The sequence below is a fragment of the Nomascus leucogenys genome, chromosome 5 (assembly GCF_006542625.1).
Source record: "Nomascus leucogenys isolate Asia chromosome 5, Asia_NLE_v1, whole genome shotgun sequence".
Classification (NCBI taxonomy): Eukaryota; Metazoa; Chordata; class Mammalia; order Primates; family Hylobatidae; genus Nomascus; species Nomascus leucogenys.
In genome coordinates, this window is record NC_044385.1 from 59,826,613 (window position 1) to 60,093,921 (window position 267,309).

The following is a 267,309-nucleotide window of genomic DNA, read 5'->3' on the forward strand; positions in this document are numbered from 1 at the left end:
TTCCTCAAAAACCTTCCTTTGCATGGCACCTGCATTTGCATATTTTTTTCTTTTTTTTGAGATGGAGTCTTGCTTTGTCACCCAGGCTGGAGTGCAGTGGCATGATCTCAGCTCACTGCAACCTCCGCCTCCCGGGTTCAAGTAATTTTCCTGCCTCAGCCTCCTGAATAGCTGGGATTACAGGCACATGCCACCACATCCAGCTAATTTTTGTGTTTTAATAGAGACGGAGTTTCAGCATGTTGGCCAAGCTGGTCTCGAACTCCTGACCACAGGTGACCCACCTGCCTCTGCCTCCCCAAGTGCTGAGAAGGCATGAGCTACCGCACCCAGCCTTGCATTTACACATTTTTCATCATCATCTTGTAAAACAATACGTTTTCTGATTTTTCTGGTAAGAACTAATGAGAACATTTTATATTTGCAACATGCTTAACAATTTACAGAAGTATTTAACATTTATTTTCTTTTTGTATCCAGTAGTACAATTTTAGGACTCTGAAGCACTTAGACCCAAATGAGATCAACTCATTTTTTTCAGAAAAATAAAATTAAGCTAACAAAATAAAATATCAGCTAGCTAGGATCTTATAATTTTGGTATTAAAGCAGTCATTTAATGTGTACTCTTTTAAGCTATTTAGTTAGGGACATTCTTTAGGAAACCTTAGATTTTCTCTTCTATGATTTGTTAGCACATGAAGCCAGACAAGGAAACCAGGTTGAGGTCTCACTTAACACAGGCATGCACTACTTTTCTCTGCATTAAGGAGATGACGAAATCGCCATCAAAACTATAAGCCAATGTGCATTGATTGAAATGGACATTTTAATAACAATGATACATGAAGAAAACTACTTGCTATTTATTTTTGCTCAAGAAATGTTTTATAGCTTTTGTAAATTTTTTTAGACAGGGTCTCTCTGTGTTGCTCAGGCTGGAGTGCAGTAGCTATTCGCAGGTGGGGTTATGTCACACTACAGCCTTGAACTCTTGGGCTCAAGTGATCTTCTTGCCTCCCCAGCCTCCCAAGTAGCTGGGCTACAGATGCACACCACTGCACCCAGTTTTTAGAATTATCCTGCCGGGTGTAGTGGCTCACACTGTAATTTGAGCACTTTGGGAGACTGAGGCACTGGATAACTTGAGCCCAGGAGTTCAGGACCAGCCTGGGCAACATAGTGAAACCCAAAATACAAAAATACAAAAAATGAGCTAGGCGTGGTGGCACACACCTGTAGTCCCAGCTACTTGGCAGGCTGAGGTGGGAGGATCAACTGAGCCCAGGAGGTCCAGGCTGTAGTGAGCCGTGATTACGCCACTGCACTCCAGGCTGGGTGACAGAGTAAGACCCTGCATCCAGAAATAAATAAATAAATGTCCCCCTAGTCAAAAAATGGCCAAACATTAGACAAATATCTTAAACTGGGTCGAGCATAGTTGAACTATATTTCTTTTACTTACCAACTCTACAACTGAGACAGTTTGTTGTTGTTAGATTCATCTTGAGATCCCCAGAAATTGATTCTTAATATGAGTGAAATCACATGACTGGATTGGAAGGTTCCTGTTACATCTCCGGGGGAGATGGGGACCCTGTGTGGCTTTATGGAATTCTGGGTAGAAATAATTTAATTGATTCCGTTTGGTTGTAATTGCTATTTAAAGACTCTTGATAACTTTGCCGTCTTAGTCATCAATCATTCAAGTGATGGCAATATATAAAGACATAAGGGAATTTATTTTTAAAATTCCATTCATTGTTTGATTTAACCATTTAAAAACTGTTGTGCAATTGGCTAGCAATAGATATATTTTACAAAAATTGAAACTAAAATGCTGTAGGTGACAATCACAATTAAGGATGTACTGTTAGGTAAGGAAATTACAAAATTTTAACTTCAAAAATCTATTTAGTGCTATATGTTTAGTTAATTCATGAAAGTATTTATTTTGGATTCCTTTAGAGACATCCGTATGTGGTTAAATGTTTGGATGTCAATCATTCACTTAAGATTAGGGGTGGAAAACTGAAGCTGGCACTGGAAAACAAAAATATTATGAACCAAAGTAAAATCAATTAGAAAGTAAGCCAAAGCATCTCAAAGTCTATCTTCAGTTATTAAGCAATAATAGTCCATTTCTAAAATTTAACTTGAATGCAGCTTTTAAGGAAATTGAAAATGCGTCAGTTACAATAAATGTTACATTTACTGAATAAAGTTAACAAATGTTTATCTCTTGAAAATGAGAGCTCCAGGGACTGAAAAAAACTATAAAACTTCTATTTCCTTTCTTTATCAATAAAAATTATTATAACTTTTACTTACCACGCCTAAGTCAATGAAACAACTCAGTATTTCACCAAATTAAAAACAAGAATTATATCATAAAGATGAAATGCAAAGGAAAAAGGTAATGTAACTAACCTTGAATCAGTAGTTCTTCACGCCATTTTTTGAAGTCAGTAGGCTTGAGGTAGGGATGACTAAGTTTTCCCTTGGAGTAATTTTTCTCTTAAGACCTAACCTATTATTAAGATTTGTAGGTCAGGCGTAGTGGCTCACACCTGTAATCCCAGCACTTTTGGGAAGCTGAGGCGGGTGGATTGCTTGAGCTCAGGAGTTCAAAACCAGTCTGGGCATCATGGTGAAACCCTGTCCCTACCAAACATACAAAAACTAGCTGAGCATGGTGGCACACACCTGTGGTCCCCACTACTCAGGTGGCTGAAGTAGGAGAATCGCTGGAGCCCAGGAAGTCAAGGCTGCAGTGAGCCGTGATTGAGCCACTGCACTCCAGCCTGGGTGACACAGCAAGACCCTTTCTAAAACAAAAACGAAAACAAAAATCCTTGAGTTTCCAACACAAGATGACTGTAGGACTAACCCAGTAGGATGAGTCTGAATAAAGCTCTGGTCCACTATTTCTCTATCTTCTCTACCAGATGTTTGGTACTGGCCTCTGCTTGCCTCTCATGAGTTCTGTGAAGATTGCAAAAGGTAAGTGTAAATAAAATTTTTTATTAAATAGTGTTTTAACACCAAAAATATGTCAGAGCTTGTCTACTGTATGCAATTGTAGTTTTAAAATTGTTCTAAAGAAGTGCACAATGTGCAGGTTTGTTACATATGTATACATGTGCCATGTTGGTGTGCTGCCCCCATTAACTCATCATTTACAATAGGTATTTCTCTTAATGCCGTCCCTCCCCCGTCCCTGCACCCCACCACAGGCCCCATTGTGTGATGTTCCCCGCCTTGTGTCCAAGTGTTCTCATTGTTCAGTTCCCACCTATGAGTGAGAACATGAGGTGTTTGGTTTTCTGTCCTTGTGATAGTTTGCTCAGAATGATGGTTTCCAGCTGCATCCATGTCCCTACAAAGGACATGAACTCATCCTTTTTTATGGCTGCATAGTATTCCATGGTATTAAAGTATTATAATAATAATAAAAAAGAAGTACATCTATTTCTAGGAGGATTTCTAAGAAAACAAGTACTTCCAACAAATTAGGGAAAAAAAATTGCTGTTTTTGATTACTTGCTGAAATCACAATATTCTGGCTATACTGTGTTATACACAATGTTACAAAAGTGGTGTTATCTATTTATTTTTAATTTTTATAATGTGGCTCCTAGAACATTTAAAGTCATATATGTGGCTCCTGTTTGCTGTTCAAGCTATTTTTTTACTGGTCTAGACCTTTTTTTTATTTTAACCACATATCCACCTAGGTGTTCCACTTGCATCTCCATCTCAGAAAATCTCAAACCAATTTCTCTCTTTCTCCAAATACACTTTTTCCATATCTTATTTTCTCAAGACAGAAGCCAAAACCATTGCTCCCACCCCCAAATGCCTACTGAGTACTATTGATTTTGTCTCCACGATCTCTTTATTCCAGTAGTTTCCCTCCAGACCTACTGTCTTGTCCTAGCTGAGGCGTTCACTCTTTCTTCCTGGATTATTGCACCATCCTCCTATATGAAATCCTTAAACTCAGTCTCACTCTCTCAAACCAGAGTAGCTGTTTTCTAAAGGAAATCTTATTTCCTCATCTTCCTGCTTGAAATGTCTCAGTTCCTTCCCATCTAGCTTAGTGTGACACAATTGTGCCCCAATCTGGCTCTGGTCTACTTGCCCAGTTTTACTTACTATCTCTCCATAACAGGTGCCCTAAATTCTAGCCATACCAACGGCTTTCAGTGCTCTGAATGCGTCCCTCCATGCCTGGGTACTTTAGCCATGCTTTTCCCCAGTCAGACATTGTAGGCTGGGCACCTTCCAAGGCAAATCTTAGGCCCCACTTCAAACACTTCAACGGCCATGACTCAGGGGCTCCTCCAGAAGCCATGCAGATTACTCTCAGATTCCCCACACTCCACGCCTGTCATACATCTCTATTCAATGCAACACCATGCAGAATTAGAATCGCTGATTTTAAGACGGTCACTGTTTCAGATGCATTTTGACACTCTGAAAAGTGACTGATACAGAGCAGGTCTTGACTGGATAAATCCCCCCATCTTTTCTCCCGGCCCTATCTCCTTGCCTACGTTTTTCTCTTGCCTGAGCCTTAACAGGTAACACTTGCTGCTTTCTGGAATGGCTCTGCTGATAAGATTCCTGGGGATGCCATTTAGAAATACTTGTATTTAAAGAGTATGTGGGATGATGAATACGTTAATTTACTTGACTGCAATAACCATTTCACTATGTATAAATATGACAATATATCATGTTTTACTTCTTAAATATATATAATTAATAAACCAAGACTTTTTTAAAAGCCAGAAATAATTGTGTTTAGGAAACCAATTTAGATATTTTAAAAATTAGCCCTCAAAGACGTTTTCAAGTATTTTCTTTCAGCACCCTTGTACAAGTCACTCATTACCTGGGAAAAATTAAGCATTTGATATTGAGGAATAATTCAGAGCAACAATTCTAGGGAAGAATGAGAGAGCTGAGCTGGTAATCAAAAAGAGCTAAAGCCTTCTTCAAAGGCAATTAGCTCTTAGCATTGTGACCACAGCACCAGCGGTGGGGCCTGCCCTCTGTCTTGCACGCATCCCCCTCAGGCTGAGCAAGGTGTTATTTTTAACTACTTTGTGAGTTACAATTCCCCTGATGCCTATGTTAATCATTCCCCATTTCACAAGCATGCCCTTCTGTAATGACAAAACTGTACAGGATAATTTGTCTCAAGGCGCCCTCTAGTGATAATACCAGAGATCACAATCAAAGAAAGTTAATTTACCCAGTGCCAGAATGTGCCAAGAGTAATAGTACTTGACTTTTTAAAAAATAAAACGGTCTTAATTCACAAATTACATTATTGAATAACTAGAAAATCCAATCAACAACAAGAGCAATACAAACTTCTGGAACTAATAAGTGAGTTTAGCAAGGTCTTAAAATACAAGATGAATATACAAAAGTCCATTTCTTTCCTGTATGTCAATAAAGAGCAATTAAAATTTGAAATTTCAAAAACTACAATTTACAATAGCATCAAAAAATAATGAGGTATTTACAATTATACATGTAACAAAATACGTACAGGATATATATGTGAAAAACTACAAAACACTGATGAAAGGAATCAAAGAATATTTAAATACATGGAGAGAGTTCATGTTCATGTATTGGAAGACAATTTTTTTTAATAATTTCAACTTGTATTTTAGATTCAGGGAGTCCACGTTCAGGTTTGTTACATGGCTGTATTGCATGTAACAATACCTGCAATGTATTGTTTGCATGCTGAGGTTTGCATTGTGATTAATTCCATCACCCAGGTAGTAAGCATAGCACCCAAGAGTTAGTTTTTCACACATTGCCCCCTTCTTGCCCTCTGCCATTTAGTAGTGCCCAGTGTTTATTGTTGCCACCTTCATGTCTATGCGTACCCAATGTTTAGCTGCCACTTACAAGTAAGAACATGCAGTATTTCGTTTTCTGTTAATCTTATGTTAATTCGCTTAGGATAATGGCATCCAGCTGCATCCGTGTTGCTGCAAAGAAACATGATTTCATTCTTTTATGGCCATAGTGTATATGTACCACATTTTCTTTATCCAGTTCGCCATTGATGGGCACCTAGGTTTATTCCATGTCTTTGCGATTGTGAAAAGGGCTGCCATGAACATAGGAGTGCATGTGTCTTTTTGGAAGAATGGTTTATTTTCTTTTGTATATATACCCAGTAATGGAAATGCTGGGTTGAATGCTAGTTCTAAGTTTTTTGAGAAATCTTCAAACAGCTTTCTATAGTAGCTGAACTAAATTACACTCCCATCAGCAGTGTATAAGCATTCCTTTTCCCTACAGCCTTGCCAGCATCTGTCATTTTTTGACTTTTTAATAATAGCCATCCTGATAATATCTCACCATGGTTTTGATTTGCATTTCTCTGATGATTATGATTAATGAGGTTGAGTATTTTTTTTCATATGTTTGTTGGCCACCCTATGTCTTTTTTGAGAAGTGTCTGTTTACATTTTTTGCCCACTTTTTAATGGGGTCATTTGTTTTTTGCTTGTTGAATTGTTTTAGGCTCCTTATAGATTCTGGATATTAGACCTTTTTCAGATGCATAGTTTGCAAATATTTTATCCCATTTTGTAGATTGTCTGTTTACAGTGTTGATAGTTTATTTTGCTTTGCAGAAGCTCTTTAATTAGGTTCCACTTGTCAATTTTTGTTTCTGTTTCAAATGCTTTTGAGGACTCCAAATTCTTTCTTAAGGCCAATGTACAGAAGGGTATTTTCTAGGTTTTCTCCTAGGACTCTTATAGTTTGAAATCTTACGTTTAAATCTTTAATCCATCTTGGGTTAATGTTTGTATATGGTATAAGGTAAGGGGGTCCAGTTTCATTCTTCTGCACATGGCTAGCCAGTTATCTCAGCACCTTTTATTGAATAGGGAGTCTTTTCCCCGTTACTTATTTTTGTCTAATTTGTTGTAGATCAGATGGGTAGGGAGGTGTGCAGCTTTATTTCTGGGGTCTCTATTCTGTTCCAGTGGTCTATATGTCTATTTTTGTGCCAGTATCATGTTGTTCTGGTTACTGTAGCCTGATAGGATATAGTACAAAGTCAGATCATGTGAGGCCTTCAGCTTTGTTTCTTTTGCTTACAACTTCTTTGGCTATATGGGCTCTTTCTCGGTTCCGTATGAGGATTAAAATAGTTTTTTTCTAGTTCTGTGAAAAATGGCATTGGTAGTTCAATAGGAATAGCATTGAACTTATAGATTGTTTTGGGCAATAGTGATTCTTCCAATCCATGAGCATGAATGTTTTTCCATTTATTTGTGTCATCTCTGATTTCTTTCAGCAGTGTTTTGTAGTTCCCTTAGTAGAGATATTAACTTTGTTAGTTAGATGTATTCCTAAGTATTTTTTAATGGACATTGTAAATGGGATTGCATTCTTGATTTGGCTCTGAGCTTGAATGTTACTGGTATATATAAATGCTACTAATTTTTGTACATTGATTTTGTATCCTGAAACTTTGCTGAAATTGAAATCATTGAACAGTTCCAGGAGCCTTTTAGCAGAGTCTTCAGGTTTCTCTAGGTATAGCATCACATCATCAATGAAGAGAGTTTGACTCCCTCTTTTCCTATCTGGATGCCTTTAATGTCTTTCTCTTGCCTGATTGCTCTGGCTAGGACTTACAGTACTATGTTGAATTGGAGTGGTGAGAGATAATATCCTTGTCTTACTCTCAAGGGGAATGCTTCCAGCTTTTGCCCATTCAGCATGATGATGGCTATAAATTTGTCATAGATAGCTCTTATTATTTTGAGGTTTGTTCCTTTGATGTCTAGATTGTTGAGGGGTTTTATCATGAAAGGATGTTGGATTGTATCAAAAGCTTTGTACACATCTATGGAGATAAACATGTGGTTTATTGTTTTAATCCTGTTTATGTGATGAATCACATTTATTGATTAACACTTGTTGAACCAACCTTGCATCTCAGGAATAAAGCCTATTTGATCATGGAGAATTAACTTCTTGATTTGCTGCTGCATTCATTAGTATTTGTTTGAGAATTTTTACATCTATGTTCATCAGGGATATTGACCTGTAGTTTTCCTTTATAGCTATGTCTTTGCAAGATTTTGGTAACAGGATGGCACTGTCTTTGTAGATTGACTTAAGGAGGAGTCCCACCTCCTTGATTTTTTGGGGATTAGGTTCAGCAGAATTGGCACCAGCTCTTCTTTGTACATCTGGTAGAATTCAGCTATGAAACCATCAGGTTTGTGGCTTTTTTTGATTGGAATTTTTTAAGTTTTTTAAATTACTGATTCAATTATGGAACTCAATATTGGTCTGTTCGGGGTTTCAATTTCTTCCTGATTCAATCTTAGGAGGTTGTGGGTTCCCAGGAATTTACCCATTTCCTCTAGATTTTTTAGTTTGTTTGCATAGAGGTGTTCATAATAGTTGCTGAGAATCTTTTGTATTTCTGTGGGATTGGTTGTAATGACATCTTTGTCATTTCTGATTGTGCCGATTTGGATCTTCTTTTTCTGTTTGTTGAGCTAGCTAGTTGTCTATTGATTTTCTATCCTTTCAAAGACCCAACTTGTGGTTTCATTAATTATTTGCATGGATTTTTGGGTCTCCATTTGGATTCAGTTCTGCTCTTCTTTCTTTTCTTCTGCTAGCTTTGTGGCTAGTTTGTTCTTATTTTCCTAGTTCCTCTAGGTATGATGTTCAATTGCTAATTTGAGATCTTTCTAACTTTTTGATGTAGGTATTTAGTGCTACGAACTTTCCTCTTAATACTGCTTTTGCTGTATCCCAGTGATTTTGGTATATAGTGTCTTTGTTATAATTTATTGCATGGATTTTTTTTTATTTCTGCCTTAGTTTTGTTGTTTACCCAAAGGTCATTCAAGAGCAGGTTTTTTCATTTTCATATAATCATGAAGTTTTGAGAGATTATCTTGGTACTAATTTCTATTTTTATTCCATTGTGGTCAGAAAGTATCATTGGTATGATTTGGATTTTTCTAATTTATTGAGACTTGCTTTATGACCAAACATGTGGTTGATCTTGGAGAATGTTCTGTGCTCAGAAAAGAAAAATGTATATTCTGGGGTTGATGAACTGAGTACTCTGTAGATGTCTATTAGGTTCAGTTGATCAGGTGTACAATTTTGGTCTAGAATTTGTTAGTTTCCTGCCTTGATGATCTAATGCTGTCAGTGGGGTGTTGAAGTCCTCCACTATTGATTATGTGGCTGTACAAGTCTTTTTGTAGGTCTAGAACTTCTCATTTTATGAATGTGGGTGCTCTAGTGTTGGAATTGAAAAACTCATATAAGGAATTTCAAAATACAACTGAAAGCTTTATCAATAGACTGGACCAAGCAGAAGAAAGAATTTCAGAGCTTGAAGATCAGTCTTTTGAACTAACCTAGTCAGATAAAAAATAGAGAAAAAAGAAATCTGACAGATTTCTTTTTAAGAAATGCATATACATTTAGAAGAGTTAAGTCTCCTTGTTGAATTAAACCTTTTATCATTATGTAATGCCTTTTTTTTGTCCTTTCTTACTGCTGTTGTTTTAAAGTCTGTTTTATCTAAGAATCATCACCCCTGCTCTTTCTGGTGTTCTGTTTGCATAATAGCTCTTTCACCAACCCTTTACTTCAAGCCTATGGGTGTCATTATGTGTGAGACAGATCTCTTGAAGACAACAAACAGATGGGTTTTGATTTTTTTTATCCAATTTGCTACACTGTGCCTTTTAAATGGAGGTATTTGGACTGTTGATATTAAAGGTTAATATTGATATGTGAAGTTTTGGTCCTGTAGTAAAGTTGATAGCTGGTTGCTATGTAGTTTTTATTGCATGGTTACTTTATAGGGTCTGTGAGCTATGTAACTTAAGTATGTTTTTGTGGAAGCAGGTATCATTCTTTCATTTCCATGTTTAGAAGTCCTTTAGGGATCTCTTGCAAGTCCTGTCTAATGGTAACAAATTCCCTTAACACTTGCTTGTCTGGAAAAGATTTTATTTCTCTTTCAGTTATGAAGCTTAGTTTGGTAGGATATTTAATTCTTGGTTGGAATTTCTTTTATTTAAGAATGCTGAAAATAGGCCCCCATTCCTTGTGGCTTGCAAGGCTTCAGCTGAGAAGTCCACATTAGCCCAACAGGTTTACCTTCTCAGCCTTTAAAATGTTTTTCTTTAGCATTGACCATGGACAGTCCAATGACTATATGCCTTGATGATATTTGTTTTGCATAGTATCTCACAGGTGTTCTCTGGATTTCTTGTATTTGGATGACCACCTCTATCAAAATTAGGAATGTTTTCTTGAATTATTTCCTCAAATATGTGTTCCAAGTTGTTTACTTTTCTCCTTCTCCCTCAGGAACACTAATAATTCATAGGTGTGGTTACGTTACATAATCCCAAATTTCTCAAGGACCCTGTTCACTTTTAATATTCTTTTTTCTCTATTTTTTATCTGACTAGGTTAGTTCAAAACACTGATCTTCAAGCTCTGAAATTCTTTCTTCTGCTTGGTCCAGTCTATTGATAAAGCTTTCAGTTGTATTTTGAAATTCCTTACATGAGTTTTTCAATTCCAGAAGCTCTGACTGATTTCTTTTTAAGTTGATTATCTCCTTTCATTTCCTGGATTGCTTTAGAAGTTTCTTTGTTTTGATTTTAATCCTTGTCTTGGATCTCCTTGCAATCCATGCTTTGAATTCTTTATCTGTCATTTCTGAGTTTCCATTTTGGTTAGAGACCACTGGAAAGCTGGTGTGATCCTTTGGTAGTGTCACACTACATTCAGATTTTTCATGCCAGAATTCCTTTTTTTTTTTTTTTTTTTTTGAGGCAGAGTTTTGCTCTTGTTGCCCAGGCTGGAGTGCAATGGTATGATCTCAGCTCACCACAACCTCTGCCTCCTAGATTCAAGCAATTCTACTGCCTCAGCCTCCCAAGGAGCTGGGATTACAGGCATGCACCACCACGCCCAGCTAATTTTTGTATTTTTAGTAGAGACAGGGTTTCTCCATTTTGGTCAGGCTGGTCTCGAACTCCCAACCACAAAGTGATCCGCTTGAGGCCATGGCCTCCCAAAGTGCTGGGATTACAGGCATGAGCCACTGCACCCAGCCTCATGCCAGAATTCTTATGCTGGTCCCATCTCATCTGGAAATGCTGATACTTCTAACTTTTTAAATTATTTTTGTGAGGGTAGGATTTTTTTTTCTTTCTTTCTCTATAAAATTATTTCTTTTTTTTTCTTTCCCATCTCCCACCCTAGGGAGTGTGACTGTAGAGAATGTTAGGTAGAGTCTTTTGGCTTTGCTTCTTAGCCCTGTGTACTCTGTCAGCAGGTTTTATACTGAACTGCGCAGTTCCACTATAAGCCAAGAGATGACACTTATGAGCAAGAGCCAGCTGCAGCCAATGCAGTCAGGTGTATACTTGATCCTTGTTTACTGGCAGAAGCCACTGTTGCCTCAGGCAATGAGTTGATCTGTGGAGTGCACAGTGATCTGAGCCCCCTGCTTAGCCCTGAAGGGTTGTCTCTTCTTCCCAATCTAGATTCTTCACCTCTAAACTGTATCTATAATATTTCTTAATCAAGGTAGTCTCTGGCTTAGCAATTCATGAAATGAGAACTTTCTGCAGAAAATAGAGGCTATTGATTGAGTTTGTTGAAAGCGCTCTCTTATTAGATTTTTAATTCATAGAGTAGATTTTAAAGTTGCTAATAATTCTATGCAATATTCCTAATTTATTTCTATGAAAATGTACAGAAAAACCTTCATTATTTTTGCATAAGCTTAATAGGTCGTGAGTGTTCTTACAAAAGTTCTAGTTTCCCTGATAGGTTTAATCTAAATAATAAAATTGCATAAATCTTCCTATCGTGACTTAAGGAAACTCGTTAGTAGGAGCATCTACCTCATTGCTCCAATTTAGTATTCATGACACAATTTTCTGATCTTCATTCCTACAAAGGAAAGCATGAATGTCAGGAGAATTCTGTTTTGCTTTGTTATCATTTATATAGTTTTCACTCTACATCAATAAATTGATGTCTCAGAGTATGTATCCATCTTTTCTGCGAGTGGACTGTTAAGGCTTTGAAAGGCTGATGAACACAGGTGAATGGAAAAAAATTACTTTCTGAACATTATGCTAGGAGGACTATGTTACTCCCTAAGGCCCTCGTGGAGCACCCATTTCTACTTTTTCACTGGCATCTCTTTTCTACAGAAAAACATATTCTGTAGGGGAAAAAATACTTGTATAATGAAGTAGTATCCATTAGCAGCATTATTTTTCATGGCCAAAAGATGGAAATAACCCAACTTTCCCTCAATGCATGAATACTTTTTTTTTAAATGTATATATAAGACGGGAGTGGTGGCTCACACCTGTAATCCCAGCACTTTGGGAGTCTGAGGCGGGTGGATCACGAGGTCAGGAGATCGAGACCGTCCTGGCTAACATGGTGAAACTCTGTCTCTACTAAAAATACAAAAAATTAGCCAGGCCAGGTGGCGGGCACCTGTAGTCCCAGCTACTCGGGAGGCTGAGGCAGGAGAATGGTGTGAACCCGGGAGGTGGAGCTTGCAGTGAGCCGAGATGGCACCACTGCACTCCAGCCTGGGCGACAGAGCGAGACTCTGTCACAAAAAAAAAAAAAGTATGTATAAAATATTGGTTTTAGACTATCATAATCTCTTTTATTAAAATGTGATTTTTATAAAAATCATTAATTTTATTAATTCAGTCAACTTATTCTATGAAGTCAAGAAGATTGCACTACTAGTGGCAAGTAGTATCAATATGAATAAAATATTTTTTTATGAATGAGACTTTTCACATTGTCTAAAATATTCTTATATACTGATAGACCCTCAACTTACGATGGTTCAACTTCTAATTTTTTGACTTCACCATGGTATGAAACCATTGCAATTTCAACACACTCTGAATTTTGAATTTTGAATCTTGATCTTTTCCCAGGTTGGCAATACGTGGTACATGAGATATATAATACTTTATTATAAGACTTTGTGTTAGATGATTTTGCCCACCAGTAGGCTAATGTAAGTGATCTGATAATGTTTAAGGTAGGCTATGCTAGGATGTTTGGTTGGTTGGGTGTATTAAATACATTTTCACCTTACAATGCTTTCAACTTACAATGGGTTTATTGGGATGTAACCCCATCATAAGTTGAGGAGCTTCTGTACTATGGGTTGAAAATCTCTTCTCTAAAAACCTGAAGCTCCAAAATCTGACACTGTTTGAATGCAGACATAATGCCCTAAGTGGAAAATTCCACATCTGACCTCATGTGACAGAACAATAGCAAAACACAGTCAAATCTTTGTTTCATGCACAAAATTATTTTATAAAATCCTGTATAAAATTCAGGCTGTGTGTATAAGGTATATATGAAACGTAAGTGAATTTTGTGTTTAGGCTTGGGTCTCATTCCTAAGATCTTTCATTAAGTATACACAAATATTCTAAAATCAAAAGAATACAAAATTTGAAACATTTCTGGTCTCAAGCATTTTGGATAAGGGATATTCAATCTGTCTTACTAGAAAAATAAAATTTCTATTCAGTATGACAGAAATTTAAAAATTAACTTGCCAAACTTGGACTTAACAGGTTTTTCTCAAACTGTTCATTTTTTTCCACTTGATTTTTGACTGGAATTTTTACTTGGAAATTTTTTATATCAAGCCTAAAGAGTATATTTTAAAATAATTATCCTTACAGATACATTTCTAAAATATTACGTAATTTCTAAACATCTATGATTATGTAAATTCTTAAAGATTTGAAAAGTAGATGATTGGGAGACTATATCATTTTTCTACCTATATTTTGTGGATAATGTGCAAAATTTAGGAATAAGGTACAAAAACTATGCATTTCAAAATAGCTTAAAGGTGAACTTTATCCTTGGCTTCACACAGATGTGCTTATTATCCGAACTCATACAATTCTCATACTACATTGTTTATTTGCTTTGTAAATACTCAAGTTGCTTTAACTTATGCTTTTGCATGTAGCCTTGAGTCTTCTCAGCACCTCCTGTAACATCTGTGATTTGATCCTTTGCTTCTTGCAACTAAAACAAATAATCATAATAATAAGCTTTACTCATAATCTAGTACAAATCTGCCCATCACCTGCTTTTGTAACTAAATTTTATCGAAACACAGCCACACCTCTTCAATCTGCATATTGTTTATGGTTACTTTTGTACTGTAACTACAGAGTTGAGTTGTTGCAACAGAGATCCTATTGCTCACAAAGCCTCACATAATACTTTCTGATCCTTTACAGAAAAGTTTACCAATCCTGCTCTAGGACTAAAACACAACATTATTCTGTTTTTCTGTGTTTAAATTATATTTGATTAGATAAATACTCAACTTACAAAATTTGTAAAATGGGAAAAGATGGGAAATTAACATATGATAAACCTTTATGTTTTTGAATTATAAGCACCATTACATCAACTTATTTAATTTTATTTCTTTGTGTGTACACATCTAGTTTTATGGTAATAAAGTAATTTGTATACTTTTAACATTTAAAACTAGCATCTTTCCAGTAAAACAAAAAGAAAATTTAAAAATAAACAAAAACAAAACTACAATAGACAATATCAATTCCAAATGAGATCCTGATTCTCCTATTTAGCAACAGAGTTAAAGCCATCATTAGGAGACAATGTATTTTAAAATTGTCATCTTAAACTGCAAGGATATTCATTAAACATCACAAACAAGGCATAGGAGAAGCCATGTTATAAAATTGCCCTTTTAGCCCACCAAAACATCTCAAACCCACCCTGTGCTGACCTTCTATAACTCCATTTTTTAGAGGGTTTTTTTTTCTGTTTTTAAACAAGAGAAATTAGATAGACACATGTTGGTGAATGCTCACTGTTCTTATTCACATACAGACAGGATATACTCTCAGCCCAATATACAGAGAGGTGGGGGGAAAAATGTATTGTTACACATTACTTCTTGGGAGCCTAGGCACCGTCTAGCTTCTAGCAGAGTGAAGAGTGAAAAAAAAGGTTACTTCATTTTGTTTTCTTTTCCCCCACACAGCTTCACGCTGTTGATTCCATACAGTGTTTGTTGGGGTACAGGGAGGAACAAAAGTAAATATGAAACAGAAAGGAGTGGAGATTATTTTTCCATAGTATTCTGCTCAAACTATTTCCTCCCAAAATAAGTTGAGAACCATGGTGCAAATATGAAAGACCCCCCAAAAAAAGGCCAACTGAGCACAAGAGGGAAAAAAAAAAAGACTGCAAGTTTCTCCTAGAGACTGGGCATAATTTTTTAAGTTGGAATCCATCAGTGTTCTGTGAGTCATCTTGTCCTTCTTCTTCCTCTCCTTCCTCCTCTTCATCACCATCATCATCATCTTCAACTTCATCTTCACTTTCTTTTAATTAGTATCTTTCAAACTTTCTTTCTTTCTTTCTTTCTTTCTTTCTTTCCTTTCTTTCTTTCTTTTTCTTTCTCTTTGCTCCTCCTCCTCCTTCTTTTCTTCTTCTCCTTCTCCTTCTCCTTCTTCTTCTTCTTCTTTGTCTTCTTCTCCTTCTTTTCTTCTTTCTCCTCCTCCTTTTTCTCCTTCTTCCTGTTGGCCTTCTTTCACATTATTATTATTTATCTCAGGAGCCAAGTAGCATTGCACCCTCACACCATGCTCCAGCTCACTGATTGCTCCCCCCACAAACTGTTTTCTCCTCCACTTTCACCTCACATCAAGAGGCCTCAACTACAGTTTTAAATATTTACAGATGTAAATGACCCCGGCTATGCCAGTAATTATAGAAATTAACATGATGCTTTAGGTGGCAACCAGATGTTTCATGGAATAGTTTGAGAGGAAGTATCTTCACAAAAGCCAGAATGCCTCGGTCTGAATCTCAGCTCCAGCAGTTAATAGCTATATGACTGTGAGCAAATTAACTTTCTGTGTCTTTTAGAAAATATATATATTATATAAAATATATGTGTAAATATAAAATTATATATAAAAATTTATATAAAAATCTATAAAATGAAGAAAATAGTATCTACTACACTGGGATGCTGGAAAGATTAAATTGTGGGATATATGTAAGTACTCAGAAGAATATGTGTCATGTACTGAGCTATCTATACATATGTGTGTATAATATTTGCTATTGGCATCATTATTTTTATTATATTTTATGTTCTGGTGACATGGCCGATGAAAGTGGTCTATACCTGCACTGAATCATTCTTCACACCACTAAAAATTACAGCAAATGGGATGAGGCCCAGTACATCTTCAGTACTTCATGGAACTTTCACCAGTTCCATTAGCCAACAGTGCTTTTTTCTACTTTTAATAATTTATAGATTACTTTTCTCTATATACTACTTAGGGGGCAATGATCATGTACTACAATGCAAACAGCACCTCCTGGATTGAGTAATATATAACTTACATGACAATCAGAGGCAGGCTAAAGCCACTGACCTGAAAATATCAGACTCTATTGCTGAATCAAAGTTTTGCAAATCAATTCATTTGCAGCAACTGTCTATGTTGGGCTGCTTTAACAAGCACACTGATGAGCAGATGAAGGTTATGTTATATGGCATCTCAGAAAAGCTGCAGCCAGAGTTTTTCAGATTGTAAAGTGGTATCAATCTATAAATCTCAGTTCTGGCTGCACAATGAAAGAAGGAAAATTTAGATTTGTTTTCACAGTGAAAAAACATGAGCATTTAATTGAACAATTTTTCTCTGTAAGACTTAAGTGGTCTTAATTTTGTGTTTAATTTCTTAAAATACACAAAATAAAAGCTTTACTACATCAATGTCTCAAAAAAAAGAAAATACTGGTGTGGTACAAATATTTAATTGTATTCTAACAACTGTTAAGCTAAACTATTTTTGATTTATACAAAAATAAGTGACATGTATTTCACATATTATTCTCCTCTTAAGCAAATTTACAGTAAGATAAAATTATCTCTCATGAAAAAAACTAAAGGCAATGTAGAATTAAGGGTGCAATTGTTTTGCACAGACTAGAAAATAAGTGTTGAAGCATAAGGTCAGACTCAGAACAGTCAGAGCAAGAAATATTGTGTGGCAGGTCTGAATGAATGAGGCTAAATGAACAGAAACTGAAAAAGCACGAAAGACAGCATGAGTAGGGAAGAGAGATGGTGAAATCAGCCCAATTAACCCCGAGGACAAAGTCCAATGGTAGGGAGATAAAAACATATGTCCATACAATAACTTGTAAATGAATGTGCATAGCAGCATTGAAAATAATAGCCAAAAAGTGAAAACAACCTAAACATCCATCGAGTGATGAACGAATAACTGGTATAGCCATACAGTAGAATATTATTCAAGAATAAAAAAAAATGAAGTACTGATATGTGCCACAATACAAATGAACTCTGAAAACATTATGCTAAGAGAAAGAAGCCAGTCGTCAAGGAATGACGATTTATATGAAATGTCCAGAACAGGCAAATCTATGGAGACAAAAAGTAAGGATGCAGGGTTTCTTTTCAGGGTGATGAAAACACACTAGAATTGATTGTGGTGAAGTTTACACAACTCTGTGTGTATACTAAGATACACTTAGTTGTATACTTTAAATGGGTGAACAGTATATGTGATTTATATCTCACTAAAGTTGTTTTTAAAAATCTAATGGCAAGATTAAGAGAATTTTCTTTATTTCTATTTTTTCTTTTCTTTCTTTCTTCCTTTTTTTTTGAAACAGGATCTCTCTCTGTCACTCAGGCTGGAATAAAGTGGCACAATTGTGGCTCACTGCAGCCTCAACCCCCTGGGCTCAGGTCATCCCCCTACCTCAGCCTCTCGAGTTGCTGGGACTATAGACTCCCACCTCCACTCCTAGCCTCAGGTAAGTTTCTTAATTCTCTATTTTGAATGTATACACAATACATAATCTAAATATTAATATGCTTTTACAATTTGTTTTAAATTTTTTTAAATAAAGGAAATGCCCAACTTTTCAAACAGTTTGTAAATTAACCTAAAACATTTGCATTTTGAAGAACAATAACATGGCCTTTCTGTAATGGTTAACCTGAAATCCATGAAATAAATAGGCGCAGATTCTATATCTATTCACAAAAGTGAAGATAAAAATAAGATAATTTTTGGAACATTCTATGAAACATTCTCCTCTGATTTAATCTGGCTTGCCTCATGCTGGCAATAGAGAAGTCACTAAAACATACTGTTTAACAGGAAAAAAAGTCTCTCAACTTTTGTGAGGAATGATACATAATTCTTAACTTTTCTAAGGGTATTATAAGGAAGAAGTGTATGTAATTATAAAAAAAGGCATAATGAAAGTCATTATAAAGATACTAAAATTTTAATAAAATCAGTTATAATGAAGATACGAAAGAAAGCTATCTTCTGAAATTAGTATCCTAAAACACTTTTATCATTTAACCAGCTACCATGTTAACAACTGTTGACATGTTAAATTTCACACATATTTGACTTCTGACTTGAAATAACTTCTTATTTAACTCCTATGTCCCCTTTTCTAAATTAATGTGGTCGCATAATGTAACCTCTAGGGAAGCCTCTGATATAGATGGTGTTTTTTTTTTTAGATGAAGTCTCGCTCTGTCGCCAGGCTGGAGGGCAGCGGCATGATCTCGGCTCACTGCAAACTTCTGTCTCCCAAGTTCACGTGATTCTCCTGCCTCAGCCTCCCCAGTAGCTGGGACTACAGGTGTAGGCCACCATGCCAGGCTAATTTTTTTTTTTTTTTTTTAGTAAAGACGGGGGTTTCACCATGTTAGCCAGGAAGGTCTCAATCTCTTGACCTCGTGATCTGCCCACCTTGGCCTCCCAAAGTGCTGGGATTATAGGCGTGAGCCACTGCGCCCAGCCCGACATAGATGGTTTTTTTAGGGTTTCAGCGATTTCTTGTTGAAGTTGTCTCACAACTACCTGATAAAGTATTTTTGTTACTGATTTTGTAAATCACCTTATTATTAAATTTTAAATAATATCTAACTCTAACATATACTTTGAAAAATATCACCACATATACAATTCACCTTCTTTTCCTTGTGTGTACATATTCCTATTTATTACCGAATCCAGTTAAGGACACAGCAGGTGTTATCTTCCTGCCAAATAGATATTCTGTTACTAGACGACAGTTTTAGCCCACCATTCAGTCATCTGCTGATAATTCTGCGATGCTTAACAACCTGCTGAAGTCTCAAGAAAGCAGTGGATATGTGAGTGAGGCTGGCGGTGGTCAATTCTACACTGAGAAACGTTTCCCTCTTTTTCCTCTTTTTTTTATCAGGAGCTCAAATCAACCTCGGGGTCCTCAGTTATTCACTTGCCTGTCCAAATCTTCCCAATAGATTCCTGTCTCAGAATAAAAGAAAAATTCCAATGGCCTTTAAGGCCCTGTAGGTAACCTCCTGACCTCAGCTGCTATGACTCTGTCTCCTACTTATGGCATTTCTACTATATGTGAATCCCACCTCCCCTCATTAGTCTGAAAATGAGGATCCAATGCCAAACTAAAAGGTCACAGATAACTACACTTATCATTGCTGGACAAAGCTCTATCCAAATGATGGTCAGTGAGCCTTGAAATAAAAATTATAAATAAATTATATGTAATAATAGTAAATTATGTATACCAGTGGGAAAAATAAATCAAATATGGTTTTGCTAAAATTCACTCTATTTGTCCCAGATTGTTATTTAATAAAAAGTAGATGCCTTTTAAAAGTTGAGTGGTCATAACAACATGTAATTTGAAATGGAAATATTTTCAGGTTTAAGTTAAATTGACATTAATAAAAATAAAATTATACTAACTAAAACGTATGAAAAGCTACTGAAGAAAAAGTATTACAAGATGTAGCAATGCACATTTCTGCCATTGCCATCTATTATAGTAAGACATAGTCTCTGATACAGTTTGAATGTTTGTCTCCTCCACATCTCATGTTGACATATGATCCCTGGTATTGGAGGTGGAGCCTAATGGGAGTTGTTTTGGTCATGGGGGCTGAACCCTTATAAATGGCCTGGTGCCCTCCCCGGAGTAGTCAGTAGTTCATGCCAACTGGTTTTCTGAAAGAACCTGGCAGCTCTGTCTTGCTCTCTTCTCTCTTACTGTCTTGCCATGTGAGGCACCTGCTCCCCCTGCACCTACTGCCATGAATGAAGCTTCCTGAGGCCTCACCAGAAGCTGGGCAGATGCTGGTGCCTTGCTTGTACAGGCTTCAGAGTAGTGAGCCAAATAAGTCTCTTTTTGAATTACTAAGCCTCAGGTTTTTTTTTTTATGGTAGTGAAAAACAGACGAATATTGACACCTTGAAACTTGGAGATCACGAAAAGTCAAAGTAAGAGAATATGGGCATTATATCCCAAATTTGAAGTACACAAAAATATATAAAGCAAATAATTTAAATTGAATATTTAGCCCAGAAAATAATTGATAAAAATGATTAAATATCTTCTTATTTTGCAATTATAAATAGAAATTTGACACAATGTGAGTCAAAACTAGACCATCCATTTAAGACAATTTTTATTTTAATTTTAAATTAGAAATTATTATGCTTATTTTATCTAACAATTTTATTGAAAGGTTAATCAGATAAGGACAAATTATAATTACCTAATATTGCCATAGTATCTTACATACAACTACCTGTTATTCAACAAAAGCCAAAAAGGTAGCCAGTCTTGCAAGTTAAGATGGATCAAACAACTGAAACCAGTACTGTGTTATATCATTATATTGTTTGCATTTAAAATAAAATATAAAGGCAACCACAGAAATTAAGTAGGGACTATAACTGCTGTGCAGAAGAGATTTCATACAGCAGGCATGAGACTGCCATCCTTAGAAAGGCCTGCTCGCATGGCTGACCTCTGCTTGGCATTTGGGAACTTGGAATTGGGAGAGTGCCCACTATTTCCTAAGTGACAAGAGTGGTTTACTCTGTCCTAAACTGTTTGTACAAACAATGCGGTTTACTCTGAATAGCTGCTTTCCTTCTGGGAGTCTGGAAGTTGAGTACCTTTGAGAGAGAGAAGCCTATGTGACTAGCCTCCATAAAAACTTGAGTGCTGAGTCTCTAATGAGATTCTGGTACTGGTAGACAACATTGCACATGTGTTGTCAAATTTTGAAGCTGAGGGAATTAAGTACATCCTGCTAACTCCACAGGAAAAGACTCCTGGAAGTTTGTGCCTGATTTCCTCCAGATTTCACCAAATACACTTTTTCCCTTTGCTAATTTTGCTTCGTGTCCTTTAATTGTCATAAATCGAAGCCCTGAGTATGACTATTTGGTAGGCCCTGTGAGTCCTTCTAGAGACGCACCAAACCTGGGGGTAGTCTTGGAAACTGTGACACAATTGCATTATGTAAATTTTTAAAAATTTAACTTGATGTGTTATTTGTGACTATAATCAAAGGTTATTTCACAGAATACCTTTATCTAATCTGTTGTTCTTGATAGTTGCCTTAGAGATGTATTTCTATATTGGTTTTAGTAAGGCCATAAAAGGGATAGAGAAAACAATAGTCTCAGAAAATAATGTGATGAAGCTACAATCCTATTTTATACAAAATAAAAAATAGAGAATCTTGATGACTGACAGTATGTTTTATAGTATGAAAATTTCTTGAACTAAACTGAAAATATCACAGTCAATTTTCTCCAACTTAGCAGTGTTTAATTCCTTTTTATAATTATGCATCAGGCTGAGAGTGATGACATGCACCTGTAGTCTCAGCTACTCAAGTGCCTGAGGCAGGAGAATCACTTGCGGTCAGGAGTTAAAGGCCGCAATTCTCTATGATTGCATCTGTGAATATCTAAGCTGCACTACAACTTGGGCAACATAGCGAGACCCTGTCTCTTAAAACAATAATAATAAATAAAATAACTGTACATTCATGTAACTGGGATAACTGTAGAAAAACATATAACCATTGGATATGGTATAATACTCTATTACTGATCATAGAGTTCCTTTTATTTTTTCCAGTCTTTTTCTTAATTTCTTATACAACTAAAAACATAGTTCACCTATTAAAAGCAGTTTTTCAAAAAGTCAAAAGAATTGCATCCAAAATGTATGATGTGTTATCTGCTGTTACCCCTAAACAGTAGATTTTACCATAAAGATTCAATAAAACTTTTATTTGGGGATGAAAAGGCAGTTATCTTATATAGAGGTGGTTAATAGTGTGATAATCCATTCAAGAGCTCCATCTAACTGGGTAGGCGTGGGAGAAGGAAGCCTCTGAGAGCAACCTAGGAAGGCCCCTGGCTTGAGAAATGTCAGTGGACTCAGTGTTGGAGTAAGAGGGATGCGGAAGGGAGCAGTGGGGCGGGGCCGCTTTTGCTAGGGATCATGGAGAGGAGACAAAGAGAACAGACTGTGCCCTCTGATTGCCCCGAAGGCTAGGCCCTGCCGCAGAAGCTGTGCTAGTGGCCCTGTTCACTCGCCCTTTGGGGGTGAGTAGATAGAATTTCCTTCTCTAATTAACCGCTCAGAAACGCTAAGTCAACAGCCCATTGTTTGCTGTGGCTGTAATCAGGAAAAGATTCCTATGAAGGCTGCCAAGTGGCTACTCCCCACTTTTTGTTTCTGCTTAACATCCACCTGCTTCCCAAAGTGACCTGCTCTGGCTCCTTGGGCTGCACTGGGGAGGGGCGGTCGCTAGGGTGGGGAGGGGGCGAGCCCCAGAACCCATAGGGCAGAGCATATTGGCTCCATGTATAGGAGAGAGTGAAAGAGATGGGGGTGGCATTTTCTTCCAGGAGAGTTGTGGGGAGATGACCTAACATAAGCGCGCCCCTACTCCGCACGGGCGAGAAGGGCAAAGCTGGAGTGAACCGAGCTGAGCCTGGGCCGCCCAGCCCTGGAGGCTGGAGGCGCTGCGGTCGGGAAGCGCTCGGAGGATGGAGCCCTTTTCCAGGTAAGCAGGGGGCCAGGGTCTCACTCCTGAGCCGGCTTCCCACGGACCCCAGGCCCCGGCAGGGTCCTGCAGTGAGGATGATCATGCCCACGGGGTGGGTGGGGTGTTAGCAAAGCGCGGCCGCAGGGCAGGTTTTGGAAGCCACTCCGCGTGGCTGGGCTGGAGTGTGCAGACGTGGAAAAGCCCGGAATGGGGAGTGCGTGTCCGCTGGAGGCCCGAGACTGGCCTTCCCTCCCCGGGTCTGCGGCAGAGGTCGAGGCCGGCAGGCTGCCCAGCTGGGCCTGTCCCGGAGCTCCCCTGGGGCGGAGGCGCGGGAGGCGGGGAAGGGCCGGGCGGCGGGACAGGTGTCTCCAGCGGGATGTCGGGAACCCGTCGGGGCCGCCTGAGGTGCAGGGGTCGGAGGCCAGGCGACGCGGGCGGGAGGGAGCCCGGCCAGAACTGCTGAGAGCCCCAGCCGCGCTGGGACTCAGGGGCTCCCTGCCTTTAGCCACTAAGAGGCGGGGCAGGCTGCGGGGTGCCCGGGAGAAGCCAGGTGCCGCTCATTTCACACGGACTAATTGGATCCTGCCGCCTGCCTGGGACCTCGGCATTGTCTTGTCCCCTGCACTGACGGGGAAACTGAGGCACGGAGCGAGTAAGGCGGGGGAGGGAGTCGCCGCCTCCGAGCAGGGGTGCGCCCGGCACCCACCCGCACACCCGGCTCCCGCGTGGCCTCTGCTCCTGCTCGGTGCACCGCGGCATCTGGGGAAACCGGGCTGGGCTCCTCTGTCCTCTAGAAGCTATTCGTAAGTTTTAGATAAATGTTACTACTAGACACGAGGAAAGTGAATCCATGATTGGCATTGAACAAATGGTTGCACCGCGTTCTCCGCATTAGATGGAGTATGTGATTGTGAGTGAGAGGGGAATGGGCACTGAATCCTTACCTACACAAATGCCTAAACTCGTAAGGCATTATGACACACACATCTGAAAATCTAAGTGATAGGAATTCTAATGGTCTGGGATCCAAATGAGACCCAGTCACTGTTAGCAGCCTTCAGTTTTGTCCTGTTGCCCGTAATTACCCCAAGGTCAGGGAGAAGCACTGAAGCAAAGGCATGAACATCACTTTGAAAAAGAAACCTGCCTGAGGCACTCGTCCTTCAGACTCCCCTTGAAAGTATTCCCTCATTTCATTCAAAAGGAGTTAACTTTTCCAAACTAAGTGGTGCTGATAGAAGATGCTACCTGATTTAAGTGTTGCTGTAATTCTTGAAGCTCTTCGAAGACATCTTGGCCTTCCTCTGTTCCCTCCCCTTCCTGCTGTTTTGCAGACATATCCACTGGGGAATTGTATGGCAGGAGGGCTGATTTTATTTAGTTGGCCCTTGATTCCTGGTTTGCACAGTATCTGGGTCCGGCCTGTAGCCCTCGGGTCCAGGTAAGTTCATTAGGAAAAGATTTATTTACATTCAATTTAAGGCATCCAGGTCCTAAAACAGCACTTATATTATCTGTGAGATAATCCTGCTTATTAATTTGCAGAATAGTCAGATGTCTATAGAGTTTTGGGTAGGAAAGGGGTAAGCCGCTTTCAAAATTTATTCTTGAGGAGGCTGAAGAGGAGATAAAAGCAGATTTTGAAATTCTGCTAGAACACTGCCACTGGCTAGGGGGAAAGATAAAAACCATAGAATAAGTCATGAGAATAATGGACCTTTTTAACAGAGCTTTCTAGAGAAGCTTATAGCTTATTTTGCACAAATTTTTTTTTTTTTTTGAGACGGAGTCTTGCTCTATTGCCCAGGCTGGAGTGCAGTGTCACAATCTCGGCTCACTGCAAGCTCCACCTCCCGGGTTCACGCCATTCTCCTGCCTCAGCCTCCCGAGTAGCTGGGACTACAGGCGCCCACCACCACGCCCGGCTAATTTTTTGTATTTTTAGTAGAGGCAGGGTTTCACTGTGTTAGGCAGGATGGCCTCCATCTCCTGACCTCGTGATCCACCCGCCTCGGCCTCCCAAAGTGCTGGGATTACAGGCGTGAGCCACCGCCCCTGGCATTTTGCACAAATTTTAATGTGTACTTTTTTTTCTTGATCAGGTTCACGTATTCAACTTGTATACATTTTCATATTTATGGCTATGCTAATTTACAGTGTAGGAGAAAACCGTCAATATATGTTGAAGAAGAAATCTATGAGGTGTACAATAGAGAGAGTGCATGAAAGAGAATATATTAGAAGAAGGCACCCTAGAGCTATTGGACTCTTAGATCGTCAGATCTGGGAGGGTGTTCATCCTTTCCAGTGCATGCAGGAGGAAGCTGAGGCTCTGAGGTTTGGAAACCCAGGAGATACCACTCAGATGATTTCTAGCAGGTTTGTATTAAATCTTAGTTTTGGAGAGTTGAGAATCTTGAGTGATAACCTTGGCTGTTGAATTAAGGACATGACGTTCTTGGAGAAAATTAATCAGGAAGGGCACTGGGTGAACATTTATCAAGAGATTCTTTAGCAAACGACAGATATAGGTAAAGCATAGGGAAATGAGCCAGAAATAAATGAATTAAATAAGGACCTATTTTGGGGGAACTAAATAACATTAACTTCAAAGTTATTTGCAGTGTGTGTCCCTTTGCCCCGACCAAGCCAGTATGACTGACTCATGCGATCACAGAATTCTGCAGAATGATCTCTAGTCTCTATACATTCATACATATGAATGTATAGAGGTCTTATCTTGATCTTTCTAAGGCAGTGACTGTTGTTCCTTTTTACATATATTACTGAGAGGGTTGTATGCCCAGTGAGTCACCAACAGCTGTCACTCTGGCTGACTACAGTAGTCTGCAAGCCTCCTCACTTCTGATGAGCAGCCACACCTTGGGCAGTGCACGCCTTGTATTAGTCAGGATGGGCTCAGCTGTGTGTCACAGATCCCAAATAACAGTGGCTTATGCAAGGTAGAAGTGTATTTCTGTTTCATGTGCTCATGTCAAAGATGTGCTGGCAGGACAGGTCTGGCCTGTGGAGTCATCTGAGGCCAGGGATTTTCTGTCCCCAAACTCTGTTGCCCTCCTTCAAGGAGTCCCACATGGTTCACCATGCCATGCACACCCCTACACAGGAAGCAGGAAAGGGCACCCCCTTACCCTTTAAGGCCGGTCATTGCACACAATTACACGCCTCACTTTTTTTTTTTTTTTGCTTATTCCCATGGCCCATAATTTAGTTTCATGGTCATATGACCAGGCTGCAAGGGAGGCTAGGGAGTGCAGTCTATCTTGGGGGGCCAGAAGCCCAGCTAAAATTTCTATCACTTTGGATGAAGGTGAGAAGGGGTGTTGGAGATAACTAGCAACTCCACAAAAGCCCTGACAAGGATCAGAGTTGATACCCAGTCACCTTCCCGAGTGATGGTCCACACAAAGCTGGAACCAGGATAGTATTTCTTGCATGCCTGCCTTGATTCATTCAACAAATGCTTGACTGAAAATAAGGAAGTGGAAAAATGCAGTCACTATCTTCATAAAGCTCTAACCCAGGTTGGTGCCTACTAAGTGATCACTAGTCTAGGTGTGGTGTACAGAGTAAGTGGGGACTGGGGAGGACAGTAATTCAGATAAGAGAAGAGAGAGAGAGTGGGTGATTGCAGGGAAAGATGGGAGACAGAAGAGGCTCCTAGCTCTTTCCAGAAGGCACTCCTGGAAAAAGACCAGACCCAGAAATTAAAAGTCGAGAGTGTAACTGTAGTTGAACTAATGAAACTGAGAGTCCAACCCATAGCTTTGTGAGAGGCACAAATGTAATTTTTTATTTTTCAAAATAACATTAATATAATTTCTTCTATATTCCTTGTGCAAATCCTCAATGTTCTACATTGAAGAAGAGGCTAAATAGGAGGTATAAACTTTCTAAATTTTCTTATTAAAAAATAGTGCTGAGCTGGGTGGTGGCCATGTCTCTAATCCTAGCTATTCAGGAGGCTGAGGCAGGAGGACCACTTAAGCCTAGGAGTTCGAGTCCAGCCTGGGCAACATCATGAGACTGTATCTCTATAAACAAACAAACAAACAAATAAATAAAAAAGAAATAGTGCCACAACTTACTTTGCTACGTATTTGGGAGAACGCCTATTAGTTAATAAAAATCATTTGCTGAAGGTTGTCTACATGCTGTATAAACAAGCTAGATAGACTCTACCTACATCAGGTATGCAAAACTAGTGAAAGAATTACAGAAGAGTAACCATTTGCTTTCAGGCTGGCTCCTTCTTCCCTGGAGAGCAAATTGGAGTTTATCCTAACCTGACACCTTTATGATCTTCTGATCATTTTATTCCTGGAATAGTTGTACTCCACATTTTGAAAGGCTAAAATGAAAATTATAGAACCCTCAACAAAGTTTGATTGATGGAATTTCGATTTGACTGTTTCCAGCCACTTCTGAGTTTAACAAAGGAGGCTCGTGTATATTCTTCATGGAATTTGGCTCCAAGAAAACTCAACTCAATTTCCTGGAATGGAGCGAATTTGTGACTTCAAAGGGAAACATCTGCATTTCCTTTCCCAAAAATACTCCACTTGCATTAGACTGCACCCTGTGACATTTCCACCAGATGGCAATACAGTCTTCGGATGACAGAGTCTTGCTGGTTTTCAAAATCTAGAAATATTTGTGTAGGCACTATAAAAAAGCATTTTTTATAAATGAAAAGCTGCCATAACCGTCCCCCATTCTAAAGCAACCATCTTTATTTGCATATATTCACTTTGAGTTTTTGTCAATATTCATACAGTCATAAGTACATTTATAATGTGCATGGCATTTTAGTCTACTATTAAAATTCAGCACAACATATATCATTTACATATTTCTACATGACCTTCATAATTATTGCAGCAGTTACATACTATTACACATAGTAAACCTTTCCCCTATTGTTACATAGTTTGTAGTATGCACTTTTTCACCTGTTATGGATAATGCTGCAGGTAATGGCACACAACTGGCACACAGCTTTGGAATATTAGGAAGAATTTTAGGGATAGGAATACAGGGTGAAAGACACAGATGTCTTTTGCTCTTTAACTTTTCTAGAAAGAGGTGCAGATTTACACAGCTATCAGCACTGTGAGAGGATCTGGGTTCTGACCAGTTGCACTAGGCCACATTTTTGTTTTGTTTTTTTAAATCCTAAAAGTCAGGTGCAGGGGCTTTAGCCTGTAATACTAGCACTTTGGGAGACTGAGGCGGGAGCTCTGGAATTCAAGACCAGCCTGGGCAACACAGTGAGACCCGGTCTCAAAAAGAAAAAAAGCAAGAAAGAAAACGAAAGAAAGGAAGGGAGGAAGGGAGGGAAGGAAGGAAGGAAGGAAGGAAGGAAGGAAGGAAGGAAGGAAGAAAGAAAAGAAGAGAAGAGAAATTAGGGCCAGTGGCAATGGCTCATGCCTGTAATCCCAGCACTTTGGGAGGCCAAGACGGGCAGATCACCTGAGGTCAGGAGTTTGAGACCAGCCCGGCCAACATGGTGAAACCCCGTCTCTACTAAAAATACAAAAATTAGCCGGGCGTGGTGGCAGCGCCTGTAATCCCAGCTACTCGAGAAGCTGAATTGCTTGAACCTGGGAGGCGGAGTTTGCAGTGAGCAGAGATTGCACTCCAGCCTGGGTCACAAGAGTGAAACTATGTCTCAAAACAAAACAAACAAAAAAAATTAGCCGGGTGTGGTGGTGCATGCCTGTAGTCCCAGCTGCTTGGGAGGTTGAGGCAGGAGGATCACTTGAGCTGGGAGGTCGAGACTACAGTGAGCTGTGATTGCATGACTGTACTTTGGCCTTGGTGATGGAGCAAGACCTTGCCTCCAAAAATTATATATATATCGTAAGACATCTCCCATGATGATACATTAATTTCTTTTTTTTTTTTTGAGACAGAGTCTTGCTGTGGCCCAGGCTGGAGTGCAGTGGCACGATCTTGGCTCACTGCAGGCTCTGCCTCCCGGGGTTCACGCCATTCTCCTGCCTCAGCCTCCTGAGTAGCTGGGACTACAGGCACCCGCCACCTCGCCAGGCTAATTTTTTGTATTTTTAGTAGAGACGGGGTTTCACTGTGTTAGCCAGGATGGTCTCGATCTCCTGATCTCGTGATCTGCCCGCCTCGGCCTCCCAAAGTGCTGGGATTACAGGCATGAGCCACCGCGCCCGGCCGATGATACATTAATTTCATTCAACAAGTATTTGTTCAATCTGCTGTTCCAAGTTTGATATTGAGTACTGGGAAGGCAATAATGAGGAAATACAGTCAGGCGGGGAGTCAGATTCTTCATCCTACAATTATATAAACAAGTGTCAAGCCCCTGCCATGACAGGCGTCATGTGGGAGAGTAACATGGTGCTCCGCAGCCCTGAGTGGGAGCGTTGCTCAGTCAGGAGGCCCGGCCATCCACGTTTCATCTTCCTTCCAGGGCTTGCGTTTGCTGCTCCCTCTGTTTGGAGCACTGCCCAGGCGTTGTCTTAGCTCCTGATGCGGGGAAAACTGCATGGATAACCTGGGGTGGGGGCAGTGTCTACAGAGGAAAGGACTTGAAAACGCACTTCCCCCGAACTAGGTGACATTTTCTGTGTGTGTGGCCCTTCTTCACAGTGGCCTCCTAGAAAAACAAGACCCTGACTCAAAGAACTCCTCTCATTACAGTAAGACTGTTTGGAATGCTTTACTTTTTTAAAAATTTAATTGTTTAATGTGGTAAAAAAAATATATAACATAAAATTTACCAGCTTAATCATTTTAAGGACACAGTTCAGTGGCATTAAGTACATTCTCTTTGTTGTGCAACCATCACCACCACCCACCTCCAGAACTCTTTTAAAATCTTCCCAAACTCTGTACCCATCAAACAACTGCCATTTCCTTCTCTCTTCACCCCTGGCAACCACCATCCTACTTTTTCTTTATATGAGTTTGACGGCTCTAGGAACCTCTTACAACTGAAGTTATCCAGGTCTGTCTTTTTGTGACTAGCTGGTTTCACTTAGCATAATGTTCTCGAGGTCCGTTCATGTAACACGTGTCAGAATTTCTTTTGTTTCTAAGGCTGAAGACTATTCCATTGTATGGACCTACCACATTGCATGTATCTGTTTATCCACTGATGGACCCTTGGGTTGCTATAGAAAACAATGCACCTATGAACATGGACATCTGTTCCAGTCCTTGCTTTCAATTATGTTGTGTAGATGTACAGCAGTGGAATTGCTGGATCAGATGGTAATGCTATGTTTGCTTCACTATTTATCATGTGCCTTTATGCATATTGTGATAAAATTTGATTTTTACAGTAGTCCTCTGAGATAAGTAAGCATTAGTCTGTGGTTCAGAAAAGTGTTTTCTTCAAAGTGAAATGATGAATGAAAGAGTATCCCGATCTTAAACTTGGCTTTTTTTTATTGCCCATTCACCTTGAAGAGTGGTTCCAATCACGAGTGTTACCTTCCAAGGACAATGTCATCCTGGTTATAACCAGCTTGCTCCCCTGCCTTGAGCCTTCTGTCCAAGTCTGTCCAGGTGTGGGTCTGGGGCAGGAGACAGCTCATCCATTTCCCACTGCACGGAACAGAGGCTGTGTCCAGGGCCCGAGCAACAAAAGTTTCTCCTTTGGGTTTCTGTTTCCCTCTTTCAGTTCAGAGTCTGTCATCTGAACCATGAGGATCTGGGGGTTTCTGTTTGCCATTGAAATCTGCAAAGGGAACATAAACTCACAGGACACATGCAGGCAAGGGCACCCTGGCATCCCTGGGAACCCCAGTCACAATGGTCTGCCTGGAAGAGATGGATGAGACGGAGCGAAGGGTGACAGGGGATGCAGGTACTCATCTGGCGGCTTCGGCTGCCTTTCAACTTCTCTCTTCATTCCTTTCACCTCATTCACTCATCATCTGTGTGATTTTCCACCTACCCACTCACAACCCATCTATCCATCCACCCGCAACATTCACTGGGGCCTGACCCCAGTCATCCATCCACCCATCTGCCCAGCAACACTCATGGGGTCTGCTCCATGCCAGACTCTGTGCCAGGTGCTGGTGGAGAGCACAGGGCAAGATCGCCATGACCCCTGCCCTCCTGGGTTCTCTCATCTCTGACACCGCAGAACAATTTCAGTAGTATACAATGTCATGGATCCTCCCATCACAGGTGACAGGTATGTTGGACTTTTGGCAACACAAGGCCAATAGAGAGATCTGATCATGAATTATTTGGCAGCAAGCACCCAGCTGCAGTGCAAGTGAGAGCTAATACTGCATCGTGCCATGAAGCGGGAGATGCAGAGTAACAGATGACACAAAAGGAGACGAGAATCTGAAGCCATACAGCTGCTGCTTATGCATCTATATGACCTAGGTTGGGACCCTGTCCTAGGGTCTGGGGATCTGGGGACAGGATTCAGCCTCTGGGAGGGAGGTTTGCCAAATCCGGGAAGTCTGAGTGGTTTCCATAACAACAACAAATAGACTTGGTTTCCAAATGGGGTACCATTCTTGAGCCCTGGTCTTGACTGTAGGGTCACATATCTAAGACATATGCAGAATGATCCATCTGGGTTAAGTGCACAGTTCAGTGGCATTACAAAAAAAATAATAAAACTTCTATGGACCTTTTTAAAGATAAGTTTGTGTTTCTAACATGTCTCAGTTTATGGCATTTGGTGGCCTGATAGTTTTTTGAATGGGCTGGATGAAGCCAACGGTCACCAGGAAGCAACTTTATTTCTTTCTAACCACCATCCTGCACAACTGCTCTGTGAGGTGTCTTCTCCTGGCTCACATCTCCAACTCATTGACACTATTCCAGTCCCCCAGTAGCAAACAGCCCAGTCCAAATGAATAGCAAAACCTTACCCTTAATGAAATCAGGTCTTCTGCCCTCACACTGTGACCACAGTGGTGTGTGTGTGTGTGTGTGTGTGTGTGTGTGTCTATTTTATTTCTGAATATTTAGGATTTTCATTTTTTAAATTTTTGTTATAAAATATTACACACAAAAGGAGATAAATAGGTGATAAAAAATACAGAGAACTATGACAAACACTCCTATACTCAATACCAAATTTCTCTACCTCTTCCCTGTTGAATTTCTCTCCTCTTTACTCACCAATGTCCATTCTTTCAAGTTTTACATACTTCTCAGAAGCAAATGTTATATCTGTTTTTTCTATGTAATTCATAGGTATTATGTGTAATGTATATTCTTTCTTAGAAGGATATTCAATCAATTGCTCACACTAAAAATTTACTTCATTTTTATCTTATCATCTTAAAGTGTATTTTTGTGTATGTTTTATACCAAACATATTTTTCATATACTACCTGTGCATAATTTAGAAACATATAAATGTCTACTGATTGGGGTCTGTGTTCATGCTTTGTGAGTTGTGGTTGCATGAACATGAAAGCTCAGAGGCCACCGCTCTAGAGAATGGGAGAAACGAGAGCCAAGCGGGAAACAAAAAGAGGGAAGGAGAGGAAGACACAGGGGAGCAGCCAGTGGAGCGGGGAGGGGAGCGCAGGGAGGGGTGAATGTAGGGAAGAGCCCCCTCCATTCAGAGGCCCCACACTGACCAAGGCCCCACTCAGGAGCGCTGGCATCCCAGGAGAACAGACATCGTGACAGAAACAAGTCTGCCTGTGTCAGTCCTGTCTCAGGACCTGCAAGCCGGCCCAGCCTGCTCCTGTGGCCCCACAGCCACTTCAGTGGGACTGAAGTATGGGGGTGTCTGCTGCTTTGTGAGAAGCCAGAGTCCGGGGTGAGCTGTGGCCCAGTGAGCACTCTGCTGCCATGGCCCGAGCCATCTTCAACCTGCTGACAGATAGCACGCCAACCTGGGGCTCAGGGGGGCCTGTTCTGAGCACAAGGACTTCAGTGTAGTCAGCAGAGCCCCACTCACCTGATGTTCTCTGCCAGCTTGATTGGTGGCATTTCCCCCAGTCTAAGGCACTAGAGGGACCCTTCCAGAACTCTCTCTTCTATCTTAGGATAGTGTCACATAACCATAGTCATCTGTGTTTTCATAGGAGGCTAGTAAATCTTCCGTTCCACTCTCCTCAAGAGTAATGGAAGAGAAACAGAGTGAGGAAACCTCCTTGCACCTCCAACATTCAGACCACATCCCAAGTCCTTGTCACGGGAGAGGAACACAATCATGACAGTCAGTCCCCATTGCACACACTCCCTCCTCATCCTGTCTTGCTGTGCACTCTAGGCACGTCCTAGAGATTAGCACTTGGGAGGTCACTCAGTTCATTTCTTAGATCACCTATCCCACGCAGCTCAGCACCCCAGATGCCTGCTCATGCCTGACTCTCTCCACCTGCACTCGTGTGGACGACAGAGCACCCCTCAGGGCAGGGGTCACCCCCAGACTCTCCAACACACATGGCTGATGGAGACCAATGGCCAGAAAAATCAGAAACGGAATTTCAACTCATGCCTATTTTTTGCTTTTCCACCTAGGAGAACCAGGACGTCCCGGCAGCCCGGGGAAGGATGGGACGAGTGGAGAGAAGGGAGAACGAGGTTAGAAGTTCTTATTTATGGCGCTCTAATTCTGAGCTGTCACATATTTATTAATAACTATTAAGCGTTTACCATGGACAAGTCCTCCATGCTGATTATAATCTTCCAATAAAGGCAACACAGTTCTTACTCTCTAGATGGGGGGATTCTACAGGGATTGGCAGGCTTTGCAGAGGGCTGGGTAGTAAATATTCTTGACTCTGCAGGCCATACAGATCTGTCACCACTACTTAACTTCCCCTTGTAGTGAAAAGAAGCTGTAGATGCTCCATAAATAAGCATGGCTGTGTTCCAGTGACGCCATATGTGTGAAGACCGAAATGGGAATTTCCCATGGTTTCCATGTATTGTGGAATATTATTTGTGACAATTTAAACATGCAAACCATGGCCAAGCACCACGGCTCACACCTGTAATCCCAACACTTTGGGAGGCCCAGGTAGGAGACTCACTTGAACCTAGGAGTTCCAGACCACCCTGGGCAACATATTGAGACTTTGTCTATACAAACAAAAAAAATTAGCCAGGCATGGTGGCACATGCCTGTAGTCCCAGCTACTCAGGAGGCTGAGATGGGAGGATCGCTTGAGCCTGGGAGGTTGAGGCTGCCGTGAGCCATGATCTCATCACTGCACTCCAGCCTGGGTAACAGAGTGGGTAACCCTGTCACAGACAAAAACCAGAAAAACAAAAAAAAGTCAACCATGTTTGTTTTGCTTGTGGGAGGGAGGCTGAATTTGGCCTGTGGCTGTAGTTTGCTGAACCTTGAACCTTGCAGTGGATGAGCACTGAAGAGTGAGACTGAGTTTTTACTTGGTGCATCTGGCAGCACCGCATGGAGGAGGTGGCACTAGAACTGGTCCCTGATGGGTCAGGATGTAGTCATAGCGGCAAACTTGTGTAATCTTCACTTTGTGCTTTTCACGTACTGACTCACCGAATACAATATCCCCAGACACTAGGTACTTTTATCACCCTAGTTCCATAGGTGCGGGAACAGAGGCACGAGGCTCACTAGCTCGTCTGACGTCCTCTGTGCATATGGGGACAGAATGGAAAGCTGGCATTTAGCCTCAGAGTCCACACTGGCAACCACGGCTCTTTGGTATGGGTGGGGGTGCAAGGAAGCAGCAAGGTTTCTGTAGATGCTGAATTGCCGGTGGGATAGATGGGTTGGGGCTGGGGTTGGGCAGAAGAGGGCAATGCCTCGATGCAGGCTTTATTTTATGTTCACTCCAGGGAGGAGGTTTTTAGAGGATGTCACATGACTAGGGTTGACAGTTAATCTGCCTGTCTCTGCTCTGCAGTGCTTTCTGTCGTGGATTGACATTATTTAATAGCCAGCGTGGTAGACTTAGATGGTAGGGTTGTAATTTCTAATGTGAGCCCTGACACGAATTTAGTAGACAGTAGTCAAAAGGTGTGTTGGGATGTGTGTGTGTCAATTTGCACGCACGTGTGTAATTGGAGTAATTGACTTTTATTTATTTTTTTGAGACAGGGTCTCACTCTGTTGCCCAGCCTGGAGTGCAGTGGTTTGATCATGGCTCACTGCAGCCTCAGCCTCCTGGGCTCAAGTGATCTTCCCACCTCAGCCTCCTGAGTATCTGGGACTACAGTTGTGTGCCACTGCACCTGGCTAATTTTTGTACTTTTTGCAGAGATGTGGTTTTGCCATGTTGCCTAGCCTGATCCTGAATTCCTGGACTCAAGCAGTCTGCCTCTCTTGGCCTCCCAAAGTGCTAGGATTACAGGCATGAGCCACTGAGCTGGGCTGGAGTAATTGAATTTTATTTTCTTATTTTTAATTAATTATTTATTTATTTATTTTTTAGAGTCAGAGTATTGCTATGTTGGCCGGGTTGGTCTTGAACTCTTGGCCTCAGGCAGTCCTCCTGCCGCAGTCTCCCAAGGCGCTAGGATTATAGGTGTGAGCCACTGCACCCAGATGGAGTAATTGAATTTTAAACTCTGGGCATATACTGAACCTGTGCACTATTTTGTTTCATTTGTGAGCTCCATTATAGAAAAACCAAAGTTGTTCACAAGGGAATCTTTCACAAACCATCTCTTTATTTGCTCTTTCTCTATTTAGGAGCAGATGGAAAAGTTGAAGCAAAAGGCATCAAAGGTGATCAAGGCTCAAGAGGATCCCCAGGAAAACATGGCCCCAAGGGGCTTGCAGGGACCATGGGAGAGAAAGGCCTCCGAGGAGAGACTGGGCCTCAGGGGCAGAAGGAGAATAAGGGTGACGTGGGTCCCACTGGTCCTGAGGGGCCAAGTGGCAACATTGGGCCTTTGGGCCCAGCTGGTTTACCGGGCCCCATGGGCCCTATTGGAAAGCCTGGTCCCAAGGGAGAAGTTGGACCCATGGGGCCCCAGGGTGAGCCAGGAGTCCGGGGAATAAGAGGCTGGAAAGGAGATCGAGGAGAGAAAGGGAAAATCAGTGAGACTCTAGTCTTGCCAAAAAGTGCTTTCACTGTGGGGCTCACGGTGCTGAGCAAGTTTCCTTCTTCAGATGTGCCCATTAAATTTGATAAGATCCTGTATAACGAATTCAACCATTATGATATAGCAACGGGGAAATTCACGTGCCACATTGCTGGGGTCTATTACTTCACCTACCACATCACTGTTTTCTCCAGGAATGTTCAGGTGTCTTTGGTCAAAAATGGAATAAAAATACTGCACACCAAAGATGCTTACATGAGCTCTGAGGACCAGGCCTCTGGCGGCATTGTCTTGCAGCTGAAGCTCGGGGATGAGGTGTGGCTGCAGGTGACAGGAGGAGAGCGGTTCAACGGCTTGTTTGCTGATGAGGACGATGACACAACTTTCACAGGGTTCCTTCTGTTCTGCAGCCCGTGACAGAGGAGAGTTTATAAATCCGCCACACCATCCATCAGAACCAGCTTGGGATGAGCTTATTCAGATGGTTTTACTTTACTAATTCCTCCAATTATTATAATAATCATAAAAAGGTGAAAATGGAAAAGTTATTCCCAAAACTGATTCTGTGTAACTTACTATTTTTCCAGGAGTAAATATTTAAGATAGCTGCATGGTTTATTCTAATTTATTTCCCATTTCTTATCATTCCTATTATCTGAAGAATCCTTTGCCTGTGCGTTTCTTGTGGGAAGAGTGTTTTGATATCAATTTTAGTGCTCTAAGGAGTCATATGAAGATGTATCCCTCATCTGTGTTTCTGAGGACATTAAGGGGAAAGTAAAGGGAAATGTTTATTCCATTTAGTACTAGCAACAGCTTTAGGCTGGTGATGCTGTCACACTCCAGAAAGCTGTAGACACTGCTCATTTTGTCTTTTTTAAAAAAATGTATTTTTAAGTTCTGGAATACATATGCAGAACGTGCAGGTTTGTTACATAAAAATGTGCTGTGGTGGTTTGCTGCATCTATCAACCCATCACCTAGGTATTAAGCCCTGCATGCATTAGCTATTTGTCCTGGTGCTCTCCCTCCCACTTTGCTCATTTTCTAACCTAGGTTTCAATCACCGTTCTATCCAACAAATCATTGTTTGATCATTATTTGCCAGACATGAATCTCTACTTGTTTTCTAGGACTGCCCTAATAAAGTACACAAACTGGGAGTCTTTAAACAACAGAAATGGACTTTCTCACAGTTCTGTAGGCTGGAAGTTTGAGATCACCATAGCAGCTGGGCCATGCTCCCTCCAAAGGTGATAGGGGAGGATCCGGCCTTGCTGCTTCCAGCTTCTGGCAGCTGGTGGCAGCATCACTCCAGTCCCCGCCTCCATCTTCAGGTGGCTGTCCTCCTTCTGTATCAGCCAAATTTTCCTCTTCTTACAAGGACAGCTTCCCTAATCTAGTATGACCCATCTTAATCATAATTGCAAACTCCATATTTTCAAATAAGGTCACATGTACAGGCACCGAGGGTTAGGACTTCAGCATCTATTTTGGGAGACACAGTTCAACCCAATCTGCCCTCTGGTTCCCAAAATTGATTTCCTTCTCATGTGCAAAATACATTTTCGCACCATCTCAACATTTCCAAAAGTCTTAACACTTTTCGTATCAACTCCTCTCACCATGTACATCATTTAAAAAAGCTACAGAGGAGACTTACTGTGTGACACATCGTGTCTCTCCATCTGTGATTCTGTGAAACCAGACAAGTTAATCCACTTCTAAAAGACCGGGGGTTGGGGGGGTGAGACAGGCATAGGGTAGACAATTCATTCCAAAAGAGAGAAAGGGGAAGGAAAAAAGGGTTCACGGGTCCCAGGCAATTCTGAAACCCTGGAGGGAAAATCCCATTAGACTTCTTTCACTATTTCCCATCTAAAATTTTTAACTGACCTATGCAAGAGTAAAAAGATACCGGACAGAGACATCAAACAGAAGTGCAGGATAAATTTACTAAGAGAGTAGGTTAAAAGGGAAACTTCTCCTTCAGGCCTATGGTAGGCATTTCTTGTTTACTCAAGTACCTGCCGTCTCTCAAAGAATATCTAATGTCCACTGGAATTCGCATATGTCATGATTTTGCCCGCGCCCACCCCTAGTCACTTGGGAGGGGAGCGCAACCCTAGCCTTTCCTTACTCTGGACACAGGGGGCGGTAAACCGGGAGGGCGGCCGAGAAGGCCAGGGGGAGCGACGCTCTTGCTCTCGGACGACAACGTGCCCACGTCCTGAGGCCGCGCCCAGACCCGGAAGCGGGGCCGTCACGTGGGGCGGCGTGGGCTGCTGCCTTGGAAACGCGGAGCCCGGGCTCCCAGCAAAAGCGCCAGGGCAGGGGTCTGCGTTGGAGGAAGGGACTGCTCCGGTGATAGAATGCTGTGCGTCGGAAGGCTGGGCGGCTTGGGAGCCAGAGCAGCAGCTCTGCCGCCCCGGCGGGCGGGCCGGGGAAGCCTCGAAGCCGGGATCCGGGCCCGAAGGGTCAGCACCAGCTGGTCTCCCGTGGGCGCCGCCTTCAATGTCAAGCCGCAGGGCAGCCGCTTGGACCTGTTCGGCGAGCGCCGGGTGAGCGGCGCAGGAGGAGCTCCCCTCAGTCCCCGAGCTAAGCCGACCCCTGCTCCGCGCGGCCAGCGACACTCAGGGCGAGATTGTTTGGGCCTGGGAGGAGGCGGGCAGCGAACCCACCTTTTACAGTGGCGTCTTGTGTGCGCTCTCGATGACGGCAAGGTCACCTCTGCTTTGAGGGGCCGGGTTTAGTGGTCTCCTCCCCAGAGTGTCGGGTCCAGGAACTGCTTCTGCATGAGCCCCTTGCTCCACGTGAATCTTGAATAGTTCGTCCTGGCAGCGACGTGAATTCGGCCTGCCAGGACCCGCCCTCTGCATACACTCAGGCGCACCCCCGCTAAAGCCCTTTAGCTCCAGCGCTACAGTCCTGCCTTAAGAGGCCTATCTCTGTACGTTCACAGGCGGTATCACATGGTCTTTTTGCAAGGACACAGCTGCCTGCAGTCGAGTAATGGTAATTTCATTAATACCTGAAATTCCGTCACCTATTAATTTATTTCAAAGCTTTGGGCTTTCTTGTTCTAAAACACAAAACTCTGTTGAGACGAGTCTCACTTCCATAGTGCCATGGAATTGGTCACTTTGATTTCTTACCCCAGGAAGTCACTAGACTGCGTTGTCTAGTGAAAGGTGAGAGGAAGGCAAGGTTGGAAAGGACTTACCTGATGCCTGTTCTACTTGGAGTTTGTACATTTTGTCCGTTTTAGGTTAAGGATTACTTTTATTTTTGCCTTTTAAAATTTCGTTATACTGTATTGCCTTATAAAGAGAAGTCTAGGGTATTGTCGCACTGAGCTAAAGTGTGTGATTCTTGTCTCCATTATCAGCTTTGTCTTAAAATTATTTTCTGTGAAATTTGCTACACCACCTTCCTTAAGGGTATGTAGTGTTGGTATTAACATAGTTGGTGTGAGGAGACCTGCTTGTAGGCGCTGAGCAGAAAGACGTGAGGGGAAGCCTGATTTTGGGTGGATGAGATTTAACTAATTTTAGCTTTTATTTTTCCCTTTTGTATCATGATATTCGGCACTGATTTTAAAATTTGAAAATAGCAGATTTTCAAATTTTAGAATTGGTTTTTGCCTTGAAAAAAAAAAGGCTTATTCAGTTTAGCATTATGGTCACTGGTAATCCGAGAGTAAGAATTCCCGAGAGCAATATGGGCAGGTTGTACTGGGAAGTGGAAGTAGTCTGTGCTTGAATCAAATTAAGTCAGTATAAAGATGACATTTGTTTTTGGTCCTGATTTTCCTTTGTCTGCCACTCACTTTCTTTTATTTTTTTTTTAACTTGTAATATATTTTGAAGAGAGATCACTAGCTTAACTTCATCCATCCCTTCTTGTAGAAACAGTAGGGCTTGTCAGGCCTGAAAGTTTACCTGCTGGTATTTCTGAAAATCTATGTGTTAAGCACCTACAACGTTGATTAACAAAGCCTCGCATCTGCTCTGGTCATTGGTTTCCTTCATTGAGTTCCCCCGTGTGTTAGACGGTCTATTGGATAGCTAGTTAAAGAAATGAAGGGCAGGGCTCTTGGGTCTGGAAGCTCACCTTTACAGGAGAGAAGACTTTCAAACAGATAAGTTGTAATAGAGAAGTATGGAAAAGTGTGGGCCTTACAGATGTACAGAGCGTGTTCGAGTTCTGTCTTTCCCAATATTAATTTGTGACCTCAGACAAGTTTTTTCTAACCTCTTAAAGCATGCGTCCTGATCTATAAAAGAATGATACTCTGTTCTGTAGGATTGTGTGATATAAATGAGAACCTATATAAAGTAGCAGGCACACTTCATGGTATGCGGTAGGTGCATATTAAATGCTTTTTTTCCCTGCCTTCCTGAGTGTGCTAACAAGTGTGATTGAATAGGTAACAAGAGAATGGTCATTCCCATTAGATCAGTGATTTTTGTTTTTATCAAGATATTGAAATGTCTTTGGAACATATACAATTTGCTCCCAGTTTCAGCCTATGATTTTAATATGTTCATCAAATTTTTCTAAAATATCTATTGCTTCATAGTCAACTCATCCTCCCTATTTGATAGTTGTAGAATAATTGGTACTATGTACTGAGATCTCACTCTTTCAGATGCTGCTGTTAGTACTTTACATATACTTAGTACCTGTGTCCATGCTGTAAGGTATGTATCGTCATTCCCATTGTACATGATGAAAAAAATATGAGGCCTAGGAGGAGAAATAACATGATCAGGGTTATAAGCTAATAATAATTATGGCTAACATCTATAAATGCTCTGTGCCAAACACTGCTTTTTATATATATATATATATATATATATATATATATATATTTACATATATGATCTCATTTAATCTTTGCGGCCACTCTTAGGTTCTGGAGAAGTGACAGTTGGATTTTGAACCCATACCATTGTTGTTTTTTTTTTTCCAGAAAATAATTAAAAATTGAAGAAAAATTATGTTCTGAGAACATTTTTAGTGTAATTTATGTGGAGTGATATGGGGAGTATGATAGTGGTATCCGTGATCACAGGTATAACATGATACACCAATGAAAGCCAAGATGTCCTTTGTGATAAAAGTAATTTTAGTAAATATAAAAAAAGCACAATTTTGAATTTTGGTTATAAATCAGACGTATTCTTTGGTTCTAAGGGTCTTTTTGGAGTTCCTGAGCTGAGTGCCCCAGAAGGATTTCATATTGCACAAGAAAAAGCCTTGAGAAAGACAGAATTGCTTGTGGACCGTGCGTGTTCCACCCCACCTGGGCCCCAGACCGTGCTGATCTTCGATGAGCTCTCGGATTCCTTGTGCAGAGTGGCCGACTTGGTAAGATGCTTTGCCTCAGACTTGAAGTTACCTCTCTTTCAACCTGTTAAAATTTAAGTGAAATTTATCCTTTGTTGTTTACTATTAATATTAGATTATAAAGTTAAAAATGTCTGAAACTATTTGAGATCCATTGGGTATAATTTTTTATGATGAAATATGTCATTAGGAATGGGAAAATATTATAGGAAAAGGTGATATTTAGGACTTGTACTTTAATATGTATGTTTAATAAAATATACATGTAATATATAATGAATGAATACTAATATAGTAAATATTTGCTATATTTGGGTAATATATATTTACCTATATATTCATTTGACAGAGATTCTTCATTATGAAGGCTTCTCCCAAAATTCTAAGAACACTTTATGTGTACATTTACAACAAAATTCCCCTTTTTCTTTTTTTTTTTTTTTTAATAGAGACAGGGTCTCCCTGTGTTGCCTGGGCTGGTCTTGAACTCCTAGCCCCAAGTGAACCTCCTGCCTCGGCCTCCCAAAGTGCTGGGATTATAAGTGCGAGCCACTTCTTTTTCATAAGAGGTGTGAAAACCAGTTTTAATAAACCTTTTCAGGAATGCCTTTTTTTTAAAAATTAAAAACCAAGTTTTGACATCAAAATGATTGTAAAGACTTTTTTTTTTAACATTTTAAATTTGAAATAGAAGTGTATACCTAGATCTCTTCACCAACTAGGAAATCCATTGCTGAGATAGCAAAATTTTCTTTTTTTTTATTTTTAATTTTTGTGGATACATGTATATATTCACGAGGTACATGTGATGTTTTGATAGAGGCATGCAATGCATAATAATTACATCAGGGAAAATGGGGTATCCATCCCCTCAAGCATTTATCCTTTGTGTTACAAACAATCCAATTATACTCTTCTAGTTATTTTAAAATCTACAATTAAATTATTATTGACTGTAGTCACCCTGTTGTGCTATCAAATAGTAGGTCTTACTCATTCTTCCTGTGTTTTTGTACCCATTAACCATCCCCACCTCCCCCATACCACCCTGTCACCCTACCCAGCCTCTGGTAACCATCCTTCTACTCTTTATTTCCATGATTCAATTGTATCTATTTTTAGTTCCCACAAGTGAGTGGGAACATGTGATGTTTGTCTTTCTGTGCCTGACTTATTTCACTTAACATAGTGACCATCCATGCTGTTGCAAATGACACAATCTCATTCTTTTTTATGGCTGAATAGCACTTCATTGTGTGTAAGTACCACATTTTCTTTGTCCATTCATCTGTTCATGGACACTTGGGTTGCTTCCTCATCTTGGGTGTTGTGAACAGAGCTGCAACAAACGTGGAAGTGCAGGTATCTCTTCGATTTGCTCATTTCCAGGAAGCAGGATTTTCTGTCAGCCTGAAGGAGCCAACTCTTGGTTACTCTTGTCAAGGAAAGCAGCACACACAATTTAAATAGTGATCATTTATGATCCTGTCTACATGGTATAGAACTACATAGGTTTTTCCCTCACATTCAGTCAATGGTGAGCACCTACTGTGTGCCAGACACTGTCTAGGCACCAGGGATACATGCAGGAATGAAACAGACACAATCTCTTACTTCACGGAGTTTATATTCTGGCATTAACTCATTAACTTGTTTTTGAAAATTTAGGCTGTAGGCCCTTTCTACAGCCTAGTTAGCTGAAGAAGCTTTCCCTGGATGAGCTGAGGTAACCTTCTCAGCATCTCTCCATTTTCACAAGAGGGAAGAAAGGCACTGGGTGATGAAGGGATGTGCCCGCTGTCAGCTGGCCAGCATGTGGGGCAGCTGGGCTGCCAGCCCAGGCAGAGTATCTGTCGAGCTCCTCTTCTTTCTCCTGTTCCAACCATTTCAGGGCTGGCGGCTGCTCAGGTTTCATGGACCCTTACCTGGGAAGGTTGCAAAGTTTGTTAGCCTCTCCATCTTTAAAAAAAACATATACTTGTTTTTAAAATTATTATACAGTAAAATTGACTTCTTTTGGAGGATGGTACACTTCTATGAATTTTAACTCATATAAATTTGTGCAGCCCTCACCACAATCAGGATACAAAGCTATTCCATCAACCCCCAAAAATCTCCCTGTATAGTCACACCCACCCCTCCCCACTAACCTCTGGCAACCACTAATCCGTTCTCTCTCCCTATAGTTTTGCCTTTTCTAGAAAGTCACATAAGTGGAATCCTGTATACCTTTGACTGACTTCTTTTACCCAGCCTAACTCCTCCCCATCTTTATTTTTTTTCCTTTTTTGGAAAATTTCCTTCCACCCATACGCCTGACTTGAGCATTAACACCTTTCAGATGATTATATGTTCACCACAAGCTTCCCGCTCTTGAGAAAACTGATAAAGTATCTTACTGTAAAGGGTTTTTCCCTGGAGTGAAGTTGCAGGCTCTGGGTGGTTCTGTGGTACTGGGTTTTTGTTCTGTGCCTCCAGTATGTGCATAGGAAATGTGTGTTTGAATGATGGGGGAGCTGTGGAAACGAGGTGCCAAAAGGAGGTTTCATACCCTGTTCACCTAATTGTGTCACAGAAATCAGAAAAGGAAAATCTGTGTCAGTGAATTTCACTGTATCGTCAGCCCTCCAGATTGGGGGATCTGTGGAGTCAACCAACCTTGGATCAGAAATATTTGGAAAAAAAATTTGCATTCATACTGAACATGTACAGACTTTTTTTTCTTGTCACTGTTCCATAAAACAATACAGTGTAAGAGCTATTTACATATTGTTTACATTCATTAGGTATTACAAGTAACCTAGAGATGATTTGATGTATGGGGTGTGCTGTGTGTCGGTTATATGCAAGTACTACACCATTTTATATCAGAGACTTGAGCATCTGTGGATTCGGGTATCTATGGGAGGATCAAACCATTGTCCATTGATACTGAGGGGTGACTTGGCGTGGCTGTCACAAATCCCAGAATTCACTGTGTATTTGTTGTCTTAGTCTTCATCTTAATCAGTATTCTAGGATTTTTTTCTTACATTTTTGCTTTTGGTCTTCACTAAAAGATTTTAACTTCTCTGCCCTATATCTTATTTTGACATTTTTAGTATTTATCATGTGTAATAATATCTCATTTTGAAAACTTAAAAAAAAAGATGTGATTTATATATGTAGTTCACTGGGTATAAAAGCACCTTTCTTCGTTTTGAATTTTTAAGATATTACCTGCCAGTAAGGTTAGTACTATTATAAGGCAATCGTTTTATAAATTGTTTTTCACCAAATAGTCATTTTATTTTGTTTTCTTTTTTTAATACAGTTTTTATGTAACAGAACTGTTTTCCTCATCACTATTACAAATCAGTTTTTAATATGTATGCTAGTGTTTTGAATTTTAATATTGATTATAAATTCACAACCTGTAGATTAGTAATTTGTAAAAAAAAATGTTGTAAATTTACGTCATTTTCAGGTACTTTGGTACTAATGTTATTTTATCATTACCAATTGTTACAACAAATATACCAAACTATGGATTTAAATGTTTTGGCATTAAAAGCTATTTGATAATAAAATTAAGAAATTTTATCTTGTGGTGATTTTATTTCATGTTATAGTCACACATTTTCTTGGCAAATAAAGAAAATATGTAGTGTTTTGTAGCTTCTCTGCTTTTTGTTACAATTGACATGAAAACAAAAATTTAGTTTTACATCATTTTATCTTTTTAAAAAAGAATTGTCACTCATTTTAATTTCTAACGACTTAAGTAGCAGCAGCAGTAGTAGTTGTATACAGTATTACATGGAGACTATGAACTCATATTTTATTAAAAGGACTATAAAGAGACTGCCTTTGTTTTCTGCACAAAGACTGCAATGTAGTTAAATCAAAGACTAGAATGTAGTTAAATGGGTTTTGAAACTATACGATACGTCAGTTAAAAAAAGCCTCTAAGAATTGTTTCTGGAGATAAGTTAACATGTGAAAACCATACTGCAAAGAATCTTAGCCAGAAAGTTGTAGAATATTTGAAACCAATGTCTGCTCTTTTGAAATAAAGAATTAGACGGCATGGTGGTGGGCACCTGTAGTCACAGTAGTCACAGCTACATGGGAGGCTGAGGCAGGAGAATGGCGTGAACCCGAGAGCCGGAGCTTGCAGTGACCTGAGATTGTGCCAATGCACTCCAGCCTGGGCGACGGAGCAAGACTGTCTCAAAAAAAAAAAAAAAAGGAAGAATTTGCTTGGTGTTTATATTTGAAAGAGAAAACCTTTTCTGAAATAAAGTTAATAAAAGTCTTTTTTGGAATGAAACAAACTTGGTTTCAAGGAATAACAGAATTAAATGTTCAGAAAGAAGCTGCTTTGCTTTACTCGCTTAGGAAAAAGTCAGTAATGGAAATGCATAGGGCAAGCCAATGGCACATCTTAAAACCCAGTTTTCATTTTCACCCTCAGATCCTGGAAGAAAGCTTCTCATCAAATTCCCTTTTGGTTTTGTCTTTCCCCTTTATTAGGCTGATTTTGTGAAAATCGCTCACCCTGAGCCAGCATTCAGAGAAGCTGCGGAAGAAGCTTGTAGAAGTATTGGCACCATGGTAGAGAAGTATGTGCTGTTCCCCTCCCCACCTCCGTGCCAAGTCCTGGGTGATCCGGTTTCATGGACTTATGCCGTAGGCAGTTTTGTCCATAGCGCTTGTCCCCCACCCAGCAGGGTGGGAGGTGTGTGTGACCAGGGGTGGCCGGAGGGAAGGCTCAGGACAGGCCATTGGCTCACCTGGCAGGCGGGCACTGGGCCTCGGGGCTGGTTGTCTGTTCTCTCAGTCATTTCCTTGTCTGTAAATGGGGTCGAAAAGTTAACCCTGCCTCAGGGTCCTTGTGAGGGTTAAATGAGATCAATGTAAAGGTGTCACTTGATAATCTGAGATGACAGACACCCAGGATTCTTGTCATCACCATTATCACTTACCTTAAATAAGGGGTTTTTAGTATCCTAGTGGCAAGTTGGACTTACTAGATTATCGCTTGATTAAATTGCTGTTGCATTGATGGCTGTGGGCCACAGGGCGAGAAGCCAAAATGCTCTATCAACAGTGTCCTTGTGGTCCCTGTTGAGTTGGAATTAGGGAGTCTAGGGAGGCTGTAAAAGTCTATGGGAGGACTGGAGCAGGCTCTGGCTGAGGCCGTGATGGAGTGAATTATTTTAAAGTGATTTGGGGGTAAATGTAAGTGTTTTTAAGCCACTTATGAGAGTTCCATAGTGCTTGTTAAAATAACTTAATGGTGGACAGTCCTGTATTCCAACACACTTAGCTGCATGGCACCATGCCAGGCAGTGTATAGAGCTAGGGAGAGCCCTGGGCTCGCCAGCATGGATTTTCAACAGGTGAAAGGGGGTAACATGATAAGACAATTTAATATGCCAGAAATTGTTGGAGGAGGAGAGGGATGGCTTCTCTGATTAGACGAGGCTTTGTTGGAAGACCCAACACTTCAGGATGTGCAGCTGCTGCTTTTCCCCAGGTCGCCAACATTTGTTCACTTTGGCACAATCGTGTGTGACTTTTCCCATAGCCGCTGAAAACCAACTTGCGTAATGGGATAGAACTGGGCCCTGCAGAGTGCAGGCACTAGGCATGCTGACAGGGCTGAAAGTGGGGACTCCCTGGGAGAAAGCTTTGCCTCTCGGGGAAAGGCCCCTGGAAGGGAGTCAGCAGTGGGCTGCCTGCTTGAGGTGCTCTGCATTCTGTGTCCTGCCGAATTAGACATGGGCTGGCCTCATGGACAAGCACTCTTCATTTTGTGGGAGGACAAATACAGACTGAAGTATGGGCTTTATCTCAGGGTCTTCCGACATAAAACATACTGGGAGATTTCCGTAAACCTCTGCAGTTGGGGCAGTGCGGGCAGCCTCTGAGCTACTGTTCCTTTGCCATGGAATGGTTCCATGGGTGAGCAGGTTAGGCCTCCACGCTCACTCTCTCCCTGACTTCTGGGATCCATGTGTGGGAGTCTGGCCCTTCTTGGTGAGTGTTTTTTTGATGAGTAATGACTATCTACGTTTCACTAGCATTTGGGAAGGCCCATGAGAATGGTAACAGAAACCCTTCGATTCATATAAATCTTCAGTGTTTTTTGTGAACCAGCTGAGGAACAGGAGTATCCTTGAGTCTCTGAGTAGGGACTGGTGAGTGGTTCTTAAAACCTTATCCCTCCTCGAAGACCTACCCAGCAGGGTGCAGATTGTATCTAGACCCAGCTCACTATTTAGCTCTGAGGGGGTCATGGCATTTGCATTTAGGGAAGAGGACTGGGTTCTTGCTAGTGGTACTATGGGATGGGATGGGTTGGGACCACTGCCTGGCGTTGGGCCCTTTGCTCTCTGGATGCACAACTGCTCAACAGTGGCCATGGTTCATTCACATAGGAAATGTGTGCTGCACACATGATCTCATTTAATCCTCACGGCAGCCTAAGGTCTAAATAACGTGTCCAAGGTCCCAGAGCAGTAACAGGGCCAGTCTTGCATCCCAGTTGCCTGGCTCTGAAGCCTGTGTCCTGAGCTCTCCCTTACAGTGTTTTTAAATTTAAAAATTAGCTGGGCGTGGTGGTGTATGCCTGTAGTCCCAACTGCTTGGGAGGCTGAGGTGGAAGGATCACTTGAGCCCAGAAGATTGAGGCTGCAGTGGGCTGTGATTGTGCCACTGCATTCCAGCCTGGGTGCTGGGTGACAGAGTGAGACCCTGTCTCCAAAATAAGGGAAAGAAAGAAAGAAGGGAAGGAGAAAATGGAAGGAAAGAAGGAAGGATGGATGGTTACACTGTTCCTGGTAGGTTATGCTGTTCAGCTTCTGGGCATGTGTGTGGTACAGTCTAACACCATTCTTTTCATGTAAAGTTAAAAATAAGGTATTAGAAAATCATGGTACAGTCTAACACCATTCTTTTCATGTAAAGTTAAAAATAAGGTATTAGAAAATCATCTAATCTTTTAAATTTCTAATTTTTCTAGGTTGAACACAAATGTGGATTTATATCAATGTTTGCAAAAATTACTAGCTGATAAAAAACTTGTGGATTCCCTTGATCCAGAAACAAGGTACTCACTCATTTCTTTGCCTTGGCTGTGACTGTGACTCTAGAGGTGAGGTTGGGAGACTCTCCCTCAGGGTCTCTGTACTTGCAGCCTCTGCTGTCTGGAATGTTCCTCCCCAGGTATCTCTATGACTCCTGCACTTTCTCTAGGACTCCACTCAAATGGTGTCTCTTCCAAAATCTTTACACAGGGTCAGACACTACCCTCTGATCTTGATTTATCTTTCTTCATAGCCCTCATTCCTTCCAACGTATCCTATTTGTTTATTTGTCCATCATCTATCTCACGAGACTGCAAGCTCCTTGAGGGTAGGGCTTGGTCTGTTTTGTTCCCGGCTGCATCCTCAGTACCTACACATTCATGGCATGTGGTCAGTGCTCAACTAATGAGTGGACTCCTGTAGACAGTTAATAATTACACTTAGCTTTATGCTCAAAGTTCCATAATTGATACTATCAGAAAATATAAGCAAATTGATTTTATCTACTGGGAGGATGTCAAGATCCTTGTAATGATTTGCTTTGGTTCATTTGGCTACATTTATAAATCTGCATCAAAAAGGCCTTACTTTTAAATCAACACATTAGAATATTTGATATAGGAACCTAGATATCTTATTTCTTTGCTCAAATGCAATTGCGAGTGGAGTAGGGTTTGTCCTTAACCTACTTATGATATGTACGTCATAACACAGATTAATTTTTTTTCTCAGTTTGTTCCTGTTTATCTACGTTTTATTGGTGGGACACTTCCTCTGACAACTTGATTCTTTCTGATCCTGTTTCCTTCTCCTATTTTGTCTCCATATGTGGCTTATTGACCCCAAATGAAGCCATTTTCTATAGGGACCAATTGATCATCCAGTTTACTGTTAATCTAATACATGAGCAGCATGGTATGTGAGTAACTCAGTGTTTGAGGGGTTATTTTCACCTGCCTGGCAGGTGTGCAGGTACCTAGTGGTGTTTCACTTTATCGGTCCTGATGCCCAGGACACTAGTAAAACTAGCTGTGTCATCACAGCTTTATCATTTAAGCTTTGTCGTTATATTGCTTTCATTAGCAAAGCAAGGAAAAGTTGAATGCCTATTAATTGTGCCAGATTTATACCGAACTGGTACTGACTTTAAATAACAACAAAGAATGTTAAAAATAGAAGGTTATTCATAATCTCTATTTACTGAAGATCAACATGACCCTGTTTGTGTATAAAGAATTGTAGTGGACTAGCAGACCATTTTAGATAGAAAGGACTTGTAGTGATAGGATACACACCACATTTCTAGATATTAAAAATGCCAATAGGAATTTTTAAATAATAAAATGATAAATATATTGGGGAAAATAAACTGGGTAGAATATCAACAGTCTAGCAAAGAAAAGCAACTTGGAAGTAGGAGAGAAGAAGAATTTGAAGTAATAATTATTGCAGTATCATGGCACTTAGATATCGTTGAGTATTGGCTAGCACCCAGAACTATATTTTAGAACCATGCATATGGCAAAATATCAGACAGTGGCTAAAACAAAGAATTATAGATTTAATAAAGTCTTGTGAGTTAATGTACAGAGGAAATGATTTAAATTGAGTAACTCGTCATGTTATTCTTAGATTCAGTCCTTGAAATACTAGTTCTCTGAGATGTTCAGAACTTTTCTCAGAATGGTTCCTTCAGTCAGTAAGTTTGGAAATCTGATGTATCAATGTATTTCCCTGCTTGAAGAATTTTAGTAGTTTAGAGTCTCTGAGAAGCCAGGCCATAAAGAAACCTGTTTAACTTGGGTTTTTTCCAAAGCCATTAAGAGCTTTCATGTATGCAAAGACTATAATAAGCACATTCTCCAGAAAATATAATGGAGGGAAAATCCTAGTTGCAAGAACAGCCAAAGCTGTAACACACATTGGAATGAACTTGGGAAGGTAGAGTGCAGGACCGCAACACACACACCACCTAGGAAGCATGCAAGTGACCGAAATGGAGAAACATGCTGTATTCTTAAGGAAGAAGAAAGCTCAGTAATGTTTATTACTAAAAGTTTAATGCTATCCAATTTATAAAGAATTTTTTTATTGTTACTTAAAATGATTTTGAAGTCATAGAGAATAAATATGCCAGAATAGGCAGGAAAACTCTCGTAAGGAAAAGTACTAAAAAGGGACTTAACACCAGATAGTAGAACATATAAAAATGCTGTATTTAAAGAGCATTATACCTAAAAATGCCAGAATAGTCAATTAGATCAATGGAAGAATAGAGACATTTTAGACACAGACGCAGATATATATACAGTAAGACTATTTGGTATGTGATAAAAGTGTCATTTCACATCAGTAGGGAAAGACTTGGTTTTCAGGAAATGTTAGACCAATGGATAACCATTTAGGGTAAAAAAGTAGATTGATGAAAGATTTAAATATTTTTAAAAGAAATTATAAAACTAGTGGTAATCTTGGGATGTGGAAGGTCTTTCTTGGCATGATACAAACTCATACCACAGAAAGATTTATTGATTTTTATTATATAAATGTTGCAAACTTTGGTATGGCAAAACGCTTCCACATTCAAAGTCAGAACACACGAATGTTGACAAATGGTTCTTATATGACAAAGGGTTAATATATTAACTATTTTAAGAGACCTTTCAAATTACTTTAAAAAAAGAAGAAAGAAAACCCCCCTTATAGAAAAATGGGCAAAAGATTATCTTTGTGAAACTCTCATTTCACAAAATAAGGAATAGCAACAGATGGCCCTTAAACTGATAGCAGTGTGCCACAGCTGTAACAGTGGCAACAAGTGTGAAGTGGGTGGAAGTGCATCTCTAGAATGGAACTGCGGGGTTGGACATTGGCTTCAGAGCTCGCTAAGCCCTAGTTTTCTCCTTTGTGAAAGGGAAATAAGTACTTCATAAGAATCATATGAGATGTAAGGGAAATAATTTGTGTAAAGTGCCTTGCTCTGTACCTGGCACGAGACCCACCACCATTAAGGAAAGACAGAATGAAGCAAAACTTTGTCAGCCAGCAGCTGACAAAGTTGAAACAGAATGAGAATAGTACTTCTGGTTTGGGATGATGGATCCTCTCTAGTTATGGGTAAATTGATAAGTCTTTATGGAGGAGCATTTGGTAATATATATCAATGTGCATACTTTTTGATTAATTTCTTGGAATTTATCCTAAGGAAACAAACAAGGATTAAAAAATGTAACAAGAATTTTTGTTATATTGTGGTTCATGGGAGTGGGAGAATAACAACATTTGCAGTCTATATGACAATACAAAACAAGCATGAAAAGCCAACTTTTTGAAGAACGTTTAAAGACATGGAGAACTGTTCAATGTTTGTGATACAATTTTACAAGAAAAAGCAAGATACAAAAGTATATACAGTTGGGCCTTAATTATTCTAAATATATAATATAACATTAAAAGTAGATGGAAAGGAAATATGAGAATTTTAATAGTCATTATCTTTGATAGGATTAGTGATTTAAAATGTTTCATATGTTTCTGCAAAGTTTTGTTACATAATACAAAACTGCAAACAGTTTTGTTACATAATAGACCTATATTGTGTAATACGATAAACGTACACTATAAATTTCCATTCACGGTATATTTGACGTAATAATCAGGAAGGTAAATATATCTATTTTGAAAACCCAAGGAAAGCCAAAAGAGTAGATCAAATATTTGATTATTTCCATTCAATGTTGTTGGTTTTTTTAAAAAAAAAAATACCGTTGACCGAAAAAAAAGGTGTTACACTTGAAATTGGTTCCAAGCATGAAGCAGGACTAAAAAGAAAGAAAACAATTCTCATTAGCCAAGAAACTCAGCTTCCAGCACAGCATCAAAGAATTTAATATTCTAAATAGCTGCTACTGGCTGGAAGAAAAACTGAAAATCTCATGCAGAGGGCCTTTGAAAAATTGTCCAAATATAAAACTGTTTTATGTTTTTAATTATGGGGATTTGGATTGAGTTGAAATAAATAAGTAATTATTATGGTGGCTTTCACAGGTTTGTACTCTCTGAATAAAGGAATAAGCTCTTACATGAAGAGCCAATCATAATTATCAGTCAGATAGATGTTTTGCCTGATGTTAGCCTTAATATCTGAGGATATTAAGCTCCTTGTTTAAAACAAAGTGTGTGTGTGTGTGTGTGTGTGTGTGTGTGTGTTTTGAAGAAACTTTTGGCAGTGAGGCTGAAAAAGACTGATTTTATTTAACAAAAAACCACAATTTTTTTGTTAGCAATTTTTATTACCTGTTATAACCTGGGGCTCATTTCATTTATAGGCGAGTGGCTGAACTGTTTATGTTTGATTTTGAAATTAGTGGAATCCATTTAGACAAAGAAAAGGTACATCTTTCTTCTGTTTTTTTGACTCAGTTTTACTAACATTTAGTTGATACCATTATTGCTTGAATATGTTGCTTGAATTTGCATATTGCAAAAACGTGCAGGTCTTTTATCTGTTATGAAATTCTTCTATAGATTGTATTTGAATGTAACCCCCTCTCTGGAAGTTGACCATGATAATTCAGAATTAAGACAGACTTCAGCCAAGTGGAGTGTTTTAGATAATCATGGAATTAGGATGAGATAGGCAATATCAGGAAAGACTGGCAAGTGAATGGGAAAGCTGATGTCATTGAAGATTGGTAGTACAGGGAACATCACTAAGACCTTACATAAGTCTATTTATTTATATTATACATGTGTTCAACAGATGCAACAAGCATAGATTGCACAGTGTTTACACTGGGATGAAGGGCCTTCTACCTAGTCCATCCCCTTCATTTTACAGATGTGGAAACAAGACAAAGTGATTTGTTCAAGTTGCCATCCTAACTAACAAATGGCCAGTGTTAGTTCTTAAAATTTCTAACACTGGCCATTGTTCTTTCTAGCGCATAACATCCTGAGAAACCAAGTGCCTCATTTCAGTTGTAAATTCAGAGTTGGAGGAACAGGAGGGACTTGACACCATTGGAAGTTCAGCCTGCCCCACAGTCTCCCCCACTCACCTGCAGTCTAGACTATTATGGCTTTTTGTTTATTTGTTTTAAACAGTAATACATTTTTCCTAGTAAATATGGTAGAATTAAACCACTTACCTATGAAGAGATTAAGTTATCAAAATATCTGGAAAAGTAGAAGGCAGGGCCTTGGAAATATGTATCATATACAATAGATGTTACCATTTTGATAGGTGCTGAGTTTGAGTAATGCTGTAACCCCTCACACATCTGATGTGTTTGTGTGTGGCATTAAAGGCTCAGCATGTGATTCCTGGTCTGACCCTGAGCCAGGACGTGCCTTCCCAGCAGCCCATGAGATTTATCGGCTCTACTGTAAACTCACATTGCCTAAAGTGACCACATTTGCCCCTTTCCAAATCAATTCTTCATTAATACTTCTCTGTAAAATAAAATTTGGGAGTTAGTTGTATTCTTTCCCTTCCTATAATATTCTCATATCTTCTAACCAAGTCCTTGCATTGTTCCTGCAGTCCTGCATCTGTCTGCCTCCCAAAAGCAAATCACCTTCTTATCACCAAATACCTGGGCTGTTCTAAAGGCCTCTGTCTTCCTAACAGTGATTTAACATCAACTGAGTATTTGCTATTTTAAATCATATGTTTCTCATCAAATTCTCACAACAACTTTGAGCTTGGTGCTACTATTATTCCTGGCTTTTTTTAGACCAAGGCTGTAGAGGTTGTGGGACGTTATTTTGTAAGCCAGACAGACTCCAGAGCCTGCATGGCCAGCATGTCACCATCCTGCTGGTCAGTCTTCCCCATCTGTGAACATTGGATTAGTTTTCATAAAGTATTGATTTGTTACTCTCCTGCCCAGAATCCTCCTCTGGACTTCCCATTGTCTAGTGAAGTTAACATGTAACAAAGAGCTCACACTTGTGGCCGTGCTCCGGCTGTCAGCCCCTCATACACAGTGCCCTCCCCCATGTGTTGTGTGCTGTCCTCCTCCTAAGCCTGCTCACCAGGTTTCCTTGGCTGAAGTCCCCATGGAGGCTTCGTCCTCACGCCACATTGCGAAGCTTTTATCAGTCCCCCAGGTGGAATTTTGTATTCATCCAAACGTATTTTACTTATTTCACTCATGTGGCATTCTTCTTTACCTTTTGTTGATGATGATGCTGTTATTGTTGTGTTGCTTATCTAAATTCTAGGCTTACAAAGGATCAAGAACATGGATCATGTTTTTAAATGCATATTAGTTTTGGACTCAATAAAAGTGTTGAGTGAATGTATGACAAATCATAATAATGCTAGCTATCATCAAGTTTCATATTTTCAGAAGGAAGGTTGCTAGTAGAGAATCCATGTGAATAGCTTTGGTTTTTATGTATCCTCATGAAGGATGCTTTTGAAATTTTGCTGACAAATAATATATGTTCAGTTTCACCAGCATAGACATTGCCGCTTTTATCTAACATATTATTACAGTGTAGCTCCTCTTTCCCAGGGAGCAGTTCCCAGGGAACCCCTCAATATTGAATATGCAACTAAAGTAAACCTGCTCAGTTTTTCCCTTGTAACTTCCATGTTTGTTCTCAAAGGTGCTCCACTAGGACAGGATATAAAGTAGACATGTTCCATTTTTCAAAAGAGAGACCATGAAATAAACCCATCAACAAAATCTATAAATCATCAAAGCCTATGTTCTTTCCAGTTCGTTTCTTATTTAATTTTTTTTTTTTTTTTTTTTTTTTTGAGACAGAGTTTCACTCTTTTTTCCCAGGCTGGGGTGCAATTGGGCAATCTTGGCTCACTGCAACCTCTGCCTCCCGGGTTCAAGCGATTCTTATGCCTCAGCCTCCTGAGCAGCTGGGATTACCGGCATGTGCCACCACACCCGGCTAATTTTGTATTTTTAGTAGAGACTGGGTTTCTCCGTGTTGGCCAGGCTGGTCTCAAACTCCTGACCTCAGGTGATCCACCCACCTTAGCCTCCCAAAGTGCTGGGATTATAGGTGTGAGCCATTGCACCCAGCCTTAATTTTTAAGGTCTCATACAAATATAACTTATAAGTTTAACTGTAATAGAAATGTTTATTTTTAACATTATTTAATAACAGAAATTTCATAGAATTTTTGAAGAGTTCAGATTATTGTGCATTTCATTGTTACCACAGAATGATGAAGTGATATGCCTGGCAGATCATTGAAGTCGTCATGAACTCAGTTTTGATTTTTCCAGAGATTTTATCAGTTGATAAAATCTTCAAAGTAGTTAATTTTATCACTTTTTTTTTCAAAGTGAAAGTTTTGAAGAAAATTTTGGAACTGTAATGTGATTTCAAAATCTTGTTCATCTTTTTTGTTATTCCACTTGTTACCATTAGGTGGTGACAAATGGCCGTATCAGAAACAAAATAAGCGAAGAGAAATCTGCACTGTAAAGAAATGGGAGTTTCCTAAAACTTTTTTCCATGAAATTTGAATTTTCTATATTGAAATTCTGGGGATATTGATATATACTCAATTTTTTCAACATCTTATCAAGCATGCCTCTACATCATCTATGTTTATGTTTAAAAAGTATATTAGTATTGTGGCTTAATCATTTTTTAGGAGCATAGAACAGTTTAGAACCTGTTCATTGCTATCTCCTCTCCCAGAAAGATTTGTGTACACTTTCACCTGAAGCCCAACATGAGCCCAGTGCGGAGCCTGTCTAGTTTTTTAGTAGCCAATAACTGAAAATTCATATGCAGAGCCTGTCTAGTTTTTTAGTAGCCAATAACTGAAAATTCAGCCCTTCTCCTCCAGTCAGCCTAATTATGTGGTTTCTAGTTTATATTTCATCTTAAAAGCATTTATGACAACCCCTTTGCTAATACACGTTTTCTCAGGTGATTGTGTGTTACAAAGGTATGACTGCAAGATTAAACCTAAGCAGATGTGTCCGCACCATCCACATCCTCATCACTGACCATTTGAAGGCCTGGCAGGAGCAAGGACCATGTGCCACATGGCAGGGACACGGAGTAGAAGAAAGGACCATGCCCTGGGGCTCCAGTCTACTTCTTAGACTTCACTATATCATTCTGTAGCAGCTCAAGCACGTGCAAAATCAGAATTTTTTTCCCCCCTGAGACAGGATCTCGCTTTGTTGCCCAGGTTGCAGTGGTGTGATCGTAGCTCACTGAAGCCTTACCTCCTGGGCTCAAGTGATCCTGCTGCCTCAGCCCCACAAAGGGCTGGGACTGCAGGCGTGTGCTACCACACCGGCCAAAATCAGAACTTTTAAAATGTGCTTCCCCCTTCTGGAGGCTCACTACACTTTTGCAAAGAACTGTATTTTTTTTTTTTTTTTTTTTTTTTTTGAGACAGAGTCTCCCTCTGTCTCACAGGCTGGAGTACAGTGGTGCAATCTCAGCTCATTGCAACCTCCGCCTCCTGGGTTCAAGCGATTCTCGTGCCTCAGCCTCTTGAGTAGCTGAGATTACAGGCATGCACCACCACGCACCCAGCTAATTTTTGTATTTTTAGTAGAGATAGGATTTGACCATGTTGGCCAGACTGGTCTCCAACCCCTGACCTCAAGTGATCTGCCCTCCTTGGCCTCCCAAAGTGCTGGGATTACAGGCGTGAGTCACTACACCTGGCATGTGTTTTTCAGTGTTGTTAATTTCAACAATTAGTTATATAACCTAGACATAAAATAGAACTAGAAGTTATGTAAACCTTAAAGCATAGAAACATCAGGAAACCATAAGTATGATCTTTTTGTTAGAATATTAAATATCTGTTAAAAGTAAAATTAATATTTATAATACAGTAACAATATATTCATTTTACTAAACTAATATTAAATGATAATTCAACAATGCATATGTTGACTTGACATCTTTATATTTTGTTTATTAAATTGTGAAATATTAATTCAAAATGCCTTTAAATAACTTTTACTCCTCCTGCATACAGCGTAAAAGAGCAGTGGACCTCAATGTTAAAATCTTGGATTTGAGTAGTACATTTCTTATGGGAACCAATTTTCCCAACAAGATTGAGAAGCATCTCTTACCAGAACACATTCGTCGTAACTTTACGTCTGTGGGGGATCATATCATAATTGATGGTCTCCACGCAGAATCGCCAGATGACTTGGTATGTATGTTTCATTCTCTTTGTTGTTGAGGTCCCATCTGTGTGTTGCTACTGTTTTAACCCAAAATTCAGTGATAATGTGATAGTATCCTTAAGAACTTTTTAGCATTACTAAACCCTAAAAATTTAACTTGTGGAATTATTAATGCCATAAACACTTTAAAGAATGAAAATGATTTCATTACTTATATTTCATACAAGATTCCTTATTTTTAAAGTATGATTAATAACAGCATTGACTGACATTCTAGACTACAGAGACTTTTAAATTCATGCAGCCTTACTTCTCCTGGTTAAGACGCTTTATAGCATAGAGATCCACGCACTGGGTAGAGGTTTGCCCTGCCGTACCTCAGAACAGTACCCTAGAGCTGCAGTCAAGTATGCTGTTGCATCCCATGCTATTTTATGACTCTGGAAGCTTTATCGCCTCATGTAGACCATTGCTTTATTTTGAAAGCGGTGATCATCTGCAGATCAAGTGGTGAGCATGAGCCTGTGTTATGGTTGCATAGGACTGTGTCATGGTATTTATAGCCTTCACCATTTACTTTTTAAACGTAGGTGCGAGAAGCTGCTTACAAAATTTTTCTTTATCCCAATGCTGGTCAACTGAAATGTTTAGAAGAATTGCTCAGCAGCAGAGATCTTCTGGCAAAGTTGGTGGGGTATTCCACGTTTTCTCACAGGGCTCTCCAAGGAACTATAGCGAAAAATCCAGGTAAGCCTGTTTATCCAACATTTAAGGGCAAAATAGGATTTTTATGAAACTGAGCTTTAGATTTTAAATAGCTGTAAATTAGTGTTCTATTTTTAATACATGCAGAGAACCATTTATTGAGATTTTCTATGTATTTTTATAGGAACCATTTTTAAATAGAGCTAATAATTTGGCATAATTCTGTCCAACCAAAGAATTTTATTTTATGTGAATGTTCAGAGTAAAATCATAACCTAAATTTTCATTTTGATGTTAGTCTAAATTGTTTTCATTTTAACCCAGTTTCTGTGTTGAATTTGACAAATTGGTTAGAAATAGGGTAAGAGAATGAAAGATGAGTATGTTTACTGAGGTCAAGGTTAAATGTAGGTTAGGTCATATAAAAAACACACAGCCAGATAAGCCTCCTTTTCAGAGAGAAGAGTACTGCTTAGGAAGGTTTGTGCTAGGTGAGGTGTTACAGAAGTGTGTCATTGGGTTTGTCATAGACTTGCCTTGTGCTATGTTGAGTTCCTTATGATTCATAATGTCTAAGAGAAAATGTTACACAATAATAATATAAATGTACATAATACGTTTTTTCAAAAGCATTTATTAACTTACAGTTGTAATTTAGGTGGTGAGTCAGGAGTAGGGTGGCCATGATGGTGGAGCTGCGTGAGACTCAAGGTCTTGGCAGTGAAGTTGCAAGACTTAGTGAGGGTGAGAGGGAGGAGGACGCAGTGTGGTAGGCCCCCTGGGTTTCTGGTTGTAATCTGATTAGACATTCCACTCATGGACAGAGGGGACACTGGGGGCAGATCACAACCTGAATCCTCGCTTGTCTTTATTCCTTCTGTGCTTATCCCTTCTCACCCTAGCATGTTCTTCTCTTCTCTAAAGTTCTCTAAATGCACTCAATCTTACTTCTTACTCTTTCATAAACAACTGTTTCCCTTGACCTGTCAAGGCTCTTGGTTAAGCTACAGGCGTGTCACACTCATTGTGGCCTGGGTTCCCTTGCTCATGTCACTCTCCTACAGAGAGCAGCTTTTCTTCCTGGTCTGCCTGTTAAAATCTTACCCCTTTTTTTAGTGCTCAGCTCAAAACCCACCTCTTTCATGAAGCTTGTTAAACTTTTTCACTTTCCTTGGACTCCTTTTGTCCCCGAACCCTTAAAACACTTATAATTTGTTTCATATAGTTGAAGCTCCTAAACAGATATAATATGTATGTTATGTATTAAATGTGTGTTTTTAGTGTATGTTTTTTCTTTTTTTGTAAGTATCAGTTTGGTGAAAGGTATGTTTTTCTGTAGTCGCTGTTGTCAACAGTTTGATTACAATAGTACCATATTTTTATTTTATATTTATATAAAATAATAATATTAGAATATCATTCAATGCTTATCCTGTTGTTATCTCATTTCCTTCCTCTGCAGCTTTGTGAAGTAGGTATTTGTATTCATGTCACAGATAAGGAATCTAAGGTTAGGTTATATTGCTAAAATGTGGCAGAACTGAAGCCTAAACACATATTCTACATTTATGGTTTTCCATAGGCTGCTTGAGACCTAATGCCCTATGTTTTATATCATCTACATCCCATTTTTGTTTGTCAATTCAGCAAATATTTACTGATTGCCCACTATATGTCAGATATTATTCTCGGTCATGGAAATAAGTCAGTGTATAAAGCAGAAGAAAATTCCTATCCTTATGCAGTTTACATTCTTGTGAGCAAGGGAAGACAGTTAAGAATGAAATAAGTAGATAAAGTATGTGGTATGTTATTAGTTAATACAAGCCGTGGAGAAGACTGAACAGGGAAGGGGATAAGGAATGTGGGCATGTAGGCTGGTGCTGGAGTTTTAGAGAGCATTGTCGGAGGGCTCACTTAGAATGTGGAATGTGAGCGCGCTCTTGACAGACAGAAGCGTGAGGCTGTGGCTCTTGGGGGGAGAAAGGTTTCACGCAGAGTCACTATCAAGTGCTAAGGTCTTGAGGCAGAAAAATGCCTGCCATGTTTGAGGAGGGCAGAGTGGCTGAAGCGCAGTGTGTGCAAGGAGAGTGGCGAGAGGTGGGAACAGACTGACAAGGGGTGGCATTAAGTGGAGACTTGACGCAAGTACAGCAGGTCACTGTGGGGGTTGGGGCGGAGGAGTGAGATTATCTGACTCCAGTGCTAATGGTGAGTCAGTGCTGCCGTTCCTGAGAGAAGACTGCAGCAGGGCCAGGGTAGAAGAGGGCCTGTTTAGATGCTGTTTTGCAGTAACCATGATGAGAAATGTTGGCATCTTGACCAGGTGGTAGCAGGGAAGGTGGTAAGATGTGATCAGATTCTGGGTACAGGGTATTTGGAAGAGGTAGCTAACATTTTTGACCTAAGCAACTAGAAAGAGAGTTACTACTGTTAACTAAGATTGGGAGGACCGGGAACTTGGTTTGGTTCAAGTTAAGTTTGAGATACCAAATGAGGTTCCAGTGGTGAAGTTGGGTAGGCAGTTAGATAGAGTGTGGAGTTCTGAGCTTCATAGGTAAGTCTGAACCTCTAAAATGAGATTCTGATACCACTAAGAGTGAACTTAAAGAACAAGTCCAAGGACTGCGCTCTGGGGCCTTCAAGTTTAAGAGGCCAGGCACGTGAGGAACTGTTAGTTAATGCTGCCAGATGTAACGGCCACTAAGGGAGGTGGAAAGTGATTACAGGGTGTGGTCCTGGAGGCCACACAGAAGGTCTGCCTACAGGAGAAGGGAGAGATCAGCTGACTCATGCTGTGGCCAGGTCAGATGTGAGGAGGGCTGGGCATGACAACTGGCTGTAGCAGCGTGGAGCTCACTGGACCTGCAGCACCCAGCTCCAGATTCCATGACTGACAGGTCACCCTTGTGCACTAAGTGCTTGGTGTGCTGATGTATTGGCAGCTGTTGTGCACATCATCACGTAAGATGTGCCCTGGGTCCTTGAGGATTTAAAGCTTAGTTGAGGAGCCGGATATATGCATAGAAAAAGATAAATAATAATACAGGTTGGCACGTTTTCGGTGCCGATGGAGTAGTACAGACAAAACAATGCCATGGGATTTAGGAGCTCGGGGCATTTGTCAGATGCATCTGTGGCTGTTGAAGGCGCCCTGAGGGAAATGAAACTGTCATGCACAGTGATGGAGTGAGCCCTCAGCAGAGCAGAAGGAAGACAGGAGAGGCTGACTGAGGCTAAGGCGGGCATTCATGTGGCCAGTGAATGAGGAGGTAACTGCAGTGAGGCACTTAGTGGGGGGTTTCAAACTGAATCTTAATATGACAATTCTCTGGGGACACTAATTGAGGCAGGCCAGGTGCGGTGTCTCATGCCTGTAATCTCAGCACTTTGGGAGGCTGAGGCAGGCAGATCACTTGAGGTCAGGAGTTCGAGACCAGCCTGGCCAACATGGTGAAACCCCCATCTCTACTAAAAATACAAAAATTAACTGGGTGCGGTGGCGGGTGCCTGTAATCTCAGCTACTCAGGAAGCTGAGACAGGAGAATCGATTGAGCCCTGGGAGGCAGAGGTTGCAGTGAGCCGAGATGGCACTTCTGCACTCCAGCCTGGGTGACAGAGCAAGACTCTGTCTCAAAAAAAAAAAGATTAATTGAGGCAGATTCTTCACATGTAAAATGACTGGAAGAATAAGATGGGCGAATGTTAAAACGTGGTTATTAAGAAATAAAATGTATCCAGGCATACATGGGGATTCATTTGAAAACAGTTTGGTGTGGTACCTGGAATATAATCCTAAAATGAGATTTCATTGTTGACTAAATAATGTCTTTGTTCCCCAAAAATTCTTACTGTTGTTTCATATGGCACATGAGCCGGTGTTTTCAGAATTCGTGTACACAGGACTTGTTAAGTATTGACAGTGGCAAGAAACCTCATGGTTTGGGTTTATGTTAACCACCATTATTTATTTCCTTAGTCTTTTATTTCACTCAAAAGGGGATAACTTAAATTGAAGAGAGGGCAAGAAACTTAAAACTGTATAAAAGATTATCTGGAAAATATAAACATAGTATTTGTGGTGAACTAAAATACATATGAAAGCTCTGTACACATAAGTCAGTGATAAAAAGTGCTACATTCAGAAATACTTACAAAACATTTCCTCTTGTGGGAAATGGTGGTAATTCTACTACACTGCCTTTATGGGTTTGTAAATTATGACAACTATGGCAGAAGTATTTTAATAAAAATACTTCAAAAATTCTATCAGAAGTTAACATTTATTTTTCTTATTTTGCCATTTTTTCCATATTTATCCTGAATAGATTATTCTACAGTTGTATATAACAATAAAATTGTTACCAAGAAAAACATTGATTTTAAAAAATTTATTTCAGGGAATTATACTTCTATACTGCACCTATTTTTATGAACAAAGCAGAGTCTAGATATCTCTTTAAAACTTTGAAAACATCAGACATGTCTAAGAACTTTTTTTTCTTACACATATGAATAGATAGAAACACCTTGAAATTTTGGACTTTTTTCTTTAGCCTCCCATTAACTGTTTTTTTTTTTTTTTTTTTTTTTTTTTTTTTGAGATGGAGTCTCACTTTCTTGCCCAGGCTGGAGTACAGTGGCACAGTCTGGGCTCACTGCAGTCTCTACCTCCTGGGTTCAAGCTATTATTCTCCTGCCTTAGCCTCCCAAGTAGCTGGGACTACAGGCATGCACCACCACGCCTGGCTAATTTTTGTATTTTTGGTAGAGACGGGGTTTCACCATGTTGGCCACGCTGGTCTTGAACTCCTGACCTCAGGTGATCCACCCCCCTCATGCTCCCAAAGTACTAGGATTACAGGCATGAGCCACCTGGTCCCATTAACGCTTTTAATTTTGGGATATAATCTGAGGCTGTGGATTATTAGTATGCCAATTTAATTTTTTTCTGATTAAAAGATCATCATCACCTAGAAGTATTTACTATATGTTTGGTATATGTTGGTAGCTCTACTTCCCTTTGAAAATCATCACTTTGAGGGAATTGTAGTATGTAGATTATGATCATCACATAATAATTTTAACAGATATGTTCATTTTATTTCACATAATTGAAGATATTTTCTTTTGGATTTCATTTTAGAGACTGTCATGCAGTTCCTTGAAAAACTATCTGACAAACTTTCTGAAAGGTTAGTTTTTATTCTACTATTTAGTTTTATGGTTATACGTTATTTAGTCTTTTTAAAGAAGACTTGATTTATAAAAAATTAGGAAGTGGCCTAGAATATAAGTTTTGGCATATTGGACCAGACCCGTCTCACTATGAGACATACTTTTCAAGGCCATAGTTATCTTCCTTGTGTGCCATTCTTGAAAACATAAGCTGTCCCCTTTCATTAAACAATTGTTTTTAGAAATTCATCTTTAATTTGCACTTTAAAAATCTTTACCAAAATGTTTTTGAAACTATTTATTTTAACTTGTACCATGAATTTTATGACAAGTTCATAAAGTAGTATTTCTCTTCTTTTGGCCTAAATACAGGAGGCTCATGGATGTGGTGTCTTTTTGATTTTGTGTAGTATTTTAAGAATGTTCTATCTCAACATTTGTAATTTCAAGCTGAAGTGTTTTATTGCCTTTGGTGTGTCCGTTTGTTATATACAAGTTGAGTGTCTCTTATTGAAATGCTTGGGACCACACATGTTTTGGATTTCATTTTTTGGGGGGAATTTGGAATATTTGTGTATACATAATGAGATATCTTCGGGATGGGACCCAAGTCTAAACATGAAATTCATTTATGTTTCATATACACCTTATATACATAGCCTGAAGATAATTTCATACAGTGTTTTTAATAATTTTGTGCCTGAAACAAAGTTTTGGCTGCCACCTATCACATGACATCACATGTGGAATTTTCTACTTGTACCATCATGTCAGTGCTGAGAAAGTTTCAGATTTTCAGATTAGGGAGGCTCAACCTGTATTCCTGCCTCCCCTGCCCCTCCCCTGCTCAGTGCCTTCCATCATACACTTGCCCTTCACTGGCCCTCTTCTAGGACTTAGTTGAGAGGCAGCACACCTTTAGGTACTAAGGATTCTAGGAAGAAGCAGTCACGGTTTGTGAAAAAGGATGATGTTTTCTCTTTTTCTCTTGTGATGCTGTCTAAAATTTCGTTTGCCTGTTTTGGCTACACCAACACATTGGATCTTGGCTCACATTTCTGTTTTGGACTATAAACTCATGCCTTAGAACTCATTCTTCTCTAGTTTGGATTATGTTTATAAATTCTAAAATTTTCTTTTAATGATCCTGGTGAACGACTGTGTCTTTGATACAATAAAGAAAGAGGGTTGATTATGCACTTATTGAGGATTTATCCTGCTTTACTTAGTTAAGTGTTAGTAGTCTTTCTCTACATAGCTATAGATTTTTGAGCAAGCATAGCTTCATCATTTTACAGGTATATTTAGGAATTAATTCCAATATACATGTCATATTCTACAAATATTAAATACCTATGTAATTATTGACCAGCTAGAGTTTTTCTATAGGGGAAAAATGACTAGAAATCTTAAATGTAGCCAATGATAAAATTCCTTTCTAGGAGTTAATTTGTTAAGTCTCTTTTAAAGGTATACCAAAAAGTAGTGATTTAAAGTTTGCTGATTAATGCTTTGCATGTTTGTAATGACATTGCTAGTTTTTCCAGGCTTTAGTACTCTTGAGACATTTATCCACCATGATGCTTTTTAAGGTAGAAATTGCAGTAATATGCTGCTTTATATGTTGTTATTTCTCATGACACTTAGGTAAAATTTGGATTAATAGTGATATACGTGTGCACTACTAATTATATCTAATCTTATGAATATTGGAATGTAACATAAGCAAGCTAGTCCTTTCATAATGTAATTATTAAAACGTTGTCCTAACAAGTAATGATAAACCTGTTTTATAGAACTCTAAAAGATTTTCAGATGATACGAGGGATGAAAATGAAACTGAATCCTCAAAATTCTGTAAGTATGCTGGAATATTTTTATTATGATATAGACAGTCTGTCAACTGAAATCACTATCTTTTGATTCAGGAATTTTCTTGTGATAGGCTACAGGTCCATTTAGTCTTGTTTCTGATCCTCGGTTTTGGTGAATAAAGATGTTGAAATATTTGATTCTTACGTCCCAAACTGATGTTGCCTGTACATACAGCATTTTTGTTGAGGAGTCGACATAGTTTATGTATATACACTAACACAATGTGTATATATTCATGCAAAGACTGCTTTCATTCTGTGGAATGTTGGCTTCTCAGTTTGAAGCAGACTTTAAGGAGACTCAGTGGAGGCTTCATCTGGCAGGTGGCAGTTTTAACCATCAGTGTTAACGTTGCAGTTCATTTGCTTATTTGTTAGCTAATTTATGGTGCCCAATTGAGTAGGTCAGTATTTGACTAACAAAGTACACCACATTCTAAAAACACTTAAAGTGCTGTTTTCAATCATATGATTATATGATCTTCCTTATGTGATCCAAGAGTATAGACAAGTATTGTTATGGCCAGAATGCTGCCCAGGTGATTGGGGGAGTGCCCTGAAAAGTGTCGAGATTCCAGATATTAGGACTCATTCCCATTTGGTTCCAGGGCACTACAGGATTGCCGGGGTTGGTTGTCTACACCATTCTTTTCCAAATGCTGTTGTTAATTCTTGACTTAGTTGCTGCTGCCAGAGCCATAGTCATAAGGAAGATTTAGGGAAATGGGCCTTGCAGATTTACATACTGTTTACTAGCTTCCCAGATACAGCCACTAGGAAACAGATTAATCCCATTAAACTCAGCGATGTGTAGAGTAGCATGTCAGTCTGTTAATTTATGGAAGGAGCTGTGTCTAGCAAAGTAACTACTGTTAGTCATCTGCACACCTTGGCCTGGTAGGTAGGCTCATTTGGGAAACCACATAATAGATAAGAATTTAGTTTGGTGACTATAGAAACAAAAATAAAAAATAAAAGTGAATATGACTTTTAAACTATTATCTGTAGATATTTGTATATAGCTTATGGATACAATTATTCTGCAGATATTTGTGAAATGCCCAATCTCCTCATGAAGACCCTGTTTTGGTGAATGGTGCCACCATTCACCCTGCTGCTCTAGTCAGGACCTATACTTAATCCAGAGCAGTGGTTCTCAAAGTGTGGTTTCTGGACCAGAAGCAGTAGCATCACATGGGAACCTGTTAGAAATGCAGATTCTTGAGCCCCACCTCGGACCCACTGAATCAAAAACTGGGGTGAGCTCCACAATCTGTGTTTCCACAAGCACGCCAGGCACTGCACACTCCCCTCCCCCATAATCATTTGTTAGGTCCTGCAGATTCTCCCTCCCTGTGAACTCTTGTGTTTTCTCCTGTGCCCATTGCCATAGCCTGGGTTGGGATCATTATTCTCACCCAGATGGTAACTGGGATTGCCTGACTGGTTTCTAGCCTTTTATTTTTGCTCCAGTCGAAGCCATCTTGGATTCAGACAGTTTAGCCATGTATTTAGCCCAGTGTTAGGCATATAATTGGTTGTCAACACTTATTTGAGCTATGAATGAATAATGAATGAATGAATTGCCACCAGAGGGATTTGTCTAAAAAGCAGATCTGATCTTGTCACTCTGTTGTTTAAAATTCTTCAGTAGCTCCTGGTTATTCTCCAATTTCCCTTCCTACTGCCCTGCTGCTCCCACCAAGCCCTCGTGATTTGGCCCTTGCCTCCTTCTCTAGCTTCATCTTCTGCTGCCCCTCCAAGCCGAGGCCGTGTTCTTTGCTCTCTCCTAATACCTGTGCGATGCTCATGTGATCTCTATTCACTTAGTTTTGCTTTCTTTCTTTGCTTTGCTTTCTTTGATTCTTTTATTTGAATTAATATTTATGTGCCGGCCACATAAATGTGGCATGGTGGGCAGCTTCCAGTCATTTACAAACACCACCTACAGGAATGCCTTTCCCCCTTTCTCATCTGGATTAACTGCTTCTATCATAAAACCCAATTCAGGCTTTGCCTTCTTGAGAACATTTCCTAACCTTCCTACTCTTCTTGTGGGCTGTGTTTTACATGGCACAATGTAGGCATGACATACTGTCCTCTGATTGTTGAGTCACTTGCCCTTCTACTGCCTAGGCTATCATCCTCTTGTTTTTGTCTCATTACAGCCTGCACTCTGTCTGCATCTAGCAGATAGTAAATAATCATCTGTTAGAGAAAATGTGTGCCAAGACCTGAACACTGTGGGGCTAGGGTTCCATCGACGCAGTCCCTGCCCTTCAGGCACTCATGGGGAGAAAGAAAATAAGCCTGCAAGTATCTTAGATTGTCATACATCCCATGATATAAGTATTACCATGGAATATGGGAAATAACACCTTGTTATTGGAGGAGATTATGCCTAAACTGAAATATTGAAGGGTGATGGTAATTAGGAGAGCAGCCACCATTTGTTGAGCCCTTACTCAGCGCCAGATATTCCACTTAATAGTTTAAGTACATTCAGCAATCTTATTTGGGAGGTACTGTTGATTCTTTCAACAAATATTTACTGAGTGACTACCCTGGGCCGGGCACTGTTCAGGGGACAGGAATGTAATAGGGAAAGATGCAAACAAAGTCCCTGTCATCATGCAGTTTATAGTCTGGTATGGATTGGAAACTTGAGCCCAGGCAGTCGGTCTTCACAGCCTGGTCTCTTAACCACTCTTTTGTCCACCTGGACACCTAGAAGGAAGGACAATTCATTGAAGTATTCAAGCTTTCCCTTCTTTCAGTATTATGTGCCAGTCATCAAAAGCAACTAGTGCTATAGTACTTCTTTATGACATATTTTCTTTGCCAAGATTAGAGTTAATTCTGCCTTGGTTACATTTTAAATTGCTGCTTTCATTTTTGATATCTACCCAAAGCTTCTTGCTTAGATTTAGAAAGAACCTTAATCTTACCTTTAGTACACTCATCTTACCTGAAGTGTGTTTTATGGATTAATACATGGGTTACATTTTGGGAAAAATTTCATTATAGCTAATATAATTCATTAATGTTTACTTTTGTTAGATTCCACTTTAGAATGACATTTGTTTGTCTTTTCCCCAGATTCTGGGGTAGGTCTTAGTTATACTTCGCTATCCCTTGATTACAGGGAAGTCAAAATAAGGAGCCAGGTATTTTCTGCCAAGCTGTCAATTTTTTAAGGGATTCTATAAAATTGTTCTGATTTACATGAACAGTAGCTGGTTTACATTCTATAAGCTGGCCACGTTGCTGATAAAAACTATGAAAGAGTCAGTAGCTTTCCTTAACAGTGAATTATTCCATTGTAGGAAGTAATGCCTTGGGACCCTCCCTACTACAGTGGTGTGATTCGTGCAGAAAGGTAAGTTTTCAATAAACACCCATACAGGAAAAGGAAAAAGGAAACTAATGTTTATTCAGCAGCTACTGTCATCCACTGAGTTGCCCACAGTACAAACCCTTCCCCTGACACCATTCTTTCTGCTGGCGTGGTCTGCTCCACTCATGAATTCTTCAGCTGCTTGTATCATTTTCTTGTTTAAAACTCTACAGTCTGGTCCCTCTCCAGCCCTGCCCTTGCGTAGCTTTCTGGTTCTCTTCCTAGGCTGTGAGCATTGCTGGAATCCTTGTTGTGTCACGTTGCTGGCCCAGAGTAGGGGCTCAGCATGTGTTTACTGATAAAGGAATAAAGCGATACATGGCATGGTGCTGCGTTATTTTCTTACGTTTTCTCATTTTTATTTGGACACATATATTGTCAACACATTATTGGTCCATCTGGAAGGATATAAATGAAATAAAGATTTAAGGAACTTAAGTTGACAGAAGTACTCCTCTGGCTTCTGTATCCTCCTGTGTTTATTATATTGGAGAAAAGTAGGTATGTCCTTCTCTCCCTACATACACACTATTTCTGTAATTTTTGTATTATAAACCCAATATATAGAGCTCTTTTCACAGTGAACACGCTTTAAAATGTTTATAGCTCAAGCAACTTTATATACCCAATAGGAATTTTTAAAAAAAAATCTCAGAATCCTACTCTTTAACAACTTATTAACATTTTTCTCTTGTAGTTAATTTTTGAGATACGCTGTTTAGGAGAGTTAAGGTTGATTTAGGTAATAGAAGAAAATGTAAGTTTTTTGGTTTTTCTTCCTCATTAAAGCATACCAGCATGTACTGTGATGATATGTGAATTTATTTGGTATTAAGCTTTAAAATATTTGTATTACTATGCATTATTGAAGCATCAAGTAAAGCATAGTAGGTACTTCTCCAAAATAGGAAGTATTTGCTTAATTATTTATTTCGGCATTTGTCATAAAAACAATAACTTTCTATGTTCTTTTCTATACCAGCAGGATGAGGTAGCCTAAGATCAATTAGTGTGTTGAAACACTTACTCACTTAATTTTCATTTATTTTCCACTCTTTGGGCTCCATCCATCACTGTTGCCAAAACCATTTTTACTTACGAGGCGTAATTGTGTCCTAACCTTTAGTTAAGAATATTTGGTCAGATACTATTTTTTATTTTTATTTTTCATTAAACAACTCTTTTTAGAGACAGGGTCTCAGTTTGTCGCCCAGGCCAAAGTACAGTGGTGCAATCTTGGCTCACTGTAGCCTCAACCTCCTAGGTTCCAGCAGCCCTCCTACATCAGCCTCCCAAGTAGCTGGCATTACAGGTGCGTACCACCATACCCAGCTGATTTTTAAATTTTTTTGTAGAGATACAGGTTCTTGCTGTGTTGCCCAGATTGATTAGCTACCATTTTTAAAAAAATGTATCTCAAATTCAGCATCAGTCTTCTTTTTAGTGAAAACACATAAACTGTTATTCAGAATCTATAATAATTTGGTTATGGTAAACAATGAGGGTTTAGAATATATTTGTTTTACAAAATTGTTTTCTGGTTGCAGAACTTGAAACTCTGCTCCTTATAGTTGCATTAAAAATAAAATGTCTCTTTTAAAATTCTGTCAAAGAAAGATTTGGCTTGGTTGTCTCACCTGTTAAAGATGTAGGATAAATCAGTAGTAAAAGGTATTTGTACTTTCCATGTTTATGTAAAGCATTTGATTTTTGACATTGGAGAGTAATGTAAATTAAATATATTTAATATTAAATATTCTAATTTTTAGAATTCTAATTTTAATTCTAAATATTTAAAATATTAAATATTCTAATTTTTGCTACTCTCATTTTTAATCTGGTATTCCTTTCATATCATGTCCCTGATACCTGATTATTTTCATTAATGCCTTAGCCTTAAATGTAAGTGATAGTTTTTTCACTTGACTCTACTCTGTAAATATAACATGCCCAAATGGTGGTTCCGAGGTAGGAGATCAGCAGGACTTGTTTTCTGGTCACAACCTCCTGACCAAAACAGGATCTGGTCCAGACAGGATGAAGTAAAGAAACCAGCCCAGACCAGCAGATGGCAAGGAAAGGGATTTCTGGCTGCCCTCACTACTCATTAGCATAAGACACTCCCACCAGCGCCTTGACAGTTTACAAGTGCCAAGGCCAATACCCGGAAGTTAGCAGCCCCTTCCTAGAAAGTTCTGAATAATCGACCCCAATTTGCATTAACCTACCCCTTAATTTGCATTTAAATAACAGTGGGTATAAATATAGCTGCCAACAGCCCACAAGCCTGGCTCTGGGCACACTGTAGGATTTGATCACAACCTACTTTTGTTTTGCAGAAAGAAACATCTCTACTCAAATTTATTTGTTCTGATTTTTCTTCCACCCCTGCTCTTCCTCCTCCACAGTTTATCCTAGCCAAAACCCTTTCTGTCTCAAAGGCAGAACCTCTGTCGGGGGAGCAGTGGGTTCCCATTGCCTCCCTGGTTTGTCTTACACATCTGTGACATCTTGCCAGGTGTCCATGAAGCCGCTGAGTCTGCGCTAGCCTTGTGTAGCTCCTGGCTCCGCTGTGCTAACAGCCTGTGTGCTACACAGTTGACCTGCTAATATGTTCTTCTGGACGTTAAATCTGTCTTGTCAACCATATTTTAAAGCTCTGTAAGAACAAACATTCTGGACCCTCAGTAAATGCATATTAATTCATAGCCCCTATTCAAGCTTGTATCTAGACCAGTAACCATGAAAAGCAATCCAGTGATGAGGTTTTTTCAGAAAGAGAATGCCATGTTTTTGCATGACATGTTTGCAGTGCTCATTGGTTGATGGAGTTTTCCACCTGCTTGCTAAGTCCTTGAAATCACCAGGTATGCTGGGAACACAATATAGTCTGCCAGATATCCATGTGGGGCTTTAGCTTATTTTAAAGTTTTAATACTAATTTATTTATTTGGCTATTAACTAAGTAAAAGAACCAGGAAAAGGGATGCAGAAATGCATCAGAAGGGGTTATAAGAATCGGGTTTTAAAAATCTATTTTAAGTAGCTTAACAGGCTCCTGAGTTTTGGTTTGAGGCTTCAGTGATCTTGATTGACAAGAGGAGGCTGCTGCACAGGTAATGGATGAGAAAAGAAAGGAAAAATATCATAGGTTGAGTTTGAGGTTAGAAGAGTGGAACAAAGTGAAGATTTCTAAATCCTTGTTAAATTCATCACCTTTCAAGTAAAGACTTAAATGTGTGGCTTGACACAAAATGAAAAATAGAAGGGGCTTTCCTTGATTTGAGCTTTTTTTTCAAGTTAACCTCAGGGAGTCTTTTGCTTTTATGTTAAATACGTCAGATTTATTTCAAGTTTTTAATGTTTGTCTAAAGAAAAGTAAGAACCTGTTTAGAAGCAGGAGAAGAAATTAACATGTTTTGAAAGTGCCAAAGGTTGATCTTTGGAAATACCATAGTAGTATAAATGACTGTCAGCAAGTCTTAAAAGAGCAGCTCATTTTTCCTTTTTAAAGCTTTAGTGTAAGATTCTTCATGGAAGAGTAACATTACTTCTTTCAGATACGAAAATCAATTATTTTATTTGAAATTAAATTTTATTTTTGATTAGGCAATACATTCACATGGCTCAAAAAATCAACAATGTTAAGAAGTATTAATTGAGAATACTCATCTCTACCTCTGCCCAAGAAGTCATCACTTTTAAGTTGTTTAATGTATCCTTCCAGTGTTTGGGTTTTGTTTTTGATGGTTTGGAGACACTATTTCTTTTCTGTAAGTAATGAGTTTCAGTATTTCATTTATTTTGGTGCTATTTTTGTTTGTTTGTTTGTTTTTCTTTTTTTTTTTTGAGACAATCTTCCTCTGTTGCCCAGGCTAGAGTGCAGTAACATGGTCTCAGCAACCTCTGCCTCCTGGGTTCAAGTGATTCTCCTGCCTCAGCCTCCCAAGTAGCAGGGATTACAGGCATGCACCACCACACCCAGCTAATTTTTGTATTTTTAGTAGAGACAGAGTTTCACCATTTTGGCCAGGCTGATCTCAAACTCCTAGCCTCAAGTGATCCGCCTGTCTCAGCCTCCCAAAGTGCTGGGATTACAGGCGTGAACCACCACACCCTGCCAATTTTGGTGCTATTTTTAAATTAAGATATCACTGGGAAAGGGAATTCAGTATTGTCTATTCCTTGCTAAGATATATTCTTAAAATCTCAAGAGCATTCACATAATGAAATACAGATGTTTTGTGTTTTAAACTATTCAAAAAATGGGCTCTCACAGAAGGACTTTTTTTTGATGTGAGAAATTGCATGCTTTGTTAGTATAGGATTAGTGATCTTGGTGGTTCTAAATTTTTAAAAATTAACCTTTATTATGAAAACTTTCAAAATAAACAGAAATAGATAGGAAATGGATGGCTCAGTCAAAAGAAAAAGAACAAAGAAAAAATTGTTTAAGAAAAAAATGAAATCGAAAAAACAGAAGTAGAGCAATATAAGTAACCTCTGTATATTGATCTCCCAGATTCTACAAAAAAAAAAAAAAAAGTTTTGTTTTTTTTTGAGACGGAGTCTCACTCTGTCGCCCAGGCTGGAGTGCAGTGGCACAATCTCAGCTCACTGCAAGCTCCACCTCCCTGGTTCACGCCATTCTCCTGCCTCAGCCTCCTGAGTAGCTGGGACTACAGGCGCCTGCCACCACGCCTGGCTAATTTTTTGTATTTTTAGTAGAGACGGGGTTTCACCATGTTAGCCAGGATGATCTCGATCTGCTGAACTCGTGATCTGCACCTCGGCCTCCCAAAGTGCTGAGATGACAGGCGTGAGCCACCGCGCCCGGCCAATTACCAAGATTTTTCTATGTTTGCTTCATTTGTCTCTTTGTAAAATTTTCTTATTTCTTTGCTCTTCTTTTCCTTCTCCCTTCCCTCCCTGCTTTCCTTCCTTTCTCTTTTCTCATTACTAATGTACAGTCATGTGTCACTTAATGACAGGGATACCTTTTGAGAAATGCATTGTGCTGGGCACAGTGGCTCATGCCTGTAATACCAGCACTTTGGGAGGCTGAGGCAGGTGGATCACGAGGTCCAGAGTTCAAGACCAGCCTGGCCAACATAGTGAAACCCTGTCTCTACTAAAAATACAACAAAAAAAAATTAGCCGGGCATGGCAGCATGTACCTGTAGTCCCAGCTACTTGGGAGGCTGAGGCAGGAGAATTGCTTGAACCCGGGAGGTGGAGGTTGCAGTAAGCCGAGATCATGGCACTGCACTTCAGTTTGGACAACAGAGTGAGACTTTGTCTCAGAAAAAAAAAAAAAAAAAAGCATTGTTAGGCAGTTTTGTCATTGTATGATCTTAGAGTGCACTTGCACAAACCTAAGGGTATAGTCTACACACACGCCTATGCTCTCTGGTATAGCCTGTCGCTCCTAGGCTACAAACCTGCACAGAATGTTACTCTACTGAATACTGTAGGCAGCTGCAACACAATGATAAGTATATATGCATCTAAACATGGAAAAGTATAGTGAAAATAGGTATAAAAGATAAAAAATGATACACCTGTATAGGGCTCTTACCACAAATGGAGCTTGCAGGACTGGGAGTTGCTCTGGGTGAGTCTGTGAGTGAGTGGTGGTGAATGTGAAGGCCTAGGACATTACCGTACACCATTATTGACTTTATAGACACTGTACACTTAGGCTACACTGAGTTTATAGAAAGATACGGTTCGTTCTTCAATAATAAATTAACTTTTGCTTCCTGTAACTTTTTTTACCTTACAAACTTTTTAGTTTTTAAAAACTTTTTGATACTTTTGTAATAATATTTAGCTTGAAACACAAGCACATTGTATAGCTGAACAATATTTTCTTTTTTTTTAAACCTTACTCTATAAACTTTTTTCTATTAAAAATTTTTTTTGTGCTTTTTAAACTTTTTTGTTATAAACCAAGACACAAACACACACATTAGCCAAGGCTTACACAGGGTCAGAATCGTCAACATCACTGTCTTCCACCTCCACATCTTGTCCTACTAGAAGGTCTGCAAGGGAAATAAGTTATGGAGCTGCCATCCCCTGTGACAACAATGCCGCCTTCTGGAATCCCTCCTGAAGGACCTGCCTGAGGCTGTTTCACAGTTAACTTAGAAGGAGTACACCAAAATAGTGATAGAAAGTATAGTATAGTAAATATATGAATCAGTAATATAGTCATTTATTAAGTATTGTGTACTCTCCCTAATTGTATGTGTTAGGCTTTCATATGACTGGCAGCACAGTAGTTTTGCTTACACCAGCATCACCACAAACGTGTGAGTAATGCCTTGTACTCTGACATTATGACAGCTACAGTGTTATTAGGTGATAGAAATTTTTCAGCTCCATTATCATCTCAAGGACCACCCACTGTAGCATATGTGGTTCATTGTTGACAGAAGTGTTGTTACCTGGCTTATGACTACTTTAAAGGAAATCCTAGCCCTCATGTCATCTCAGTCTTATACATTTATTATGTACTTCTGAAAAACATGAACATCTTCTTACATAACTCTTGTATCATTATTACCTAAAAAAAATTTAATAGCAATTTGTTGGCATCATTTAATATCTAGTCTATATTTGTATTTCCTTGGTAGTATCAAATCAGCTTTTTTCCCAGTTAGCTTGTTAGAATTAGGACTCCAACAAAGCCTCCACATTCTCTTGGCTTTTCTGTCTCCTGTCTCTTACTTTAGAGCAATTCCCCATGCCTCATGCTCTTCTTACTCTCTTTTTTGTCATATTATCAGCAACAGTTGTTGAAGAGACCAGGCCATTTGTCCTACAGAATTTCTAACTTTCTGGATTTATCTGTGTGCTTCCTTGTGGCCTCATTTCACTAGTTCCTCTCTTCCTATTCAGTCCCGTAAGCTGGATGTTACATATAACAACTCACTGTTAAACATTTCCCATTTTTGGCATGGACACCCATAGGTGATGTTGTATACTTTGTGTCACATCACATCAAAAGACATGAAATAGCTGAGCATGGTGACACATGTCTGTAATCCCAGTGACTTGGAGGCTGAGGTGGGAGAATCACTCGAATCCCAGAGTTCAAGCCTGCAGCAAGTTATGATTGAAAGGGGCCGGGCGGAGACCAAACTACACCGGTCGCGGTCAAGAGATCTTTATTGGAGGTATCGAGCAGAGAAGGAAGAGAAGAGAGAGAGGGCTGCTGGTGTGCTGGGTTTTATATCCCTTGGGCCTACGTGGATTGGGCTAGGGGCGGGCCCAAGGGAAGGCGGGAGATGCTTCTTTCTGATTGGGCCTCCTTTGGCGGGTTCAGACAGTGCCCGGTCAAGGAGGGGAGAAGAACCCGGAACCGGCCCCATCTTAAGGTATGGCGCCATTTTAAGGTACCCCATGTTACTTAACAATGATCATGCCACTGTACTCCAGCCTGGGCGACAGAGTGAGACTCCATCTCTTAAAAAAAAAAAAGAAAACAAAAGACATGAAGTATCAGTTGCCCACTGAGGGTGATGTGAAGATGGACCCCAGGTAGATTGATGCTGACAGGATCTCTGCAGTCTGCGGTGACGGTTTCCCTCTCAGCTAGAAAGGGATCTGTGTGGTGTTCCTGCCAACATGGAAACATCCAGTTTTCCCTCAGTCATTTACCCAGTGGCTTTAACACCCATTGATAGTCTGAGTCAGTCATTCTTTTTAATTACCAATTCTCAATTCTCAAAATAAGGATTTATTGTAATAGTTTTCTGAACTAGTGACAAATGAGTATCATCTGGCTTCTCTTTGTAAAGCGTCATTATAAGCTAATGGAATTCCTTTGATTCATTGTGTTTCAGTCCATTACAGTCATTTTGGAAGGATGCCAAATCTGTCATAACTTGGCCGATTGCACTGAAAAGTCAGTCTTTTAGGAGCTGGTTGAGTGAGACTCAAAATACCTGTGTTTGTTATTCCCAGTTGAGTTTGAACCACTTGCTGCATCCCTGCAGGACAGAAAAGGGGTGGTGATTTCTCCAATTCTGAGCCAGGAGCATCTGCAACCTGGGGAGAGGTCTGAGAATAGGGTCTGTTGCTGGACTCAATAATTCAAAGAGGGTTGGAAAAGCTCCTTAGGCAAAGCAAATGGCTGTCTGGCCACTTTCATCGTTTTCCACAAGGCTCTGGGGGAGAAAATCTCTGCCTATTTCCCTTTCGCTGCTGCCACTTGTTCCTCCTCAATAGGTTTTCATTCCTCCCTGTCCCAGGGCTAACCTGGATCCTGTCTCACGACATTTCCACATCTCCCATTCTGTTCTTCCTAAAGCAGGATGCAGCACATAGGTGTTATTTTCGGTTATTCTTTCCTACTGTTCAATTTTAGACATGGCTGTTTGATTTCACATTTTGATGCAGCTTAAGCTGAATGAGAGACCATTGCAATAGAGGTCTCCTCGCTGTAGTGAGATTTGGCCCCAGCCTCTGTGGCGAGAGTTCTGTCATCTAGTGGCACATCGGTGTGGTGTCATCTTCTCTCCCTAAAGTCAGGCCTACTGGTTTACTTTCCTAATCCCTAGGATGATGATGGAATTGTACTGTTTTTCTTTAGCTTTGATTTCTGTTAACCACAGTTTTCAGTGAACTGTGTTGCTGATCTGCACCATTAATGAAAATTATTTCCTGGTTGCCAGGAAGTTTGGCTGGAGCAATTTTCTTGCCACTGGCTTCAGAAGTCAAGATAGAACCAAATTAGCAATAGTGGATTCTTTATAGAACAGGGGGAAAGGTCTTTTCAGTTCTATATAGTTACCTGAAGGGCAAACAGGTTTCCAGTATCATTCAGTTCCTTTACTGCTACCTTCTCTAGGTAACCAAATAAAACAGTAGCTCTCCCTGTGGTTTCAAGGCAGCATTTCAAAATGTCACCCAGCTATAACATGAGAATATACTTAGTCATTCCTGATGCCAAAAATACAGTTTCATTTGCTTTCAATAAAGTTAAAAACAGTTTCTCTGACAGTACCATCACATGCTGTGTTCTTTACAAGTGTCCATTTTTTCCTCGCCCACACGTGCCCTCTGGCAGGCCATCTTGTTCATTTTGTAACGAGCCTCTGTGGGCGTTTGCCATTTGGTACACGTTCTCTGTCACATTTGCTCTCACTCACTGAATAGAATAAGGTAAGACTGAAGCTATGTTTACCTTCAGTTTCAACCTGGATTCTCTGACTGTACTTAATTGTGTTTTATATTTTCACTAAGTTTGAGGCCATGGTGTTTGGACGTAATATCCAAGTTCTTTCTTTACCTTAATTCCAGAGTTTGAAATATAAGTCTGACTCATAGAGTGTGCTTCATAAATACAGTGATCCATTGACTTTTTAAAAATTCAATTTACAATGATGAATTCTTCAGTTGAAAGTCTCTTCTCGACTGATGTTTCTATGCTCATTTCAGTCATAATGTGTTGGATGAAGATTAGATGAAGATTTTGATACATTACTAAATTCTATTGTTCTTAATTTAAAAGACCTAATTATATTTATACCATTGTATCATGTTGATAGTGGTATGTTCTGGTTCTTTGCTGGAAGTTTGTAAACTCATATGTAACCTATTATAAACCAGAACAGCAGAGCGTTTATTGGACTTATTCAGCACCTGTAGTGGATAACATAATTTTCTTCCTCTTTCTTTCTTCAGAGGAATCAAAGGGTTCTAGAGATCCCTTACTTCTGGGTTCAGATCCATGGAATTCTTTACAAAAAATAGTCATAAAATTCTTGTAAAACTGTAGAAGAGTCTGAGGTGGTGACAGGGATGGCACTGAAGCCAAATCCTCAAAATGCACCTAAGCTCTGTCTCTGCTGGTTGTGGCTCTGCTGTGCTGTGAGGTCCTATATGCTGCCCGTGGTGCTTTCCCACTGTCTTGGGTCTCTAGATGAGAGAGGAAAATGTTCTTATGTGTAGCAGCTATGCAGATGAGGAAGCTGTGGATGGAGATGGTGCAGTCGGTTGTTCACAGGCCGGCCTCAGCCTCGGAGTGCTCTGCGGAGGCAGGCGGAGCCACATGATGAGCCTGGCGTGGAGAGCTGTACTGGGGCCTGTGACCACCCAAACACCCTCTGTGCATGTTTTTTCACTCCGTGTTGAAGACGTGAGCTGAGAGCACAGCAGTCACGCCCTCCTGACTGGCTGGTCATGTGGGACTGCTCCTTGGGGCCCCTCGGATGTGGATTGGAGCTGCGGAAAACACCCTGTAGCTTTTTAAATCTCTTCCACCCTCTCTGGACCTCTCTCCTTCTGGCTCTTCTTCAGGAGGGAAGTAGCCTGCATTTGGTGAGAGCCACTTAGGGTGTGGAGGGGCATGTAGTCTTGCTGTGGATGGCTGAGGCAGCTGAGTGAGGACTAAGGCACTAGTGCTTGCTTGAGCTTGTCTGCCCCATTTGCTTGAATCCCCTTGGGCCTTTGCTGCCCTCTTTCTTCCCCTTTGAGTGCTCTCCCCCTCTTCCAGGAGCCTCATCTTTCCAGGTGTGCCCCAGATGCTGCCTCTTCTTTGTAGTTCTGTCTGTTCCTCCCATTCCCAGCTTCTCCCTTCTGCCAGGTGGAACTGACCACAGCCTCATCTTTGAGCCAATGCCTTGTTTACACTGCTCCTCTGCCCCGATCATTTGGATTGGTCGTCATTATTGTTACAGTGTGTTCATCTTTCCACACTGAGGAGTTGTCATGCAGGCACATGGCAGGTGATTAATGAAAGTTTACTGCATCTACACAGCTTCTTGACACAGTGTTGCATTTCTTTTTAGAGGTAAGGTCAGCTTTGGGGAATAGAAGGGAACTGGAATAGGAGTAGAAGAAGGGAACTGGAATAGGAGTAGAAACCGCTGGGTTTAGTCTTGTCCCTGTCCCTGTCCCTGTCTCTGTCTAACAGCGATAATAGTGGCTATAATTTACTGTGTGCCTGCTTTTCTCCAGGAACCATGCCAGGTTCATTGCATGCATTTCTGTGATTGTTAATGGAGCCTGGAAAGTATTTCCACTTTGCTGGTGAGGAAACTGAGGCTTCAGAAACCTAAGTAACTTGCTGAAAGCATGGAACCAATGAGAAATAGTATTTTCAAACCCAGGGCTCTTTCTTGTATTCCAGATTGCCTTAGACTGTCACAAGCCTCTTTGAGCCTGAGTTTCCTCAAGTAAAATGAACAATAATTCTGGTAATAATTCTTGCTCCACCTGTCTCACAGAATCATGTAAGGAATAAGCAGATTCTTGATTCTTGATGTGAAAGTGCTTTGCAAATTGTGAAGCACCAAGACAATGTAAGATATTATCTCAAACCACTATAGATCTTGCTTCACCAGTTATTCTAGCTTTATCATAATCACCATCTCTTCCTTTGTATTAGCTTCAAACCCTTTGCCTGCAGACCTGCTAAGATATCTCTTATCTTACAGCACAAATAATTACCCTTCTGTGACTGTTGGAGAGACTGTGGTACTATCTCATTTTTTTCCTGCCAAACTTCCCCCAGTCCTACTCTCTCGATGCCTCCTCTTTGTAATAGCTACAGTCTGGTTTATAGGCCTGTCAGTCTACCCAGCTAGTGTTTCCAGGTTATCAGCCACCTGCCAGCATGAAATTCAGTAATTTGTTTTACTGTTCAACATCCCTGATGTCTGCAGTTTTCTGTTTGGGGTTTTTTTTGTTTTGTTTTGTTTTTTTGCTTGGATTTGAGATCCTAATGTCTGCAATTTTTGATGGCGCTTACCATGTCCAGTTTCTTAAAATTCTTTCTTCAACACATACCCTCAGACTTCCTGTTCTCTCCTTTTTTATCACCACACTCATTGCTCTTTTTACTTCTCTAAATTGGTCGTTCTCAATCTTTGTTCACTGTTAGGCTGCCGTAGGAGTCGATGCAGGGATGTAGTTTTCTCATTGTGACAAGTAGCTCCTCACTCTTGAAAGCATTTTGGGAAATGTGTGTAAGAATGAATGATACAATTACTGTGCTTCCTTTAGTACTTGCTTTAACTTGTAACAGATATTTGTGAAAAACTTCAGTACCTCAGCCTAAACAAAGATGTGCCCTCCTGATGATTTTTTTTCAACTTCCATGCTGTTATCATGCATTTATAAAGGATGGTCTCAGGCCTTCTACTTAGTTGTTGTCATAGCCTTGGGAAGGTTACTTACTGTCTTGTAAACCTGTTTTCTCCATTGTAACATGGGGTGACGGTATTACCTTAAAGGATCGTTTTTGCTGTTTAATGAGATACGTGTAAAGGGCTCAGCCCACTGTCATAGTGAGTACTCACCAAATGTTAGTTACCATCCTCATCATCATCATCATTTGGTAGTGGTAGTTTTCTGTTTGTAGATTAAATTTAGGGAAAAATGGACAACATATTTGCAATATAGGTCAAGCATTTCTAATGTGAAATGCTTCAAAATCCAAAACTTTTTGAGTGCCAACATGACACCACAAGTGGATCTCATGTGACAGATTGTGGTGAAAATACAGTTAAAGTTTTGTTTCATGCACAAAATTATTTAAAATATTTTGTAAAATTACCTTCAAGCTATGTATATAAGGTGTATATAAAACAAATAAATTTCATGTTTAGACATAGGTCACATCCCCAAAATATCTCATTATGTATATGCAAATTTTCCAAAATACAAAAAAAATCCAAAATCCAAAACATATCCCAAGCATTTTGGATAAGGGATACACAAACTATATTGAACTTTCTCTTGCTATAATAATCATGAATCTTTGCATTTTAAACTGACCTACGTGTCACTGCCAGAATAATCTTTCTAAAGCACAGGATTTTGTCATTTCTCTCCTCTTCTTCCTTACTACTAATAGCAGCTATTCCCCCATTGTATGCATTCTGGGGAGATCCAGTAAATGTTGGCAAAATAAAGGGCATATCTCTATTCTCCTCTCTGGTGCCTAGCAAAATTAAGAAAAAGAGCATCAATATATCTATATCTGTATATAACAACAAGACAGATCAGGAGGGCAAGGCAGGAGGAGGGGAATCAGTGAATACTATCTAAAATTGCTAAACCAGTAAATAAATGTTTATTTTAAAACCAATAGAGGCCCGTTATCTACCAAAAGTATCAAAATTAGGAGGCAGGAGAATCACTTGAACCCAGCAGGTGGAGCTTGCAGTGAGCTGAGATCACGCCACTGCACTCTAACCTGGGTGATAGAGCGAGACTCCACCTCAAAAAAAAAAAAAAAAAAAATTAAAAACAATAGACAAACCACCAGAGAAGCTAAAATATAGACTATAAATGTCACTAATATATCAAATTATTAGAAAGAAAAAGGAATACAGTACACATAGCCAAAGAAGGAAAATAAAGGAGGCATTAAAAGAAACATAACAGAATTACATTGGCAAGAGTGAGGGCACCAGGTATTTTCATACACTGCAGGTAGGAATGTAAGTTAGAACAGCTTTTTTTTGGAGGATATTTTGGAAATACCTATCAAAACATTTAAGATCTTGTACTCTTTGCAGCAATGTCATTTCTTCAGTTTATCTTATGGATAGGCTTATGTGGGTGTGACAAGGACATTTCACTATGGCATCATTTTAACAGATAAACTAACCGCAGCTTACTGTCAGTTAAAAGGAACAGAGGCAGACCAAGGCAGGGAAGTGAGCTCTGGATGTGGCCTAACGGGTTGCATTTTCTGTAAAGAAGTTAAAATCAATGACAAAACTGATGAAAAGTCTGGGATTCTTTGATATCCCCATGTGTGGGAAATTCCAAAGTATGTCAGTGGTCGGATACTTCCCCCATTGATGCTTCAGGCTCTCATTGGCCTTGCCTCCTCTGCTCATGTACAACACAACAGGAGATGCATGAAATAAGCTTTGTCATGGGTTTGCTGTGGATGACTACACCCATGAAAGAAAACAGGCTAGAGCTTTATATACTAAACTGGAAAGTATTCCAAGTTGTATTTTTATGAAAAATATATGTGTAAAAATACATATCATTGATATATTTTTATGTTAAATGAAATTGCAAGATAGTGTGAATGGTATGATTCTATTTGTGCCAAAGTAGGTTTATATATACATAAAGTTTACATGCATAAACTTCTAAGAGTGTACATAGAAAATGCCTAGAAGGATACACAAGATATTTACCTCTGGGGGTGGGCATAGTGAGCCAGGGGACAAGACAGTATACTTTTTGCCCATTGTTACTATTTTTGAGGTGTTTTTATTTTAAAACAGGCAGTTTGGAAATTCATTTGTTCCCAGTCATTTTAGGATAATATCATAATATTATATAAACTTACATTCTATACTTAAATTTTTTTTCCAAGATAAATTGTTTCCTTGAATTTTGCCTAACACATATGATTGTCATGGTCATTGGATAAGTCAGTAAATATTTTTAGGTTATAGTTTAGTAAAATAAGCTGTGTTATTAGCTTTACTGTATTTCTTTTCCATAAAAATAAATGTCATATGTTCATTATAATCTTAAGAAGGGTATAATTTTAATATGTAAAGTTTCTTTTTATTCTCCTTTATTTTTGTGTTTTTATTATCTGGCAACAAAAAAATGAATTGCTTTTTATAACCAATTATAGTTTAAACTTTCTTGCCTTGGTAGTAGGTTCTGTGGGAGGTTTCTACTCTGGTAAGTTGTGATTCTCTATGGCTGCCTGCCTATCTTTCCAGTTTTGGGGGCAGCAGTTTGCTCTGTGGCCTTGATTCTCTGCTGAATCTAAGAAGATTCTTGATTTTCAGCTTGTTTAGCTTCCTGCTTGTTAGGATGGAGTGGTGACTTTCAACCTCCTCACGTGCAGGAGTGGAAGCCTCAAGCCTGGACCACTTCCTTTTATAATTTATTTTCTCCCCTCTTTCCATGTACTCCTTTTTCTCAGTTCTTTAGTACCTCTGAACTCTTCTGTGTCTTCTTTCCCAACCCTCCCTCTGGTAGTTCAGGGGTCTGCCCTTTACCCTCTTCTCTGCCTGCATCGCCCTTCCCTAATGGCCCTGTCTCCCTCTGTGGCTCTGATATCCGGACAGTGAAGTCTCCTTGTTCTCCTTAGCTTTGGGTCCTGAGTGGCATCTCATGGGCACTTCACAGTCAGTGTCTCCAAAATGGAGTTTATTTTCTGTGAGCCCTCCATCCTCCTCCCATCATTGCACCTCACCCTCCTTTCTTCTCCCATAAACACACCCAGATTCCCCTCTTCCTTTTTTTGTGTTCATTGTGCTGGCTGATTCAGTGACTCTACCATCCACTTATTTGTCCAAGCCAGAAACCTAAGTGTTATTCTAAATTGTTCTGTCTTTCTCATCACCCTCCAAATCCAGTCACTCACACAGTCCTGAGACCTTTGCATCTCAAAGGAAAAACACATTCATCCCTGACCCCACTGCCCTCTGTCAGAGTTCACCCTCTGAAGCCTGGAAGTCTGTCCTCCTGTCAGCCCTCCCTGCCTCCTGCATTCCACCCTCCATGCTGTCCACTGTGCAGCATTCCAGAAAACATCAGATGCTCCCCTATGGCCTACAGAAGCTGTCTCCCAAATGGCATCTGTAAGCAATTCATTGAGAGTGTAGTCATAAAATATTAGAAATTCTATGTATATTTTTCTTTATCTCAACTTATAAAAATGTCTGCTTTTCTTTTTGCAATGTGATAAAACAATACCACATGCATATACTTTATGAATGTACTTTTAGAAGGTTGAATACTCAAAAGTTATTTTAGTGTGCCTTGGTGAGGAAGCTTGGAGGCCATGGCCTATGGTGCATGGTCCCAGTTCCTCAGCTTAGTGGACCAGGCCCTCTGTTTTCTGACCCCTGCCTGCCTTTTCCAGACTCCGCTCCCATTCTTTCTGCATTTATCCCTGCATTGGTAACTGCTTCATCTTTAACCACATCCTTTCTAGAAGTTACCAGGCTATTTTATGCCATCATACTTTAGTTACACCGTCACTTCTGCCCAGAATTCCTATTATTATTCCCATTTTCCATTCCTTATCCCAGCCCTGCCTTGCAAAGTCTGATTCCTTTTTTTTTTTTTTTTTTTTTTTTGAGATGGAGAGTCTTGTTCTGTCGCCCAGGCTGGAGTGCAATGGCACAATCGCAGCTCACTCAACCTCCGCCTCCTGAGTTCAAGCAATTCTCTGCCTCTCCCGAGTAGCTGGGATTACAGGCACCCGCCACCACACCCGGCTAATTTTTGTACTTTTAGTAGAGATGGGGTTTCACCATGTTGGCCAGACTGGTCTTGAACTCCTGACCTCGTGACCCACCCACCTCAGCCTCCCAAAGTGCTGGGATTATAGGCGTGAGCCACAGCACCCGGCCAATTCTTTCTTGATTCCTATCCGAGAAGCTTTCCCTTGTAGGTTCCAGCCCCACAGGGTCGGTGGGTCTCTCCCCGTGTGCGGTGACGAGAGAGTGTAGAAATAAAGACACAAGACAAAGAGATAAAAGAAAAGGCAGCTGGGTCGGGGGACCACTACCACCAATGCGCGGAGACCGGTAGTGGCCCCGAATGTCTGGCGGTGCTGTTTTTTATTGGATACAAAGCAAAAGGGGCAGGGTGAAGAGTGTGAGTCATCTCCAGTGATAGGTAAGGTCACATGGGTCACGTGTCCACTGGACAGGGGGCCCTTCCCTGCCTGGCAGCCAAGGCAGAGAGAGAGAGGAGACAAAGAGAAAGACAGCTTATGCCATTATTTCTGCATATCAGAGACTATTAGTACTTTCACTAATTTACTACTGCTATCTAGAAGGCAGAGCCAGGTGTACAGGATGGAACATGAAGGCGGACTAGGAGCATGACCACTGAAGCACAGCATCACAGGGAGACGGTTAGCCTCCAGATAACTGCGGGCAAGCCTGACTGATGTCAGGCCCTCCACAAGAGGTGGAGGAGCAGAGTCTTCTCTAAACTCCCTCGGGGAAAAGGAGACTCCCTTTCCCGGTCTAAGTAGCGGGTGTTGTTCCTTGACACTTTTCACTACCGCTAGACCACGGTCCGCCTGGCAACGGGCGTCTTCCCAGACGCTGGCGTCACCACTAGACCAAGGAGCCCTCTGGTGGCCCTGTTCAGGCATAACAGAAGGCTCGCACTCTTTGTCTTTTGGTCACTCCTCACTATATCCCCTCAGCTCCTATCTCTGTATGGCCTGGTTTTTCTTAGGTTATGATTATAGAGCGAGGATTATTATAATATTGGAATAAAGAGTAATTGCTACAAACTAATGATTAATGATGTTCATATATAATCATATCTAAGATCTATATCTGGTATAACTAGTCTTGTTTTATATTTTATTATACTGGAACAGCTCGTGTCCTCGGTCTCTTGCCTCGGCGCCTGGGTGGCTTGCCGCCCACATTCCCTAGTGCTACTCTGCACTCCACAAGTAAAGTCATCATGCTCTCCTTTGCCCTCCCATTGTGCAGTACTCATTCATTCATGCTTCAGCACTGTCTGTTGAGCGCCGGCTGTGTGCCCACTGCTCCAGGTCCAGGACACAGTGTAGTTGGTTCACTTCTCTGCCTCTTTCAGTGCCAGCTGCTTAGACACAAAGGCTCTTCATTCTTCTCCTCCAGCACCCCGCAGGTTTGCTGACAGCATGCTTAAGTGAACGAACCAGGGAGCGAGGGCACTGGATCACGAACGTCTCTTTCAACACTAGGATTCCGTTTAATGAAAAATCAGTCAGAAATTAAGGTGTAAATTTGTGGATGTCCATAGGCAAAGTCTCATTTGTTGTGCAATTTATGTTCACTTACTAAACTCATTCATTTATTAGTAACTGTGTTTGTATATTTTTATATATAAATTTGTTGTGGGGACTCTTATTTTATGGAACGAAGTGTTGTGCAGTTCTAGAAACACAAATAAAGCCAATTGAAAAAAAAAATGTATATTTTGGTAATCCCAAAAAGTAGACATATAATGAGAACCTACAATATTCTAGAGCCATTATTTTTGGCTACGGCTATATATTTTGGCTTGACCTAATGATTCAAATGTAAACATTCAAATCACGTATTTTGGATTTGCTTTGGTTTATGTTGGAATATATAGAACAGAAAAAGTTATTTTTGGGTGAAGAATAATTTGCCTTGCTAGTTATGTTGTCCTTAATTTAAGATTTTATCTAACTGTAAAACAGATAAGATCTGATTATTTATATTGCAGGCCTTTTTTTATAAATGAATATTTTACTGGACGAGAACTTTAAATTCACTTAATGTGCCTCAGGATTTTTATTCATTTAATATTTATGTATATAAGTCACAAGTTTCTAGAATATAACTCATAAGGTAAGAGTTACCATTATAACTGAAACTGATCATATTTTGCATGTAACTATGTGTAAGGAATGTATACAGTGAGCAATTGAGACAGTGCTTAATCGGGTTAGTGAAAGAGTAAATAACATGGAAGGGACAAAGGTTAGGGAATGATATATCTACCTTAATTACTGACTTATGACTAACAGTAGTAATAATCTGACTGTCATTCTGAAGAAAACTGTCTGAAAACCCCTCAAATGATATAAATACACTTTTATGTTTTGAATCCTTCTTTAGCTCCAATGATCTTAAGTAGTAAATGAAAAGGTAATTGAATTTACCTTCAGAAATTGAAATAAACAAAGATGCTGTTGAACCTCTCTTCCTTCTCTTAGGTATAATATTGAGCCTAGCCTATATTGCCCGTTTTTCTCTCTTGGAGCATGCATGGAAGGCCTGAATATTTTGCTTAACAGACTGTTGGGGATTTCATTATATGCAGAGCAGCCTGCAAGAGGAGAGGTGTGGAGCGAAGATGTCCGAAAACTGGTGAGCTCCTGCTCAGCCTGCAGTTGCATGCGTTAGCCTTTCGGTTGGGGAGCTGAGTCAACAGCAGTTTCAGGTTTACATACCTTTGCCCTGATTGAGTGTGTCCCCTGCCTTATTTCTGCTTCACAAAAAAAAATCCAAATTGCACTTCTGATTTAAGACACTGTATAAAGGATCCAAACATAAAACAGCAGAGTTTTCTAAAAAAGTGTTTTGGAACTTGATAGAAGGTTGAATATATATGCACCTTCATATATCCACAAATTCTATTTATAGGAAAATTGTCATTTACTTTGTATATACCTTCAGTGCTGTGTGTCCATTTTGGTTAATTCCCAGATCCATTGGATATAAGTGACCTTTTTTCTTTCCAACCCCTATCCCATGTTGTAGGGACTTATATTTGCATCAGATATTAACTTACATCCTGTGTTCTGATTTATTTAACTTCTTTGATAATAACTTCAAGCCTAGCAATCATCTTTCTCCTGTGAAGGCCCACTTTATATGAGGCATGAATATTTTAAATTTTTCCTCATAGGATTTGAGGCTTTGTTGACCTATGTTTGTCACTGAGGCTTTGTATTATTTTGTTGTTTGATTTTTTGCTAGCATGCTTACCACACTGTTTTCTTCACTATGTTTTAAGAAATGTAAACAATCTCACTGTCTCTCGGCCACGTCTTGTGAGTGGAGAGTAGGTGTGGTGGTGGGATTGAAAGGAGAGTCAGGGTGGGAGGACGTTCATCACTGCATTGATTTACTTCACTATCTGTATTACAAACTTCCAAAAAAGATAGAGATTGATAAAATGCTGAGATACAATAAAAAGAAAAATTTATAAGAGGAGACTGAGAGGACAAAATGCAGGTGATGAAGAGGTTTCCCCAGAACTGCAGAATGTGCACTCCACCGGGGTCCAGCACTGTTGTCAGTTGCGTTCACTTCTGTATCCCCAGTGTCTTGAAGAGTTCCTGGCACCAAGTAGGTGCTTAATAGATGTTTGATGAACAATGAATATATACTTGCAGGTAATTTTAAAGCACAAAATCGGGGTTCTCTTTGATGGAATCATTAAATTCTGAAAGAACAAAGAAGGCAAGATGGAGAGTAGTGGTTGAGTCTCTCCTATAAGCTATGTCTCTTGGAGAGGGGATAGATAGTAATATTGCTGATTTTTAGCTCAAGCTGGGAGCTGCGTTGTGGTGTTTTCAAATTCAAGGGTTATAATTTGCTTGGGCATATATCACGACATTCCAGGATTTGAAGGAAAAGTAATTTTGCTCCTAAAATTGTGCAGCCAGCACTTCTTCCCAGCTCTTGTGGGTGGTTGGTAAAGGTATTGTGGGGGACAGGCAGTCAGGACAGAAGGCCCGCATGAGGAGGACTTCCTCTCCTGGACACAGAATTCCAAAGCCAAAATCATTCAAGAGATGGCGCAGAAGAGGATGCGGGGAAAAATCTATCTCGAGATAATGTGGGATGTGGAATGTAATTAAAATGTCTATGTGTGGCTGTGGATGTTTAATATGCAGATTCTTGTGTTAGGGATTTTAGAGAATCAGATGGCCTCATTTACCACCAAATTTAAATTTTTTTTTCTAGGCTGTCGTTCATGAATCTGAAGGATTGTTGGGGTACATTTACTGTGATTTTTTTCAGCGAGCAGACAAACCACATCAGGTGATCCTTTCTTTATAAACTGGTCTCTCTAGAGCTGATCAGCATTTCATTTGTATTGATGTGAACTTTGTATCATTTTTTAAATTCCATGATATTTAAAAGTTACTAATGATGGTTACCAAATATATACATTTGAAATTAAGATAGAATTTTAAAATTAAAAAGTTTATGGAAATAATTACATCAGTCTATATTTGTCACTTTTATCTGGGTCATGGTATTAATTATAGTAATAATGACAACTGACATTTTATTAATCCTTATTTGTGCCAACCAGTGCACTGAGTCCGTTATACACATCAACCTTTTAATGTTCACCTCACCCTTTTGACTAGTTACTCACATTATGAGGAAACTGAAGCCATAGAGGTTAAGCTACTTGGCCAGAAGTGCTGGGACTTGATTGAAGGCATACATCCTGAGCAGATCCCCAACTTTTAACTCTTTTCCATATTTGACAATGAACCTATTCTAAAACTGCAGAAGATATTCCATGTGGAAACCTTACCAACCACCAAGTAGCTCCTTATGTGGAAGACTTGAGGCAGCTCATCTCCTTTTCTTTAGCGTTGGCCGACTTTGACAGCCGGTCATCTTTAGCAGTTTCATGTAGCTTGATGGGAAATGTCAAGAGTTTACGTTGTAAGTTATAACAGAAATAATGTACCTTATGTTTGAATAGTGATTCACAATTTCCAAAGCACAGATTTTAACAGATGTGAGCTTACGAATTCTGGACAGCCACTGTGGGATTTGACACGGAAGCATTTTAGAGATGAGGCTTTCCGAAGCAAATTATTTTCCAAGATGATTTGGCTAGTACGTGTGAAAGGTAGGAACAGGGTGCAGGTCACCAGACTCTGAGGCCAGTGTTCTTCCTCTTTGCTTAAATGGGTGGGTGGTGGAGACTCAACTTTAGTGATTAGGAGCCCTGGCTCCTAATAGTCAGCCTGGGTTCAGATCCAAGGTGTGGCAATTCTAGCTAGGTGTCCTTGGACATGTTATTTAATAATCCTAAGACTAGTTTTAGTTTTATCAACTCAAAAGTGAGATACCTGCTACATAGGGTTGTTGTGGAGAATAAGTGATACAGTGTATGTGAGTCTCAGTGTAGTGCCTGTTTCAGAGTAAGTTATTCTGGATCCGGATCCCTTGCTTTACACTAGTTTAGATCCCATCTTGTTCAAGTGATAAAAGTCAAGAGAGGCTGGGCGTGGTGGCTCATGCCTGTAATCCCAGAACTTTAGGAGGCCAAGGCTGGCAGATCACTTCAGCCCAGGAGTTCAAGACCAGCCCCGGCAACATAGTAAGACTCCATCTGTACAAAAAAAAAAATCTAAAAATTTAGCTGGGTGTGGTGGAGCACACCTGTAGTCCCAGCCAATCAGTAGGCCGAAGCAGGAAGATGGCTTGAGCCCGGGAGTCCAGGCTGCGGTGAACTGTGATCACAACACTGCAGTCCAGCTTGGGCAACAGAGCGAGACCCTGTCTTAAAAAAAAGAAAAAAAAAGCAGCCAAGAGACATGGAAAGTACCTACTAGTTCATTATCTGACACACAGTAGGGACTCAGAATAAATGTTAATGTCCCTTCCTAAGCTCTTCGCTGACTTTGTTTCCAGCATCTGGCACAGCATCATTTCAATGCATGTTTGGGGACCAAAGTAATGAATTAATCCATAGAAACTGAATGTGTTATTGATGTTTTAAAAAAATTAAAATTTTAGCAGAATAAAAAATGTCAAGAAAAGGTGTATATATGTAAATAGATAGAATAAGAATATAATTAAGTTAAAGGTTGCACTCACACATTTTTGGTGAAATTTTATATTCATTAAGACTCTTTTACTCTTCACATTACCGAATACTTTCTTTTCCTTTTATGTTTTCTGATTCTTAAAGGATTGCCATTTCACTATCCGTGGAGGCAGACTAAAGGAAGATGGAGACTATCAACTCCCAGTTGTAGTTCTTATGCTGAATCTTCCCCGTTCCTCAAAGAGTTCTCCAACTTTGCTAACTCCTGGCATGATGGAAAATCTTTTCCATGAAATGGGACATGCCATGCATTCAATGCTAGGACGTACTCGTTACCAACACGTCACTGGTGAGCCATGAGGAGGGCTTTTATTTACTACAATCTTTTACAAACATACATTTTCTTTTAAATTGGGAAAGGGGCTTTTTATTTGGAAAATGTGATCATTTTACCGTGTCCTGTGGTCTTTATCTCAGATTGCCTCATCCTACCCTTCCCATGGTTGTGCAGCCTGATCTTCCATGCTTTTTTCCATGCTTGCTAACAGCTTTCACCAGGGAATAATCTCAGTTGTCTTTCAAGTTTGTCCCTTTTTACATTTTACAGTGTTTTATATTGAATTTAAGTTTGTGGCTATGTGTGTGTGATTAAAAAGGTATCTCCTTAATACCTACCACAGAGTTAATAAGTAAGTGAATGAATGGTCTCTCTTTATATTCAAAATTAGAAAACAAAATAAAGCATGCTTAAAAAGTATGATGAAGTCCTTTTAATTTTTCATATACTTTCCCCTGTATAAAATCATAGTTCTGCTTTGTAGTTTTTATGCTGCTATGTGGCTATATTTTGTAATATTACAGACTTTCCTCTTTGTTGTCTTATCCTTAAGTCTTAAGCTCCCTATCACATATGGTCAGCATTAGACCACTAGTGAATTGTTGGCATCCAGCATTTGTTAACTAACTTTACACACAGTATTTTGGACAAGGAGAAGGTATTGAAAAGACTGTAGGTGGGCTGAACAGAATCATTAAATGTCATCTAAATTTCTTACAGGATTTGTTACTTTAAGTAATTTTGAGTTTAAAATATTTCTTTTCCTCACTGAGAATTGACTTTGTTACAAAAAGCAATAAATGGATAAAATAAAGTACTTGTAAAACAAAGGAAGGATAAAAGTATTAGGTAATGGAATTTAGTGAATTAAATACAAACACTATATTAATATTAGAAATGTTTTAATTTGTTTCATGTATAGCCAGCATAGCTGAAGACAGGTTTGTTTGTAAAAGGTGTGAGCCATTGCTTTATAAGGTGTTTTAGCAGCTGTGCAAATATTTTGTTTTAATTTTGATATAAAGGAAAATATATAGGATTATAATAAACTTTTCTGCAAATATGTACAATAAATTTATAGAAGAAAAATATTGATTTAATGAATTAAAACTTACAGTTCATCAGAAGTACAAATAAAAGTTTTAAAGGGTACATAAAAAGTAAGATAAATATATTGATTTGATTCATGCCAACTTTTTTTTTTTCCTTGTTTTAGGGACCAGGTGCCCTACTGATTTTGCTGAGGTTCCTTCTATTCTGATGGAGTACTTTGCAAATGATTATCGAGTAGTTAACCAATTTGCCAGACATTATCAGACTGGACAGGTAGGAACAGTAATATTGTCATCTTGTCCTTTGGGTTGTGATAGTTGGCGTTTATGACATCCTGGATAAATTGAACTCTTCTTGCTTTTCAGAACTCACCCTCTGTTAGTAACAAACCTTTTATTGCTTCTTTTTTCCCTGATTCCCTATCTTTTCTTTTGCCAGCCTATTAAATCATAGTCCTAGCATATAGTCATATGTTGAAAAATAGCTACCCTTTATTATATGCCTGGTAATCTACCATTTAGTCCTCATAACCACCCCATAAGGAAAGCACTTTATCCCCATTTTCCAGATGAAGAAACAAGCTCTGTAGCAGAATAGGCATTCAAGCCTGTCTCACTTCTAAAAAGCCTTTGCTTCTGAATATTTATTCTCTTGGTCTGAATTTTTATGTTGTCTCATTAAACTGAACCCAATGCCATATTTTGCCAGTATGCTTTGCATCTCTGTGATGTTTAGTCTGAAAAGTCCTTAATTTTAAGGCTTAAATTTCAATGATGCATTATAATATTAAAGATTTTTAAATTAAAATGTGAGGTACCTTACACTAAGTTAGCTGTAAGTTGTCAACATTGTGCTGTTTACTGTCCATGTGTACATTGGAAGATGCGTTCTTTCCCTTCCCTCGAATTCTGATTATACTAGAACCGTATTACGTGAGGTGATGTTTTTCCCCCTCAGACTGTATGTACCCCTGGTACAAATGTAAATTGTATTCATCTGTGAATCCTTAGCACCTAGAATCAAAAAAAAGCACTGAAAGAAATTAAATGAGGGGACGAATAGAATTAGAAACAGAAGGACCTTAACCACCTTTATTTGTGACTCTTCTTCTGATTATGTCTCCAGATGTGTAATATTATTTGGTCCTTTCTTTTTTTGTTGTTGGACTTCATTTTATCTGTAGAATAATCAGTGATCTTCTGGCTGGCACAGTGGCTCATGCCTGTAATCCCAGCACTTTGGGAGGCTGAGGCAGGTGGATCACTTGAGCTTGGGAGTTCGAGACCAGCCTGGGCTACATTGTGAAACCCTGTCTCTACTAAAAGTACAAAAGTTAGCCAGGCGCGGTGGCACATGCCTGTAGTCACAGCTACTCAGGAGGCTGAGGCAGGAGAATCACTTGAACCTGGGAGGCAAAGGTTGCAGTGAGCCGACATTGGGCCACTGCACTCCAGTCTGGGCAACAGAATGAGACTGTTAAAAAAAAAAAAAAAAAAAAGAATAATGAATGATATTCTGGATAAGTAATCTGAGTGACTCTTCAGCATAATATATTTCAGTTATTAAGGTGGCAAATTTGTGATCCAATTAACTACCCATCCATTAATCTACAAAGAATTGTTCTAGGAATTATGTAGACTTGGCCAATAACATAGAGGGGCATACCCTACCACGTGATAGCATAATTCATCTATGGCCATGTATTTTGGGGACTGGGAATGATTAGGAGTTCAGCGATTGCTCCCTGCCTGAGGTGCCTTAGAGCAGAGCCCTGTGCACAGGCAGGGCCACTAGGGCTCTGCGTGGGGGAACTGGGGAGGCTAGGGAGGAGAAGTGCAGGAGGAAGGAGGTCTGGGAAAAAGAGAGAGAAGTGGCATTCGCCAGTCAGCTCTCAGCGTACTCATCTGTTATACTGAAATACATTTATTGAGGACATAGGACAGAGAGGCCCTTCAGTCAGAAAACACTTACTGAGTTTTAATATTTACCAGTCTGCATTCTCAGCATCCAAGAAACAAACAAGAATAAGTTAGGCAACATCCCATTGTCCGCGGTCTTAATTCCTAGGGGAACTGAGACAGAGCCTGACTAGGGTGTTGCCTCCCGAAGGCAAAGCCCAGGAGAGAGGAGGAGCAACCTCTAGACTGCTGGGGAGGCCTGCCCAGGAGCTGGGAGCTAAAGGCTGAGGAGGAGTTAGACAGGGAAAAACACAGGCATATGGGTTGGGTCTTCTGCTGCTGGAGCAGCAGCCAGTAAAGGCTTTCAGGCGGGAATCAAATTTTTACTTCAAGAACATCACCCTGGTGTCAGGGAGGAAGCGGATCACAGGGGGTGCGGGTAGAGCCTGAGAGGCTTCCTGGAGAGGCAGGCTCCGGGGGCTCGGCCCCTCTCCCCTCATCCCGGGCGCGCGGCCTCTCTCCACCCACCCTTGCTGGGTGGCCTCAGCCCTGGCGCCCCAGCAACCCGCAGACAAGTTACACGGCTGGTGAAGGGGTCAGGGTGGGAGACAGGGGACGGCGAAGGGGCATCCTGCTTCCGAGGGTTCCGCAGAGTCAGGCCAAGGGAGGTGCCACTTAGTGTGGGAGACGTGGGGAGCACCAGTGCAGCCAGGAGGGGTTTCTGCGAGTTTGAGTCTGAGGTTTCGGAGGTCGCCGCTGCCAAAGTGAGAGCGCGTGGTGCAGGGCTGGGGAAGGAGGGTCTGGCGGGAGGCGCGAACACAGGGCGTGGGAGGACACACACGCGGGGGTGACTGCACAAGAGGACCAGGAGCCTTGCACAGTAGTCATTTTTTTAAAAGTAAAATCTGGAGTGGAAATTTACCACAAATACAAATGTCAATTTTTTTTAATTGCCATTCTACTTATAGAACAACCAGGAGCAAAGAAAGGCTGGAGTCACTGCTCCAAGTGTGACGTAAGGTGCAAAAGGAGAGAGCTTCTCAATGCCTGTATTCTTACTAAATTATTCTGTAAGAAGATGCATTGTTGAACTAGATGCAAGAAAACAAGAGTAAACCCAAAATCTAATCCAAGATAGATGAGATAGGAAGAAAGCACTAAGCTGCTTTGAATTAATTCAAGTTTCAGACACAGAAGATGGATCCAGTGCCCTTAAGGGACTTACAGACATAGTCTCTAAAGAATCTAAAATTTTGTGATTCTCATGGAGAATGGAAAGCGTGCCCAAAGGCAAGAGACATGTAAATGCTTTGAGCTTCACAAGGGCTTGCCTCTTCTTGTCGCTAATGAAGGCACCAAGGAGGTTTATTTAATTTATTTATTTTTAATTTTGAGTGCAGTCCTAGCCTTAAGGATAAGAAGTTAATTCTCTAAAATCCAAGTCTTTGTAAATAAATGGCATTTAATCTCACAAGGAAGAAATAACAGGGTTGCATGTTTATGCCTAATTTTCTATCCCTGCTGCCTTTCAGGAAAGGATTTTTTTTAACATTACGAAATATGTTCCAGAGAGGTCTCAGGTAGAGGATAATCAGTGACTTATTAACACCTAGAAGTATTTTATCAGAACTATATCATAGCACAGCCAATGAATTCCTTGTGGTGGAAGAATTAGAAGTATGCTTATCAGATTTGCAGGTGCCATGCAGCTGTCAGAGATAGCAAATACCAGAGGTGCTCATTCAAGATTCAGAACATCTTGACAAGCTACAACATCAAAGCCAAAGTAGAATTTATTGTAAATTAATCTTAAAATCAATACCACAGGTATAGAAGGAGTACAAACTTGGTTGCAGTTCAGGTGTTTAGACATAATAAACTTAACATGGATCAACAGTCTGATGGGTTTTCCCATAAATCTTCAATTTTAGGCTACCTTAGTGGAGCTGTGGTGCCTAAGGACCCAGAGGTCATTGTTTCTCTTCTCAGTGCTTGTAAATTTTGACCTTCGGTGTAACTTCTTCGCAGTTGCTCCAAATTAGCACAGAATTATATATAGGTGGCCTCATTCTCCTGGAAGCATGATTCTTATCCTTCCCAAACCTTTCTAAGCTGCAACTTTTTTTTTTTTAATGTTTTGATCATTCTCTGAAAGTGGGATCCCCTTGTTATTTACCTATTTATATTTAATAGCTATATTAGTCTGTTCTCTATTCCTTATAAGAGAATACCTGAAAATGGATAATTTCTGAAGAAAAGGAATCTATTTTTTACAGTTATTGAGGCTGAGAAGTCCAAGGTCAAGGGGCCGTATCTGATGAGCGCCTTCCTACTGGTGGGGACTCTGCAGAGTCCCAAGGTGGTGCAGGGCCTCACATGGTGAGGGAGCTGAGTGTGCTCACATGCTAGCTCGGATCTCTCTTCCTCTTCTTATAAAGCCACCAGTCCCACTCCCATGATAATCTCTTAATCCATTATAATCAATGGATGAATTAATCCATTTATGAGGGCAGAGCCCTCATGACCCAGTGATCTCTCAATACTGCCCCATTGGGGCTTAAATTTCAACATGGGTTTTGGAGGGGACAGATACTCAAGCTGTAGCAGTGGCATAGTGTGCTCTCTCCCCAAATCTGTCATAAAATCACAGTGGCTCTTTACAAATATTGGGTTCTTAGATTCAAGGAAAGAAGACAGTCTAAGCCCCTATACCCAGCATTGAAAATGCTAAGCACCTTCATTGTGCAGTCTAATAGCCTGCCCCTTGACCTCTGCTGTGGTTAGAATATGGTTTGCTCCACCAAAACTTATGTTAAGACTTGGTCCCCAACGTGGTGGTATTGGTAGGTGGTGCATTTGAGATGTGATTAGGTCCTTTAGATGGAGTAATATCTCTCTCTGGAGGCTGGGTTCTCTCTGGAATGGATTAGTTCTCATGGGAACAGATCAGTTCCCACAAGAGCAGGTTGTTATGAAGCCAGGTTGCCTCTTGGATTTTGCCCTTTACATATGCACCAGGTTCCCCTTCCATTTCTCTGCCATGCTTTGATGCAGCACGAGGCTCTCACCAGAAGCTGCCAGATGCGTTGCCCAGTCTTGAAGTTCCTAGCCTACAGAATTGTAAGCTACGTAAGCTTCTGTTCTTTATAATTTACCCAGTCTCAGATATTCTGTTATGGCAACACAAAATGCAGTAAGGCAATTCCCATCCCCACCCACCCCCCACCCCCGTGGGGAAACTAGGCTGTCCCCGACGCCCAGATCATTTGGGTACTCAGAGTTTTCCTCTTCTTTCTCTCACTGTCCCCAGGTCCTGATTCCTAATGGAGGCAGAATCTATTTGTGCCCTAGATTTGCAATTTCTTCACATCAGGTTTTAGGTAAATTTCTGAAAACGAGCAAAAGTCCAATACTTTTACCTTTCCTTTGCATTTCTAAGGTTCTGTTCCCATCCCACTTTCTCAGACTGAATTTTCCCCAGGTGTGTGACTATATGTGTCCTAATTGACTTAGCCCAGCCCCTGAGTAGTCCAGATGCTTGGTTGCCCACCCTTTCCCTTGCTCCACAGTAGCTGCCTCTGTTCCCTTTTGTCCTCAATTCCTCAGTTTCCAACTAACTCCTCCACTGCTACAGAAACTGCCACTATCCTCATCTTTACCCACAATATCCCTTTGTCCTCAGCATATTGCCTGGAGCTGGGCTGCCAGTCTCAGTGTGTTTGATCAATTTCGGAGGGCCTGTTTTACAGTGATGCTGATGAACTAGAAACCATCCTGAGGGGTGGCTGCTGCTTATTTGTAAAATTGGAAGCCACTTCACATTAGGAGGGGTTTAAGAAAAGACATTTTTAGACTAGAAAAATGAAACTCAAGTCTTTCATATACTATTTGAAGGATACCATGTAAAGGAATAAAGTCATTCCAGGAAAAAGCAATATTACTAGGAATAGTGGAAGGGAATTATAAGGAGGCTCATTTCAGTTGAGGAGATTCTTCTCATAAATGATTACAGCAGAAAGAGATGCCTCTCCAAGTAATGAACTTCTCTTTTATTTAATATTTAATGTTATAACACAGTATTTGTAGAAAGAACAGCTATGAAGCTATTCTCCAACCTAAGAAGCAAAACATTACCACATGCTCTTCTCTGAACCCATCTCTGCCCCGCTTGCCTCCCAGAGGGAAGCACAGTGCTCAGTTCTTATCATTTTTTTGCCACATTATTTATTCCTAAGAAGTGTGGTGTTTAGTTTTGTTTTCGAACTTTACAAAAATCGTATTTTACTGTTTATAATCTTCTATTTAAAAAATATATATTTTATGCGTAAGATCAATCTGTGTTGCATGTAGCTGCAGTATATTTATTTCAATTCCAGATAATACTCCGTCATGTATATACTCGTTCTCCTGTCATGGAGCACACGTGGAGCACACAGTTTCTTCCAGGTTTTTGCTAGTTCATGTGCTACTGCTGTGAACATTTTTATACTTTCTTCTGTATATCCATGTACAAGATTGGAACTGCTGGATTTGTAAGGTGTGCATGTCTTTAAGTTTATGAGGTAATGCCAAATTGTTTTTCAAAATGTTTCTACTAATTTATACTCCTCTCAGCAATGGTTTCTATCGTGCAACATCCTCGTTGACTTTTAATATTGTCAAAAGTTTTAATTTTGCCCATTTTGTGATTATAAAATAAAATGCTATTGTGGTCTTAATTAGCAGCAGTGTTCTCTGATTACTTTTAAGGTTTATTTATTTATTTATTTATTTTTTTCTGTTTTGTTTTGTCTTGTTTAGAGATAAGGTCTTGCTAGGTTGCCCAGGCTGGCCCCTTAAACTCCTGGGTTCAAGCAGTCCTCCTGCCTCAGCCACCCAAGTAGCTGGGACTACAGTCATGTGCCACTACACCTGGCTTATTTTTCATTTTTGTTTTCTGTCAGATGTCTTTTTGTCTCATGCTCATTTTCCTACTTGGAAATTTGTCTTTTTCTTACTAATTTTCAGAAATTCTTGGTAGTTGAAATAATAATCCTTTTTTAGGCATATGTCTTGTTTCAGTTTATGGCTTGTGTTTTCTTTTTTTTTTTTATTGTTATACTTTAGGTTTTAGGATACATGTGCACAATGTGCAGGTTTGTTACATGTGTATCCATGTGCCATGTTGGTTTGCTGCACCCATTAACTCGTCATTTAGCATTAGGTATATCTCCTAATGCTGTCCCTCCCCACTCCCCCCACCCCACAACAGTCCCTGGAGTGTGATGTTCCCCTTCCTGTGTCCATGAGTTCTCATTGTTCAGTTCCCACCTATGAGTGAGAACATGCGGTGTTTGGTTTTTTGTCCTTGCGATAGTTTACCGAGAATGATGTTTTCCAGCTTCATCCATGTCCCTACAAAGGACATGAACTCATCATTTTTTATGGCTGCATAGTATTCCATGGCGTATATGTGCCACATTTTCTTAATCCAATCTATCGTTGTTAGACATTTGGGTTGGTTCCAAGTCTTTGCTATTGTGAATAGTGCCACAATAAACATACGTGTGCATGTGTCTTTATAGCAGCATGATTTACAGTCCTTTGGGTATATACCCAGTAATGAGATGGCTGGGTCAAATGGTATTTCTAGTTCTAGATCCCTGAGGAATTGCCACACTGACTTCCACAATGGTTGAACTAGTTTACAGTCCCACCAACAGTGTAAAAGTGTTCCTGTTTCTCCACATCCTCTCCAGCACCTGTTGTTTCCTGACTTTTTAATGATGGCCATTCTAACTAGTGTGAGATGGTATCTCACTGTGGTTTTGATTTGCATTTCTCTGATGGCCAGTGATCATGAGCATTTTTTCATATGTTTTTTGGCCGCATAAATGTCTTCTTTTGAGAAGTGTCTGTTCATGTCCTTTGCCCACTTTTTGATGGGGTTGTTTGTTTTTTTCTTGTAAATTTGTTTGAGTTCATTGTAGACTCTAGATATTAGCCCTTTGTCAGATGAGTAGGTTGCAAAAATTTTCTCCCATTCTGTAGGTTGTCTGTTCACTCTGATGGTAGTTTCTTTTGCTGTGCAGAAGCTCTTTAGTTTAATTAGATCCCATTTGTCAATTTTGGCTTTTGTTGCCATTGCTTTTGGTGTTTTAGACATGAAGTCCTTGCCCACGCCTATGTCCTGAATGGTATTGCCTAGGTTTTCTTCTAGGGTTTTTATGGTTTTAGGTCTAACATTTAAGTCTTTAATCCATCTTGAATTAATTTTTGTATAAGGTGTAAGGAAGGGATCCAGTTTCAGCTTTCTACATATGGCTAGCCAGTTTTCCCAGCACCATTTATTAAATAGGGAATCCTTTCCCCATTTCTTGTTTTTGTCAGGTTTGTCAAAGATCAGATAGTTGTAGATATGCGGCATTATTTCTGAGGGCTCTGTTCTGTTCCATTGATCTATGTCTCTGTTGTGGTACCAGTACCATGCTGTTTTGGTTACTGTAGCCTTGTAGTATAGTTTGACGTCAGGTAGCGTGATGCCTCCAGCTTTGTTCTTTTGGCTTAGGATTGACTTGGCGATGCGGGCTCTTTTTTGGTTCCATATGAACTTTAAAGTAGTTTTTTCCAATTCTGTGAAGAAAGTCATTGGTAGCTTGATGGGGATGGCATTGAATCTATAAATTACCTTGGGCAGTATGGCCATTTTCACAATATTGATTCTTCCTACCCATGAGCATGGAATGTTCTTCCATTTGTTTGTATCCTCTTTGATTTCACTGAGCAGTGGTTTGTAGTTCTCCTTGAAGAGGTCCTTCACATCCCTTGTAAGTTGGATTCCTAGGTATTTTATTCTCTTTGAAGCAATTGTGAATGGGAGTTCACTCATGATTTGGCTCTCTGTTTGTCTGTGATTGGTGTAAAAGAATGCTTGTGATTTTTGTACATTGATTTTGTATCCTGAGACTTTGCTGAAGTTGCTTATCAGCTTAAGGAGATTTTGGGCTGAGATAGTGGGGTTTTCTAGATATAGAATCATGTCATCTGCAAACAGGGACAATTTGACTTCCTCTTTTCCTAATTGAATACCCTTTATTTCCTTCTCCTGCCTTATTGCCCTGGTCAGAACTTCCAGCACTATGTTGAATAGGAGTGGTGAGAGAGGGCTTCCCTGTCTTGTGCCAGTTTTCAAAGGGAATGCTTCCAATTTTTGCCCGTTCAGTATGATATTGGCTGTGGGTTTGTCATAGATAGCTCTTATTATTTTGAGATACGTCCCTTCAATACCTAATTTATTGAGAGTTTTTAGCATGAAGGGTTGTTGAATTTTGTCAAAGGCCTTTTCTGCATCTATTGAGATAATCATGTGGTTTTTGTCTTTTGTTCTGTTTATATGCTGGATTACATTTATTGATTTGCGTATGTTGAACCAGCCTTGCATCCCAGGGATGAAGCCCACTTGATCATGGTGGATAAGCTTTTTGATGTGCTGCTGCATTCTGTTTGCCAGTATTTTATTGAGGATTTTTGCATCAACGTTCATCAAGGATATTGGTCTGAAATTCTCTTTTTTGGTTGTGTCTCTGCCAGGCTTTGGTATCAGGACGATGCTGGCCTCATAAAATGTGTTAGGGAGGATTCCCTCTTTTTCTATGGATTGGAATAGTTTCAGAAGGAATGGTACCAGTACCTCTGGTAGAATTCGGCTGTGAATCCATCAGGTCCTGGACTCTTTTTGGTTGGTAAGCTATTGATTATTGCCACAATTTCAGAGCCTGTTATTGGTCTATTCAGAGATTCAACTTCTTCCTGGTTTAGTCTTGGGAGGGCGTATTTGTCAAGGAATTTATCCATTTCTTCTAGATTTTCTAGTTTATTTGTGTAGAGGTGTTTGTAGTATTCTCTGATGGTAGATTGTATTTCTGTGGGATTGGTGGTGATATCCCCTTTTTCATTTTTTATTGCATCTATTTGATTCTTCTCTCTTTTCTTCTTTATTAGTCTTGCTAGCAGTCTATCAATTTTGTTGATCGTTTCAAAAAACCAGCTCCTGGATTCCTTAATTTTTTGAAGGGTTTTTTGTGTCTCTATTTCCTTCAGTTCTGCTCTGATTTTAGTTATTTCTAGCCTTCTGCTAGCTTTTGAATGTGTTTGCTCTTGCTTTTCTAGTTCTTTTAATTGTGATGTTAGGGTGTCAATTTTGGATCTTTCCTGCTTTCTCTTGTGGGCATTTAGTGCTATAAATTTTCCTCTACACACTGCTTTGAATGTGTCCCAGAGATTCTGGTATGTTGTGTCTTTGTTTTTATTGGTTTCAAAGAACATCTTTATTTCTGCCTTCATTTCATTATGTACCCAGTAGTCATTCAGGAGCAGGTTGTTCAGTTTCCGTGTAGTTGAGCGGTTTTGAGTGAGTTTCTTAATCCTGAGTTCTAGTTTGATTGCACTGTGGTCTGAGAGACAGTTTGTTATAATTTCTGTTCTTTTACATTTGCTGAGGAGAGCTTTACTTCCAACTATGTGGTCAATTTTGGAATAGGTATGGTGTGGTGCTGAAAAAAAATGTATATTCTGTTGATTTGGGGTGGAGAGTTCTGTAGATGTCTATTAGGTCCACTTTGTGCAGAGCTGAGTTCAATTCCTGGATATCCTTGTTAACTTTCTGTCTCATTGATCTGTCTAATGTTGACAGTGGGGTGTTAAAATCTCCCATTATTATTGTGTGGGAGTTTAAGTCCCTTTGTAGGTCGCTCAGGACTTGCTTTATGAATCTGGGTGCTCCTGTGTTGGGTGCATATATATTTAGGATAGTTAGCTCTTCTTGTTGAATTGCTCCCTTTACCGTTATGTAATGGCCTTCTTTGTCTCGTTTGATCTTTGTTGGTTCAAAGTCTATTTTATCAGAGACGAGGATTGCAACCCCTGCCTTTTTTTGTTTTCCATTTACTTGATAGATCTTCCTCCATCCCTTTATTTTGAGTCTATGTGTGTCTCTGCACGTGAGATGGGTTTCCTGAATACAGCACACTGATGGGTCCTGACTCCTTATCCAGTTTGCCAGTCTGTGTCTTTTAATTGGAGCATTTAGCCCATTTATGTTTAAAGTTAATATTGTTATGTGTGAATTTGATCCTGTCATTATGATGTTAGTTGGTTATTTTGCTCGTTAGTTGATGCAGTTTCTTCCTAGCCTCGATGGTCTTTACAATTTGGCATGTTTTTGCAGGGGCTGGTACCGGTTGTTCCTTTCCATGTTTAGTGCTTCCTTCAGGAGCTCTTTTAGGGCAGGCCTGGTGGTGACAAAATCACTCAGCATTTGCTTGTCTGTAAAGTATTTTATTTCTCCTTCACTTATGAAGCTTAGTTTGGCTGGATATGAAATTCTGGGTTGAAAATTCTTTTCTTTAAGAATGTTGAATATCAGCCCCCACTCTCTTCTGGCTTGTAGAGTTTCTGCCAAGAGATCAGCTGTTAGTCTGATGGGCTTCCCTTTGTGGGTAACCCGACCTTTCTCTCTGGCTGCCCTTAACATTTTTTCTTTCATTTCAACTTTGGTGAATGTGACAATTATGTGTCTTGGAGTTGCTCTTCTCGAGGAGTATCTTTGTGGCGTTCTCTGTATTTCCTGAATCTGAATGTTGGCCTGCCTTGCTAGATTGGGGAAGTTCTCCTGGATAATATCTTGCAGAGTGTTTTCCAACTTGGTTCCATTCTCCCCGTCATTTTCAGGTACACCAATCAGACGTAGGTTTGGTCTTTTCACATAGTCCCAAATTTCTTGGAGGCTTTGTTCGTTCCTTTTTATTCTTTTTTCTCTAAACTTCCCTTCTCGCTTCATTTCATTCATTTCATCTTCCATCGCTGATACCCTTTCTTCCAGTTGATCGCATCGGCTACCAAGGCTTCTGCAATCTTCGCGTAGTTCTCGATACTTGGCTTTCAGCTCCATCAGCTCCTTTAAGCCCTTCTCTCCATTGGTTATTCTAGTTATCCATTCATCTAATTTTTTTTCAAAGTTTTTAACTTCTTTGCTATTGTTTTGAATTTCCTCCCGTAGCTCAGAGTAGTTTGATTGTCTGAAGCCTTCTTCTCTCAACTCGTCAAAGTCATTCTCCGTCCAGCTTTGTTCCATTGCTGGTGAGGAGCTGCGTTGCTTTGGAGGAGGAGAGGTGCTCTGCTTTTTAGAGTTTCCAGTTTTTCTGCTCTGTTTTTTCCCCATCTTTGTGGTTTTATCTACTTTTGGTCTTTGATGATGGCGATGTACATATGGGTTTTTGGCGTGGATGTCCTTTCTGTTTGTTAGTTTTCCTTCTACCAGACAGGACCCTCAGCTGCAGGTCTGTTGGAGTTTGCTAGAAGTCCACTCCAGACCCTGTTCGGCTGGGTGTCAGCAGCGGTGGCTGCAGAACAGCGGATTTTCGTGAGACCACAAATTCAGCTGTCTGATAGTTCCTCTGGAAGTTTTGTCTCAGAGGAGTACCTGGCCATGTGAGATGTCAGTCTGTCCCTACTGGGGGGTGCCTCCCAGTTAGGCTGCTCGGGGGTCAGGGACCCGCTTTAGGAGGCAGTCTGTCCGTTTTCAGATCTCCAGCTGCGTGCTGGGAGAACCACTACTCTCTTCAAAGCTATCAGTCAGACAGGGGCATTTAAGTCTGCAGAGGTTCCTGCTGAATTTTTGTTTGTCTGTGCCCTGCCCCCAGAGGTGGAGGCTACAGAGGCAGGCAGGCCTCCTTGAACTGTGGTGGGCTCCACCCAGTTCGAGCTTTCTGGCTGCTTTGTTTACCTAAGCAAGTCTGGGCCATGGCGGGCGCCCCTCCCCCAGCCTGGCTGCCACCTTGCAGTTTGATCTCAGACTGCTCTGCTAGCAATCAGCGAGATTCCGTGGGCATAGGACCCTCCGAGCCAGGTGCAGGACACAATCTCCTGGTGTGCCGTTTTCCTAGCCCATTGGAAAAGCACAGTATTAGGGTGGGACTGGCCCGATTTTCCAGGTGCCGTCTGTTACCCCTTTCTTTACTAGGAAAGGGAACTCCGTGACCCCTTGTGCTTCCCGAGTGAGGCAATGCCTCGCCCTGCTTCGGCTCACTCACGGTGCGCTGCACCGCCTGTCGTGCACCCACTGTTTGGCACTCCCTAGTGAGATGAACCTGGTACCTTAAACAGAAATGCAGAAATCACCCGTCTTCTGTGTCACTCAGGCTGGGAGCTGTAGACCGGAGCTGTTCCTATTCGGCCATCTTGGCTCCACCCCCCCATGGCTTGTGTTTTCACTTTCCTTTTAATATTGTTGGATTTATCAATCTTGTCTTTATAGTTAATAGTTTTTATATTTTTTCTTTTTTTTCTTTTTTTGAGACAGAATCTTGTTCTTTCGCCCAGGCTTACAGGCATGCCACCATGCCCAGCTAATTTTCATATTTTTTATAGAGACAGGATCTCACTGTGTTGCCCAGGCTGGTCTCAAACTCCTGGCCTCAAGCAATCTTCCCACCTCAGCCTCCCAAAGTTTTGGGATTACAGGCATGAGCCACCATGCCCAGCCTCTTCAGTTTTCTTCTAAACATTTTAATGCTTTCTTTTCTCTTTCAATTTTTAATCAAGTTGGAAATTCTTTCTGGGTTTGGCATAAGATGGGAATCCATTTTACTTTCTTCCCGGTGAATAACAAACTGTCGCAGAACCATTTAGTAAGTAATTTACCTTTTCTTCAGTGCTGTTACTCATGTGCATGCAATTGTCAGTTTGTGGGATTCTCTTTCATTCCATTGTTTAAGCTGTCTGTCCTAGTATCAAGGCCATGCTGTCTGTATTACTAGAGCTTTGGAATAAGTTATAGTAATAAGCTTACTAGTATTAATAAGTAATAAGAAGCCTTGATATCTGGAAGGATAGGCCTTCCTCGATTTGTTCTTGAAAATTTCTTGTCTACTCTTGGAGCTTTGTATTCTTTCATATACATTTTAGAATCAGGTTATCTAATTTTTGAAAAATTCTGGTAAGAGTTTGATTGGGATTACATTAAATTTATAGACCAATTTGGAGAGAACTGATATCTCTGAATATTCAATCTTTGAATCCATGAATATGGCATATCTCTCCATTTCTTGGGTCTTTTCAGAAGTCTTTGAATACAGTTCTAAAGTTTTCTTCCAGGGCCTTGGTCAGCTTTTGTTGGGCTTCCTCCTGGATGCCCTACCTTTTTGATACTATAAGCAGTATATATATTCAGATTGTTTGTTACTGGTGTTTAAAAATGCTGTTTGTCCGTTTTTGTATAGTGCTCTTGTTTACAGCAGCTTTGGTAAACTTTCTTATTAATTCAAAGAATTTGTCTATAAACTTTTGAAAGCTTTTTTAACCAGATAATTACTTCTGCTAAAAATAATGACAGCTTTATTTTTCCTTTCCAACCATATATCTTTTCTGTTTACCTTGTTCTACTCCACTTATGAGAGCCTCCTTAATGTTGAGTAAAAGCCGTGGTATGGGCATTACTACCTTGATCCTGGTGTTCAAAGGAAATGTTTTTAATATGTCACCCTAAAGAAAGATGATTGTTACAGGTTTGCTGGAGATGTCAGGAAAAGGAAATTCCTTTCTATCTCCAGTTTGCTACTTTTTTTTTTTAATCATTAATGGGTATTGCATTTTATCATATTTTTTTCCTGCATCTTTTGAGCTGTCAGATTGTTCTTCACCTTTAATCTGTTAATGTAGTGAATGTTAAACATTAGGCCACCTTTGCATTTCAGGATTAAGCCACCTTGGTCCTAAATAATAGTTATTTTTTAATGCAGAGCTGGCTTTAGTTTGCTAATTATTTTATTTATTTATTTTTTTGAGACAGAGTCTCCCTCCATCGCCCAGGCTGGAGTGCAGTGGCATGATCTCTACTCACTCCAACTTCCACCTCCTGGGTTCAAGTGATTCTCCCGCCTCAGCCTCCTGAGTAGCTGGGATTACAGCGTGTGCCACCACACACAGCTAATTTTTGTAATTTTAGTAGAGGTGGGGTTTTACCATGTTGGCCAGACTGGCCTTGAGCTCCTGACCCCAGTTGATCCACCCATCTCATAGTTTGCTAGTTTACTAATATTTTTATATTCTTGATTTTTGCATTTATGTTTATGAGAGAGGGATTGCTTATGATTTTTCTTCGTCATTCTTTGCTGGTGTTCACTTAAATATATACTATTTCATAAACTGAGTTGGTGAGTGTTTCTTTTTCTTTTCTTTACAAGCATTTATTTATAACATTGTAATCCTTTGTTCTTTAAAACTGTCAGAATTCATCTATGAAACCATTCTGGGTCTGTTTGTTTTCTCTGTGGGAAGATTTTTTAAATGACTGAATCCTTAATAGTCATAGGCCTCTTTGGGCTTTCTTCTCAGATAAACTTTGCTAAGTTGTAATTTTCTAGAAATTTATCAATTTGAGCCAAGTTCCTCAGCTTATTCACATAAAGTTACTTATAGCATTCTTTTATCCTTCAAATTCTGCTATAATTGTATCCTTTTTAATTTCTAATTCTGTTTTCTCATTTTTTCTCTCTGTTAATCTTGGCAGAATTTTGTGTACTTTATCAGTGTAATCTTCTCTCAGTGTCTAAGCAGGATTGGTTCCTGGGCCACTACTCCCTGCCACCATGGCTACCAAAATCCTTGTATGCTCAAGTCCCTTTTATAAAAGGGTGTAGTATTTGCATATAACCTATGTACATCCTGCTGTATACTTTAAATCATCTCTAGATTACTTATAATACCTAATGCAATGTAAATGCTATATAAATACTTGCTGTATTGCCTAGGGAATAATGACAAGAAAAAAGTCTGTACATGTTCAATACAGATGCAGTTTTTTTTCCAAATATTTTTGACTTATGATTGGTTGAATCCATGAATGTGCAACCCTCAGATATGGAGGGCTGACAGTATTTTCAAAGAACCAATGCAAACTTTGTTTATCCTATTTTGTTTGTTTTGGTTTGTTACTTCCTACTTTTATTATTACTCTCTCCTTCCTCCATCCTTGTTTTTTTCTTCCGATTTCATAGGCATTTGTCTAATTAGGTTTCTGTTTTATTTAACATAAGCATTTAAATTTTAATGCTTTAAATATTAAATGATGTGATGAAATGTTTTAGCTGAATTCTGTGATTTTAATACAAAATATTTTTAAAGTTGGTAATTTCCATTGTAATTTCCTCCTTAACCAAAGACTTGTTTAGAGCTATAGTTTAAAAGTTTTAAACCTTTGCAGGGGAGTTATTTATCTTTTTGTTTCTGATATCTAATTAATTGGTCTATCTGGTATTGATTCTTTGCAGTTTGTTAATATTTATTTTATGGCTTCATGTGTCATCAGTTTTTTAGAAATGTTCCATCTGTGCTTGAGTAGATTGTATATTTATAATTGTTGGGTCTTCGGTTTCATACTAGTCTGGTAAGTTAACCTTTTAATTGTATTGTTTAGATCTTTGATATAACTAATTTTTTTGATATAGCAAAAATTTAGAGGTATAAGTCTTCTACTTTGAGAATGATAGGTAAATCATTTCCCATTAGTTCTATCCATTTTTGCTCTGTATATTTTGAGAATATTTTATTAGATGCATAAAAGCATAGTTTCCCCGATGAACAATTCCTTTCTTCCTTATGTGTTATCCTCTTAATCTTTATATGTTTCTTGTTTTAAAATCTTTTTTTTTTTCCTGGTAATTTTGCAACCCCAGCTACATTACTAATCACCAAATATAGCCAATTGATTTTTGAGAGGACCTCATATTTTTTGTATAGTTTTGTCCATTAGCCACTACACTAAAATGTTTGCTGCTCTAGTTGTCTTTCTCACTGAATATTTTTAAAACAATGTTATAGAAGTTAATACTCACCCTCATAATTTTTTCTTATTTAGTCCTTTCTGGCAGTCTGTGAAGTTGATGGTTGGTACCTAGTAGTCCACACTGTATGGACTAACTGTAGTTACTGTGATTCCTTACCCTGGCTACCTTAGACTCAGCCAGGGTAGGTAATTTTCCAAAGATCACACAATAATAATGAGGGGGGCAGTAGATCTATTAGTTTCACCTTAGAATTTCCTTAAAGTTCAGTTAGAGTTGATCAAGTCAGTATTATAACATTGTGAATATTTTCTTTTTCCAGGTATTTTCTAGTTAAAAATTCCTTAATATGTATCGCCTAAACTTCTGACAATGTGTCTCACAAAATGGAAGCCCCGTATCTACTTTAAGTGTTATTTTTAGAACAGTAACATTCTAGTGCTTTCATTTTAGAATTTTTCTATCCTGCATCATTATAAGATTTAGTTTCTCGCCTTAGTTTGTGAAAGTCAGCCCAAGGCTAAAATTGCTTAAGTTCTATTTTCAAGGAGACATACATACTTGTAATAAATCTTCTCCTGTCATCCTCTTTCAAGAGATGTGAAAAAGAACCGAAGGTAAACATTACAGTGCAACTAGCATTAGATTAACTTTGGCAGGTTTAGGTTGTTTTGGAACTTTTCTTACTTTCAGTGTTAATGCTTCTCGATTATGTCTAGACAAGAGCATTGCACAGGGAGGTAGAGATGGATCTGAGCCCAGCCCCACCACCATACCCAGCTGACTTTAGACCAGTTATTGAACTTGTCTGAGATTTTTCTGCTCCTTTATATAAAATAAATGGAATAAATATGTCAAAATTAAAATTTAACAAGCCTCCATACCTGCCTCAAAATTTTTGGACAAATTTAATAATGGACGCAAAAAGTAAAACACAGTATTATTGGAATATTTTTAGAAAAAATGGAAGTTGGATCCCTATCACACATTAAAATGTTTAGTGTTGAACCCTGCAAAACTCAAAGCCATCTGACCTATGTTTCTTTAAATCATCGGTGGGTCTGTGATAAAGTGTAAGCATTTTTAAAGGGTTTTTTAATCTTAGATCATCTTATTTAGTTAGAAAACACTACTTAAAAGTAAGTGAAAAGTAGTATTTCCTGTGGATTTAGGCTTGAGATTTTGTCTCCTTGGACGTAGCCAACATTTTTATTTTATTGATTATGTGCCATCTGGATTACTGGTTATATCAAAACAAGCTAGTTGAGACATGCAATCCAGTTGTTTTTCCGTTATAGACACGTGAGGAAATGCAGTGCCGTGACACACAGCTTGGGGTGGGATGGGATCAGCTGGGAAATCAGAGCTGCTGCTTTATGCCGCTGAAGTATTTTCTTGTTTTGGATGACTATGTTTCAACAGGTTTTCTGTCATTAGACCTATCACGTGCCCGGGGACATCAGCGGTAAGAGTTCTCTGCTTCAGGATGAGTTGAATTACTACCATAACAAGGACTTGTACCAGAGATTGTCTTATCTGTTAATATATATGCAGCTTCTCACCACAGTACATTTTCTCAATGGTCATAAGTAAAAAAGGTATTTTGTCACAGTGACTTAGCTCTGTGATAATTCGATACCAAACTTTTAATGTAATGTTATTTACATTAGACTAGTGAGATTGTGAAATGTTAGAGAATACTTAGCAACTTTATGAGATTACATGCTTACAACTTAATTAAGCTCATGACAAAATATTCAGAGAACTCAGGTGATAACTATGTTTACCAAACATTTGTATTTTTTGGTGTTATTTCTAGAATCATTCCAAAATGCTGTGCTAGCTTCATAGAATGGGAAAGCTATTCGTTTTAATGTTTTTGTTCCTATGCGTGGTCAACAAACACTACCACTTTTGTTTACCCCAAGAATACAGTTGACACCTTCCTCTCTTTGGTAAGGCAGTATAGCTTAGGCTGTGGACAACGGACGCAGTGTTTGGCTCATATGAAGCACTCAGTAAGTTAGTTATTAATAGGGTGATAATATGATCTATTGTCCAAGCCAAACCCCTTTTTTGGTGAGAGAGGGACAGGGTCTCACACTGTCGCCCAGGCTAGAGTGCAGTGGTACAATCACAGCTCCCTGAAATCTCAAATTCTTAGGCTGAAGCAGTCTCCTGCCTCAGCCTCCCAAGTAGCTAGGATTACAGGGCCTGTCATCATGCCCAGCTAATTTTAAATTTTCTTGTAGAGATGGTGTCTCGCTCTGTTGCCCAGCCTGTTCTCAAACATTCAGCCTCAAGCAGTCCTCCAGCTTTGGCCTTCCAAAATGCAGGGATTAGAGGCGTGAACCACTGTGCCCAGCTCCAAAATGCTGTTAAGAAAGAAGGGAGTGCTATTATTGATCACACCAAGATGGCAGTCATAACCTGGGACTGTCATGCCCACCTCCATGTGTGGTCACCCAAGCTGTGACAGCATTGAGAAAGTCAGATGTTTCAGATGCAGGGACCTGAATTTCTTCCATTTAGTTAATACATTTTAGAAGTTCATTGACTAATTGTCACCTTATTGAATCTTCATACTAATTTTGTGGCAGAGGTATTTTTATCCTCATTTTTTTTACAAATGAGAAAATAGGATGCTCTGAGATTTCTTTAGGCTAAGAGGCAAAAGCGTAGCAATAGAAAACACAGGATGCCTAACTCAGACCCAAGTCTTTGTCTTTCACACAGTGCTCCTCCTTATGGACCATTTTTCTGCTTGTAAAATTAGAACGATTTAAATTTGCTCATCTTTGTTTTTCAAGTCATTGTGATGACTGTTTTTTTTCTAAGTCAGGTATCTAAAACTTTAACACACAATCACCTGGGGATCTGGATAAAATGCAGATTCTGATTTAATGCATGTGAAGTGGGTTCAGGATTCTGTATTTCCAGGAAGCACCCAGTGGAGGTTGCAGTGAGCCGAGATCATGCCACTGCACTCCAGCCTGTGTGACAGAGCAAGACTCCGTCTCAAAAAAAAAAAAAAAAAAGAAGCGCCCAGATGCTGCTGGTCTCTACTTGCTTTGGGCTCCACATAGTTGGGTAATTACTGTTATTACAATCCATATTTAGGAAAAAAAAAAAAAAGAAAAGTTGCAATTCTGAGCAAGACACAGATTTTTACCTTCTTAATATAAGAAGGAGGTCGGTTTTATAGTCTTTCATTTTCCCTTTCTGGCCGTAAATGTGTTCTGGCATTAACAAACAATACAATAAATGAGCACTGGGAGTCCTCTCTTGCACAGCTGTGTGTTTGGGTACACAAAGAGGGTGGGGCCCCCACTCCCTAGTGTCCTTTAAGGGGACCTTTCACACAGCAATGGCTGATTGTGTCTCACAGAGTCTAGTTGGGGCTCTAGAAATCTAAGTTTAAACCATTGAGTGCATCATGGGGATAGGATGAATCAATTAGCTAAATGCTTGAAATAGGAGCATTTAGTTACCCAACCGTAGTACAGCCTTGCGGGGTGGGGCAATGTGAGGCAACCACTCCAGGGCTTAAGTCAATTCTTTTTAGTTTATAGGCAACTTTGGCATATTAGACAGGCTGCATTCTCTTGTTGTAGTCATATAGTCAAATCTTGAGTTTTTAGAAATAAACACAGGAATTAACTGTTTTAAATATAGTGGTAATTGTGGAAAAATTCAGGTTGGATTATCACAGTAAGCACATTAGGTCACTGTAGTTAATTATTGGCATATTATATTCCAATTGTAGAAACAACATTTCTACCATTTTCCTATTTTAAAAAACCACCCACGATGTTTGATCTCTGCATTTGAAATGCCACTGTTACGGTAGTACAAACGGCACCATTTATTGTTAGGGCAGTTGCCTTTCCAATACTGTAAATGATTACTCTCTTCTAAATTCCTTTATTGCTTTATCTGCACCTCTTTTGTGGCTCTTGGTGCATTTTCCCATGCTTTATTAATTCTGAAATACATTTGGCCCTTCTGTGTCCACACAAGTCAACTAACCATGGGTCAAAAATACTTGGAAAAAAATAGTAATAATAACACAATCATTAAAATGCAAATAAAAAAGCAGTACAGTGTAACAACTATTTACATAGCTACTTTGTATTAGGTATTACAAGTATATAAGAGGATGTGCATCATAGGTTATATGCAAATACTATACTATTTTATACCAGGGACTTGAACATGCGTGGATTTTGTTCTAGGAGGAAGGTCCTGGAACCAACCCCCCTCAGATACTGCAGGTTGTACATTCCTTTTCTGGTTCCAGGTAGCAGGATCAGGTGAGATTCATTGTGTATTACCCAGCTGCTTAGTAGGATGCCTTGCACAGGGTGGGATGCTCGGTGAAGATGAGCCCAGAGAGTCCTGTGACAGGTCTCACCTGCTTTTCTTGCTCTGTCTTCTCTTACAGCTCATTTCGTAAGCACAGGAGGCAGCCAGCTTCAAACCAGGGCTCATTTGGACTCTGTGGGATTCTATAGTGACAAAAAAAAATCTGCAGATATTTTTATGTAAGAAACTAGGAAGGGGCATAAATTATCTGAAGTATAAATTTCACTCAGTAAAAATTGCTTTGAAATAAATTCACATTAACATAAATTCTCAAGCCATGTTTAAAATAGTCTGCCCTTGTTAAGAGATACAGATTTTATAGAAAACTGTTTCTGAACAACTCTATAGTAAGATAGTTTGTAAAGGTTGCAGATTGCAAAGCTTTACTGAGGGTATAACTAGATTTACTATTGTATTTCAATAAAATGCCTCCATAAAAGTAATAGTTGATAGGTGATATCTGAAAAAATAACAGAGTGGGAATCTCCGTCTTTACTGTGGAAAAAGAAACTGTTGCAGGAGGGAAATGTGGAGCCTGCAGTTGGTATTATTTGGCATTTTTCAGTATGGAGGCAGTGTTGGATGCTGGCTATTTTTCTTCTGTTTTGGAGCAGAGAAATCAGAAGAGTTTTGTGGATCTGCTAATACATTGAGGAGACCAGTACATACGGCACCTTCTGTGCTCTATCCATTTGTTCCCTGGCCGTAAGGAAAGGCAAATTAGTGTGCTTTCATGAGCTCCATCAACTTGCATTCCTTAGAAATGCACACTCTGATGGGGCATTGGAGCTGGCTCAGGCGCCAGAGTGGCAGGACACCCTGCAGGCAAGTTCCCAGAATGCCTGGGGGCTGTGCTCACCTCGGAGAGGCAGAGACAGGTGCGATGGAGAGGAGCTGAAGAGGAGCTTTCTAATAAAGTTGGTGTAAATATAAGACGGGAAAGAAGCTGTAAGATAGCCAGAATAACAGCTGTATTTATTCCTTTATTTCTTTACGATGTTTTATTTATAAGAATTGTTTCTTTTATTAGTGAAAGTTTACGTTTAATTGCTTTACCAAGTCATTTTCCAACCAGTGTTCTACATATTAAATCACCTGATTATAAAACATGTATGGGGTGGAGGGGACAGGTGTTCTATGCTCAAATAATTTTGGAAAATGGGTGTAGCATTAAATGAGTTTCTATAAAGGGAGAACTACATATAATTTAATATGCTAATAACTGGAATCCCCAAGAAAGGTGTTTACTTGAGTGAATTTCCTAGACAATCTGACCTGCTTTTGTTGTTGGCTCTTCTACCACAGGCAGGGCCTCTGTTCAGTCAACACAAGCACGAAAGTTGGACAACATCAAGTGAAGGCCAAGTAACTTCACTCAACTGGATTCTATAGATACAAAATTAAGAGTGCTTGAAGAGTTTCTCACACTTAACCCATTTTTTAAATGACACATCTGTAAACCTCACTGGGAAGACATGTACAATATACTGTGTGTAGAACACTTGGAATGAAAACAGGTTTTTTTCTTTTTTTTTTTTTTTTTTTGTTTTGAGATGGAGTCTCCCTCTTGTCACCCAGGCTGGAGTGCAAGGATGTAATCTCAGCTCACTGCACCCTCTGCCTCCCAGGTTCAAGCAATTCTCCTCCCTCAGCCTCCCAAGTAGCTGGGATTACAGGTACATGCCACCACACCCAGCTAATTTTTGTATTTCTAGTAGAGACGGGGTTTCACCATGTTGGCCAGGCTGGTCTCGAACTCCTGACTTCAGGTGATCCACTGGCCTTGGCCTCCCAAAGTGCTGGGATCACAGGCATGAGCCACTGGGTCTGGCTTTTTTTTCTATTTTTTTTTTTTAATAAAAAGTGGAGAATTTATGCTGTATTTCAGATCAAATATATAACACATAGAGATTTATAGTTCTCTATCTAAAACTTTGGGATTAGATGTTTTGGAATTCAGAATTTTCTGGATTTTTAGAAAATTAATATGGTTTATCAGAAGAAAAAATTGCAACAAATTTGGTTATAGATCTGTTTGACTTTTATATGTGATTCATGAATTGGGCAGCCTCTATTCTACAAAATAGAATGAAAGCTACCCCTGGGCAGTAGCAGAAGAGTGGGTTTTATAAGGTGGGAACAAGGAAACAGAACACTAGAAAAAAAAAGCCGGTTGATTAGCATCAGGTTCCTCTTTTGTAAGGGTTAAAGCAAAGGGAGCTTCCATATTACACTGACTCAGGTAGACTGTGATCTCCTATTTTCAGGAAACACTGGACTGTGTGGGATCTACCTGCTTCTCTAAAACTTCGGTTTGATTGTGTGGCATTTAGCGTGAGTGACTCCATTTGGTTTGGTTTTGTCTACTGGGGCCTAGTGTAGGAGCTCAGTATAAAACAATGGCCTCCCATAATTTTTGTTTAACCTTATACTGTGGGTGTTGAATTAAAAGAAATGAATAAACCTAGCTAGTTCTGGTAGAGTACCCAGTGAAACACATTTATATTTCTGCATATTCACGAAGTGTAAGGGTAAATATTTTTAAAAGATAAATACTTTACAAACTTCACATTTGTCCAGGTCAGGTCTTGCCATCTAATGTTTTTTTTTTGGTCAAATTTATGAAAACTTTCCAATCTTCAGACCTTAATGGATTATGGAATTTCAGGTAAGGGATCTAGACCACTACTCACAGAAATTAGAATGAGGCACATCATTGAATTTCCCTAGAATGAGGCACATCATTGAATTTCCCTAGAATGAGGCACATCATTGAATTTCCCTCTCCGCTGTTACATTTAGCCTAAAGCTGCCTTACATATTTTAAATTAGGCTTAAAGATTTCTCCATACATAATGAACTCTAACCTAACTAGAGGTATAAACAGCCTGTAACCTACCCTTGTACCAATCACAGAGTTTCAGCCAATCACAGGCTGTTCAAACCTTGTTCAGATAAGGCAAATGTGAACTGTAACCAACCCAGCTATTTCTGTACCTCACATCTGTTTTCTGTAGGTCATTTTCCTTTTTCTGTCCATAAATATTATCAGACTATATGGCAGCTCCTGAGTCTCTGTGAACCTATTCTGGTTCCAAGGACTGCCCAATTTCTAAGGTGTCCTTTGCTCTGTTTAACTTTGTTAAGTTTATTTATTTATTCATTTATTCATTTATTTATTTTTGAGACAGAGTCTCACTGTGTCACCCAGGCTGGAGTGCAGTGGTGCGATCTTGGCGCACTGCATCCTCTACCTCCCGCGTTCATGTTCCAGCGATTCTCATGCCTCAGCCTCCTGAGTAGCTGGGATTACAGGCACCCGCCACCATGCCCAGCTAATTTTTTTTTTTTTTTTTTTTTTAAGTAGATACAGGGTTTCACCATGTTGGCCAGACTGGCCTCGAACTCCTGACCTCAAGTGATCAGCCTGCCTCAGCCTTCCAAAGTGCTGGGATTGCAGGAGTAAGCCACCGTGCCTAGCCAAACTCTGTTAAATTTAATTTGTCCAAAGTTTTTCTTTTAACGCTGCTTAGCCCACTGCAAAACCCAGAACTAAATGTATGGCCCAACTGTGAAAATGATATGGAATTATAGGAAACATGTTTTAATGTGCCTAACCTCAATTCTGACCTCATTTTATTTTTCTGCTTTCATTTTTCCTTATCTAACTTCCTCATCTACCAATTATATACTAATTGTGTATTAAATATATAAATTATATTCACCGAATGTTTTATTGAATGTTTTATTAAGTGTTCATTCAGTAAACACTGAATGTTTACTGATCCTTTTGTGGGGGAACTTGTTGAAGTATCAGTAAAACAAATTTTGGATGGAAGTTTCTTTGCCATCAAGGGGCAGCATACCTTAATCACAGGATCGAATTTTGAGGGGTACACAAACAAACTGAAAGTGAATCAACAAGCCCGAAGTTACACACCTACAGCATGCATCACAGACTCTACCTTCTCGTGATGCAGGTATCGGAATTTTAATGCTTTTGAGGGCAAAGGATGACGTTTTATTGTTGTTGTTACAGGAAAAATTATTCATGAAAGTTATTAAAGAACAGTAAGGCAGACTTTGTCAGGGGGGATACTGCAGCGAGGTTTGGTAGTGGGGGAGAGATTCTGCTCAACACCAAATTCAATGAGGAAAAATGGAGATTTATAGCCAAGGAATGAGGGAGTGGAGGGAGTTGGAGGATAAAAAATTACTAAGGTGGGGAAAGGGGGATTCTCACTCGACTGACCAAACTGCTTGAGACAGTGCTCAGCTATGCTGTCTATCATACGTGCCAAAGCTTTACAAGTTTCTTCATGATAGTCTCTGATGATGTCTAATTCCTGACTTAAAAGCATAGTTCACCCTTGGTAAAGCTTTTCTGCCTTTGTGTTTGGTTTGGTTTGGTTTTTCTCCTTTGGAGGCTAAGCCCAAATGGTATTACTTAATGAAAGTCTGAACTGTTTGGGATTTGCCCATCCACCTAGGGTGCAGAAAGCTCGAAAGAGCAGTGCTGGCAACCAGCATTACTACAGGAAAAGGCAGGTAGAATGCTAACTTTTCTCAAGCTCACAGAGAAGCTGAGGTCTCAGGGCCCTCGAGGTGTCTGAATCCAAAGAGATACAGATGGCTCACCGGTGACAGATCATGGGTGGAAAGGCTGACTGCCATACAAAGGGGTAAGAAGAGATCAGTAACACTTTGGCGAATTGTTAGAGACCCAGTGTGGACTGGAATATCAATCTGGAATACCTGAGGGCCCTGATACTGTAGGAGTTTGCATTCACTTGTAGGCCATTTTCTGTCGGCCTCCTCTGGGTGCTCATGAGAGCAGAGTGGGAAAGCAGACAGGCCTCCTCCGTGTTGTAGGAGGTGATTGGCTGCTGCTGCAGGAATAGCAGAAAACCCTGACTCCCTGCTCCAAGATAAAGCAATCAGTAAAAGCAAACTGAGGAACTTGAAAATAACTAACAACTAGAATAACTTCAAAGTCACTGTCTGTCAGGGACTTGAACAACCATTAAAGGATAAGACGGAAAACATGGATAACATGTATGAACAGATAGGGAGAAGTGAAAACTACAAAAAAAAAACTACAGTCAAATGCAAGTGCAGGTGATAAAGCCACGATATCACATATGAAGAATTCCTTTGAGAAGCTCATCCATACACTCGATGAAGCTGGGGAAGGAATCAGTGAATTTAAAGATAGATTAGGTCAGTAGAAATTATTTAAACTGAAATACAGAGCGGGGAAGGAGTAGGGGATGGGAAACAACAAAACCAAGCATCCAGGAACTCTGGGACAATACCAGCCAGCGTAACATACGTGCAATTCAAGTTCCAGAAAGGAAAAGAGAGCAATAACAAGGCCAGAGAAATATTTGATGGCATAATAACTGAGAATTTGCCAAAAATAATGAAAAGCACACCAGAGATCCAAGAAGCTTCAAGAATCCCAAGCAGGACAAATAATAAAAAAGAATATACCTGGATACATTATTGTCAAACTGCTGGAAACCAAAGATAAAGAGAAAACCTTAAAGGCAACCAGGGCAGAAAAGACACATTACAAACAGAAGTAATAATTACAATAAACTTTTCGTTCAAAACTAGGCAATTCTGAACTATCTAGACATAGCATGAGATACATTTGATCATCAGAAGAGAGAGATTTTCTGATTGGTACCAGTATTTTATAAATATGAGCTAGAACCTGCAGATGAAAAACTGACTCATTGTTTGATAACCAGTTCTACTTAAGGTGGAGAAAATATTTTCAAAAAGTGAGTTAATAACCAAGTTTTGTGGCAGATATTGAAATATCGAAGATATTAATAGATTATTAGCACATTACTTTATTTCATTGTGGGGTTTTTTTTGTAAACCTTAAATTAATTACCAGGTTAGAGAAAGCATCCTCTTCTAAAGCCAGGTAATTTGAGGAGGCATACATTTTGGGTTGAAGATAATCGGCTATTTTATAAATGAAAAAAAATAAAAAACAGGCCTGGCACAGTGGCTTACGCCTGTAATCCCAGCAGTTTGGGAAGCCCAGGAGGCAGGTGGATCTCCTGCGGTCAGGAGTTCGAGACTAGCCCAGCCAACAAGGCAAAACCCCATCTCTAGTATACAAAAAGTAGTCAGGCATGGTGATGCATGCTTGCAATCCCAGCTACTTGCGAAGCTGAGGTGGGAGGAATCACTTGAACCTGGCAGGGAGAAGTTGCAGTGAGCCAAGATTGCACCACTGCACTCCAGCCTGGGCTACAGAGCGAGACTGTGACTCAAAAAAAAAAAAAAAAAAAAAAAAAAAGGAAAATAATCAGGAAACTATGAAAGTACATTCCTTATTTAGAACTTGATTGTTAGGTGCTAAAGAGAGAAAATCGTTTAGCTATAATTCCTGTCTTCTAAGAACTTATAGATCTGAAACAGATCACATTTGCAGAGTATGTAAATAACACAGTAAAATGTAAATAAAGTTCGTCAAAGTCAGTGATTATTGTATTATATAGTGCAGTAGTAGTAGTGAAGAATACCAGCTACCATTTATTCTGTATCTGTGTTAAACCTGATGTATTAACATTTTAAAACTCATTATCTTGCTTGATTCTCATCCTATGAAAAGATAATATCAACATTCTGCAGATGAGGAAAATGTGGCTTCACAAAGTTCAGTAAGTTGCCCAACATCCATGCCACTCAGCTGGTAAGTAGCACAGTTGGGATTCAAACTCAGTTTTATCTGATGCTCCTTACTGTGCTACAGTGAAGCGCAATCATAGGAGTTTGAAATGCAGGCAGATTTTGTTGTTAAGGCAGGCCATGCTTTCAGTTCTACTGTAATGGGTTAAGTTCATGGAACGAATGGTATTTCTTGATTAATTGGATATTGTGAAGCAGCCATTTCGATGGTCAGGAGTTAGAATGCTAGAAACAGCCTGAAAGGCCCAAAAGAGCTCTCCAGTCCTGATGTTTCTTGCACAGTTGTTCTTTACCATAATTAGCTAATATAAACATTCTTGATTTATAGCATTCTTAATATGCTGATAGGATTCTTTTTAATTTTTAATAAGTATGGGACCAGGCGTGGTGGCTCACACCTGTAATCCCAGCACTTTGGGAGGCTGAGGCAGGCGGATCACAAGGTCAGGAGATCGAGACCATCCTGGCTAACACAGTGAAAACCTGTCTCTCCTAAAAATACAAAAAATTAGCCGGGCGTGGTGGCGGGCACCTGTAGTCCCAGCTACTCTACTCAGGAGGCTGAGGCAGGAGAACGGCGTGAACCCGGGAGGCGGAGCTTGCAGTGAGCTGAGATTGTGCCACTGCACTCCAGCCTGGGCAACAGAGCAAGACTCCGTCTCAAAAAAAAAAAAAAATTTTTTTTTAATAAGTATGGTAGTGTCCATATCCTCAGAAGAATTGAGAAATTATATGTCAGTGTGAGATAGGAGATTTACAGGTCAGTGGAAGGGAGTATTTTCTGCCTTGGAAATTACGGAAATTGAAATAGTATCTGGTAAAACATGCAGCTGATAATATGGTGAAAGTTATTTCTGATGCCTCAGACTTTGGTAAATTTTCAAATTCAATATAATGAACATAATGATAATATTATTCAAGGCTTAGGTGTTTTAAATGCATTTTCATTTATACATAGTTGCTCATTACCTATCAGCTTAGATATGTTAATTCTGTTTCTTTAATGTGGCAAATGTGAGAGTCTTGTATTTAGGAGACAATAATATTAAACATCTGTGCTGCTCTGTAGACTTAATTGCTTTTGGAATTACAGCAAAATTGAATTACAGTCAACCTTCTGTATCTGTGGGTTCCGCATCTGTGGATTCAACCAACAGCAGATTGAAATTATTTGGGGGCTGGACACGGTGGCTCATGCCTGTAGTCTTAGCCCTTCAAGATCTTGGCTGAAGTGGGAGGATCTTGGAGCCCAGGAGTTTGAGGATGCAGTGAATTATGATTGTGCCACTGCACTCCAGCCTGGGCAATACAGTGAGACCCTATTTATGAGAGAGATAGGTATATTTTTATATATATATATTTATAGATATACATAAATACGTATTTATATGTATATATATTTGGGGAAGAAAAATGGATGGTTGTGTCAGTACTGAACATGTACAGACTTTTTTCTTGTCATTATTTTCTAAAACACACTATAACAACTATTTACACACTAGAGGTGATTTCAAATATACAGGAGGATGTACATAGGTTATATGCAAATACCATATCATTTCAAAGCAAGGACTTGCACATCTACAGATCTCTGTATCCTTAGGAGGTCCCGGAACCAGTTCCCGCATGTATACCAGGGAACACTGTAATTATCATGGCCGCGATTGGCAAAGCAATACTCACAGAAGAAAATCTTGACCAGGAAACATTTTTAAATTTCAGTTTTAATTTTGAAATGTTGTTTATTTTTTAAAAATAACTTTAGATAAAACTTTAAAAGAAAATCAGTTTGTATGGTATTTAAGTTATTTTTTTCAAATTTGTTGTTATTTTTTAAAAAGCAAGTATTTTCTAAGAGAATAAGCATATAACTTCATTTCAATTAATACATTTATTAATTCCAGTTGACTAACAATCAAACTAGTTTTTTTAAAAAGAACATTTACTTTTCTTTGTATAGCACACACAATATATGTATTTTTTATTTGTGATTTGATGAGTTAATGATTCTGTCCTCTGAACTATTCTACTAGGATTGTACTTATTCTCTATGTGTTTCTTTACAAGTGAACGTTCTTTGTATTACAATATATAGTAGACATTGAATATATAATTGGGGTACTTAACTTTTTATTTTGAAATAGTTATAGATTCACAGAAAGTTGCAAAAACAAAAATGCAGAGAGGTCCTATGTCCCCTTCACCCAGTTTTCTCCAGTGGTAGCATTTTTTGTTTTTTTCTAAATATGTATTTTTTTTTTTTAGAGTCAGTATCTGGTTTGCTGGTAGGGAAGAAAGCCTAATGGCAGTGAGCGAGGGAGGGAGGGAGTGAGGCACGACCAACTGCCCATCCCGTCATGGTCTGGAACTCAGTTTCCAGGGTTTCTCTGGGGTCCCTTTGGCCAACAGGGAGTCTGTTCGGTCAGTTAGGGGCTCAGAATTTTTTTTTTTATTTCTCAGGGTGGAGATGGGACCCGGTGTGGCTCAGCTTCCCGGCTTCTCCAATGGGGACCTCCTTTCCTGTCCTCTGCTGGCTTCCAGCTTCTGCCAATAGCCCTGTTCTTTCCTGCCCTTTGCACGTGCTGTTTCTTCTGCCTGAAATGCTGCTTTCCCCTTCCCATCCATCCTTCTCTTGTCTAGTTAACACCTATTCGTTTTGCAAATCTCACTCCTACATCCATCAAGCCTTTCGAGGTCACAGCTCACATACTGTCCCCTACAGGCCTTTTCTTCCCTACACGCATTACAGTTAGTAACTGGAATCGGTGCTTACGTGGAGAATGCTAGCTGAGAAGTTTCGAGGGCAGACACCCGCTGTTGCCCACTGTTTGTGCCCCTTGTGCCTAATGCAGTGCTTGTTTACGTGGTCTCCATATGTGTTAGTTAAATGAGAAAATATTGTCACAGCTCAATGGGTTCTTCTTGCCCACTGCCCAGAAAAGCTAATGCACCGAGAACAGCGAATGTTGCAACAAACAGTTTAATCATAGCAGGGCCAGCTAAGTGGAAAACAGAAGGCGTTTCTTAAATCCACCTCCCTGAGAACTTGGAAGCTAGAGTTTTTAAAGATGCTTTGTCAGGCAGGGGCCTGGGGAACTGAAACAGTTGATAAGCTGTGGATGAAATCATAGGAGTGTCTAAACTGCACAGCTGAGTCTGTTCCTGCTTGGGGGGTGGGTCTCAGGACCAGGTAGCATCTCTTGGTTTGTCGAAATGCTAAATCTGAAAAATATCTCAAAGACCAGTTCTTTAGGTTCCACAATAGTGATGTTATTTACAGGAGTGGTTGGGGAAGTTACAAGTCTTATAGCCTCTGGCTATGTGACTCTGGTAGAAAAGCAAGCTTAGCAGTGGCAGGTGATTGTTTAAGTGTATCTGTTGTTTGGCAAAGTCCAGGCCCCTACCATAATTCGAATCCAGCCTTAGGAATGTGGCTTCAGTCCCCAAACAAGCAGGAAAGTCAGGTTTTCTAGCCTCAAAGTTTAACTATAAACCAAATTTTTCTTAGAGTTATCTTGGCCTCCACACTCGAATAAGCTAAAGACAATGTAGCCTGAGAGGTTAGAAGCGGGATGGAGTCAGTCATGTTAGACTTCTCTTCTTATTACTTACAATTCTGCAAAGGTGGTTCAGTGTCATTCTTCCACATAGACTTTTTTTGTAAAAATTATTAAAACTTGATGAAGCATGAAAAATCTTTTAAATGTAGCATGAATCCTGTCAACAACATAAAATATGATATAAAGTAAGGTTTAAAGAAATGTGAACATTTTGACGCAATCTATTGGCGGATATGACTTAAATAAATCTTAACTTTTAAAAATCCTGTTTGAGGAAATACTTCTTTCATACAAGATGAGTGCCCCTGGTGTCAGAAAGCCCCAGGCCTGTGACCTGTACCAGAATTCACACTATGTAGCTTCCTCCCATCTGTGTCTTAGCTCTTTAAAAATACTGTCTTTTCTGCCTAGTTTACTTCTCTTGCTGCCAAATGGAAAGAGAAAAGGCTGTAGGTTTGTCATCTGAGCAGTCAGCAGCAGATTCTATGTCTTTCACTTAAGAAGCCATTTCCTAGCAGTTCTTCTGTTAGTTCGTTCCTTCACAAATCTTTCCTGAGTGTCTGCCGGCTCCAGGCACTGTTCTAGTCCCTGGGAGTAGACTCCTACAAAGCAGTGGCTAGTTTCCGCTTCCAGCAGACAGCCCACATTCTCATCCACAGGTGGTTAATTTATACGACCATACGGCTGAGTAACTTGCCATTGGTCTTTATATAATGTGTTTCTCTTTAGAGGGGTTTTTAGCTTAATTAGGTTGTAAATCAGTATCTTTCTTTAATAAACATCAGTATTAATGATTTTAAACCAGAGTAAGATGGAGGAAAGTTCTTGTTCAACTACATTATTAATTTATTTCTAAGAGGATCTGTATGTTATAGGGTTAGGCCTAATTCATCTCAAAAAGAAAGCCCTAAATCACGTAGGGACATTAAGTGTCCAAGCTCTACAGTTCTTTCAGATTGGAAAAGAAAATAATCTGCAATTCATTATTATGACTATTTGTTAGGATGTCAGTTTAGCTTTAACACTGGCTGACACCATGAATTACCATTTATTTCTTGACATTTTCATCTTTTAGTCCTATTGTCAGTGGTTATATGCACTTAAAAGTCAAGAGAGTATTTGAACAGGCGCTCACTGATAGCAAAGGAACAGAAAAAGTATTCCCTTTGAGGTTTAAAATAGATTTTTAAAGATCGGCGCCAGTGTCCTAGTTCCACATAATCCTGTATTTTCATGTACAAACCCTTGTTTGACAATTACCACTTTTTGAAATTAAACAGAATGTCTTTATTCATGTTGTCTTGCCAACTAAAATATTTAGTTATTATTTTTAAACTATAATGAAATTCTATTACTCATTTTACATTTGATGTTATTTTTAAATTTCCTGACTTATAATATACATAGTGCGGTGACTTATTACGCTGTTTACTCACATACATATTCTTTTGTTTTATCAAGCCACTGCCAAAAAATATGGTGTCTCGTCTTTGTGAATCTAAAAAGGTTTGTGCTGCAGCTGATATGCAACTTCAGGTATGTATGTACCTTTGTTCTGAAGTTTTCCGGAGTCATTATCCCAAATAAATATATAACTTTAAATTCTTGCCAATGATACCTATTTATTATAATAATTATGCTTCTAAAACATCTTTCATCTGAGTTCAAAGAACTTGACCAAAATTGACTCATTTAGTCCTCACACTGCGCTTATGAAGTAGGTGTTGGATAAAATTATTTCCCGGCCGGGCACAGTGGCTCACACCTGTAATCCCAGCACTTTGGGAGGCCGAGGTGGGAGGATCACGAGGTCAGGAGTTCGAGACCAGCCTAACCAACATGGTGAAACCCCGTCCCTACTAAAGATACAAAAATTAGCCGGGCGTGGTGGTGCGTGCTTATAATCCCAGCTACTCAGGAGGCTGAGGCAGGAGAATTCCTTGAACCCGGGAGGTGGAGGTTGAAGTGAGCCGAGATCTTGCCACTGACTCCAGCCTGGGCAACAGAGCGAGACTCTGTCTCAAAAAAAAAAAAAAAAAAAAGTCTATTTCCCATTTTCAGTTGGGAAAAAATGAAAGCTTAGAAAATTTACATGACTTCTTCTAAATCACACATTTTACCAGCTAAATTAAGGCTCAAACTTAGTTTTCTATATATATATATATGCTTATTCATTTTGTATCTTTTTAAAATTTTTGTGTTTTTAGGTTTGAAGTTTAGATAGTAATTGCTGTTAGTTTTAAATAATATTCAAAACCAACTTCCCAGGTTTCGAGATAAAGACCAGAAAACTTGCATGAACCATCTGGATGCCAGGTCTGCATGACACCAGATGCGTAGATGTTTGTAATGACTGAGATTGTTTATGGAATTCTCACTCCTCTTCAGATCTTGAGAATTATGTAAACACCTTAAACACCCATCTTTCATCTTAGGCAGTATTCACTTTATGATGATTCAGTTACCTGTTTAATAAAGTAATCACTATTTAATTGCTTTATAGTTTTGTAAAATTCAGTCCCTAGAAGGTAATAAATGTGCTCTGTTTTTCTGTACCTTGAGACATGAAATGCCTGTTTCAGTGAAGGAAATCTATTATATAGACAAAACCGTGAATCTATATTTGCTTTACCTTACTCAGTATCTATTCATATCAATATAAGTTTTAAAGGATTTCCGAGTTATTTTTAAAAATTAACATTACTTGGCAAAAGTCTTGATTTGCTGGTATCTTTAGTAGAAGGCCTGGCTCTTAAAAGTCTGTTTTGTGGCTTTCTTCTTGAAAAATTGTTCTGATAATTTTCTTTTAGGAAAACCAACCTTTCCCTCCTCCGCCCTCCAAAAACAATAGCCCCCTAGAGACAGAGAGAGACAAAGCCCTGGTAGAGGAGCTGCCTGGGTTCAGCTTTTATATTACACTTGGACAGTGGAGACAAACACGGGTGGAAAGGAAGTGAATTGTTTCAACTTTCTATGGGAACATAAACAGTGTTTTTAAGGCCGGGCGTGGTGGCTCACGCCTATAATCCCAGCACGTTGGGAGGCCAAGGCGGGTGGATCATGAGGTCAGGAGATCCAGACCATCCTGGCTAACACAGTGAAACCCCATCTCTACTAAAAATACAAAAAATTAGCCAGGCGTGGTGGTGGGCGCCTGTAGTCCCAGCTACTTGGGAGGCTGAGGCAGGAGAATGGGGTGAACCTGGGAGGCAGAGCTTGCAGTGAGCCAAGATAGCGCCACTCCAGCCTGGGCGACAGGGCGAGACTCTGTCTCAAAAAAAAAAAAAACTGTCTTTTTTAAAACTGTACATTTTTTAAAATTATTGTTTTAAAAATAGGCTCTTTATTTTTCTGTGACTTAATAAGTTTCTTGGCCCCAGGAATGCATGACTCCCTGGGTAGGCAGATAGGCTCATGTCTTCGGAATTGTTTAGTTTATCAGCAAATAAGCATAAAAAGAATGCACATTTAATTTATTTTGCTCTGTTTTTATAATTCGAAAAAGTTACCCCATGTTTATATCATTTTGTAAAAGGCATAATCGAAGAAATGAAACTCTTGAATTCTGATTTATTTATACATTGGGGCAAAATAACACCTCAGTTGAGGTTAGAATGTAAGAGTTTCAGTTCCTGATAATTTACTCTGTTAGAATATAGGTAAGACATTGAGTAATTTTGGCCTCTCTGATTATCTTTATGCATTGTTACTCATTATAAAATGTAGAATTGAAAGAGCTATATTTAGCTATATGTTTAGATTACCAGTTACAAGAAAGCAATATTTATATTTAGGAAATGTCTGTATTTTTCTAGGGAAGGTTTAAACTTAACTTTATAATTTAGAACCATAATTCTATATCTAGGTGCAGCCAGAAGCTAGAGGTCATTTAAATTTTTTCTTTTAACCAAACTAATCCTCACTTCTTTCAAGTCAACAGCTGCACATTCTCTACAAATCCCATTTCTGAATCACAAAGATACATATCAGAAGCATAATTGCATGTCAAAATTTGTCCTTTAAAATAAAGCATTTTCTACTTGCCTGCATGAAGTCAAATGTTCAAGTCCGTGTTCAAAAACAATATTTGAGTCAGATGTTGCAGTGAAAAAATGCTTTATGTTTATTTTAGATTTCTTTGCAAAATTTAGTTTTCAGTACTTTGTGAACAGCAGATTTCATGTACAAACTTTCTTTAATGCTTTCTTCTCCCACTGTGTTTCAGTGGCCTATATCCTCTACTCAGAGGAGAGTGCTCCTTTTCCCCTGGTCATCTAGTTGAGCCCTCCCTATACAGCAGCTACTTCCTTTGTACTTCCTGACACCAGGTGTGGGAGTCTAGTTCCAGCCTCTTCAACAGCTGCATCAGAATTCTTCGATACATCTGTACTCACAAGATGCTGCATTGCTATTTCTTTCTCTACCCCCACCACACCTATTTAATTTTCTTTCACCTTTCATCACAAAACTAGAATTCTGACCGTTTCATTTCTCTCATTTAAGATATATCAGGATTCCAGGAGGAAACCAAACAAAATCTGTTAGATCCAGCAGGTCTAAAGTTGTAACTGGTTTTGTATATTTCTGTCTATATATATATATATATTTTTTTTTTTTTTTTTTTGAGACGGAGTCTCGCTCTGTCTCCCAGGCTGGAGTGCAGTGGAGCGATCTTGGCTCACTGCGAGCTCTGCCTCCCAGGTTCATGCCATTCTCCTGCCTCAGCCTCCCGAGTAGCTGGGACTAGAGGTGCCCACCACCATGCCTGGCTAATTTTTTTGTATTTTTAGTAGAAACGGGATTTCACCATGTTAGCCAGGATTGTCTTGATCTCCTGACCTCATGATCCTCCTGCCTCAGCCTCCCAAAGTGCTGGGATTACAGGCGTAAGCCACCGTGCCCAGCCTTCTGTCTACATATATTTTGGCAAAATTCCAGTTTTGTGTCACATATTTAATTTGCCGCCATTGTACATAAAGAGTATCTTATGGGTATGGTTCAAAATTCTTTAATATTCTTAATTATGAAAAGGTTGAGAGCATTCCTTTTAATCTTTAGCATGGTCTTAAACGTGGTATGAAATACATTTCAAACCATATGTTTATTTTGGTGACTGTTTTCAACTGTGATTGGTAACTGTTGTTCTGGTGCACTTACAGCATCTTTGGTCTACCACATCTTGATGTGAGGATGGACGACCAAAACTAAGTAGATGTTTTTATCTATCTAGGTCTTTTATGCCACTCTGGATCAAATCTACCATGGGAAGCATCCCCTGAGGAATTCAACCACAGACATTCTCAAGGAAACACAAGAGAAATTCTATGGCCTACCATACGTTCCAAATACTGTGAGTCCAGCATTTGGCTTCTGTTTTGTGTTTTGAGTGGTTCTGCTTTTACTTCTGTAGCTTGTGATTATCTTCCCCTTTGGAGAACTTGAAATCCCTACATTTATGTTGAGGCTTCACATGGCTCAAATGCTGGAAATTGCCTGGTTCGTTTAATATTTCCAACTACCCATTTATATGTTTTTATTTTCCTCCCTCTAGCAGTGTTTTTGTACCTTTCTGGAAATGTGGGGGTTAAAAAGGCCATTGGAGTTGGTCTATATTCTTCTTTTTAGTTATTTTTCTATAATGTGAAAAATAGTGATGTAAGATGAATATGATTACCAGTCCTGAATCATTTTCATTGCAAAGAGAATTAACATGTATTGAGTATCTTACATTGTACCAGGAATTATAATAGATGCTTTACGTATCTTATCTTGTTGAGTACCCTGTCAGGAGAGAGAGCAGGAGTAATGTTACCATTTATTGGATTCTAGGCGCCAGACTCTTATCTAATTCCTTTGGGAAAAGATCTCTAATTTAGCTCTCAAAATAGCCTTATAAATTAAATTATATCCTTGTATTTCGGGCTCATTTGGAGGCACATGCACATTATATGTCCTGTCTGAGATCATCTAGGTAGTTAAGTGATTGTATTGGGGTTCAAAACAAACAGGCTTTTTTCGTCACTCAAAGGCTCCTGTAAGGAGCAGTTGAGCACCGTGACTCCTAGTGCAATTAACAGTGTGATTCTTGGTGCAGTTAGCAATGTGACTGACTTAACGTTACCCTGGCCTTTCTCAGGTGCAAGTGACAGAAACGCAGTTCACACGGACTTAAACAGAAAAGGGAATTTATTGAGTCTTATAACTGAACGGTGCAGGGGTATAGGGGTGTTTCAAGTAAGTTGGATTTAGGTCTCCCACAATATCGTTAGAAATGTTTCTCTCTCTTTCTGCCTCTCAGCTCTGTGTTTTTCTGGGTTCCTTTCATTCTCTGGCAATCTCCCCAGACCGAATGGTTTGATAACTACCGGTAGGTTCAGGTTTATGTCCTTCTAGCCTAGTTGGTCTAACAGAAGGAGAGCTAATGCTCAAATATGCATGGGAAAAGATCATATTTACCAGACAAGTGAAGCAACAGGATATTTTATCTTCATAATACCTCTTGTCATTAGTTTTCGATTGGCTTAGAACCTTAATTATCTGCTACAGGTATGTTATGTCAGTCATACGAACTGTTTTTAACCTTACATGTAATTTACTGTTCTAATACTTTCTACTGCCAAGCTCTTGATTATCTATGTTAGTGAAAATTTATAGTGATAAGAATAATCTAACTATTTATTCATGGAATAAATAGTAACAATTGCCTAGATTTTACTAGCATTTTCCAGTTCACAGAGCATTCATTGCCTGATTCACCTGCTTTTGGGCTTGTATGTTTTTGTTCTCATCTTATATTCTTCTTTGTGGATATGAGTTAAACTTCATGACCAGTAAGTAGTAAAGTCCTAGCAAGACTGACATTAGGAGAATTGGAATGCTTGCCAAAGCTGCAAAACTTCAGTTTGACTGAGTTGCTTGCCCTCTGCCCTTTTTTATCATAGGTCTTATAATAAAGTAATTATGTCTCTTTTTAAAAGAAAACTCAACTTCCTTACCATCCAGATTTCTTCTCTGTAATCATTTAACATACAAAAATGAAGTATTAGTGGCAACCAAATTCTGAATCAACAATCCATAAATCACTTTTAATTTGAAAGGAAGGGTGATGCAAAGTCCATGTGCCTTGTCCTAATTCCTTTTGAGAAAATAGAAAGATGTATCTCTTTACTGGGATTAGCTCCACAATTCACGTTCAGTAGCCATCGCTCGCTCTTTGTGTAAATTGTTTTAAGAGGTCTTTAAAAGAAGCATAGCTATGTTTAGAGAAAAAAAGACATTATTTTAAGGCTTGCCTTTAAAAAAAAGTGTCTGAGAGTTTGTTTAGATTTGTACAAATAGCCTACTCTTCCTACTTAGAAACTTCTGCATTTCTTCATTAGTTTGTCAATTCATTCATCAAGCCTATAACATTCCCGACATCAAGTTGGTGGACTTGACCACCAACTTGGATTCAAATAAAGCTGTAGGAATTAAGACAGTCTAACACTGGTGTAGGGATGCACAGATAGCAGTGGAACAGGAGCAAGAGCCCAACGGCAGACTCAGCAAATTAATAGACTCTCAAATATAGGTTGAGTGACACTGTAGGTTATTGGGTGAAGAAGGAACAATTTTTTAAAATGGTGTTGTAGTGATTGATCATCTATATGGAAAAAAAATGCAGGTCTGTGTCACACTGCACACAAAAAAATAGAGTTAAAGACCGAGATGTGAAAAGTAACGCTTTAAATTTTAGAAGATAATACAAAAGAATTTTTTCTTTTTGGTAGTGTTTTTGTTGTTGTTGTTGTTGTTGTTGTTTTGTGATGGAGTCTTGCTTTGACTGCTAGTCTGGAGTGCAGTGGCGCAATATTGGCTCACTGCAACCTCTGCCTCATGGGTTCAAGCAATTCTCCTTCTTCAGCCTCCTGAGTAGCTGGGATTACAGGTGTGCGCCACCACGCCTGGCTGATTTTTGTATTTTTAGTAGAGACGGGGCTTCACCATGTTGGCCAGGCTGGTCTCGAACTCCGGGTTTCACCATGTTGGCAGGCTGGTCTCGAACTCCCGACCTCAGATAATCCACCTGCCTCGGCCTCCCAAGGCTGAGGATTACAGGCATGAGCATGATAGTGTTTTTTATACCCACTCTGAGTATCTTATATTTTATACAGATGCTTCTCAACTTACGATGCGGTCAAGTCCCAATAACCCATTGTAAGTTGAAACTATCGTAAGTCAAAAATACATTTAATACCCCTACACTGCTGAATGTCATAGCTTAGCCTAGCCTACCTTAAATGTGCTCAGAAGGCTTATGTTAGCCTACAGTTGGGCAAACTCATCTAACACAAAGTCTATTTCATAATAAAGTGTTGAATATCTCATGTAATTTATTGAATACTGCACTGAAAGTGAAAAACAAAATGGTTGTCAGGCACCCAAAGTACAGTTTCTACTGAATGCGTATTGCTTTCACACCACTGTGGAGTTGAAAAATCTTAAAGTTAAAAAATCTTAAGTAAGTTGGGGATCTTCTAGATACAATGGAAAAGCCATTAAACATAAAGCAAAAGACTGACAAATTCAATGATATTTAAAGTTAAATACCACATAACATAAAACTTACATCTCCCCCCGCCACCTTTAGATGGAGTCTCGCTCTATTGCCCAGGCTGGAGCGCAGTGGTGCAGTCTTGGCTCACTGCAACCTTTGCCTCCTGGGTTCAAGCGATTCTCTCACCTCAGCCTCCTGAGTAGCTGGGATTACAGGCAACCTGCCACCATGCCTGGCTAATTTTTTAGTAGAGACAGGGTTTCACCATGTTGGCCAGGCTACAATACTCCTAAAATATTTAACTATCACTGGTTTGGCAAAAAATAAAACAATTGACAGTATCAGATGTTGGCAAGGATGTGGAGTCACAGGAACTCTTACACACTGCAGGTAGGAAAGCAAATTGGTATTTGCAAAACAGATCTGTGAAATCTGGATATGGACTACCCTATGACCCAGCAATTCAATTCCTAATATAACCTAGAAAAAAAAATGTTGTACTTTCTTTACCAGGTATACTTTTCTGTACCAGGCATGAAAAAATAGGAGGGTTTATAACAGCACTTGTTGTAAGTAGTTAAAAAAAAGGTGAGGGGGAGGATTCTGGGAAGAACCCGAGTGACTGTCATCAGAGAAATGGATAAACAATTTGTTCATACAGCTGGAATACTGTTCAGCTATGGAAATTGAGGGCCCCAGTTGATGAGCCTAAGCATAAGGTAAAGTGAAATAAATGAATACCAGATGAATCAAACTAGTACATTTATATAAAGTTCAGAGTGATGCAAAACTAAGCAGTACATTGTCAGATAAATACATATGTGATTAGACTATAAAGTGAGGGAATTATAAGCACAGAATTCATAGGAGTGGATTCACAGGAGTCTTAGAAATATTTTCTTAAACTGATTGGTGGGTACATGGTTGCTGACTTTGTCATTCTTTCTACTAATAGTAGACATATAGCCTTGGTAGATAGAAAACACTTCCAAGGATTAAAAGGTGATCTGGGCTACAAGGTATGGGGTATGCCAAGAATGGACCTTGGCAAAGCTGCTGGTGGCGCAAACTAAGACAGTGACTGTGGGGACTGGAAGATTGAAACAGACCTGAGAACAGCGCAGAAGGCATAATCAGTGCAGCGGGGGTGACTGGATATATGGGTTGGGATGATGAGCAAGATCCACAGGAATGGGACGACTGCAAGGCTTTCAACTTCCATATCGGATAGAAAATGACTTTGTAGCACCTTCCCATGCGGGCCAAAGAGTGACAGTGTTCCCTCTGTAAACTTGCCTCCAGAAGTTGTTTCTCTGAAATGAATCCTTTTATTCCCCCAAATTAAACAATGAGAAAAGGAAAATATAAGCAACAAAGAGTATTTGTAATGCTTATGGAGTTGATACAAATGTAGGTACATAATCTGGTACAAACTTTTAGACAGCGATTTTGCATGTGTCTATATTAGCAATTCTTTAAGTGCATTAATAACTCATCTTGGGAATAAAGTGTCGCATTAGTTATCTTTAAGCAATACTGGTTTAAACAACATTGAGCTGGCTTCTCTACTGAGGAACCACTTGGAGTCTGTGATATGCTAACAAACATTATGAGTCTCTATCCTCAAATGTATTAACCCTGGAAGTCTTCATGGATAATTTCTAGGCACTAGCTTTATGTAGGTCATACTTTGGAAAATTGCATTTACATGACTGTAACTATTTAATAGGGGCAGCTCCATAGATATTCCGTATTAAATAATGATGCTTTCTTTACAAGTCAGTAAATAGCCTTCTAGTGTCGGCAATTTATTGACATTTGTGTGCATGCTGAGTCACTCTGTATAAAATATAGGCTAATTTGTACTTACTTGCTATTCCATCTAACAGTAGTTTGATGCTGGAAATCCAAAAGTTTCTACTCATTTGTGAATAGAGGGCAATAGTACAGCATATACCAACAGGCTCGCCTTCTGCTGTTACCACTTCTCTTCCATTTAGAGAACAGTGTTGTGTTGTTGTATTTTTTATATTCATGACTGTCTCTTCTCAGAGTATTTTTCCTAAGTGATTGTGTATCTCTCCTATTTTTAATTCAGAAAATAGAAAATGTGATATTTTTATTTTTGTAGCATTCTAGGTTTGTAATTTTACATCTTCACCCTCCTCTCTGACACAGTTGAGATACAGTCGTGTCCAGGAAGCTCTGGGATGACACTTCTAGCCTTTGATCCTCTGACTCTGTTCTAATGTGTATTTTTCAAGTACAAAACATGAACAGCTGACTGTAGGTTTTAAAGATCTGTTAAGCAGTTGTACTTTAGTGTTTTGACCTAATTTGGTAGGCGTGTGGGTTTGGGTGGTGAAGCTGTCTCCAGCACAGCTGTTCTCAGAGTGACAGTGTTCTCTGAATAAATCTTGCCACCAGTGAGACTCCTTTTTGCCCTTTAGTGACCTCAAATTGAAAAGAGAATAAGAAAGTTCTGAGCACTCTGAGTATTTACATGAAAATATAATAAGTCTAAGAAAATTGTCTTCACAACTCACAATTTAAAATTCACCATCTTGATGGCATAAAAGTTGTTCAAAGCTAGAATGAAAAAGTTATTTTAGGAAAGCAGTTACTGGGACTGAAGGATATGTTGATATTTGGTCCCTCTTGTTAGAACAAACACCAACAAAGAATATGAAAAGAAGACATGTTTCTTGTGAATAGGATTCACTCCATGTTTAGGGTTTTATTTTTGCATCCAGCAACAAACTGGCATATTATAGTGACACCGTGTTAACATTAGTTAAAAATTATCCTAGGCCGGGCGCAGTGGCTCATGTTTTTAATTAAAAAGTTTAAAAGTAAAAAAAATACAAATAATTTTTTTCTATTTTGAAAAAAGTTCATAGAATAAAGAGATAAAGACAATATTTTTGAAGAGCTGTACAATGTGTTTGTGTTTTAAGCTATATTACAAAAGGGTAAAAAATAAAATTTGGCCGGGTGCAGTGGCTCATGCTTGTAATCCCAGCACTTTGGGAGGCCGAGGTGGGCAGATCACGAGTTCAGGAGATCAAGACCATCCTGGCTAACATGGTGAAACCCCGTCTCTACTAAAAATACAAAAAATCAGCCGGGCGTGGTGGCAGGCACCTGTAGTCCCAGCTACTTGGGAGGCTGAGGCAGAAGAATGGCGTGAACCCAGGAGGCGGAGCTTGTGGTGAGCCCACATCACACCACTGCACTCCAGCCTGGGCAACAGAGTGAGACTCCATCCCAAAAAAAAACAAAAAAATTACTCCAACTTGCCTGGGTGTGGTGGCTCATGCCTGTAATCCTAGCACTTTGGGAGGCCGAAGTGGGCGGATTGCCTGAGCTTAGGAGTTGGAAACCAGCCTGGGCAACATGGTGAAACCCTGTCTCTACTAAAATACAAAAAAAAATTAGCTGGGCGTGGTGGCACATGCCTGTAGTCTCAGCTACTGGGGGGGCTGAGGCAGGAGAATCGTTTGAACCTGGGAGGTGGGTGGCAGTTGCAGTGAGGCGAAATCACACCACTGCACTCCAGCTTGGGCGGAAGAGCAAGACTCTGTCTCGAAAAAAAAAAAAAAAACCAAAAAAATTATTCTAATTTACCCTAGAGAGGGGATGAGGGATTTATTATATGTATTAATCCATTCTTGCATTGCTACAAATAAATACCTGAGACTGGGTAATTTATAAGGAAAAGAGGTTTAATTGGCTCATGGTTTTTGCAGGCTGTACAGGAAGCATAGCACTGGCATCTGCTCAGCTTCTGGGAAGGGCTCAGGAAATTTACAATCATGGCAGAAGGCAAAGGGGGAGAGTGGTGTCTCACATGATGGCAGCAGGAGCAAGAGAGAGAGAGGGTAGGTGCCACATACTTTTAAACAACCAGATCTTACAAGAACTCACTATTGTGTCAACAGCACCAACGGGGCTAGTGTTAAACCATGAGAATCCACCCCAGTGATCCAATCCCCTCCTACCAGGCCCTACCTCCAATGTTGCGGATTACAATTTGACATGAGATTTGGGCCAAGACACATATCTAGACTAAATCAGGGGATTTATATAATCTATACACGTTGGTTACCTGTCCATCTTTTTGAGTAGGTGTGTGCTGCAGGCTTATTGGGGACGTAATCAGATATACCTGATTTGCTGCAGTATACTCAAGGTGTATTAGTTGAGAAAGGTTGCTGCTACTGGAGACTGGTTTCTATTCAGACTAATTTCTATTAAGTCTAATTTTGTAGAAGTGATATATATTTCATAGTAAGTATAATTTTCTATCTGTAGCAAACTGTTTTTAGAAAAAAACTGCCAAAAATTGTGCTGAATTTAGTCAGACACTCCAAAGAGCAAACACAGTTTTTTTAGCATAAAGAAAACTATTTCAAATCCCAGTTAAAATAGTTGTACAATAATTTGCTTTCTGTATTTATATTGTAATAGATAACTATAAATTTTTAATAATTGATATAATATATATTTATGTGTTATATTTTTATTAAGTACCTACCACGTGCTACCACATGGTCTAAGCAATGGATATAACAGTAAATAAAGTAGACCAGAATCCTTGCTCTCATGGAGCCTGTATTCGAAATAGCCTTTTAGATGTGTATTTGCTAACCAATTCATCATTATATCTGGCTGTCCTGTCAAACATCTCATTATTAAGCAAAATAGTTCTCAAGCCTATCAAATTGCTTTGAGTTGTGAGCAGAGAGACTGAGCATAAAAGATGAAAAGATTGAGACATTCCGATGCATATACAACTAATACTGAGGCTACATTGGGATCCTCATTTTTAATTTCCAGAGGGAGGCTCCTTCCCTGAAACATTCATGAGAAAAAGGTGCCTTTTGTGTTTTTGTAGGGCTCTTGCATTCTTCCTCACCGTTGATGATGTGGCAACCTACACCTGTTTGTTGTGCATCAGCAAGCTTTCCTGGAGGCTAAAGAAACAAGATGACCAGGCAGAATAGAGGAGTGCTTTAGGGGTTCACAGCAGCCAGCAGACAGACCTGGGTGTTTGGTGCTTGCTAGTTTGGGAGGTGGTGATAAAAGAGAAGGAGTGGGAATGACACCCACTGTTTTAATAAAATGAGCCATCTGTGGGGGTGGAGATGACATTCAGAAACAGAGTACAGGCGGGGTGGTAGCTGCTTCATGCTGTGAGGAGTGCGTGGGTGATGAGTTTCATTTGATGTGACTGTAGAATATCCAAGTGGAGATGAACAGTGTTGGGCCAGTGGGTCCACAGCCCGGGAGACAGAGCAAGGTGGGAGCTCTATAGATTTGGGAGTCATTAGTCTAGTGAAGGTACTAACTGTGGGAATGGGCAGCAGGGAACAGAGTTTGCTGTGTAGGATGAGGAGAAATTGAGGAGATTACCCAGAGGTGTGTCCGTCAAAGGGCACAGACTGGGTCAGCCAGTGTGGTTGGCATGATGTTCTCATTGGAACAAACTTTTCTCAAGTACCAGCAAAACCCAAAATTTTAAACATCACTTTCTTTTCAGTTTCTACTGCTACAATCACAACAGTATAATGCTATGCTCCTTTCTATTATTTTAAGGTTACATTGGCTGTATAGTGGCGTGAAACATCACTTATAGAACATTTGTTTGGGATGTGTGTTCTGAGTTCCCAAGTAACAGAATAATGAACAAACTTTTAACATATAACTTATGTGTAATTTGAGGGCCTCACATGTTAAAATTGCTTGATTTCTAGAGCAGGTTCTTAAGCTGACACTGCTGTTAGCATGATTATGTATACAAAGGAAAGTAACCACTTACCAGCTTGGAGATGGAGTGCAGCTAGTGGTGATCCCTGTTTACATAGTGTGCTCATCTGGATTAACTTTCAAACACACCTCTTAACCATGTGGAAAGATGAGAATAGGGAGATCAATATAATGGAAGGGTGCAGAGAGATTTTGAGAGTACTGTTACATTTACTATATGGAGTTGTTTTTTTTTTAATAGTCCCAAAAAGAAGAAAAATTTAAGACCCACCATGAGAAAATGGCATCGTTATGCACAATTTCGGTGTTAATGCTTTAATATATTATTACTACTAGAGTTTCTTTTCTTTCCTGTTCTCTCATTCCCTTGATAGTCAATTTTTGTTTGTTTGGTTTTTTTTTTTTGAGATGGAGTCTCACTTTGTTGCCCAAGCTAGAGTGCAGTGGAGCCATCCCAGCTTACTGCAACCTCCGCCTCCCGGGTTCAAGCAATTGTCATGCCTCAGCCTCCCCAGTAGCTGGGATTACAGGCATGCACCACTGCCCTGATAATGTTTGTATTTTTGGTAGAGATGTGGTTTCACCATATTGGCCAGGCTGGTCTTGAACTCCTGGCCTCAAGTTATCCGCCCACCTCGGCCTCCCAAAGTGCTGGAATTACAGGCGTGACCCACTGCATCCTGCCGATAGTCAATTTTTAAGAGCTTCTTTATTCGATATATAGAGCATATATGTATGTATATATATATATATATACACACACACACACACACACACACATATATGAAGATAGGTGACATTTAAATACTCAAGCATATTAACAATTGTGTGTGTGTATATATGACAGGGTCTCGTTCCATCACTTAGGCTGGAGTGCATTGGCACGATTATGGCTCATTGCAGCCTTAACCTCAAGGCTCAAGTGACCCTCCTGTCTCGGCTTCCCGGGTAGCTAGGACTACAGGCACTCATCACCACACCCCACTCCCAGCTTTTTTTTTTTTTTTGATAGTGATGAGGTTTCACTATGTTTCACAGGCTAGTCTTAAACTCCTGGCCTCAAGTGGTGCTCCTACCTCAGCTTCTCAAATGTTTTTAGGTTTTTAATTTTAACTGTATATCTTAAAGCTGTTCATGAGTGACTTTATAATTTTATTTCAGTTGTTAATATAAAAGTGTAGCACCATGTATTGCCCTCATGTAGCGTCAAGTATATAATGATTTTACTTTAAAAGCTTTAATTTTAGAATAGTTGATAAGACATGAAGATAAGAAAATAATTATCCATTAAGTGATTTCTATCATCTAGATTAAAATGTCAATCAGATTGTTCCCATTAGTTATTTTTAAACTAAGACAGGTAAGTAACCGTGATCATATGGGGAGTCCTTATATAGAAATCTTAGGGTTGCTTTGGACCTTGGCTATTTTTATTCCACACTTGTTCAGATGTTGGCTGAAAGAATGGCATAAGGGTCTGTATTTAAATGTATAAACAAATATATTGTCTATTAAACAATAGTACTGGAGCCCCAGGCGGGTTAAATATTTACTGCTCTCTCTCTCCAGAGTATTCAATTTAAACTATTTGGTAAAAATGCTTATTCCTCCTATTCTTTTTTTTTTTTTCTTCACCCTGGGGAAGAAGTTTCCTCCTATTCTTGTGCCCCAGGTTTCCTGCAAATGGAAAGTCTCTTCCATGAGGTAGTGCCTGGGCTGAGCTAGCTTGGAATATTTGATGTTGCTAAGCAAACATTAGGTTAAAGAAAACAATATTTATTTTCGTTTTTATCTTAAATACAAAGAAAGACCATATGGTGCATATCTAGAAACACCTAAGTGGTTAATTGCATGTTAAATTTCTTTCCTCTTTGCCTGCATAAACAACTGAAAAAATATTTACTTTCTGTGTCATGCTAGGTTTATTTATGACTTTGTAACTAAAACACAGAAGTGTTATAAATTGAAACTTTAATCTCATGATTGACTCATTTTCTAAAAATTTATATGGTTTCAGTTTGTGGGACAGCTGCAACTCTAGATTTCGGTGATTTTAAACATGAGGAAATTATGACTACCCGGTTGTTTTTTTAATATAGTCCTTTGAGCCAAATCACCAACTTTCATTTTTGTCTTTGTTTTCATGAATAATGCTGCCCTTTTTTTCTTCTCAGCCTGCAATTTGACAAGCTAGATATAAGGAAATAAAAATCTGGGCTATTAGTAGAAGTTATTTCTTTACCAGGTAAACTTTTGTATCTTAAATGATGCACATGTGTCTTTTAGATTTAGGCTGTTTCTATTTCAGGAAGCCTTTTCTCTGGTGATTTTCTGAGGTAAATCCCATTCTTATTCACAAGGAATGAGAGCCGGACACAGGGACCATTGTGATGCCTCTTTACCTTTATGCCTTATCACCAACAGGGAGTCAAGGCAGGGTTAGCAATATGAGGAAGCCTCCAGTTGAGTGTTGTTTTTAATTTTAATTGTATGTTGAGTAAGTAATATATATGCATGATTAAAAATTTGCAGGGTGTCAAAAGCTTTACAATGGGTCTCCCTCCTCCTCAGGTCCCTTTCTCTGGAGGCAGCCTGGGGTACTGTATCTCACACTGATTTGAAGATGAATTACATAAAATCTGCAGTTCTCAGTCACTTCCTTCTCTTAATATTCTTCCTACTTTTTCTCACGGATAGAGCAGCTCTAGACTGGACTCACAGTCTTCCCCTAATGAGTGTCCTAGGAAGTATCTGCTGTACAACTCTCAAATCCACATAGCATTAGTGAGGTCTTTTCTAAATACAGATTTGAGTATGATGTCCCTTCCCTTAAAACCCTTAATGGCTTCCATTGCTCTTAAGCTAAAGGCCAGAGTCCTTTGCCCACTTGCAAGTTCCTGCGTGGTCTGGTCACCCAAGCTTCCTCCAGCAGGACACACCCTGCTTCCTTTGGCACTGGAGTCTTGGCACTTGTTTCTGCTGCCTGGAGTGCTCTCTTTCCACTCCCTTTGCCTTCTGCTTGAACCATCATTTCTCCAGACCTGGCCAGCCTCTGTTACACAGTCTCCCAGGGCTGGGGTCCTTCCCTTAAGATGGGTCATCCCAGTTTATAATGTATTGATGCCATTTGATTTGTTTCTATCTTCCCAACTGGAGTGAACCTCAAAGAAGAGCATGGTTCATTTCTGATTTGTTTATTGTTTTCCCAGGGCCCTGAACAGTTAGTTACTTATCATAGTATGTACCCAATAAATATTGAAAAATGTTTTTACATTTTTATTGAGATATAATGTACATAAAGTGCACAAATCTTAATTTATAGCTCCATGAACTTCTGGAAATGTGTTTGCCTGTGGAACCACCACCCAGATCAAAATATATACATCTGCAGCTATCCAGAAGGCTCTTGCAACCCCCTTTCAAGTTAACCACTAGTTTTGCCTGTTTTGAACCTCATGTAGGTGGCATCATACAGAAATCCTCTTTTGTGTCTTGAGATCCACTGTCTTGTTGCATGTTTTAGTAATCTGTTCCTTTTCATTGCTTTGTGGTATTTTCTTTTCCAGTATGCCACAACTTATTTATCTGTTCCACTACTGATGGACATTTGAGTTATTTCCAGTTTGGGGCTTTTATGAATAAAGTTCCTATGAATACTCCTGTATGTGGTTTTTGGTGGACATAAACATTCATTTTTGCTGAGTGAAATGGGGAACACTTTTGTTTAGTTTTATTTTGCTATTGCCAGTTTTTCAAAGTGATCATCATGAGTTACATTCCAACCAGCAATATGTGGATATTTGCTTCATCCTCTCCAGTTATAATTAAAAGGATGTTATCAATCCTTTTTACTTCAGCCATTCTGTAGCATGGAGAATGATCTCACTGTGGTTTTAATTTGCACTTGTCTCATGACACCCACTCATACTGGGTGCTTCTTCATATGTTTAGAGGCCACTTGAATGTCCTCTTTGTGTAAGTTTTCTCTAATCTGGATGAAATAGGAGGGTTTCAAACAGAGGACTGACAGATGGAATGTGGTATGTAAAAGAAAGAAGTGAGTTGAAAATTACTGCAAGGGTTTTGATCTGAGCACCCAAAGGATGGCATTGTCATTAAGATGGAGAAGATGGCCAGACATCGTGGCTCACACCTGTAATCCTAGCACTTTGGGAGGCCAAGATGAGAGGATCGCTTGAGCCCAGGCATTTAAGACCAGCCTGGGCAACGCAGACTAAAAAATTATCTGGGCATGGTGGCACGCACCTGTAGTCCCAGCTACTTGGGAAGCTGAGGTGGGAGGATCACTTGAGTCCAGGAAGTCAAGGCTTCAAGGCAATGAGCTGTGATTGCACCAGTGCATTCCAGCCTGGGCAAGACCCTGCCTCAAAAAATAAAGATGGAGAAGACTATGAAGACTATGGGAAATGTAGGTCTTAAGGGAGAGCAGAAGATCAGGAAATACTAAGTTTAAGACGTCTACTAAACAAACCAGAAAAGATGTCACATAGGCAGTTGGATGTACAAGTTTAGAGGGCTGGTCTGTGCTGGTGATACCCATTTGGAGTCATCCCCACACAGATTGTATCAAAAAGCCAAGGAACTGGGTGAGATCAACCCCAAGAGTAAGTATAAATGGGAACAATCTGTCTAAAAGGTGAGCCTTGGGGCATTCCAACATTTAGAGGGCTGGACAGTGAGGAGGAACCAAAAGAAAAAAAGGTGAATTGGGAGGGAGACACCAATGAGGCAGGAGGAAAAAGAGGGTAATGTCTTAGAACCAACTGAAGAAAATGTTTGAAGGCAGAGTGAGTGAGTGATTGTATCAAATGGTACCTTTAGGGTAGAAGAGCTGAGAACTGAGCAACAACTATTGGATTTAGCAAGGTGAAGGTCGTTATTGACCTAGATAAGAACATTATCAGTTGAGTGGTTGGTGGGACAAAGGCTAAATGGAGTGGGTATCAAGAAAAGTGAGAGAGAAGAATTGGAGGCAGTGAGTAGAGGCACTTCTGGTGTTTTCCTGCAAGAGGAGAAAAATTGGACTTGGAGGAGATGTATGGATAAAGGGAGGTTGTTTTTGTTTTTTTGCTTGACTGATTGATTTCATTTGGATTTTTAATTAGGTGAATAATATGTGTAAGTTAATGGGAAAGATCTATTAAGACTGAAAAGCCAATGATGCAGGGGAGAATAGACAAGGGGAAGGGATTTTTGTACAGGTGGAGGGGTTAGCCCGTAGAGCCCGAGAGCACAGCCTAACTGTCTTTAGGGTGTGTGAACAAAGACACAAGCAGTGGGTAGATGGAGTTGCGGAAGTCCTCTTCTGGGGCTTTGCTCAGTCAATCGGAAGCAAGGCACCAGCTGAGCATGCAAATGGGGCAGTGCTGCTGGCATTTGAGGGGAGAGGAGCAGGTATAAAGGAGAGTGGGAGAGATGGCGGAGTGGAGATGTGAGTTATGACTGCAGACCACATTAAGGGCCCAAGTGGGGTTAGTGCCGCTGGTTTGAAAAGAGAGGTGTGGGATGGTTGTGTGCTTTTCCTGGCCATACTCGGTGCCTAGCTTTCACCAGGGCTGTGGTTTTGCCAAGTGAATGTAGAGTATAGTCCAAGAGCAGGCCATGGACCTGAGGGTTATTCAGAGCAACTATGACAACTGACTGTGGGATTTAACAAGGCAGAGGACAGTGAGCACATGAGGGAGCTCTGGCCTGGTGAACATTTGAAAGTGGATTGTGAGGCCCCAGTGGGATTGGAGATAGGATACTAGAGAGTTAGCTGAAAAGACAGGGTGTGATGGTTGAGCAAAGGAATGCTTGGAATGGATATTATGAAGGGGTTCCAGTTACAGTGATGGCAAGGCCTAGATTGTAACCATGGAGTGAGAGGCTGAGTTAGGGCCAAGAGCATCATCACAAAAGAAGAGAAGGTCAAGGAGTCAAGAGGCCAGAGTATTAGTTGCCTATTGTTGCTGTAACAAATTACCACAAACTTGGTGGCTTAATATAGCAAAAATGTATTTTCTTAGAATTCTGGAGAAGACCACAGTGAGTGTTAAGGGGCTGAATGAAGATGTCAGCAGGGCTGACTTCTTCCAGAGGCCCCTAAGAGCATCCAGTCCCTGCCTCTTCCCACTCTATGAGGCAGATGGTGTGCCCTAGCTCTGGGCCACAGGCTGTATTCTCTGCTTCCCTCATCACATTGCCTTCCCCCATCTTCTACTTCTTGCTTTCCTTTTCTAAGGACCCTTGTGGTTCTTACCAGGGCCTACTCAGATAATTCAGGGTAACCTTCTCACCTCAGGATCTTTAACTTAATCACATCTGCAAAGTCCATTTTTTTTCCAAATAAAGTGCCATTCACAGGTTCTAGGGATAGGATGTGGACATCTTTGGAGGAGAGGGCATTATTCTTTCTGCCACACAGAACATTTGAAAGATTAGCTATGGGGGCATTGTTATCATCAGAATTCTAACAGGAGTAGGATTGATGAGAGTGAAGTAAAACAGAAGTAAGAAATCTTCAAGGAGTGAGTGAGAAGGACGGACGCTCCTGCTAGTGACTGCAGTAGTGAAGGGTAAAGAGGATTGTGGTCCACTGTCAGCAAAATCAGAGTTGGAGTGTTCTGAAGGAGAAGGAACTGGCAGTGAAAACCAGAGCCAACACCTACTTGCCTTCAGACCCAGTCATATGCAGGATTTGGGGAGAAACCAGCTGTGTCATGAAAAAGTTGCAAAGGAAGTATGATTCTTAGCAGAGACCTGGGTCTCTTTTAGAATAAAAAGGTGAAAGGAACCTTCAAAGAAGGCAGAGGAAAATACAGGTGGTTTTGCTGATGACTGGATTTTAGAAAGCTCAGCAGAAGAAAAGGGAGCAAAAAGAAGAGGGCAGAAAGTGGATACAGAGAACAGCCAGGAGAGCAGTGCTGCCATAGTCACGGGTATCCACAGGGTTAAAGGTCTCAAGACTGATCGCAGTGGAACTGCTAGTGCAGGTAGAGGGGAGGGTGGGAATTCCCAGCAGAGCACGAGGGAGTAGGATGAGGAAAGCCCCAAACCCGGCAGGCGGGAGAAACTGAGGGTCAGCGAGAAGGGCATGGAAAGTGAGATCTGTTTTTGTGTTAGCTTGCAAAATAGAAGTACAGTATTTCTTTCTTTGTTTGTTCCTGATACTCTGGGTAATGCAGAGGCCAGGATGGCCGTTCAGTTTTGTAGTGAAGCTAAGAAGCTTTGTGTAGCTTTCCAAACTTTGGAGTAATGCTAGGGGGCCAGAATAGAGTGAGGATTAAGGCATTTACCTAAGGTGTTCCGGGCAGAATTAGTACACACATTGCCTGACATTTGGACTGGAGCTCTTTCTGTTACTCTATTTTACTGTCATGAAGTAAATTCCAGATAGAGTAAACATTTAAATGGAAAAACATAAGCCATTAAAAAAGTCTTCTATAGACAGATAGCTCTTTTTCATTTAGAGAAGGATGGTAAATTTAAAAGAAATGGAAGAAATCACAAATGCAAAGAGTAGTAGATTTGAACTTCTCTCATAAAACATGATGAATAAAATTTACTGGCAAACAAACTGGTTTTTTTAAATTATAACATCTGTGACATATGGTTTACATTTTGCTGCATAAAGAGCTTACACAAATAAAACAATGACAACAGAAGAACAATTTTTTTAAAATCCCAACCTTGGCCAGGTGCAATGGCTGACGCCTGTAATCCCAGCACTTTAGGAAGGCAAGGTGGGCAGATTGCGTGAGCCCAGGAGTTCAAGACCAGCCTGGGCAACATGGCGAGACCATGTCTCTACAAAAAATAAACTTAGCTGGGCATGTTGGTGCATGCCTGTAGTTCCAGCTACTTGGGAGGCTGAGGTAGGAGGATTGCTCCACTGAGATAGATAATTTTATATTTGTTCTTAAAAGGATAAATTTGTTTGAAAGGAGGGACCAAGAACCTGAAGAGTTTACATATCCCTTAAGCCAATAATGTAACATTTAAGAATTTGTTCTAAAGGAATAAATAAAAATCCAATAAAGCTTGGTGACCTGATGATCATAACATGTACAAAAACATTGGAAAAAATCCAACATTCAAGGAATGGCTAGGTAAACTAGCGCACATCATGTGGTTGTCACTAGGCCTGCTCACTAGTAATCCAGCTCTCCTATCTCTGCCCCATGGTAGAATTGCACTTCCATGCCCTTTGCAGTTATTTGTGGCTTTGTGACTTAATATGACCAGAGAAATGTGAGCAGAAGTGATGTGTATCATTCCTAGGCTGTGGCCTTCGAGAGCTACTATACAGTTGTCCACATCTCCTGCCCTTGGTTCAGCAGTCAATGACATTCCAGTTGGTGGAGGTCCTGAGAACATGGGTTCCTAAATACTGATAGTGCGAGACGGGCCCACTGACCTGTGATGACATGTTGTATGCTCAAAGAGCAAACACGGACATTTTAGGGTTCATGTGATCACATCGGAACATAGCATAGCCTAATGTGGCCCATATGAAGTAATATGCAGTCATTAATGTTTAGAAAGAATTCATAAATAAGTTCAGTGAAAAACTGATAGGGAAGTGTACATAGTGTGATTTTGTCTTTTGAAAATAGACTGAAGAAAACTTTGAAACATTAGCAAATATTGATCACACACGTGGATTAAGGGTGGGAGTTTCCTTCTTTTTTATATTTTTCACAGTATTCCGTTTTTTCTGTAATGAGCATGTATTCCTTCTAAAATCAGAAGAGGAAACACACAAACATATGCAAACCCACCCTCCTCCAGTTGACTCCCACTGGTATGGCCATTCAGTTCTCTGTGAACCATCAAAGAGGCCACACTCATGGAAATGATAGTAACCATAGGGATCCTTTTTTACCTGGAATGTGCAGCTGAGGTGGAGGATCAGGACTAAACTTAACTTGGGCTCAGAGTAGGAATTTCCTGTCATCCTGGCTTTAGTTCTAGATATAAAATCCATTTCCCTAGAGCCTAAATTCTTTCCCTCTCCTTTAAATGATCTTGGAGGTAGAGAGTGCAAACTCACTTGCCTCAGAAAAGCTACATCCTAAAAGAGAGATTCTTGGAGGTGATAACCAGACTTTTCACAGCGCTGAGCAATCATTCACTGCAGAGCACTCCCTGGAAGTGCTGTGGTAGAGGACACGAGAGAAAGAGAAAGTGTGTTCTTTGCCTGGATAAAACATACATAAATCAATAAATGAAAATGAATGAAATTCTAACCCCCAGTAGGATGGTGTGAGGAGGTGGGACCTTTGGGGGATCATTAGGGTATGAAGATAGAGCCCTCATGAAGGGATTAGTGCCTTAGAAGAGAGACAGGAGAAGCATGTGCACTCCTGCTGTGCTCTCTCTCTCTCTCTGTCTTCTCTCTCACTTTCTCTCTCCCTCTCTCTGTCTCTCGCTCTTGCTCTCTCCTCCCCTACCCTACCATGTGAGGATGCAGCAAGCAGACTGCCAACTTCACACTGGAAGCAGGCCCTCATCAGACACTGGATCTGCTGGTGCCTGGATCCTTGCACTTCCCAGCCTCCAGAACTATGAGAAATAACTTCTATTGTTTAAGCCACCCAGTCTATGGTATTTTGTTATAGCAGCCGGAACTAAGATGTGTAGTTTAAACTTTGTACATTTTTGTTCATCAGACATTTTTCCTAAGACCTTTACCACTGTGTGTCAGACACAACATGTGGATACTTTGCACTGAGCAATCTGCTTGCCACTTACCTGCGTGTCAAGCTGTGGCCTTCCCATCACCCCTGGTTTGTCTCCCATGTGTGACTTCTGCTCCTAGTTGAAGTTAGTATTCACATTCACTCTGCTTGCTCTGAAATCTTGCCCCAGACCCTACTCGTGTTCAAGGTTGTGTACTCCTTTTTCGTTATTATAGAAGGTCTGCATAACTCTGTGCACTTGACTACTTTAGCCTTAAAATAAGTCCGTAACAGTGTACTGCTGGACCAAAAGGTAAGCAAAGTTTATGTTCCCAGACACGTTGCAAATTTGTGCAATAGATTAGGTAGTTTTCTCTTGACAACCCTCACTGCTGATTTTAATTTTTGCCAATCTGATGCTCCACAAATGCTAACTTATTTGTGCTTCCAATTCTTATATTACTAGTAAAATCACCTTTCCTTATTATTTTTTTTTTTTTACCAACTATATGGGGAGTGAAATGCCTATTTTTGTTATTTTCCTATGTTTATGTTGATCTTTCTTTTGCTGTTGATTTTTATGAAAATGTTAATCATTTATCCTTCTTGATATACATATTTCCCCTGTTTTGTTATTTGTCTTTCATCTTTTATGATTTTTTAACATTGAAAAGATTTTATTTTTGTTGTTTTGGTTGTATGTTGTTGATAGCTTTAATTAAATCTATTAGACTTTTACCGTTTCCTATTATGCTTAAAGAGAACTTCTTATCTAAGATTATTTAAAGTTTTGCCCATATTGTCTTCTAGTATTTATGATTTTATTTTTCACATTAAATCTTTAATTATGTAAATTTATTTTGATGTAAAGTATGAAATTTGGAACCAGCTTTAGTTTTTCTTGTCTTTTTTAAGACACGGTCTCACTCTGTTGCCCAGGCTGGAATGCAGGGGCTCAATCATGGCTCAATGCAGCCTTGACATCCCGGGCTGAAGCAGTCCTCCTGCCTCAGCCTCCTGAGTAGCTGGGTCTATAGGCATGTGCCACCATGCCTGGTTAATTTTTTTTTGTTACTGTTTTTTGTAGAGACAAGGTCTCACGATGTCGCTCAGTCTGGTTTTCAAACTCCTGAGCTTAAATGATCCTTTTGCCTTAGCTCCCAAAGTGCTAGGATTACAAACGTGAGTCACTGCCAGATTTAGTGTCTCTACATGGTTATAATTCATCTTTTCCCCACTGATTTGAAAAGGTATTTTTTTGTCAGATACTAGGTTTTTATATGCAACAAGATTTGTTTCTCAGCCTTCCATCTCAGGTGTTCTTGCCCAGGCTGGATAATCATTTGTGGAATTTTTAATTGATTGTTGATGGACTTTTAATATGAAATCTTTGCTGTTCAATTTACCTGCCTATTGCTAGCATACTATCATATATGTTCTTCTTAGAAGTCCCTCGTACACCTTTTTTTTTTTTAGAGGACTTCTTTCTTTTTTTCTTTCTTTTTTTTATTATACTTTAAGTTTTAGGGTACATGTGCACAACGTGCAGGTTTGTTACATATGTATACATGTGCCATGTTGGTGTGCTGCACCCATTAACCCATCATTTACATTGGGTATATCTCCTAATGCTATCCCTCCCCGCTCCCCCCGCCCCACAACAGGTCCTGGTGTATGATGTTCCCCTTCCTGTGTCTAAGTGTTGTCATTCTTCAGTTCCCATCTGTGAGTGAGAACATGTGGTGTTTGGTTTTTTGTTCTTATAATAGTTTGCTGAGAATGATGGTTTCCAGCTTCATCCGTGTCCCTACAAAGGACATGAACTCATCATTTTTTATGGCTGCATAGTATTCCATGGTGTATATGTGCCACATTTTCTTAATCCAGTCTATCATTGATGTACATTTGGGTTGGTTCCAAGTCCTTGCTATTGTGAATAGTGCCGCAGTAAACAGACGTGTACATGTGCCTTTATAGCAGCATGATTTATAATCCTTTGGGTATGTACCCAGTAATGGGATGGCTGGGTCAAATGGTATTTCTAGTTCTAGATCCTTAAGGAATCGCCACACTCTTCCACAATGGTTGAACTAGTTTGCAGTCCCACCGACAATGTAAAAGTGTTCCTATTTCTCCACATCCTCTCCAGCATCTGTTGTTTCCTGACTTTTTAATTATCGCCATTCTAACTGGTGAGAGATGGTATCTCACTGAGGTTTTGATTTGCGTTTCTCTGATGGCCAGTGATGATGAGCATTTTCTCATGTGTCTTTTGGCTGCATAAATGTCTTCTTTCGAGAAGTGTCTGTTCATATCCTTCACCCACTTGTTATGGGGTTGTTTGGTTTTTTCTTGTAAATTTGTTTGAGTTCTTTGTAGATTCTAGATATTAGCCCTTTGTCAGATGAGTAGGTTGCAAAAATTTTCTCCCATTCTGTAGGTTGTCTGTTCACTCTGATGGTAGTTTCTTCTGCTGTGCAGAAGCTCTTTAGTTTAATTAGATCTCATTTGTCAATTTTGGCATTTGATGCCATTGCTTTTGGTGTTTTAGACGTGAAGTCCTTGCCCATGCCTATGTCCTGAATGGTATTGCCTAGGTTTTCTTCTAGGGTTTTTATGGTTTTAGGTCTAACATTTAAATCTTTAATCCATCTTGAATTAATTTTTGTATAAGGTGTAAGGAAGGGATCCAGTTTCAGCTTTCTACATATGGCTAGCCAGTTTTCCCAGCACCATTTATTAAATAGGGAATCCTTTCCCCATTTCTTGTTTTTGTCAGGTTTGTCAAAGATCAGATGGTTGTAGATGTGTGGTATTATTTCTGAGGGCTCTGTTCTGTTCCATTGGGCTATATCTCTGTTTTGGTACCAGTACCATGCTGTTTTGGTTACTGTAGCCTTGTAATATAGTTTGAAGCCTCCAGCTTTGTTCTTTTGGCTTAGGATTGTCTTGGCAATGCAGGCTCTTTTTTGGTTCCATATGAACTTTAAAGTAGTTTTTTCCAATTCTGTGAAGAAAGTCATTGGTAGCTTGATGGGGATGGCATTGAATCTATAAATTACCTTGGGCAGTATGGCCATTTTCACGATATTGATTCTTCCTACCCATGAGCATGGAATGTTCTTCCATTTGTTTGTATCCTCTTTTATTTCGTTGAGCAGTGGTTTGTAGTTCTCCTTGAAGAGGTCCTTCACATCCCTTGTAAGTTGGATTCCTAGATATTTTATTCTCTTTGAAGCAATTGTGAATGGGAGTTCACTCATGATTTGGCCCTCTGTTTGTCTGTTATTGGTGTATAAGAATGCTTGTGATTTTTGTACATTGATTTTGTATCCTGAGACTTTGCTGAAGTTGCTTATCAGCTTAAGGAGATTTTGGGCTGAGACGATGGGGTTTTCTAAATATATAATCATGTCATCTGCAAACAGGGACAATTTGACTTCCTCTTTTCCTAATTGAATACCCTTTATTTCTTTCTCCTGCCTGATTGCCCTGGCCAGAACTTCCAACACTATGTTGAATAGGAGTGGTGAGAGAGGGCATCCCTGTCTTTTGCCAGTTTTCAAATGGAATGCTTCTAGTTTTTGCCCATTCAGTATGATATTGGCTATGGGTTTGTCATAGACAGCTCTTACTATTTTGAGATACGTCCCATCAATACCTAATTTATTGAGAGTTTTTAGCATGAAGGGTTGTTGAATTTTCTCAAAGGCCTTTTATGCGTCTATGGAGATAATCATGTGGTTTTTGTCTTTGGTTCTGTTTATATGCTGGATTACATTTATTGATTTGCATATGTTGAACCAGCCTTGCGTCCCAGGGATGAAGCCCACTTGATCATGGTGGATAAGCTTTTTGATGTGCTGCCGCATTCTGTTTGCCAGTATTTTATTGAGGATTTTTGCATCAATGTTCATCAGGGATATTGATCTAAAATTCTCTTTTTTGGTTGTGTCTCTGCCAGGCTTTGGTATCAGGAGGATGCTGGCCTCATAAAATGAGTTAGGGAGGATTCCCTCTTTTTCTATTGATTGGAATAGTTTCAGAAGGAATGGTACCAGTTCCTCCTTGTACCTCTGGTAGAATTCGGCTGTGAATCCGTCTGGTCCTGGACTTTTTTTGGTTGGTAGGCTATTATTGCCTCAATTTCAGAGCCTGTTATTGTCTATTCAGGGATTCAACTTCTTTCTGGTTTAGTCTTGGGAGAGTGTATGTGTTGAGGAATTTATCCATTTCTTCTAGATTTTCTAGTTTATTTGCGTAGAGGTGTTTATAGTATTCTCTGATGGTAGTTTGTATTTCTGTGGGATTGGTGTTGATATCCCCTTTATCATTTTTTATTGCATCTATTTGATTCTTCTCTCTTTTCTTCTTTATTAGTCTTGCTAGCAGTCTATCAATTTTGTTGATCTTTTCAAAAACCCAGCTCCTGGATTCATTGATTTTTTGAAGGGTTTTTTGTGTCTCCATCTCCTTCAGTTCTTCTCTGATCTTGGTTATTTCTTGCCTTCTGCTAGCTTCTGAATGTGTTTGCTGTTTTCTAGTTCTTCTAATTGTGATATTAGGGTGTCAAGTTTAGATCTTTCCTGCTTTCTCTTGTGGGCATTTAGTGCTATAAATTTCCCTCTACACACTGGTTTAAATGTGTCCCAGAGATTCTGGTATGTTGTGTCTTTGTTCTTATTGGTTTCAAAGAACATCTTTATTTCTGCCTTCATTTTGTTATGTACCCAGTAGTCATTCAGGAGCAGGTTGTTCAGTTTCCATGTAGTTGAGCAGTTTTGAGTGAGTTTCTTAATCCTGAGTTCTAGTTTGATTGCACTGTGGTCTGAGAGACAGTTTGTTATAATTTCCGTTCTTTTACATTTGCTGTGGAGTGCTTTACTTCCAACTATGTGGTCAATTTTGGAATAAGTGTGATGTGGTGCTGAGAAGAATGTATATTCTGTTGATTTGGGGTGGAGAGTTCTATAGATGTGTATTAGGTCCGCTTGGTGCAGAGCTGACTTCAATTCCTGAATATCCTTGTTAACTTTGTGTCTCATTGATCTGTGTAATGTTGACAATGGGGTGTTAAAGTCTCCCATTATTATTGTGTGGGAGTCTAAGTGTCTTTGTAGATCTCTACGGACTTACTTTATGAATCTGGGTGCTCGTGTATTGGATGCATATATATTTAAGATAGTTAGCTCTTCTTGTTGAATTGATCCCTCTGCCATTATGTAATGGCCTTCTTTGTCTCTTTTGATCTCTGTTGGTTTAGAGTCTGTTTTATCAGAGACTAGGATTGCAACCCCTGCCTTTTTTGTTTTCCATTTGCTTGGTAGATCTTCCTCCATCCCTTTATTTTGAGTCTATGTGTGTTTCTGCACGTGAGATGGGTCTCCTGAATACAGCACACTGATGGGTCTTGACTCTTTATCCAATTTGCCAGTCTGTGTCTTTTAATTGGAGCATTTAGCCCATTTACATTTAAGGTTAATATTGTTATGTGTGAATTTGATCCTGTCATTATGATGTTAGCTGGTTATTTTGCTTGTTAGTTGATGTAGTTTCTTCCCAGCCTCCATGGTCTTTACGATTTGGCATGTTTTTGCAGTGGCTGGTACCGGTTGTTCCTTTCCATGTTTAGTGCTTCCTTCAGGAGCTCTTTTAGGGTAGGCCTGGTGGTGACAAAATCTCTCCTCATTTACTTGTCTGTAAAGGATTTTATTTCTCCTTCACTTATGAAGTTTAGTTTGGCTGGATAAGAAATTCCGGTTTGAAAATTGTTTTCTTTAAGAATGTTGAATATTGGCCCCCACTCTCTTCTGGCTTGTAAAGTTTCTGCCGAGAGATCCACTGTTAGTCTGATGGGTTTCCCTTTGTGGGTAACCCTACCTTTCTCTCTGGCTGCCCTTAACATTTTTTCCTTCATTTCAACTTTGGTAAATCTGACAATTATGTGTCTTGGAGTTGCTCGTCTTGAGGAGTATCTTTGTGGCATTCTCTGTATTTCCTGAATTTGAATGTTGGCCTGCCTTGCTAGGCTGGGGAAGTTCTCCTGGATAATATCCTGCAGAGTGTTTTCCAACTTGGTTCCATTCTCCCCATCACTTTCAGGTACACCAATCAGACGTAGATTTGGTCTTTTCACATAGTCCCTTATTTCTTGGAGGCTTTGTTCGTTTCTTTTTACCCTTTCTTCTCTAAACTTCTCGCTTCATTTCATTTATTTGATCTTCAATCACTGATACCCTTTCTTCCAGTTGATCGAATCGGCTACTGAAGCTTGTGCCTTCGTCACGTAGTTCTTGTGCCGTGGTTTTCAGCTCCATCAGGTCATTTAAGGACTTCTCTACACTGGTTATTCTAGTTAGCCATTCGTCTAATCTTTTTTCAAGGTTTTTAGCTTCTTTGCTTTGGGTTTGAACTTCCTCCTTTAGCTCAGAGAAGTTTGATTGTCTGAAACCTTCTTCTCTCAACTCGTCAAAGTCATTCTCCGTCCAGCTTTGTTCCATTGCTAGCGAGGAGCTGCGTTCCTTTGGAGGGGGAGAGATGCTCTGATTTTTAGAATTTTCAGCTTTTCTGCTCTGTTTTTTCCCCATCTTTGTGGTTTTATCTACCTTCGGTCTTTGATGATGGTGACGTACAGATGGGGTTTTGGTGTGGGTGTCCTTTCTGTTTGTTAGTTTTCCTTCTAACAGTCAGGACCCTCAGCTGCAGGTCTGTTGGAGTTTGCTGGAGGTCCACTTCAGATGCTATTTGCCTGGGTATCAGCAGCGGAGGCTGCAGAACAGCGAATATTGCTGAACAGCAAATGTTCCTGCCTCATCGTTCCTCTGGAAGCTTTGTCTCAGAGGGGTACCTGGCCATGTGAGGTGTCAGTCTGCCCCTACTGGGGGGTGCCTCCCAGTTAGGCTACTCGAGGGTCAGGGACCCACTGGAGGAGGCAGTCTGTCCATTCTCAGATCTCAAACTCCGTGCTGCGAGAACCACTACTCTCTTCCAAGCTGTCAGACAGGGACATTGAAGTCTGCAGAGGATTCTGCTGCCTTTTGTTTGGTAATGCCATGCCCCAGAGGTGGAGTCTACAGAGGCAGGCAGGCCTCCTTGAGCTGCGGTGGGCTCCATCCAATTCGAGCTTCCAGGCCACTTTATTTACCTACTCAAGCCTCAGCAATGGCAGGCGCCCCTCCCCCAGCCTTGCTGCCGCCTTGCAGATCGATCTCAGCCTGCTGTGCTAGCAATGAGCGAGGCTTGGTGGGCGTGGGACCCTCTGAGCCAGGTGCAGGATATAATCTCCTGGTGTGCCGTTTGCTAAGACCGTTGGAAAAGCGCAGTATTAGGGTGGGAGTGACCCGATTTTCCAGGTGGTGTCTGTCACCCCTTCCCTTTGCTAGGAAAGAGAATTCCCTGACCCCTTGCACTTTCCGGGTGAGGCGATGCGCCCTGCTTCGGCTCACGCTTGGTGGGCTGCACCCACTGTCTTGCCCCCACTGTCCAACGAGCCCCAGTGGGATGAACCCAGTACCTCAGTTGGAAATGCAGAAATCACCCATCTTCTACGTCGCTCACGCTGGGAGCTATAGACTGGAGCTGTTCCTATTCAGCCATCTTGGAACAGCCCCCCCCATACACCTTTTTAAATGAATTTGTTTTATGGTTTTTTTGTTGTTGTGAATGGGATGTTTATCCTACCACCTTTTTCTATCTGATTATCATTGATACATAAGGAAGTTACTTGTTTTCATTTGTTAATTTTTGTGGTTGGAAATTTTAATGAACACATACTATCTTTGATACCTGCCACAATTTCAGCGTTTTCTAGATACACATCGCTCACAACATTTGTAAATAATATTTTTGCTGCCCCTTTCCAATAGCTGTATGTTTCTGTTTGTCCTCAACTGATTCAATGGCTTGAACTTTCAAACTGTTGCTAAATAATAATAGAAAAGGCAAACATCCTTATTTGGAATGTTTCTGGTTTGACCTATGGTTTGAAAGAGTGCTAGTGTGTGTGCTTGAGAGAAGAGAACATTCCAGGATAAAGAGTGGCATATTCAAATTACCAAGACAGGAATGAGAACGTTATGTGTGGAAATAGGTTGTACAAAGCTAAAGCTCTGTGTGGAGTTGCAACATGAGTAGAGGTGGCTCCTCTGAGGAGGGTGAGATTAATCAGACATGATGGACAATTCAGGCATACTGTAGAGTGTGGTGCTGTAGAATCAGGTGAGCTTGGTGTGAGATCTTCATCAGTAAGATGGTGATATCTAAGTCAGAGGGCTGTGACTGAAATAATGTACGATCAAAGCGCTTAGCCCAATGCCTGGCACCCAGTAAACACTAAACAAATGTCATGTATTATTATTATTGTTATTATTGTCAGTATAATAAAATAATGTAGAGCTTGAAAGGCAAATTGAAAAAAAAAAAAGGTAAGTGACATGATAAAAATGGTATGTGTAAATAAAATCAGTTGCATGTAGGATGTGTCAAAGCAGGAAAAACAAATAGACTAAAATTGATGGGAATCTGTGTGTTCAGCATTCTTTCATTAGTCAGTTTTGAGGGAGTCTCTGCTCCCCGAGACTAGCCATTGGCCAGGCCACCAGGGGTCCCCATGATAATGCACAGCGAGTTGCTTGGCACGGTTATGGTCGTTCGTGCTCCCAACAGCCTTCCATAACCATATGTGATTATTAATGTGCTAGAATAGTTTATCTTGGTGTCTTGCACACATCATGATTTGTAATGTATACATTTAATAATTATAAAAGAAAGCAGTTATTTGCTTTCTTTAACATACATTATCTTCAAATTCCTAACTTAGTGATGATGCAATCATTCTTTTCATATGTGTATGTTTTTTTGTGTCTTGGGGAAGCTTTGAAATACTTGCTGATTTATGGAGAGTGAAAAGTGAACCAGACTTTCTCAGAACATTTAGAAAAACTCAGACACTTAAAAGCTAAAATCAAACAGTATTTGAAATGATTTATACAATTGCAGCCATAACTTTTTTCCACTTAAGCCAAAGTACATCCAAACAATCCTTTCATACTGCTAAGTCCTTTAAATGGAAGCAATAGATGTCTATAAATCAAATGATAGTTTACATTTATTTCATAACCACTTTTTCTAACCCATTTTCCCTCTTAAAACTTAGTATGTCCTCTAAAAAGTTGAATACTCCGTCCTGATTGAATTTAAATGAACATGAATAAAGAAATACATTAAAATATTTTAGATAATAATATGCTGCCACAGTTAGTTTAGAGAAGCACAGTATTGAAGGCAAGTAGAGTAACACTAGGTGCAGTGGAGTTTGCTTATTTGAAATAAGATAATTCAGCTCTAAGCTCATCAGTAGTGAGTAATAAACATGATCACTGCAGTGGAGTTAGTCTCAAACTAGTCTATGGGACTAATCCTTGGAATTCACAAAACACTCTAATCTTATTTTTTAATAACTTCTTATCTCAAAATAGTTTATATTCATAAGTTGCAAAATACCTTTCACCCAGCTTCCCCAGTGATAACATTCTACGTAACCATGGTGCACCGTCAAACCCGGGAAATTAACTGTGGTACAATACTGTAACACAGTAATCTGAATTACTTTCACATCCTCTATTTGTTCATTATGATTACTTCAGAAATTCACTGTCTTTTATTTTCTAGGATGGTGCATCTCAGAATGGTTAGCAAAACGTATTTTATGTTTAACCTACAACCTATGACTCCTTTTGTTCTGTTTAGGTGATAATCAGATTTTAAGTGCATCATGAAGACAGGAACAAAGAAGCAAGATCAGTAGAGACTTGCACATCACTGGGACTTGCCCTGCGTTCTGATGCTACCAAGTTAGAGAAACACAATACTTTAAAGCGCTCAGAGTTGAGAGTCACAGCAGCCATTGCTGTGTTTGTGGTCCACCTTCCCCATGGGTAAAGTCAGAATATGCCATGAGATCACCCATCTTAAGCATTTTCACCTGCTGTTATATCATTGACTTCTCTTTACTTTAGTAGCACTGATTTTTTAATCTGTCCTTGAACTGTTTACTCACTGGCGTTTAAGCATTTTGAGCAAACCTGCAGTAAGAAATGCATTTTACATTATGATCTATTGTACAATACATGTATGTACATTTAGGTGTGTATGTGTACATATATGTGGGAGTGAAACTGAAACAAAAGTACCACAAATCTAAAGTTACCCTCTGTGCGGTGCACTACATATTTTCTGTCCCATTTTCTTTTCTTTTCTTTTTTTTTTTAATGCAGGTCACAAGCTACTGTAGAGATTTTACAAGCCACCAGTAGATAATGGTGCACAGTTTGGAAAATCTCCATGTTAACTTATCTTTCCCAATGATTTTGCTTATTCTACTTTCCCAAGTCAACCATAAAACCTTTTTCCGATAGAGACGTTTTAGAACTAAATTATTTAGAACAAGAAAACCCAACTTTTATTTAATCCCACCACCACTTCTCCTCATTTGTGTTAATTCATTAGAATGGCATCTTTCAGGATGGATGATATATACATGTACAAGACAGTGTGAAAAATGATACAATGCAGTGCTGTGAGAACACTATTATAAATAGAGAAGTGTTGAATTTTGCCTCGTGGAGTCAGAAATGACCATTAATCTGGGCTTAGTTGCTTCTGATTCAGATTTTACCCTAGCTTAAGCCACAGTAGGGAGGAGGGAGTGAGAAACAAGTAAGGTATGATAGAAAGTGGTTAGAGTATATATTAGTCCTGGTTGCTTGATGATAGGGAACTTAGAACAGAAGGGAGGGGCTGTTGTTTGGGGGTTGAAAATCAGACTGGGATCAAGTCATGAAGAGTTCTTTATGTCTGCTCAGAGGCTTATATATGACTGGGGAGGGAATAGGGAGGCCTTAGAGGTTTGAAGTTTGTAAGCAGAGAAGTGACATGAGCAGATGTAAGCTGCAGGCAAAAAGTTAAGGTTTCAGTATGGATGATAGATTGGGGGTACAGAGATTGAAGGCAGGGAGAAAACAATCTATCCAAGAAATAGATGAAAACAAATAGAAAAATATAGTGAATATGACCATATACTTAAAAACATCTGTTTTTTAATCTGTTAGAATGATCTACATCATTTTGATAACATTTTCTTCTTCTCTCAGCAACATATTTACCAAAAAAATTCATTTAAATATTTCATCCAGCGTTTAGTTGTTTCATTCAGGAGGACTGTTGGAAATAGCAGACCCATTATGCTGCTGAAACAGAAGTTCCTCCATTTGATTTATCTCTTCTTCCTATGTTTTTGCTTTATTCTTGGAGATTGCCTTGATTTTATCCTCCTGCTCTTCCCACTGTTTCTGGTTCGGTTTTTGTTTTTGTTTTTGTTTTGGCAAGGATATTTTTATTTCTGGTAGCTGCTGCCTGTTCTTGTCTTCATTTTCCACAGCATCTTGGTTTTGTTTAATGAATGTAACTTTTTTTGGTAAGTAAAACATATATGCACATAGACCCTACGTACCCCAAGGGCCTTACAATCTAGGCAAGAGGTGATGAGAATCTATACCTGGGCATTGAGGATGAGTATGGAAGGGAAAAGCTACAAGGAATATATTGAAATAAAATTATCAAGACTTCAGGATTGATTGGCAGTAACTGAGGATAAGGAATCAAGAGTCAGTGCTGATCCTCAGCCTAAAAAGAGCACCTAGAAAAAGCCCACAGCTGACATTATACTCAGGGTGAAAGACTGAAAGCTTTCTTCTAAGATGGGAATAAGACAGCAATGTCTGCCATTGCCCCTTCTATTCAATATTGTACTGGTGGTTTTCACCATAGGAATTTGTCAAGAAAAAAATTAAAAGCATTCATATTACAAGGAAGAAATAAAATTATCTCTCTTTGCAGATGACATGCATGATCTTGTACATAGAAAATCCTAAGGAATACACACACACACACACACACACACACACACACACAACTGATAGCCTGGGTGCAGTGACTCATGCTTTGTAATCCCAGCATTTTGGGAGACCGAGGCAGGTGGATCATTTGAGGCCAGGAGTTGAAGACCAGCCTGGTCAACACGGCAAAACCCTGTCTCTACTAAAAATACAAAAAATTAGCTGGGCATGGTGGTGTGCACCTGTAATCCCAGCTACCAGGGAGGCTGAGGCAGGAGAATTGCTTGAACCTGGGAGGCGGAGACCACAGTGAGCCGAGATCATCCCATTGCACTTCAGCCTGGGCAACAAGAGCAAAACTCCATCTCAAAAAAAAAAAAAAACAAAAAAAAAACCAAACTGATAACCAGTTCAGCAGGGTTGCATGATATGAGATCAATATGCAAAAGTTATTTTTCTGTATTCTAGCAACAAACAATCTAAAAATTAAATTAAGAAGACCATTCTATTTACAATAGCATCTGGAAGAGTAAAATACTTAGGAATAAATTTAGCTAAAGAAATTCAAGACTTGTAAAGTAAAAACTGTAAAATATTATTGAAAGAAAGAAGACCTAAATAAATGGAAAGATGTCTCAGGTTCATGGATTGTAAGACTTACTATTGTTAAAGATGGCAGTACACCCCAAATTGACCTACAGATTTAACACAATCTCTATCAAAACCTCAGCTGCTTTTTTTTGCAGAAAATGACAAATCTAATCATAAAATTTCTCACGAAAATGTGGGAGACCCAGAATAGCCAAAACAATCTTGAAAAGGAACAAAGCTAGAGGGCTCACACTTCCCAATTGAAGCAGTTACTACAGAGCTACAGTAACCAAGACTGTGTGGCGCTGGCATAAGGATAAACATACAGGTCAATGGAATATAACTGAGATTCCAGAAAAAAGAAAAGCCATACATTTATGTTCAGTTGACAACTAATTGGGGAAAGAATTGTCCTTTCAAAGAATGGTGCTGGGAAAACTGGATCTCCACATGCAAAAGAATGAAATTGGACTTCTACCTTGTACTATATACAAAAATTAACTCAAAATAGATCAAAGACCTAAATTTAAGAGTTAAAACTGGAATATTCCTAGAAGAAAACATAGGTTTACATACATATTTATGACCTTGGATTAGGCAATGGCTTAGATACATCACCTAAAGCATAAACAACCAAAGAAACAGAAGATTTTTTTTTTATTTTAATGGGGACAAATTTTTTAATTTCAATGCGTTCAAATTTGTATCCAAAGAACACTACCATGAAAGTGAAATAACCCGCAGAATGGGAGAATGTGTATCTGATCAGAGTTTAATCTTTAGAAAAACAACCCATTTTAAAGTGAGCAAAGGGTTTGAAGAAATATTTCTCCAAGAAAGATATAAAAATGACAAATTAGCGCATGGAAAGATGTTCAGCATCATTAGTCAGGGATATGCAAATCAAAACCACAGTGCGAGACTACTTCATTCCCACTGGGATGGATATAATAAAAAGATAGGCAGTAGCAAGTGTTGGTGTGGATGTGGAGAAATTGGAACCCTCATACGTTGCTGGTGAGAATGTAAAAGGGTACAGCAGCTCTGGGAAACAGTCTCATAGCTCCTCAAAAAGTTAAACAGAGTTACCAGATGGCCCAGCAGTTCCACTCCCAGGTGGTAGGGAACTCTCACCCAATAGAACTGAAAACAAATGCCCACCCAAAAATGTATGCACAAATGTACATAACAGCATTATTCATGATAGTCAAAAAGTGGAAACCACCCAATAGATGACTGGGTGCACAAAAGCATTATATCCACACAATGGAAAATTAGTCATAAAAAGAAAATAAAGTATTGCTGCAACATGGATAGACCTTGAAAACATTATACTTGGTGTGACAAACTAGACACAAAAAACCTCTATTGTGTGATTCCATTTAGATGAAATGTCCAGAACAGGTAAATCCATAGAGACAGAAAATAGATTAGTGGTTGCCAGGAGCTGAAGGAAGGAGGAATGGAGAGGGACAGCGAATGGGCCCAGGGTTTCTCTTGGGAGTGAGGAAAATGTGCTGGAGTTAGTGATAATGGTTGCACAATTTTGTGAATATACTGAAAACTATTGAAGTGTACACTTGAAAAGAGTGAATTATATGGTGTGTGATGTTTATCTCAGTTTTTTAAAGTTGCACAATTTTGTGAAAATACTGAAAACCATTTAAGTGTACACTTAAACAGAGCGAATTATATGGTATGTGACATTTATCTCAATTTTTTAAAGAAGAGTCACTGTCTTAGAGCAAGGAAGGGCTGTGATGGGCCACACTCAGTGCCTCCATTCCTTCCCAGGAAGTGGGAGACTGAATTGCCATAGAAGTTAGAGACCAGCTTTCCTGGGAAGGGTGTTCTGGCTAGTGTTCTGAGGGATTAGGTTTGATGTTGTAACCTATAGATCTAGAAGGAAATATGAGGCCATCAGCTCACCTCAGCCTTCAACAAGTTGTCACTCACCACAGATCCTTTTAACGTTACACCTCAAACCTTCAAACTTAGGAGATGTGAGAAGAAAGCTCTTAATAGAGCTTCTATATATAAAATACCTATAATATTATTATAGCATTTTAAAGTAATGCTAGTTGATTCTCTTTTTATACTAATAATTGTAAGAATACTTCAGCGCAGCAGCATTATTTATAGCGAATACTACTTTTAACTAATGGTGTTGAATATTTTTCTCTAATATGTTTTTTAAATTTCCATAATTTGTACTGTTTGGCATTACCCAAGTTTTCCATATATTTCAGCCACAACTGTAGCAGTTTTTTTGTTGTTGTTAAAAAAAAATTGCTAAAAACTCTTGCATCAGGAATTTTGGAAATTCTTCAGGTGAGACAATCAGGGAGGATTGATCACATGTTGATAGAATGCAGGCAGCCTTAGTCAGTTTGGTGGCTCAGTCACATTCTTTATTTCTGTCAGTTATTCTGAACAAAATACAGGTAGTAACATGACCTGCAAATGACATACTGTCACAAGCCCTGGGCTATCCTTTAGAATGTGCAGTTAATAAGCTCTGGAATGCTTTACATGGGAAGTTGGGGGGCAGTTGTTATGGATTCCTGGAGGTGAAGTTGTTTTTATTGTCTTTATTAATTTAGTTTCATCTTACCAGGAGCATAATCCTTCCTAAGACACACCTCCTAATTGCACGTGTCTGGCTTTTTACCTCTCAGGCAATGTAAAGGAAAGTTAATAGGATGTCCTTTTTAATAGGATCTTAGGGGGATCTTTCACCATTAAAATGAGAATATAAGTTTGGGGAGCAGCACTTATTCAAACCAAGGAAGTTGAGTGAATCATTTAGAGTTATTAGGTAAGGGTTAATAGGTAAGAGACACTGAAATGAGGATGTGGCTGTGCAAACACCACATTTCACAGGTTTCAGATGAAACATGACTGTTAGGGAAGAGTCTGTGTAGGAGTCATGCCTTCTTCAGTATTTCACATACACCTTGGCCTAAGCTTATGAGAAGCTAATAGCAGTATTATTTTAATTTTGTTTTGTCACTTCAGAAATGAGATGTGTGTGTGTGTGTGTGTGTGTAGTCAGCAAATTAGTTACATGTTACCTATTTGTTGATAACTTTATAATTTGACTGATTTTATAGAAAAAGAATTTGAACTTACAGATGTAAATTGTTTCCAAATTACAGTCATTTATGTCTAATATTCTTACTCCTTTTATCATTGTGTAAATATTTATTGAAGATACCCTGCTAGTCACTGATACAAAGAGGTGTCTGATGTCCGCCCGGCTTATAAAGGATTCTGTTAGTAGCTGACAAACTGGACCATCCCAAGGACCAGCACAGTGCACACTTTTCCCTTCCCTTCTCTCCTTTAGCCCATGCCATAGCCCTAGGAGGTGGGTGTGGCCACGGTCAGGGTGGTTTTGGGATCTGGTGTTGGCTGTGCAGCCGGTAAGTGCAGAGCCTGCAGTGTGACTGTCCGGTGATCCCGGATTTACTGTCTGTCCCCCCCAGTGACTGTGCGGCCATGAGGGCAGGGTCCTCTCTAGTGCTGGCCAGTTGTGAATTCAGTGAGGTTTGGAAAGATGGATGATTTTCAAGTCTCTGTGCCTAGTGTTTATGTGCCATGCAGAGGTACAGAGGAAAGGGTGGTGAGCGTGCACAAGACACAGGGCAGGCCCTCGCTGCCAGGGCCGGTGCTGAGGTGAAGTTAGGACAGCCTCTCCAGTTTTCTCTATGAAGACTTTAAAGGCACAATACAAACTCATTAGAAAATAATAAACTCGTGTGTTCTACCCCCTCTTCAATAAATCTTCCCACTAAAATAATCCCAGGTGCTGGCTGATTAGATTAATGGGGAGGGGGCAGTGGCGGTCTCTCGTTGGGGGTGAGTGGCTGTCAAGGTGAGGACTCCAGCCCGATTGCAGGAGATCAGCCACACCAGAGAGCACCTGGGGGAGGCCAAGCTGGCGGCAGGCAGGGGAGTTAGGCCCTGATTGAGCAAGAGGGTCTGGAGTGGGAGTTCATCTGCACAGACTTCAATGCTGGGGTCCCAGCTGCCTGGGGGCAGGGGGACGGCAATGAAACCAGTTGTTCCAATTGTGCCTGGAATTGGCACTGAGACAGGATCCTGACCCCCTCCCCTTTTTTTAATCATCAGAGAAGGTCTTGTTGAAGAAGCGTAATTTGAAAAGACATTGAGGAAAGTGAGAATGAGCCATATGGATCGACCTGGAGGAAGAGTATCTGAGGCAGAGAGGAGAGCTAGGATCAGGAGCTTACCTGGAGGCTGCTGGACCAGCAAGTCAGCGACATGTCTGGAGCACAGTGAGCAACGGGAGAGTGACAGGAAGTGAAGTCTGAGCAGGACAGGGTCTGAGGAAGCCATTCCAGGGTTCTGCTTGCCTGTTTAATGAAAGAAGTCAGTAGGCCCTTGTCCTAGCCCATTTTCTGTTGCTTATAACAGAATACCTGAAACCGGGTAATTTGCAAAGAGAAGGAGTTTGTTTTTTACAGTAATGGAGGCATGGAAATCCAAGGTTGAGGAGCTGCATCTGGTGAGAGACATCCTGCTGGTGGGGACTCTGCAGAGTCCCAGGATGGGACAGGGCCTCACATGGCAAGGGTGCTGAGTGTGCTCACGGGCTAGCTCAGGTCTCTCTTCCTCTTCTTATAAAGCCACCAGTCCCATTCCCATGATAATCTGTTTATGAAGGCAGGGCCCTCATGATCCGGTCACCTCTTAAAGGCCCCACCTCTCAATACTGCCACTTTGGGGATTAAGTTTCAACATGAGTTTTGAAAGGAACCATAGCAGCCCTATGTGACATCAAATTGTCCCATTTGTCCCTCTCCTTTTTGTATTGCAACTTTATCTAACAGGGTAGAGGTGCTGGCTGCCTGATTCCCCATGGCAGGCGGAGACCTAGATTCTAAAGCTATGAGCCCCTACAGGAATGGAGCCTCTGCCCACAAAGCCCGGTTATAGCCCTACCCCCACACACCTGCTTCCTTGCACACCTGTATGCAGTCTGTGGGTGATACACCTGCCCTTGGACTCCTTCCCATTGAGAAGTTACTGTCCCTTCTGCATCACTTTTTGTTGTACTCTATGCCTGGAGAGAAAATCTCATGGTCTACAAAGGGCACTCATGTCCTTTCCCATTTTTCCTTTCATGGATTTTCTCTGATCCTATGCAGACACACCTCCTTTACTGAAGGACTTATGATTATCATGAAAACAAAAACAGAACCCTTCTTGTCGTGTGCCTCAGGGGTTTCACTGACTCCCAGAGCTGCCTGATCAGGGTTCAGACACAGTACCTGTTACTGCAGAGGCCCCATTGCTGTCCTGGGCTGACTCTCCTGACCATGGATGTCCTTATTTTCTGTGTTACTTCTCTGACACTTTCCCAGTGTTAGCATGGGTTCCTTTAGAATGACGGGGCAATTTACCATTTTCTCAGCAGATGTTGGAGGAGAAAGAAAAAGCAATGTTAAAGAGTTTTGACTGGGAAGAAAAAGAGCAAGTGTTTGTTGGTTCTGGTTCTGTGGTTATTGTTTTTCGTTGGTCTTAATTAGATCCGTGTTACCTTTCTATGTCTCATCTAATAAATGTATTTCCATTTGAGTCAGTTACATCCCTGCTCTGCTAATAGATTTACTTTTGATAGACACAATCCTGTATTTCCAGGGTTTTTTTAATATTACATATAAATTACATTAACAGTCGAGGTTAGCATACTGACGAGATGTGCTCCTGGTTAATATTTTGTGTGTCATTAACATTACATCTGCCATACTACTTTGTGTGGGTTTTTGTTTTGTTTTTGAGACAGAGTCTCACTCTGTCACCCAGGCTGGAGTACAGTGGTGTGATCTCAGCTCACTGCAACCTCTGCTCTCAGGCTCAGGTGATCCTTCTTACCTCAGTCTCCTGAGTAGCTGGGACTACAGGTGGGCTACCATGCCTAGCTAATTTTGGGGTTGCTTTTGTTTTGTTTTGTTTTGTTTTGTTTTGTTGGTAGAGATGGGTTATCACCATGTTACCCATGCTGGTTTCAAATTCCTGAGCTCAAGCATTCTGTCCTCCTTGGCCTCCCAAAGTTCTGGGATTACAGACATGAGCCACTACGCCTGGTCAACATTTTAAACTATAGTATTTACTTATCATAACTTGTGTAAGAACTTTCTTTTCTTACACAGAGCTGTAAAAATAGCTCTGTGGCGTGTTTTGATATGTATTTTAGCAGACATGGTAGAAACAAAGTTAAAAGTTACAGGCATCATACATACACAACATGAATGTGGCATAGACATCAGTTTTGGTGTTAGTGATGTGAAATCAAGCCGGGTATAAACTTGGCCTCCCCTTGCCTATTAAGCTAGCAGATAGAACCAGTGGGCTGGTATTTTCATCAACATATGGTGTTCACCTTTGAGTCCAAGGTGGTGATTCCAGTCTTCACCTTTTCAAAGCTAGCAGGAAAGGAGAAAGAGGACAAGGAGGGCAAGTAGCTTCCTTTTGCAGAACCCAGCTGCACACGTCACCTTTACTCACAGCCATTTTCAAGAATATAGTCGCACAGCCACATGCCTCGGGGCATCTGGGAAATGCAGTCACTGCCACAGCAATCGAGAGCCCTGTTCACACTTAGCAGGAAAAGGGTAGGATTCTGTTTCTAAAAGGAAAAAGGGGAAAATGAAGGAAGGGACACTTACTAATCTCTGCCAGTGGCCTTGGGCAAATCACTCTTTTCAAGTCTTTATAAAATATAAGCTGATAAAATATTTACAAAAAAAAATTAAAAAATATTTACAAAGGGCCAGGCGTGGTGGCTCACAACTGTAATCCCAGCACTTTGGGAAGCCAAGGGAGGTAGATCACGAGGTCAGGAGTTCAAGACCAGCCTGGCCAACATGGTGAAACCCCGTCTCTACTAAAAATACAAAAAAATTAGCTGGGCATGGTGGCACATGCCTGTAGTCCCAGCTACTTGGGAGGCTGAGGCAGGAGAATCGCTTGAACCTGGGAGGTGGAGGTTGCAATGAGCCGAGATCCAGCTTAGGCAACAGAGTGAGACTTCGTCTCAAAAAAAAAAAAAAAAAATTTACAGATACTGCCCTTCAAACACTTTCACAAAGACACAAGGTATATCTTTATACACCTTCTATATTTGCAGGCATTTATTCTCAAAATAGTATTTTTAACATAACTCTCATTAAAAAAATAGATATTGGTATTAGTTTTCAATTGTATAACAAATTTCTACAAATGTAGTGGCTTAAAACAGTGCCTATCTCACAGTTGCTTTGGATCAGGAGTCAACACAGTGTAGCTGCTTCCTATGCCTGCGGGTAACACAAGGCTGCAGACAAGTTGCTGGCAGGGCTGCAGTCTCATCTGGGGGCTTGGCTGCATCACCCAGGTTATTGGCATAATTCATGTCCTACAGTTACAGCACTGAGGACAGGCTTCTTACCGGTTGGCTATAGGCTACCCACAGGTCCTAGAGGGCCCCCCAGGTTCCAGGGTCCTCCCCCAGACCTCTGTCAGTGGGCTTTCCCAACATGATCACCTTCTTCCTCTAGCTACCAAGGAGTGTTCTAGAGTAAGCTTGCTAGCGAGATGGAGACATCATGGATAACATGATGTATTCACCGGAGTGACCTCCGGAACCACTGCCATATTCGGTTGGTTAGGAGCAAGGAGCAGCTTCTGTCTATATTTAAGGGAGGGGATGCCACAAAAGTGTGACCATCAGGAGGATAGGTCATGGGGGCCCTCCTGAGAGTGTGTCCACCACAATACCTGTTTCACTTAACAACACTTTATATTCCAAATGGAGAATTCCTGTCTGTTGGGCACTGTTATTTCATGAGTTTTGGTAAACTGTCAGTAGGGACTTTTTATCAGTTAGAAGCACTAGTCTCCAGTGATGCATGGAACATGCACACACATTGAGAGAGAGAGAGTGAGTGAGAGAGAGAGAGCATGGACGTGCGAGGCAAATAGAAGGATATGTCCTCTGCGCTACATTGTGGTTAAATCGTTAAACACTTCTGGGGTGTTTAATGTATCTTTTTTAGCAGACCAGTGATATTATACACAGAGAATGTGAGAACCCAAAATGGTCTTTCTATGAAGAAGAGCTCAGGAACTTGCTTCTTCCTGCCTTGTTATCCTGATTACAACAGGTGCAAGTGTGAACAACAAGATTATATGAGCTCATACAGTATTACTAGCCCACTGTTTGTTTAGAGTCTCTAAGGCTTGAAGGAGATAACATACTCTAGGAAGCCCTACTCAGATTCTCTGCATGATCCAGACCTGGAGATGTGGTACCAAAATTAGCCTGAGAAATCTTACATCATCTATCAAATAATGTAGTCAAAGAACTATTTTTAAAAACCATTTATTGCCTAAGATCCAAATTTGTTTTTAACACCGTAGTATCTTCTTATCTGCAAAACAGATATGGTAGAATGCTCAAAAGAATCTAGTGAAGAAAAATACTTCTGAAATAATGAATAGGATTCTTCCATATCAGAGGCCTTTTTGGACGGTTGTGTGGTGGTCTTGAAATGTACTCTCTCGGACAGTGTCACATCATCATTGGTATATAGTCAGTGTATTTAATATATTTCACTACCATTCTTACCCTAATACCACTCCCTTCCCTAGTCGAAAATAAATTACTTAAATGAAACTGCCCTTGTAGTACAACCCAATACACCGGTCTTGTAAACCAGAAATATTATTCCTGGGCTCTGCATCTCAGCCAGATGTCCAGTTGTCAGTAACATTGAGTGTCATTGTGAAAGAATCCCATGGTGTCCATCTGTCCATCCATTCTTTCAGCAGATTGCTATTGAGTTCCCGTTGTGCTTCCAGTACTGCAGTATGTAGGCCGTGCCCTTAGGAAGTTTATAACACACATCAGAGCAATAGGTTGCATTTCTATACTTGTGGTTTATAGGGGTCCCCCGCTTACTCTCAAGGGATATGTTTCAAGGCCCCAGGTGGATGCCTGAAGCTACAGATAGTACTAAACTCTATATATACTATACATACATACCTATGATAAAGTGACATTTATAAATTAGGCACAGTAAGAGATTAACAGCAATAAGATAGGACAACTTATATACCGTAATAAAAGTTTTATGAATGTGGTGTCTCCCTCTCTCAAAATATGTAATTATAGTACACCTGCCTATTTTTGGACCGAAGTTGACCATAGGTAACTGAAAGTGTGGATAGGAAAACTGCTATTACCTTCTCACTTGAGTTGGGAGGACTACTGTATAGTGTCCCTCAGTATCTGTGGGGAACTGGTTCTAGGACCCACCCCCCCTACCGTGGATATCGAAATCTAAGCATGTTCAAGTCCTGTGACTGGCCATGTGGAACCTGCAGATAGGAAAATTCGGCCATCCATAGATGCAGGTTTCACATCCCAGAAATACTGTATTTCCCACCTGTTTGGTTGTGGATGCAGAACCTGCCAATATGTATTCGACTGTATTCATTGAAAGAAATCCACATATAAGTGGATCTACTTGTGTTGTTTAAGAGTCAACTGTATAATGTTCCAGTGATAAAATCTTATTTTAAAATAAATTTTAGCTAAAGCATTTCTACATTTATAGCTGGACATGAAGAAATGGTATACTATTTAAGAGTATAGTTGGCTGAGCACAGTGGCTAACACCTGTAATCTCAGCACTTGATAAGGTAAGCAGATCACTTGAGGCCAGGAGTCCAAAACTAGCCTGGGAAACATAGAGAGACCCTCATCTCTACAAAATTTTTTTTAAAAAATTAGCCAATTATGGTGGTGCACACCTGTGGTCCCAGCTACTCAGGAGGCTGAGGTCTGAGGCTGCTTGAGCCCAGGAGCTCCAGGTTACAGTGAGACATGCTCATGCCTCTGCACTCCAGCCTGAGTCACAGAGTGAGACCATGTCTCTAAAAAAATTTAAGAAGAGTATAATTGGGAGAAATGGTTAGTTCCATTATTTCCATGTCTAGCACACAGTTAATGAGTGCTTGCTCTGCACTAGCCCCTGTTATATGTTTGAAACTGAGAATAGATAGTAAGTAAATGGCTCATTGCTACCTTTCCATTTCTGGCCCTGGAAAATCGTGGCATTAGAGAAGGGCTATAGGCAAGTAAAAATGATCAAAGAGCCTTCCATTCTCTGGAGTTCTAAAGCAAGTGACCATATCCATGGGTTTCCTGACAGGCTGCTTTGCTGGCTCCAAGTTTTGTCTTTCGTATGGGATCACTGAGATTATCTAACTCAAGGAAGGTTTAAATAGGCCTGCCTTGGGACAGCAATAGGATTTGAAAATCTATGTCTCTCACCATAATAAAAGGAAAACTACAAAAATGTTTGCATGGTTTGCTTTTGAAATCAGATCCACACATTAAATATCCTGAAGGAAGTATGAAAGCTTTTATCCATCTGACAAATATCCCTTAGGAAGAAGAAAACTTCAATTTAAAAGGAAGAGGATATCATAATTCCAGAGCTTAAGATGAAATGCTATATTTTATTTTTCCAGATGAATGAGTGAAATGGTAATAAGGACTTAATATTAGGTTGAATTAGTAGGAATTCAGCAATTGTGTTCAAACAACAGTGGAATTGTAGGTCTTAGTCAGCCACAGACTTGCAAACCTATGATGAAAGGTGTCAGGTGGAGATAATTTATTTAGCATGTCTTGAGGTGTAGTCTTGAACCCAAACCTGTAATTAAACAGCAAGACACAACGGGGCATGTGTGTGCCAGAAGACCTGGATTCAGGCAGGGGGATCAGGATAAGGCAGACCCCTGGCTGTCTAGGAAATGATGCATGCAGAAATCCTGATGTCTCTTTCTACCATTCTGAAAGGTCTTACTTTTATAACTCTGTTTATGGGGGATGTGGGAACTCAGTTATGAGCTGATGAAACCAGGGAACTTAAGGCATTTCTTAGCTCAGATCAAATGCCACTATTGAAGTGGGGCTGCTTTCAAGATAAAACAAAGCTGTATTCAGCTTGAATCTAAACAGAATTAAACTCTGCTCTATACTGCAAAGGCTGCCAAACTAGTTCTGGCAAATCACCGTGAAGAAAATGTTTCAAAGACAAAGCCCGTTAACTGTATACTACAAATTCCGGGGCTTCCACCCTGAGAGATGCTTATCATCAGTAGTACAAGCACTCGTATCTTGGTGGAGTATCAGATTAAAACAGCAGGCTGTATTCCATTACAGAAGATACCCTCACATCCAAACTGCTTCATATGAGAAAGGCTACCAGTGGTCCATGAGTTCTCATCATTTAGTAGATTAGGATTCCAGCATAACAGAAAAACTGACAAATATCCCTTTTAAATAAGACAGAGTACATTGGGCTGTGTATATGTTGTAAATGAATTCTAAAAGCCTTTTGACTAAAAATGTAGTTATTCAAAGTTTGTTATACTAGAATTTAATTCATAGATGGTCCTAGGCTCTTTGCTTTTAAATACCACTTGCATCTTAATAGGATGAAAAGTACGTGTCTACCTTTCTCTGCCCTTCACTATGCTGGAGGGACCTTGCTGGCAAAAGACTCTGCAGGCCACATTTTGAGTGTCCAGCTCCTCCCACCTAGGGCACAGCTCTACCAAGGGCATGGCATCTGTTGCACCTCCAGCAGCCTCAGCCCCACTATTGGTTGTGTTTTCATGGTACTGTTTGGGGGTGGCACTTGGGCCTGAAGTTGGGGTATCTTGTGAGGTAGGATACAGGTCTAGTTGCTGTGAGAGAGACCCAAAACAATCGCTGTGCAAGTGCCCCTGCCCAGCACAGGAGGCGGCTGCCCCCATTACAGGCCCACACTTCTGACTGGCTGCATCCCCAAGGAGGAAGGGGCATGGATCATTCCTTCAGGACACCACTCACAAGGCGCCCACCTGACTTCCAGTCATATTTTCTTACAGAAAGAGAACGGATGTGGAGGTGCACTGTGTCTCAGCGGTGCTGGACCCATGTCCTAAATTGATTGCAGTGCTCCTGCACACCTTCCTTATGACAGAGCCCTTGCCGAGCCCAAGCAAATTAGTTGTCTTGGAGAATTGGACATAACCAGAGAGTCACTAGCATTGCCGCATTGCCATGCGTCTTTTAAGCCACTGTGTAGTGAATACAGGGAGTATGCTGCCACATTCCTGTGATGAAGTAACCATATTTTAAAAAATGTTTCTTCCTTGATATGTTAACTAGAATTCACTTATCTAGTTTATAGAGTTGTAGCAAGGATTTTTTTTTTTTTATTATACTTTAGATTTTAGGGTCCATGTGCACAATGTGCAGGTTTGTTACATATGTATCCATGTGCCATGTTGATTTCCTGCACCCATCAACTCGTCATTTAGCATTAGGTATATCTCCTAATGCTGTCCCTCCCCCCTCCCCCCACCCCACAACAGTCCCCGGAGTGTGATGTTCCCCTTCCTGTGTCCGTGAGTTCTCATTGTTCAATTCCCACCTATGAGTGAGAACATGCGGTGTTTGGTTTTTTGTCCTTCCAATAGTTTACTGAGAATGATGATTTCCAGTTTCATCCATGTCCCTACAAAGGACATGAACTCATCATTTTTTATGGCTGCATAGTATTCCATGGTGTATATGTGCCACATTTTCTTAATCCAGTCTATCGGTGCTTGGTTGGTTCCAAGTCTTTGGTATTGTGAATAGTGCCACAATAAACATACATGTGCATGTGTCTTTATAGCAGCATGATTTATAGTCCTTTGGGTATATACCCAGTAATGGGATGGCTGGGTCAAATGGTATTTCTAGTTCTAGATCCCTGAGGAATCGCCACACTGACTTCCACAATGGTTGAACTAGTTTACAGTCCCACCAACAGTGTAAAAGTGTTCCTATTTCTCCACATCCTCTCCAGCACCTGTTGTTTCCTGACTTTTTAATGATGGCCATTCTAACTGGTGTGAGATGGTATCTCACTGTGGTTTCGATTTGCATTTCTCTGATGGCCAGTGATGATGAGCATTTTTGCATGTGTTTTTTGGCTGCATAAATGTCTTCTTTTGAGAAGTGTCTGTTCATGTCCTTCGCCCACTTTTTGATGGAGTTGTTTGTTTTTTTCTTGTAAATTTGTTTGAGTTCATTGTAGATTCTGGATATTAGCCCTTTGTCAGAAGAGTAGGTTGTGAAAATTTTCTCCCATTTTGTAGGTTGCCTGTTCACTCTGATGGTAGTTTCTTTTGCTGTGCAGAAGCTCTTTAGTTTAATTAGATCCCATTTGTCAATTTTGGCTTTTGTTGCCATTGCTTTTGGTGTTTTAGACATGAAGTCCTTGCCCATGCCTATGTCCTGAATGGTATTGCCTAGGTTTTCTTCTAGGGTTTTTATGGTTTTAGGTCTAACATGTAAGTCTTTAATCCATCTTGAATTAATTTTTGTATAAGGTGTAAGGAAGGGATCCAGTTTCAGCTTTCTACATATGGCTAGCCAGTTTTCCCAGCACCATTTATTAAATAGGGAATCCTTTCCCCATTTCTTGTTTTTGTCAGGTTTGTCAAAGATCAGATAGTTGTAGATATGCAGCATTATTTCTGAGGGCTCTGTTCTGTTCCATTGATCTATGTCTCTGTTGTGGTACCAGTACCATGCTGTTCCGGCCACCGTAGCCCTGCAGTATAGTTTGAAGTCAGGTAGTGTGATGCCTCCAGCTTTGTTCTTTTGGCTTAGGATTGACTTGGCGATGCAGGCTCTTTTTTGGTTCCATATGAACTTTAAAGTAGTTTTTTCCAATTCTGTGAAGAAAGTCACTGGTAGCTTGATGGGGATGGCATTGAATCTATAAATTACCTTGGGCAGTATGGCCATTTTCACAATATTGATTCTTCCTACCCATGAGCATGGAATGTTCTTCCATTTGTTTGTATCCTCTTTTATTTCATTGAGCAGTGGTTTGTAGTTCTCCTTGAAGAGGTCCTTCACATCCCTTGTAAGTTGGATTCCTAGGTATTTTATTCTCTTTGAAGCAATTGTGAATGGGAGTTCACTCATGATTTGGCTCTCTGTCTGTGATTGGTGTAAAAGAATGCTTGTGATTTTTGTACATTGATTTTGTGTCCTGAGACTTTGCTGAAGTTGCTAATCAGCTTAAGGAGATTTTGGGCTGAGACAATGGGGTTTTCTAGATATACAATCATGTCATCTGCAAACAGGGACAATTTGACTTCCTCTTTTCCTAATTGAATACCCTTTATTTCCATCTCCTGTCTGATTGCCCTGGCCAGAACTTCCAGCACTATGTTGAATAGGAGTGGTGAGAGAGGGCATCCCTGTCTTTTGCCAGTTTTCAAAGGGAATGCTTCCAGTTTTTGCCCATTCAGTATGATATTGGCTGTGGGTTTGTCATAGATAGCTCTTATTATTTTGAGATACGTCCCATCAATACCTAATTTATTGAGAGTTTTTAGCATGAAGGGTTGTTGAATTTTGTCAAAGGCCTTTTCTGCATCTATTGAGATAATCATGTGGTTTTTGTCTTTTGTTCTGTTTATATGCTGGATTACATTTATTGATTTGCATATGTTGAGCCAGCCTTGCGTCCCAGGGATGAAGCCCACTTGATCATGGTGGATAAGCTTTTTGATGTGCTGCTGCATTCTGTTTGCCAGTATTTTATTGAGGATTTTTGCATCAACGTTCATCAAGGATATTGGTCTGAAATTCTCTTTTTTGGTTGTGTCTCTGCCAGGCTTTGGTATCAGGACGATGCTGGCCTCATAAAATGTGTTAGGGAGGATTCCCTCTTTTTCTATTGGTTGGAATAGTTTCAGAAGGAATGGTACCAGTTCCTCCTTGTACCTCTGGTAGAATTCGGCTGTGAATCCGTCAGGTCCTGGACTCTTTTTGGTTGGTAAGCTATTGATTATTGCCACAATTTCAGAGCCTGTTATTGGTCTATTCAGAGATTCAACTTCTTCCTAGTTTAGTCTTGGGAGGGTGTATTTGTCAAGGAATTTATCCATTTCTTCTAGATTTTCTAGTTTATTTGCGTAGAGGTGTTTGTAGTGTTCTCTGATGGTAGATTGTATTTCTGTGGGATCGGTGGTGATATCCCCTTTTTCATTTTTTATTGCATCTATTTGATTCTTCTCTCTTTTCTTCTTTATTAGTCTTGCTAGCAGTCTATCAATTTTGTTGATCTTTTCAAAAACCCAGCTCCTGGATTCATTGATTTTTTGAAGGGTTTTTTGTGTCTCCATCTCCTTCAGTTCTGCTCTGATTTTAGTTATTTGTAGCCTTCTGCTAGCTTTTGAATGTGTTTGCTCTTGCTTTTCTAGTTCTTTTAATTGTGATGTTAGGGTGTCAATTTTGGATCTTTCCTGCTTTCTCTTGTGGGCATTTAGTGCTATAAATTTTCCTCTACACACTGCTTTGAATGTGTCCCAGATATTCTGGTATGTTGTGTCTTTGTTCTTATTGGTTTCAAAGAACATCTTTATTACTGCCTTCATTTCATTATGTACTCAGTAGTCATTCAGGAGCAGGTTGTTCAGTTTCCGTGTAGTTGAGCGGTTTTGAGTGAGTTTCTTAATCCTGAGTTCTAGTTTGATTGCACTGTGGTCTGAGAGACAGTTTGTTATAATTTCTGTTCTTTTACATTTGCTGAGGAGAGCTTTACTTCCAACTGTGTGGTCAGTTTTGGAATAGGTATGGTGTGGTGCTGAAAACAATGTATATTCTGTTGATTTGGGGTGGAGAGTTCTGTAGATGTCTATTAGGTCCACTTTGTGCAGAGCTGAGTTCAATTCCTAGATATCCTTGTTAACTTTCTGTCTCGTGGATCTGTCTAATGTTGACAGTGGGGTGTTAAAATCTCCCATTATTATTGTGTGGGAGTTTAAGTCCCTTTGTAGGTCACTCAGGACTTGCTTTATGAATCTGGGTGCTCCTGTGTTGGGTGCATATATATTTAGGATAGTTAGCTCTTCTTGTTGAATTGATCTCTTTACCATTATGTAATGGCCTTCTTTGTCTCTTTTAATCTTTGTTGGTTTAAAGTCTATTTTATCAGAGACTAGGATTGCAACCCCTGCCTTTTTTCGTTTTCCATTTACTTGATAGATCTTCCTCCATCCCTTTATTTTGAGTCTATGTGTGTCTCTGCACACGAGATGGGTTTCCTGAATACAGCACACTGATGGGTCTTGACTCCTTATCCAATTTGCCAGTCTGTATCTTTTAATTGGAGCATTTAGCCCATTTACACTTAAAGTTAATATTGTTATGTGTGAATTTGATCCTGTCACTATGATGTTAGCTGGTTATTTTGCTTGTTAGTTGATGCAGTTTCTTCCTAGCCTCGACGGTCTTTACAATTTGGCATGTTTTTGCAGTGGCTGGTACCTGTTGTTCCTTTCCATGTTTAGTGCTTCCTTCAGGAGCTCTTTTACGGCAGGCCTGGTGGGGACAAAATCACTCAACATTTGCTTGTCTGTAAAGTATTTTATTTCTCCTTCACTTATGAAGCTTAGTTTGGCTGGATATGAAATTCTGGGTTGAAAATTCTTTTCTTTAAGAATGTTGAATATCAGCCCCCACTCTCTTCTGGCTTGTAGAGTTTCTGCGGAGAGATCAGCTGTTAGTCTGATGGGCTTCCCTTTGTGGGTAACCTGACCTTTCTCTCTGGCCGCCCTTAACATTTTTTCCTTCATTTCAACTTTGGTGAATGTGACAATTATGTGTCTTGGAGTTGCTCTTCTCGAGGAGTATCTTTGTGGCGTTCTCTGTATTTCCTGAATCTGAATGTTGGCCTGCCTTGCTAGATTGGGGAAGTTCTCCTGGATAATATCCTGCAGAGTGTTTTCCAACTTGGTTCCATTCTCCCCGTCATTTTCAGGTACACCAGTCAGACGTAGGTTTGGTCTTTTCACATAGTCCCAAATTTCTTGGAGGCTTTGTTCGTTCCTTTTTATTCTTTTTTCTCTAAACTTCCCTTCTCGCTTCATTTCATTCATTTCATCTTCCATCGCTGATACCCTTTCTTCCAGTTGATCGCATCGGCTACTGAGGCTTCTGCAATCTTCACGTTTTTCTCGGTACTTGGCTTTCAGCTCCATCAGCTCCTTTAAACCCTTCTCTCCATTGGTTATTCTAGTTATCCATTCGTCTAATTTTTTTTCAAAGCTTTTAACTTCTTTGCTATTGTTTTGAATTTCCTCCCGTAGCTCAGAGTAGTTTGATCGTCTGAAGCCTTCTTCTCTCAACTCGTCAAAGTCATTCTCCGTCCAGCTTTGTTCCATTGCTGGTGAGGAGCTGCATTCCTTTGGAGGAGGAGAGGCACTCTGCTTTTTAGAGTTTCCAGTTTTTCTGCTCTGTTTTTTCCCCATCTTTGTGGTTTTATCTACTTTTGGTCTTTGATGATGGCGATGTACAGATGGGTTTTTGGTGTGGATGTCCTTTCTGTTTGTTAGTTTTCCTTCTGCCAGACAGGACCCTCAGCTGCAGGTCTGTTGGAGTTTGCTAGAGGTCCACTCCAGACCCTGTTTGGCTGGGTGTCAGCAGCGGTGGCTGCAGAACAGCGGATTTTCGTGAGACCACAAATTCAGCTGTCTGATAGTTCCTCTGGAAGTTTTGTCTCAGAGGAGTACCCAGCCGAGTGAGGTGTCAGTCTGTCCCTACTGGCGGGTGCCTCCCAGTTAGGCTGCTCGGGGGTCAGGGACCCACTTTAGGAGGCAGTCTGTCCGTTCTCACCGTTCTCAGATCTCCAGCTGTGTGCTGGGAGAACCACTACTCTCTTCAAAGCTGTCAGTCAGACAGGGACATTTAAGTCTGCAGAGGTTCCTGCTGACTTTTTGTTTGTCTGTGCCCTGCCCCCAGAGGTGGAGGCTACAGAGGCAGGCAGGCCTCTTTGAGCTGTGGTGGGCTCCACCCAGTTCGAGCTTCCTGGCTGCTTTGTTTACCTAAGCACGCCTGGGCAATGGTGGGCGCCCCTCCCCCAGCCTGGCTGCCGCCTTGCAGTTTGATCTCGGACTGCTGTGCTACCAATCAGCGAGATTCCGTGGGCATAGGACCCTCTGAGCCAGGTGCGGGACACAATCTCCTGGTGTGCCATTTTCCCAGCCCATTGGAAAAGCACAATATTAGGGTGGGACTGACCCGATTTTCCAGGTGCCGTCTGTTACCCCTTTCTTTGACTAGGAAAGGGAACTCCGTGACCCCTTGTGCTTCCCGAGTGAGGCAATGCCTCGCCCTGCTTTGGGTCGCACACGGTGCGCTGCGCCGACTGTCCTGCACCCACTGTTTGGCACTCCCTAGTGAGATGAACCTGGTACCTCAAATGGAAATGCAGAAATCACCCGTCTCCTGTGTCGCTCACGCCGGGAGCTGTAGACCGGAGCTGTTCCTATTTGGCCATCTTGGCTCCACCGTCTGTAGCAAGGATTATACTTTATTTATTCTTTATTTTCTGGGGAGTTAACAGATTTGTTAGAGTGTTGTTATCATGGTTAAAAAAAAAAAAAAGTTCAGCTTTTTAAAAATGTTTATTTTTTTTTAATTATTATTTTTTTTTGAGACAGATTCTTGCTCTGTCGCCCAGGCTGGAGTGCAGTGGCGCAATCTTGGCTCACTACAACCTCCGCTTCCCGGGTTCAAGCAATTCTCCTGCTTCAGCCTCCCAAGTAGCTGAGATTACAGTCATGTACCGCCACGCCTGGCTAATTTTTGTATGTTTAGTAGACACAGGGTTTCACCCAGTTGGCCAGGCTAGTCTTGTATTCCTGGCCTCAAGTGACCCAGCTGCCTCAGCCTCCTGATGTGCTGGGATTACAGGCGTGAGCCACTGTGCCCGCCCAAGCTTCTATTTTTTAAAAGAAATGTTTATGTCAGATAAAGACAGAAGAAAGTGGATGACTGCCATGTCAGATTTGTTTCAGAAAAGTAAAAATGTTAAAGTCCTAAGTGTTGCCTTTGAGGACAGTTTTCATAGTCCCCGCTTTGGCTGGGGTGACATTACAGCAGATATACCATCGCAAGCTCGTGTGCTGTGCTTGCATAGCCCTGCACCTGCTGATGAATCGGAATGGAGATGTTTTCCACTTTAGCAACAGAAAAAGAGCAGTATTCATAGGAAAAGAAGTTTCCAGTGGAACAGTGTCCTTCCATGAACCATGTGGCTTTTCCTATCATAACTACATCATTGTCCTAAGACAGAATGGATGCTCTCTCTCTGTGCCAGACTCCAAATTCTCTCCTCCAATGTCGATGACCAGGCGTTCCAAGTGGGTCAGAACAGATGTGCACATCCACCCGGCTCCACCACTGGCACTCCTGCCACCATCTCTAGGCTGTCTTCTCTATGTTTCTGTCACAGAAGTGAATCCCAGAGTGATGAACTTGTACAAAACAATTAGGTGTCCGCTTCTTCCTTCTTATGATTAGAAAATAAGTGGAAGGAGCTTAGAGAAGGAGGGACAACAGTTTGTTCACTCTTCTTCCACTGAGAGGCAAGTTGCTGGTGGTTATCTTTGGTTCTTAGCGTTTGTCTCTTCTAAAAAAAAAAAAAAAAAAAAAAAAAGAATGCATTCCCAGATTACCCCCTTTATATAGTTACGATTTTTAAATTGTTCCATTTTTCTTCTGCTCTGTGACTTTTTGTTTTGTCATAAAATGTAATTATGGTAAAAACATGGAAGGATTTTGTGTTACAAAAACTAGTTCATGAATAGCAGTTCATGCAACAGAGAATCATTGCAGAGTACAACTCTCTGAACTAACTAATTAAAAATAAATAAACTCCTGACTTTACTGTTTTTGTAGATAGTCATGTGAAATAAAATGTATAAAAAAATTAGTGTAATTAAACTCATTTAATGAAGAAGAATAACCATATATTTGGAGCAAAACATATACATCTGTATATGATTATATTTATGTGATACAAAATTTTCTTTGTGTATGTCTTAGTGTGCTAGGGCTGCCTTCACAAAATACCAGAGACTATGTGGCTTAAACAACAGAAATTTACTTCCCACTGTTTTGGAGGCTGGAAGTCCAGACCAAGGTGTCAGCAGATCTGGCTTCTCCCGAGGCCTCTTTGGCTTGCAGACAGCCTTTCCTCTGTGCCCACACCCTGGCATCCACCTTTCCTCCTCTTCCAAGACACCAGTGAGATTGGGTGAGGGCGCAGTCTAAGAGCTTCGCTTTTACTTAATCACTTCTTTGGAGGCCCTGTCTCCTAATAAGTGACATTCTGAGGTATGGCTTTGGGTTTCAACATGTGAATTTTGAGGAGACACAGTTCAGCCCCTAACAGTGTATAAAATGTGAAAATATTGATATCATAGGTGACATAGCCTTCTAGGGTAAAATGCAAATGAAAACATTTCCACGTCTCTGTGTGTGTCTCCATTGTGTTCTCACATGTGATATTCTCCAAGTGGAAACTGACTTGTGTCCCGTGCTGTGTGTCTCTGTTCTTGGCAGGCCTGGCAGCTGCGATTCAGCCACCTCGTGGGGTATGGTGCTAAATATTACTCTTACCTCATGTCCAGAGCGGTCGCCTCCATGGTTTGGAAGGAGTGTTTTCTACAGGATCCTTTCAACAGGTAAGGGGGTAAGTTCTAAAATGTCTCCGCCTTGGACCACAGTAATTCCCCACTCTATTACATCTGAAGTCGGGCTTGGAGAACCGCAGCCCACAGAACACAGCCAAACCTGGCAGAAAGTGGCAGGCTCCCCACACAGCCTCACCCCATTTGGCCATTCCCACCCAAGCTTGCTCCTGCTTCCTGCAGCTGACCGGTGGCCCTGGACATCTCCCTGCCCTGCAGCCACTGTGTAAAGGTGGCTGTGTGGTGCCTGAGGGAACCCTTGTATGAGGGGGCTCTTGTGCTACATGAAGCAGCCCCTGCTGCTCCTGTGGGTTTTCTTGGCTTTTCTGAAATCACCACGTGATACGGGATGCCCACCCCTTTCCACAGAATGGAGGCAGAACAAGGCACTGGAGAGGCTGGGGGCATTGTCGGGAGGAAGTAGGGGTGCCTAGGATCAGTAATCCTGCTTTCCCAATCTCTTTCTAAAGGCCAGGTAGTGGTTAAACTTCCATCGGGTGGAGAGGTACAGGAGATCCCTTGCTTCCTGGAGGGTGTGAGGGATTCTGTGCTGTGGCTGGGGGATGCAGGGGATCCCGTGCTGTCTGGGGGGTGTGGGGATCCCGTGCTGTCTGGGGGATGCAGGGGATCCCGTGCTGTCTGGGGAGGTATGGGATCTTGTGCTGGCTGAGGGGTTGCGGGCATCCTGTGCTGTCTGGTGGGGTTGGGGGATCCTGTGCTTTCTGGGGAGGTGCGTGGGGTCCTGTGCTGGCTGGGAGAGATGTAGATCTTCTCTTTGCTCCCTGATTTGGCCTCCTGATCCTCCTAACAGGACTCCCTATAACAATAGGAACCAAGAGGTTGTCAAATTTGGGTCCTATGATTCCTTAGAAGGCTCTTTCTTTGAAAGAAAACCAGTAATTATAATCTGGTGTCAGAGTTGTTTATAGCATTTATCTTCTCACCACACAAATAACTACATCTCCAAATTCTTTTCAGGGAACTTTGGCTGATGAGTGCTATTTTTACTGCTTTATCTTGGTTTTTAGAGTTTTCACATAGTATTCACAGCAGTCTTGGCATAAACCAGCACTTTTTATAAGAGAAAACTGAGGCTCAGAGAAAACAATTTGTTCAGACTTCACCATTAAAAACTGGACTAAGACTATAATCTAGGTCTTTTCATTCCTGATTTCTTCTCCCTCCCACCTCTACCTCACCCTCTCAGTCTTTTATACAATTTGACATAGACTTGGATTTTTCTCAGCAGTTAATAATCACATTTGTTTCAAATTCTTTGAGTCTGAATGTGATGTCAGAATTTTTAAATATTTTCCAGCTTGGTACTCACATATATTTTGTCTTCTGCCCTTTGCAGACTGTAGACATTTCGTCTGCTCTTCAGATTTTATTTTTAAAGGATCTGTAGCCAAACTTGCCATCAGTAAATCAGTTTCAGGGATTATAACTTTTTACTGTAGATTTCTGTAAAATAGGCAAAATATCATGTTGTTTGAAGTATACTTTACTAGAAAAGCACATACTATAAAATATATACATTTCTAAATATTTATATCTTGTTTACGTGTACATTCTTGCCTAGACATGTAGTTGCCATACTTTTATGGGCATATTAAAGTAAGCTAGTAAAAATGCTCACTGGACTAGAAAATTTCTAACCTCTGTCAAAGTCTCCTTTTTGATCTCACTCCTGAAAAATAACCAGGCTGGAGCCTACATCAGAAAGCCAGGCATTGCAGAGCTGAGGCAAGCCAGGAGAGCTAGAGGCCTGTGGGGAGGGATTTGATTTAGGGTCAGGGCACTACATCCCATGGCTGAGAAGGGCCTCAGAGCACCCCAGGCCAGGAGTCAGGCAGGGCCTCTCAGCCACCCCTGCTCCTGAGGGGAGGCTCCACCTCAGTCCAGGCTTCCTGCTTTGCTTAGCACTCACTTCAGGATGTGACCAGGGCTAGTGTTTGATGTCAGCATGTTTCTGATACTGTAATGCTATCGAGAAATCTGATCAAAGACCATCTTCACAAAATGACCCACATGTAAAGAGGCTCCAGAGCTTCTTAAATGGAAACAATATCAAAATTTATTTAACCTGTGTCATCATAGTGTGTAGTCATGTTTGTTAAAGGAATTGCATTTTTCATAAAATACAAAAGAGTAGTACTAAATAACTTGTTTCTAAGTCCCATTAGTTTGGAGGATTTATGTCTACAAAAATTATTCCAAACCTACCTTCACGTATTGTCATAAACAGTGTTCCTTGTGGAACTCTGTCAGCTGGGCATATCCATGTGACACAGAGTACCAGAAGACGGGAACAAGGCAGCCTCCCCTGTGCCTTTACCACCAGCACACTCCAGTGGAGTTTGCTGATCTGTTAACTGTTATTCTGAATCAAGGTTTTCTGGTGTAATTAACGTTTTCCTGCCAGCTTCTCTTCCTTCACTCTTTCTTTAGAGTGTTCTTTTTCTCTGCTTTATTAGGTGCCATCACACATTATTTCTTAATGGTATACTTTCAAGCCTCGTTTAAAATAATCCTAAAACTATTTTTATAGAGAAAAAAAATATAATATTTTACTTATTCTATAACAGGAGTCCCCAACCCCCAGGCCATATAGACTGGTACTGGGAACTGGGCCACACAGCAGGAGGTGTGGTGGGTGGGTGAGCGAGTGAAGCTTCATCTGTATTTGCAGCCGCTCCCCATCCATCTCCTGTTGGATCAGTGGCAGCATTAGATTCTCACAGGAGCAGGAACCCTATTGTGAACTGCATATGTGATCCTTATGATCCTCTCACAAGGATCTAGGATGGGCACTCCTTATGAGAATCTGAGGCCTGATGATCTGTCACTGTCTCCCATCACCCCTGGATGGTACCACCTAGTTGTAGAAAAACAAGCTCAGGGCTCCCACTGATTCTACATTATGGTGAGTTGTATAATTATTTCACTATATATTACAATGTATAATGTAATAATAAAGTGCACCATAAATGTAATGTTCTTGAATCATCCTGAAACCATCCCTCCCCCATCAACCCTGGTCTGTGGAAAAATTGTCTTTCACAAAACCAGTCCCTGGTGCCAAAAAGATTGGGGACAGCTATTGTATAATACATAAAGTAATTATTTTTATAAAGTGAGGTCTCTTGTTAACAAAACAGATAGCCAAAAGTATAGTTATCCTCTTACAGGGAATATGTCACACCTGATTTAATTTATTTTAGAACAATTTAAAAGCCAGAATTTGATTTTTAGAAGCAAGAAAATAGGGGCCAAATTGTCACATGGTGGCAGCTTTTATGAATATGGCGTCAGTGTGGCTTTCTTTGAGAATTCAAGACAAGTGTGTGCAAGCAGGAGTCTGTAACAGATCCTCTCTTCCCCAGGGCTGCCGGGGAGCGCTATCGCAGGGAGATGCTGGCCCACGGTGGAGGCAGGGAGCCCATGCTCATGGTTGAAGGTAAAAAAAACCAAAATGGCACCATCTATAATGAGAGCTGATTTATGTTTTCTCCATACGTTTTTTTCATTTAAAGAAAATGTTTTAGGCCAGGTGGGTGGTTCATGCCTGTAATCCCAGCACTTTGGGAGGCCCCAAGATGGGTGGATCACCTGAGGTCAGGGGTTTGAGACCAGCCTGGCCAACATGGTGAAACCCTGTCTCTACTAAAAATACAAAAAATAGCTGGGCGTGGTGGCAGACGCCTGTAATCCCAGCTACTCGGAAGGCGAGACAGGAGAATCACTTGAACCCAGGAGGCAGAGGTTGCAGTGAGCTGAAATTGTGCCATTGCACTCCAGCCTGGGCAACACGAGCAAAACTCCTTCTCAAAACAATAAATAAATAAATAAATAAATAAATAAATAAATAAATAAATAAGAAATGTCTTAGCTGTGCATTGTGTTCTAAGCATCTGTCTCACTGTGTCCGAAGTAAATTAATTTTTAGTTGCCATGATTTATTCAAATGCCAAGATAAAGATTCAGGTTTTAGCTTTCAAAATGTTACTTATACTCTAATAGAAAAATTTTTTATTTGTCATAAACTCTTAGAAAATTTTCCTTTAGATTTTAACAGGTCACAGTGTTTTTTTTAGCCTAAAGAACTCATTTGTTTTTAATTCCTTTATTTCTTTTTCTGAAAGTTTAAAACTACATATTTTCAAGAAATTCCAAGACATTGGGTTAGATTTTTTTTTTACCTGTTGAAGAATTAGAACTTAATATCTTTAAGGTATCACAATTCTTTTTTTCTATGTAATTTTCTCAGTAATTTTTTATTTGAGTATTTTTACTGAAAATTTAATTGTAAGTGGAAGTGATCATGATTTCTCATGTATGAATATAAGAACATTGAAACATTCTTACAAATATTTATAGGAAGATATGAATGTTGCTAGATAATCACAATATATTGATGGTTATATTTGCAGCTGAGCTTGACTATCTGAAAAGTTTTCTGGCTATCTGAAAAAGTGCATATAGGAAATAACTTTCAATATTGGAGAAGTGTTTTCATTGTAGTAATTGAGTGGGTCTGAGTAGTCATGAGTGTGACTTAAATGTCTCGTTGCCTAAGACTGTTAAATCTAATGCCTGTAGTCCTTTTTAGCAGAATTCCAGATTCTTGCCTTCAGCCATTCATTTATTCAGCAACTATTTGTGAAGTGCCTTCAGCCATTCATTTATTCAGCAAATATTTGTGAAGTGCTAATTATGTGCCAGACATGATTTTGTGTGCCAGAGGTGAAGTAGTGAAAGACGCTTAGACAAACATCCTGCTCTTTTGGAGATTGCATTCATTCTATCAGCTTTGTGAAGAGTGAGGAAGTGTGCATGCTGACACAGCCATCATTTACAGCTAGTCCTTACTGGCCCTTATTGAACTTTGCCACCTTTGGGGACGGTTTTAGGGATTTCCATGTTTCTGTTGATTGACTCTTCTTAGTAACCCTATGAGGTAGGAGTTATGATCCCCATTTTATAGACAATAAACAGGTCAGGCCCTCTGCTTATGTAACAAGGCAGTATGTGGAAGAGCCAGGGATTGAACCGGGACCTCAGGCGGCAGACCAAGCTCTTCAGCTGCCTGTACTGTCGGACAAGACATCTAGTTCAGCGTCTGTTCCAAACCCAGGCAAAAGTGAAACAATAGGCACATCATAATAAACTACTGATTGGTTACACTGTGTACTTTTGGCTGGTGGTTGGTAGCGCCAGGCCACCCCGAGCTAAGGCAGAAATAAGCGGTGAGTTTCTGTGAGGTGTGTGTTCCTGGCAGCCGTGCTTGGCTCATCCTTTCCCAGGCCATGCTGCTGCATCTCAGCATTTGCTGATAGGAGATGCCATCAAAAGAAAAAAATGTAAATCTTTGTCAATGTTTATCTTTTGGCTGGTGTGCTTTTCTAGTTGGCTTCCCAGAATGTTGCAACTAACTCTCAAAAATTATTTTCTCTATCCAAAACAATTTTGTGTTAATAAACTTAATATTTTCTGCACTAAAATTCACACGAGAGAAAAAGAAGTCCATCATTCAAACCAGAGATGATTAAGTATTCAGATTTTAGTTAACACAAACAATAGAACAATTCTGCTTTTACATTTTAATATTTTTCTTAATGCTGTTCTGTCAGATCTCATTAATTCACATGATTTGTTTCATGTCAGAGATGAATGAGGGACATGCAAAGAGGGTTATGCCAGTTGTCACTTCATAGGGCTGGATTTGTAAGCTAAGACCCATAGTAGTGGCTTCTCATTTTCTTGGAGGGTACAGTCAGCCTGTACCCCAAAACAGCAGGTCTTAGGTGTTGGCTCACAGCCTTAACACTGGGGTATCACCAGGAGTGATGGGTGAAATTACTGAGATTTGTAATGTAAAAGCATACAGGATCTCGTTGGCAGTATTCTTCTATGAAAATGTAACTTTTTATGGGTACCTTATGTATTTTTGTTTAACTGCTCCCTGGATAAATGTAAAGAATTATATTACATAGCAAAATGGAAAGAAATAGAATACCTGCCTTCAAACTGTGTATCTCCCTAACCAAATCACAAATTTTTTTACCTTCTTAGTTATAAGACTGTGTTTCTTAGGGTCAGAATACCTTTGTATTCATACTTGTGCTCTTTGAATGATACAAATTCAGAGAAGTCAAATAGGGAATGCTTTTGATCTTTGGATAATAAGTTCTACATAGGCAAACTTTTAGATTGTTTGTCTTTTTCAGAATGAGTCATCCCTTGGGAACAGGGCTCTGCTCAGGGCTCTGATTCCCTCAGCCATTTCTAGTCCTCACCAGCTAGAGGCCAACACCCTGTTCAAGGAAGTCCCTGAGCACACAGGATTCCTCTACTTTCTTTTTTCCCTGATGTTTGCTTTACATTCATCAGTTAAAGGCCACTGCTAGGCAACCATGTATCTATGCTCTCTAACTCTTGGCTGCAAGGTATTTATTCAGCAGTTTTCCATTACTTAACTTTACATAGAGTGATCCTCACAGGAAAAAAGACAAGTTGCAGCAGCAGGGGCTTTTCTTAAAAAGCCTAACACACCAAATACCATTTGAAGGCAACATAATGGTGATTAAAACAGTATTTTCTTCCCCAGAGAAAGAAAGCAATCACATGGTGAAATAGAATTGGATTGGCAGTCAGTGACTCTGCTACTTACTATCTATAAATTACTTAGGAAAGTCACTTAATTTCCTTGCGGGAGGTAAAATGTGATTTGACTTCAAAACACTTCTTTTTTTTTCTTATTTTTTTAAAATTTTTTTTGAGATGGAATCTCTACTGCCCAGGCTGGAGTGCAGTGGCACGATCTCCCCTCACTGCAATCTCCACCTCCTGGGTTTATGCACTTCTCCTGCCTCAGACTGCTGAGTAGCTGGGACCACAGGCGTGTGCCACCATGCCCAGCTGATTTTTGTATTTTTAGTAGAGATGGGATTTTGCCATGTTGGCCAGGCTGGTCTCGAACTCCTGACCTCAGGTGATCCACGCTCCTCGGTCTCCCAAAGTGCTGGGGCTACAGGCCTGAGCCACCTTGCCTGGCCCAAGACACTTCTTTTTAATCTGCTTCTCCTTTATTTAATCTCTAAAGGGGGTGGGGTGTGTGTACAGACGTGTGGCAGTAGTGTTGCAGATTGACGGTATGACCTTGTCTATTCTTAAACACATTCGTAGCTTACATAAAGATATATATTATAGGCACGACATTCAGTCACTTAATCCTCCACTACACACATGTGGCAATACCTGACTGAAACCAACTTTCTTAATTGCTGAGACATCTGGAGTGAGGTTTAACTCTCATTGTCAATGTTAAGGTTTTCTGCTGTTCATCTCATACCCCCACAATGGGTTTTGGCTTATGTTAAATCACATTTCTGAGTAATAAGATAACTTAAGGTTTTTGCTTAAAATAAACCATGATGACATGGCATTTCCATTCATTTTACCATTTTATAAAATATATACTAGAATATTTGTTAAGTATGCTATGGTGAGCATGATCTAAGGTTCAGTTTCCATTATAGTCATTTCAGAAAATGTGCAGTTTTCTAAAAAGACAGATATGCTGAGGTTTGTGAGTAGCAAGGAAGTAATACTTTGCCCCCACTAGGAAGCAGAATTGTTTCTTACTACAGCAAATAGACAGGTAGAATTATATAGACATTAGGAATGAAAATTGTATTAGTTCAGCAGTTTGTGAATGGCAATTGTATTACTCATGCAAGTTTTCATATTGCCCTCTGTAAACTATTTGGTTTTTTTGTGTTTTATGTTATGTAAAATTTTTAGGTAAATGCCTCTTATTGAGTTTTTAGGTTCAGATTTTACTTATCCTCTGATAAGTATCCCCTATAACACAGGTCATATTGTCCCTATTTTTATAAATAATGAAACTTAGGGTTCATACCCTCAGTGCTGCCTTGCCCACATTTTTCTCTGTTGATCCTTAAATTCTGACATGAAAGTGACCTGGCCTTTAGAAGGCAAGAGATGTAAGCAATGTGGGTCTTGGGCCCTGATGGTTCTCTTAACGATCTCCAAGTTTTTTTTTTTTTAATGTTGCAACCTATCTATTTTCATTGACATTGGAGAGACCTGCCTGACATCCACTGATCAACAATAAAATCTTCCTCTTCCTGCGAGCTCCTTTAGACTTCTGTGGCAAAGCTGTCAATTTCGTTTATAACCATTTTTAGCCATGGTGGTCCTGATGGAAAGATTCTCCCCACAGCCACGTAAGCAGGACGTGGCCCAGTTAGTTTTGGGTTCTGCCTCTGGTTACAGAATTCCTTATGCTCTCTTTCTTCAACTCTTCCACAAAGAATCTGAGGGGAGGGGGAAGGGAAAGGATAAAGTCCAAGATTTTAGCATTCCAGGAGGTTATTTGTAAATATTAAACAACTTTATTTCTATGCTCCTTTCTAATCAGAATGTCTCTGGCCAAAAGTAGTATGCAAGTAGAGATACTAAATAATAACTTCATGGAGTTTTTCAAATGGACCAAACATCAGATCAGATGGAAAGAAATGGTAGTAGCTAAATGAGTCAATTCTCAACAAACTGAAACTCGATTTTGTTTGTTTTTTCACATCAGACTGACTCACCAAACCAAAGTCTAGAAGCCCACAGGGCCTTACCTTAAGCTGATTAAAATATAATACCTTGCGTTTCTGTAGAGCTTTATTTATAGTCTGCCAAACACACTCGATTTTGCCATATTATCCTATATAATCTAGCTTATTAAATTTTTTTGTTCAAGACACAAATCAGAGAATTATGGTTTATACTCCAAAGAATCACCTCCACACTCCAAGAAGATTAATACAAACAATAAAGATATCTATCTACTAGTTTCTTTAAAAACCGTTCTCAGTTCCAGCAGCACGGAGCACATCAGCACCCAGAAATTGGGTTTACACCATTCTCCAGTAAGAGGAACCAAGGCTCCTTGGAGAAATGGCTGATTCCAGGGCTGGAACAAGGAAGATAGAAGATGAGCATGAAGCATCTTATAGTGCCAGAAAGGAAGGAAGTGCCCAGAACCACACACAGTGATGGGCGCACGTGTCATCGCAGCAGGAGCCCACTGAAAGAGCTCCCAGTGCCCCAACCTGGGCCAACTCCAACAACCAAATAAATCACAGTCTTGGCATGTGATACAAAGTATTAAATACGTACCCATGAGTCCATACTGATGTAAATGATTAAATGAATAAATGAATAGAATAGAATAATCTCCCATAGAGAAGAGTTCCGAGTAATTTATGTACATACTCCCCACCTCAGGGAAGTGGAACATAACTCCCCACTCATTATGTGGGCAGTGCAGAGTGACTTCCGTCCAGAGCACTCTAGAGACAGCAGGGGAAATGACAGATACGACCTCAGTCAGATGATCAAGGTCATCATCAGTGATGCGTCATGTGGACAGTATGCATCCTTGATATAATATGATGAGAAGTTTTCCTCCCAGAAACCCATAACCCCAGTCTCATAATGAGAAAAACGTCAGACACACCAAATTCAGGACATTCTGCAAACTGCCTAAGCAGTACTCCTCAAAACTGTCAAGGTCATTGAAAACGAAGTCTGAGAAGCTGACACAGTCTAGAGGAGCCTAAGGAGACATGGCAGCTACATGTAGTGTGGTCCCCTGGTGGGTCCTGGAAGAGAAAAAAGACAACTAGTTTTGATCGCACCAGGGCAGTCTGACTGAAGTGTACCCGGAGCTAACAGTATTCTGTCAGTACTGGTTCGTGAGTTGTGACAAATGTGCCACACCATGAAAGATATTAACGATAGGGGAAACTGGCTGAGTGTGGAGTGTGGAGGAACTCTCTTGACTCCATCACAATTTTTCAGTAAATATAAAACTATCCTAAAATTTAAAATGTAATTAAAAACAACCTCCTTGGGAAGATTTTTAGCAGTGACACTGCTGCTCATGGTTTGGTCCACATCTTAACTCCACCATGTTGCCCTTCTTCCCAGCAGCCTTTTCAGTGCCACTTGGGGGAGGGAGGGGCACAGAGGTGGGATTGAAAGAGGAGTATTGGGCACCAAATGAGGCTGGAAGGTAAGTGGGCGTCAGGTCGGGCAGGGCATTGTGAATGCTGTGAAAAAGAGTTGGTGTTTATTCTGAGGACTATGAGAAACCATTTACAGTATTTTTAAGGCAGGTATTGACAAGATCAGATATATGTTGGCATGGAGGAGAGTAAGTGTGATATCAAGGATGACCCCCAAGCTCCCTGCTTCAGTTGCTACAGAGATGGTTGCATGGTTATGACTGCCACGGGGGCAGAAATCAAGCCCTTATGCAATTCGGCCACTGCGAGAATTCAGCTCAGGAAGCTCCCAAGCCCATTGGATTCAGTTTCTGAGTGACTGCAAAGGACTCCGTACAGAATGGGCTGGAGGAAGCCCTTTGCCGGCTGGAGGAAGCTCTTTGCCCATACAGTTCTGATGATGGGAAACTCACTTCAGTTTTAGACAGCTCTGATTGACAGGATGACACATTTATTCAAACTGACCGAAAATATTTAGTCCACTTGAAAGTTTGATGTCTTGTTGACACAGCAGCTTAAGTAATAAGCGTTGATGCCTTTTTTTTTTTTTAAATAACCTGATTACTAACCTAGTAGGCAAAACGTGCTTAGTGCAAGCCTTTGCCGTTGGTGTTATTTGCACAATACAAACATCACGACAATCAAGGAACAATAAGTCCTGTCTGTCAGCAGAAGTACAGCTGACATTTAAAATAAGAAAGCTAAATAAACAGTCATTGTTTAACAATAGCTTGATTAATTTCCCTATTGTCAAAAGGTATACACAGATACTGAAACAGAAAAGGCGTTTTACATTGTCTTATAGCACTGAAAATTAGTGGTAGTTAATACTTCCAGCTTTAAAGCATGCAGTTAGCATTTATGCAACCTGATTAATCTCTAAATATTGGCATTGTGTGGCAAGGCTGGTGTGCCCAGCACTGTAGGAGAACAGTAAATGAACACTACATTTATTTTTTAGAAGGTGTCTTTGCTTTTTATTTTTTTAATCAAGAGATTTCCAGGGAAAGATAAGCCTTAACGCCTGACAGGTTCTGCCTGACTGAGCCAGCAGCATCTGTGCCCCCAGGTGTGTGGAGGCTCAGCATAAATAAATGCCAGAATGTGCTCAAAGCACCAGCCTTGGCTTGGGATAAGTGCCCACCCCAGGGTGTGTTTTACATTTGTGAGAGACTTAGGAGGAAACCCCCTCACACAGATACATTAAATATTAAAAGATAAGATGATTTAAAACTACTAGCATGCCAAGTAAAACTTTGCTGTTGGAAGTAAATCATTCTGATGAATTTTGATGGGTTGTTTAAACATTTATGAATAGAGTCTCTTCATTTCCCCTGTAGTCAGACATTCTCTACCCCCTTACCCTGCTTTGTTTTTGCTTTATAGCACATGTTAACATTTACTTCCTAATTTCAGCATGTATTATTTCATTTATTGGTTTATGGTCTCTGCCCCTCAATAAAGTCTAAGCTCTGTGATAGGACGGCAACTCACCGTCATGTTCACAGCTGTATCTGCAGCCCCTGTTACAGGGCTCAGCCCATCGGCATTCAATAAATATTTGTGAAATGAGTGGATACGTGAATACCAAAATAGACTTAAAAGAGCAATTGTTTCCTGTGCTGTAGAAAAGTTGTGATTTAGCTGGGTGTGGTGGCATGCACCTGTAGTCACAGCTACTTAGGAGGCTGAGGCAGGAAAGTTGCTTGAACCTGGGAGTCGGAGGTTGCAGTGAGCCAAGATCACATCACTGCACTCACTCCAGCCTGGGTAACAGAAGGAGACTCCAGCTCAAAACAAAACAAAACAAAACAGGCCGGGCACAGTGGCTCATGCCTGTAATACCAGCACTTTGGGAAGCCGAGGCAGGCAGGTCGTAAGGTCAGGAGTTCGAGACTAGCCTGGCCAACATAGTGAAACTCCTTCTCTACTAAAAATACAAAAATTAGCTGGGCATAGTGGCACACGCCTGTAGTCCCAGCTAGTCAGGAGGCTGAGGCAGGAGAATCATTTGAACCCGGGAGGCAGAGGTTGTGGTGAGCCAAGATCACACCACTGCACTCCATTGTGGGCAACAGAGCGAGACCCCGTCTCAACAACAACAAAAAAAAGTTGTGATGATTACAATGGGAACAGGTTTTTATTTGCCTGGTTCAGGAATTTTTTTTATCACATGAATATTTTTGGATATTTCACAGGCTAAATATTTTCATGAAGTTCTTTAATCATGTAAAAGAAAAAATATATATAGCCATTGTGCTGTCTCCACACTTGTTCAGTCTCTCACCTGTTCTCTTACTCCCATCCTGCACTTCCTCCTTCCTGTAATGGTGTTTTAGACACTTTTTGTTCTAGTACAGTGCTTGGTTCTGCCCACTAGACGAGTACTGACTGTTAAGCAGCTAGATAGCAGGCATAATAAGTAGGGGACACCACTAGAAGAAAGGGGGTCCGCTATCCATTCCCAAATAGGTCCTTACTGGCCAGAGTCAAGCACCTCTTCATAAGCCCTGGGCATCAAGAGTTCCTGCCTAAATGATTTCAGATAGTACTCTGTTTAAGCAGTATGCAGGAAGGAGATTCTCCATGCAGGAAAGGCGAAGGGACAATGACAGAGTGAAAATGTACCAGGTAGGTCATGGGCAGCATCTTTAATCCACCAAACACTGTTCTGGTGGGTCGTGTCATCTCCACTTCCCATGTATAGAAGCAAAGGTCTTGTTTCAGAGCTGTTCTCTGGCATAGTCAGGAGTCAGTCACACTCTTCTGCCTCCAGAGTCCCTGCTGCCCCACGGCACTCCTTGACAGCTCTTAGCCATAGACTCTTGATTACTGTCTTCTTCAACTTCTGTTTTGTCACTGTTACTTTTGGTGGGTAGTGCTTGTTTTGACAGTTTTCTCTAATAATAATAAGCTATCATCTTCTACTTTCTGTATAAATTTAATGGGTCCCTCTTCCATTTTGAGATACGTCCAGAGGTTGACTTTGAGGTCTGAGAGGTTTTTCTTCCTCAAGTAAATATCTTGTAGTAGATTCATTCCAAAAAATATACTAATGATTCCATTTTTAGATGATGTCAATGTATACTACCTTCTAAAAGGAATGTAGGTAACATTCTCTCAGTGCTTTGAGTGCTTAATGGAAACATCATAAGATGTTTTTGAAGATGGTCATTTGTTATAGATGGTGTTCCTTTTTTTAATTTTTTTTTTTTTTTTTTTTTTTGAGAGGGAGTCTCTCTCTGTCACCCAGGGTGGAGTGCAGTGAGGTGATCTCAGCTCACTACAACCTCTGCCTCCTTGGTTCAAGTGATTCTCATGCCTCAGCCTCCTGAGTAGCTGGGATTACAGGCGTGTGCCACCATGCCTGGCTAATTTTTGTATTTTTAGCAAAGACTGGGTTTTGCCATGTTGGCCAGGCTGGTCTCCAACTCCTGACCTCAAGTGATTCACCTGCCGCAGCCTCCCAAAGTGCTGAGATTACAGGTGTGAGCCACTGCACCCTGCCTATAGACGGTGTTCTTAACTTATGGTTAAAACTGTGTTCTGGCCTGGTACCGTGGCTCATGCCTGTAATCCCAGCACTTTGGGAGGCTGAGGTGGGTGGATCACCCGAGGTCCGGAATTCAAGACCAGCCTGGCCAACATGGTGAAACTCCATCTGTACTAAAAATACAGAAATTTGCTGGCTGTGGTCCATGTACCTATAGCCCCAGCTACTTGGGAGGCTGAGGCAGGAGAACACTTGAACCTGGGAGGCAGATGTTGCAGTGAGCCAAGATTGTGCCGTTATACTCCAGCCTGGGCGACGAGAGTGAAACGCTTTCCCCAAAAAAAAAAAAAGAAAAGTGTGTTGAGTGGGCTAAATACAGGTTAGAAAAGCAGATGTTGTATCCCCAAAGGTCTGGTTCTAGGTTTGGTTTTGTTTTGTTTTGAGACATAGTCTCGCTCTGTCATCCAGGCTGGAGCTCAGTGGCGCAATCTTGGCTCACTGCAAACTCTGCTGCCCAGGTTCAAGCGATTCTCCTGCCTCAGCCTCCCGAGTAGCTGAGATTACAGGCGCCCACCACCACACTTAGCTAATTTTTTTATTTTTCGCAGAGATGGGGTTTCACCATGTTGGCCAGGCTGGTCTCGAACTCCTGACCTCAAGTGATCCGCCCGCCTTGGCCTCTCAAAGTGCCAGTGTTACAGACGTGAGCCACTGCACCTGGCCTGGATCTAGATTCTTAACCTTCCTGCTTGACACCCTCAGGCATCAAGCTTCAAGGGCTGAGGAAATCACAAGTTGGCGATACACTGATGAATTTACATTTAGAAGGTGTACCAGTAAAAAGTTAAATTATAGTAATAATTGTAGAGATTTAGAGCCGATTTTAGTTGAAGAATTGAAATTGACATTTGCTAGCCAACTCCTTTATGAAATGTTGCTAGAGGATGTAGGAACAAGATTTCTCTTGTTTTAACTGGATTGTTTCCTGAAAGAGCATTTACAAGACATCTTCTGGTGTTTGTTTGTCTTTTTCAACTAAATGTAAAAGAAACGTTTTCTTTATGACTGTGATGTAACATTATTAATAATGAAATTAGATTAAGAAATTATACCTATACCTGATTTTCTTTTGTATTTAATAGTTTATCTTTACATTAAAGTTTCTCTTATTGAATAGTCCCTGGTTAATTTTAGAGTTTGCACATCTCAAATATCTGAATAGCATTATGAAGTTCTTTTTGTGACCCATCACATAAGTTAGAGTATGTCAGGTAACATAGTTTCTTTACTCTCTTTCCATTCAGTACTAAATGTATGTTTTGTTTAAGCTTTAGGGTCAGGAGGAAGGCCAACCTGTACTTACATTTCCCTTTCTAGCAGTTTAAATAAAACTGAGCTTTAACAAAATTCTTAAAATCTTAAGTCACACACTCAAAATAGTGGAATTTCAACACTAGATTTGTTTTTGTCTTCCTTTTCATGCACGTGCATTTCACATTAGGATAGACATTTTATTTAAATGCTGCAATAGCCTGTGTATTGATTTTCTAGAGATAAGTAATCCTTTATGTCAAATACTTTCAATAAAACTAATTTCTGCTACTTGTATATTGCCAATATTGAATGGATAGGAGGGAGTCATAAAAGTTTAATCAAACCAAGCATACATTTGTTATTTTATTGTTCATTGTTGTTACAATAGTGAGAGCAATAACACTAAGTACAGCTAAAAGCATTTGTTGAGTGTATTTGATGTGCCAAGTGCTATGCACGTTGCTGTATGATCTCATTTAATTCTTTAAACAGTCCAAGGGATGCATAAGTAACTTATTTTCTTGAGATCACATAGTAGCAGACATTAGAACTAGGATTCAGAGTCAGGTACTCTGACTCACCTGTGTGGGCTGGTAATTTCTTCAACTTCTTTCTCATTATACCAGGAAGTTTTTGCTTTGAAATATGTGCATGCATATTCCACTGTATTTTTTTTTCCCTTGCTCTTTCATAATTTTTGGCAACTGAGTTGTCCTTGTTGGGAATACAGTGATGCTCAAAGAATATATTATTGGGTTATCAGAGTAAGATATCATGGGGACAAATCTGAAAAGTGGCATGTGCCAACTAGTATGCTAACTAGTAGCTAATATATATACTAGTATGTAATGGCCTTACCTACAGTAAAATGATTTTGTAGGAAAATAAGATTTGTTGAATGTAAAGGCATGAATGCACGGCATACAAAGCAAGATTTGGAACTTTACAGGATGCTCATTGGCAGAAAGCTGCTTTTCTTGCATAGCATAGCAGGAATAAATGAGGAAAGCATGTTATGGAATCAGAGTTACAATTTAGTAGCTCTAGGATTATGACACAATTTCAATAATAGAGGCAGCCCAGAATAATAGCCAAGTAAATAGAATCCCTAATCTTTGGCTTGTTCATATATTTACCCAACGTAGCCTCTGAAATCGCTGAAAGCTTTTTGGCAGAAAGAAATGGAAAGGAGCACCTGCGTTCTCAAGGCTAAGACCTCCCTTTTGTAAATGCACTAATATTTTAAGAGGGTGTGTGCATGTTTAATGTGTGGGTGTGTTTGTTTAAGGAAGACACTGAGCTTCAAAAGGCAAGATGTTTTGTAACCCAGAAATGTAATTGTAAATGGAATTATTAAATCTGACAATGAAATTAAAATAAACTAATGTGTAAACAGAGCACATATGTGGGGCTGTACTTGGCTGGCTCAACTTCTGTCTAACACAGGTTCAGAGGCTTCACTTCAGTTAATAATTCTAGAGAGAGAGAGAGAGCCTCATGTGAATGCCAACAGATACCAATCCAGCACAGGGAGCAGCAGAGTCTTTTTAGTTCAAAGGAAGAGAATTTCACTTCCTGGCTGATAGTCTGATTTTCTTAAGAACTGATTGTAGATAGAGGGAATCCACCTTTAGCAAAGGGTGTGGGTAACCACAGTCTTGTAGCAGAGAAAAACTTCAAAGTCAAGATGGTGAGCCATACAGTTGCCCTAGGCTTGGGAGAGACAGATCTGGAATGAGGATTCTGATCTCATAAAATTCACCTAAGATTTTTCAAACTGCCAGGCTAGCCTTTGTAGCTACAATTCTTAGTCTAGGCTGAGTTTGGCACATATAATTATTTCAGCAGAAAAAATAGCCATTAAACTATTACGATGAATTATTAGAATTGGTAATGGTGCTGAGAATACTCAAACCTCCTTTTCACTCACTCCCAAATCTGTTTAGATAATCTGCTTTTTGGTACATCCAAGTTATTGTTATGTCTAGTAATGGAGGATGGCATAGCACAGACAGCTGTATAGCTGAGTGAATCGCAGGTTCTAAAAAGAGATTTCTGATCTCTTTTTTTAATTGTGGTAAAATCTACATGCCATACCATTTTCCATTTTAACCATTTTTAAATGTATAGTTCCAGGCCATTCACAATGTCCTACACTTACAGTGCTGTGGAGCCATCACCAGTATCCATTTTCAGAACTTCCCCTTTTATCACAGAAGTCAGCAGGTGGAAAAATGGATTTATTTTAATTCCATCTTTTATTTCTTTTAGTAGATAAAACAGTTACCTAATAAGCAGATGGCAAAAAGTAGAAAAAAGCTGTGATTTATGAGCTGGATAAGTAGCTTGTGATGTGAGTTTTATGATAGTTTTATGATATTTAATCACAGATCAATGTTTTGGAATTGAACTTGTGCAAAAATAGTAAGCAACCTCCTCCTTCAACTCTTGAACTAGGAAGCAGGTTTTCATAAATCTTCGGGTCTGATTGTTATAGTGAGTTACTGAGCATTTCTGTGTGTTAAATGCTGTATCTTATTTAATCCTTATTAACAATCTAGCAAAGTAGATGACATTGTGCCAGTTTTATGAACTTCAGACATTATACTAAACTCCAACATTTTACTTTTACTTAGATTGCCTCCAGCAGGGGTTAAGTGATTAGTCTGAGGTCCTTAACCAGTTGTTTAACCCAGGGTAATCTCTTACTAAACCCTTGCTCTAACCATCAGGGTAGACTGCCTTCTTTCGAGCCACCTAAAGTTTTATTTAGAAAATGAAAAAGGTATTCTTTTCGCTCTGTTCTTTCTTGGCACCCCTTCAAAGGAAAACTTCTGTATAGTCAGAAGAGAAATAGCCTGAAATTTCAAATAATAAGATACCATGCAGAACCAGATAATGTTCCATTCAGCCCCAAATTCACACCAGCACAGTGCCCCCAAGGCTGTTGGTGGACAACTGCATTCGAATGGCTGCTCTGCTGACCAGCAAGGCCCCACGGGGCTATTGTCCTGTCGGGGGTCCTCAGGACATTTTCTTTTTTGGAGCCTGAGGCTCTTTTTGGTCCACCAGACTGTTTCCTAACTGATACTTGCAGGCCTTAAATAGAAATCTGGCTAATGGAACTTAATTAATTAATTTCTACTAAGTCCAGTGCTGTGGCTGAAATGTAAGAATATGACTAGCTTTTAACTTTTATTTATTTTTTAAAAAACTTTTTTTTCTAGGCTCGGTGTACATGTGCAGGTTTGTTATATAGGTAAACTTGTGTCATGGGGGCTTTTTGTACAAATTATGTTATTACCCAGGTACTAAGCCTAGTACCCAATAGTTATTTTTTTTCTTCTCCCTCCTCCCATGCTCCACACTCACATAGACCTCTGTGTGTGTTGTTCCCCTTTGTGTCCATGTGTTCTCATTATTTAGCTCCCACTTATAAGAACATGTGGTATTTGGTTTTCTGTTCTTGCGTTAGTTTGCTAAGGATAATGGCCTCCAACTCCATCCATGTTTCTGCAAAAGATGTGATCTTGTTCTTTTTTATAGCTACATAGTATTCCTTGGTGTACATGTACCACATTTTCTTTAACCAGTCTGTCATTGATGGGCATTTAGGTTGATTCCATGTCTTTGCTGTTGGGAATAGTGCATCAGTGAACATTCACGTGCATATGTCTTCATGGTAGGATGACTTACATTCCTTTTGTGTATATAAACAGTAATGGGATTGCTGGGTCGGATGGTGGTTCTATTTTTAGCTCTTTGAGGAATTGCCACACTGCTTTCCACAATGGCTGAACTAATGTATACTCCTGCCAACAGTGTATAAGCATTCCTTTTTCTCTACAACCTCAACAGCATCTGTTATTTTTTTGGCTTTTTACTAATAACCATTGTAACTGGTGTAAAATGGTATCTCATTGTGATTTTGATTTTTTAGCTTTGATTTTAAAGAACTGATGAGGTATTTGTCCTGGGTGTCTTGGCCAAGGGCACTGGCCACTCCTGATTGGTGTTAGGAGTCCACCAACCTGGCCACATACGCAGAGCACCCAGACCTCCCCTCTCCTGGGCAGCCTTGGACACCCAGTCCGTGAACTTCCCTTGCATCTTTGAAACCCACAAGCAATGATACTTCCTTCCCTGACTCCACAAGGGAAGATCCAGTTTCAGGGAGACCCAAGCTATGGAGGGCAGTCCCTCTGTGCTTCTTCCTATCCCCCTCATACCTCCTGCCACATCTGACAGGGCTCGGTGGCAGTGAGACACTGTTCTCTCTTTGTCCAGTAACAACCCCTGCTTTTCCAGTGAAGGTGGGGAGTAGAAATCAGGCATTAAAGCTTGCTTGTGTAGGCCAGGCGCGGTGGCTCACGCTTGTAATCCCAGCACTTTGGGAGGCCGAGGCGGGCGGATCACAAGGTCAGGAGATCGAGACCACAGTGAAACCTTGTCTCTACTAAAAATACAAAAAAATTAGCTGGGCGTGGTGGCGGGTGCCTGTAGTCCCAGCTACTCGGAGAGGCTGAGGCAGGAGAATGGTGTGAACCCGGGAGGCGGAGCTTGCAGTGAGCCGAGATTGCGCCACTGCACTCCAGCCTGGGTGACAGAGCGAGACTCCATCTCAAAAAAAAAAAAAAAAAGCTTGCTTGTGTATCACCCAGAATTTATGAATCGGAGGAAAGACAGAATCATTTAAATGAAAAAACAGCTGCTTCAGGTACAAATCCTGGGTCTGCAGAGTTGGTCTTTGATCAAACAAAGAGATCAGTGTTCCCTAGAAATCGTTAAATTCTTTTTAATAACGGGTGAACTGATTTTTTGTTTTAATCAACTGGGAATCTTCTTGAAAGAAATAGAACCAACTCTGGCTTATCAAAGCAGAAAACCAGTTTTTTTTTTTTGAGGCCACAGAATCAAAGGAAGAAGTTAGAACAGGGCTCCACAAGAGCAGCTTGGTGGGGCTTGGCAGAGGAGCGGCTGGGATGGCTCAGCTCCAGCCAGCCATAGACCTTTCTCCCTTCGGCTCAAGACTCAATCCTGGAAGAACACATCTGGCCACCTCACTGGGTGAGCCAAGGGCAGGGAGAGCTTCCTTATTTGTTGGCCCACTGTAGGGTGTCTGCCTGCACACTGTTGATGTTTTGGGACCAGGTAAGTTCTTTTTATGGGGCCTGTCCTGTGTGTAGTAGGGTAGTTCACTCCCCCAGTGTGACAACCAAAAATGTCATCAGACCTTGCCAGATGCCCTGACAAAAATCACCCTCTAAACCACTGCTCTAAAACAAAATTATTCTCCTAACCAGAAGGGAAATGGATGCTAGGTGGAAAAAAGCAATATCCTACCCCATTGACACCTCGGTGCTGTATGAACGGTTATGTATTTCCATGGCTTTCTCCCCAGTTCATGAAGTTCTTCAGAACAGAAATCATGTCTCACTCATATCTGTGTGCCTGCTGTCTCCATTACACAGTGTTTATCACACAAGTGCTTAGTAAACATTTCCTTTGATAAATGCATGAGCAGACGTTCAGTCTGAAGTGGAGTCAGGAGTGGTCATGTTCCTGCTTGCTGCGGTGCACAAGGAGCCTGGCCTGCAGGCAGAGGCATTTATCTCAGAACCCTAATGGCAGGAGAGGTCCATGCCTATGGGGAGTCAGACCTAAGCAACTCCATCCACCTTTCTGCTAAAATCGCCCACTTTGCAGAAATCATGACCTATCAACAGATGGCCAGTCCTCTACCAACTTCCTTGTGTTTTCCTTGAGAAGTGGCTCCCTCTGGGCTCCTGCCTGACTGAGGGTGGATTCTATTTCTCAGGCTCAGAACAGTCAGAATGAAAGAAGCTTCTTAGGTGTGTGTTTCTGAGCTTTTCTCATAAGAGTTAATAATTGATCAACACAAATTATTGTCCTCTAGAATGTTGCTAGTAATCAAAACATACCCTGCTTTTTAACTTTTTAAATAAAAGGACTGCCTTAATCCCCAAAGGGTACCTCCCGTCTGGGAGACTTCTTGAGCAAGTACAGAGCCACAGCTTCCACACAGCTCACACTGACACCACGTCCGTTTCTCCCTCCCCACTACAGATCTGTAGGCCATATGCATGCCAAATCCACTAGATCATTGTAGGTGCTTTTCCAGCTAGCTGGTACTCAATAACTTTGAACAGTGTCCCAAATAAATTATAGTTTTACATGAAACAGTTGTTTTCTATTTCACCTGAGAAATCTTTTTTAGTTTAGTTAAGTAGAAAATTATAAGCGTCTGCATCTTTCTTGCTCAGTATTTTTCAAGTTATAGTTGCCAGTTGAGAGAAACGACATCTCATTTTCAGGCTTAATAGGTTTCCACAGGTCCATCTGAGACATGGGGCTTAAAGGCGAGCATGCAGCAGAGTCACTGGGAAGGCTTATTAAAACACAGGTCACTGGGCCCATCCCCAGGTTCTCATTCAGCAGGGCTTGGATGGGGGATTAAGAATTCACATTTCTAACAGGCTCCCAATTGACACATCAGTGATGTCAGTCCACTTTTAGGTCCACTGGATCATAGTTTTCAGAAGAAAGTCTCAGCCAGTCACAGAGGCGCACGCCTGTTTCAGAGGCTGAGGCAGTTGGGTCACTTGAGCTCAGGAGTTCGAGACCAGCCTGGGCAACATGGCGAAACCCCATTCCTACAAAAAAAAAAAACACTAGCTGGGCGTGGTGGTGCATTCCTTTAGTCCCAGCTGAGGAAGGCGGAGGTGGGAGGATCACTTAAGCCCAGAAATTCAAGGCTTCAGTGAGCCGAGATTGCACCACTGCACTCCAGCCCGAGTGACAGAGTGACACCCTGTCTCAAGAAAAAAAAAAAAACTCAGTAATTTATAAATATAATATATACAGGGGTCTCTAATCTTTTGGCTTCCCTGGGCCACATTGGAAGAAGAATTGTCTTGGGCCACACATAAACTACATTAATAAAAGCTGATGACCTAAAAAAAATCACCAAGAAAAAACTTCATAGTATTTTAAGAAAGTTTATGAATTTGTATTGGGCCACATTCAGAGTCATCCTGGGCCACATGCAGCCCACAGGCCATGAGTTGGACAAGTTTGATATATAACATCTTCCTAATAACATGTTTTTTCTTTTTTGAGGTTGTTAGTTTCTTTTGCCTTCCTGAAATTCACATTAGGCATTTAGGCACAGATAGAATGAATGGATGAATGAATGGAAAAACTCTTACAAATATTCAATTAATAGTTTCTTCATTCATTCATTCTTTGAGTTTCATTAAATTTGGATCATACTCAGCCATTGATCAAACAGCCATAGTTTCATTTTATTGGGCACCTTTGCTTGGTGTCAAGCAATATATGAAATAGACTCAAAGAAAAGATGTACCTATTCTTCTTCCAAGCTTTAAAATAATTCTGCTTTTTAATTGCCTGGTAATCCCCTGTATTTATGAAATTAAATGATACACCAACCATTTTACCCTAGGGCCTTAGGAAAGGGAGCCAGAATGATATTTCACCTTTGCAAGGTTGGCTTACAAGTATAGTCAAGCTGCCAACCAATTGCTCTCAATCATGTTTTCAAATAATTTTATTAATTGTACATCCAAAAGGGCATTCAAGGGTTAAACAGGTTAGGCCATGAGTATGCTGATTTTTAAATGAAGGTCTGGTTGGATTATATGTTCATTATGTATTACGAAATAACAGAATATGAACTTGCAGGTTTGTACACATATATATTTGAACTTATCCTGGAGCTGACAGGATTTTTTCTTGGTGAAAGTGTAGAAATATGCATAGTTAGGAGCCCCTTAAATATGTAAAGGCTTCTGTTTGAAGGGGTTACCACAGACACTTGGAGACCACCCAGAAAGCATCCCTAAGCACAGAACTCTTGGGCACTTTTTCCTCCCAGTATCACGCCAAGACAGCAACTCCAGCAGCAGCCAAGCATCGTGAGCACTGTGTGCCCGATGGGAAGAGGCTCTTGGTCGTTACATGAGTGCCTGTCCTGGTCATGAGTGTCCCGGTCACAGCTGGGCCAAGCCACCGTTGGCAGTACCAGACTCCGGCCCTGTGAGACAAAGCCACTGATCTCTGCCCTCTACTTCCAGCTAGATGGGCACAATCGTGACTGCTTGTAAAGTGTGCTCCACAGAACAAAAGCCATGTGAGTTGGGTTCAAGTGCTCACGGGTGGCATCAGGAAATAATGAGACCTTTCTCTAAATATTTTCCACATATTTAGGTTCTGTCACATCAAGGATGCTGATATTTAAATATAAACCGTTTTAGAATATATTTGACAGAATTTCGGGGCATGAGGCAATATATCATAGTGCTTTAAGAGCATGGCCTCAGGAAGCAGACTGCCAGGGTTAAAGCAAACCTATGAGTTGTGTGACTCTCTTGGCTTCTGTTTTCTTACTTGTGAAGATAGGTGTCTCAAGGTGTGTTTTAAGGGGACCACGGATCAGTGCTGTTAGGACAGTGTCTGGTGCACAGTGAATGCTCTGTAAACAGCACCATAGTTCTGGGAGTGGAGTGGCTGGCGTTCTTTCTGATGAGACCCGTCTAGGCCAGCTGTCTGCAGGTCAAGTCCTCCCGCGTGGTATTTTTCTCCTCACTTTCTCTCCAGCTGTATGTCTGCAGTCACTCGGAAGAAGTGGACTGGAAAGCCGCAGTTTGGAAACCCTGCCGTTTTAAGACTCAGTCTTGGAATCTTGTTGATACTATAATTTAAATTTGTCAGGCTAGAATAATTACCCTAGTACTTCAAGGTTATGAAACACGCTAATTTGAGCAGAGCCGTCAGAACAAAAATGTTCTGGCTTGCACCATCTTTTCTTAGCCCATTTGTCTGTCAGGTAAAATGAGGAGAAAAATACATTAAATTCTCACTCTTTAACTACTGTTTATATATTCTCTGTCCCTCTCAGTAGGACAAATAGGTGAAGATCTGCTACCTGCTTCCTTTTGTGAGCTCATATTTGCAATGTGTGTCCTGATGCAATTTTGTCTTTCTTATATTGCTATTGACACTTTTCTCTTTTTTGTTGTAAAGTTATTGCCTGTTTGAGTCCTTTTGGCAAGATCCATTCATTCTTCCTCTAATTTAGGTGGTTTCCAGAGTGAAATGTGTTTGTTAACTCCATCCACCTTGGTTGGAGTTAACAGCTCCAAGCTGGTTCCCAGGGGTGCTTAGAAAATACAACTTTAATCATCACCCTTCTAAAATTAAGACTTGAATGCAAAGGGGACATCTTTGTCAGCTTTAAAAAAACCAAAGCTTTCTTGGAATTTTTTTTTACTATGGCCATATACAAAAGCCAAATCCAGTTTTTCTTACTTGTGGAACTACCTGAAACATTGGTTTTTGTTTTGTTTTGTTTTGTTTTGTTTTTTTAAATTTTCTGTGTAGGGTTTAGTTCATGTTAACACTCGCAGAACATTTAAATCTAATTAGAGCAGTGTGCCCAGGATTCTTCCCCAGTTACTGTTCTTCATTATCCCTCCAGGCTCAGGTCCTGATTTCCTCCTTTTTGAACCTTCATCTTCAGCAATCACATTACATACAAAATCACCAAACCAGTTAGCTCTAACTGTATTTCTTTAGAAAAGCCCACAAGTGTATATATTTTTCTCTTGTGGCCACAGTTGCCATTCTGTGAGATACAGGAATTGTTTAAGGTGGGGAATTGGAGAAGGACGTGTGTTAGTTGGGCCTGTCTGCTGGGAAGGAGAGAGCAAGGTCATATTTATATTGGCAGTTTGTTGAGTTGAAGTGAGCCACTTCAAAGAACAGGATGGCCATACTTACCTGAATAGCTTGGCTCTGAATAAATGGCCTTCCCTTCTGAGAATTCCAGTCATTTAGTTATAAACGACCAGTCATGTAATTATAGAAATGTTTCAAATATAGTTTTTTTTAGTTTTAAGGAGCAGAGAGAGTTTAATAGTCAAGAAGAGACAAGAAGGAAGGGTGAAGGAAGAAGCTCCCCTGTACAGAGACAGAGGAAGGGGGGGCTCCAAAGCCAAGAGAGGGAACCCCACCTGCCACAGATACCAGCTAGGTATATATACAGAAGCTGGAGGAGGCAGTGTCTGATTTGCACAAGGCTCAGGGGATTGGTTTGACTAGGCATGTCATTCACGTAGCCTGCGGGAAAAGCTGGCCCTCCCACCGTAGCCTTCTAATATGCAAATGCAGGACACCATGATGTTCTACACAGGTGGGGATACTTTGGGGTGGCCATGTATCCAGGAATGTGGGGAAAGGGCAAGAAGGCCACAGGAATCGCCATGTTTGGGTGGACCCACTTTCTAATGGCTGGCATTTGGATATCGGGTTATTGGCCTGGCTTTAAGAGCCGGAGCTTTACAAGAAATTTTTCCAGACATGCTTTAAAAAACAAAAACTTCCTAAGGACCCTTTTTCCTCTCTATCTGCCTAAAATAATTTATTAATAACTCCTACAACATTCCCCTCTGTGGAGATGCCACACTAACTGCTGTTAGGGGTTTGGGCGACGATGTCTTCTGGCTACTTTCTGCTGGAAAGGGGCGTCGAATGGGGAACAGCAGCTAGGGCTCCTCCTGGGATTGATCTAAGGGTCCTCGGAAGAATGACGTGTCCATGTGTGGTTCAGTTTACAGCACCATTTGGAGTTTGATTGCTGTGAGTTGGGTGATCCTCTCCTCTTAAGGTCCCAAGATAAACTCAGAGCTCCCAGACAGATAATTTCCAAATTCTAAAGGAACCAGGCAGAGAAATAAACATGCTTCAAATTTTGTTCATAGGAGTACACCTTACTCAATTATTAAAGGCCATAAATAGTTTAAAATAAGTTTCCTTGATTCAGTCTGACCAATGAATTTCCTTTCTCGGCCAACGCACCAAAATGATATGGCTCCAATGAGTGGTGGAGCACCAGGGTTTTTGGTCCTCATGCCGGCTTAGATACAAGGACACGGACACACGTGGAGTGGTTTTAAGGAGCAGAGAGTTCAATAGGCAAGAAGAAAAAGAGAAGGAAGAAGCTACCCTGTACAGAGGAGGAGGGCTCCAAAGCTGAGAGAGGGAACCCCTCAAATATTAAAAAGGAAGAAATGGTGTGATAGGCTAGCATATTTTATGGAAAGCCATGTCTTAATTAAATGTTTTCCCTACAAATGTTCTCTGTATCAAGAAACCTGGCACATAGGGAATGCATGAAACCTGATTTATAAGCAGATTCAGTCAACTTAAGTAATAACCTGTATCTAGAAGGTACATTGTCAACTGTGCTACTTTAGCCATCATCACGTACCCAGCGTTTCTATCGTTAGTGACACAGCTGGGCCAGAGGCAAGGCCTGCCTTCATGCATGCAGATGATTTTACTGTAAAAAAGAACACTGTGTTTTGAACTTCAGTTGCACAAATAGACACAGCAATGACATTCTCTTCTAGTAACTGCCCATTATTCCTCACATATTTCCTAAGATAGAGCTGTTAGAATTTAGATAGACATTAGATAGACAATGAAAATATTTTAGTCTACAGTTGAAACTGTAACAATATTGGTATTGTTCTCAACTACCCCAGGTCTAGTTAAGGGCTTTCAAGTATGTGTTTGGACCAAGTATTTTCATGTCCACCATCTAGATAGTCCTTGGTCTATTTCCCACCCCATGTGCTTTCTGGTGGGATGATCACATCTGCACCTCTAGTCCCCAAGTTGTCCCTGAGCTCTGTGTCCTCACTGTCTCCACATGGAGCGTCCCCTTCCACCTCACACTTGACAAGGGTTGTGTCTCCACACCACCCTGCTCCTCCTGGATTCCAGCTCAGTCTGTCCTTCCTGTTCTGTTGGTTGCCCTGGTTCAGAGCCCTGGGTCCTCTCATGTTCCTCTCCCAGAGTCTCTTCCAGCCTTACTCTACCCGCCAGACCACTTCTTGGTCAGCATACATTGTGCATTTCCCCATGTTTGTGCATTTCCCCATGTTTGTGCCTTTCCTATGTTGTCTCCTCCACCTAAAAGGCCCAATCTGTTAAGCTTCTGCTCAATCCCATCTCCTCCACAAACCTTCTGAATCTCTTCATTGGAATTCATCTTTCTCTTTTTTTTTTTTTTTTCACTGCTTGCTTTCTACATTTATTTATACTGCTTTTTTTTGAGTATTTTTTTATTAAATTTTTTTTGCACACAAAAACAATAAACATTTTCTAAAAATACATACAAACAAAAAGATGCGTATCAAACATATTAGGAAGGTTACACATGGGAAGTCGGGGAATAGAAATGGGGGGTGGGAGTTAAAATAAATGAGAGAGGGACTTTATATGGATCAGTGATAATAACTCAATCCTCTATTTGACAAAGAAGAGGGAGAAGGAAGAGAAAGAAAAAGAAAGTGGGATAAAGGATCAGAAAGGGAGGAAAATAGAAAAAATTAGAGTATGACTCCAGGGTAGACCTGTTTTGTTGTCACTGAGTTGGTTGGTTGGTTTGTCTGTTGTATTTTTCATGTTTCGCCAAGTTGGCCAGACTGGTCTCGAACTCCTAGCCCGAAGTGATCAACCCGCCTTGTCCCCCAGAGTGCCGGGACCACAGGCGTGAGCCACCACGTCCAGCCCCCACATTGCTTCTGGCCTCCGTGGTAGACCTCCCAGACGGAGCGGCCGGGCAGAGGCGCTCCTCACTTCTTCCCAGACACGGGGCGGCCGGGCAGAGGCGCTCCTCACTTCTTCCCAGACGATAGGTGGCCGGGCAGAGGCGCTCCTCACTTCCCAGACGGGGCGGCTGGGCAGAGGCGCTCCTCACTTCCCAGACAGGGCGGCCGGGCAGAGGCGCTACTCACTTCCCAGACCATGGGTGGCCGGGCAGAGGCGCTCCTCACTTCCCAGACGATGGGTGGCCGGGCAGCGGCGCTCCTCACCTCCCAGACGGGGCGGCCGGGCAGAGGCGCTCCTCACTTCCCAGACGATGGGTGGCCGGGCAGAGGTGCTCCTCACCTCCCAGACGATGGGTGGTCGGGCAGAGGTGCTCCTCACTTCCCAGACGGCGGGTGGTCGGGCAGAGGCGCTCCTCACTTCCCAGACGGTGGGTGGCCGGGCAGAGGCGCTCCTCCCAGACGGTGGGTGGCCGGGCAGAGGCGCTCCTCACTTCCCAGACGGGGCAGCCGGGCAGAGGCGCTCCTCACTTCCCAGACGGTGGGTGGCCGGGCAGAGGCGCTCCTCACTTCCCAGACGGGGTGGCCGGGCAGAGGCGCTCCTCACTTCTTCCCAGACGGGGCAGCCAGGCAGAGGCGCTCCTCACTTCCCAGACGATGGGTGGCGGGGCAGAGGCGCCCCTCACCTCCCAGACGATGGGTGGCCGGGCAGAGGCACTCCTCACCTCCCAGACGATGGGTGGCCGGGCAGAGGCGCTCCTCACCTCCCAGATGATGGGTGGCCGGGCAGAGGCGCTCCTCACCTCCCAGACGATGGGTGGCCAGGCAGAGGCGCTCCTCACTTCCCAGATGGGGAGGCCGGGCGGAGGGGCGGCCGGGCAGAGACGCTCCCCACCTCCCAGACGGGGCGGCGGCCGGGCAGGGGCTGCAGTCCCAGCACCCTGGTAGGCCAAGGCAGGCGGCTGGGAGGCGGAGGCTGCCGCGAGCCCAGACCACGCCACCGCACTCCAGCCCGGGCAACACCGAGCACCGGGTGAGCGAGACTCCGTCTGCAGTCCCAGCACCTCGGGAGGCTGAGGCGGGCAGAGCACTCGGCGTCAGGAGCTGGCGACCAGCGTGGCCAACATGGCAAATGCGCGCCTGCAGCCGAAGGAGAAAAAGCAGGCAGCGGTGGCGCGCGCCGGCAGTCCCAGGCAGTCCGCGGCGCGGGCAGCAGCGAGCCGAGTAGATTGCAGCCTGGGCCACAGAGGGGAAGAAGGAGAGAGAGAGAGAAAGAGAGAAGGAGAGAGAGAGAGAGTCATCTTTCTCTTCTGTTGTCCACACTGACTGCACTTTGTATGCTATTAGCATCTACAGTTTACTTTTTCTCAAGATTTTATGTTAAAATTTTTCTAATATTCAGAAAAGTTGAATGAATAGTACAACACTCATATACTTGCCATTTAGTAAACATTTTCCTATATTTACATCTCATCTCCGTATCTGGCTTTACATTTTTATGCATTTTGAGGTAGCAGACATCAGTACATTTTACACCTAGATTCTTTTGCGTGCATAGCATTAAGAGTTCAATGGTTGCTTACTGTATTTAGGTAAACTTTTCATACAGTGAAATGCACAATCTCAGATGTACCTTTCAATGAATTTTGATGCATATACACGCCCTTATAACTCAAATCACTATCCAGATACAGAACATTACCATCACACCAGAGGCCCTCCTGCCCCTTCTCAGTTGGTTCTAATATCCACTCCCAAAAGCAACCACAGTTCTGATTTTTTTTCACCATAGAGTGGTTTGACCAACTTTTTGAACTTGATAGAAATGAAATCAAACAGTTCGTACTGCTTCACATAAGGCTTCTCTCACTCAGCATAATGTTTTTGAGATCCATTTGTGTTGTTGCATGTATGAATAATTTGTTCCTTTTTGTTGCTGAGCAATATTCCATCATATGAATATATTGTAGTGTGTGTATTCATATCCTCTTGATAGAAACTTGGGTTGTCTCCAGCTTGGGGTTGTACAAGTTGTTTCTTTGTTGACATATGCTTTCATTTCTCTTGGATAAATACCTGGGAGTGAAATTGCTGGGTCCTAGTGTAGGTACATGTTTAGTTTCATAAGACACTGTTAGACCTTTTTTCAAAGTGATTGTATCATTTTATCCTTTCACCACAAATGTATGACAATTCAGGTTGCCCACAGCCTTGTCAACATTGGTATAGCACGGTGGCTTATGCCTGTAATCCCAGCACTTTGAGAGGCCAAGGTGGGAGGGTCGCTTGAGCCCAGAAGTTCAAGACCAGCCTGGACAACGTGACAAGACCCCCATCTCCACAAGAAGTTTAAAAACTAGCTGGGCATGGTGGCACACACCTGTGATCCCAGCTACTCTCAAGCTGAGGCGGGAGGATCACTTGAGCCTGGGAAGTCGTGGCTGCAGTGAGCCATGTTCACACCGCTGCACTCCAGCCTGGACAACAGAGCAAGACCTTGTCTTAAAAAAAAAAAAAAAATTATCTATTCTGGTGGATGTGTAATAGTATCTCATTGTGGGTTTGGTTTTCATTTCCCTAGTGACTAATGATGTTGAATGTCTTCTCAGTGCCTATTAGTTGTGTTACTTATTCAGATATCTTCTTCTGTGAAAAACCTGACCTTGTGAAGGTAAAATCTTTTGTCAATTTGTAATTTTAAAATAATCTTTTCACAATGGGTCAAAGGAGTTCTTTATATTTTCTGGATACCAGTCTTACGTGAGATATGTTTTGTGAGTATTTTTTCCTACTCTATCATTTGTCTACTCATTGGCTTAATGGTTTCTTTCTTTTGAAGAGACATTTTTAATTTTGATGAAATCTAACATTTTTTCCTTTTATGGTCATTGCTTTCTGTGTCCTAAGAAACTATACCTACTTCAGGGTCACAAAGATACTTCATGAGGTTTTTTTAAGATAATAATTTTAATGTTTACACTTAGGTCTATGACCATCTCAAATTAGTTTTTATGTATGGTATGCAGTAAGAGTCAAGGCTAGCTTTCCGCCATATGGATATGCAGTTCTGCCCACCGACTACTCCTCTCACTCTTCATGTTGTGACTGAGCCTGCCCACCTGTATGCCCATGACCTGTCCTGATCCTTTACACAAAACAGATGCTTCCTTCGTGTTCACTGAATTGCAATACAGCTTCAGAGAACAATAGAGGATTCCTGCAATCTTTTAATGCCTTGATTTTGAAAGTGGTTTTACAGAATTCATCTCCCAAAGTAATGTCAGTATATAGAGGTGTTCAACCCTTGAGTTAGCATTTCCTGCCAAGAGTGTAGGTTGAAGCAATAAGATTAACTGCACCAATCTTTGTTTTTGGCTTCTTTAGAGTGAAGAAAGGACATGAATTCAGCTTTTTATTGAATTCTTAATATATGCTAGGCATGGTGCTTCATTGCTTCTACTACATCTTCTTGTTTGATCCTTATAGCAACCTTGTAGGAAATTTGGATGCCAGAGATTTTAAGTGACTTCTGCGTTACACAGTTAGTTGCAAAGCTAGGAGTTCTCTGGGACAGGGAAATCTGGAGGAAAGCCAATAACTTGATTCTGATATAAGACTTCTATAAAAGAATGAACATCTAATTGATTGTAAAGTGTATAGAACTTGATAGCAAAACTTGACATGTAATTAAACTTGTTAAATTGTGAATCATCCCAGTCAAAGATAACTAAAAAAATTCAGTCTTCTAATATCAGTCTCTAAGGGTATAGTCATATATGCAAAAATAATAGCCCTTAGGAAATATATTTAGGCCTAAATTTCTAAGCTAAGGATGGATTTTATAGTAAAAATGCATTAAAATTATAAATAGCTCCAAGGCCCACACATTGCCCGTGACTTTATAAAATGTTCTTGCAATCAGGTTATACAGCCAGAGTCTTAATTCAGAAAGCCAGAGTGTTCCTCTAGTGTGTAGATTTGATTTTGTGTCTTTGTGCTTCCTGTTGCCTCCTGGTGAACGCAATGCTCACCTTTCCTTTGTTTGCAGGTATGCTTCAGAAGTGTCCTTCTGTTGATGACTTCGTAAGTGCCCTCGTTTCTGATTTGGATCTGGACTTTGAAACTTTCCTCATGGATTCTGAATAACAGAAACACTCTACACCTCGTAAATCAAGGTCATGTAGATAATGACTTTGTTATAGATGCTACAGCTGTGAGAGCTTGTTTCTGATTTCAGTGTTCACTTCTGTAATTCTGAAAAACTTTAAACTGGTAGAACTTGGAATAAATAATTTGTTTTAATTACTCTGGCTTTTCACCTGTTTGGCAAATTTTTGAGCACATGGAAATCTCTGACCTAGTAACAACACTTCTACATGGCATTGTTAAATGGAGGGTATGGGCATTTCCTTAGTATAACCACTCTCCTGTTGAGCTTTTCCCCCTTTCCATGGATCTTTAATTGGTTTAATTAAATAATTAATTAAAAGCAAAATTGTTTAAGACAGAGTGTGAAGCAATCTTCAGACAGGTTACACTTATAGTTCTTTTAAGAATGATGACCATTTCTTAAGACCACTATCTAAAGTAGGCTTAGAAAATGCACTTTAAATAGTCAGGCAACCAACAAACCAAGTGTGGTTTCCAAAATACATGTAATTATCTCTACTGTTTTTTCCTGAATGTTTAGGCAAATAGACTCAGAACACAGAGGACTGGCTTGGCAATGAAGGTAGAATGAGTAAGTGCAGGTACAATTAATAATGACATACCAGTGTCAAGCAACTAGTGAATCAGGAAATGGGGGTTCAGACCATGTCTGTTTTTATCTGGAACTCATTTGCTTTACACTATTGCATACCATACTGTATTTTGGTTAATATCAGGAAATAAATTATTTAATGGGTTTTCCACCATTAATAAGTCAAAACCTAATTATGAATTTCCAGTTTAAAAAGGCATCTGCTAACAGCCTCTTGCCGCTTCTCGCCAAATGACCAATGTTGAAAGATTCAGAATACCCAAAACTAGGACACACATTCAACCTATTTACAGAATCTGGAGGAATTTCTTCATGCTCAGAGATGGGACTGGATGGAGAAATGTCATCAGTGGCCGGCCTGTGCCAGGTGCACCTGGATGCAAGGGGGATCTACCCTTCATGCTTTCCCACCTCCTGCTCACCCTTAGAAATCCAAATCGGTAGTGACCAGAAAGCAGAGCAGCCAGCACCCCGAGTGGGGCTTCGCGTTTGACTGAGTGCTGCAGTGGGTCCCTCCTCCTGTTGCTCCCCATCGGAGCTTCTCTATACAGCAGCACTTGGAAACTGCAGCTCACACAGCCTTGGGCAGGGAGTCAGGCAAGCCTGGCAGTGGTGTCTCCTCTGTACCCAAAGCAAAGCTGAGGAACGGAGACAAGGGTTTGAGAAGGGGTTCTGGTGCAGTGTCCAGGGAGGAATCTTGCTGTTTCTATGTCTCACCCTATTCACAATATCCAAGCTAACTTAAAAAGAGATCTTATCCTGACAAACTGGCAATACACAGATGCCAGCTCATTCTGGGAAACAGACTTGGAGAAATTTACAGGTAAATCAGTTACAGGTAAATCTGAAAAGTGCTTTCATCAGCACCCAGGTGCACTGACAGTGACAAAACCCCTGCATCTTTATCAGGTCTTTTCTGTAGGGGTGAGTAACCAAAAAAAAGAAGTCTATGTGGAGCCTTTTTAAAAGCATTCTTCAGAAAAGGGAAAGGAAGACTTCACCTGGAAGATGCTGGAAAATCATAACTTAGAAAATTATTATTTTTTTTGAGACAGAGTCTCACTCTGTCACCTAGGCTGGAGTGCAGTGGCATGATCTCAGCTCACTATAACCTCTGCCTCCTGGGTTCAAAGGATTCTCATACCTCAGCCTCCCTAGTAGCTGGGATTACAGATGTGCACCACCACACCCAGCACATTTTTGTATTTTTAGTAGAGACAGCATTTCACCATGTTGGCCAGGCTGATCTCAAACTCCTGACCTCAAGTGATCCACCCACCTTGGCTTCCCAAAGTGCTGGGATTACAGGTGTGAGCCACTGTGCCTGGCCAAAAATTATTTTTTTAAAAGGAGCAAATTGCTCCTTGTACATTGCAGCAAAATCTCTGTTTTTTTTGTTGTTGTTGTTTGTTTGTTTGTTTTTGAGACAGAGTCTTGCTCTGTTGACCAGGCTGGAGTGCAGCAACATGATCTCGGCTCACTGCAACCTCCACCTCCCGGGTTCAAGTGATTCTCCTGCCTCAGCCTCCTGAGTACCTGGGATTACAGGCGCCCGCCACCATGCCTAGCTAATTTTTGTATTTTCAGTGAAACGGGATTTCACCATGTTGGCCAGGCTGGTCTCAGACTCCTGACCTCAAGTGATCCACCCATCTCAGCCTCCCAAAGTGCTGGGATTACAGATGTGAGCCACCGTGCCTGGCCCTCTCTGGAATTCACAAAGAGATTTGAGAAAACATGGTATTTATGAAGTTGAAAGCCATAAAGAACGAGCAGAAATTAAAAGACAATAGGACAAGTTACAAAGGAAGATGGGTAAAATAAAGAAATGCAGAGAAATGATAACCAGAGTACAGTGATTTAAAACATTGTCAGAATCAGAAAAGAAGAAAATTGTCAAGGAAAAACCTGAGAAACATCTTTCAGAATGCAATGAGAGCAGACAGCAAGACAGCAGAGCGGAGGGCTACACCCTCTGAATTCTAGAATTCCTCAGATGAAGCCAGGGCATTGGCAACAAAAGCAATAGCCAGAAATAAATTCTGGTGTACTCCTGTATTCCCAGGAGTACAAACCAGTGCCTACCACTTAATAGGGGCACTGGTGAGTGAATGCTAATCACTGATTTCAAGAAACCATTTTTAAGCTGAAAGAATGGCCATGCAATTCGAAAGAATCCCTGATGGTGGCACACAGTGCGAATGTCCTTAGTGCCACTGAACTATACACATTCAAATGGTTCTGCTCCATGGTAAATGGTACATTACGTATATTTTACCACAGTTTCTTGAAAAGCAAACAAAAGAGAGAATTCTGAATTCCAGATTAAAACATAGTGAAAAGAGACCCTCATCTAGATATATTCTACTTTTTTGAGAGTTTAAATAAAATATTTGAGTTTAATTTAAAGTTTGAGTTTAATTAAAATGTATGGCATATCCCAAATTGGGCTTTGCAGAAAGAACACTTCTCAGGAACTGTTAGTTGGTGTACCAGGAACTCAGAAGAGTCCTGTTATTAAATATATTTGGAAAATGCATGGATTCTCTGAAGATTCACTGTGCATGTGAGCAACACTACAATTGCAAACCAGATTTGGCATTGCATACATGAGCCAGTATTTCCCAAACATATTTGGTTATGGCCCACCCCCTTTGTGGAGTACTTATTGCCGGTTTTTGGAACCCTGGGAAATAACCAAAAATATTCAGCTGGAAATAACAGGCATAGCTATAAAGGAGCAAGAATTACAGTGACTCCAGAATGCAAGTGTTCATCGCTATTAAGAGCCAAAGAATTGAAAGAAGTTTTGAGAGGTGAAGACGGAGATGTAAAATGACATTCTCAGATATATGAGGGCTCAGGAAATATCTCAACTTTTTATACTTCTTTAAAAATTGCTAAAAGTATATGTAATTTTGACGAAGAGTCAGAGCACGTGAAACCTCCAAGAGGCTTCACAGAATGTGGAGGGGTCATTACTTCTTGCCAATAACAGCTGAATAAATCATAGTAGCAAATTATTTTATTATGAATGTTTTCCCCTATGATGGGAATAAATCCATAAGCCACAGTCCTCTTGGGAAAATTCTCTCCTGTAGTTACAATTTACCACCAGCTTCTAAAAATCTAATTTAAAGTTCTTATGAATGTGTAAACGCTGAAAATAACCTAATAAAAACTGGTGGATTATGAATAAAATGTTAGTGTGTAGGTGTTGAGACTTAGGCCTTTTTTCTTCTTTTTTCTTCTTTTTCCAATTTTTAAAAAGTAGGCAGTGTGTTAATTTCAATAATAAAAAATGTACAGAGTGTTTTAATAATCATGACAAAGCCAAATTTAAAGCATTTTTCCAGTTCTGAAGAAATGCTTGGCTGATGGAAGCCAATTCAGAAAATGAGTCATTTCAAGGAACAATTTGTGCAGCCCAAGACGTTATGAATACCCAAGGTTTAGCCTGATTTGGTAAAAGCGATTGAGATAAAATGTGAACAACAATTGTGCTTGACATTTACTTAGCATTTTCCAGTTTCCAGGGGCCTGTCTCGTAGCTGTCTCACGTGAAGCACATGAACTCGCAAGGTAGCAGACAGTGATAACTGTGGTACTAGGGAGGCAGACAGCTCGGGGCTTGCCCAGCATCCTCAAGCTGGCACCATACCGACGTGACTAGAGCCACCTCCCTTGGCTCCTTGTCCACTGCCCTTTGCATCTCATGCAGGTCTCCAGAAGACCCCGCTCCTGCTGTGCAGGCTCCTACGCATACCTTAGACACTACTGTAGTGTTGGGTGGCCACGTGACCCACACAGGCCTTTTCTAGTTCACCAGTTTTCTGCAAGGATGCTGGTTAGGGAGTGTCTACAGGAGGAGCGAGTCTGAAACCAAATCTAGGAAACGAGCCAGGCACAGGGCTGGTGGGCCATCAGGGACCACCCTTTGGGTTGATACTTTGCTTAATCTGCATCTTTTGAGTAAGATCATCTGGCAGTGTGAGCGCTTTTCCAGGTACATATCTCTATCTCATGTACAAAAACATCCTGAAGGACTTTGTCAGGTGCCTTGCTGAAAGCCAGATGCATTCAGCACTTCCTTGGTCTGAGGTTAATTGCACACCCACAGGCACTGGGCTCATGCTTTCAAGTATTTTATCCTCACTGCGGGGTGAGTGAGAGATCCCCATTAGAGGAGCACTTGGGAGAGATCATAAAAAGGCTGACTGTTGAGTCCATGCAGTAATGGGGTAGATGTGTGTGGCGTGTCTTCATTCCTGCAAGGGTGCTTGTTAGGGAGTGGTTCCAGGAGGAACAAGTCTGAAACCAATCATGAAATAAATGGTAGGTGTGAACTGGAAAACTAATTCAAAAGAGAGATCATGATATCAGTGTGGTGAATACACCTTGGCAATGTGGGAGGCTCGAATTTGCCCATATTTGAAATGAGAATTCAGCTTTTTGTAATACCAAATAACAAAGGATTGAGAATCACGGTGTCTAATATGTAAAAGACTCAGGAAATAAATAGATCAACTGCATAAATGTAAAATGCATGTGACCCAAGAAGGCCCCAAAGTGGCAGACAACATTGTACCCATTTTCCCTTCCAAAATGTAAGCGGCGAGCATGCTGCTTTCAAGGCTGTCACACAGGATGTCAGCTGCTGTGCTGTCCTTAGAGCCTTTGTCCTGAGTTCCATGTGTTTGTTCAGCTGTCTCATTACCTGTAGGTCTTAAAGACACTTCAAATTTGACCTCCAACATCAGATTCCTCTTTTATCCCAAATACTCCCCCTGAGTCACTGTTTTGATGAGTGGCATTGTAGTCTTCTAGCTGCTCAAGTAGAAACTTCTAAAGGGGTGAGTCCCTCATCCCTGCAGTTGGCGTTTTTCTTTCCTTTGTACTTAGCCTGTGCATCATGTATCTGTCATACTTGCCTAGTTTTCTCTTTGCCAGCTCAGTTGCAGATACGTGTTAGAAAGTCAGCACAGGCCTCCAGTGTAATCTGGGCATAAAATCATCAGGGTCCAAGGGAGTGAAGGAGGGGCAGTCCCAGGAAATAATGTGTGGCCAGGCTAGGTTTAAACAATTCCATCAGATATAGTTTTCATTAAAAATAATTGAAAATTATGAAAATGTTTCTGTTCGCTCCTATCACTGCTTTAAGAAGAATCCATGTCATGGTTAATTCTGTGTGTCAGCATGACTGGCCACAGGGTGCCCAGATGAAACATTTCTGGGTGTGTCTGGGGAGTGTTTTGGGATGAGGCTGGCACTTGACTCAGCAGACTCAGTAAAGCAGATGGCCCTCCCTAGTGTGGGGGTCGGGGGGGCTCATCCAATCTGTTGAAGGCCTGAATGGAACAAAAGGTGGAGGAAGGAGGAATGTACCCCATTTGCTTCCTGCTTGCCTGCTGAGCTGGGACATCCATCTTCTCCTGCCTTCAACCTGGAATCTACACCGTTGTCTCCCCTGGTTCTTGGGCCTTCAGACTCAGACTGGAGCCACATCCTCAGCTTTCCGGGTCTTCAGCTTGCAGATGGCAGAGCACAGGACTTCTCAGCCTCCTTCATCACATGAGCTGGTTCCTCATAATCTCCTCCAAAACATACATCCAACTCGTCTGGAGAACATGGACTAATATAATCCATGAAGAAATGTGGAGGGTTTTTGTAATTTACGTAGAAAAATGAATCAAACACCAAGAAAACGAAGACCAAACCAGACTCCACAAAGAAATTCTAAGCATAGCTGTACATCTGCATGAGAATGTGTATGCCACACCTTTGACCAGTTTCTGTTGATTTCTATTCCAGTGCATTTTGTATCAATAGATTGGAGAAAAAGCATCACACACTAGGAGGAAGCTCTCTGTGGCAGGGCCCAGATCTGTGACTCAATACAAGCCCAGTGCTAATTTATCCAGACCCAGTAGGAGGAGAGAAGCCTCAAAGGAGGCAAACGTCTTGACATTTAGAGGAAATTTTTTATGGCTTTTTACACTGACTCAGCATCAAGTACAAAGTTATTTTTGCTCTTTGTTGCCAATCATGGGAGAAGGGGCTGTTAGCTAGGAGCTTGGAGCAGGGAGCCTGCAGGAAACAGCTTCACTTAGGAAGGCTCAAACCCTGTAGAATCCTGCTGCCTGTCCTTTGAGGCCAAGCTGCTCTGATGATCTCAGTTTTGTGCTTTTTCTTAACTCTTAAAACTATTTCAAAGTTGATTTATTAAAATTTATTCTGTTTACTAAAAGGACCAAATCATGTTTCTATTTCTTCAGATACTGCTCTTGAAATTCAGTTTTTAGAAATTGCTATGCATGGATAGTAGAAGGATTGATTTTTACCAAGAAAACAGAGGGATGGTGGAGTAAAAGGCCTAGCTGTTCTGGCTGTGGGCCAGCAGAAGAAATCCCAAGGGGATGAGAAGGGGACCCAACATCATAGCATGTCGGGGACAAGCTGTGACAGCCACAGAGGCCACAATGGTCGGCTGAATCTGAGCCCTTTTCCAGCAAAGTTATCCTAAGTTAAAGAAATTGAGCTTACCAGGAATGAAGCACAAGAATAAGCACTTAGCCCCAGTCCAAAGAGCTGTTACCACGTGGAGGGCAGGGCTGGAGTTGTGATGAGTGCCCTAGAGCTCTCTTAAACTCACTTCTTCCCAAGGACAATTACTGTTTTCAGACTGCATGGACATACATACGTTAGATGAGTTAAATAATTTGTTACGGTTGGGAAAAAGTATGTGGACTTCTGAGAGCGAGGATCATAAATGCGCACAAAGCAAAGATTGCTGGGGAAGATTAAAGATATGCAGTGTAAATGCTCTGTGCAGCACAGTATATTTCTAATAGTGCCCTCATTGTTTGCAGATTGTGTATGAAATAAGCCAGTTGCATACCACAGAGGACTCTATTGGAAAGCTTATGGCTCACTGGCTGTTCTCAAAGTACCTTATAGTTTAGGTTGGAAATTGGAAAAAAAAAAAAAAAGCCAGAACAACACGTGATAGATAATATGATTGGCTGCACACTTCCAGACTGATGAATGATGAATGTGATGGACTATTGCATGGAGCACATCTTCAGCAAGAGGGGGAAATACTCATCATTTTTTGGCCAGCAGTTGTTTGATCACCAAACATCATGCCAGAATACTCAGCAAACCTTCTTAGCTCTTGAGAAGTCAAAGTCCAGGGGAATTTATTCCTGGCAATTTTAATTGGACCCCTTATGTGAGAGCAGCGGCTACCCAGCTGGGGTGGTAGTGCGAACCCGTCACTAGTGGACATGCAGTGGCAGAGCTCCCGGTAACCACCTAGAGGAATACACAGGCACATGTGTGACGCCAAGCGTGACACCTGTAGCACTCACATTTGTCTTGTTTTTGTCTTTCGGTGTGTAGATTCTTAGTACAGTGTGTATTTGTTCAGAGGTTGAATCAATTACTGCGCATTTACTGAGCACTTTGCTGGGGGCTACAGACCCAAAGATGAATAAAACATGAATCCTACCCTTGCACTCCTAACCATGTCAGTAGGTGCTGAGGAATCAATGGAGTGTCAGAGTGATGCTGCAAAGTAGACAAGGATTTTAAAAGGAAGCGAGACCTCAGGAAGATTTTGAGGTAAATGATAAGAGAGAATTAGAAAAGCAACTGAAAACAGGGCTCCACGTACCTGTCTGAAGGATCTGCCTGCCTCCACTTTGAAGGAAGTCCATTCCTACAAGATGAGCTACCCAAGGATTCCAAGATGTGAAAAGGATTATCGGACATCTGTCCAAACCTATAGACCATACCACAGCAAGAGTAAACGTGAACCAACCTGTGGACTCTGGGTGGTGGTGCCGCATCAGTGTAGGTTCATGGCCTGTAACCAGTCTACCACTCTGGATGTGGGATGCCGATATGGCGGAGACAGTGGGGAGGGGTGCACAGGAAATTTCTGTTCCTTCCACTCCATTTTGCTGCGAACCTAAAACTGCTGAGTGGATAATGTATGTCTTAAGGAGTTCCTGTGCAATTTGCACATTACAGCATTCTATACCATGGAAGGGGAGGGAGGTCTTGGAGACAGACAGAGCCCAGAAGAGTGACAGAGACACCAGGTCTGAGTGGTCTCAGTGTCCCCAGCCCCTGCAGCATCTGATACAGTTTGGCTCTGTGTCCCCACCCAAATCTCGTGTCCAATTGTAATCCCCACGTGTCAGGGGAGACCTGGTGGGAGGTGATTGGATTATGGGGGGGATTTTCCCCATGCTATTCTTGTGATAGTGCATGAGTTCTCATGAGACCTGATAGTTTAAAAGTATGTGGAAAGTATGTGGCAGTCTGGATGTGGTGGCTCATGCCTGTAACCCCAGCACTTTGGGAGGCCAAGGCAGGCGGATTGCTGGAGCCCAGGAGTTTTAGACCAGCCTGGGCAACATAGTGAGACCCCATCTCTACTAAAACTACAAAAATTAGCTAGGTGTGGTGGTGCATACCTGTGGTCCCAGCTATGCGGGAGGCTGAGGCATGAGAATTGCTTGAACTTGTGAGGCAGTGGTTGCAGTGAGCTGAGATCATGCCACTGCACTCCAGCCTGGGCAACGGGGCCAGACTCTTGTCTCAAAAAAAAAAAAAAGTTTGTGGCAGTCTCTCCCCTCACTTGTTCTCTCCTGCCACCATGTAAGACGTGCCTTGCCTGCCTTTCGCCTTCCACCATGATTGTAAGTTTCCTGAGGCCTCTCCAGCTGTGTGGAACTGTGAGTCATTAAACCTCTTTTCTTTATAAATTACCCAGTCCCAGATGGGTGCGGTGGCTCACGCCTGTAATCCCAGCACTTTGGGAGGCAGGCGGATCACGAGGTCAGGAGATCGAGACCACAGTGAAACTCCGTCTCTACTGAAAATACAAAAAAAGATTAGCCGGGTGTGGTGGCGGGCGCCTGTAGTCCCAGCTACTCGGGAGGCTGAGGCAGGAGAACGGCATGAGCCCGGGAAGCGGAGCTTGCAGTGAGCCGAGATCACACCACTGCACTCCAGCAAGGGCGACAGAGTGAGACTCCATCTCAAAAATAAATAAATAAATAAATAAATAAATAAATAAATAAATAAATAAATATAAATTACCCAGTCCTGGGCATTTTTTTTTGTAGCATTTTTTTGTAACAGACTAATACAGCACCTGATGCAGCTGTTACAAACTGTTGAGCTGAAGAGACCACAAGAGAGCGTGGATCATGGCAGAGAGAGCAAAGGGTTCTGAGTGGTAGAACGGTGACAGCGCCCAGCACTGCAAGGCATCAGGGAGGACACTGGGCTCCCAGGGAATTTTGGAACTGAGGGAATGGTGAATGGAGCAAGAAGCCAAGACAAAAAGTAAGGAACAAATGATGAGGAGGAAATAGAAGCAAGGAACACAGATTATTCGCAAAGCCTGGCCAGGGTGATGGGAAGCGCGATGGGATGGCACATCATGCTCATCTGACCTCATGGTCAGCTGCCTCCCAAGGAGCACAAGAGGCCAGACCAGGCCATGTGTGACGCTGCAGGGCACCAACCCCAGAGGTCTGTAGAAAGAGTATGTATTACACACTCTTGTGTAATATGTACATACATCCACCAGAGCGGTACACGTGTTACAACCCATGAACCTACACTGACCCAGGGTCCACAGGTTACATTGGTTCACATTCACTCTTTCTGCGGTACAGTCTATAGGTCTGAATGCAGTGATGTATTACAGACCCTGCACCATCACGGAGCATCACGGTCCCGTGTTCAGGGCTGTGCACCACATTCTTAGGATAGACATTGTGATGCTTAATTGTATGTAGCAACTTCACTGGGCCACAGTGCCCAGATATGTGGACAAACATTATTTATTCTTGGTGTTTCTGTGAGGGTGTTTATAGATGACAATAACATTAGAATTGGTGGACTTTGAGTAAAACAATGCCCTCCAAATATAGGTGGGCCCTGTCCAATCATGTGAAGGCTTGAATAGAACAAGACAGACCTTCCCAAGCAAGAGGGAATTCTTGAGAATACTGCCTTTTGCCTTTATCTGCACCATCAGCTTCTCCTGGGTGTCCACATGCCCGCCTTCAGACCTGTACCACAGCATTGTCTTTCCCTGGGTTTCCAGCCTGCCAACCAACCCTGCAGATTTTGGACTTGCCAGCCTCCATAATTGCATGATCCAATTTCTTTTAAATTATTTTAAGAGATAGAGTCTTGCTATGTTTCCCAGGCTGGAGTGCAGTGGCTATTCTTAGGTGTGACCATAGCTCACTGCAGCCTCAAACTCCTGGGCTCAAAAATCCACCTCAGCCTCCTGAGTAGCTGTAACTACTACAGGCACACACCATTGTACCCAGCATAAGAAATGAAACCTATAATTATACTTTATCCGTGTTTATCTCCCCACTAAACTGTGGGCAAATTGAAGTCAGGACTTGTATCCTTTCATCTTTATTTAACTAGTGACTAATATAGTGTCTGTTTTATGGTCTCCAGCTGGCTGCATCTTCACTGAAGCTTCATTGATAATTAAGAAGTTCTTGCTAAGTGATCTTTTGAAATAAGTTTTTTTCCTGCCTCTGGTAGATATGTTTACTGCCTTCCCTCACTCATTGGGGTGACAGGCTTCAAAAGGTAATGTCTGAATGGAAGTACAATTGTTTCTGCATGCTTTTCCAATGGATAGAACATTTCCATTTTGTTAGGAAATTGTAAATTTCCGAATGTACCTAGCACATATGAATCCTCATAATTCTTATTTCCCTTTCTTTTCTTATTAATGTCCACATTACCACTTTTAATTTCGTCTTTATATCTTCAGAGATAGATGAAATACTGTCATATCGAGAAAATTGGAAGGTAAATTGCTTTTCTCTGGCTATGCAAGGTAGCTCTGTCAACCTGTCTTCTTCAGGGTTCTTAGAAACATGAACATTTTATTTGTTTACTCTCTTAACTGCAGTGATAGAATGCAAATTTCAACTAGCTTGAATAAAACAGTGAATTTCGTAGAAGGATACTGTGAGGATGTCTCATAGCACACAAGGACTGCCAACAGCAGTTAGGATGCTTTGGGTGCAAATAAAATAAAGCTGAAATCAAACAGGTTAAAGCAAGATGAAAATAGCCACAATACATTGCTATTCCCCCGTTTTTTTCAGCTGTTTATTACATGCTGTTTGTAACCTGCTATTTTGCTTTAAAATCCCATGATTTTCCTCCAATCGTAAGTATTTTTCTACATCAGTTTTTATGGCTAGATAGTATTCTGCTCAGTGTTCTTGAAGGTCTTTGGGAGAGTTCAGTAAGTTGCACCCATCTTCCCCACCCAAATTGAGAAATAGCAGGTGGAGAACCAAAATATCACCCTTATTTCTCATGAAGGCAGAATCGGAAGGCATAGCTTGCAGCAAGAGATGAAGTGGGCTTGTGGAATCTGTTCTTTGTTAGACTGTTGAGAAGTGGGATAACCCCACCTAAAAGAAAGCTTAGCCCTGTGGGGCCAGACAGCTCACCAGTCCCCACCTAGCACTGGCCTTGGCCAGAGGAATGAAGACACGGAGCAACTTGTCCAAGCAGAGGGCCTTTGACCATCTCCACCCAGTGCGTGTAACCCACCAACTGAGGTAATGCTGGCCCCTGCTCTGGGAAGAAGGAAGGGAAGGGAAAAGAAGCCAGGAGGATTTTGGAAAATCCCACAAAGCAGAGGCAAGGGAGGAGGTGCTTGCCCCCCTGTGCAGTGTGAAGGTCCCAGTACTCAGTTCACCAGGCCTCTATTGCACATTATGTTAGTTTCCAAACAACATTGAAGCTAAACATCTTTGTAATTAATCTTTGTGTACATTTGTGAAAATTTCCTTAAGATAAATCCCTATAAGTAGAATTTCTGAGCCAAATGGTATTAACAGGTTTAAAACTTTTGACTCACTTTGCCAAACTTCCCTCTACAAAGTTTTATCAATTTACATTGCCACAAGTAGTACGGTGTATGAAAACGTGTTTTTTTAACACACACCCACTCTGCCTATTCAGTCCTTCCTTTTTGATCTTTGTGAATTTGATGGGCAAAACATCTGTGCCACGGTGTTATTTCAATTTTTAGCAGTCTTAATGGAGGAGTTGTTTTGGGGGACCAAGGTATAGAACATGTGAAAGAAACCATCTGAAGAGACTGAGCAATGTCTTCAAAGGCCTATAGCCCTGCAGCTGCCCCTAGTCCTTTCAGTTTTGTAAATAATTTTATTTTCCAACCATGGAAGCATCATTGTGAAGTTGAAAGAGGATGATTCTGGGAAAATACAATTACTTAACAGTTATGTGACCTGGGACAAGTTGAGCCTAAACGTCCTCATCATAAAATGGAACTAAGTAACCCTCATAAGAATGAGATAGTGTATGGACACTGTTTGGCCCAGAGTGGGCAGTGAAAAAATTGTGACCATTCTGGAATAATCTTATTGTCTCTATGGTGGGGAGATCTGAAAGCCATTTTCTTTCCCCCTCCCATTTTCTATATGTATCTGCCTCCACTGGTCTGCACAGGGAAGGGAAGTGGTTGGTAACTCTCTGTGCACTCAGGATGGCTACACTTGGTAGTCGCCCAGCAGCCCATCACTGTGTCTTTCACCCCTAGGGCTCACAGTGACATTTTCTGGCCCCATCAGGGTGTGCTGCACACCTGTGTGGAGTCTTTGCCAGGTGAGCTCTTCCCATCCCATCCCTGCCCTCACCAATAAAAGGCTGAGTCAGGGAAAGGGAGTACCCAGCTCTCCTCCCCACCTGTTTGTTTGACTTTGGTTCCCACCTACAACTCGCCCTTGTCCTTAGACACCATAGAAAAGGTCTTGAATTCCCCCTCCAGTGGCCCATGGGTGTCCTGTACTGGCAGCACACACAACACTTCCAGACAGGAGAAGATCTAGCAGTTGTAAATTATTCTTTTTTCATCTTTTCTTTTCCCAGACTTGCTGCTGCTGCCACCACTAGCACTGACACCAATACAACCACCTCTGCTGTCACCCTCAATGCACTGGCCCACCCTATAAGGCCCCTACCATCTGGCTGCCACAGGCACCCTCTTACCACTACAGTCGAGCTGCAGTCTCTGTCACTGCCACCAACTGCAGCAAGGTGAGCCGCAGAGTCATGCCATCTGCAGGCTCCAGCCTCCAGTGTACCATATGTGGCTCCTCCTCCTCCTCTAGCCAGGCATGGAGCAGCTGGGCAGGCAAAGCCAGAAAAACCTAGAACAGGATGGAGGAGGTGGTAGAGTTAGAGCCTCACCTTGTCATGCCCCCCACTGGCCAGTTTCAGCAAAGGTACTTGCACCCTCCCTCCAAAGTCCAGCCTCTCCTTTTGGTCTAAGCTGGCCAGGAACTGGGGCCTAGGGTGGAGACTGGAGATATGGCAGTGCCTGGTTCCCCACTCCACAGGAACCCCGGGGGACCGGGGGCACCTTCCTCAGAGGGTGGGAGCAGCAGAAACTGAGACCCTGCCAGCCCCCTCCGCCCAAGTGCCCATTCCCAATGCCTCAGCCTACAAGGCCCTGTCTCCCTGTGGTGTCTGCTACTCCATGCCCAGGGGTCCCAGGTGGTCTCCACAACACAGAGTGAGAGGGCTTGGGCCAGGGAACCACTGTGGGTGTGGGGGCCCTGCTGTGTTCAGGATTCCTGAGGAAATGCTGTGCGCCTGCGGAGCTCCACCAGGAGCAGGAGGTTGTCGCCCTCTAGAGTCTGGAGTCCAGGAAAAGGAGAACAGCCCCTTCTTTGGAGGCCGCCGCTATTTGCTGCCACCTCTGCTGCCCACAGCCACCAGCAGTGCAGCCCCTGATAGGGCCCCCGACCCATCCCTGCCACAGGCATTCCAGCACCTGGTAGTGCTTCAAACCGCCCCCTCCCTGGCACGGGCAGTGCAATCCCAGATAGCACCCCCAACTTGCTCCCCTCCACAGCCCCATATAGTGCCCCCAACCAGCCCTGAGCTGCCTGATAACGAATGCCCCACACCCCGGCCAGTGCCCCCAAACTACCCCCTCCCCTGCCAGTATTTTAGCCCCAGATAGCTCACCCAACCCATGCCCCTGCCGCCAGCAGTTCACAATAGCGGACACAACCCGCCTCCCGGCACAGGCAGTGTAGCTTCCGGCAGTGTAACCACCCCTTCCATACCGAAGCCAACCCGCCCCACCGCCTGCAATGCAAACCCGGATAGCACCCTAAACTAGCCTCCCTTACCGTGCACAGTACAGCCGTGGGCAGTGCAGCCCTAACAACACACCCAACCCGCAGTCTGCTGTTGCCCTGGAGAGTGTACCTACCCCGCAGCAACTTTTCTACCACTCTGGCCGATCTGCAGTTTCCCTCGCCACCACCTACCACAGTGAGGCGAGCAGCACTGGCGCAGGCTCCAGCATCCAGAGTGCGGCAGATGGCTCCCTATTCGCGTTCTCTAAGCCCGGCACATAGAATTTAGTCCCGCAGACACAGAAGAGCCTGGAATGGCCTGAGGCCCCCTCAGCATACCTTATATACTGAGGTTATGGAAATGTAGTTCCTGGACTCCAAATTTGGATTGGATGAGAGAAAACCTCTAGATGTACTCTGATTGGACTTTATTTTCATGTTCTAATTGGTTGTCCTAAGGCTTGCTCTCATCCAATCAGAACATGTAGTCCAGAAACCTCATCTGCATAACATCTGTATATAAATGACGCTGAAATCAGCCCATTTGAGGCTTTTCTGTGTCTTCCCGACCAGCTGCTTTGTTCCTGGCTTAGAGGACCAGAGGGAGAAGCCACCTGCCACATGCTGGATGCTGCAGCCTGCGCCGCTGCAGCCTGCGCCACTGCGGCTCACATCGCTGTGGTTGGTGGCAGCAATGGAGACTTCAGCTGGCTGGAGTGGTAGGAGGGAGGAAATAGTTTTGGGGTAGATGGAGGAGTAAAGAGGGTGGTGAGTGCCAAAGGGAAAAGTGGATGGCGGGGCGAGCAGAAGAAGGCATTGCAAAAAGATGGTGGGGAAAAGATGGTGGAAAAAAGTGGGTAGGTGGAGGCGGAAAAACAGGGAGACAAACAGGAGGGAGAGAAGGTTTGCAAAAAGATGGTGGGGAGAAACAGGGTGGGAAGAAAAGAAAGGCAGTGGGGAAAAAGATTGTGGGTAGATGGAGGGCGAAAAAGAGGGTGGCAAGTGGGAGGAGAAGAGAGGGTGCTGAGAGGGAGGGGGAAGAGAGAGTGGTGAGAAGGTTTTTCAAAAAGATGGTATGGAGAAAAGATTGGGGAGAAAAGTTTTTGGGTAGATGAAGGGGGAAAAGAGGATGGCAAGCAGGAGAAGGAAAAAGAGGTTAGCAAGCGGGAGGGAGACAAGGTTTTGCAAAAAGATGGTGGGCAGGAAAGAAAGATCGTGGAAAAAGAAAAGACGGTGAGGAAAAAGGTTTTGGGTAGATGGACAGGGAGAAGAGGATGACAAGCAGGTTAAGGGAAAGAAGACGGCGAGTGGGAAGTCAGGGTCGGGGGGAGGCTTTGTAAAAAGACGGTGAGGAAAAATCGGGCGGGTAGATGGAGAGGAAAAGAGGATGGCGAGCAGGAGTTGGGAGAAGGCTTTGCAAAAAGACAGTGGGGAAATGTTTTTGAATAGATGGAGAAGGGAAAGAGGGCAGCAAGCAGGGGAAAGACATGGGGAAAACAGTTTTTGGGAAGATGGAGGGGGAAAAGAGGGTGGTGAGCAGCAGGAGTTGGGAGAAGGCTTTGGGAAAAAATGGGAGAAATGTTTTTGGGTAGATGGAGGAGCAAAAGAGGGTGATGAGAGCAGGAGAGGGAAAAAGAAGGTGGCCAGGAAGAGGGGGAAATGATGGTGGGGAAAAACGGTGGGGAAAAGTTTTTGGGTAGATGGATGGGGAAAAAGTGTAGTGAATTGGGGAGTAGAGAAGGCTTTGCAAAAAGATGGTGGGGAAAAAGTTTTGGGGTACATGAAGAAAAAGGCCGATGACAAGGAGAGAACTGAAGGCTGTCAGGAAAAGAAAGTGGGGAAATAATGGTGGGGGACAAAGGTTTTGGGTAGATCTTTTTCTGATTTTTAAATCAGGTTATATATATTTTTGCTTTTGAGTAGTTTGTGTTCTTTATCTATTGTGTGTATTAACCCCTTGCCTGATGCATAGCTTGCAAATACTTTCTTCCATTCTCTAGATTGTTTCTTCATTCTACCGATTGCTTCCTCTGCTTTGCAGAAGCTTCTAAGTTTAATGCAATTCCATTTGTCTATTTTTGCTTTTGTTGCTTGTGCTTTTGATGTCTATTTAAAAATTCCTTGTCCTAATCAATTTCATGAAGCATTTATCTTATTTTTTATTTTCTAGTAGTCTCACAGTTTCAGGGCCTACATTGAAATTATCTTTATTTTGAGTTGATTTTTGTATATGGTAAGATAACAGTCTAGATTGATTCTTGTACATGTGGTTGTTGGGTTTTCCTAGCACAGTTTATTGAAGAGATTGTCCTTCCTGAATGTGTGCTCCTGGTGCCTTTGTTAAAAATTAGTTGACTGTAAATGTGTGAATTTATTTTTGAGTTCTCTATTCTGTGTTATTTGTCTGTCTGTCATTTGTCTATGTCTGTCTATTGCTCCCTCACTCTTTTTTTTTTCTTGCAGTACCATGCTGTTTTGGTTACTATACATTTGTAGTATATTTTGAAATCAGGTAGTGTGATGCCTCCAGCTTTTTTGTTTTTATTCAAGATTGTTTTGTCTATCTGAGGTATGTTGCATTTCCGTGTGAATTTTAGTTTTTTTTTTCTATTTCTGTGAAGAATGTCTTTTGTAATTTAACATGGGTTGCATTGATACTGTAGATCACACTGGGTGATATAGGTATTTTAACAGTATTCTTCTAGTGCATGAACGTGGGACATCTTTCCATTTACTTGTCTCTGCTTTAATATCTTTCATCTATGTTTTATCGTTTTCATTCTGGGATCTTTCACCTTTTTGGTTGTTTGTCCCCAGGTATCATTTTTTGTAATGAAATAGCTTTTTTGATTTCTCTCATAGGTATTTCACTGTTGGTGCATGGATGTGCTACTCATTTTTGTATATTGATATTGTACCTTGCAACTTTACTAAATTTATCTAGTAGGTTTTTTGGTGGAATTTTCAGGGTTCTTTATATATGATCATATCAGCTGCAAACAGAGACAATTTGACTTCCTTTTTTTCCAATTTGGATGCCTTTTATTGCATTTTCCTGTCTAATTGCTGTAGCTAGGACTTCCAGGACTATGATGAATAAAAGTGGCAAAAGTAACCACACTTGTTCCAGATCTTAGAGGAAGAGCTTTTAACTTTTCTGCATTGATCATGATGTTAGCTGTGGGTTTATCATATATGGCCTTTATTATACTGAGACATGTTCCTTCTTGCACATTTTGTTGAGTTTCTATCATAAAGGTATGTTGAATTTTATTGTTTTCATCATCTACTGAAATGATTATATGTGTTTTTTTTTAAATGGAGTCACACTTTGTTGCCCAGGCTGGAGTGCAGTGGTGCTATCTTAGCTCATTGCAACCTCCACCCCCAACCCCACCCCCTCAGGTTCAAGCAATTCTCCTGCCTCAGCCTCCCAAGTAGCTGGGATTACACCACCATCACGGTGGCCCAGCTTCTTTTTGTGTTTTTAGTGGATGTGGGGTTTCACCAGGTTGGCCAGGCTGGTTTCAAACTCCTGATGTCCAGTGATCCATCCACCTCAGCCTCCCAAAGTGCTAGGATTACAGGTGTGAGCCACCGTGCCTGGCCTTCTTTTTTTTAAAGACAAGTTCTTCCTCTGTAACCTAAACTGGAATAAAGTGGTGAAATCATAGCTCACTGAAGCCTCGAATTCCTTGGCTCAACTTTTCCTCCCATCTCAGCCTTCTGAGTAGATACAACTACATTTGTGAGTCATCAAACCTGGCTAATATTTTATTTTTTTGTTAGAGACAGGTCTTGCTATATTGTCCAGGCTGGTCTCGAACTCCTGGGCCCAAGCAATCCTTCTAGCTCAGCCTCCCAGGTGCCTGGGATTTCAGGCCTAAGCCACCACACCTGACTAGATTTGTTTCACTTTGATGTCTTTGCTAAGTCTATGGCTATAAATAAAATGACTATTCAATTATCACTAATGACAGGCATGGGGAAAGCCAAGCCAGAGGGGGACTATCGAATTTTGTTTTTTCTATATATATTCAAATTATGATGGTATACATACATTGGAGTATGTTTATGCTTTCCTATAACAGTCTTGTAGGACCCTAAATGACCTGAATTTATCTTCATAGATTGATTGGGAAAGGAGGAATTATTGAGAGACAGGAAATTGTGAAACAAGAAATTATTCTAATTCCAGCGTTAAGATATCCAGAATGGCTTCTCATTACTAAGAATGGTAGAAAAACTCACCCACATTCCCTTCAGGTGAAATGATGCAGTTTTATTGGCATAATCACTACTAAACATCAATAGGTTTTGTAACTTTGGATTTGGCACATTTTTCCATTCAGTGAGCATTTATTGACTGCTGTGCACCAGGAAAAGTCATAGTTCTGCCTTTGCTATGGATGAATGAAAATGACCTCTTTCATGTCTGCATTATCTGTATGTTAATGTGTATGAATATATGCGTGTGTGTGTTTCTGTCTTTTTACATGAAAGGGACTGGCAGCTTTAGCCCTATTGCTGTTGTAAATCCTCATGCACCTATATTTTGCCTCTCTGCAGTGGACCCATCGTTACTAATTTCATCCTTTTGCAACAACTGTTTGCATTTAGATAATTGTCAGCACTTAGCTACCAAGGTTACAGAAAATGTCAAGATTCAGAAGAAGGGCCGGGTGCGGTGGCTCACGCTTGTAATCCCAGCACTTTGGGAGGCCGAGGCGGGCGGATCACGAGGTCAGGAGATCGAGACCACGGTGAAACCCCGTCTCTACTAAAAATACAAAAAATTAGCCGGGCGTGGTGGCGGGTGCCTGTAGTCCCAGCTACTCGGAGAGGCTGAGGCAGGAGAATGGCGTGAGCCCGGGAGGCGGAGCTTGCAGTGAGCCGAGATCACGCCACTGCACTCCAGCCTGGGTGACAGAGCGAGACTCCATCTCAAAAAAAAAAAAAAAAAAAAGATTCAGAAGAAGATTATTACAATTTTTTTTATAAGGCCATGAATTAAAGCAGTAACACTTGTCTAGACCATTAAACAAGGACATACATTTGTATGTAGAAGGTGACTGCCCTTGTGTCATTAGAGTCTTTCTCATGAAGCTGTGACTATTACATTCATAAAAAAGTGCACTGTCTTAATTCAGTTGGTAGTTCTCATCATGTTTCAGGGATTTTAGTTGTGATGATTGAAATAGTTGCCTTTGGGTAGTTTGTATTCCAGTTTCATCAGAGATTGGCTGAGACTTGTCTTTTCTGTTTACATTTCTCTTGGACTTGTTTCATCTGTTCTTGTTTGCCATGGAAACCTGTCTGTAAATCATATATACACATATATATACACACACATATATGTATATACATATATACACATATATATACACACACATATATGTATATACATATATACACATATATATACACACACACGTGTATATACATATATACACATATACACACACACGTGTATATACATATACACACACGTGTATATCCATACATGTATTCACACATACACATATATGTATATACATATATACGCGCATATATACACATGTATGTATATACATATATACGCACATATATACACATATGTATATACATATATACGCACATATATACACATATGTATATATGTATATACGCCCATATATACACATGTATGTATATACATGTATACATGCATATATACACATATGTATAAACATATATACACATGCATGTATACGCATATATACACGCATGTATATGCATATATACACATGTATGTGTATATATATACATATATATGTCTGTGTGTGTGTGTGTATATATATATATATATATATATATATGGCCATATAAAGTGTGAAAAAGTATGTTTGAGAGAGAATACCAATGGTGTGGTCAAGTGACCATTTGCTAACGAGATTACCCTGGATAGAAGGGAACCAGATGCTATTCAAGACAATGGGAGAAAGATCCTGAATACATTCCAGAGATCTTTGAGTCTTCCCCACCCATCACAGGCCCAGAGATCTAGGAGGGCAGAATGATTTCAGCGGATGGGCCTGGGGTGCCCTCCACAGGCTCGCTGCCTGGAGCTGCCTTGGTCCCTGTTTCCCACATTCTGCCGAAGTGCCTCTGGATTGCCCCAGCTATGGCTCAGCTATTAATAGACTCAGATGTGGTTCAATCTGCCACTCAGGAAGGTGCAAGTAGTAAGCTTTGGTAACATTCATGTGGTGTTAATTCTGCAGCCACACAGAATGCAAGAGCTATGGGGGCATGCCTACCTCCACCTCGATTTCAAATAATTTTTCAAATGTTCTCTGGGGCCCAAGCAGAAACCTGCCACAGGGGTGGAACTGTCACAGAAAGTCCTCACTAGAGTAATGCCTAGGGAAGCTGTGGGAGTGGGACCACCACCAAGACCCCAGAATTGTAGAGCCACCAGTGTACAATTTCAGCCTAGGAAGGCTACAGGCATTAGAATCCAACTCATGATAACTGCTTAGTGGACTGAACCCAGCAGTGCCACAGGGCCAGCTACCCAAGGCCTTGGGTGTCGAACTCCTGCCCCAGTGTGCCCAGGATTCAAGACATGGAGTCAACAAAGATTCAAGAAAATATATTTACTCAGTGCCTGGTACATTGGTACCCAGTAATTCATGTCCAGGTTCAGTGGGAGGGATATGAAGCATGAAGAAAACTCTATAAAATAAATATTCAAAGAAGTATTATAACTACACACAGGCGAGGTGCAGTGGCTCATGCCTGTAATCCCAGCACTTTAGGGGGCTGTGGTGGGTGGATCACCTGAGGTTGGGAGTTTGAGACCAGCCTGACCAACATGGAGAAACCCTATCTTTACTAAAAATACAAAATCAGCTGGGCGTGATGGTGCATGCCTGTAATCCTGGCTACTCAGGAGGCTGAGGCAGAAGAATCACTTGAACCTGGGAGGCGGAGGTTGCAGTGAGCTGAGATTGTGCCATTGCACTCCAGCCTGGGCAACAAGAGCAAAACTCTGTCTCAAAAATAATAATAATAACTACACACAGATGAAGGTCATCTGGGTTGAAGTACAATGGCAATCTTACTGATGAGTTTTATTGTCCCACCTGGATATTTACATTAAAAGACTGCTAACATTTGTAGCTGAAGCTTTAGTGCAGTTTGATATGATTATTATGAAGTTAATGTTTCTGAAAATTTCCTTGAACCCAGAGCAACATATTCCTATATTCATTTCATAAACTTATTAAGCACTTACTGTGCATTTGCTACATTTTAGGAGCTAGGGATACAGCAGTGAACAAAACTGTCAAAACTCTCTAGCCTCATGGCATTTACATTCTAGCATACTGGGAATGACAAATAACAAAGATGCTACATAAACTAGATGAAAAGGGAACTGCTTCTTTTTTCTTTTCTTTTTTTTTTCTTTTTTTAAATAGGATCTTGGTCTGTTGCCCAGGCTGGAGTGAAGCTCATTGTAACCTCTAACTCCTGGGCTCAAATGATCCTCCCACCTTATCCCCGTGAGTAGCTGGGACCACAGATGCAGATGTATGTCACTACACCTGGCTGATTTTTTACTTTTTATTTTTTTGTAGAAGCAGGATCTCACTATGTTTCCCAGGCTGATCTTGAACTCCTGGCCTCTAGCGATCCTCCCGCCTCGACCTCCCAAAGTGCTAGGATGATAGATGTGAGCCCCTGTGCCTGGCCTGGTAAAAACTTCTATGGGAAGAATTGGCGGCAGACTATAGAAGCTGGAGAAGTATGCAACCTAAAATAGGGTGGTCAGCAGTGACCTCACTGGAAAGGTGACTTGAAAGAGACCAAGGAAGAGCCGTTTTGGTGTCTGGGGAAAGAGCAGAGGAAGCATCATGTCCAAAGGCCCTGAGGTGGGAAAAGGAGCCTGAACTCTACAGGGCAGTAGATAATGATCTTCAAGCACCAGACTCTGCTGAATACTGACAATATATTTTAAAGAGCACAAGACAAAGGATTTTTTTTACTATTTATTTATTTTATTCATTCATTTATTATTTATGTACTTTTTTTTTTACTATTTTTTACTATTGCCTGACATTCTGCTTCCTTTATAACACAAACACCTGTTCAGTACCATAAAGTTAATTTGATCACTGTGCTCCCCTTTCTTCTGTATTTTATTAGAAAATATTTAAATAGAATTTCCTAGATTCTATGTGTTTTCCAAACACACTTTATAAATATAAACTCTCTTAATTCTCATAACCAGCCTATTAGGGTAGGTACTATTGTTATTTCCATTTTGCAAGGGGGTAAACTGAAGCACAGAGAAGTTAGGTTACTTGTCTAAGATCATACAGCTAATAAACACCAGAGCCTGTAATCCCAGCACTTTGGGAGGCCAAGGCGGGAGGATCACCTGAGGTCAGGAGTTCAAGGCCAGCCTGGCCAACATGGCAAAATCCTGTCTCTACTACAAAATACAAAAATCAGCCAGGCGTGGTGGCAGGTGCCTGTAATCCCAGCTACTCGGAAGGCTGAGGCAGGAGAATTGCTTGAACCTGGGAGGCAGAGGTTGCAGTGAGCCAAGATCGCACCACTGCACTCCATCCTGGCGACAGAGTGAGACCCTGCCTCAAACACACACACACCACACACACACACACACACACACATACACACACACACCAGAGCTGTGCTTTGTGCCCAATCCACCTGGCTTTGGCGTCCATGCTCAGCCTCTGATAAAGGCACATCCTTTCCCAGAGGTGTGCTGGAGCCGGCTTGGACCAGCCCACAAGAGCCTATTGTGTGCATCTCTTGCCTCTTCTGCATCAGTAGCATCACTTTGGTACTTAAAATTAGCCACAGTGGGAGTGTTTACACCACAGAAATCGGCAAATGCTGTAAGTCCGGGCCTTGCATCCCAAAAAACTGGTTGTTGCACATTTACCAGCACAACGTGATTCCCTCCCATCTTTTGCACCCTGACTCGGGTTGAAGCCCCTTGAAGCATCCTCTGACTTCATCCTACCCGACACCCCCACTGCAGCTTCACCTGCCCTTCTGGCATTGTTACATTACAACAGGGCTAACATCTGCCGGGGCTGTTTGACCACTGAAGTGAATGTTCTATTAGGAATTTCCAGTGCAGCATAGTGGCAAGAACAGGCAGTGATTAGGTGGACCTAGGTTTGAATTCTGACTCAGTGAGATACGTGGCTAATAGCAATTTACTTCCTGTCTCTGTCCACTGGTCTCCCTCATCCATAAAATGAGACATAACAATTTGCACCTACTTGAAGCCTGGTTGTGGGGACCTGGAGCAAGGCCAGAGTCAAATCCAAACTCATGACTGGGCCTCCGTGGCCCCACAGAACACCTGCTTTTCAGCGCCACCTCTCTCACCATCTTGTGCTTGGCCACATCCCATCCTGGGACTTGGACCTGCTTTTCCTCCACCCAACTCTCACCATGGATGTGTGTGACGGCTTCCTCCATGTGGGGCCCACTCAAGCCCAGCAGCTCCACTCCAGGCCTCACTGCCACTGCCCACCCACCCCACATGGCCTCCTGTGTCCCTCCTGTGCCCCTCTGCTGTTTCCTCCATAGCACTCACAGGGGACTGGAAATTATCTAACCTATTTTTTCTGTTATAGAAGCCCCTTGATGGCAAAGTCCCGTTTTACCCCTCCCTGTGTCCCCGGCACATGGAGTATCACACACTAGCTGAGTGGGGTGTTGGGAAGAATCTTCCAGTCCTCTGGGATCTCAGGGAGTGGAGGTTGGTGGGGGCCCTGGCCATGTCACCACTGGCCTGTATCTGGGCCAGTGTGGAATTGAGTTGCCCATCCATCCAGGGAGCCCTGGGGCCCTGCACTTTGTCCAGGAAGATGGGGGAGAGGGTTCGGCAGAAGCTGCATTGTCAAATATTTATCAAAGCCTTTTGATTTGCAAACTTGCAGTTCCAGTGAGCACAGAGCAAACCACTCTCTTTCAAGTGGCCTTTGGCAAGACCTCCAGCCTGTCACTGGATGCTGAGTTGGAATGTGTGGGCAGAGGGAGCACTGCTGTTGAAATCAGTATAGAATTTCCTGACTCCTGAGGCTTTTTTTTTTTTTTAATCTTTACATTTTGGTTGCTGCAGCCAGAAGAGGAATCCTCCCCCATTGTCATCCTACCTTTAAGGCATCCAGCATTTTGCCTGGAAATCACCAACCTGATTATTGACCATCCAGAGACCTCCTGCCCTTGTGGGGTCACTCCCCAAACCTCAGCATTTTAAGAGGCTTTAAGAACTCACAGGCATCCTCTGATAAAGTGGCTTATAATTTGCACAAAGCCTGCATGGAAAGTGGTAGAGGAGAGGTCTGAGGGAAGTCACATGAATCCTGTGAGAGGCCGTGTAGGCATTCATGAGACAGAATCACTTCTTGTGTGTTAACCACGAAGAGCACCTAGCAGGCTTTGCGCAGAAGCTGTCCTGGGCTGTGGTGAGAGCTGTCTCTCATGGCCCCATCATCAGCACTTAGGTGACAGGGGAGGGGCACTGTCCAGGGCTGCAGGGGCCAGCTGTGATGGGGACCTAGGTGTGCTCATCTTTAGTGGTTCTGACGGTGTGAGAGGCTATTCCAGCCATGGACACAGGGCTATGGGATCTGGCTTTGATGCTGCTGTCTCTGGGCAGGAACTCCAGGCAGGAGGCCTCTACCCAAAATACTATGGCCAGGGAAACCAAACAGTGTGTTATCTTTTGCGGGCGTGCAAAGCATTCTGGAAACCAGCCTGAAACGCGTGCCTGAGGCCTGTGGCTTGATGGGTCCTCCTGGCTCCTGTGATCTTCCCTGGCTGGATGCACAGGGCAGATGAGGGTCCTCACGTTTTTGACAGTGGAGTGGAGAGAGCTGGCCAGGCCCACCCAGGGGTCACCCCATGGAGCAGAACGGAAGGTAAAAAACAGGAAGATAAAAAACAGGAAGAAGAAGGAAGGTGAAAAACAGAGACCTTCGAACACCCAGGGGCCCTGCTCACCGATACCTGTGGACTGATGGTGACTGGACTCAGCTGGTACCTCGCTCCTTCATAGAAGAGCCGCAGGAGGGAGGAGCAGGTCCGCTCCACCAGGGCCCAGGGCAGCCAGAGGCCTGCACCTTCAACCCCCTAGCCATAAAAAGTAGCGTTTGCTGGGAAGTGGAGGAGGGAGAAGGAGAGGGAGGGACTGATTAAAGTATACAAAATTACAGCTAGACAGGAGGAATAATTTCTAGTGTTCTATAGCACTGTAGGGTGGGATTTTGAATGTTTCCAACCCAAACACATGATCAGTATTTGAGGTGATGGGTAAGCTAATTACCCTGACTTGATCACTATGCACAGTATGCATCAAAACTCACTCAATATACCCCATAGACGTGTACAATTATTAGGTATCAGTTTTTAAACATGTTTTTCAAATGTTTTTTAAAATCCTTGGGGTGGAAGGGGTGGGGGCAAGGGGAGGGAGAGCATTAGGACAAATACCTAATGCATGCAGGGCTTAAAACCTAGGTAACAGGTTGATAAGTGCAGCAAACCATGATGGCGCATGTATATCCACATAACAAACTTGCATGTCTGCACATGTATTCCAGAACTTAAAGTAAAAAAAAAAAAATTCCTTGGGGGAAAGGGTGCATATATTTTCAAGAAGCATGGGTGAATGTATTATAAATTAATTTAAAAGTCAGTGGCTTCTGAGTTATGACTTAGTAAGTATAGAGTTTCAGTTTTCCCAGAGGTCAAGAGCTGTGGAGCTGGAAGGTGGTGCTGGCTGCTTGGCATCATGAGAGGGGGTAATAACGCTGAGCTGCGCACCTGAGAATGGTTAGGATCGTAAGTTTCATGTGTATGTTGCCACAATTTAAAAAATTGAAAAAAAAAAATCAGTGGCTCTTCCCCTACCTAAGAGATTTGTGAAGACTTGTCCGGAGGGAGGAATCTGGGCTTTCTAACCCCGGGTGTCCTCTGGGCATTGGCTTCTCCCTAAGCCCTAAAGTTCCCTTCCCCGTGACCTCTAGGGTGAGAGCCTGAAAGAGTGGTTGGACAGCTGGTCCAATTCATTCAGGTAAAGGACTTCATTCGCTTTAAATGTCAACTCTCTTTGCTTTGATGACTAAGTTCACCTTTTTGGGTAGCCTGTTTTTGTAGAGGTCATTTTTTGTTCTCAAGCTCCCTGAGTACTATGCACTTTGTGAGCCAAATCATTAAAATATGACATTTGTTTTTTGTTTTTTCTTTTGGCCACAAGTAAATACACGTTTAAGCAATAGCTTCCTACAGCTCTTGAATTATGCAATATAAAAATGCCAGTGTGTTTTAATTTTAGTTTTCTAGGTCATGTAATTGGAAAATGATTTCAATGAAAACAATGAAAAAAATGTAATATATCTTTTAATCTGTGAAACAAGAATGAGAAAGTTATTTCTCATCTCACTCTCCAAAAGTCCCAGGGCCTTGTGCCTCTCTGTGCCCTGGGCTGGCCTCACTGCGGGTCAGTCCTGCTCCCTCGCCTGCTGCTGAGCTTCCCCATGCCTGGCCCCGCCCATTCAGACTGGATTTGTCCAGATTCTCCCAGCACTGTAGAAAAAACAATCGCTCATATTTAACGAGTTCTTTCGTGTGTGCCAGACAGGGTTCTAAGGGTTCTACGTACACTAACACACATAAGCCTTGTGAGTGACTGGGGCTACAGAGGGGCACCACCATGCCCAGCTGCATTTTAATTTTTACTTTTGTAGAGATGGTGTCTGGCTCTATTGCCCAGCATACTCTAGAACTCCTGGCCTCAAGCAATCCTCCACTGCAATTACAGCTGAGAGCCACTGGTTCCAGCCTATTTGTAATCCATATTTCATAGATGTGATGCTCAGGCACGGAGAAGTTAAGCAGCTTGCTGGGGGGCCACACAGCCAGTGTGACTCCAGCCTCCCCACTATTCATTCGGATGTTATACTTCACACCTTCGGAGAGCTGCCCTCCCTGCCTTGGCAGACCTCACGCCTTCCTCTGCTGGGTAGACTCCACTCCTTCTGCAAGAACCTTCACATCGCTTGCTCTATTCGAGTCTCCCCTGTAGGCTTGGGCCAGCGGCTTCCCTGTACCTCCAAGTTCTCGCACTCACCTCTTGGCGCTGGAACCTTGATGTTCACCTCCATCCCCGTTCCTGTGGCCCTGCTGAGGCTCCTGCTTTCCACTGTTTGCATTCTAAGCATCTAGCACAGGCTAGGCATGCAGGAGCTCAAGAAGTATTTGCCGAAAGCATGAAAGAGTGGCTTGCGTAGTACAAGCCCTGGCAGCAGGTGCGGGGCAGGGAGGGGGACCTGTTTTTCATGGGTGCTCAGGGCAGTGGCTCTTGTGCCTGAGCTGCCTGGGCCCCCATAAGCCGGGCCTCCCTGAGCTCCCCACCCTCTGTGCTGTCTGTGGTCCCTTCTGCTCACCACTGCTTTAGGCACTTCTCTTGGCTATTTCGAAAACATGGGCAGAAAGCGGATCACAGGAAATTATAGAAGACCAGCCCTGAGCAGGGTGCGGGGCTGAGGGTGGACTCCAAGTGAGGAACAGTCTTCATCATGAAGCCCTCACAAAAGTCAGGGTCTGGGTGTGCAAGTGGGCACAGGCTGTGCAGTCCTTGAGCGGCTCAGCCTCTCCTCTCAGAGGTGGTGTCCTGACAGTGACAGTCTGGAAAGCCCTGCACAGAACCCCAGTCCCTCTCTCACTGAACACAGCTGGAGCTCTTAGGGGCTCATGAGCGCCCTGCCGTGCAGACCCTGTTCCAGATTGCAGTGCTGCATGCCTGCCAGGGCACCTGCTGTGCTGTGAGGGCCATCCTGATGGCCCTGAGGCTCCCAGGTGTCCCCACAGCCATGGCCCAGCACCCTCTGGCCACATCAGTTATGGCCTCTATGTCCAGCTGCTGGCCGCTGTGTCTGGCTGCTGGCCTGGGCAGTGGCCACGGCTCTTAGTCACCGCTTGCACAAGTTCTGCTGGTTCTGCTTAGTCCAGCCCTCCTGCGCCTGGCCCTTTGCGGTTGCTTTCTTTCCAGGCCCCTCCAATGCATCTAAACCTCTCTGCTGTCCGAAGGGCCTGGCTGTGGTCTCTGGGGGCTTGTGGGGAGATCGCTTGCTTCCTCAGTCCATGACTTGATACCTCAACTATGCAATTCAGAATTATTTGTGTTTCGTGTGGTTGTTTCGGCTGTATCACGTTGCAAGCTCACATATAATTTGTTGGCCGTTTTCATTCCCCTGAGGTCTCTTTCAGTGTTTGTATTTTCCAAATACTTTATCTCCTTGCCATTAATAACTATGTTTGGGATTCTTGTCCTCCTTGGTGTAATAGCTTGCATTTTTTCCACATTGGACCTCCCTTTATTTACTGCCATTAATTATCGCCTTTTGCTATTTACATCATCTTCTCCTCCTGAGTGGGAGTCTGATTTAGTTTCAGCTAATGGACAACCACCCACCCCAGGCTCCTCCAAGGGGAGGTAATGTCAGAGGGAATTAACCCTACCATGGGGCTGACAGCAATCAGTCTTCTCCTGGCTGAGACAGGGCTGTTCCTCCAGGTCCTGCCCACCACGACCCATCACTGAATCTGATGGAAGGACTTGGAGATAGGATCTCTGATGAAAACGTGAAATAACTGGGGCTGCTTCACTTGGAATGCCCTGTGTTCTTCTTGTGGGTGAGAAGTTATTACATCACAGAGGGAGACTAATTCTATTTCCCATATCTTTTACAGGGTGTAAATCGGTTAATACTAGAGTAAGGGGTGGCATTTAGATTTGAGAAAAAGCTTCCCAATAATTATCTAGAGGCATGAGACAGGGACAAAGGAAGGTTTCCTGCGTTGGGAAAGGGGAGTTCTCTTCCTGCAAGATCTTCAACAATAAAACAGGGATTCTTCTATCCAGAAGGGCCTAAATCTTCACCCCTTATAAAATGGGATCCTTAATGCCTTTAGACTCTCTCAATATTTTCCGGTTTGATTCCAGCCCTTTTGGACATTGTTCTCAATATTATGCTTTCCTTCTACTCGATGCTAACCATTTATCTGAGTATCTTTAGAGTCATTTTGATATAAGAACAAACGAGTCTCAATAGGTTTACAACAGGCATTTTAAAATAAGGAACCTTCTTTGATCTTCACACATCTCATGTCAGACATTGAAGATGGTTTGCTTGTGTCTGCCATCTTGAGGTCTCATGTCCCACATGAAACTGAGAGCTTCAGTTGCTTCAGCCTGAGAGTCAGTAACTCCAGGGAAGGATCTCAGCTGTGGGACAATGGGAACTAAATCCCTACACTGCTGGTTCTTCCTAAGTACTGCACCCCAATGTCCAATAACCACGACAGTTAGTGCAGAAAAAGTGGAGAACACAGATTATGTGTGCCTCAAACAGATTACGTGCTCAATACATACACTGGTGGCTTATGGTGATAACACAATGACGGAAATGATCCTAAGGCAGCTATTTTTCCTCTCTGTCTCCATATAGACATATTTATATTTATATTCAGGACTTAATTATATATACATGCATACCTCAGAGATATTGCAGATTCCATTCCAGACCACTGTAATCAAGTTAATATTGAAATAAAGTGATTCACACAAGTTTTTTGGTTTCCCAGTGCCAAGAAAAGTTATGTTTACAATATACTGTAGTCTAACAAGTGTGCGATGGCATTATGTCTTTAAAAAAGTACGTACCTTAATTAACAGTTTATCGCTTAAAATGCTAATAATCATCTAAGCCTTTAGAAAGTCGTAATCTTTTTGCTGGTGGAAGTCTCACCTTGATGTTGATGTGGTGGTGGTGGTGGTTGCTGAAGCCTGGGGTGGCTGTAGCAATTTGTTAAAATATGACAACAATGGCCAGGCACAGTGGCTCATGCCTGTAATCCCAGCACCTTTGGGAGGCCGAGGCAGGCAGATCACTTTGAGGTCAGGAGCTCGAGACCAGCCTGGCCAATATGGTGAAACCCCATCTGTACTAAAAATACAAAAATTAGCCAGGCGTGGTGGCACGTACCTGTAATCCTAGCTATTCGGGAGCCTGAGGCAGGAGAATCGCTTGAACCCAGGAGGCAGAGGTTGCAGTGAGCTGAGATCGCGCCATTGTGCTCCAGCCTAGGCAACAGGGTGAGACTCCATCTCAAAAAAAAAAAAGACAACCAGAACTTCTTCCAAAATTGGAGTCAATGCTCTCAAACTCTGCTGCTGCTTCATGAGCTAAGTTTATGAAGTATCCTAAATCCTTTGCTGTTCTTTCAACAATGTTCACAACATCTTCATTGGACTAGACTCCATCTTAAGAAACCACTTTCTTTGCTCATTCATAAGAAGTGACTCCTCATTCGTTCAAGTTTGATCATTAGACTGCAGCAATTGCATCACATCTACAAGCTCCACTTCTCATTCTAATTCTCTGGCTATTTTCACCACATCTGCAGTTATTTCCTCCACTGAAGTCTTGAACTCCTTAAAGTCATCCATGAGGGTTGGAACCAGCTTCTTCCAAACTCCTGTTAATGTTGATATTTTGACCTCCTCCCATGAATCACAAATGCTCTTAAGGACATGTAGAATGGTGAATCCTTTCCAGAAGGTTTTCAATTTACTTTGCTCAGATCCATCAGAGGAATCACTGCCTATGGAAGCTATGGCCTTACAAAATGTATTTCTTAAGTAATAAGACTTGAAAGTCAAAATTATTCCTTGATTCATTAGCTGCAGAATGGAGGCTGTGTTAGCAGGCAGGAAACAATATTCATCTCCTTGTACACCTCCATCAGAGCTCTTGGGTGATTAGGTGCATTGTCAGTGAGCAGTAGTAATTTGAAAGGAATCTTTCATTCTGAGCAATAGGTCTTAGCAGTGGGCTTAACATATTCAGTAAACCATGATGCAAAAATATATGCTGTCATCCAGGCTTTGTTTTTCCAGCTCTAGAACACAGGCAGAGCAGATTTGGTATAATTCCTAAGGGCCCTAGGATTTTCAGAATGGTAATTGAGTATTGGTTTCAATTTAAGGTCACCAGCTTCATAAGCCTCTAACAAGAGAGTCAGCCTGTCCTTTGAATCTTTGAAGCCAGGCATTGACTTCTCTCTAGCTAAGAAAGTCCTAGCTGGGGCCAGGCACGGTGGCTCATGCCTGTAATCCCAGCACTTTGGGAGGCCGAGGCAGGCAGATCACGAGGTCAGGAGATCAAGACCATCCTGGCCAGTATGGTGAAACCCCGTCTCTACCATAAATGCAAAAAAATTAGCCAGGCATGGCGGTGCACACCTGTAGTTCCAGCTATTTGGGAGGCTGAGGCAGGAGAATTGCTTGAACCCGGGAGGCAGAGGCTGCAGTGAGCTAAGATTGTGCCACTGCACTCCAGCCTAGTGACAGAACGAGACTGCGTCTCAAAGAAAAAGTCCTAGCTGGCATCTTCTTCCAACAGAAGGCTGTTTTTATCTACATTGAAAATCTGTTGTTTCATGAAGCCACCTGCATCAATGCTCTTAGCTAGATCTTCTGGAAAACTTGCTGCAGCTTCGACATCAGCACTTTTTCGCTGCTTCACCTTGTACTTTTGTGTTAACAGAGCCAGGCTCTTTCCTTAAATCCCATGAACCAACATCTGTGAGCTTCACATTTTCTTCTTCAGCTTTCTCATATCTCTGAGCCTTGACAGAATTGAAAAGAATTAGAGCTTTGCTCTGGGTTAGGCTTTGGCTTAAGGGACTGCTGTGGCTGGTTTGATCTTCTATCCGGACCACTCAAACTTTCTCCATATCAGCAATCAGCTTGTTTCTCTTTCTTATCATTTGTGTGTTCACTGGAGTAGCACTTTTAATTTCCTTCAGGATCTTTTCCTTGCATTCACAACTTGGCTAATTCTTTCTCAAGGGGTCAAGCTTTTGTTCTATTTCAGCTTTTGACATGCCTTCCTCACTAAGTTTAATCATTTCTAGTTTTTTTATTTAAAGTGAGAGACATGTAACTCTTCCTTTCACTCAAACACTTAGAAGGACAATATAGGGGTTATTAAATGGCATAATTTCAATATTGTTGTGTCTCAGGGAATAGGGAGGCCTGAGGAGAGGGAGAGAGACAGGTAATAGCTGGTCCATGGAGCAATCAGGATACACACACCATTTATTGCTTAAGTTCACCATCTTATATGGGGTTAGTTCATGGTGCTCCAAAATAGTTACAATAGTAACATCAAAGATTACTGATTACCTTAACAGGTGCAATATCAAGGCTAGGAGTTTGAGGCTACTGTGAGCCATGGTTACACCATTGCACTCCAGCCTGGACAAACTTGAAAGATCCCATCTCTACAAAAAGATAGGAAAATTGGCTGAGTATGGTGGCACACACCTGTAGTCTCAGCTCCCTGGGACGCTGATGTAGGAAGATTGCTTGAGCCCAGGAGTTCAAGGCTGCAGTAAGCTATAATCACACCACTGGACTCCAGCCTGGGCCAGAGATTGAGACTCTGTCTCTAAAAAACAAACAAACAAAAACAGATATAATGTTAATAATGAAAAAGTTTAAAACATTGTAAAAATTACTAAAATGTGGCACAGAGACATGAAGTGAGCCCACACTGTTGGACAAACAGGGCTGATGGACTTGCTTGGTGCAGGGTCATCACAAACCTTCAATTTATAAAACATGCAATATCTGCAAAGCGCAATAAAAGCGAGGTGTGGCCGTCAAGTTCGTCCCAACCCAGGTTTGCTCTATGCAGCCGGAACACCTCACCCTACCCCCACCCCCACGGACGCTCATAGAGTTGGGTGGATTTTCCACCCCAATGCTGTGAAAACAGAAAATCCACCCCATTCACTTCTGGCCTTTTTATTTTTGAGAAAGAATGCTCTGCAGCATTGTAGCTCTGAGAAAGAGGGAGGATTCCAGTGTTCCCATGACTCAACGTCGAGGGTTCCCATTTCCATGCCTTTCTCCTTCCACTGCTGCTCCCAGCTCCCACCTCCTGAGCTGGGCATCAGGAATCTTTTGTGTGTAAAGCACAGGAAGGATCCAGCCCAACCACAAGTGACCGGCTGGCTTTCCTGAGATTCCCTGGGCCTCTGGGCCGATGCATTACCAATGCCGTGAGGTCTTCAGTCCAGGGGGGCTCTCCAGCCTTCCCGATGCCTCTGTCGGGTGCTTCTGCTGCATTTAGAAAAGCATTTGGTTCCTCTGATTAAGTAATGTCTGATAACATTCCCAAGGAAGGTTTCATTCACATTTTCAAGTTAAGGTGAACTGAGATGCTTTAAACTCAGTGAAGCCAGAGGACTTGGGGCCCAATTCTGTCCTTGGGCAGGGGTGTGAGGGAGCTCCCGTGGGCAGGCTGTCCAGCATCAGTTTAGACCCCGTCCCAGTAAGCACGATGAGCGCTGTGAAATGAGAAGGGCAGACTGGGCTGAGGGAGGGAAGAGAAAGAGGTAGGAAGGAAAGAATGTCTCAGCCCGCACTGCCCCTGGGCGGAGGCGCACGGTGCACCCCAGCCACTCTGTCCGCCAGCCCCTCCTTCTCTGGCAGTCCCCTGATCTCCCACTCAAATGAAGATCTGCTCTCCCTCTGAGCAGGCAGGCCTGATGCTTCCAGCCTGCTGGGGGGAGGCCCGGCGTCTCGCGCTAGAGGGGCCCATGACGCGATGGGTGGGGCCCCATTTGAAATGAAAACATGGGGTTCCTTTTTAAAAGAGTATTAAGAGCTCCGAGGGTGACGGCAGGCCGAGCAAGAGCCTAGAGGTGCTCTGAGCACAGGCCGTATGCCACTCCCTGCCGCACAGCCTGAGCCGCCCCAACCCCCGGGAGAGGCAGGTTTGTCAGCACTCGGCCTGGACTGAATCCGGATTAAATTGCGCTCTGCAGCACAGAGGCCCGGGTCAGGCGCCCGTCGGGGCACAGGCCTGCACCTGCTGCTGATCTGCACTTCGAGAGCGGGCGGGCGCGGCCTTGCCAGAGGGCTCTGGGTTTGAATGAGGAAGCAGTGCGGCGGGGCGGCCTCTGCAGGAGAAGGTGCTGGCGGCAGGGAGGGGCGCGGAGGCGGCCCAGCAGCTGGCAGGGACTTCACGGGAATGTCGGCCGAAAGCCCTCGAAGAAGCCACAACAGGGAGGAAATTTTCCCTCTGCCCACCTCACGCCAAGATGGCTGGTGTCGGATGAATGCCCCGGGGTCACCTGCTGAAAAGAAAAAACCCAATGCCCAGTCCAATCGCGCGCGCAGGGGCTCCGGGCCCTCCCGAACCCTGGCAGCCCCGCAGCGCCCTTTGTGCCCGCGGCGTGTGGAGCGCGGAGTCTCCGGGAAAAAGCCCCGCCTTAGGCAATCCAGGCCATTTCTGAGGCGAAGGCTGTGGCCGGCGAGGTGCTGGCTGTCTCTGAGCCGGCGCTCCAAGGCCGACACCCCTACCTGGAGAGGGCCCTGGGCGCCCACCGGCTGGGGACCCGGCGGGCAAGGCTCACAGGAATTCCCGCCCAGGCCCTGCTGGAGGGGGCTCAGGAGCCAAGCCCGCGAGTGTCCCCTGCTGACTTTCCCTGGATGCCTCCCCAGGTGGTCCTGCCACCACAACAATCAAATGAAAACTCGAACAAAAACACCAAACCCCTTTTATTTCCTGCAAGCATTAGCGCAGGTCTTTCCAAAAGGCTTGGCCTGCGATCCTGTAGGCATGGAGGCCCAGGGGTGCGTTCTCAGCCGGCGGGGCCCCTCCTAGGGGCCTGCCCTTTCCTTACCCTCCAGCCAGTGTCTCCTGACCCCCGCTCAGCAAATTCCCTTGTGGGCCGCCAAATTGCACAATGTCATATGTCCATTCCTTCATCATCTTCCCTATTAGGCACATCCTATGTCCTCTCTTAATATACATTAAGGCCAGGCACGGTGGCTCACGCCGGTAATCCCAACATTCTGGGAGGCCGAGGCGGGCGGATCACGAGGTCAGGAGACCGAGACCATCGTGGCTAACACGGTGAAACCCGTCTCTACTAAAAATACAAAAAATTAGCCGGGCGTGGTGGCGGGCGCCTGTAGTCCCAGCTACTCAGAGAGACTGAGGCAGGAGAATGGCGTGAATCCGAGAGGCGGAGCTTGCAGTGAGCCGAGATTGCGCCACTGCACTCCAGCCTGGGCGATGGAGCGAGACTCCGTCTCAAAAAAAAAAAATTATATATATATATACACATACATACACACACATTAAACATATGGGAAACAGATACCTAGAAAATCACACCTGAGATGAAATAGATAGTAACATTTTTCCATAGTTATTTTTGAGGTTTTTTTTAATAAAAACATTACAATTTCAGCCACTGCCCACCTCAACCCTCAACCGTTTACCCTACCTTTTTCTTGGCAACTACATCTATCCACCATCTCAGTAGCTTCTTTTTTCTTTTTCTCATCAATAATGATACCAATCCTTTTTTGGTTATGTCCTTTGTAAATATCTTTTCCCTGTTTGTGGCTTAACTTGTTAATTGATACATGGTGACTCTTTTGATAGACAAGTATTAAATTTGAATGTAGTCAAATGTGTTCATTTCTCATAAACTGTTCATAAGCAGTTTATGTTTTTAAAGTCACATTAAAGAAAGCTTTCTCTACCCAAGGCCAAAAAAGATATTCTCCTCTATTTTATTCTAGAAGTTTTAAGCTTTGCTTTGAACATTTAGATCTTTAATTCACAAGGAATTTATTTTTGTGCATGGTGTGAGCTAGACCTCCAATTTTATTTAAAATGTTCACATAGAAACCAACTGTCCCAAGGCCCACTGATCTGCGGTGCTGCCTGTCGCATGTCACGCTTTCACGTATGGATGGATGGTGTCTGCACTCTACGTTATATTCTTTGTCTGTTGTGCAAATATCAGAGGCGTTTGAACCAGAGCAACTTTATCTTGAATAGGGGCTGGGTAAAATGAGGCTGAGATCTACTGGGCTGCATTCCCAGACAGTTAAGGCATTCTAAGTCACAGAATGACCTAGGAGGTCAGTACAAGATATAGGTCATAACGACCTTGCTGATAAAAACAGTTTGCAGTAAAGAAACCAGGTAAAATCCACCAGAACCAAGATGGCGACAGGAGTGACCTCTGGTCATCCTCACTGCTACACTCACGCCAGCGCCATGAGAGTTTACAAACGCCATTGCAACGTCAGGAAGTTACCCTATATGGCCTAAAAAGGGGAGGCATAAATAATCCACCTCTTGTTTAGCATATAATCAAGAAATAACCATAAAAATGGGCAACCAGCAGCCCTGAGGGCTGCTTTCTATGGAGTAGCCATTCTTTTATTCCTTTACTTTCCTAATAAACTTGCGTTCACTTTACGGACTCGCCCTGAATTCTTTCTTGTGCAAGTCCCACTTTCTTAGGGTCTGGATCAGGACCCCTTTCTGGTAACACTAACACTGTACTGTCATAATTATTTCCTTTCTCTAGTGTCTTGATATCTAATAAGTGCTTTACCTTGTTCATCTTCAGGAATGTGTTGGCTCTTCCTGACACTTCGCACTTTGAGAAAAACTTTAGAACATCAAGTTCAGTTTTAAAATGATGAGGGTTTTGATTGAAGCTGTATTGCATTTATCGTGAGAAGTATATTAAAATCTCTCACTGTAAGGATAAATTAATAAATTTCACTGGGTAATTCTGTCCATACTGTATGTTGAAATAACCAAAAGGATGAGAATCTAGTTTTAAAGAGTTTATTTAAGCAAAAAGCTTGAAATAGTCGTCCAGGAAACACAGACTCCAAACACATAGGGTCACGCTCTGAAGTTAAAAGTTAAGTTCTTGCTTATACAGGAAGAAGGCAAAGAAATTTAACAGGATTACTTTTTCCATCAAGGCTGGTTTAAGAGGTACAACAAATTAATTAGTTACAGTTTGTTTTCTTTTCTGCAGGGCTTATTTTATTTTTAATAGCTAGTTTTCATTCCTTTGACAATTTAAAAGAGTATATTTTATGTCAATCTTAAAACAGCATGATGGTCATGAAATCTACATGTGAGAAAGTTAAGGGGGAGGTTAGTCTATCATGGAGATCAACAGTGGAGATGGAGGAGGTCTCTCCCAGCACTCTTCGGTCATTTACAATATTTTGCCTGCAGGTAAGGAAGAAAGCTTAATCAGAGAAACAGAGGTTACAGCTGCATTGGTTACACCTGGCTATCATGTGATTCGGGTTCATAATTACATTCCTTTAAAGGGGCTCAAAATAATCTAGAGTTCCAAGAGTGTAGATTTTGAGTTATTTATTTTCACAATATTTGGTCCGTATTTCATTTGTTCACTTATATATTTAAGCCTATACCATCAGGATCACATACTGCTATATTTTCCTGTTGTATTCTTGTCGTTATACATTGACCTTTCTTTATCAACTCTAATAAAGATGTGTTGCCTTAAGTTCATTTGGTCTGATGTTAATGTAGCTATTACAGCTTTCTGTTCTAGATCAGCATTTGCCTGGATATTTTTTCCCAACTGTTTAATCTTTCCTTTTTTTGTTCTAGGTGTAGGTATGTCTCTTATAAACCTCCAAAACCAGAGCCAGATTTTGTTTTTTATTTAATCTGTCTTTGCATTTGAATGTTGAGATTAGATAATTTACTGTAACTATGATTATTGAGATATTAATGATGTGATTTTATACTTTCTATTTACCATCTTCTTTCTTTTTCTTCTCTCCTTTCCTGCCTTCTTTTGGATTTTTACGTTTTCTTTATTCCAACTATTTCCCTCTAGTGGTTTGGAAGTTTATACAGTCTGGTTTTTTTTTTTTTTTTTTGAGACGGAGTCTCGCTCTATCCCCCAGGCTGGAGTAGAGTATCCTGATCTTGGCTCACTGCAAGCTCCGCCTCCTGGGTTCACGCCATTCTCCTGCCTCAGCCTCCCAAGTAGCTGGGACTACAGACGCCCACCACCATGCCCGGCTAATTTTTTGTATTTTTAGTAGAGACAAGGTTTCATCGTGTTAGCCAGGATAGTATCTCCTGACCTCGTGGTCCGCCCGCCTCAGCCTCCCAAGTGCTGGGATTACAGGCTTGAGCCACCACGCCCGGCTCAGTTAATTTTTTAAAACACATACTTGACTTACCAAAGTCTAACGTTAATATCTTTAACCTTCCTCTGAATAACAGAAAGATCTTATAAACTTTAACTCTGATCTTACCCCCCATCTTTCATGTTACTCCTGTTGAGAATTTTAGTTCTACTTTCTTTTTCTTAAAAAGCTTTGTTGACATAAAATTGACACTAATAATATTGGTCTATTTAAAGTGTAAAATTTGATGTAGTTTAGCATGTGTAGACACCTCACCACAGTCAAGCTAGTAAACAGCCAACTTTTTTTTCAAACCCCCATCAGCCAGAATGATCATTGTTATTTTATATAGCAAATTTATATTGATGTGCTCAGATATGTATTTTTATTATTTATTTGCTCACCATTGCTTCTTTCATCTACTCTTTCATCCATGTTAATTTCCTTTTTCTTCAATAAAACTCTAAGTTTAATTATAAGTTTATGGTTCCTAGGTGAGGCTCTGTAAGTGGTAAATTCTCTTTACCTGCCTCAGCCTCCAAAGTGCCTCCCAAAGATGGGAGTACAAGCATGAGCCACTGCACCCAGCTGACTCTGACTCATTCTAAAGGCGGCCTAGAATGGGTCAGATTGGGTCTGCAGGACTTCTGGGGGGCCAAATGCATGTCAGGTCCAGGACAGCCTCAGTGCTCCACACACGGCTCAGTCAGTGCCGGTTGCATGGACCTGACACTGGATGGAACAGATCTCCCTGGGGAAGGACCTGCTCATGGCTGATGGAACCCAGGTGGCCACTCTGTTCTTTTCCTGACACCCTCAGTGACTAATATAGGCCCTGCCCTGGACACCAGCTGAGCCACAGCCTCAGCCCTTCCTAGAACTGAAGGGGAGGCTGCAGCTGCAGATGCTCACTGGGACAGAGCCTGTCGGCTCCCACTGCAGTGCCTGCAGCTTTGCCAGCTTCCTGGGATAAACATAGAGCACATGCAGGAGGGTCCCAGTGCCCCCCCGACCGGGGAGTAAGGTTTAGGTGTTTTTGTGGGTGCATGATGGAGTTTCCCTCTGTCACCCAGGCTGGAGTGCAGTGGCGCGATCTCAGCTTACTGCAACCTTCACCTCCTGGATTCAAGTAATTCCCCTGCCTCAACCTCCCTAGTTGCTGGGACTACAGGTGCGCACCACCACGCCAAGTTAATTTTTGTATTTTTAGTAAAGACAGAGTTTCATCATGTTGGCCAGTTTGGTCTCGAACTCCTGACCTCAAGTGATCCACCCGCCTTGGCCTCCCAAAGTGCTGGGATTACAGGCATGAGCCACTGCGCCAAGCCTAAGGCTGAGTTGAAGAAAGCCTTCTCCTCAGCTCCTGCTTGCTGAGGTAAACTGAGCTAAACTGCGATTTCTGCAGCAGCCATGTGCACAAAAGTCCACCACAGTGTGCCGCAGCCTGGCCTCCCTCCGCCCGGGTGCACTGCAGACACTGGTGAGTGACACTGAGAGGCAGGTGCCACTCTGTCTGGCAGGCCATCCCCAGCTTTCCTCCTGCTCTCCAGGGGAGCGTGTCCCCACAGGCGTGCATCTCACCATGGTGAGACAGCCCAGGCCAGGAGCCGGGTGCCGTTCCCTCTCCCACTTGCTATGCGAACGCAGGGAAAGATCTCAGGAGCTTTGGCCTTAGTCTTCTCATCTGTAAAATGACAAGATGGGATGAACAGTCCCCACATGTCAGTTTTATGAGAATCACCTGGGGCCCTTGTTCCATCGCCGAGGGGAGCCTCAGTCTGTTTTGGCTGGTCGTGACTTAGATAATAGACTACATTTAAAAAATACATATTGTGGTAAAATATACATGAGATAAAATTTCCCGTTTTAACCATTCATAAATGTACAATTCAGTGCCATTAAATGCATTGACAATGTCATGTAACTATCACCATCTATAACCAAAGCTTTTTCATCATCCCCAACAGAAACTCAGTATCCATTGAACCCGGAGCTCCCCCTTCTTCCCTCCCTCCATTCTCCTTTTTGTCTCTATGAATTTGCCTACTCTAGTGGCCAGGAGTAAGTGCAATCATACAATATGTACCCTTTTGTGACTGGCTTACTTTCCTTAGCATAATGTCTTCAAGGTTCATCCAGGCTGTAGCATATGTCAGAATTTCCTTGCTTTTGAAGGCTGAGTGATATTCCATTGAATGCATAGGCCACATTTTGTCTATCCATCCATTCATCGATGGGTAGAGACCATTTCTGAGAGAGAGAAAAAAGGACTAGCGATCCCCCGCGGTCCCTGGCAGCTCTAACAGTCTGCAATCTGCAAAGCTTTTCTAGGAGCTGGAGTGTTTGTGTTCCAACAGCGACCAGAAATGGTGGTGGCAGTGTTGGGGAATCAGCCAGGTCCTGCTGCTTGCCTGGGATGAGAATAAAACGAGGATGGAACCCTGGGACATGAACAGGAAATTTCAATGCTGTCACTCAGTCTGGAAAGTCACTTTCTAACTGCACTGCAGGGCAGGAAGATCTTGGTTTAGGGAGTCCAAAATTCAGGCTTCAAATTACAGCTCTGCCACTTACTGGTTGAAAAAGTCTCAAAACATTTTCTACCATTTTCTACTATTAACTGACTGTGGAGCTGGTTAGTTCATCTCTTGGAGTCTGCGTTTTCTATTTTGTAAAATAAAATTAGTAACATTACACACAGGATGGATGTGAAGATCAAACTGAAATAATGCATGTAAAAGTGTTCAATAAGAGATGAATTGTTTTCAAATATCACACGTTATTTCAGCAGAGCCCCAGGTGAATACATCACATAAGGATGAGGACACCTTTCTGAGAAATGCGTCGTTAGGCAACATCGTCATTCTTCAAACATCATAGAATGACTTACACAAACCTGCATGGGACAGCCTACTGCACACCCAGGCAATGAGAGCCTGTTGCTCCCAGCTACACACGTGCACAGCATGTTACTGTGCTGAGTACTGCAGCCAGTTGCAACGCAATGGTATTTGTACATCCAAATGTCTGCAAACATAGAAAAGGTACAGTAAAAATGTGATATAAAAGATAAAAAATGGCACACCTGTACAGGGCACTTATCATGAATGGAGCTTGCAGAACTGGAAGTTGCTCTGGGTGAGTCAGTGAGTGAGTGATGAGTGAATGTGAAGGCCTAGGACATTGCTATACACTACTGTAGACTTTAGAAATACTGTACACAGACACCACACTAAATTTATAGAGATATATTTTTCTTTCTTCGATAATAAACTTAGCTTACTGCAACGTTTTTACTTTATAAACTTTTAATTTTTTTTTTTGAGACAGAGTCTTGCCCAGGCTGGAGTGCAGTGGCATGATCTCAGCTCACTGCAAGCTCCGCCTCTCGGGTTCACGCCATTCTCCTGCCTCAGACTCCCGAGTAGATGGGACTACAGGTGCCCGCCACCACGTCTGGCTAATTTTTTGTATTTTTAGTAGAGACGGGGTTTCACCATGTTAGCCAGGATGGTCTCGATCTCCTGACCTCGTGATCTGCCCACCTCAGCCTCCCAAAGTGCTGGGATTACAAGCATGAACCACTGCGCCCGGCCAAATTTTATTTTTTACCCTTTTGTAATATAGCTTAAAACACAAACACATTGTACAGCTGTTCAAAAATATTGTCTTTATCTCTTTATTCTATGAACTTTTTTCAAAATAGAAAAAAATTATTTGTATTTTTTTACTTTTAAACTTTTTAATTAAAAACAAAGTCACAAACACACACTTTAGCCTAGACCTGCACAGGGTCAGGACCATCAACATCACTGCCTTCCGCCTCCATGACTCGTCCCACTGGAAGGTCTGCAGAGGAAATAACAGGCATGGAGCCGCCATCTCTATGATAACGCCTTTTCCTGGAATCCCTCCTGAAGGACCTGCCTGAGGCTGTTTCACAGTACAAAGTCTAGCTTGATTATTGAGATTGTTTTCATTTAACAGCCATTTTTTTTTTTTTTTTTTTTGAGACAGAGTCTTGCTCTGTCACCCAGGCTAGAGTGCAGTGGTGCGATCTCGGCTCACTGCAACGTCCGCCTCCTGGGTTCAAGTGATTCTCCTGCCTTAGCCTCCCGAGTAGCTGGGATTACAAGCACGTGCCACCACTTCCAGCTAATTTTTATATTTTTAGTAGAGACGGGGTTTCCCCATGTTGGCCAGGCTGGTCTCAAACTCCTGACCTCAGGTGATTCACCCACCTTGGCCTCCCAAAGTGCTGTGATTACAGGCGTGAGCCACTGCACCCGGCATTAACAGCTTTTTTTTTTTTTTAATAAGTAAAAGGAGTACACTCCAAAGTAATGATAAATAGTATAGTAAACACATAAACCAGTACCTAGTTGTGTATCATTATCAAAGTATTATGTACTGTACAAATTGTGAGTGCTATACTTTTATATGCCTGGCTGCACAGAAGATCTGTTTACACCAGTATCACCACATACACACAAATAATGTATTATGCCACAACATTGCAACAGCTGTGACATCAGTAGGCAACAGGAATTTTTCAGCTCCATTATAAACTATGGGACCATTGTGGTATACGCAGTCTGTCTTTGACTTAAACATCATTATGCAGTGCATAATTGTATATTGGTCACTTCTGACGGAAATGTCCAGTGTGCAAAGTCTAGCTGTTAAGTATTGAGATTGTTTGCTTGTTTTAACAAAAAAGGCTTGAATATTCCCTTCAGAGACGTGGTGAGGGACGTGAAGGAAAGGAGAAAACAATGAAAGCAGTAACTGAAGAAGAAAAGTCTTCTTTCCATGAGTATTAATTCTAATCCCCTTCCCCAAATTAACCTTACGCTTCTTGAGTCTTGAAGAAACGCCAGGATCCCACTTTTTCCCTCAGGATCTCGGGATTAATTTTAGTGACATCAGTTTAACACATTCCTTTGCAGAAAGATGCAAACTGAACCAAAAAGTGATAGGCAGGTGTCTCAAATTTTTCGAGGTTTATTTAGCCAAGGGTGAGGATGTGCCCAGGGAGAAATTCACACATCACAGTGTTACAGGAAAGGGGTCCCGATCCAGACCACAGAGAGGGTTCTTGGATCTTGTGTAAGAAAGAATTCAGGGTGAGTCTGTAGAGTACAGTGAAAGCAAGTTTATTAGGAAAATAAAGGAATAAAGGAATGGCTACTCCACTGACAGAGCACCCCAAGGGCTGCTAGTTGCCCATTTTTTAAATTATTTCTTGATGATATGCTAAACAAGGGGTGGATGGGGGGAGGGGGGAGGGACAGCATTAGGAGATATACCTAATGCTAAATGACGAGTTAATGGGTGCAGCAAAACAACATGGCACATGGATACATATGTAACAAACCTTCACATTGTGCACATGTACCCTAAAACCTAAAGTATAATAATAAAAAAAAAAAGAAAAAAGAAAAAAACAAGGGGTGGATTATTTATGTCCCCCTCTTTTAGACCATATAGGGTAACTTCCTGATGTTGCCACAGCATTTGTAAACTGTTAGGGCGCTGATAGGAGTGTGGCAGTGAGAATGACCAAAGATCACTCTTGTCACCATCTTGGTTTTGGTGGGTTTTAGCAGACATCTTTACTGCAAACTGTTTTATCAACAAGGTCTTTATGACCTGTATTTTGTGCTGACCTCCTATCTTATCCTGTGACTTAGAATGTCTTAACCATCTGGGAATGCAGCCCAGTAGGTCTCAGCCTCATTTTACCCAGTTCCTATTTAAGATGGGGTTGCTCTGGTTCACAGGCCTCTGACATTTCCCCCCTCCCTTTTATAAGAGAACCCTTAATCCTAAGGGTTGCAGAGGGATAAAGATCCATCTTCTGTATCTTCTTGAGGCTGAAAAGGGGCGATGCTATTCCTGCCCAACCATTAGGGTCTCTTGTATTCAGGGTAGAGCTCAGTCAGAAAGCGTCAGTATGGCGAGGGCCATTCAACTTTCTTGAGTTCCAACAAAAGGTTATATCTGGAAGATTAACAAGTGCTCAATTTAAGACAACTTTTAATAATCTTATTCTGCATTCCTACACAAAGAGTACAACAGCACTATATTTCACAATAATAAAGCAAAACAAGTAAAGTTATTTCAAGTAAACTAAATAATTAGGCTTTCCATGAACTGAGTAACTGCTGGAATCAAGCTGATATGGGATTGCTAGTCAATTCTAATACATGTACAGATTTAGAATACTGATCCAGATTTCTACATTACCCATCTCTCTTGTTTCTTCTGAGCAGCAGTCAGAGCTCACTGGTTGGTTCATAGGAATAAACAGAGTTAGCCTAAATTGCAGAAACAAACTTTAAAAACAACTGATGAGACTAGAATCTAACAACAGATGTTCCGTAGTTCTTGAAACATAATATTTCTCTCTCCAGTTTCTTATTTTTACTAAAAACAAATCATGGTAAGACTGATTTGCTTTATTATACTTCGCATGACTATTTGTATAAAGTGCAGCAAGAATAATTATTTTTCACATAAGCTCTTTTTAAATTGGCTTTGATGGAATTCTGTTCCACAGAAGGAGTTTTAGATAAGACTTTTTAGAGCTGAGCCCTGCCATCGGTTTGTACCCTCAAACACCTATGAGCTGCGTAAATTCCTCTCCTCTTGAGGTTCCAAGAGAACTTGGGGCTCCTGGACCTGTTAGAAAGTGACATTCTTTACTTACCACAGGTCAGAAACCCTGCACAGGGACTGCATAGGCAAGGTGTAAGGCATTTCCCCAAGGGGCTTTTATTGGCTTTACAAGTCAAGTTTGATTCCTTAAAGCACGCCTTTCCAGTCAAAGCCTTGGTAAAATAACCAGTTTTTCCAACTGTATCCTGTTACAAAAGAAAACAGATTCTTATTGCACTTACACAAATAACTATTTGCCATAAATTAAGAATACTCGGCCAGGCGCAGTGGCTCACGCCTGTAATCCCAGCACTTTGGGAGGCTGAGGCGGGCAGATCACGAGGTCAGGAGATCGAGACCATCCTGGCTAACACGGTGAAACCCTGTCTCTACTAAAAATACAAAAAAATTAGCCGGGCGAGGTGGTGGGCGCCTGTAGTCCCAGCTATGCAGGAGGCTGAGGCGGGAGAATGGCATGAACCCGGGGGTCAGAGCCTACAGTGGGCCGAGATCGCGCCACTGCATTCCAGCCTGGGCGACAGCAAGACTCCATCTCAAAGAAAAAAAAAAAGAATACTCACAAATAGTTTCCAAATTCTGGAGAAATCAGGTAGAGAGAAACAAATAGGCTCCAAATTTTGTTCACAGGAGTGTGTACTTTACTCAATTGTTAAAAACTGTAAATAGCTTCTGTTAGTTCAGTCTATGCAGTTAACTCCTGTTCTGATATTCATGAACATTCCACTTCTCCATGAGAGTTCTGAAAATTGTTTCCTCTAATGTCACAATTTTTAAAGTTATCAGAAACCTGCATTTAAGAACACCTGTCGGCCGGGCACGGTAGCTCACGCTTGTAATCCCAGCACGTTGGGAGGCCGAGGTGGGTGGATGACAAGGTCAGGAGATCGAGACCACGGTGAAACCCTGTCTCTACTAAAAATACAAAAAAATTAGCCAGGCGTGGTGGCGGGCGCCTGTAGTCCCAGCTGCTCAGAGAGGCTGAGGCAGGAGAATGGCGTGAACCTGGGAGGCGGAGCTTGCAGCGAGCTGAGATGGCGCCACTGCACTCCAGCCTGGGTGACAGAGCAAGACTCCGTCTCAAAAAAAAAAAAAAAGAACACCTGTCAAAGCCCTGTAGTTGATTATAAACCACTTTCTAAAAGGAACAAAACAAGACAACACTTGTTTGTGGATGACAAAATGTCTTAGGACAGCCACAGTAAAAAATATGATTGACAAAGAAATGCAGTTACCTCTGTGGCATACAATGATTTTATGTAATGATTTTAATTATTAATAACATATGGTAAGCCATATTAGAATCATAGGAGTGTCTCATAATTTTTGGACACATACCAGTAACATATTTATACAAATACAGCCCAAAGAAAGCGAAACACCATTTTATATTTGAAAATGCTTCTTGTATGATTTTTTAACCAAATAAGCCAAATGTCACTGTTGCATTAATGCATTATTGATGTCAAATCCCATTCTTAATAAAATCTTATAGACATATCTACCCAGTTTTACTGTTTGACCATAAAGTAAGATTCTCATAAATCTTTTATAACATTTTACAATTTTTGTTAAAGAGCAGCTCATAAGCAGGATTTTGCTCTAAGAAAAACCTGCTGTGCTTTCATTCAAATGTTTAATTTATGGAAAAAACGGAATAGTACCCCTTTATTTTTAGCCAATAAGTTCACACACAGAATTTCTTGTACAAGATTAATTTTTCACAAACCTTCCACAACTTCCTTAAACCTTTAGCTTTATCCTAACTTAAAACAATTCTTTAACACTTTTATGTAGGCAAGAAAATCCACATTCCCATGACTTCTTATAATCTTTTGCTAAAAGTACATTCTACTTTCCTTACACAACTTACATGTAAAACTGTTTTTTCAGTGGTTTCAAATACATGTCACGCTGTTAACTCTTAGCAACTTTTTTTTTTGGTGAAAACTTTGGGATTTTAATGATGTACTAGGTGTGGAGCCTAACCCAGGACACACCAGGCAGAAGTGCAGATAAGGATTGACTCCAGCATAGCTGGGGGGCCTGGCTAACACCACATGTCCTCAGGCCTTATCTGGAATATAATGCTCCAAAGCAGGTAAATTGAACAGTTTTCAAAAGCCAAAAAAGCATTTTATGACCTTAAAGCATTTAGTAAACTTAATATCTGACCTGCATAATTTGCACCAAATGTTTACATTATTGAAGATATTTTTATTTTACCAATAATCTTTAAAACTCTTTATTTCCCAAAGATTAAGTCACATGACTAAATAAAAGGCATTGCATTTTTTACTTTTCTCACAAAATATTCTATTTAAGCTCTTATTATTACTAAACCAATTAATCAAAGCTCTTTGAGATATAAACATCACACACAGAACATACATAAATACATAGAAGATAAAGGACTTATTCCCTAAGCCAGGAATTGAACTCTGAACTTGGGCTGCCATTGGGAAAAGAGAAAGCACATTCACATGGTTACAAGGTCAAGCTCCCAAGGACACGACTGACCAGTTTGCTGGGCTGTCTTGAAAAGCAGGCTTACAGGTGTCCTAAGCCTGTGTTCTATCCTAAGGTACACCTCTCCATGACAGAACAATACAGAAAGACCCACAAAGCACGTCGATTTCGCTACAGCTTACGACTAGCTTCATGAATCCTTTTTCTCATTAATCAAAACTTTATGGGAGATAAACGGTGATTTTTACCATTCATTCAACCAGTTTGCACAGAGAGAGGAAAGGCAAGGGAGAAAAGCACCGCTTGTGACAGCGTGGGGGAGGTGAGGCACTCAGCGAGGCCAGAGAAAGACCCACCCATGCAACAACCCTGAAAAGTTCAAGTGGTCGCTTGTCAATAGCGAAGGGATCTTTTCCAGGAGTTCCATCAGCTCTCAAGTTTCCCCTTTTTGGGGAGGAAAAGCCTCCCCATGTCCCGCGATACTGTACATGCCTAACCCTTTCACCCATAGCCATCAGCAAAGAGCGAAAGGTGGTGAATCCAAAGAGAACAGAGGTTAACATCCCATAGTGCCAAACCCATTCTTAGCCAACAGGGATTTTACTGAACGGGATTTTATGGAGAGGGGCCTCTAACCCTCCTAAGTTGGTCCTCTAATCCAAGGTCGGTCAAGCATCCTTGCCTTTTATTAAGAGAGGCCTCTAACCAACTCGGTCTTAGGAGAGACTCTAACTCTCCTAAGTTGGGCCTCTAACCCAATTCCATTCTTTTCCCAAGTACCCCACCACTGACCCAAAGTTGTCTAATCAGTTCTGCAGTCTATTTCCTTTGGATGGGGGGGTTTCCTCAGTATTGTCCCTTACATGGTTCATCAGAAAGATGTTATTGGACCCCACCACTTACGCAAAGTTAGCTGTTGGGTCGGGGGGAGCGGTTCTGCACTATAGTTGCTTCTGTGGTAGCCAGAAAGATGTTACAAGGAAAGGGGTACCAATCCAGACCCCAGAGAGGGTTCTTGGATCTCCAGCAAGAAAGAATTCAGGGTGAGTCTGTAGAATAAAGTGAATGCAAGTGTATTAGGAAAATAAAGGAATAAAAGAATGGCTACTCCATAGACGGTACCCCTGAGGGCTGCTGGTTGCCTATGTTCACGGTTATGTCTTAATGATATGCCAAACAAGGAGTGGATTATTCATGTCCTCCCCTTTTAGACCATATAGGGTAAATTCCTGATCTTGCCATGGCATTCGTAAACTGTTATGGCACTAATAGGAGTGTAGCAGTGAGGATGACCAGAGGTCACTCTCATCACCATCTTGGTTTTGGTGGGTTTTGGCCAGCTTCTTACAGCAACCCATTTTATCATCAAGGTCTTTATGACCTGTATATCTTGTGCCAACCTCCTATCTCATCCTGTGACTTAGAATGGCTTAACCATCCGGCAATGCAGCCCAGTAGGTCTCAGCCTCATTTTACCCAGCTCCTATTTAAGATGGATTTGCTCTGTTTCACACACCTCTGACAACAGGGGCATCTGTGACCTCTGCTTTTCCTAAAGGGGGCTTTGTGAACTTCAGTATTTAAAGGGGAAAGATCAAGCAGGAGGGGGGAAAAGGGAAGAGGGGAGGGAGTGAGGCCAGTGCTTACATCTTGTGCAGCTCTGTCTAGCTTTAGTAAATCTACATTTCACATGTGAAAAGATGGAGTAGAGGAGAAAGTCAACTATGCATTACCTCGAGCTCAGTAAATCTGCATTCTACCGACGATAAAGCAAGCTTGTGAAAAGAGGGAGCAGAGAGAATGAGGCTGTGAAGCCAGGTTGTGAAATTACAGCTGCTTGGGAAAACATTATCAGTGACTCAGTTCCCAAGCTTAACTTTCCCTTCAGCATAGTGAGTTTGGGTCCTGGGATTCTACTTTTCTTTCGCTCAACACTACAGTCACGAGGGAGCTGTTGCCTTTTAGTTCTAGGCCTTTAGAGAGCACCAGGGGTGCATTCTCTCACATCTGATCATTGGATCTGGGGATTCTTGCATTTTCCTGGTGGCTTATCCCTCAACTTTATGCTTGGGCTTCACCTCTAGTTGGCCTATTTATTAACCTAGTTGCCTCTCAGTGCATTTATTTGTGGTTAAAATATCCAAACAGCTCTCAGATGCAGCCAGAAGCTTTCTGTCACTTCAATAATGCCAGGGTGCTGGGGAGCAGACGGAGTAGTCTGGGAGACAGGAGGGCAAGGGTAACCCCTCCTGAGCTACAGAAGGTGATGACGCAGAACCGGCTGCAGGCAGGTTGCATGAGCTTTGCTGTCCTCCCCAAGCCAGGGGCCATCCTTCTGGCCCCCTGGATTTCCTGTGGGGAGGCTGCTCAGCCATGTGAGGGCAGGGAACAAAAGCAGCAGCATCTCCACAACAAGGGTAGGGTGCAGACAGACATGATCAGGCTAGAGTTAGCTTTCAGGTGAAGGCGACTGGCTGAGATTTAGAAACGGAGGCACAAAGCTAAGATTTACAAATGGATGTGCCAACACCCATCGCCCTGACGGCTGGCCCCGATCTGGTGGTAGGGTTGCCTGGAGCTCCAGGCTGGGCAGGACCATGAGAGTGCGTCCCAGGCCCAGGATAAAAAGGCCACGAAGGTGCTTGACGCGATCCGCAGGCACAGGAAGGCCATGGCCGCTCGAGTGCAGTGCACTAGCCTTTTCAGCCTTGTATTCTCAGGACTCCAGCGGAGCGTTGGTTTGATGTCAGCAGGTGGTTCCGCTGAGTCCTAAACTTGCACCTGAGGCTCAGCACTGCCCTGCTGGAAATCAGAACCAGCCCAATATGACCCAGATGTTGCGGAACAAGCTCAGGCTCAATTTTTCCAAACAGGAGAGAGACTGTCCACCTTCACTCCTGGCAGGGGGCTGGTCCCTCCCAGTGATTGGGGATTTTCTGCTGCTGGAGAGAGGTCCACTCACCTCCCTCTGGAACTCCGAAGCTTCTGGAAGACTGTTTTGGTTTTTATGTCTGTCACCCCTTCACATAGAGGTAAGTCAGTCCCCCATGGGGGAAGCTCCAGCCCCAGGGCAGGGCCCACTGAATGCCTGTTGGGCTAGAAATCCGCCCTGAGCCACCTCACCCATGTCCTTGTGCTCCAGCCTCCCTGCACTTCTCCCACTCCCAGCACAGGCTGAGCCTTTCCACCTGCAGTTCTAGCATTTTCCACCCCTCCACTTGCCTGGTGAATGCCACATGAGTCTTCATGGCCCCGTGCAGAGGACTTTCCCTCCTAGCTTCTGTGCCCCCTCCTCACTGTCCCCAAAAGGATTTGCACTTGTGTTTTTACAATTAAGAGCTATTTTATTAGGGACAGGTTCTTGCTCTGCTGCCCAGGCTGGAGTACAATGGCTCTAACACAGCTCACTGCAGCCTCAAACTCCTGGGCTCAAGGATCCTCCCGCCTGGTCCTCCTGAGTAGCTAGGACATGCACCACCACACTGGCTAATTTTTTCTTTTCTTTTTTTATAGAGATGGAGTCCCAGATTGTTGTCCAGGCTGATCTCAAACTCTTGGCCTCACATAATCCTCTTGCATCAGCCCTGCAAAGTGCTGGAATTACAGGCGTGAGCCACCACGCTGGCCCTGGTCTACTTTATAAACACTTAAAAGGCTTGCTTTCCTTGTATTTCTTCATATCTTCTCTGGCCCTGGCACTGCAGTTAGAACCAAGCACATGCTCTATGCTATATAAATGTATGTTGAGTGCATGCATTAAGGACTGCCACAGGAAATGTGTCTTACTAGAGTGAGTCTTCTGAGAGGAACTGGACCTGTGTTTAGAACTTCAAGGGAAACGATTCATCTCTGATCTGTGGAGGGGTGGCATGCCTCGCGGTGGCGCAGCCGGCCTCCCTAACCTGCTATTAAAAGATTGCTGGCAGAATGGTCTGCAGATCTTCTATTTACTGTAAATAATCAACCCAGGTAAGGAAAATCCCTCTACATAGTTCTGCTAGTTAAATTCCACCCCAAACAAAGCTACCAGAACACAGCTATTTCAGTCTTAAGTAGGAATAGCTAATGCCATTAGAAATTATGAAAAAAAGAATCCTCTCTCTTTATAGAACAAAAAATGAAACCTGCGTCAGAAGACCACCCATGGTTCTAGAGAAAGTGGTTTTGCTGATAGCTTTTAAAAATTCAAGTCTTCTGGAGAGGTGAATTTCAAGCAGCCATAGATCACACTAATTCAAAAGCCACTGGCCATTCATGAGATGACCTAACCTTGGCCAGCTGACTCTCTGGAGTAGAAACCTTTCAACCCTCCGTTGGCTGAAGTGTGACATAACCAATGCTAGTGTGAACTGCTGCCTTGACTCAGCATAATTATATCCCTATAATTGCATACCAGGACTTATTGAAACTTGTTTGATATTATAGATGATTTTGAAACCTCTCAGACCACTGTTCACTTTCAAGACTGAATGATAAACTTAAGCTCTATTTACAGACCTTAGCTGGTGCCAAATTTGTTTTTAAAAAATGAGAGTAGGCCAGGTGCGGTGGCTCACGCCTGTAATTCCGGCAATTTGGGATTCCAGCAATCCGAAGTGGGTGGATCATTTGAAGTCAGGAGTTTGAGACTAGCCTGGCCAACATGGTGAAACCCCGTTTATACAAAAAAAAAAAAAAAAAAAACAAAAACTCCACAAAAATTAGCCGGGTGTGGTGGCATGTGCCTGTAATCCCACCTACACAGGAAGCTGAGGCAGGAGAATTGCGTGAACCTGGGAGGTGCACTCCAGCCTGGGTGACAGAGCAAGACTGTCTCAAAAAATAAATAAAATTAAATTTAAAAAAAAGAAATCAGACAATACCTTCTTAGTTTAAAATGGGACACATTCAGAATAAGTACCCAGTTGCAGAGACCTTAATAATAGTGGTAATAATGAAAATATGTCATTGTTATTACTGAGAGGTGACAGTGTGCTGGCAGCCCTTGCTCACTCTCGGCACTGACTCTGGCCACGCTTGAGGAGCCCTTCAGCCTGCCACTCTCTGGGCTGGCAGAGGTCAGAGCTGGCTCCCCTCTGCTGGCAGGGAGGTGTGGAGGGAGAGGGGCAGGTGGGAACTGGGGCTGTGGGCAGCACTTGCGTGCCAGCGTGAGTTCCAGTTCTGGGTGGGAGTGGGCTCTGCGGGTGCGCACTGAGAGCGGCCGGCCTGCGCCGCCGGCCCGGGCAGTGAGGGGCTTAGCACCCAGGCCAGCAGCTGCGGAGGGTGTGCCGGGTCCCCCAGCCGGCACCACACTCAAATTCTCGCCGGGCCTCAGCTGCCTCCCCACAGGGCAGGGCTCCGGACCTGCAGCCCGCCATGCCTGAGCCTCCCCCGGCGCACGGACTCCTGTGCTGGCGGGAGCCTCCCAGACGAGCACTGCCCGTGGAGCACTGCCCTCTGCTCCACGGCGCCCGGTCCCATCCACCACCCAAGGGCTGAGGAGTGCAGGCGCATGACTGGCACCTGCGGCTGGTGTGGGATCCACTAGGTGAAGCCAGCTAGGCTCCTGAGTCTAGTGGGGACTTGGAGAATCTTTGTCTAGCTAAGGGATTGTAAATACATCAATCAGCACTCTGTGTCTAGCTCAAGGTTTGTAAACACACCGATCAGCACCCTGTGGCTAGCTAATCTGGTGGGGACTTGGAGAATCTTCATGTCTAGCTAGGGGACTGTAAATACATCAATCAGCACCCTGTCAAAACGGACCAATCAGCTCTCTGTAAAATGGACCAATCAGCAGGATGTGGGTGGGGCCAGATAAGGGAATAAAAGCAGGCCCCACCCCGCAGTGGCAACCCCCTGGTGTCCCCTTCTGGGCTGTGGAAGCTTTGTTCTTCAGCTTTTTGCAATAAATCTTGCTACTGCTCTCTCTTTGGGTTTGCACTGCCTTTATGAGCCGTAACACTCACCGTGAAGGTCTGCAGCTTCTCTCCTGAGGCCAGCAAGACCACGAACCCACCGGGAGGAATGAACAACTCCGGGTGGGAGGAGCCAACAACTCCAGACGCGCTGCCTTAAGAGTTGTAACACTCACTGCGAAGGTCAGCAGCTTCACTCCTGAAGCCAGCAAGACCACGAGCCCACCAGAAGGAAGAAAATCCAAACACGTCCGAACATCAGAAGGAACAAATTCCAGACACACCATCCTTAAGAACTGTTAACACTCACCGCGAGGGTCCGTGGCTTCATTCTTGAAGTCAGTGAGACCAAGAATCCACCAATTCCGGACACATTACTATAAAATAGTCCAGACCTCCTGGGAGAACCTTATTAGCTTTGAGTTATTTTTCTCAGAGTTGATGGATTTATGGTACCCGTAAACTAAACCAGTCTCCATGGACACCAAGAAAGTCCACATGCTCTGGGGGGTTGGGGTGTGAGTGGGGGTGTCAGAGGGGGGAGGAAGTCAATGTCCTTCCCTCAGAGAGTCCTTCCCTCAGAGAATCCAGTGTCAACAGCAGAAGCTCACCTGCTGAGAGAGCAGGATGTGACTGTAACATTTTTTAAAGTTTTTTTTCCTGGAAGTTTAAAGTCCTCTCTCAAAATCTAATAATAGCCTTAAAAGCTTTACTGAGTAGAGGGAAGAAAAGGATTCCTCATTTGT

At 41.3% G+C, this 267,309-nt stretch overlaps 1 protein-coding gene, 1 long non-coding RNA gene and 1 pseudogene across 2 annotated transcripts; 2 read left to right on the forward strand and 1 right to left on the reverse strand.

Annotated features, from left to right (window-relative positions):
- The first annotated feature begins 30,755 nt into the window (after positions 1-30,755).
- On the forward strand, positions 30,756-36,495 carry LOC100606481 (annotated as a pseudogene).
- Positions 36,496-38,328: 1,833 nt separating this feature from the next.
- Positions 38,329-212,785, forward strand: MIPEP (mitochondrial intermediate peptidase). Its single transcript, XM_003273111.1, has 19 exons — positions 38,329-38,639; positions 41,278-41,451; positions 45,946-46,034; positions 48,440-48,526; positions 52,832-52,895; positions 57,493-57,675; positions 58,240-58,396; positions 63,502-63,550; positions 65,330-65,390; positions 68,734-68,786; positions 87,514-87,667; positions 89,273-89,350; positions 91,251-91,455; positions 92,660-92,769; positions 125,311-125,385; positions 129,080-129,199; positions 180,805-180,926; positions 184,319-184,392; positions 212,529-212,785. Exons 1-19 carry the CDS (start codon positions 38,451-38,453, stop codon positions 212,624-212,626), a joined length of 2,142 nt encoding a protein of 713 aa, XP_003273159.1. The 5' UTR covers positions 38,329-38,450; the 3' UTR covers positions 212,627-212,785.
- Positions 168,095-169,055, reverse strand: LOC115835172. Its single transcript, XR_004030134.1, has 3 exons — positions 168,958-169,055; positions 168,223-168,226; positions 168,095-168,107 (listed from the first exon to the last, which is right to left on the reverse strand). It is a non-coding gene; the product is annotated as an uncharacterized LOC115835172 (long non-coding RNA).
- Positions 212,786-267,309: the final 54,524 nt, after the last annotated feature.

Coding starts and splice junctions, on each gene's coding strand:
- MIPEP (XM_003273111.1), top strand. CDS start 38,451: ATGCTGTGCGTCGGAAGGCTGGGCGGCTTGGGAGCCAGAGCAGCAGCT. Junction 63,551..65,329: donor TCTGACAAACTTTCTGAAAG/GTTAGTTTTTAT, acceptor CCTGTTTTATAG/AACTCTAAAAGATTTTCAGA. Junction 180,927..184,318: donor CTACAGGATCCTTTCAACAG/GTAAGGGGGTAA, acceptor TCTCTTCCCCAG/GGCTGCCGGGGAGCGCTATC.